Raw genomic sequence first — 203,472 nt, forward strand, 5'->3', positions numbered from 1 at the left:
TTGATAATAATTATTAATAAGACAAGATCCTTTTTCTCCGATTCTGAAGCCTTTATACAATCACGCAGTGTGAACTGCATGGCCATTGGTTCGTGAAGTTAAAGAAAACAAACTAATGTCGGCGCAGAACGCGCAAGCCAATGGTGAGTGGGCCTGCTCGAGCCCGCCAAAAGGGGCGGGGTCTCGGGCTATATAAGCGGCCGTCTCACCATGGCAAATCGATTAAATTCGGCTGAAGCAACGGCATGAGGAGTCTCGAACGTAGGAGTCTCAAACCACAGAAAGATCCCAGGTAGGAACCGTGAGGGGACGAGGGGGATTCAACCTCCTGGATCCCCTAAGGAAGGGAACAACAAGGTCATTTCTTCCTATCAACTGCCCTGCTATAGGAGCGTGAGAAGCTGCTATAGCTGCAGCATAGACTTTAAGGGTAGAGGGAGTACGGCCTCTATCCACTAAGTCTTGAAGGAAGGACAATATCTGGGATATGTCACAAGTCAATGGGTCCTCGCCCCCGGGCTGTACACCAGGTGGCAAAGATGGCCCATTTCAGGGTGTAGAGACATCTCGTAGACAGAGCTCTGGCCTGAGAGATAGTGTTTAAGACATTCTCAGGGAGGCTTGCAGGCTCCCATTGAGAAACCACACATGAAGGTCCCACAGCTCGGGTCTGGGGTGCCATATTGTCCCTCTCGCTTGGGAGAGGAGGTCCCGTCTCAGAGGGATTGGCCATGGCTCCAGGGGCGATAGCTGAGATAGCTCCGAGAACCATGGTTGGGTCCTCCAAAGAGGAGCCACCAGGAGGACTTTGTGAGCACCTTTCCTGACTCGTCTGATTACTTGGGGAATCAGTGCGATCGGGGGAAAAGCATAAAGGAGGAGGCTGGGCCAGTCGTGGGCCAGCGCATCCATGGCTTTTGAGAAATATTTTGGGCAGTGATGATTGTCTTCTGAGGCAAAGAGGTCGACCTCTGCCTTCCTGAAGACGCCCCAAATTCTCTGGACTGAGCGGGGGTGGAGTGACCATTCCTCTGAGGGAAGGTTGCTCCGGGACAACATGTCCGCCCCTATGTTCAGCACACCCTGTATGTGTGCTGCTCTCAACGAAAGCAGGTTGCACTGGACCCACTCTAGGATGGTTTTCGCTAGAGTGAAGAGGGGCTTTGAAGAGAGGCCGCCCTGGTGATTTATGAAGGACACCACTGTCATGCTGTCTGACCTGACCAAGACGTGGTGTCCCAACAGGAGAGGAAGGAAAACCTGGAGAGCTCGATATACTGCCATCATTTCCAGGCAGTTGATATGTAGCTCGGTTTCCAGGTTCGTCCAAGGGGCCAGGCTTGTGACACACGTCTGGTTCACCTTGAGCGAGCAACGACCATGTTGCCAGGCTAGGGGCGGGACCCGTGGTTTCAGCCAGAGCTGCAGAGGGCGCATGTGAAGCAAGCCCAGCTGCAGAGCCGGAGATGCTGAACTCATCAGACCTAGCATCCTCTGAAACGCTCTGAGCGCCAGAGAAGTCCCGGGCGTAAAGGTTTGTACGAGCTGCTGAATGGCCAGAGAATGCTCTGGAGTGACTGTGGCCCTCATGTGGGTCGAATCTAAAATTATCCCCAGGAACGACACACGTTGGCTGGGAGATAACGAGCTCTTTGTAAAATTGACCCTGAGCCCCAAGCACTCTAAGTGGTTGAGGATGATGGATCTGTGGGATATTAGCTCCGCCTCCGACTGGGCCAGAATGAGCCAGTCGTGGAGGTAGTTCAGTATGCGCACACCCATCTGTCTCAGAGGGGAGAGAGCCACATCCATGCACTTCGTAAAAGTGCGGGGAGCCAGAGATAACCCGAACGGAAGGACCGTGTATTGATATGCCACCCCTTCGAAGGCGAATCTCAAGAATCACCTGTGATGGGGGGCTATCTGGATGTGAAAATAAGTGTCTTTCAGATCCAGGGTAAAGAACCAGTCTCCCGGGCGTATTTGCGGGAAGATCTGCTTCAAAGTGATCATTCTGAATGAGCGCTTTATCAGGGTCCTGTTCAGATGTCTGAGATCGAGAATGGGTCTGAGACCGCCATCCTTTTTGGGAACGAGGAAGTACCTGCTGTATAAACCTGACTTGCTCTGTGCTGGAGGAACCACCTCTATGGCTCCTTTCGCCAGCGTGGTGTTTACCTCGGAACGCAGGACATGTGCATCCTTGCTTTCCACAGAGGTGCCCTGGGACGACTTTTGTGCTGCTGTGAAGCGCTCGGCGAAACCATCGACGGCGGGCCCAAAGAGACCAGTGGGGGAGACTGGCGAGTCAAGGAAGATGGCCTTGTCTGCGTCCTTGATCTCTGTCAGGTTGAGCCATAAGTGGTGCTCCAGCACCACCAGGCTGGCCATCGAACGCCCGATAGCCTGAGCCGTGTTCTTCGTGGCGCGTAGGGCCAGGTCTGTGGCGCTACGCAGCTCTTTGAAGGTGGCTGAGTCGTGCCCAGCCTCATCCAGGTCTCTCAGGAGCTTCTCTTGGTACACCTGGAGTACCGCCATGGAGTGCGAAGCAGAAGCTGCCTGACCGGCCGAGGTGTACGCCCGTCCAGCGAGGGCCGAGGTGGTACAGCAGGGCTTGGATGGGTGGGCGGCCTTCGCCTTCCATTCAATGGCAGCGGGCGGACACAAGTGTGCGGCCACAGCTTCATCCAAGGGAGGCAGCTTTTCATATCCTTTCTGCCCGGCGCCATCAACAGAGGTGAGAGCGTGAGAGGCAGAAGGATGCAGGTGGGCAGAGTAGGGAGCGCGCCATGACTTGGTAAGCTCATCATGCACCTCAGGAAAGAAGGGCACTGACCGATGTGGAGGCGCTTGGCGACGTCCAGGCAGGAACCACTCATCTAAGCGGCTGCGTGTGGGTTCCTCAGGCACAGACCACTCCAGACCGAGCTGCTCAACTGCTTTAGACAGCACACGGGTGAGCTCCGAGTCGATTGATGCCCTGGTATCAATCGGTTCCAAAGACGGCAAGGGGGCAGTGTCAGGAAGTGAGCCCGACCACTCCTTGGCTTCCGAAGCCGCCAGTGACATGCTGTCGTCCAGCGGCTCTTCATCAGATCTCCCGAACGAGACCAAGTCGCTCGCGATGGCAAAGGGGCATTGGTCTGGGCGAGAGAATTGGACGGGGGAAACCTTTCTATGTGGAGAGAGTGAGGCACGTGGGACCTGAGCCGACGTGACCTCACTCTTATCCGAGCGCTGGGATCCTCTGCCCCGCTGTTTTTTCCTCACAGGCTCCTGGGAGGAAGAAAACGGGAGGGCGCGAGGGGCGGAGTCGTGTTCTGACCAAACTGCTGCAGAGCGGCGAGTTGATCAGCGACGAATCCAGCTGCTTGCAGGTGAAGGCGGCTTCAGGTCTCGTAGATCAAGTGAAGAGATGATATCTGCGTCGCTGAAGGAGATTGAATCGATTTGCCATGGTGAGACGGCCGCTTATATAGCCCGAGACCCCGCCCCTTTTGGCGGGCTCGAGCGGGCTTGCTCTCCATTGGCTCGCGCATTCCGCGCCGTCATCGGTTCGTTTTCTTTAACTTCACGAACCAATGGCCGTGCAATTCACACTGCGTGATTGTATAAAGGCTTCAGAATCGGAGAAAAAGGAGTTTTTCTCGTTGCGTCTTGTCTTATTAATAATTATTATCTATATATATATTAATAAGACGAATGACGCAGTACTCGTGTAGTATCGCAAGGGAACATAATTTTGTGGCAAAACATGGAAGTAATTTGTCATTTTTATAATATTGTTTACTATATTTATTTGCTTGGTCAGTGTCGTTGTGGGTTTGATCTTTTGCAGCTGTAGGCTATGTTCTCAGAATGTTAGCAGAAAAAATATTAAAAGGCTACATCATTCATGGAACGTTTTTTTTTTTCTAAAACGTTTAAGTTGGATGGTCCTCTAACGTTTTATAAATGTTTCATAATTTCAAGAGAGCATTCAAAAGTAACGTTCCAGTGATGTTAGCAGTATGATAAAATGGAATGTTCCCTTAACGTTAGCATAACCACGAAAAAAACTCACCTCAGTTTTCAGGACTTTCATTCAATCAGGCTGATAGAAGGAGGGGCGGTGCTGTGACCGCGGGACTTTCCAGCAAGGAAAACAAACTAACATGCGGAAGAGCTGAACAGCTCCTCCAAGACCTTTGACTCCCTCAGGAAACAACAGGAAAGGCTACTTTCTCTTTCTGTCATGCGAATATTCTGTAAAACGCTGTTGGAACATGACATCAAACCTACCAATCAGCCCCAGTTATAGCCAGCTGGACGAAAACAAATCTGAAAACAAAAATGAAAAAGGGCAGTACATTTTTTTCTTGATTCTGATTTTATTGTTAGGCACTGAGACGTTTATCACAGCTTTTCTTCTTTATGACTTCTCGGAGGATATTCACAGAGTGAGTTAAATCGTTTAATAAAAACGTATTATATGATCTAAACAAACAAAAAAAATGTTGTTATTTAGACAAATGTACTTTTAATAACTTTTTTTTCTACTTTAAAAGACTCGTGAATCAGGCAGAGATGGAGGGTATCCAATCCACTGTCTCTCCGCAGATGTCACCCAACCAGCAGATCAAGCAGGTATCGCAAGTTGTGACTTGCTCAATCAAGAACTGAAACAAACTGCACGGCAGGTATTTAAAACGGCTTCAAAACATGAATACATTTTTGAAATCGAGAAATAAGATTACATGTATGTAATACATGTAAGATATTCCATACTAAGAGTCTAAATTTCTTTTTGTACAGAGGCTGTTGCTAGACATACAAAATTATGTACTGGGAACATTGGAAGGTAAAACAAATTTATTTATTTATTTTTGCTATTATTGCTTATATATATATATATATATATATATATATATATATATAAATCATTTATTCTGAAATGTTGTATGAAAATGCTGTTGAAACTACATTATTATATGTAAGGTCTGACCCCCTGTTGTGAAAATCAAGTTTTTAATGTTGTTTATGTCTGTGCTGTTTTTAATATGCTTTAAGACAAACCATGTGCAAATTCATCACTCAACACCATTTTTTTTTAGCATTTTTTTTGTCCTTGCAGTTTACCAAAGACAGTCTCAAAAACGCTGTTTGAAACCGCCTCCGTTTCCTACCGTCACAAACATGTAACCAATCCTGTCAACATGCGGGGTGGGGCTTTTCTCCATTGACTTTCTTTGATGTTCAAAGCATTTTTTAGGATACTGATTTTTAGAAGGCAGCAGTCTGACTCTGAGATGGCGAAACAGAACACGGTTTGTGTAACATTAGCAACACACTATTAGCTGTTTGATAATGTAGTCAAGCCAAAGGATAATCATATCAGTTACCGTTATGTGTCTGATGTTGTAGAGAGCGATACATAAAACGCATTACCATTTTGATACATCGACTTGTAGACGAGCCTGTATAAGCACTCTTCATTTTCTTCTTCTGAATCAGTTTCTGGAATAAAATTTTCCAGTAGTTTACTACAGCTGACCGAGGGGATCAGGTAGTCAGAGGTGGTGTGATTGAGTGGGGGCGGGGACAAATTTGCATATTCATGAATCTGCATATACTAAATGAAGCAAGGGTGTTATATTCAAGCTATTTTAAGGCATAAAGAAATTATTTTCAAGGAAAAAATTTAAATGTCATTTTGATTATCAAATATGAGTTTTAAGGGATAAAATTATTGACTGCAGGGGGACTTTAAAGTCGGCATGAAATCAAAATGAACCCTTTTTACTTTGTTAGTGCTCATTACTAGTCTTGTGGTGAACAATTCATCCATGCAAGTTAATTGATACACACAAACCTGAAAATGTTCCTCCCATCTGGAATGGCCATCCTTCTCTGATGATGTCAGTTTGACGGATTGGGAAGAACATCCCCTTCAACTGTCTGTCTGCTGCGAGCTTTGACAGTGAGTGGAATGGAACACCTACTTTTCTATATCCAATCAATTCCCAGTGGAAAGAAACAAGCCATGCCCTCTTTTTCTCATTCAATCAGTCCTTCGGAGGCTTGTAGGCCATAGTCCTCCTCAGCATTAAACGCTAGAATGAGACAGTCTAGTAAGTGCGGATGGCTACGTCACACATGTTCCTGCCCCCAAGGTTACAGCACCATAATACTATTAAAACTTAATTTTGGAAAAATATTAAATGTATTAAAAACCCTTATATTAACTGACTTTTTATTAATGCAATACAGTGAATGACTACCATCTGTGCTCTCTCAGTGGCTTACATTATTCTCAGTTTAAGTGTTAGGCCTAAGTAATTCATTTACACCAAAACAAAAGATAACATGTAGGCCTTTGTCTCAAAAACATTATTATTGTCTTACATTTCATAATGAACTCAGACAAGCTCAGTGCCGATTCGTTTTCTATCAGTTCTTTTTTGTGAATTGGAATGTGTGGAAAGGATTGTGAGTGATTTCAGGAAGCAAATGATTCACTTGATGCATCCTTCAAAATTAGCTAAATGAAGTATGCGAAACAAAGGCTGCCTTCTAATGATCTTTCAAATCGAGGCGCTTGATGATGTGGGAGCCGAAATGCAGCCTTCTGATTGAGAAGCACCCAACAATCCATTTTACTCTGAAAATATATAATGATACTGAAGTAAAGTCGGTTGCAACTTCAGGTTCACGCGTGACTTTAATTTGTGATGTTAGCCCCCACAAACCCTTTAACACTTCCACCCTGCTTCAAGCATTGTTCAATTGAAAGTATGTTCTTGGACTTTACAGAACATAACATCACTGAGATTTTCAAACCAGCTGTGCACGTCGGGGCAAAACAAGAGCTTAAGCAATATCAAAGGCTTCAGAAAAATGGTATGATCTTTCCCAGAGTAACAATCCACTCTTTACACTGTACATAAGATAATGCGGTTAAATTTAATAGACTAATTATATTCTTGTCTTTACTTTCTGCAGACGAAACTCCTGCACTGGATCGTATCCAGTGGGACAATATGAATGGCCAAGTCAGTCAGGAAGGATTAATGCGCTTGAGCCCCGAAGGAGAAATAGCGGTGCCACACGACGGAATTTACTTCGTTTTCTCTCAGGTTAATTTCGAAACACAATTAGGACAGAATATGCACTTTACCCAATACTTATACAAGAGGACAGCATCCTATCCACGACCAGTGATGCTCGCAAAAGCCGTAGTGACTCCCTGTGTGAGCGTAAGGTCTGATGTACAGCTTTATTCCAACCACCAGGGGGCGCTGTTCCGCTTAGAAAAAGGCGACAGGCTCTCCTTGTACGTGCTGAATATAAGCGCCGTGCGCTTCCCTCAGGAGTCCACTTACTTTGGGGCATTCATGATTAACTAAGCAAAACTGGAGCATTTTGATTCAATTTATTTCTCATTGGCCTATATGTTATCTGTTCCCATGATATTTACGAAAAAAAATGTATGTAGAGATGATGAATAACAGCTTATTTTGTCCACATCATTGTTAAATAATGGTGTTTTTAAAAAAAAAAAAAAAAAAGTTAATTTAGTTTTAATGGATTGTTCATTGTTAATTAAATCCATATGTGAATTATAGTCTTCAGTCGTGTTGATATGTGTAGGTGTTTTAATCCACAGCTAAAACAGTTCAAGAGCAGCGTAAGAGAATTTGATGTAATTTATTAAAGAAACATCAATTCAGGTATATTATTATTCATATTCTTGACACTTAATAATAAAACCATTCTCTTCTTTTTGTTTACATGGTTAAATGTGGTACACAACAACACATTTTTTTAATTCTCATATAACAAATATTCGAAAGCAGAGGTGAATAGAAATTCTCTCTGTCCTTGATTTTCTTCTTCTGTTGGTGAAAGATGAAGCTGTTTATCCTGATTTCTTCTATTTAGAAGCAGCAGCCTGATATAATGGGGAATGAAGAGAGCTTTATTTTATAAATATTTTATATTTAAAATGTTGCTTGATTCAGATTTTCTTCTGTAGATAGAACTGAAAAATATCACACCACAAAAATGTACTTAAACCACAAGGCAGCTACTTTGAATATGAAATACTAGATAGATGCAGCAACAGAACAATATTCAGTTTTAAATTTACACAGAATAACATACACTGCACAGAATTGTAATCCATTTCTGTTATATATTAAAAAAAAAAAAAAAAAAAAAAAAAAACAGAATTAAGTTCTGACCTTCGGAGCTCTGAAAACAAGAAGCTTTCTCAGAGTGAAAAGGGGCTGAGGGGTCATCTTTGCATCTATTTCATCATTGTTAATGATTACAGTGCCCTCTTTCTGGCTTACTTCATTATTGACTTTAGTGAGGATCCCCAAGATGTCCTGGCCTCTAAAAATGAAGGAAGAAACAAACAAACATATAAACCCAGACAATACAGTATTACTGCATGCAAAAAAAAAAAAAAAAAAAAACTGTGTATAGCTCACCGTTTACTCCCCTCTCTTAAATGCTTGCAAAGGGACTGTATAAACCATGACCCACTGTTTTTATTACGAATCGACATATATCCCTCAACCGTGGACATGGCAATCAGAAAATCAGAATCTTTGGCAATGCTGTATGATACACTGCCAGAATCCTGCATACGACTGGCACCAGGACCATCTGCAGTCAGCACTGTACTCTGCATCTCAGGCCCTCTACATGCTTGGATAAAGAAGACTTTAGGTTTGCCAATAAGAGAGCGGCAGTTGTCTCCATCAAATGGGGAGGTGATGTCACTCAGGAGACATATTTCCTCATCACATCCCAGGACACCAGTCTTACGTCCATGACTCATCACGCAACAGACAAAGCAGTCTCCATGATGGCGATCCTTACTGTAATTGATCATGAGCTCTTTTATTTCGGATGCGGTCTGATCTTCCTCGATTTCAACCCGAAAGCCCAAATCTTCAAACAAGTCTTTCAGAGAATCTGAGAAATTACACAAAAGAAAGAAAAGTATAAGTTAAAGCTAATAAATTACATGACCATATATAGATCCACATTACTACAACAAACAAAAGAAAAAAAAATTAACAGGACAAAAAGATTTTAAAAAGCAAGTACAATAAGCATCTCATAAGTGCATAAGCCTCTTCTAAAAAGATAGATCTGTGAATGAGTGTGTTGTTTTGATTCATAAACAAAAACTGAAAATCATTTACTGCCTACCAACATCTTTTTGGGATCCATTTCGTTTCTTTTTGGGGTTTTTAAAGTTCTCGTTATTAATAATTATACAAAGTCCACGTGGATTACTGTCCATTTTGTACTCCTCATCCTAGAACAAAATAGCAGGCGTTACTGTAATGATGGGTCGAATGCGTGAGGATCCATTTGCAGCTTGTTTATTAAAAGTACTTACAGAGTAGACAGGACAAAGGCAGAGACACAAACAGGGACAGGCAATGGTCGAGGCAGGCAGCAGACAAACTGTATCGGGTCACAGGCGGAGATCAGGGCAGGCAGCAAACAATCACAGTCCAGTACACAGGCAAGGTTCAGGGCAGGCAGCAGAGAATCACAACGAATAAACAATCCAACGGTAACAGGGTAAACAGTCCACAAGAAAACGCTCAGAGTTGATCACCGGGGCAAATCAAGACTTCGCAAAGGGTGTGTGTGTGTGTGTGTCTTAAATAGTCCAGGTAATGATCTGCAGGTGTGTGTGGCAATTGGTGATTGGTGCATGTGATTGGAAGGGAGGATTATGGGAAGTGGAGTCCAGGAACTGACAGGAACAGACAGTGATCGTGACATAACGCCCCCCTTCCGGAAGGCGCGTCCTCGCGGCGTAAATGGCACAGATAGGGAGGGGGGGTGGGTACATTGGAGACCTGTTGGCAGACGGGAACGGGGTCTCCAATGCAGGTCCAGGAACTCGGGCAGCCACGGGGGGTCAGGTGCCACGGGCAGCCACGGCGGGTCAGGTGCCACGGGCAGCCACGGCGGGTCCGGTGCCACGGGCAGCCACGGCGGGTCAGGTGCCACGGGCAGCCACGGCGGGTCAGGTGCCACGGGCAGCCACGGCGGGTCAGGTGCCACGGGCAGCCACGGCGGGTCAGGTGCCACGGGCAGCCACGGCGGGTCAGGTGGCTTAGGCGGCCACGGTAGGTCAGGTGGCTTGGGCGCCCACGGTAGGTCAGGGTCCGTAGCCGGCCACAGCAGTTCACAGGCGGTTGAAGGCCGTGGGCGTGTAAGGTCCCCACCCGCAAGCTCAAGCAATTCGGAGGCCGCTGATGATCGCGGCCGTGCAGGGTCCCCACCCACAAGCTCCCCACCCTCAGGTATATGGCCCCCCCCCAAAAAGTTCTTGGGGAATTCAACGGAGGCCGTGGCGGTTTCGTGGGTAAGGAGCTCGGGTGGCGCCGGCAGGGCGAGGAGCTCGGGTGGCGCCGGCAGGGCGAGGAGCTCGGGTGGCGCCGGCAGGGCGAGGAGCTCGGGTGGCGCCGGCAGGGCGAGGAGCTCGGGTGGCGCCGGCAGGGCGAGGAGCTCGGGTGGCGCCGGCAGGGCGAGGAGCTCGGGTGGCGCCGGCAGGGCGAGGAGCTCGGGTGGCGCCGGCAGGGCGAGGAGCTCGGCGACGGCCTCCGTGGCCGTATCAGGAAGAGCGGGCTGCTCTGGGACGGCAGCGGACTGCTCTGGGACGGCAGCGGACTGCTCTGGGACGGCAGCGGACTGCTCTGGGACGGCCTCCGGGCCTACAGCGGGCTCTGGGACGGCCTCCGGGCCTACAGCGGGCTCTGGGACGGCCTCCGGGCCTACAGCGGGCTCTGGGACGGCCTCCGGGCCTACAGCGGGCTCTGGGAAGGCCTCCGGGCCTACAGCGGGCTCTGGGAAGGCCTCCGGGCCTACAGCGGGCTCTGGGAAGGCCTCCGGGCCTTGAGGGATGGAGGAAGCCTTCTTCCTCCTCCTCCTCCTCCGTTTACATGGTTGAGGCGGTGGCTCTATGCCTACCTCCTCTGAGGGCGCTGCAGCGGGCTCACGGGTTGGAGCGGACTTGCGGACTGGAGCTGGTTCTGGAGTGGACTCACTGGCTGGAACGACCCCTATGTTCCCAGACACTGGCGGGGCGGCCATCTTGCCCGTGGGCACTGGCAAAGCGGCCATCTTGTCCATAGCATCCAGAGAATTTGAGTGCGTGGCAACCGGCGAGCTTGAGTGCGTGGCAACCGGCGAGCTTGAGTGCGTGGCAACCGGCGAGCTTGAGTGCGTGGCAACCGGCGAGCTTGAGTGCGTGGCAACCGGCGAGCTTGAGTGTGAAGCGGCCGGCGGAGGCTTAGGAATGCCAGCCGCTCGTACTGAAGTCAGCGCTGGATCAGCCACACTGGAACGCAACCCACTCCGCTCCCAAACAGATCCAGAGACGTGATGTAATTCTAGAGGATCAACGGAGACTTGACTTGGCTCTGGAAGATCAGCGGAGACATGATGTGATGATGTTGTGGCCGCCATTTTGTGCAGGCTCTCTTTAGAGGCAGCCATTACATGGGGGGACGAGGTGTCGCGTTCCTCCGCGACACCCACAGTAAAAAGTGAACCAACAGTAAGCAGGGCAAAGTCCAGAAATTCCACAAACGACCCTCGGGGACCATTAGTAAGTAAGTAGTCCTTCAATGGTTCGTTTAATCCATAGCCAAAGAAGTCAATGAGGGCACAGTCAGGCAGGTCAGAGAAATAGGCAATGTCTAAAAACTTCTGAATGTGGTCCTCGAGTGTACAATTACCTTGCCGAAGGCGGACGAGACGTATTGCTGGGTCCATGCTAAGGCTGGAAGCGCTCGTAGAAGCTGCTGGATCGTTTGAGGGCGAAGTCTTCTGTAATGATGGGTCGAATGCGTGAGGATCCATTTGCAGCTTGTTTATTAAAAGTACTTACAGAGTAGACAGGACAAAGGCAGAGACACAAACAGGGACAGGCAATGGTCGAGGCAGGCAGCAGACAAACTGTATCGGGTCACAGGCGGAGATCAGGGCAGGCAGCAAACAATCACAGTCCAGTACACAGGCAAGGTTCAGGGCAGGCAGCAGAGAATCACAACGAATAAACAATCCAACGGTAACAGGGTAAACAGTCCACAAGAAAACGCTCAGAGTTGATCACCGGGGCAAATCAAGACTTCGCAAAGGGTGTGTGTGTGTGTGTGTCTTAAATAGTCCAGGTAATGATCTGCAGGTGTGTGTGGCAATTGGTGATTGGTGCATGTGATTGGAAGGGAGGATTATGGGAAGTGGAGTCCAGGAACTGACAGGAACAGACAGTGATCGTGACAGTTACAGAGTACATCCAACATTCAAGAATAAAATCTGAAAATTTTATAATTTGTTAAAAAAAAAAAAAAAGGTGAAATCATAGGAAAATGTATTATGTGAAAATGTTGCATAGCTTGCTCCACTTCATTACCGTATTGCTTGATTCATCTGGAAAAAAGAGATACTGTCAATATCAAAAGTATAAAGTCTTTAAAGTTATATATTTTTCAAATATTCCCACATGCTTCCACTCATTAGTTAAGTATCATTGTACAAAAAGACACATGAAAAGATGATAAAACGATACATGATAAAACGAATTTAAATCAAGGCTAAATATTGAATAATTCATGAAACTACCTGTAGTACTACCTGACGTTATAGGTATGTGACTAGAGGTCACTGCTGTTTCAGGAATTTTTGAATGACCATCCATGTTTAGGTTCTTGTACACACACTCGTCCCTCTTCTCCAAACATTTGAGCAGAATTTCACTTGCTTTCCGCCCCTTTCTCTTCACACAATCAATCAGATCTCGAGCTTGATCAGTTCGCGTTTTGGTCTTCTGTACAATTTCTTCACTCTCCCCACTGTTTACCACATTCTCCCCCCGAAGATCATCCAACAAATGTTTGATAACAGGTTCGGACAAACCATCAATCAGTTGTATCCGATTTTTTTCCAATACTATTTCTAAAGGAAAACACTTTGTTAAGTAAAATGTTTATAGGCCTATAGGCTATTCGATTTAATTATAGATTAATTATTGTCACATACTTTACAATGTATTAGGCTACTATTTTCAGTTGCTATATAGACTAATACTTAATATAATGCTTAACTTAAATTGGAAATGTTCGTTTTTTTGTTTTTTTTTTTACTTTCACTTTTCATCTCATTCTTGTTCAGCAATTTCGTCAAAAACATTGCAATAGCCTAGCCAAAAAAAAATGTTTTCAAACTCAGACACATAATTTATTCATATTAATCTTACCTGCCATTTCGTCGTATAAACGTGTTGTATTAGTACTGTTTTATGTAGCCTGTTGCTAAAGGGTAACGACCCGAAATCGTGAAAAAAAGTAAACCCGCCTAAAAAGGCGTAGCCTTATTTTTCGACGTGGAAGGTGTTTTCTGTGAATGTGCTTGTGTTGTAGTCAAGACTACCTAATCCGAGACCAAGACCTTAAGCTTAAGAGGTTGAGACCAGAGGTTAAATTGGACCGGGGCCGTCCGGGGCTGAGCCCCGGCACATAGGCTTACCAGGGCTCGACATGCGCTTGTCTGGGACTGCAGGACAAGTGAATTTTTTGATGTGAAAGAGAATTTTACTTGCTTGACCAGATGAGTAGCTTGATTAAAATGTCAATAACCAAAACGCGAGAATGATTCATTTAGCTAGGTAATAAAAGGTTAATAAAATGCCCCCAGGGTAAATAACATAAATATGCAGATTTAAATATGTCACTGCTGATAAAACACTGATGAGAATGTTGCTTGTTTCAGAATAAATTATATTTACAACACACAAAAAAATCCTTTTTTTCCCCAGGCAAGCTACTATTTTACTCTGACAATTAGGCTAAATGACCATTTTAGTTGTCCAAAGGACAAGCACAAACACAAGGCTTAATGTCGAACTCCGTATTTTGTATTTATATTCTCTCCTTTAATGGTAACATCACATCACAAAGGAGAAGGCACAGGCCTACAGAAAGATTTTATCATCAGATGTACCTTTGCACACTATATATAGAATGATTTTGATCTGCATTTTAGTGTTCATAGCAGAGGGCTCTCTCAACTTGTTATATTTTAGTTTGTCTTCGCATACACATGCACCCCTGAAACCACAGAGAGCATAATTGTATTTAATGATTTTTTTAATCATTAAATACAATTAGAATAATAAGACACTAGCCTATATAGAGCTGTTACCAGTCAAATGAAACCACTAACAACAAAATTCATCTTTGTGCAGCAGAGGTACAGAAGCTACATCTGAATTGGTAGGGGAGAACCGGGACGAAAGTAACAAAGCGATTTTCCCGCTGCAGTGACAACAAGTGTTTCTTTTGTCCCACTGCTAATGTGGTGGCTTTCTCTGCGTTGCAGCATTTATTAAAACATGTTTATGTCATATTATACTAGCAGAACATGCCAAGAGTGAGGGTCAGAAAGACAGAGGTCTGATTCAGCCAGATGTTTATGAGAGAGCGTTTCTGGACATATCTGTTGCTGATTTCTGTATGTCACCATTTATTAACTCAATCTGTTTACATTTACCATAGTCACATTTAGTTTTTAGCCATACCTTTTCCACATCCACCTATGAATTGTTTCCAGTGTTGTATGCAGTGTTTCCATTCAGATGATTTTATGCATATTTTGAATTTATGCATAAAAACAGCTGGATTGGAAACATTACTGATACATTATGTTGAGAATTTATATTATGCTAATTTAATTTTCATATTGTTCATACTGTTGAGAAAATGTTTTATAAAATAAATTGCCAAAAAAAAAAAAAAAAAAAAAAAAAAAATATATATATATATATATATATATATATATATATATACTAAACAATTTAAGTTTGTACTGTCTGTCGGCTTACTTTTGAAACATTTGATGAAACTGAAATTCTCAATTTAAAATGAAAATGTAATTTAATATTTTTTTGCAAAGATAAAGGACAAAATGTTTGCAGTTTTAACAAGGTCATAGTCAGGTATATTTAATAAAAACAAGACTAACACAAAAAATCTAGCTTGTATTGTTGTGTTACTTTTAACCCACCTGTGTTACTTTTGTCCCAACTGACCAGGTCAAAAGTAACAATGTGCAATTTATGTTCAAAGTGAAATTATACTGAAGCCGTTCTACATTTGTACAAAATACCACCTGGTATTGATAGACCACATTTGTGAGTTATTGACTACAGCAAAAATATATCGCTGTCTAAAACATTATCTTTTTAAATTACATTTTTGTTAAAAAAATGGTACTTTCGTCCCTGCTCTCCCCTAAAATTACAAATGCATAATGTTGAGAATAATGTTTTAAAAATAAAAATTTGTTTATTGAATGTTTGTATAAAAGCAATATTATGTTTGCAATCATGCTCAAATTTGTGAAAAAGGCTCTCTTGGTCTTGTGATATTGGTTAATTATTATATGTTAAAACAAAACTTTCAGTACTTTTTTGCAACAATATCTTGAATTTTGTGGGCATTTAATTTTGGTGAGATTTTTCTCTTAATCCCACATTAATTTCTGACCTGGCACAACAGTATAAATAAATAAAATTAGAAACAAGTTATTGATTGCATTTGCAGCAGGAAGTTTTCTGTACAATCACATTAATGATGTTAATAAATAAGAAAATGCACCAACAATTTAGTGATATCCCTGCAGTCGAGGTCTTGACCGGTCTTGAAACAAAATTCTGAATCCTCTTAGTCTGAGACCGAGTAAGTATGAGGTTGAGACTGAGACAAGATCAAGACATTCAAAAAATTTAAAAGGATAGTTCACCCAAAAATGAAAATTACCCCATAATTTACTCATCCTCAAGCTGTTCTAGGTGTATATGACTTTCTTCTTTCAGCCAAACATAATCAGAGTTATATTAAAAATATCCTGGCTCTGCCAAGCTTTATAATGGGAGTGAATGAGATTTTGAAGCCCAAAAAAGTGCATCCATCGATCATAAAACATACTCTACACAGCTCCGCTGGGTCTTCTGAAGTGAACTGATGCATTTGTGTAAGACAAATATCCCTATTTAAAACTTTATAAAGTAAAATAACGAGCTTCCGGCACGACAGCCATGCGCATTCGACTTACGTCTAAAAACCGCTAACCTCCGCGACGTAGTATGACATGATATACAACGCGTTATAATGTACGTCATGGCGTAGCGTAGAATGTCATGGCATTGTGTACTACGTTAAGGAAGTCAACGCTTAATATCAGGCTTAAGTTAGCCTAATTTTAAAATGTAAATAAATTTTAATAAAGTTTTTTTAATTGGTTTTGGTAATCACCACCTACTGATTAACAATAATGTAATTGTGCCTATAGAAGTGTTGTTGTTGTTTGTTCCATGAAGAAAGCATGAGCTGAAACGTCTGCTCTTTGGTCTGTTTTTAAGGCACTTTTCACTTTTTTGCACTTTGCATGTTAAATTTAATAAATATTCTGATAGACCCTTGCTTTGGTCTAATTGTATGTTTTTCAGTGTGCAGACAATTTTGCCTATTTGGTTAAAATGTAAATAATGAAATCTTAAAACGCCATGAGCATTCCTACACAGAATATACATTTTTCTAGTTATGCCAAGCCCTAAAATATCTCAGGGAAGTTATTAAAGTAAAATAGGCCTATTTGTAAAATCCTTATCCAATAAATCGCAAATTACTAGAAAAGTCATGTACATGTACTGGTTAAAAAGAGTGGGATCCCTGTAGAACATTTAGCTCTTAAAACTTCTGGAATTCTGAATCTTTATACATATATAAATTATTTTAGCTACTTATTTTAATTCATTAACACATAGCTTTTTTATTAAAATAAATTGAAAACAAATCTTTACAGTATTACAGCAGATATACAGAGGAAACCTAGCCTAATATAGGGGGTATTTGAATAATTTTGTGGACAGTTGAGTCAAAAGGGTTGTAAGAGCCATTATGTTGTTTTGAATGTTCGTTGAAATTTTTTTTTTTTTTTTTTTTTTTTTTTGGACACTGGGTGGAGTGTGGGTTTAATTAGTAAAGGCAGCCAGAGAGTAAGAGGAGTCAGGTCATGGGCCTGTTTCAGAAAGGAGGTTAAGTGAAAACTCTGAGTATGTTAACCCTAAAATGAGGGAAACTCTGGGTTTTCGTTTTAGAATGGGAGGTATGCCAAACCCGAGAAAGCTGGGTAAGTCAAGCCTGTTTCTGAAAGAGAAGTAACTTGTACTCAGAGTCAGTTACTATGGTAACTTACTCTGTGAACCTAACCTGGTCAGGAGCAGGTTTTCTTCAGTAAACCCAGAATTTCTTTCGGTCCCCTCCCCCTTTTTAAAGTGCAAGCATTAAAAAGCATTCATTCATTCATTCACGCTGCAAAAAAATGCTTTGCAGTATGCAGTATTTTTATCTTATTTCAAGTACAAATATCTAAAGATTCTTAAATCAAAATGCATTTTCTATATAAGAAAATGATATAAGATATTTCTTGTTTCCTGGGGGGAATCTAAATTAAGTGCATTTTACGTAAGTAAAATTATCTGCCAGTGTGGTAATAAAAATAATGTAAACAGAAAACAAGATGACTTGGAACGTCTATTACTGAGTGCAAATTTACAGTAGCTCCGACCGCCGACCAATGTCACACAAGGCTAAAAACGACACGCGTGATTCAACAGAGCCCGCCTTTTCCCATCACATATCACATCAGAAAGGCATTTATTTCCAATAAAAATGAAGAAAAGTGCCTAACGAGTGTTTAATAATGATTTATAATTTTAATAAATATAATCATTTAGCCTACACTATGTTGTTATTGCATCCTGTTAATGTACAACAATACTGAGGTGCATCTAATTACTATTTACACTTATTGCAAAGAACTGCTACTTTAACATGGTAAATAGAATATACCACCATTTTCTATTTTTTAGCATCTACAGCTTTGCACTTATTGAAATCTATTGCTAAGAAAATATGCTATTTCCACTTAGTGTAATAGCCTCTTCCTTATTTTCCCAACTACATTGGCAGATCATTTGCAAAATATATATATATATTTATTTATTTTTTTTTTTACCTTTTTTTTTTTTTTTTGCATAAAAAAAATCATGAAAATCATTGGATATCATGAAAATTAATATTAGTTCAATAACTTACCGTTCTGGCAGTTTTCACCTATGATATTAGAACAGTGATAAGAATTAAACTTTTGTGTATTGTGATTTTTAAGTATGCGGATGTCATTTTGTTGGGTGCTGTTGCCATGGTGAATCGTAATATCGGAGCTCCATTGATCATGGCTTTTAATAGTCATGGTGCACGCGCTTAACCCAGAGTCAACCTACTCAGAGTTGACTGAACTAACTCAATTCAGCTGTTCTGAAAACGAAAACTCTGAGTTTCCCATTTAGTCAACTCAGAGTTCAAGTTTTAACTCAGAGTTGGTTGAACCTCCTTATTGAAACGGGCCCCAGGTCTGGTGTAATGGAGGGAAGCACAAAATTTTTTGACTGTGTCAGGACATGAGCAGGTAGAAGCAGGTTTGTGGGATTTACTGTGTATGTGCATTGGAACTGTGAATTTAAGAGGGCATTTATGAGCTTTGTGATAAAGTTGATAAAAGCAGTACTGGAATGGAAGCGTTTTTTTGTTTGGATCTCGCATGTCAGAAACAACCCTACACCACCACAAAGTGGTTATTTATGTCACTTCAAGGGTTGAGAATTACTGCTTTAGAAAACATAGGCTGTAATTTATCCCTTTTTTTGTAAACTTTGCTCATATTTAAACACAAAATAGTTTCCTCATATTTTGATGGTTTAATAAAACTTGTAGGGTCATTAAAAACAAATCCTAAAATCAGTCCTCTCTGAACATCACTTTTGGCCACTAATGTATATAGAACAAGCTATACAATATATAGACTACTTCTATAATGCTTTTGGTGATAGAAAGGTCAGCCTTTGTAATTGCATAATTTATATATAAAAAAAATATATATATAAAAAAAGACCAGTAACATCTTCCACAGAAGTCAGTCAGTCAGTCATACGGGTTTGGAACAACATGAGTAAATTTACAATTTTAATTTTTGGGGGAACAAATCCCTTTAAAATCCATAACAATATCCAAAATCTTCCAGTTTTTTAAAGAATAGAATTGTTGTGGGATAAAAGAGAAATGCCCTAAAAATGATGAACATTATAAAAGTAAACCATTCGTTTGTGGCATCTTATGAATAATAAAAATGGACAATATGCATAAAATGGACATGCCACTACCTGACAAAATACTTTAATAGGGAGTCCAGACGGTAACCATTCTATGAAAGTCCAGTGAAAGTCAGGTGACATTCATAAACTGTATTCAGAGTCCCTAAGCAACCCTCCACTTAATCTTGGTAGTAGCAAATGCAAAATGAGAGTGCGTTTGGAACATCTGTTTTGAAACTACAACTTCTTCCTCGTAACAGCTCTCATGTACAAAGACAAATAACAAATTTAAATCCAAGAAGTAACGTATGTAACATGTAGTTGTGAATTTATTTAAAGTTGACTAGAAAGGCAAGCGTTGCAGAGGACAAGACGGACAAAAGCTAATTTCTACTTTAGAAAAGGAATTAATAAAAAAAGAAGAAAATAGGGCTATACAAAGCTGAATGTCCACCCTGGAGTTGTTTCCATGCACAGATAAGCCCTCGTCCCTAGATGAAGACTCTTCAGTAAGCAATCATAAGCATAAGGGTCTTTTACCCCAGAACTGGGCTCAATCAGTTTCTGGAAACATCCCTTAAGGCTCCTGCTGGGGATGGGAGATCTTACAGAGCAACTTAAAACTTATACTTCAACCTGTTTAAAACATTTGCCTACACAAACTCATTTGTGAAAGTGAAATGCATACCCAGGCTCTACAAAACCACAATCTGCACTTAAAAATATTTTACAGTGTGTAAAAAAACAAAACAAAAGGAAAGACATTTGGCTGGTGTTCTCAGAATCTGCGGCGTTTGTTGGGCCCAAAGTCCATAGGTCCAGAACGAGGGAAAGGAAGAGGGAGACCACCTGGATTACCGGCAGACCCCTGCTGAAAGAGAGAGAGAAAGCAGCTTACACACTGTACCCTTTGCATGTCGCCCTGAGAGTTGTCAATGTGTGTGTTGAGAGATTTGTACCTCACTGGAAGCCATGCCGGCAGTTCCTGCTGCTGTGGGATTTCCACCCATTGGACTCCTGTTCATAGCCATTCCCTGACCTATCAGCCCAAGAGAGAAAGAGAAACGTTAGGCTCACATTGGTAATGAATTAAAAATATTGTCCAAAAAAGTGAGAATCTATCTAATAGTTCATATTACAAAAATGAATAGAAGACCAATCATGGAAGGATAAACCACACAATTTCTCTAAATCTAAAGTAGGATAAAAGAACAGGAACAGGATCTTTATGCCCTTGCTATGACAATCAAAGCAAGTTTTTTTGTATGTGTGTGTAGAGCGAGTCTCACCTCCCATTTGCATCCTCATGTCTGGATCCCTCTGAAACAGCAAACATACAGTTCATGAATTAAAAATGCTGACAAACTGTGGAGTAGTGTTGTCAAAAGTATCAGTACTTTGGTACCAAGTTGATACTTAAATGTTATACATAACAATACCAGCCCTTTTACAGTACCGGTAGTTCAGAATACAGGATCAATCCAGTACCGGCTGCTTTTAAACGCTCCCACCCATATTTGTGTGAGCGCTCTGTGAAGAGGTTTGAGCATTGCAGCCAATCACAGACATGTTAGTCGAGCATATGAATGGCCAATCAGAGGCCTTTTGTTTAGTGTGAGCTCTGCACGCTCACAAATCATTTAATAACAACCAAACTATAAACATGATGTCAATAAGAGGATCTTTGCGCAGTACAGTCCAGTTTTTTTTTTTTTTTTTTTTTTAATAATTGGAGTTTCACTCAGTCATTGAAGTGATATCAGCTTCATTACAAAGGAAGCTCTATTTGCTCGTTTTCTGTATAAAACATTCATAATTTGAAGGAAAGTTTACTTTCTCATGCTGCCTAGACCTCACTGCAAAGTTCCAGGAATGACAACCATATTAAAATACACAAATGAATCTGAAATTGCAATGTCTGACATTTTGATAACCATTGCAATGGACGGGAAAAAAATCTGATGCCACAATAAATCTGTGCATTACGTCTTGCAATGAAACTGCAATAGACCTGCCACTTGTTCTGTTACCTGTAATGCGTTTCTTTGTTTTTCATTTTATTATAAACTATTATAAAATTAGTTACAATAGTTTTTGCTATGGTACAGAAATTGGTACTGAGAAACTGAGAAAGTTTTATGATATTGGGATTTTGGGACTACCCTAGTAAATAAATATACTAAAATATATTTGAAATACAAATACACAAAGTGTACTACAAATACATTTACACATGCTTAATAAAAATAACCTGCAATTGTTCTTTTGGTATATTAAACTGGTATACTTAAAGTCTGCTAAATTGCAACAACTAATTTTGTACTTAATGCACTTTAATTTTGCAGAGGTCCAACTAAAGATATTCTTAAGTATATTTGATTGTACTAAAGTGGAACTATTGCAAGTAATTTAGGTACACTTTAAATATCTTGCATTTAAAGACTGATATTATACATATATCAAGGATCATACGACCCTTATTAATAGTGATATTAAAACACATTTTAGGCATAATATTAAAGGGTTAGTTCACCCAAAAATGAAAATAATGTAATTTATTACTTACTCTCATGTCGTTCCACACCCCTAAGGCCTTCGTTCATCTTCTGAACACAAATTAAGATATTTTTGATGAAATCCGATGGCTCAGTGTGGCCTCTATTGCCAGCAATGTTACTGCACCTCTCAAGATCCATAAAGGTACTAAAACGTATTTGAAACAGTTTATGCGAATTCAGTGGTTCAATCTTAACATTATAAAGCGACGAGAATACTTTTTGTGCGCCAAAAAAAAAAAAAAAAAAAAAGACTTCAACAATATCTAGTGATGGCCGATTTCAAAACACTGCTTCTGAGCTTTACGAATCTTTTGTTTCATTCATTGTTTCATTTTGTTCGATTCAGTGATTCGGATAGAGTCTCAAACTGTTAAACTGCTGAAATCACGTGACTTTGGAGCTCTGAAGTAGGGCTGTAACAATTCCTCGATTAAATTCGAATACCCGATTTTAAAAAATCCTCGATTTCAATTTGCCCCTGTCGAGTAACCGGTAAAATACCAGAAGTGGCGCTTTCTACGGACGAGAATCCATGAAACGCATTTAGACCGTTTTCTAAGGCTGCACGATATTAAACCCGTTTAAAAATCATAAAAGCATAATGCTTTTGTGACTTTACAAAGGCTGTTAATTAATTCAATAAATGTATGTGCTTTAGGTTTAATATGCTCTGTAATTATTTACATACGTGTAGGTTATCCACGTGCGTCTCAGAGCGGCTCCATTCACAGTAAATGCAGCTTCATGTGAATTGTTATTTAAACTCCATCTCTGCATATGCTGTGAGTTTGGATTGCTTTTAATGTTCATTTGGAAACGCAATGTGCGACATTTAATCAGATTTGTAAGGTAAGTCATCTATAAACCTTAGCAAACGCAGGAGCTAACTGCTCGTCGCGATTTCAAAATATAAGTTTAAGCCCTCGTTCACATGTTCTTGTTCAAGAAATTACAGTGGTTGTAGCATTTCTGTCGTAAAGAAATGGCCAAATATTAAAGATTAATTGGACAGTTGAAATAAATGTTGTAAGCCAATATTAAACAATGTTTAGATCGCATTAAGTGTAAAAACGATTGTCAGGCCACTGGCGCCCTCTGCAGGCATTTGTTATAATACATAAAGAACATTAGTTGTACAATTCAATACATTATGTATTTTGACAGTTTTGTTCAATAAAACCATACAATTACTTGTTTTTCATACTTTACTTGAATCAGTTTTTATTGTGTTACTGCTATTATATATTTATTTTTAAGCCATATGTGTAAGTGAATGTGTGGGGTGTCTGGTGCGATTACTCGAAAATAATCGTTAGCTACAGCCCTACTCCGAAGCACTGATTCGATTCGTAAAGCTCCATAGCACTGTTTTGAAATTGGCCATCACTAGATATTGTTGAAAAGTCGTTTTGTTTTTTTGGCGCAAAAAAAAAAAAAAACAAAAAAAAACAAAAAAAAAAAGTATTCTCGTCGCTTTATAATATTAAGGTAGAACCACTGAACTCACATGAACTGTTTTAAATATGTTTTTAGTAATGTTACCTTTATGGATCTTGAGAGGTGCAGTAACAATAGAGGCCACACTGAGCCATCGGATTTCATCAAAAATATCTTAATTTGTGTTCTGAAGATGAACGAAGGTCTTAGGGGTGTGGAACGACATGAGGGTGAGTAATAAATTACATTATTTTCATTTTTGGGTGAACTAACCCTTTAAGAAATGTGCATTGTGCAATAAAGATATACTCCATATAAAGTTTAATTATAATTTTATATCAGCAAGTCTTAAGTGACATGTCAATAAATATGTTAATGGATTTGAAGCACACTTAGTATAAAATAAATGTATTTTAAATAGATTTTGGCATAGGCATTTTTTTTACTAGGGTACTCAAATGTATTGTTACAACACTACTGTGGAGTGTGGAAACCTCAGGAAATTCGGACTCACTTTCTCAGAGAAGTTTCCTCCCTGCCCCTGCTGCCTCCTCATCAGGTCCTCAGAGTGGGCACGGAGCTCCTCCTCTCTCCTCCGTCGCTCCTCCTCCTGACGCAGCTCCATCTGTTTCCGTTTCTGCACCTCCTGGCTGTGAGCCTCCTCCATTCTCCTCAACTCTTCCTGTCTGCGCAAGAGATCTGAAGCACAGCAAGAGAAAGATACATGACCAACTGCAGTGTGATTGGGGACCAGGGATGTACAAACCTACACTCTCAAAACCGACTGAAGGTTGCCTGAACTACTGGCCATCTAAATAGGCTGGTTTTAGGTTCAACTGACCATGCTTGGATTCAAAAACTTCTAGTTGAAGTGCAAGGTGTCTTGAGATGTGATTTTCAACTTAATATTAAAAACAATGCGCATGATGGGACATACAAAAACAGCACAAGACCTGACACAATGGCCAAAAACATTGTATGAATGGGTATTGGTCAATCGGATCACAATTAGACAAGGCAGACGCACCCATTTACGCCTGGTGTTTTAACCTCTTTTGTTCACTTTCAACCACTTCTGTCCTGATTTCTTCGAGGGGAGGTTCTATGGTTGGGTAAATATGTTTTTTTTTGTTCCCCAGATCTTTCGATCTAATAAACAAAATAAGCTTGCACAATTTACATATGAACACGCACTGAGATGACGGAAAAACATACGGAGCGCATCAGCTTTTGTTTCTGCTCTGAAAGCCATTAGACCAAGCGGAATGCTGTGAATGCGTGTTATAAATCAGGAATGGTGAGAGAACATTGTGCTTGGTATATTTCTAATCTTCAAACCAAACCCAGGTTTGGTTTGAAGATTAGAAACCAACATCCTACACCTAGGACGTCTTGAGGGTGAGTAAAGCTTGGGGTAATTTTTATTTGAAAGGGAACCAATCCTTTAAGCTACCAGTCATTAGCATCGTCTCTAGTGAGTCTTGTTTTGTGTGAAACACAACAGGGGATTAGGGATGTAAACAATGCGACCCGTCCATGCTTTTTAATCGACTTATTTTCATAATTGATTACGTCGACGTGTCGCTTCAGCCCTAACCTGTTCCAAAAGATGATTAAAGATGAAAAACATTTTTTAGGCTATCTCCAAAAAATGGTAATCTTTGTGTGCCCACCTTGTCTCATCAGCATGACTTGGTGCTCATGTCGTGCTGCTTCCATTTCGGTCTCCAGCTTTTCTTGAGCCTCTTTGATGTTTCGATCAACCTGTTCAAACTGCTGCTTTTCCATTTCCATTAAGGCCTTCCAGCGCATCGCATACTCATACTCAAATGAACCCGGCTGGGCGAACCGGGGTGGCTGCTCACGCTCTCTAATGGGCATACAGAGAAAGACATGTTAGTTTATTATTAAAGCCATGTAATAAGCTGGATAACGTACAGTCTGCCGGTCATTATCACAAAATAAAAAAAATAAAAATAACAAGGTGAGACCCTTCCTCTTTGTACTCCTGATTAACACTTTTTTATAAAGTCATAATTTCCCACACCCATTTGAGAAATTAACTTGGTATAGATTTTTTTTTAATTAATAATTTGGAATTATTAAGAGGTAGCACCCACAACATTTAGCAAATAAACTACTTTAAAGCCTATCTAGAAAAAAAAATATTCCATAACTTTTTCCATTCCTGAAAAACTTTATTCTAAACATTTCCAAGTCTTCCATGTTCATAGGAAACATGGATAATAACAATCTGGTGGTACATTACCATTTACAAATACAATGCATATGAGAACACAAACTCACTTGTGATATAGTGGGTTTTTATTAATAAGTCTCTCAGGAAGTCCCTCATCCTCATCAAGCTGCTCCATCGGCTCAACGGTAACAGGCCGGGGGAATCTGAGTTTAGAAAAGAAAGTCAAAGTTAAGTAAACAAACTGTAATTTACACAGAGAGCATTACTGATGAGCATAGCAGAAACGCAGACTCACGCAGTGAGAAGAAATGCTCCATCTCCGCAACGGTCCAGAGCTTTTCTGGCAGACGGTTTGTTGGCAAACTCCACAATGCCCTTCCCAGTTGGCCTGCCACGGTCATCGACAATGACAATGGCCCGTTCGATTGGACCGAACATGGAGAAGGCCTCCTCCAGGAGCTCATTGGACACAAACTGAGGCAGGTTCTTAACCGTCAGTGCAGCGCCATGCGTGGCAAAACGCACACGGATCTGGCGACCACGAAAGACGGTGTCGTCCAGTTCTGCCTTTGCTATGTCTGCAAGCGTCTTCGTTTCCTAATGAGGAGAAAGTAGCAAGTCAGGGTAAATGTTGCATTGTTCCGTTGCTGTCTGAGAACTGATACATTACTGAAAACAGGAAAATGCATGATCTTAATATGACACACACACACATATATATATATTATATAATATATATATATATATAACTTTGTCAGGTCAACCTTATTTAAAGTAAAATCCAGTCACTCTCTTGGGGTGGATGATATGTCCAAAATCTTATTTCACAATATGAGAAATTTGTAGAATAATGATGTTTCTTTTTTTTTTTATATAAATAAGAACCAAGATGCATATTACAAACAACAGGACAAATACAAAAAAACAAAGATACAAATCAATTAAACTTTTTTCCAATTCCAGGTTTATTTATGTAATCAAATGTAAGAATAAAACTCTATATACAAATAATATACAGTCAAGAACAGTGAGCGATTTTCTTTGTTTTTTTGTTGTTTGATTAACAGTAACACAGACGGCAACAGGTTTATTAGGCTGCTGTCACAAGACCTTATGCATAGATCTAATACACTGACAGATACCACGTTTTCACCGAACTGTTTGTTCTGTTTACATTAATACTCTATATGATGGGCATTTTAACATGTATGTGTATTTGACCATTTAAGCGCAACAAGTCATGAAAGATAACTGGATTGGATGCTGATGCTGGATGCTGAGAGAGGCAGCTTTCTGCACTTAACCACTCTTTATTTTAAGGTGTCAATAACTTTAAGTAGTAGTGTGTTACATTAATATATTTACATATCTAAATATAATTGAAATAGCAAAAACTCTAACAAAAGACACTTCGCCATGAGTTATATCGTCATACCGCCCAAACTTATGACTCTCTGCTTTTTTTCCCCAAAGTGATGCCTGGTCAAACTCACCAGCCTGATGAAGCCAAAGCCTCTGTCCTTGTTGATAAAGATCTCAGAAGGTTTGCCATACTTAGAGAAGAGCTTCTCCACATCCTCTTCTGTGGTTCCAGTGGGCAGGTTTCCCACAAACAACCGGCTCCTCTGTGTATAGGTCTTCTCTCCTGGCTTCCTGAAGTTCTGCAGGTCTATAGTGAAAGCATCATCTGCAGGAGAGAAAGTTCAGTCAGCTCAGTCAAATGATAAAGTTTTGTGGCCTTGTGTAAATGCTACTCAGCCCACAACTGTTGCTTACTCGGGCTACTCTGCTCTCCAGCATCAGTGTGCTGTCCATTGCTGTCGGTTCCTGAGGGCTTCCTCTGCTGCTCTTGTTGGGGGTTGGGCTGCTGTCGGGGTGGGCCGTGATTCTGCTGCTCTGAACGTGGTCCTCTGTTTCCTTGCATCTATTAAAGCACAGGAATCATCAATACAAACTTTTAAAGATGATTTCCAAAACCTAAGAATAATACTCATTCAAAAGTGTAAACAAAGCAACCATGGATGTTATTCTGTTGACTTAAGAGGATTCACTGATATTGCAGTATCTTTTTAAATTACACATTCAGTGAAATGCTTAATGGCAAAATCTATGTTGGGTATACAATGTAAACACAAACAGGAGATAATGAAAATCAACAAATAGAAAATCTCATTACATAATTAAAAAAAAAAAACAGCTTGAAAATTTTTGTATCATTGGTCATGGTATTTCAATTAAACATATCTTCATTAATGTATATTTAATGGCTCATGTCTTAATTAACTGTTCTTTTCATTGAGAGTGTGATTTCACTATTTGTGGGTGCATTTTGGTGTCTTTGTTTTCAATTATTGTTTGATTCTTCGCTAATATCTGCTTTGTTCACTGTCCGGATTTCATCAAATAAGATCGAATTGCTTTCATTAATGATTGCAAATTACTGCATGCACGTATACATGATTATAATTGTCTGGTTTCTTCATTAATGAGCGTTAATGCGTTTGCAAAGCGAAGCCTGAGCAGGACAGACACTCAACGCAACGAACAGCACGGGCTCATCTCCAGCTCATGTGTACTAACACATTCATTCAGGAATAAAATCATGCATCATATGCAAATAATATAAGAGAAATATGAGTGTATAAATACCTTTAATAAGAGTTTTTAATCCGCTTCAGAAACACACGCAGCGTTGATCACAAAGAGAACAAGGGCGGAACGCCGTACACCTCAACGTGCTGCCTGCTCTAACTGCTCATTGGCTGGCGCCGGGTTTTCCGGCGTACGCTTTGCCGCTTTCGATTGGTCGATTTTACGTCAAGAAAATGACGTTCACATATTGCAGATGTTTCATTGGTTGTCGTCGTTTTAAAACCATTAGGCTTGTTCGAGATGCATCGGCTTTGCGCAGACCTATCGGCGTATGACGTCAAAGTACCGCGAGAGCGACTGGAGAGTAAACGATTCCTTATGCTTTTGAATCGCTCTCGCGGTACTTTGATGTCATTCGCCGATCGGTCTGCGCAGCGCCGATGCACCTCGAACAAGTCTATTTACTTAGGTAGGAAATTACGAAAAAAAAACCAAGCTAGTGAGCGGCGTGGATTTAGAAATGCTTTCGAAAGCTGCTGGCGCCGACCAGTGTTGAGGAAGCGCAATCAACTAAACCCAATGTCGGTTTCAATTAAAAATATTTGTGAACCAATGTACACATTTTATATTCAATAAGAAGATAACTGACAGGTCCCAAGTAAAAAAAAAGCAATCCCTCAGATAAAACATAATTTAATAGCGCAGTCATCAGTAATGATGCAGGTTATTCCTGTCATACAGTAAGTGAGCTATAACTTTAAAAAAATTATGAATTTTTGTTGTCAATGTAGGACGTAATTCTATACTATATAAGCACCACACTTTAAAAAATACAATCTGGTCAAGCTCAGGCACATAAACACTATTAATTATAATTTGATTATTTACACCTTTACAAGAACCCCTTTAAAAGTATGGAATCACCAGTGAGGGAATGGAGGGTTATTTTATATGAGCATGTCAACTTGAAGTTTATTTTATATTTGTTAACCTTCCTTTGATTTTTATATATCATGATATACATTTCTGAAATGTTATCTAATAGAATAGAAAGTGAGCCAAATCAATCAAAAACATCACAGAGCAAGTAGTGAACTGTTGTTCACTTAGTTGTGATAAAAGTATGATTTCCATCTATATCAACTAATATCCAATATATTAATAATACATATATGATGGGGACATAAAAATGTACTGCATAACAGAAATTACCCACATAAATGTATGTGTCTAAATACGGCCTGCCTATTTCTACAACCATTATGTATAGTGAGACAGCAAAAAAGGAAAATGACAGATACAAAATAGCTCCTTTAATAAACTGCATTCACAGATGACAGACTAGAAAGATCGTGTATGACACTCTGACAGATTGTCATGTCAAGAAACATCATAAGCATGTTCAACACATATTGAAAATAAACATAGAAAAACAAATTACTGTCAAAATAAAATCATTTTAAGAATGGCCAGATCCGATCGCAGATCCATTCTCCAGGGCACATGTGGTGTAAAACAGCTGCCACAGAACAAAAAGGATTAATGTCTGCTTTTACTTTGGATCCAAATTTTAAAAAGACAATTGTGCATTATAACTTTTCTATTAACCAAAATCACTTACAGAAAACATGTCCAATGGGAACCAAATACAGCAGTAATATTACCTCAGGTCTAAAACAAAACTAAAACTAAAAAAACTAAACAAGTCCCTCAATCTGACAAAATATCAATTATTTAATCAGATTTGTCAGTTTATGCCCATGCAATAAGGCTAGTTATATCCACCCCATTCTGCACTGTTAAATCGGATGAGGCCAATTTGGAAGTCTGTTAATTTTATTTAAGTTTGACTCTCTTTGCTCCTTCCTTATAGTCCTCCAGGGTGAGTTTGTAGCCCCAGTGCTGCAGAGTCTGTCTCACCACCGGCGAAACACCGGGGTTGTCATAAGTGCAACCGGACCGGACCACTTTTGTGATGAGATTCTGCCGCCACCGACCTTTGACTCCGGCACATTTGGCCCAGCGACTGATCTGGCGAGCATCATCCATTGTTCGTCTGCCCTGGTAAAACCTGCCGGGAATATAGAACATGAAAGTGTATAAAAGATAAAAAAAATTTAAAAAAAAAAATTGACTCTTGAGATTTAATATATTTCCTATGCAGAGCAATGGTAAGGGGAACTGCTCAGGTAAAGAAAATATTTTATGACAACTATTAGCTTTTAGTGCTGTCTTCTCCTTGGATTAAAATTTTAAACTGCTTTCTTTTTTAATATTTTTTAACATGTAGTTTATTCTTGTGATGGAAAAGCTGAATTTTCAGCATCATTACTCCAGTCTTCAGTGTCACATGATCCTTCAGAAATCATTCTAATGTGCTGATTTGAAAGTCAAGAAGAAACATTTAAGTTATTATCAGTGTTGAAAACAGCTTAATATTTTTGTGGAAAACGTGAAATTTTATTTAGGATTCTTTGATTAATAGAAAGTTCAAATGAACAAATTAATTTATTTTAAATAAAAAAAATTTGCAATGTAATTTTTTGCAACTTTACTGTCACTTTCAATCAATTTATAGGGTTCGTTCACCCAAAAATGAAAATTCTGTCATTAATTACTCACCCTCATGTCATCCCACACCCGTAAGACCTTCGTTAACAATGTCTTTAGTACCTTTCTGGACCTTGAAAGTGGCAGTTAAATTGCTGCCTATGGAGGAGTCAGAAATTTCTCAGATTCATCAAAAATATCTTAATTTGTGTTTCAAAGATGAACGAAGGTCTTACGGGTGTGGAACAACATGAGGGTGAGTAATTAATGACAGAATTTTCATTTTTGGGTGAACTAACCCTTTAATGTGCTCTAGCTGAATAGAAGTATTAATTTCTTTTCTAAAAAAAGATTCTGACCCCAAACGTTTGGACAGTAGCATAAAGTAGAGTTTCAGTAGCTCTTGCCTGCAGTACCACTGGAACCAGCCGTATGGATCCTGGGGCACGATCCAGCCACTGCTTTCCCACATCTCTAGACTGCCTCCACATTTTACGTTATAGGTGTTCACGTTTTCCCTGTACGTGGAAGAAGCCACCTGAAATAAACCCACATAATTTAAAAAACACCAAAACATTAATAATAGAATAACAGAACATTAATAATACTCACACCAGTTTAAAACCTGCTTAGATATCCACAAAAATTTAAATTATATCTCAAATACATGCCTACAACAGCTGCTTCAAGCTGGAGCTGAATATGCTGTTTCTGAAAACCGTGAATGGTGTTTGCTAGATTGTAGCAATCGAGCTGTTGTCAACTACAGTATGTGGTAATCTAACTGTTATCAAATATTCATTCATTTTTATCAAGTGCAAGCGAGGTCTTGTGGCTAAATAAAATTTCATGGTTTTCCCTTTTGCGTGAGAATCTCTTGTCACATGCTCATAGCCCTGAGCATCACACTAGGGGATAAAACCACTCAAATGACTCAAACGAATCTGCTGACATTAAATACTGCATAAAACAACATAAGACAAGTACCACATACACAGTAGACAGTAGATCAGTAAAATAATATTAATGATAGTTATGAAAAGAAGTACTAAGACACAACAGTCCATAAACTGAGCTCAAAGGGCTCTGCTGTGATCTACAACCAAGATGGAGCAAAATGACTCAACTAAATAAAACATTCACACAAAGGGAGTGCATTCAGCTCTTATCTGTTATAGACACTCATAATAAAATGGTTGTTAATTTTGTCAAAAGCATTTACTACTAAAATGCAATTGTAAAAAAAAAAACACCTGTTTAGAGATGTTTAGTCCATCCAACCAGTCTTTGGAAAGCTCCTGCCAAACATCTTTGTAATGTTGCTCTGTTAAAAGAAAATAAAAAACCTGGCAATACCTCAACATTTACAGTTAAATGCATAACATATGCTATACATTTAAATATACAACCAACTTCACTGCCTCCCAAAGGACATGTGGAGTGGCTTTGCGCTCAGAAAAAAAAAAAAAAACTTTTCTTGTGTCCCTTGCTCAAGTCCGAATCAAGTTTCAAGTACTTGTGACAATGTTTTAAAGGAAAGTACACTGTGTATTTCTACATGATCTGACCTTTTAACTTATCCAAGTGAAAATTGATTTCTTAAAATTTGTCAAAAAATTATTGGAGTTATAAATTATACATTTCTGTAAATGTTCGCCCCATTCCAAGTCAGTACTTAGGCTATGTTCACATTGTCAGTCCAGGTATGATTATTTGTGTATCAGATTGGATTCTGATCTAAATTATTGACTGTCCACAATGTGTATCACAACTGTTCAGATTTGATTTGTGTGTCCCGTGGCGTTTTCCAGAATATCTGCATAGATTTCTATGGCAATGAAATTGCGTTTGTAGGCATTCGCCAGAAACAACGACAGCAATGTGGAGGCGTTTGTAATAGATGTTGTCTTATTTATTACATGACAATATGTAGCCTCCGCACTGGACTACTATGTCTTCTGAAGCAGTGGCAGAAACGTAGCAGGCTGGTATGCGCAGCTTTATTCCATGCTGTCGTCTCGTTCACCCAAAAATTTAAATTATCCCATGATTTACTCACCCTCAAGCCATCCTTATGACTATCTTATTTCAGACGAACACAATCTGAGATATATATAAACTCAAGCTCCTCTTCTTGTATATCGAAATCCTCTGACATTTCTCTTTAAAAATGAACTCCCTGGAGCCGTATGTATTACTTTTATGATGGATGGATGCATTTTTTTGGCTTCAAATTCTTCGAAATATCTTCTTTTGCATTCATCAAAAGAAAGAAATTCATTCAAATGATGACAGAAAAAAAATCTACCAAGTCACATTATGTTTTCCTCCAAACTTTGCCTGTAGTTTGCTTCATTTATTTTACCATCTACCTTCACAATCGCCTGCTGCAGAGAAGTGTGTTGTGTTTCTGAGTATGCACAGTAAAAAACATTAAAAAAGTACAATGGGATAATTATGTTTCAGAGGCGCTGTACATGTTTTAAAATTCAATTAAACAAAATTAAATCATTATGAGACGTACTTGTGATACTGGAGTAGATGGGCCTGAAATAGGTACCCCCAAAACTGCCTGCCTGTAAAACCTCTTTGGGAGTCATGTTAGGTGTGAACTCTGGGTGGTCTGCAACAAAAAGGGAATGAAAAGATAGTGAAAATTTGTGAGTAAATGAATGAATGAACGAATGAATGAATGATTGAAACAAAACATTCTTAACTTCACCTTTAAACACAAGTTGTCCATTCTCATTCCTCTTTATTTCAGAGGCATTTTTGCCACCATCTGAGTTGTTTTTCTTATAATCCTTATTTTTCTCTTTGTCCTTGTCTTTGCCAGAGAGCTTTACTTTAGTTTTTGTAGAGTCAGCTTTACCATCGAGAGCTTAAGATCAGAGAAAAACACATTACAAAACACAGTCTTAACACTATACAATGTTGCTGACCTGAAAAGCCTTGATCTCTGAAACATCAATGTAAAATATGCAAATTACAAGAAAGAAAAATACAAAAAATAGTTGGGTGAACCTCAAATCTGTCAAGAACATATCATATGCAATATTCAACACCCATACAATGTAAAGTACACAATATATTGATTAAAAACAATAAAATAATTAATAATTTTATAATTTATTCACTGTTTTTGCTTTGTTTGTTTTTTTTACTATAAAACAATCCAATACTCCCTGAGCAGGGTTTTAGATGAGAAAATAAATCCAAATAAGCTTTACAGATCTTTATTGGAAAGTGTTTAAACAATGTTTTTCATGCTTGTTCAATGAACCATAAACAATTTTTGTACATGCCCCTGTGGAACAGACACTACCAGTAACAGGCTTAAAGCAGCTGGTGGCCACACCACATACTGACTGCTACTTATTGATTGCTACTTTTGATATTGCCCCTCGCTCTGCTCAGGAAATCGTTATTCCATTTCTGTTCCAAATGTCTGTGAAACTTGTTGCGTTTATGTCTCAGTTGTTTAATCTTTTTATGTTCATACAAATATTTACACATGATAAGAAATTTGCTGGGTAAAAAAGCAGTTGAAAGTGAGAGGACGTTTCTTTTTTCGCTGAGTATTGTATGTTAATAAACTAAAAATTCTAACAATAATAGATAATTGTCGTGAGGCAAATGTGTTTCATTAACCTGTAAGATGTGAAATGTAGTTTAACTCTACTGTCACTGTGATAGATAGATAGATAGATAGATAGATAGATAGATAGATAGATAGATACCTTGTGATTTCTGAACTGCGCTGCTCTGTCCCTCGTTTTTGTCATTTCTTTTCCGTCTCTTCTTCACAGGCGCCTTTGAATCATCCGGACCTTTTTTTCTTTTCATCTTCTTACTGTCTCTTTCATCCTCGTCACTCATATTTGAATGCCTTTCGTATCTGAAGCAGGCTGGTTTAATGAGAAATGGATTCTATAGACACAAGGACACTTTGCTTAGAAAACGAGCCAGGACTTAACTAATAAACATAACTCAACTACATAAACAGTTCATTGACAACCGCCGATTCCGCGTTTACGCAACACAGTGTAGTGCGCATGCTCACACAGGACAGGCTTGCCTGCCTGCATAATATAACATAACATGAGGCCAATGTAACTCAAATGCGAAGCGGGTAAATGCATATATTTGATTTGAACAAATTAGTTGTTAGTCCGTGTAGTTTCTATCTATCTATCTATCTATCTATCTATCTATAGGCTACTCTTAAGAAAAAATGTTCTAAACTGTACCAAATTAGGATTCTTCGGCTTGTAACAACCCTTTTTGGTGCTAAACAGAACCCTTTTTATAAGGTTTCACAAAGAACCATGCTTTGAAAGTGCTATATACCTTAATGGTGTTATAAATAACCTTTTTAATAATAGTTTATTTTCAATATTTTTTAATAATAGTTTATTATTATTATTATTATGTATATAAATTATTAATATTGTTTGTTTTGTTTTGTTTTTTTACTCTATCTGCCTGGTCTTATAATAACTTGTTGCCTGTTTTGGGGTTTTACATAAAAATAAATAAAATGTGTCAATTAGGTAGCCTACTTTTATTTATTTGGCAAACTGTAACAAAAATGACAGTGCTCTAACAACAGTTATTAACTGAATACATTAGAAAGAGAAATAATTAAAACAAAATCTAAAAATTAGGATCATAAATTCAATATCTCTATTACTTTGTGGAAAAGAGAAAATGAGTATCTTTAACTGAACAGAGCTGGTCCTACTAACATTAAACTAAAAAGAGAAAAAGGCATGGTTGGTAGGAAATCAGTTACAATTTTTAAAGTTAAAATTTATAGACATTTTAAGAAAGAATTGATTTACCTGTTGAGAGTGTGTTGACAGTCTATGTAACTGAATGGCTGAGCTCCAGAAAATCAGTTATGAAGTAGCTTTGACAGATTTGAAAAAAAAAAAGACTGGAATAAAGAACCCTAAACTCTAACACAAAGAACCATCCGTCCGTCCATCCGTCCAACCAGCCATTACACTGACGTCCGTCCGTCTATCTATCTATCTATCTATCTATCTATCTATCTATCTATCTATCTATCTATCACTATGTTTTTCTTCTTGCTGCTTTGTTTAAACTGACATTTGTGTATCTTGTTCACTTCAAGAGACTTCTGAAAAACTATTTTTACAGCGTAGGCAGTGGATGCCTCTCACACTTGGCAGTATTTCTGATGTTGGCCTTTTCTGGTCTCTTCACTTTGTTTCTGAGAGCTTAAAGTTCCATAGCTTTTGCTAAGTTTCATCAAATCTCATTCCAGCTTTTCTTTAAATGAATGTAGGTGTAACCCCTTTGGTTCTGCTCGTCCCGCTCCGGATAGAATTCGAACTGGTGTTTCCAGCATGAGAAGCAGGCATGCTAGCAAGGACGCAGCCTCAATGCCTCTATAGGCCAGGGGAGTGATGTTTGCCTGCACAGCTGTTTACTAGCCCATCTCAGTTACACTCACCCCCTCAAACCTCACTCCCATCTAGGTCACTGCACCAACCCCATGGTTCTACGCGCACCGCTCTGAGCGGGATTTGAACCCATTTCCAGCATGGGAGGTGCCCGAAAGTCTGCAGGATGTTAAAGGCTGCAGCCTCTAGCATCAGACGCTATGCAGAGGGAAAAACAGAAAAACAGCCATAGTTGAATATTATGTCAGAATTAATTGAACAAGAAAGGTATTCTTTAATGAATTTGTCTTATTAATAGTCGGGCGATGGCACTAAATGCACATGATCATTGTCTTAAAAGGTGCTTAGACAGGAGAGTTAATGATACTAAAAATTAAGCAAGCAAGCAAGCAAATTTTATTTATAAAGTACTTTTCTAAACAAGTTAATGCAATTCAAAGTGCTTTACAGGCAAGAGGAAAACAAATAGATACAACAGTTAGTAACAATTAAAATGAACAAAATGAAAACAAGAAAAAAATAAAATAGATCCATTAAAATACACGAATAAGAATAAAGTTTATAAAGATTAAAATATGAAATATAAAATAAAACATTAATAATGAATGAAAACAAAACATGAAATATACAAAGTCTTTATAAGACTTTACAGGAAAGCCAGACTAAAAAAAATATGTTTTAATTTAGATTTAAACTAATGTTTTCAGCATATCTTATGTTCTCTGGAAGGTTGTTCCAGAGGCGAGGAGCATAACGACTAAAAATCACCAAATTTTTTAGTTCTAGAGGTACAGTTAGAAGAAAAGAATCTGAGGATCTAAGAGTCCTTCTAGGTTCATATACTAGAAGGATATTCTGGAGCAAATCCGTGCAATGCCTTATAAACTAATAAAAGATTTTTAAAATCAGTACAAAAACTAACAGGTAACCAGTGTAATGACTTTAATACTGGTGTAATGTGATCTCTCTTTTTGGCTTAATTTGTCAATATTCGAGCAGCAGTATTTTGGATTAATTGTAGTTGGCTAATTGTATTCTTTGGTAGATCAGAAAGAAGGGCATTAATAGTCAAGCCTGCTAGTTATAAATGCATGCATTAATTATTCTGTGTTGCTCAGAGAGAGAAATGGTCTTTAGATGATAAAATGCTGTTTTGGTAATATTACGTACATGAGCTTTAAAGTTAAAATCTGAATCAAAGACAACTCATAAGTTTTTTGCCAGTTGGCTTGTGTTTAATCCGAGTATATTTAGTTTAGGGGTCAATTTCTCTCTCAGCAATTTTGATCCAATAATCAGAACTTCAGTTTTATCTTGGTTGAGTTGTAAGAAATTTTGTGACATCCAGTCATTTATGTCTTGGATGTAATTTGCGAGTGAATCAATTTGCACATGGTCATCAGGAGACACGGCTACATACAACTGTGTGTCATCAGCATAACTATGAAAAGAAATACCATGCCTCCTGATGATATGACCGAGAGGTAACATATAGATTAAAAAGCAGTGGTCCTAAAACTGATCCCTGAGGAACCCCACATGGTACCTTGTAATATTCAGACAAGGTATTATTAATAGATACTACAAATGTTCAAAAAACAAAACAAAACTCTTACTGACCCCAAACTTTTGAACGGTAGTGATAATGTTACAAAAGCTTTCTATTTCAGATAAATGCTGTTCTTTTGAACCTTCTATTCATCAAATAATCTTGAAAAAAAATTGTACACAACTGTTTTCAACATTAATGTCACAAATTCCCTGTGTCTGGACTCTTGTTATTTTCTGTCGCATGTTTTGCTTTATACTTTTGTTTATTTGAGTTCTCCAGGTGCTTCCTATCTGCCACACCCCCTTATTACCTTGTTTAGTTCGTTTTTCCCTGAGTATTTATAGTCCTTGTGTTCACTCTTGGTTATAAGTCGTTAACATTTGCTTGTATGTTGTTCTTCGTGTTTCTTGTTTTCCGAGTCTTATTATTAAATTGCTCCTGCACGTAGATCCACTCCTCCGTCTGCTAATTCCACACCCGAACGTTACAATTAATAATAATAAATGTATCTTCAACATATTAGAATGATTTCTGAAGGTTCATGTGACACTGAAGACTGGAGTAATAATGCTGAAAACTTCAGCTTTGCCAACACAGAAATAAATTGCATTTTAAAATATATATTTAAATAGAAAACAATTATTTTAAATTGTAAAAATATTTCACACTATTACTGTTTTTGCTGTAATTTGAATCAAATAAATGAAGCCTTGGTGAACAGAAGAGACTTGAAACATAACTTTCAACAAAAGAAAGAAGAGTAAGCATTCAAAGAAACAGATAGAAAAAGAATCTGGTTTGAAACGAAGAACTTCATTGCAAAATTCAGAGTTTATTCAAAGAAAACTGTTCTGACACATTTGCAGAATGAGGAATGACAGGATGACTAAAATGCTGGTTCAACAGAACCAGAAAACTCCATTGAGAATTGACTGATGACATTGTACACTGGCATGGGACATCCCTTCAGTGAAGGCACTTCGCACTAGACAGAAATTTATGTCATAGAATTGTAAACAAGACACCAGACACAGGCATGAGCCCATGGTTGTTGATGACTGTCATCTGCTTCACTGCCTTTTTTGCATTAAACAATAATTGCATAACTTTCTTTTCCCAGAAAGCATTGTGATTGAAAGAATAGCCTCTCTCAGCTGTTACCCATAAAGCTCAAGCTCTTTTTAACTCACCATATTGTGCACCAACATCATTGTACTCCAATGTGAATGTACATATATACATGTGATTGAATGTGGATGATTATTTTTATCTCCAGTTTGTTTATTGTTCAGCTGTTCCAGCTCCCATGTCAGGATACAGTGTTTATTTGTGGCCTGCCTTTGTTGGTCGACTTGACTTGTTGCAGTCTTATTCAAGTAGGGCTATTATTTAAAACTAAACATCTGTAAATTTGTTATAAATCAACACAAATCAATGAGCCTATATTAAAATGCTGCCACAGCAAGTGTATAGGCCTGTGCTTGTGTAATTTGTGTGGGTGGCTGGTTGCTGAGATTCAGGGTTATTAGCCTACTTATATGAATCATATTATCTTAGAACATCATTGTGGGGGGGGGGGGGGGAGACAGACATTTTAAACATCACATTAAAATACAGCCTAATATTTTGGCTTAAAGTCAGCATGAAACAAAATTGAAATATCTTTTCTCCCCATTGTGACGTATATCTGAGTAAAACAGCTTCTGGAAGGGCGGCACATGATTTTGTCTATCTGTAATTGATTGAATGGTTGGCTGCAATCTCATATAAGTGACAAGTGGCATGTGAGGGAACGTGAATTAAAAAAATAACGATGATAGCCTATAAATAATTTATAATAAAGACAGCAATATTCCATAAACAAAGAATTTCTCAGTTTTGATTATGGTGACTTTAAACAGCTCCACACTCTTATTATTTTGCCAAATTATCTCAACAATTGAATAAAATGCGAAAATAAACAAGTTAATTAAATTTGAAATATCTGTTTTTGTGGGCGCAGTATGTCTTGCTATCCAAAACTTGTGTTTTTAAACAACCTCTTTTTAAACATTTTATTTTTAATTGTAGCCTAATAAGAAAACATATAAAGTGCTCAGTTAAGGCAGTAGCCTACATTTCGATGTATGATATACATCCGAACTGAAAGCGCTTGAACGGCATACTGTTGCTATGGTTACTTCTTCAAACCAACGCCACTTTAGTTCGCTTCGTTAGTGTTTAGCCCCAGATGGAAATATGCACTGTGACTAATTGTAATCTAACTTTTCTGGTTACTTTAACATTGTAAAATATATAATATATTTATTTAATATACATAATTATAATATTACGTTAAAATCCCCTATTTAAAAACCTCCACACTCTGTATTAACGGTTCGCAGAGGTGGTGGTCTGGATTGAATCCACAACTCGTTACGCTAATCGCTGCTCAGATTGGCGCTGAACAGCTGACCGTGCGCTGGAGACAGCTAGAAACTGAGAGGCTCCGGGCGCCGGGGATGCGACGCAGACTGCCGCTGATGTCTGTGCTGTGATGTGTGTGGCGTCTGAGCAACAGCCCGGAGTGTGTGTGTGTGTGTGTGTGTGTCACTGTGATCCGAGGTGACAATCCAGATAACTGTGCATGGGACTGACAATGCACCGACGACCAAACATGCATTTGAATTTAATGGGAGCTAATGGGAAATTCACAGGGATTCTTTGGTGATATAGCCTATCGTGCGAGGGAAGTTGAAAACGGCTTTTACATTGCATTAGATTCTTAAGTGCTCAGTGACATTTTATAAGTGGAATGGATTGGCTGTATTTTCGGAAACGTGTACGAGGATACCTGTTCTTGCCAACTTTGTTTTTTTCCCTTGAAGAGTGGCTCAAAGGAAAAACTTTATTGTGGCATTACACCGGTCCCTAAGAATGACGATGATGAAGGCGAACTTGAGCTGTTTGGATAGTTTATCCCGGGGAAACAACTGCCTCCCCGCCAGGAACACGTCTCCCGGGGTAGCGGCCACCCTCGCCGGCGTGCTGATCTTCACCACCGTGGCTGATATCGTTGGAAATCTACTGGTCATCCTGTCCGTGTACAGGAACAAGAAACTGAGGAATGCAGGTGTGAAGATCTAGGGGGAGATACATAAACTGTAATTTTAGGCAAATATCACACATCATTTGTGGAGCTTTTATAGATGAGAATAGTTTTTTGATGAGAAATTACAGAAAGTGCAGAGTTTGTGTATAGCATACATCTATATACTTATAGTAAGTTAAAGCAGGGTTGGCTTTTCATGTTGGCTGGTGTTGTTCTCAGCTGTTGGTGTCAGTTTGGCATGGATCAAATCTTTTTCAGTTGATAGAGTTTGTTAATTGAACTATTGGAAACAGGCAACACATTAGTCATAGTATAGGCACATATCATATTTAACATGATTTTGTCTGTGTGCCCTGTTTTGATGCACCTTTTCCCCAGACTTACATAAGAGACCCAGCAAAACATGGCCGTCTTTTTTGTGTTGTGCAACAAAACAAAATATAAGATGTTAAATTGCACAATAACTTTTCAAGAAGTGTCAGGGTAATGTAGCCCAAGGTATGATCGCTTCAACAGAAGCACGTCAGCAAACAACTTATTTTACAGGGCATCATTTTATACTGCAGGCTGTGTTGAAGAGACAATTACTAGATATGTGAGACTTTTTTAGGGCTGCAAGAAAATAAAGTGCACACACAGTCTTACAACCGCTCACACATACAGAGGTGTCCAAAAGTCTGAAATCTCTAGTAAAAATTCTTTATCTAAGTTAATAGATTTTATTGCAAATTATATGTTCAGCATTATACTAACAATTTGAGTGAAAAGTTGAAATGAAAGGTGCAATGAATTTGGAAAAACCTGATGATCCATGTTAACCAGCATGATTTAAAAATATTCCAGAGAGCATCTTGTGTTTCAGTGGTGGAAAATTCTAGTTCCTAGTTCACATGGACAATGTCCCAAATTTGATTATTTGACTTAAAGTAGTTCATAATCTTTCTAATTCCTTCTAATTTTTGCCAATTAGATTTTGTATCTCAGAATGTCAATGTGTTCTCAGACTTTCAGACCTCTTTGTTTATCTGTTACAGGACCTGTTGCTTGCTACATTATCTGATTTCCTTCTTTCTTTGCATGTAATCTTATACAGGTGAGAGCGAGTGCCTCTCTGTCTGTGAGGGGTATATGTATCTATTGATTTCACTGATATAAGTTCGGAGTTATTTCACATGATTAGGCTGTACTAGGCTGTTGGTATGAGAATGACCATAATCTCAGCAGGGCAGACAGAAACAGAAGAGATCTGTGATCCATTCCATCAGAGCTGAAGTGCCATCATCAGACCACAGTGTAATGTTTACACGTGTATAAAGTGCTCTTGGAGAAGAGAATTTATAGCCTAATGATTTGAAAACAGTAGTTAATTATCCATGTTGGGGTCCACAAAATGGGAATTATGAGATGCACATCAGTTATAATGAGGAAAGCATGCTCCAGATAGTGTTGTTCTCTTTGTATATTCCTGTCATCAGTCCGTTCCGATCTCTGCAGCTTCTCCTAACTGTTAAGGCAGCATGTCAAAATCTGCCTCAGATCTTGCGGTTCTTTCCCACTCCCAGCCTGCCCTGAGCCATGAGCTGCTTTTGCAGATGTGAATCCCTGCATGTTTGCATAAAGAATGGAGATCCAGCATTACCGGATGTCTTGAGGGACATGGACGAACACCAGACGCTTCGCTCCAAACACACATGCACACACTACACGCATGATCCACACATACTGCGCTGAGTCCATCTCAATGTTCAGGATGTGTCAGTGAGGCTGTTATAGGGAACTTGAATGTGGAATGTTAGGTTCTGGAGAACTCTGTAGCATCAGAATCCTGTGTGTGTTGATGGGAATGCTGCAGAAAAGAGAGGCACGCAATCAATTTTAGTGCTTTCTTTTTTTTAATTCTATTTATGGTCTTTTAGTGCCTTTAAGCACAGGACAAGTGGAGAGAGACAGGAAACCATTGGGGACTGAGACAGTGAGATCATGACATTACGCAGGATCTTGTGTTGTGGGCATTTGCGCTGCTCACTGTGTCACAGCTAAGGCACGATTTTTGTGTTTGCCGATGAAAATGTTGTTGGTGGTGAAATTTATTCCTAGTAAGCATTTTAACCAATGGTGGATGGGCAGTTGTGCTCATGTAATTCTATTTTAAGCATTGCATATTGTTAATAGTATTTTATGTTGTTCTTCAGAATGACAATTGAATGCGCTGAAAAAAAATCTGTTAATTTACCCATAAATTGAATAATGGTAATTGGCAGTTATAGTATTATACATTTTGTTCAAGGACAAATTGGTCACAGACTGATAATAATTTTGTTGTAAATTCATTATGTACCAATGTGACAAATGAATGCACTGAGAAAAAAATGCAATTCATTTAACCATAAAATGAATCATGGTAATTGGCACAAATTACCACGTAGTATTATATATGTTCTGATCTATAAATGTTTTCTCTATCTATAAAATCTATAAATCAGCATTTTTTTTTAAAATGTCATGCATACATTTTTATATTTATATTAAATAATATGTTTATATTATAACCCAATAAATACAAGTTTAGTCAAATCTTCAGTAAGAAGGAATATAAGCCTTTAAGGACTAATATATCAATATATATGTGATATATTACTTAGAATTTTGGCACAAGGCATCTGAAACCCGCATTCCTCTTTTTCTTTTTGCTTTTTGTTTCCTCTCAGTTCAGGCTATTTCTACAGCCGTCGGGTTTGGTTATGGGGCTGTGCAGGTTCTGGCAGCCTGAGTTGGGTTTAATCAATACTTTCTTACCCCCGTCTTCTGGCCCATCTTTAGACTAGAGTGCTGATTGATAGCTTCTTAATGTCCAGCATCAGTTGGCGTTCCCTCACACTGTTCAGGAGATTCTTGCACAAATTAGATCTGCCAAAGTCAAGCATCCCAACCTGTCTAAATCACCTAAACCCCACTATAAATCCAGTATACATATAAACACAAGCACATTGCCGTTTGGGATTTGTAAAATGTAATGTTTTTGAAAAAAAGTCTCTATATGCTCACCAAAGTTGTATTTTTTTTTTTTTTTTATCAAAAAATATACATAAAACAATTGTGAAATATTATTACAATTTAAAAGAACTGTTTTCTATTGTAATTAATATTTTTTGTGGAAACTGTGATTTTCAGGATTCTTTGATGAATAGAAAGCTCCAAAGACATCATTTATTTGAAATAGAAATAATTTGTCACAGTGTAGGTCTTTACTGTCACATTTGAATAATGCATCCTTTCTGAATAAAAAGCATTAATTTCTTTCAAATAACAAAATATAAATCTTACTGACTGCAAAGTTTTGATTGGAGGTGTAAACACACACACACACACAAACACAGGTTTGTTTTGCTATCTAAGTGAGGACATCCCATAGGCGTAATGGTTTTTATACTGTACAAACTGTACATTCTATCCCCCTACGCTACCCCTACTCCTAAACCTACCCATCACAGAAAACATTCTGCATTTTTACATTTTTAATAAAACATTGTTTAGTATGTTTTTTAAGCTATTTTAAATATGAGGACTCATGAAATGTCATAATACCAGTGTAATACCCACGTCATTATACAAATTTGTGTCCTCATAAATCACAAAAACGCGCACACACTCACACACACACACACTACTGCTACCGGTTTGAGTATAGGGCATTTAAATGTTCACTCTTGGAAAAATTTCACTGCTGCATTACAGTGTCTCCATTAGCGGCACCAGCACACTGCAGTTCGTCCATTACGCCTCACCTGAAATTGCAGCGGTGTTTGGCATTGGCACACACTCAGGGCTGATGATGAACAGATGGCTTTCAGAGAAGAGGCAATGAACTTCTTTCAGTGTAGCAATGCACACAGACAGTGATGGAAGGTTGGCATTGGCGGTGTATCTATTCTATTCTTTTGAATTCAACCTAACTCTGAGTCAGGGGTAGCCAACTCTGCTCTTACAGGGATACCTTCCACAGACTCCACTCCAACCTGCTCCAGCACACCTGCCTGTAATTTTCAAGTAATCCTGTACACCTTAATTAGCTGGTTCAGGTGTGCTAATTTGCTATAAACATGATTTATACCTCAATTTGTGCAGCTTGTTGAAGATAACACCTTAGCAACTGAATAGCAACACTATGGCAACCACTTAGCATCTGGGCAGCACCTTTTGTACTTCTCCAGAAAAAAATTAGTGTTAGTCAGAATGTGTGGTCTCTCACTGCACTATTCCCTCACATAATAAGCAGACACACACACACACCAAGCATCAGCGTAATTGAATGTGTCTCTAGTTCACACTGAGGCATGTTAATGCTCTTATATGGTCATTTCTGACATGAATGCTTATGAATTAGGCTGGAATGCATGTGTGCAGATGGAGAAGTGTTGAGATGGAGTATTACAATGATTCTGAAAGTCTTTGATGGCATTGGAGATGTTTTTTTGCTTAAGCTGCGGCCTCAGGCACAACCGTCTGACCTGCTGTACTTACTGTCACAGCAATCTCCCTGTCAGACAAGTTCAACAGCCAATAGAATACCTCACTACTACTACATTTTTAACAATAAAAGAGTAAACATGATAATTTGCATATCGCAGTATGAAGATGTTTAGATAGCTGGAGTGGGTTTGATCTGTCTTTTGGCAGAGCTCCCAAAAGGGAGCTTGGCAGTTTTATATGACTGGCTGGCATACAGGAATAATTCAGCATTAAGTACTTATGGAAATGAAGGGGGAAATAGTCCATCTCTTTCTTTTTCATGCATACGCATAAACACTTACAAACACACTTCTTCAAATACTTACCAAGTACATATATTTGTGCCCCAGACAACCTCCTTTCTTTTGGGAAGTATTCTAAAAATGCAATGCATTACATATTGATTTACTCATAATATAAAGAAACTAATTACATACAGTGTAACATTCTTTTACATGTCTTTTTTCTGATTTATTTGAAGTATATTTAAATAAAGATTTATTTTTTTATTTGTTTGAATTATACTGGTGTAAATAACGAGCAACATGATATTGTTATTTTAAAATCTGAGAAAATGAATCTGAGAATTCATGTGGGTAACTTGTAAGCCATTACCCTTTACTTCTCCTCAACATCTCTCTCATCTCTTTCCTCTTTCTCTCACAGCGCTTCCACTCAGTTATTTTTATGATACTGAGATGTAGGGAGGAATATGGGTCTGTGTGTTTACGTACCCCTAGTGCTTATGTACCTAAGGTGCGGTATGTGTGTGTGTGTGTTCGGAGCTGTGTTGCAGGGGGCTGGTGGTATTTCACCACCAGTATCTCATGAGCTTTATAATCCAATAATTTAGCAGATGATAGATGGCAGATTTTAATGTTCCACACATATAATCCTGGGCATCTGAACGAGAGATAAAGATGAGGTGTGCAGAGTTATAATAAACTGTCTGATCTGTGTATTAAAATAAGCCTGCAAAATGCATTTCAATTTCAGCTAATTCCAGCACAGACGCTCCAGACTAGCTGAGCCAGACTATCTATTAAATACATTTATGACAGCACAGACGCAGCCAGATCAGCCAGCTCATCCTCACTGATAACCTCAAACTGGCTCAGAGAGGTACTGTGGGAAAGTAACAGGTAATTGCATTTTAATTGTCTCCTCTGTAAGTCATCTGCGAACTGCAGATTTATTTTCTTTCCCTTTACAGATTTAGAAAAAGTTAAAATCCAATCTTTTGGCTTTCTGAATCTTCCATCTCTCTCTGACATTAATCTCTAACTATTGAACCACACTTATATATATATATATATACTCTTAAAAATAAAGGTTCCTTATTGGCATCTGTGGTTCCATGAGAAACCTTTAACATCCATGGAACCTTTCCAATTCACAGAAGATTCTCTATAGTGTAAAAACTTTCTTAAGATTATTAAAATGTTCTTCACACTAAGAATTTTTTTTTTTTTTTTTTTTTTAAACTATTAACTGAAGGGTTCTTTGGATAACCAAAAATCTGGCAAACCCTATGGCTGCAAAGAAAAAAAAAAGGTTGCATAGGGGGTGAGGTTGCATAAGCACATTCAGCCTGGTTTCAGTCCATCAAACACCTCAGGTAATGATGTGGTCTGTGATATTTTCTAAGAGAGATCACAATATATTATATTATAGTTTGTTATTTTATAAATTCATAACATTTGTTGCTATTGGTTTTAAAATGGCCTATTTCTTGATAACTTACAAATTGTTGTTGGCTTACATCACAACTCAAAATGCATGGTGTCCACAGCAGATAACACTCTCAAAATATATAATTTTGAAAGTAAAAAAAAAAAGTTAATGAAGCCATAAATTACAACAAAGATATGTAATCTATTTTGGTCTTCCTCAGCAATGCAGGAAGACTGCACTGTATGCATTTCTAAAGCCCAAACGTCTACAGATGGAACTCAGAACATGCTGACACCTCAAAACATGTCTTTTCTCCAACTAGATTTTAGTTTATCTGCTGTTTTCAACAGCGAGAAGTTGGAGAATGAATTTGGATATTTTTGACAAGACGCTTGCCTAGAAAATAACCTTTCATGTGCATCCATCTTCAGGTAACCCTCTCCCTTCAGAGTCTTCCTTGTCTTTTGTTTGCCACGGTCTTTTTTTTCCAGTTTTGCGCTGCAGAAACTCATCAGAGCTGTTCTAGCTCAGCATTGTGATGACTGCCTATAAAATCATCTCACCGCCTGCTGCTAGGTGTCAATATTGTATCCAGCTGGAGGAAAAACTATATCTTTTGCATTTGTTTCAATGGATTCTTTCTCAGTCTTATAATTTGACCATGCATTAAACAATGTGGAGGTGCCATTATGGTAAGAAGGTGTCAGTTTGATCTCCTGAGCTGGCGAAGCATCTGTTCATGACTCCATCTGCTTGTCTTGTCTGTGTGTGAACAGGACACTGTTGCTTCTGTGTTATTTCACTATTCTTTAACACTGGCAAAAACTGTTTACAAGATAGACTTTGTACCCTCTTTATCAATACCAAAATAGCATGTGTACATTTTAATTTGTATAATTTTGTATTTTCTTTAATTGAGTAAAAAGAGACATCTACCTCTATCCGTTGTATTTATTAGGCTAAACGCACTTATTACATGGCTCTCTGTAATACTTGATTCTGATTGGTCAGTTCTGGCATTCAGCACTCATATTTCCTTCTTATATATGTATTTCTGCCAAATAGCCTGAAGATATGACAGAAATAGTAAGAGTAGGAGCCTATGCTATTTCAAATTCAGTAATAATATTTTTTTTTTATACCTACGGTTAGGAATTATATTTCGATGAAAGATGACAAACGTAGTGCACTGATGAATCATGCCCAGTAACACCATATTAAGAAACTTAATCCATTTTTTTAATGTTGAGATTGAGGAACACAAGAAGTGTAAGGCTTTATGCTGAGATCTCCCATGTGTCCTCCATGTGACTTATTTACACATGCAGCTCAGGGTTGTAGATCATATGTCCTTGTGTAGACTTTGTCTTGAGAAATTGTGAGAAAGAAAACCAATTAAAGCGTTCTGTTCAGGATAATCATGTGGATTTATAGTGATCCCCAGGCAGTCCTTCCTACCCAGGAACTGTCCTGATCTGAACCACAGACAAAATAAATCCTGTTCTCTCTCTCTCGCTTTCCGGATCTTTCTCTCTCTCCCAAAAATGATATATGAGCTTCTATAAAATAAGCTTGTCATTATTACACTGTCTTTATGTCCCTCAATTTTGATGAGGAATAAAAACAAGAGTAGACCCATCTGCATTCAAGCTGGAGGATAGTGATAAAGGAAAGGTTCAGTATTCACACCGTATCTCTCATGAACTGTGGTGTTATTAGATGTTGAAATACAGCTCCCTAAATGTTTTATATCTGACCATGGGCCATGTGACTTTGATCCTCTGACAGCAGTGTAGGTTCATGCTGATATTAAGCGTCCGACTGCAACTCTAGCCATCTGAACCTCAACCTATAAAGGTACCCAGAGCAAAACAATGTAAAAATGATTCTTTGTATTTAAATGATACATTACATCTTTTATGTCCTTAAGAGGTCCTATATGATTTTTTTACACTTTCAACTTTCTTTAGTGTGTGATGTTGCTGTTTAAGCATGAAAAAGCTCTGCAAATTTACAAAGCACAAAGTCCACTCCAAAGAGAGTTGTTCTCTATCAGCAAGTGCTGTTTCTGAAACCCCTGAAAAGCCTCAATTGTAATCTTGTGTTTTCTTCCAGGAACGTACATGTCACAGTATTTCTCGTTTAAATAAATCCTGCCCAAAGCAAAAAAAAAAAAAAAAAAAAAAATGGGCGAGTTGAGCCTGGTTGAGTTGTGAGTTGTGTTAGAAGTGTGTTGAATATCACTGTTATAATAAGGGGCATTACATTTCTGAAACACACTCAAAGCGGTTAACCAATCACTACTCACTGTACCAGCTGACCAATCAGAGCGTATTGTGCTTTTTGGAAGGAAGGGCTTCACAGGACCTATAATGCCCCTTTCACAAGATGTAATATAAGTCTCTAGTTTCCCCAAAATGTGTTTGTGAAGTTTCAGCTCAAAATACCCAACAGATCATTTATTATAGCTTGTCAAATTTGCCCCTATTTGGGTGTGAGCAAAAACACGCTGTTTTTGTGTGTGTCCCTTTAAATGCAAATGAGCTGCTGCTCCCGGCCCCCTTTCCAGAAGAGGGTGGAGCTTTAACAGCTTGCGCTTCGGTTGCTTAACAACAACAAAGCTGGAGAATCTCACACAGCCAAAATGAGGATTCTCAGTAATGGTGTTCAGCCTTACATTGTTTACACCAGAGTCAGACACTGATGGAGAGATTCAGGAAGAAGTTACAACTTTTAGAATGAAACTGGACGTTTCTGAATGAGTAGTGGATAAATTTATGTAGTTGCTGTGGAGTTGTTTCAACTCATCGACTAGCATGTGCCGTCATGTTAATCTTTTTTGTGCAAATCCAGCGTTGAATTGAGCCTTGTTTGTGAAGCAGTCCGGCGTAAAATGACAGCATGGCAACAACACTCTACTACAACATCTCTTCCTCTTCTCTAAAGCAGCCCAACCCTTGCCCCCTTTGTTGCGTGTTCTCGGGGGCAGGGTTTATGTAAATTTTAGGGTTAGTGATGTCACTAACCCAGGAAGAAGCTCATTGTAGTCCCTACCAGCCGTTTGTTGTAGTCCTTAAAAAGCGATTTCTGTAAAAGAAAATATCTCCCTTTGCATTGAAGTTTGAGCGTTGTAACTTTGCAGATGTTGTTTATGTTCAAACAGCAACATTACACACTAACTAAAGTTAAAGTGAAATCATAATCAACCACCCCTTTAACTCAAAAAAAGCAAGATATTCCTTTTTAGTTTATGTCCGAAATACTTTCCCGCTCAGAAATGACGTCTTTGTCCGCTGCCAACAGCACTGACTCTCCATATAAATGTCACTGTAAATGTCAGTGCAAAGAACCCGCAGTGACCTGTGTGCAATTCCCTGACCATTTTGACTCTGTTGCCAGAGGATCTATTTCCAGAGAAGAAGAAAACTGCTTTATCAAGTTTGAGGTCCGAATTAAGCTTAGTTTGAGGATTCTGCTTTGATCTCAGTGATGAGCTGCAGGACAGAATCAGACCACTCGGGCATTTGAGCGCCCAACTGAAAATGTGTTTCCGCTAAATAGACATTGCAACCTTGAGGGAATTGTACCTTGATAATATGTCCAATTGCTTACAAAAAGCTTACATTTGATTTTAAGCAGAACTTAACCTATAATAAGGATTCCTAGTAAAAGTAAAGAGAAAGAGAAAGGAGTTAGCATTTTCTTTTTGATCTGATAAAGTATTATCAAGCTCAGTATCGCTGATTTTAATTCTAGCAATAATACTTCTGATTGTAATTTAAAGGGATAGTTCACCCAAAAATGAAAATTCTGCCATCATTTACTCACCCTCAAGTTCTTTCAAGACTGTTTAAATTTCTTTGTTCTGCTGTACACAAAGGAAGATATTATGAAGAATGTTAATAACCAAACAGATCTGGTGCACCATTCACTTCCATAGTATTATTTTTCCTACTATGGTAGTCAGTGGTGCCCCAGATCTAAAACATTCTTCAAAATATCTTCCTTTGTGTTCAGCAGAACAAAGAAATGTAAACAGGTTTGGAAGAACTCAAGGGTGAGTAAATAAATGATGGCAGAATTTTCATTTTTGGGTGAACTATCCCTTTAACTACAATTCACAATAATGTAATTTGCATATTTATGTGCGGATAAAAAGTTCTCAAGCTAAATTTTAATAAGTTAGTCCTAACAATAAATCTGCATTATTCTAAATGAAGTAAGGGGCTTGCGGCTGCAGTAAGTAATTTGCATAAAACATCCCTAATCTATGTGCTCACTCATGCTATCTTTTGCTTGACAGTATTCCTATGATCCTTAAGTAAAGAAAGGTGTTGCTATTCTAAAAAACAGTGAAATCAAAATTAAATATTTTTATAGAGGCCTAGAATACACAAGATTGTGCTTCTCACCATTTATTTGCCTGCTGTTCATATGACTAAGGCTCCATTTTGTCTTTTCGTTATCATTTTATTCATTGCGTCTCAAAAAATTACTAGGCTACTTTAAGAAATAGAGTCACTCCCTGTTAATTAATTTCTAATAATATATATATATTAAAAAAAATTGACAGAAAATTATTTTATGTTATGCATTTTTTGTTTTTACATACAGTATGTAGTTTAAGTTAGAATGAAACTGATGAATTATGATTTCTGCATGAAAATTATTTTATGCACAAACACGTGCATAATCACGATTAGTGAATCAGAGTTATTGTGATTTCTGAGTATAACATTATATATATTTACATTATATTTATAATAAACATTTTATTTAAAAGCCATCATATTAAAGGGTTAGTTCACCCAAAAATGAAAATAATGTCATTTATTCTGTCACCCTCATGGCGTTCCACACCCGTAAGACCTTCGTTGATCTTCGGAACACAAATTAAGATATTTTTGTTGAAATCCGATGGCTCAGTGAGGCCTCCATAGCCAGCAATGACATTTCCTCTCTCAAGATCCATTAATGTACTAAAAACATATATTTAAATCAGTTCATGTGAGTACAGTGGTTCAATATTAATATTATAAAGAATCATGATTCGACACGCTGATTCATAACGCTCCGAAACTTCCTGAAGCAGTGTTTTGAAATCGGCCATCACTATGTAAGTCGTTATTTTGTTTTTTTGGTGCACCAAAAATATTCTCGTTGCTTTATAATATTAATATTGAACCACTGTACTCAAATGAACTCATTTAAATATGTTTTTAGTACATTAATGGATCTTGAGAGAGGAAATGTCATTGCTGGCTATGGAGGCCTCACTGAGCCATCGGATTTCAACAAAAATATCTTAATTTGTGTTCCGAAGATCAATGAAGGTCTTACAGGTGTGAAACGGCACGAGGGTGAGTAATAAATGACATTATTTTCATTTTTGGGTGAACTAACCCTTTAACAATCAATAAACTGTTAATTATGAGATCTCTGGTTTAACCTCCAATTTTTTAAATAAATGTAACATTTTAAGGTTACATAAAGCATTTTTTACAGTGTGTTTACTAACATGGTTAATTTTTTCCATGTCAGAGCTTATGACACATCTTCAGTTAATTAAATAAATAAAGTTTAACACAAATAGAATTGATATTTTTATGCAAGATCAATCATCATACACATCAGAAATACAGATATTTAATGATTATGATTTCTGCACACGTTCCCATGAATAGTGTAGATAATTTCAGCACAGAGAGCTTAAGTAGCCCTGTTTGTCATCCTGTGTGTGATGCTTCAGGTTATTGGAATCGTCCTAGACTGATGGCGGGAGATGGTGATCTTTTCAAAGCACACTTCCTGTCAGCTGTGGCTTTGAGTTGACAAATGTTGGCAGGCTGAGACACTACTCAAAATGCCACTATAGATTTAAAAGAAATGGTCGGATAAATCATTTCTGATGCTAAAGGTGACATGGTGAGAAAGGTGCAGATTTAGGGCTGTCTAAAATCCGATTTGTAGTTTGTGTGTGATTGTGCTCACCAGGCAGACATAATCTGTAAATGTATCTTGTTTCTCTACTAGTTGGGAAAAAGGAAGTTTTACGTGACAATCTGCTGTTTGTTACAGACAGAGCAGGCTATGAAAGTGTTTTTCAAACTCAAGTAGAAAATTATCATATGACAAGCAGGGTTTTGTTTCTGGCACATTTATGGTATCACTGACCTCCAAGGAGGTAGGTCAAATGGGTAGGAGGCATAATTTTTTATTCCAGCTTTTGTAAGAGACAGAGCAGTGACCTAAATATGTGCATTTTGTTTTATCGGCGAGTATGTTTTTTTTGTTTGTTTTTTTTACCCTAAATAGAGTGTGGCCCAGTCTGATCACTTCTTAATACTTTGCATAAGTGGACATCTTAGGTGATATCAGTCTGTTTGAATCTGTTTCACTCATGAATGCGACCTTCATGAGTTGTCAAACATGTTCAGTTTTCCTGGCACGTAATCTTTTCAGCTCCTTTGGTTCAAGATGGAGACAGAGTGTGATGGAGGGAAACAGTCAATGAGAGTTCATGAATGGAAAATTGCAAGCAAAACAAGTGTGACCTGATCAGTGCTGCGAAGAGCCAAAGAATAATTGAAACTGTGGAAATGAGCACCATTTGAATTCAGCAAAAGATTTGTAAATGGGTTCATGGGGGCAACTCAGTAAGAAATGCATTTTTGCAAAGACACAATGAGGTCATTTAAGAGAAGTTGGATGTCTGACCATTTTGTTTTTGATATGGAACATGAGGCTGAATTACTCCTCTTTTAAAGATAGCCAGACGAGGTCTGGCAGTGAGGCATTTTTATCTATAGAGTGTTTATCTTTTTCTATACTGGTGAACAGTTGTATAAGTCAGTACCCGGGGGCCGGGCAGCTGAATTCTAAATATATATTGCAGTTTCTTAATGGATTTATCAGGAAGACCAGATTAAAGTGCATTGCAATAATCGAGCCTAGATGTAATAATTGCGTAAACAAGCCTTTCCGCATCGGGCAAGGATAGAGAAGGTCTAAGTTTGGCAATATTTCTAAGGTGGAAGAAAGCAGTTTTTCGAGACCATTTTAATATGGGCATCAAATGTCTACTGTGCATCAAAAATAATACCAATATTGCACGCTTGAAACGATGGAGATACTGAACTGGCATCAGTTAACAAATTGAAATTAAGTTTATGCAGAGTTGTAGAATTTCAGATTTTGAGTCATTGAGTTTAAGAAAGTTTTCTTCATCCACGACACGTTTATATTTCATCCGAACAATATGTTAGAAATGTAATTATAGAGTTCAGGTCAGGGTGCGTACTGACATAAATCTGTGTATCACTAGCCTAACAATGAAACCTAAAACCAAACTTTCAAATGATCTCTCCAAGAGATAACATATACATGCTAAACTGAATAGGCCCTAATACAGACCCCTGCGGGACACCCTGCTGTACCAGTGTTGGTTTGGATTTATTTTTCCCCAAACATGCATACTGAAAACAATCAGTGAGATAGTATTTAAACAATCCTTTGGATGAAAACAATCAGTGAGATAGTATTTAAACAATCCTTTGGATGATGCCATGTCTCACAGAGGCAGAGAAAGTCAAGTCTCTAATTCAAAATGATATCATATAGGAACGCCGCTTTCTTGTTCATTGAACGCACATTCAACTGAGTGAGACTGATTTTAGAAGTTAAACAAAATGGGCCCTAACACAGACCCCTGCAGGACACCCTGCTGTACCAGTGTTGGTTTGAATTTATTTTTCCCCAAACATACAGTACATACTAGAAACAATCAGTGAGATAGTATTTAAACAGTCATTTGGATGATGCCATGTCTCACAGAGGCAGAGAAAGTCAAGTTTCTTATCCAGAATGATATCATAGAGGAACGCCACTTTCTTGTTCATTGAATGCACATTCAACTAAATGAGACTGATTTTGGAGGTTACATTCTTGTTGCGCTTATCCGAAGACATCTGAGGATAGCATAAATTAGATGTGCAGATACCAAGGGGAGTAGAGGGTCCTGAGCACCTGGAATAGGAGCAAAGAACATTTAAACCGGCACACAAAGCATGTAGGCCTACTCCTGACAAGAGCCACGATGTAAGTATCTTGGCTGACGCAAAAGTTGAAATGAGCACAAGCTTCTTGAATAAAAATGCTACCAGACAAATGATGATTCAGTGAAGAAGTTCAGAAAATAAGTACCGTTCCAGAGCCTTGATTCCTGTATTCCACAAAACCAAATTACAATGTAGACAAGGGTTACAAATATAGAAAAAGAAAACAGCATTCTGATATCCAATCCAGTAGAATTCTTGAAAATCACAGTACTATAAGTCGCAAATGTCATTCAGCGATAGCCAAGCGAGAGCAGAACTCCAGGCCGATAATGGGTCCACACACACCCCAAGCTCAGATCATCGGGATACACACACCAGAAAAGTAAGACAGCAGAAAAGCAGTCAGTGTCTCACAGTGTATCACAGTAAATGTTTATATTCAACTACGTTAAACAACATTAAATGAAAACTAAAATGCGTGGGTGGGCCAGCGTCAACTGTGCCAGTGTCCTCTCTCACCAGAATAGTATGAGGAGACTTAATGTTACTCTGCAGGGATAATAATTATTCCAGCACCTCACTAATCGAGTTATAAATTACATACTGGTGTCTGTATTCTGTCAGTCTACACACAGTTCTGACACTCTCCGTCTAGCTTTCACATACATACTCTTTTCAAACACACATATACTCTTAGAGATGCTCTATTCTGTATTTGCTGATATCACAGAGGAAGAAAAGTCAGTGCAAGAGGCTTTTTTTTACTCTTATTCTTTCTTTTTTCTGAAATTCAAATACTTTTTTCTGTCTTTCTTTATTGGCAACTCATTTGCTGCTTAACTTTTAATTAAAAAATTAAAATGTAATTATTTTGTTTTTAAAACAAAATATATATTTTAAATTAATATATTTCAATGCTTTTGTGTTTGCTCACAAAAGTTTTGCGATCCCCAGAGAAACGCAAAGTTATATAAGCAAGTAACAAAATAAATAAAATTTAGAAGGATTAAAAAAAAAGAAGAAAAAAAAGAGGTAATATTATTTTGAGTAATGGTTTAGGGATAGAGACAAAGAGGCACATTTACTCATTGTCCCTCATATGGTAACAGGCAAAGGCATCCTGTGAACAGCAGTCCTTGTGGTCCCCTGAAGGGCATTCACACTGACAGCGATTTGCTGTGACAAAGCAACCGGAAGTCATTCATTTTCAATGAGAGTTGGTGATTTGAGGTGACATGAGCAACAGAGACCGTTGGCAATGCAACAAAGTTGAGCAGAGTTCAACTCTATGCAAATGTACAATGACATAATATGACTACCAAAGAGAGTGGAGCTCATGTGATCCACCTCATGATACATATAGGTACGTACAGTCAAGGGGGAATGGCTAGCAACACTCAATATAGTGAACAGTTTGAATACCCCCTATAGGTATTCATATATGATATGTATTTATGTGCATTAAAGGGATAGTTTACTCAAAAATTAAAATTCTGTCATTTAAACACCCTCATGTCGTTGTTCCATGTCTCAGTGGGGTTTTTTTTTTTTTCCTCATACAATGAAAATCAGTCCATGTCCATGTGGGGTCCACTGGCTTTCAAATTATCATATATATATATATTTTATATATATATTTTATTTTTTTTTTCATTTTTGGTGAACTACCCTTTAAGTATGGGATTTTTATCCCTTTTTTAAATGTAGTTTGCTGTTGAGTTGCCCAGTTGTCATGAGTAATTGTAATATGGTTTAATTCAATTAGATAGTTAAATATATTTGAAAATATTTAAATATGTAAATATTTTAATACAATTTAAATATGTCACTCTCTTTCTCATAGGTAACATCTTTGTAGTGAGTCTTTCTGTTGCTGACCTGGTGGTGGCACTGTACCCCTACCCCTTGGCTCTGATCGCTATCTTCCATAATGGCTGGACAATGGGCTCCCTGCACTGCCAGCTGAGTGGGTTTGTAATGGGACTGAGTGTGATTGGGTCGGTCTTCAACATCACGGCTATCGCCATCAACCGCTACTGCTACATTTGTCACAGTCTCCGCTACGACCGACTCTATTCACGCCAGAACACCTGTCTGTACCTGCTGCTTACCTGGATGCTAACCGCTCTGGCCACAGTGCCCAACTTCCTTGTGGGTTCCCTAAAATACGACCCACGCATCTTCTCCTGCACGTTCACCCAGACAGCAAGCTCTTCTTATACAGTCTGCGTCGTTCTGATCCACTTCCTTGTCCCGCTGGGTGTGGTTTCTTTCTGCTACCTGCGCATATGGACTTTGGTGATTAGGGTCAAAGGTCGTGTCCGGCCCAATCCAAAGGTCAGAGCCGCTGACCTGAGGAATTTCCTGACGATGTTTGTGGTGTTCGTGCTGTTCGCTGTGTGCTGGGCGCCCCTGAACTTCATTGGGCTCGCCGTGGCGGTTAACCCTGCAAGAGTGGCGCCGAATGTCCCGGAGTGGTTGTTTGTTACCAGCTACTTTATGGCGTATTTCAACAGCTGTCTGAATGCTGTTGTTTATGGGTTGCTCAACCAGAACTTTAGGCAAGAGTACAAACAGATTCTTCGTGCTCTCTGCACCCCAAGAGCACTGTTTACTGAAAGTTCCAGGTACAACACTGAAGGTATAAAGAGTAAACAGTCACCGGCGGGAACCAATAACAATGTGAAAGAGGCCAACGTGTATAAGGGCGGAGTAACACATACTATTTTCTAGTAGATCACTCCCTATTTACCTAACAACCACAATATAAGGGTACAACAGGCCTAAAGGTGCACCAGGGTAAATGCGCATTTGCAAATGCACACCAAAAATTACCACAGCACTTTTCTAAATATCCACAGTTCACAGGAATGGGTGATACTTGATGTGATCACGGGCAGAAACACAGTAAATTCTGTACTAAGTTTATCTAACATTTAAGGTTTTTAAAGGTGCAATGTGTAAAATTTGGGAGGATCTGTTGACAGAAATGCAATATAATATACATAACTATGTTTTCAGTGGTGTATAAAGACCTTACATAATGAACCGTTGTGTTTTTATTACCTTAGAATGAGCCATTTCTATCTCATACACCGCGGGTCCCCCCTCCATGTCAAGTCGTCATTTTGCGCCGACATGTTTCTACAGCAGCCCTAAACGGACAAACACTCTACAGAGCGTGTTTACTCACTATGTTGTTGTTCTTCTAAATCATTTGTGTTTTTAGAGGCAGCTTGCATCGTTGAATACGCACAAAGAAGCAGTAAGTAGTAGTAGTCGTCTGGTTTATAAGAAGCAGAGACCGTTCTTTGTTAAAAGTAAGTAGAAACCTCATTGCTTTGCTGGCTAATGTACTCTGCTGTCTCAGACGACATCTTTGACTTGTGTTCGCCTGACGGCCACCGTAGCTTCTCAAATCACGCAAAAAGGAGGAGTGAGCTGCCGTTGGTTGCAGTTCAAAACCTCACCGCTAGATACCGCTAAAATTTACACACGGCACCTTTAAAATGTTATAGGGTTATATAGAAAATAAGAATCGATAAAATTTCGAAATATATTTCAAGACAAAGATCTTGTTAATGATTTTCAATTTTGTTTAAAGTAATTAAATGATTGGTTTTTTTCAACTGAAGAATATATAAAAGTGTGGTATTTGTGGTAAAAAGCGCCCCTGTTGCTGGGGCTTCAGGTACATTACCATAATTGAACTGATAATTAATAGCTGGCTGACTTTTTCATTTGTTGACATGACATGGTTAGATTTAGATTGCTCAATATTATTTATTATGTTGGGTGTCCACCTTAGATATAATCACTGTATTTATAATAAAACTATAATATTTATATTATGATGTTAATCATATAAAATATTATTTGTTACTGTAAAGCCACATTAAATTATATCTCCTGTGTAAGAAGCTTTCAGAATCTTTATTTAATTCCATTTTTCTGTATTTTTAAAATGAACTAATTTTAATGACAGTATATTTATTGAATTCATTTATGTTTTTTTATTTTTTTTATTTTTTTAAAGAATATGGTACAAAATTTGCTTAAGTGATTTTGAACAAGTATTACCAAAAGTATTAAGTAATTGAATCGAATGCTGTTTCTGGGTCTAAGTCTCTAGTCCATTTCAAGTGAGAATATTATCTCTACAGCCATTTACTGTATAAGCACTATTCAATCAGATGAGGGGGTCTTTTGGTGAGCCACCACACACATTTATATGATTTTAAAACAAAAGTCACGAAAAAAAAAAAAAAATCACAGTGTTGATGTTATAAAACTCATCATGAAACAAATTAAATTTCAGCTGTAAAGTCGCGCTACAAACAAAATAGTGTAATTATCAATCAAAAATCAGTTTCAACAGTTCAATGTTGTTTCAGCTCAACTGTGTCAGTGTTGCAAAGTTTATCAATTATCAATTATTTATCAATTATGAAACAAGTTCAGTTTAGCTATAAGCAACTCTACCGAACACAATAGTCTCAATTCAGTTCAATAACAGTGTCAATGTTGCAAAACGTCAATATCCAGCTCAATTAAGCCTTTGCTCTCATCTGATTGTGTCAGTGCATTAATTCAATAAAATTACTGAATATTTATTGTTTTTTAAAACCCATTGAGCTAGCCAAACATGACAGTGGGAAGGAACCAAAACTACATCAAGTGACAGAAAGTGGAGGAAAAAAAACTTTCACTAAGGTGTGCCTTTAGCACCGTCGTACCCGTCGTATCTACTCAACGATAGTCTGTGTGGTATTCCTTGTAGAATGAACATTCCTTAACAGAGTGGTTGTCAGCCTTTTTATGTTTTTGTTTGAGCAAACTTGTGCTAAAAAAAAAAAAAAAAACAGAGAAAATAAGACTACTGCAAACTGTCAAGTATCTCTCCAGTTCCTATAGAGATTGGCTGATACCATGGCAACCAACACTGGAAAATATTTTTTCATGCTCTGTTTCCTTTGTAAATTCTTTGTATATGGTGCTTTGTATATCAAGTAGTGTGCCTCCAAGTTACGGACTGTAAAGATTTTTTTTTTTTTTTTGCAGTAATAATAAAGGAAAATAAGACTGATAGAGTAACATACAAATGATACATCCGTAATTAATGTATATAGAGATGTATGTTTTTACTTTTGCAACAAGAATTATTTTAGTGAAATCTTTTTGATATATATCATATTCTGTATTTCCTTACAATCAGAGTGGACATTTCCAATCTGAGGTGGTCTGCATGCAATGGTGCTGAGAACTAAACTACATCTGTCTCTCTTTATAGTCCTGTCTTTCTTATGTTGCTGTATCTTACCTCCATTTGTCTGAACATTATATGTCAATCTCTTTCTCTACCCCGATTACTTCATTTTCTCTGCACACACTCCTATCCTTGAGGGACATTCATTACTTCTCAAGACACTAAAAGCGCTGGCTCTAAGGGGCAGCTGATGATGACCTGACACAAGCTTCTCCAGAGCAGTAATTTTCAAAGAATATCTGGAAGCGTTAACCCTGACGACAGCGCCATATCCACCAGAGACATAAAGAGGCATAAATATGTTTTCAAGCTCAGTGGGAAAAAAAAGCATACAGTACTAAGAGTTTTGCAGGTCTTTGAACAAACAAATTTTATTTGCTTATTTTTATTGATATATATTTGCTTTTATTTTATGTTTTATGTTACTGTATATAAGGGAGACCAGGGCTAGTTTTCATATTGGCTATATCTAAGTAACTATAAGGTTTTGAGTCAAAAGTCCAATTATACAAATGCTGGTTTGTGTTTATTATGTTGAAATGTTCTAATTTTTCTAAAGATCCTCCAGCCACAAAGATTACAAAGACATTTCCAATGCTCTAGTAGTGCCGTTTCCACCATACACATAAAAAGGCATAGACATAAATGTGTTTTTTCTTTAAGCTCAGTGAAGTAAAATGAATTATTATTTTTATTATCAATTTTATTGTTCATACATATTTTCTTACAGGATAGGATTTTTTTATTTGCCTTTTTTTTTTTTTTTTTTAAATATAAGTTCTAAATAGGGGCTAGTTGTCATAATGGGGAAGTTGTCACAATGCCCATATCTCAGTAACTGTAAGGTTTTAAAGGGTTCACCCAAAAATGAAAATGAACCCATGATTTACTCACCCTCAAGCTATCGGCGTATATGACTTTCTTCTTTGAGACGAATACAATCGGAGTTATATTAAATTATGTCCTGGCTTTTCCAAGAAATGGCAGTGAATAGAGGATGAGATTTTGATGCCCAAAAAAGTGCAACCATCCTAAAAGATATCCACATGGCTAATAAAAGCCTTCTGAAGTGAAGCAATGCATTTGTGTAAGAAAAATATCCATATTTACAACTTTAAAAACTAAAATAACTAGCTTCTGACAGACGACCGTCTCATGATGGCAAAATCTCATCCTCTATTCACTGCCATTATAAAGCTTGGAAGAGGCAGGACATTATTTAATATAAATCTGATTGTGTTTGTCTGAAAGAAGAAAGTCATATACACCTAGGATGGCTTGAAGGTGAGTAAATCATGGGGTAATTTTTGGGTGAACTTTTAAGTCAAAAGTCCACAAATGCTGATGTTCTCCAGAATTGTTTTTATGCTGGTTTCAAGTTAAAAAATTCTAAAATTATAATTGTTTAGAAAAAATCACTTAAATTAGAATATTTTTATCCTACAAACTTAAAGCCTGATATCATCATATATAATGTAGTAAAGTTTTTGGCAACTAGCACCGGTTTTCTCTATTAGATGTTAGATTAAAAAAAAAAATTCTAGCACTTTTTCTAGAAGTTGCTGAGAGAAATGAGATCATCCTTGTTAATAATAATGGTGATGACAATTTTCTGTTATAGTCAAACAATAGCTTAAACGTGTACCGATTTGAACTGTACTGCAGAAAGACTGGTATCATTATATCATTTTAAAAAAATTGCATTGACTTAGAATACCAAATTAAGTTCCAGCAGACAACTTTTGACTTAATACAGTAATACAGGCTAGTGGTGTCGATTTAGGCAATGGTCTACAGATTCTCATTCATCCCCCCTCCTGAGGATGAAATCCTACCTGAGCTCATCAGTGCTTTTCAGTCCTGGTCCTGTGGACACACAGAACTGCACATTTTACTCTTAACAATTTTAGCTCTGCCCTCCTAACGAAGTCTTACAAAATGTGCGTGATTGCCCGTCTAGGTAGCCTTCAGATCCTGTATACTCGTGTTTACAGTACTGCGGCGCCCCTTAGCGGACATGCGCAAAAGCGCACACAACTGCTGTCATCACAATCCAGATCATGTGATAAAGACCCGGAAGAGCAAATAATTCAAGATGTCGCAGAACAGAATTATGAGCGATTGAGTTCCTCCTTTTGTTTCTTTTTTGTCCATGTATAAAAATACACAATGCAAAATTACGACAAGACAGATGTCGGCTCCGTTCCCGGAACCGCGCCAGATTTCAGAGGGTAAGATATTTCATATGATGTGCTTATTCTGCTCAGACTGCACGTGACCTCAAACCAATCACTAAGGGCACGAAACTAACATATTAAAATGAAATAAACATTTACATATGATATAATTAATGTTATTAGTGCACTTGATGATTCCAAATCATTTAAAATAGTTCAATTTGTCTAATCTCTCCTTGTCTCTTTCTTCCTCTTGTATTCATTCAGGAATGACGGTTCTCTTGTCTCTGTGCTCAAGACACTATTGTTTTTCACCATTCTGATGATAACTCTCCCCATCGGACTGTATTTCACATCAAAGTCTTTTCTCTTTGAAGGTATTTTGCTTCTAGAGGCTGATAAGCTAACTTTTTGTTATCCATTTATTTAAATAATAATATTAATAATAATACTTAATATTATTATTATTATCATAAAGACTGCTGTTGTACTGAATATTGTTGGACAGTCCACACAAAGTTCCAGTGCTAAATATCTATATGTTACTCTACAAGCCATTTTATTAAGTCCTTAGTTGCTGGTTTGCTTTTACCATAATTTCTCCTTCTGTTCTTTTCTTCACAGCCTCTCTGGGTTACTCCAGCAATGACAGCTATTTCTATGCTGCCATCGTTGCTGTGCTTGCCGTCCACGTGGTTCTGGCACTCTTTGTTTATGTTGCGTGGAATGAAGGATCACGCCAATGGAGAGAGGGAAAACAGGATTAACCTAAACTGGAAGCAGCAGGGAGAGATGGAAACGCACACATGTCTTATTCCATCATGAACCAGAATATCATAATGGAGTGACACCATCTGTGTGTGTGTGTTTACTTTTCTCCTGAATGTATCAGCCTATCATAGAGAAGATGCCTGGTTACTTCTTCATCTCATGGTATGGTCGAGGTCATCTTTTGGTCTGGCTGGAGATTGTGTCAGAAGGTTTTAAATGTAATCTGTGTTTTTGTGCAGGGATAATACAAGACGGTAGAGAAGACAAGCTGTTCTCATGAAAGTTCGTTGTTCATGCAGTGTCATTATCTGCCCCATTTCAGCCTAGCCAATAAATTAAATCTGTTGATTCAGAACTGGATTCAAGCTGTTGTTCTACATGATTTCAGTGTCTTCCCTTTATTTTTTTACACAAACACCATGTAGACAGTTGGTGAGTTAAAACTAGTGTGTGTCTGTGTGATTAAGTTAAAATAAATTCCAGGATCATTTCATGTTGTTTTATTTATCAATTAAAGCTGTTCTTTGGAACTCTCATTTTCTCAATTCTTGCTGTAATTTCACACTCTTGAAGCCCAAAGAGTATTATATAACATTTTATAATTTATAAATTTTGTTTAATATGACAGATGTTGAGTGGGATAAGAGTTAATTTGTTCTGTGTTCTGTATTTTGGATCAGTGTAGCCAAGAAAGTAGCCAATAAATCAATACTCTTTATCTCAGCATTAATCAGAATTGCCTGTAATATCTATTAATGAATCACATAAATATTTGATGATAACAGGGGAATAAACATTTAATAAACTGAATCCTGAACCCTTCTATTGTTTCTCCTGTATGGTTATCTGTGAAAACAAAAGTGCTCACACTTACATTATTATATACTCAAAATAATAATTTCACATGACTGAACATGTCCTGTTCTGTCTTGAATATAAGAAGTGATAGCTACAGGTTTCAGGCTCTGCACATTTATCAAGCAGAAATTCGCTGTGATCAAGTTTGACAAGCGAAGCAGCCTAAGCTAGGAACAGTGATGGAGGTTAGTGAAATGATCATTGAGAGGTTTTTGCACTTCTTAACCCTGTTTAGACAAGTGAGCATGACCCCAAGTCAACACATGAAGCTGCGTACATGCAAAGACGGGATATGTGTTTTAATTATAATTAAAAAAAAAAAAAAAAAAATCACTTTTATACCCATGTTTGAGACTGACGAGATCAGAGATCAGCTTTGAGCTCTACTACATCTATGGTCATTTTAAACTCATTCAAATATTTCATACCTAAAGCAGTGAATATGTGAAAAAAAGATAAATAGTGATAAGCCTGCCATTAGTTTTGGCTTTAGATTAAGAGAAACATCTCCAGAGAATCCAGTGCCACTGTCTCAAATCAAGAACGAATAACCAGTGACTCAGCTATAACGCTGCAATGAAAGAAGTAAAGAAATGTAACATTTGGAGCAATTCTAGGAAAGTCGCTTGAGAATAAAGAGGGATATATACAGGTGCATCTCACTAAATTAGAATGTCGTGGAAAAGTTCATTTCAGTAATTCAACTCAAATTGTGGAACTCATGTATTAAATAAATTCAATGCACACAGACTGAAGTACTTTAAGTCTTTGGGTTTTTTAATTGTTATGATTTTGGCTCACATTTAACAAAAACCCACCAATTCACTATCTCAAAAAATTAGAATACTTCATAAGATCAATAAAAAAAAAAAGGATATTTTAAACAGAAATGTCTGGCTTCTGAAAAGTATGTTCATTTCTGTTTTTAAGTGTTGCCTCTTTGTCGCCATCTCTGTTTGAAACCTGCAATTGCATTTATTTGCGGAATTATTATCTTTAAGTTATCTTTAAGTGGGTCACCGCACCGGTCTGGATACTGTACTTCATAATCACAGATTGTAGTCTTGGAAGTATGATCAAAATAAGAATTTTCACTGGAAAATGTCACCTGAACAAGTAAGTAACATGTCTGCCACTTTTGTTCTGACCAACTGAGAAAAAAAGCATTAGACCTAACGTTACAATAAATCGCGGTGCCAATGGTGATTAAATCTAACGATCGCTTAGCTCGGATCACGTCAAACTGTGTAAATTATTATTACTGTTATACTTTGTTCTCAAATTGTTAATGTTAACAACACCAGCATTGTGTGACTATATTTTTAGTGTGTATTAGCGTTACCTGTAGATTTCAATTTCTGTAGCCACTCCGCTGTCCAATGTCTTTTGCTTTTGTCTACGGGTTAATCTCCAGTTGTCACTAATGATTGTCATTTGGACTTTTCATTTTCAAAATGATAAGTTTAATTGTTCCAGCTGCCATGAGAAGAGTCTATAAATGATTAGCTACCAGCAGCATCCTCACATGCCTTATAGCCTACTAGCTGGGACACTTTCTTTCTGTTTACAGACATGACGCAATGAACGGCTGCATGCTCGAATTTCTCGTGGAAACCCACCAGTATCACTCTTATTAGAAAACATTATTACAAGCTTACCATTGTGAATCGGCCTAAGTTAAGGAGATAGTTTTGAACACTGCAAAAATTGATTTTGTATCATTTTTAACCAAAAAATTTACGGACTGCAGCTTTAACATTTTTCATATTATAAAAACAAAAAGGCTCTTTGAACCCCTGAGACAGCCTGTGTCAAGCTACATCAAATCACAAACCCCAAGGATGGCTTTGATTATTAATGAGTTCATGAATTGGTTCTGGTCTGGATAGATTCTCACAGTCTTGTTTTTCATCGGTACAGCCGGTAATGGAAGGAATGAAGGCTTTTACACACCATCTGCTAATGCAGACTGAGCCAGAAAATAAGAGACTGAGGAACAGAGGAAGGGAAAAAATTGAGTTAAATGTCTTGAGGGGTGAAGCTGGGGCAAGAAGGAAAGAAGAGAAACATCCAGGCGGAAATATTGAGAGCATGTCTGAGTGGAAGAGGAAGAGTGGAAAAGGAGAATTAGTAGAATTTCCTGGTTTCCCCTCCAGCTCTGCTGTTTTCTCTGGCCACTGCCTACTTTCTCTTCATTCCACCCCCTCTGCGATCTGTGCAGCCTAAGTGAGTAATTCTACACTACAGAACTGCTGACAGCAGAACACTACACTACTGAACTCTAGAACATAAGAAGAGAAGTTCATAATTAAGCAATAAAATATGTGACGTTACGCTATATGTGTATATAGTTATGGCTAAAGAGCGTAGTTGGACACAATGTCACAATGAGTGACTGATTGCTTTTATAAAACGGTGAGCTTGACATAATATAAAAATATTAAGGACACTTGTTTTTTAAATTAAATGTTATTTTATTAAGCAAATTCATTAAGTGGAATACTTCCTCTAGAATGTTTTTCTGCTGATGATGAGTGCATGGACGGAACAAAAAGGAACCAGTGTGGACCTACAAATACAGCTACAACTGTCAGGTCTTCATCTAGACAAATACTGAATAAGAACATCCTGCTCAAAGCTACCAGACCCAACAAAAAAGTTCAAGATGCACTGAACCCGGTAAAATGTATTTGGGTCAATGACGTGACGCTCAATTTTTTGTGTCCATATAGTTTAATTCAATTTAAAAGGGTAAAAATTGCAAAATAAATTAGCAAATTACTTGCATACATTCTCTTTTTTGAGGACCAAGTCTAAAATTTCTGGTTTTAATCAATTTTGAGAGAATATTTGGGGATTGATTGCAAAGATGTCAATGTGGTGTAACCGTAAAAACTTAGTACCAAATAATTGATCTTGTTTAAAAAAGGTGAAATTCTCAATAAAACACCATATCAGCTAGTTTGGCATAATCTTACATTAGAACAATTTAATAGTAAATAAAAATAAATTTAACTCGATTGTTCTGAATATTATAAATAATTTGGGGAACCATAGGAGTCAAGTCAGATTCCTGAAGTGTCAAGGTGGTGTAACCACCATTCAAGGAGCCATTTTGTTAATATTGTGCAAGAAAACCATGTGACAGGAAATTATATCACAAAGAAGAACCCCTGGTGACACTAACTGCTGCATGCAAAGGTTAGTAAATGTCTTTAAAATATGAGATAATTTGACATTTTTAGGGTATGGTCAGGTATTCTTAGGTATACATGTCAAATGGTATGACCCCATGAATACATTGATAATTCATCATTATTATAAAAATGTGTATTAACTTTAAAAATTACATTTGAAATATTTCCTCTAAGGCCATGTGCTTACATAGGTGTCCATGATAATACCTGTCAAATTTGATTTTAAATTGAAATGTCAAATGGTGTAACCAGTTACACCATTTGACTTCTATTACAAGCCTTTCTGTTAGGGGCAAATTTAGTCAAAATCACTAGTTTATGGTGCTGATTAAAGATGTAATATAAACTAACCTACTATTTGGAACTATTTTCAAATGTTCAATGTTTTATTTTTTTTGAGAAAGTGGTGCTTTATCCACAACATTATTATTAAAGCTCTGTAAGTCAGTAAAATAAAATATAATTATGTTGCACAACATTAATGTTTAGAACATTAATGTTTAACGTTGAAATGTTTAGCTTCAATGCATATTTCTATTCCATTCACTTAAAATTGTAAGCAATATAAAATCATGGAGTGATTGCTAATGAGAGACAAGCGCGACAAACGTATCAAGAGCAGCGGAGCTTTTATTATGCCACAGTCACTGCTTCTGCTTCTTCAAGTCAAGCGTATGTGAGGTAAAGCAGCTCTGTTTTATCATATTAGACACATTTGTGTGTTGAAATTTGTTATAATGCTACACTATGCGTTCACTCAGCAGCTGCTATGAGACACTTGTTGGACACTGCAGTCAACTAGATCCATATTAGGCATGGTAAAACGGACTCGCAGTAAATCAAGAAAACAAAATTTAAACAATAAGACTAAACGTGTTTAGCTATATAACATTAGTTTTCTGCCGATGAATGTATCCAAACAGTTGCTCACCTGTCTAATAAAACACATAATATATTAAAGCGTCTTTGGTGTTTCCATGGTTTCTACAAAATAAAACCAGAAACCGAGGTTAACGTGGGTATGATGTCATTGATAGGCGACGGCTCGTGTCCTGGTTATAATTTCATATTTCTCTAGGTTTAAACATTCATGTTTAACAGACATGAGTTCACTGTTCATCACTTTGATGATTTCTTGTTATCAGATATTGTTCCTTAAAGGGTTAGTTCACCCAAAAATGAAATTTCTGTCATTTATTACTCACCCTCATGTCGTTCCAAACATGTGAGACCTTCGTTCATCTTCAGAACACAAATTAAGATATTTTTGATGAAATCTGAGAGCTTTTTTTTTAATCTCCCATAGAAAGCAAGGAAATGACCACATTCAAGGTCCAGAAAGGTTGTAGAGCCATTGTTAAAACAGTCAACGTGACTGCAGTGTTTCAACCTTACTGTTATGAAGAGACGAGAATACTTTTTGTGCGCAAAAACAAAACAAAAATAACCACTTTATTCAACAATCTCTTCTCTTCCATGTCATTTCATGCAGGTGACGCAGTAAGCACAGTGAAGGCTTCCTTGTTTATGCCCGAATGCCGGCTCAGAATGCCGGTAATGCCGGTAATTTCGTTGCTTTCTATGGGAGATAAAATTATCTTAATTTGTGTTCTGAAGATGAACGAAGGTCTTATGGGTGTGTAACGACATGAGGGTGAGTAATTAATTACAGAAATTTCATTTTTGGGTGAACTAACTGTAAAATATACGAGACATGATTTCACTGTTCATTACTATGCTTATTTCTTGTTGCCAGATGTTGTTTTTCATCACTGAAACCACTTAACTTAACTTGCTGACTGTCATGCTTGATTTTCAGTGTCAATTTGTTCAACAAACAATGGCCTTTGGCTGTAGAAGCAACATAGTCAGGTGGTGTAACTGGTTTGTGTCAATTGGCGTAACCAGTATTTTTCATAAAAATGTAATTATATACAGAAAAATTAATGTGGAATAAAATATAATCATCTAGTTTAGTGTAATAACATGGTTTTTAAAATTTTTTACATAATTTGTCAAAGATTATTTAGAAAACAGATGTGTTTTCAGCATATGTCCCACCAAATATTGCAAAAACACATTAAAATTTATATTTAGAGATAACTCTAATAAAATTATTTTTCATTTGATATTTTAAATTGAAGTATATAATTCTATAAGTACGCTTACATGCCATCTAGGTGGATAAAATATATTTAATATTTCTCATTCTTTGGCGGTTACACCATTTGACATTTTCAGGTACATTCATTCTTAACTTTAGTAAAAAATTGTGCAAATGTCATTTTTATCAACATAAAATCAACTTAGATACACTATATACATTTTATCGTACCTGATGCATGCTTTTAAAACAGGTTTTTAAAAGATTTTTGAATTTCTCATCTTGCCGCACCATATTTTTCACTGACCCATTTAAAGGAACACTCCACTTTTTTTGAAAATAGGCTCATTTTCCAACTCCCCTAGAGTTAAACAGTTGAATTTTACCGTTTTTTAATCCATTCAGCCGATCTCCGGGTCTGGCGGTACCACTTTTAGCATAGCTTAGCATAGTTCATTGAATCTGATTAGACCGTTAGCATCTCGTTAAAAAATGACCAAAGAGTTTCAATATTTTTCCTATTTAAAACTTGATTCTTCTGTAGTTACATCGTGTACTAAGACCGACGGAAAATGAAAAGTTGTGATTTTCTAGGCCGATATGGCTAGGAACTATACTCTCATTCCAGCGTAATAATCGAGGAACTTTGCTGCCGTACCATGGCTGCAGCAGAGGCAATGATATTACGCAGCGCCTGTGACCCCCTGCTTGCACAGGGAACGTGCCTTGCAACCATGGAGACATTTGTGAGAGACGCTGCGTAATATCATTGCGGCTGCTGCAGCCATGGTACGGCAGCAAAGTTCCTCGATTATTACGCCGGAATGACAGTAAAGTTCCTAGTCATATCGGCCTAGAAAATCGCAACTTTTCATTTTCCTTCGGTCTTAGTACACGATGTAACTACAGAAGAGTCAAGTTTTAAATAGGAAAAATATTGAAACTCTTTGGTCATTTTTTAACGAGATGCTAACGGTCTAATCAGATTCAATGAACTATGCTAAGCTATGCTAAAAGTGGTACCGCCAGACCCGGAGATCGGCTGAATGGATTCGAAAACAGTAAAACTCAACTATTTAACTCTAGGGGAGTTGGAAAATGAGCCTATTTTCAAAAAAAGTGGTGTTCCTTTAATGTTTGTATAGTCTATAACAGGGCTTCTCAACTCTGGCCATCAAGGTCCACTTTCCAGCAATTTTGCTCCAACCCTAATCAAACACACCTGAACAAGCTAATCAAGGTCTTCATCATTGCTAAAAAGTTATAGGCAGGTGAGTTTGATCAAAGCTGTAGCTAAACTCTGCAGGAAAGTGGAACTCGAGCGCCAGAGTTGAGAACTCTTGGTTCTTGAACAGTCGCTACTAAAGGAAAGTAGGCTATATTTATTTAAGTAGGCTATAAAATGTGCTTTTACCTAGTTTGTTCTTCAGTTCATTATATAATAGGTCCTCTGGGGCAAATTGAGTGCCAGTCACAGAGTGGTTTAAAGTCGACTTGAAACAGAAGCTGCAATAGTCTTTTTCTCCCGATTGTGGTGTGTATCTAAGGCCTGGGACACACTAGACAATTTTCAAATCTTAACCGATTTTAAAACTGTGGGAGACCGCGTACATAATGACCATTTCAACCATTTTTTTGCATTATAATACTCTGAACACACACACTAGATGATTCGACCGGACTGCGAGACCACACACCTGTTGATTGCAGGAACAATTTCACTGTGACGCAAGATTTCACTGAGACTCGCGAGATCAAACGTGACTCCAGAAGAAAAACAAATGGAGGACAATCAACATTGTCAGCAGGCCCTCCTGCCACACGTTCTGCTTTGTGAAAAACAAAATAGAAAAAAAAGGAATATGGGTGATGATCTTTCTCAATACTCCAATTTTGTGGCATGTCAATTTTTATGGCTGCCAAGTTTCAGCTAAAGAAGCACACAACTTCCGGTATAGGTGAAGCTTGCTCGCTCTCATTGGCTATCGCGGGTATCTCGTCAGAGGCAGCCCGATCAAGAGTCAAATATCAAACCATTTTTTATATTTACGATTTGAGATCAGGGACGCTCCGTCTCGATCGGGAGCAGTTAAATAATCGTAATGACACCACACAATAGAGGATTTTTTGGACAAAAAAATCATACAGCTTCTTAAACAAGAAAAAATGTGGGGCAGAGCTTGATTTTGTTAATCGTGATTGATTGGAACATTGAGTCGTTGTGGTTTGCTATTGCTGCGATCTCATGTAAGTTACAGCTTGACATGCCTTGCGAGAATAAAAGAAAAAGAGAGACATTCAGAGAAGTAGAGAGATTGGGCAAGAGGGAGCGGAAGTTATTCTGATTAAAGATTATGACTGCACATGAATTTAAAAACAAAACAAAGCAAAACAAAACAATGACGTGTATAGACAAATCATTTATAATAAATACTGCAATATTCCATTAAAAAACAAATTCCAAAACAAAAACTTTTGATTTAATGGTGAGGTTAAGCAACAATTAACAAAGCTTATAGGAGATTTAAAGCATGTAATCATCCAACATCACAGCAACTAAGCTTTACAATTTATGTAAATCACATGTCCCTCATTGTCCTGCAAAATCACATCTGTTCTCCTGCAACAGAGCAATGGGTGGTCACCCTACTGCAGGGTTCCTCAAATCCGGTCCAGAGGGCCATTGCCCTGCAGAGTTTAGTTCCAACCCAAATCAAACACACCTGAACGAGCTAATCAAGGTCTTCAGAGTTACTACAAAATTGCAGATAGGTGTGTTTGATCAGGGTCTGAACTAAACTCTGCAGGACAGTGGCCCTCCAGGGCTGGATTTAAGGAACCCTGCCCTACTGCAAGTCCCGCTGGATGTTTCTAAAGAGGTACTATACACGGTCTTGATAACAGTGGAGATGGAGCGCAGAGATCACAAGTTGATTAATATCAGTACAACAATAATTTGGCACACAGAAGAGAGAAGAACTGAAGGGAAGCGGAGGAGAAGAGGAATGAATGAAAAACACAGGTCTCATCGAAAGCAACAGGAGGGGGGAGGGCAATAAATAGGGCAAGGATAGCTGTTATCCAACTGTTCCTCCGACATAGCAGTCCTGACCTGAAATCAATACAGCACATGATAGAACCACTAGTCTGTCTCCCAGACACAAAGAGATGACGGAGATATTTCATCTATTTATGCGTCATCATTATAATCATTAATCCAGGTCTATCTGTGAGTGTGTGTATGTGCTTGAGTTTATGGGTGAGTGTGTGTGTGTGCATTCACGAATCTTCCCCTATTATTCTCTGTGACTCACTCCCGTCGTGTAAACACACATGCAGAGAGGTGAGAGGATGTTGTATAATCCTCCCTATTTCCTGTGTGCATGTGGCTTTCTACAGTCAGACAATACATGGCCTCATTGAGGTCAAGGAAGTCTTGACCACTACAGACTTATAAACATACAACCATCACTTAGATGAATAGCACACTGTACATAAATCATATAAACTAATGCAAACACACACCCATCAGTTCCAACTTTAAGTTAAATCACACTTACTAAACTCATCTAAAATAAATATTATATCTAATATATAATTTACAGTTTGATAATAATAATAATATTAAAATACTAACCCCATCTAAAATAAATAATATATTTAGTATATCACAATTTTAAATGTAGGCCTATTAAATAATAAATAAACTTTCATGAAGTAAACTTTTTCTAAAAGCCTGCCTTCCGCCGGAAAAAATAGTCCCTGACCATGAACAGCAACAGAAGTTACATTATTACACCATTAGATGGCGGCAAAGATTGTCTTTATGAGTGTGTCAGTCAGTAGCGAAGACTTTTATATTGGAAGACTGAATTGTTGTGAACACGGAACAAGACGCAACTGACAAATGCTTTGACTAGCGCTGTCAGTCACGGGAAAACCCCTTAAATGTTAAAAGGACAAGATAATACATCGGACATTTAAACAGATTTTTTATTATGAACATAGGACTGACCTGAAGGAAAATGCTAAATCTGAATGCAGGTAATAAACTCACTCACTCGATCTTTTTCTCACAATACTCTTCTACATAATACAGATTCAATGAACAATATCAATTGAGAACATACAGTTTACGTTGCTAAGAGTGGTTGCTAAGGGTGTTGTGTAGTGATACACAAGACCGTTGGGTGAAGCAAATCAGAATCAAGGACAGGAACTATATATATATATATATATATATATAATCTATTGATGATGTCTGATACTCAAACTGAATAAAGTAGGAAAAAGTACATGTCTGTTAAGGATAATGGTTAGTGTGATGGGATTTCACTCTTTGGCTGCTGGTCAGATGGCCATGTCAGTACAGTTACATAATGGATAAACTACATTTAATATAGTATTCATTTCATTTTGCTCATATTTAGAGATGGAATTCATGCTGAATTTGAGAAACATTGGTTGTCAGCCAAGTGACTCATGGCACAGATCTAGTGCTGTAGAAATGTAAGGCCAGAAAGTGGTTCAGACATTGCCGAATATTTTTGGTGGAAGTATGAGTCCCGTCTCAACCTGCAGAACCAGAATCCTGTTCCCTAAGTAGAACACATCCACTAAGTTGCCATGGACACAATTTGGGCTCTCATCCTGTATTTTGATTGTGCAATAGTAACTAAGGGTGATTCACCGACTAGCGACCATTGCCATGGAGACTGGCTTCTGTCTCACATTATCTTGGAATTTTAAGAGCGATCACTTCAAGTTTAGTCTGAGAGAGAGAGAAAAAAAAATGAAAGACGGAAAGAAAGAATAATTCTAAACTTTATAGTGTAATCCACAGAAGCTAATTTTAGGCTTTAAACACATTTATCTAAACTGTCTGCAAAAGAAAAAAAATGCATGTGCTCAGCATTCAGTGGTAACTCAACAACGAACTGTTTTATTTTGATTTATGCACTGTCATTTTTGATCAGGAAAGACTGCTGATCTAGAACCTTGCCACCCCATCTTTTTCACACAGATCTAGGATTCAGGTTGCACAATGACTCACTGGGTATTCTGCCAGGGCACTGGGACAGCAGTGTGTTCTCTGCTCTGTATTTAAACACCAAACACCCTCTCTTTTCTTTCACGCCTCACACGTCTCACTTTCTTTTTTCCTTTTTAATTGACCTTACAGATAACTCCAAGTTATTCTGTTCTATGTTACACTAATTAGTGTATTGTGTATATTGTGCATAATGAGTATCTTGTGTATTACTATAAAATATATACAAGTATTATATAAAAGTATTACTATCTTACGTCTAAAATTACTATAAAATAGTATTAAAAATGTTTTAGGGGTAGGGTCATAACAAGTAAGAATTACCTTAATTATTAATAATTACAGAGAAACTAAATGTAGTAGCCTATATTAAATAAGGCAATTTATGTAGGATTAATAATTTATGTGGAAATGGGAATTCTCAGAATTCATTATATTTAGTTGGATTATATGTATTTTTTGTACATTAGTGTGTTGTGTTTTATTATGTTAATGTTTACTGCATTCTTTAAATGACCTGTGTGTTACACTGTTGGTTTTGTGTTTATGTTTGTAACACTGATCTGTCTTTATTTGTTAATGAGGTCAGTGATGAAGTCATTATGTGCACATTGCCATGGCATTTTTCCCTCTTTCATTATTATCAATAGATTTTAAATGAACATCTTCCTTTAAAAGTCCAATCCGGTTTAACATTTATTTACATTTTATAATTAGGATAGCCTACCTTTGTTATTTATTGACATTTTAAGTTCTGGCAACCACATCTGCTAGATTTCTATCTAATTCTACACCTTAAATATTTCGAATTATAACTAATTGCTTGTGTGTGTCCAGATTAGTGAGACATTTACAGGCAGCACAACAGTGACTCAGCGGTGTGATTTCTGCCTCTGGTCCACAGCTGACTGTGCTCTGCCGGTGAGCGTTTCATTGACAAGCACCACTGAGCGAAGCGGCGGCTGATGGCAATCACTGTCTGACATGACCTAGTTACAGACCACAGCAGCACGATCCAATTAAGCACCCGCCCGCCCGCTGATGTCTGTACAGTTTGAAAGAAATCTTTCCACTTCGAAGAATTATGTTTCTTTGTGTATACGATTTTGAATTTTAACGTTTTATGTAGGCTAAAGAAAAGGATTTCTTTAAGCAAAATGAATAGGGGTCAGCGTATGAATTATGCAATGGCTTTCTGGCTGTCGAGTTTTTCAAAGTTCTATGGGAAAAGAAATTGGGACGCAATCTGCCTGTTTCGTTATATGTAATAAAGTGCTGAATAATTACATTAGGCTATTTAAACATTGTTGACGTAGGCTACTGCCAGTTATGGGTCGCGCTTGCAAAGGGCGTGAGTGGCGTACTGTTGCCATGGTTACTTCCTCAGACAAACTCGACTTGTTTGCTGGAATCTTTTTGGGGAGAGGTGAAAATATACGCTCTGACTAACTTGTAAAAGAACTTTTATCGATGCTGAAACGTGTGTGTGTGTGCGTGTATATATATATATATATGTCATTATATATATTTGTCATTTTATATATATATATATATATATATATATATATATGACAAAAACATACAACTCACCCTAACCCCATAAATCAAAACCTTACTAGCTTGGCTACATGCGCGCGTAAACTCATTGGTCCGGATGGTGGTTACGGGTGACGCAATATTTCAAGTCATTCAGCGTAAGCAACAGCGTAAGCCAAAAAATCTGGCCGAATACACCTTATGAAACAATAGTCCTTACGTAACATAACTGACTACAGGACTCCCACGTCATATTAGAAACCGCAACTGTGTTTTTTTATAAGCATCGTTCACTCTAATGTGTGGTATTTGTAATATTCTACTAAATCTGGCTTTCATCCGATCTGTAACTCAGGCTCCCCCTTTATTTCCACACGAAGAGCTTGCCTCAGAGACACGGCCTCCTTAATTCTCCGCCGATGACATTCTCTGGCCGCCGTTCAAGCCGTTTGAGAAATGAAAGAGAGAGAGACCGGGCGGGCGGCTGGCGAGCACGCGCTGCGGGTCTGCGCGTTCCCCTCCGCCGACTCTGGCGAATCCGGTCCGGTCACGCCCCTTCGCTCCTTTTAAGGTGTGACGACGGCTGATGACGTAAAGCGTGAGGTGTGTGCGTTGGAAAATGAACATCAGTGAATGAAAAAAGCGCTCTGGAAGTCACTCATTGCCCACAGAAACGGTGCCGGTTATGTAACTCTATTTCATGTGTACGGCAAGGAAGGCAAAAACCACTCTCGGTGTGTCTCGTCGCTGGAGATTCCTAGCAACTTTTCGGTTGAAGTCGGGTTCTCATTGCTGCCTCTGATTAGGTGAGTACAGCTGGTTGTTGCTTGGTTTAGTTTGTGAAATTAGAGCACACAAGAAGTGTGTCATTGTGTTAAAGGCGCCCGGTGCAAGCGCCCATAACGGGCTTACATGGTGCTATGGAGCGTTCAGTTAAAGTTGCAACAGATAGAAGTGTTTCATTAGCGAGAACTGTAAGTAAATTTGTCTTTCTAGTAATAAATTCCTTTGATTTCTCTCTCTCTGTGATGTAGTAATTTAGTTTCTTAATTGATTGGGACAGTCTCTGTACTTTGTACCTGTACATTTGAAATGACATATTCCAAGAATGAAGATTGTTACTGTGATATTTCTATGTGTCAGATGGAGGGCAGATTATGCTCTCCTTGAGTCTGCATATACATATTCATTCATTGACCGAGGTGACGTCTCTCCCTGTGTTTTTAATGGAGGTCAAGAGGAACAGCAGGGTAAAATCTTGTCTAGTCTGTTTTCTTTTACAGCCGCTTATGGACTGAAGTCATGAAGCTTTGGTTAAACGATGCCGATAAGCCAATTGAAAGTTTGAACGTAATAACCCTCAAAATAAAAGCACTTATGAAAAGATTGCAAGTTATGTAACACATGACTTGAGAATCATGAGCCGGTGGCAGTGACGTCATGCCCTGGATTTCGTTGAGAGGAATAAAAAGTTCACTGCTGACGATGTGCCCGCTGTTACTCGTCCAGTTTTTTTTTTTTTTTTTCTTCTTTTTTTTTTCTTTTAAACTCACTCGTCTCTGGTGATTATTTATAATATTTGCTCTAAAATGCCTTTGTTTGACTCTAAAATTTGTTGTTTGTTCTAGAAAGTTAACAAATAGACACACGTTATAAATTTTTTGAAATATTGGTGAGTTGTTAGATTGTGCTATGAAAGCTTTACTGTCTGTAGTTTGATACGTCGAGAGTTTTATATATAGGCTACATCGCGCTCAGCCTCTCCGTGACGCGCATGAGCCACAGATGTCTATGCTTGGCAGAGCACGAGAGCAGCTGTCAGTCCTCAATCTAATTGTTTTAATTTTTTGTTCTGTGGTTGCCTGAGTGAAACTCCAGTGACAAGTCATCAAAATAAACCGTGAACTAAAGGGTTTATTTTGTTGTACTTTGTTTATGTTTGATAATGTGTGGGAGTAAAGGAAGGATCACACTTGAACAGCTGTTGCATTGAAAATCATCCTAATTTTTCTAATCAGTAGAGCTTAGCATTCTCCTGTTGTACAGCACTGGAAAACAATGTAAGGCTTAAAAAGAAGTTTTTTTTTTAGGCCGTTTTTTATAGCTAGAAGCTTTTTTTTTTTTTTTTTTACCCCCACCTTTCATCTAGGTCCCTGTTGAAGTTAAACAGAGTTGAGCCTGGTCAGTACCTGGATGGGAGATTTATGGGGAAACTAAAGCTGCTGCAGAAACGGGTATTAGTGAGGCCAGCAGATGGTGCTCACCCTGCACTCTATGTGAGTCCTAATTCCCTAATTTAGTGATAATGACACTATTATGTAAAAAGGCACCATTCTTCAGATGAGATGAATTGTTAAAATAAAGCTCTGATTTTCTGTGGTCAGAAAATTCCCTGGGAGTTTCTTGATAAAGAGAAGGGGTGTAAACCTAGTATCCTGGTATGCATTTCTATGTTCACTTTGTGTCCTCTCCACTGATAGCTGGTGGATGCTCTGGCACCCCATGGCTGCTGTCGCATCATCCAGGGATGTGTTTCCGAAAGCAAACTATGGTTGCAACACAGCTCAGTGGAACTTGCAACCATAGTTGGCTAACAGTGCTTTTGGGAAACACACCCCTGGTTGATGCTGCACACTGCTGCTGGTTGCTCTGTAAAGTGATTTAGGAGTGAAGTGCTATAAATGAACAGAACAGAATAGTGGAGGGGGAAATATGGTCACAACATGGGGTGAGTTCAAACCAGTTTGTCCTTCTGCACAGAGCACTTATTTGACCAATTATGTGTCTATTTCATGATCCAAGAGCTTTTTGAGCAGTGTTTTTGGAAGCAGGTGACAGCATGAAACAAGCATGTAGTCTATGCTTTAGGCAACACTTATAACAGATTCAGATCTCCCTTGAACAAGAGTATCAGATCTATGATCAGATGTCCAATTAGATTAAAACCTGTGCAGCTGGTTTCAAAGCTCTGAACTTTCACTTTTTCACTTTCTTTTTTCCCCCTCAATAATTTCTCTGAATCATCATGATCCTATTTACCCGATTGTTCCATCTCTTTACTGTCTACCAAGCCTACAAAGAGCAAGAGATACTGTATGTTTCACTTAAAGTCAGCATGAAACGGATGTTGTGATAGTCTTTGCTTCCCTATTGCAAAGTATATCCGAGTGAAACCGCTTTTTGAACAAGTTGATTTTGTACTTCAGGAATTGATTTGGATTGTGTATATGATCTGTTTGTAGCGATTAGTTAACAAAAGTACCAACTTCGATACCTATTGGTACTGAAATTTTAAAAATGTGATGCTTTGAGCGCTGTTGAGCAGATTCGTAAACACCTCTGATTGGCCATTGTGTTGACGCGCTCATCAGATATGTCTGTGACTGGTTACAATGATCAATGCACGGCAGCGTTTGAAAGCACACGGAAGTGTTTGAATTTGAAAGCGTTTTCAAAGCGGGAGCGGGAGAGTTTGAAAGCAGGTGTCTATCAGCAGACTGGTCTGCGATAGACACCTGCTTTCAAACACTCCCGTGTGTATCTGTGTAAGCGCACAGACATATCCGATGAGTGCGTCAACACAGTGGCCAATCAGAGGTGTTTACCAATCTGCTCAACAGCGCTCAAAGCATCGCATTTTTAAAATTTCAGTACTGACTAGGTACCGCAGTTGGTACCTTGGTACTCTAGTAGCGACTGAGATAGGAGATTGAAAGAGAAAGATTGTGTCAATGCTAATTAAGTTATAAATTAATTAGACATGTTAGTACTGATCATCAATCAGTGGTCACTTAATGTAATGAAGTGATATGCAAATTTAGCTTCAAACATTTTGTAACTTTGCTGTGACGCATATTGAATTAGACTGTTGTGTTAGATGTTTGCTAGTAAATGTATTATTTGTCAAGAAAAGAATAGTTGTTTGCAGTCCTGTAACTTTAGCACTATTTGAGGGAACAGCCATTTATAGTGGTGTCCTAAACATAGTGGGCATTATCAAGTGTTCTCATTCAATCCCATAATGCACCTCACTAATGAGTGTACAAATACCCATCCACTGTTGTGCATCAAATGAATTCTGCATGGTGCTTCCAGAGCACTCATTGTCTGAATTCGCTCACTTGTTTTCATTCATTAATTTAGTGGACTTTTATTATTAGTGGAGTAATGTGGGGAATTGTGAAGGAGGGTATAAGGGGCAATTTCGAATAAAGCCTCTGTAGTTCTCCTTTTTTTCCCAAAACTTCTAATTGTTAGTACTTTTCTGGCTCTTGATTGGCAACCTCAAGATGAACCATTCACTGATTAGGCCATTGTTACCTCATCAGAATAATACAGGTGTGTTTTGGGTGGCTTCAGTATCTTGTAATATAGCTCGCTCGCTTTATCTCTTTTGTGTTCTATGAATGTGGTTCACTTGTTTTCTTTGTTCAGTCTTTTATATATGTTGTGCTGTGTGGGCAGTTAGACATGCCCTGTTCTGCTCTAAATGTTAAATGTTTCTGAATAAAAGTTCTCATTACAAGAGAACCTCATACAGTGACTCACAAATAGACCAAAAATGAAAACCTCAGCGGAAACTTGGTGTGGTGGGTGCTGAGGGCATATGACAGGTACACCCCTTCCGGTGTGAGTGTGTTAGGTAACAGATGACACAGTGGCCACTGCTGGGCTGTTACGGAGCTTTCGCACTGGGGAAACTGGGTTACTGGGGCACGGCCTGCAAGCTTCGCCCTAGCACGCAGGCAAGCAGATCATTGTGACTTGGCAGGCAGAAATGGCAGTGAGCTGCTGCTGCTGTGCCTGAGCACGTTAAGAGAAGCACCGGCCCTTTAAGAGCTCTCAGAGCAGTGGTGAATGTTCAAATCCTGTGTCAGATCTACAGCCGTGAGAGCAGAGCATAAAGCTGAAAATCTGAGTAGACAGATAAAAATTAAAAGACTCAGCAAGATAGCCAGAGAATGGGTTGAATGAAAGGGAGAGAGAAAAAATGATAGGGAAAAACACCTGTATAAATGCAGATAAGAGATGGAAGCGTCAAGCTTGTATAAAACATAAATAAAGCCTAACACTTTAATTGTGGCTTGTTTAAAACTATGGTTAAGATTGTAAAGCCCAAATATGTCATGATTTAGATTAAAGGGGTTTGGCTGACAAAAAAGTTTGGGAATTCTGCTGTAGTTTAAATTGTAGAGTATTACACTAGCAACACCAAAGTTTGATTTCCAGGAAATATTTTAATTATAAAATGTCTTGAATACAGTGTATATCACTTTGGTAAAAACATAATTTTAAGTGTGTCTTCACTATTCATGTAAATTTAAACGACAACGATCTCAATTTGCCCCCTAGTGGCAGTTGTGAAGAACTTTCAGTTTGTTTGTGAAGCCTCCCTGTGTCTGTACAAGGTGGATTTATAGTTAGACTGTAAACCTATAAAACTGTACCCTGTAAACAGATTGTAAAAGTTATTTTGTTATGCCTAGATGACTCAATGTTGCTCAAAGACATCAGGTGAAGTGAGCGTGCAGTGAAGGCTTTTGATCTGAGGTTACAGAGTGTAAGATTGTTGGTTAAGAACACCTTCGGGTTCAGGTCTTTTGTATATGCTTCATTAAATATAGAGCTGATTTACTCAAGATGCCTTCAAAGGAGCTACCAAAGATGAGCATAACCGATGTCCATCATATATGCAGATTGATATCTAAAAGTTTTTTCTTCTTCTCACTAACATTTGGATATTAAAATTGAATAAAACGGCAACAATAAAAATAACTAGCTAGGTTAGCTAATTACCTTAAAAGTCCATATGGCCATCAGTTCATGTTGCTGTTAAACATCTGCTTGTCAGAGAAAGTGTTTTTAGTTATAGAATAATAGCAGTAAAGAATTAAAAGCATAGATATAGTTTCCCACCCATGTATGTTTGTTGAATTCATGCCTACTGTCTCTCTGTGCCCTGAGGTTGCCCAGGTGGTTGTATAAGTTTGACAGATGATTGCAGTGTGAATGATTTCTGCTCAAGGTTGTGAAACATAGTTTGAGGGTAGTACTGTTCTGGCTTTTCTTGGACTCTTCTTTTATCAGCATCTTTCATTTCTTTTATTGCATATTGCTATATTTTACTCAAATATTCTTTCTCTTACTCCTTTTAATCCAAAGAAATGTGTCATATACCTTTTTACCTTCTCATTTCTTTTTTCTTAGTTGTTTCTTCAGTGCTCTGTCCTTCCCTTTACTCTAATCAGTTAGTCAAGCTAATCAATTCCTCCATTCATGCTTCAGTTAGAAACACTTTAAGGCATCACTTACATTTCCTCTCTTTCTTTGATCTCACTCTCATTTACATCCTCTAACTCACTCATTCCTATTAGTAGTACATGCTAACCTTAGTCAAGAGGCAGGCACGAGGCCCTGAGCGCGCCAGATTTTTGTGCTGTTGTGGGGGAAATATCTGCTGAATACTGCAGAATTAAACATGGTAAAATGAGAATACTACTCTAATATTGTTAGCAAACTTAATAGCATATTTAATTTAAATATGCAAGAGATGGAGTGTGTGTACTTTGTCATGATAAGGTAGACTGTATGTTTTGGCAAATGTTACTTTTGACACATTAAATAAAGTAAAAAGCAGCAATTTAACAAAAACTACATGTACAATAAAATGAACAAAGCTGCTCTCTCTCTGATAAGCCTCTCAGAGTCTTTGTCTGCCTGTTCACAACTTCACATATATAGTTTGCCAACTCTGAATTAGATTAACATGACAGACTGTACAAATAGCAGATATACATTGTGATTTTATATGAAGCTACTCTATGCTTTATTTCTTTATGTATCATTTGACAATTTCAGTCTTCGGTCTTTATTTTGTGAACACATTAGTACCAAGTCACATATAACAAAAAGGCACCTCATGTGTCCTTATCTATATATTTTGGGGGTAAAAAAAAGACTGTGCTGGTTGACATCTATGTCTGACTCATGCTCTTTGTTTGGCAGTAAATATGTATAACTTGCTTGAAACATTTTTATATACACACACACACACACACACACACACACACACACACACACACACACACACACACACACACACACACACACACACACAAAAGATCGTTTAATAGTTGAATTTTTCCATTTGGGATTGCTTGTAGTTTGCCATGTAGCTTCTGTAAACAGCCTTTTCGGGGCTTTGTACCAGCTAAATGACGCAAAGGCTGACTGAGAGTTTGATAAGAAATGATGAAATCTACAGTGGTTTAAGCCTGTGGCATTCTCTTCATTTTCAATGAAAGAGCAAAGCAGCCTTAAACTGCGCTCAGATTCGCAGAGTTTCCTAGGGGATACTTTATTTGATAAAATCTGTTTGTTTAGAGTACCCTGCACGTCATCAGACACAGACAACACACAGACAGCACAGATTAGTTTCAGGTATGATGACTAGGGATGTCCAAATCAAGTTTTTGTTGTGCCCCCGATCCGATCCGAGTCCTTGAATATTGTCCAGATCCGATACTTGTATATTTCTAGTGCTTAGTACACACTTTCAAGTATATTAAAGTTATTAAAATTAATCCAGTTTATACAGGGATGTACAGAGAGTTTCTCAGTGGAAGGGGCTCAAATGTAAAATCATTATTTTAATTAATAAGTTATTAATTAAGTTAAAAAGACGTAATTTCCAGTTAAAATGGTTGAATGAACAGGGCACTGTTGGGTGATTGGAATATACCCTTAGTCTAAAACTCTTATTTCGAAGGTAGTCATTGCTATACTTGGACATTATAGCCTCTGTCCTATTAGCGTAATAAATGAGACATGAAGGTTAAAAGCTGGTGCTGAATCTACTTTGAAAAAGCTGATTTACACAACCACCTCCAGCCATGATTATAAATTCTCTGATGAGAAGAATGCTCATTGATAAAGTGCTCTGCTGCAAGGCCAAAATCATGCTCAGAATATCTCCGTTGTGCCTCATTAGTTTCAGTATGCTTGTGTGTTTGACCCACATTTGTTATTTACAGTGATCATATCAAAGTGCAGAGCCACAGCAGGATGTGTCATGGATTTGGGATTAGGACACTACTACCACCATCAGCCACGTTAATATTTTGCATTACTCATGGCCTGAAACTGCCAACTCATTCAAAATGTGACTTGTTGCTTTACTGTGTTTGAATGTCAATTTAGTGTCTATTGTGTGTATGCATGCTTGCACTATGAGTTTGTAGCTCTGCCCAATGTCAGTGCCGTAAGGAAAAGGGGGCAAGGTGACGCACTCAATGGAAACATATTGTGATTATCATGTGAGAATTGCCTCCAGCATTTTTATTTAGCCATGAGTGGCATGTGCCAGAGAACTCTCTGGAAAGTCATTCAAGGTTTAAAGGATTCAAGGACCATTTGCAAAAGTCACTGGCAACTCATGCAAGTCTTTAAGCAAACCATAAACACAGATTATGGCAAAATTTCAAATGTCCTAGATTCAAGTCAAAGAGTTTGTAGAATACATTGTAATGCAGTTATGCAGAAACAGTTGGGATTATTTTATTCTATCTGAAGCTGTGGATTTGCCTGTTATTTTCTACGTAGAGAGATTTACAGTAATAATGAAATGATGAAATCACTCCGTTTCTCGCACAAAGCTGTCATATGGCTTTAGAAGAGCTGGGATATAGTGAATAAGTCACATGAACTACTTAAACACTTTTCAAAAGTGTGGGTTTGGTAAGATTTATTTTGTTTTTGAAAGAAGTCTTGTAATTTTGAAGTCTAAAATGTAACAGCCAGGTCTTCAGAGTCACACGATTCTTCAGAAATCATTCAAATATGCTGGTTTGGTGCTCAAGAATCAATTCTTATTACTCTCAATGTTGCTGCTTTATATTTCTGTGGAATATTTTTCTTTTTACTTTTTTATCTGGTGGATAGAAAGTTCAGTCACACTAGTTTAGGGTCCAATTCTCACTTTAAAATAACTATTAACTACAACTATTGTCTCAATAAACTCGTAATTACTGCTTATTACTAAGGTAGTTGTTAAGTTTAGGTATTGGGTAGGATTAAGGGTTGTATAGAATATGGTAATGCAGAATAATACATTAATATGTGCTTTATAAGTACTAATAAACAGCCAGTATCCTGTAATATGCATGCTAATAAGCAACTAGTTAATAGTGAGAATTGGACCCTAAACGAAGGTGTAACCGAAAGTTGAATAGAACAGCATTTATTTAAAATATATTTTGTAACAGCATAAATGTCTTTACTGTAACTTTTGATCAATTTAATGAGCTCTTTATGAATAAAAGTGTTAATTTAACTGACCCCACACATTTGAACACTAGTTTATGGTTATTTTTTGTCCTTGACTATTTGCTTTCTTTGTATGTAAAAGAGCAGTGTAAACATTCTAACATCTCTTTTTGTGTTTGATGGAGAAAACCATGCCAGAGTCAAGTCCAGAGATTCCCAGTCAGAGCACTTTGGGGATGTGAGTGGCTGTGGATGGTGTCGGGCAGATAAGTCTCTCTGAGTACGGATTTCTGTCTGGCCGTAGAAGGTCTCGCGGGCCAGGAGCAGCTGCACTGTGGCTCATGAGTACATTAAGCGAGTGGAAGTATGCTGCACATGATTGTAGAGAGAATGTCTGGTATTCATGTGGCTCTCTGTAACCTTCTAATGGTGACATACGCAATGTTCAGCGCATGATTATATAACCGCTTGTACAGACGTCATTCTCTGCTCAAATTCCTCTCTCCCCCCATCCCTGCTCCTTTCTTATGTATGCGCTCTTTCTGTTTCTCTTTCCCTCTAGGTCTGTTTCTCATCCCCCCCTTTCCCCCAGCCTATACGTTTTTCTGCTTTTTATGTAATTTGCCTATGGGTGCATGATTAAGGTGCATATTCATTTTTCCCTCTGCTTTTTTTAAATTTGTCTCCCTTCTTTAGATACAAGTGTGTCTGTGTGCATGTGTGGGTTTGTTTGAGCTTGTTGCCTCAGAGATACTTTTGGTAAACCTTGATATAAAATGAGAAATTGTCAGTGATGCAGTGTGAGGCCGGATGGAGGCACACAGGAAGACTTAAGCGGGTCATATCAGGTGGATGTTCATTGATGTTTTGAGATAGAATTGCTTTATGTGCTTTATCTAATTTCCTTCTCAGACCAAAAGGACTGTTTACTGAAATAAACTGGCAAAACATGTCTTGGAGACTGGGTGGATAATGTCATAAATATGTGAGTGTGTGTGTGTGTACAAGTCCATGCACCGAGGTGTATTTCAGGTTAAGACCTCTTTTAATCCATGCATTTTCATCTCTTGGGCTTGAGTGGGGTCTTGTTCCTGTGTAAGCATGAGTGTTTATTTATCCAGGTTTCTAGGTTAGTCCTATTCTTACCACTGCTTAGAACATAAGAGTCTGTTCAGGTTAAAACTATTCCTGTCCATGCTGGGCTTAATTCCATTACAGTTCATCTGTTTGGTGGGGTGCTGGTTGTGTAGCATTGGGCTTTTTTTGTATGTTCAATTTTATAGCTGACTCATGAAAATTCTGCACCATCACCAATGTGTCCTTAAGCACAACATTGTGAGAAAACTATTGTATTTTTAAATGTGCATTAAGTGAATCTTATGCAGTACTGTTGATTAATTTAAAATATAATAAATACATGTATAATTCTTATAAAAAATATTATTTTATGTTGGTCTTTGTTAATTAAATAAAACTAGCTAACACTGCTCTGCAGGAAATTTTTCTGTTATATTTTTAAGTTGCACTTTCTATATTCTATATTTATTTTCAAAAGTTTGGGTTCTGTAAGATTTCTTAATATAAGATATTTTTTTTCTATTTTAAAATGTTATTATAAAATCATTTTTAAATATTTTATTTATTTTTAGAATGTTCATCAGTCATTACTTCAGTTTTCAGAGTCGCATGATCCTTCAGAAATCATTCTAATATGCTGATTTGGTGCTCAAGAAAAATGTCATGATTATCAGTGATGAAAACAGTTCTGTTGCTTAGTATTTTGTGTAAACCATGATGCATTTCTTTTTTTCAGGATTCTTGAACAGAAGTTAAAGAATAGAAAATTACCAAGAACATTACAAAGTCTTTACTGTTAATTTCTTAAAAAAAAAAAATAAATAAATAAATAAATAAATAAAAAACTTTGAAAGGTAGTCTACATATCTTATTTAAAATGTTAATATGTGGTGCAATGTATCTCAAGCTGTATCAGTATTTAAGCAGTGAACAAGGCGTTCAATTCGCTCATATTTTTAACACCAAAGGAAGAGTGGAATTTTGTGATATAATGCAAGACACATTTATTATGTCTGCTAAATTGCATTTATTTACTGTTAACAGCTTTTATTGTTTGATAACCACATGATAATTAATTATCATGTGATGTAACGAAAATGGGAATAACTGTATTGAATAAAATAAATAAAATATCTTTTTTTTTTTAATAACTTTTTTTTGTCAATACGGGAAGTGCATTTTGATATAATTACTGTACACTGTGGATACAATTATGTGTATGTATAGATTTATAGAGTTATAAAGTCAAAATTGCATGATATAAACTTGCAATTGTGTGTTATAAATTCAGAATTGCTGGATATAAATCAGAATTGAGATATGTAAACTCTCAATTGTGAGGAAAAAAAATTTAGAATTGTGAGTTAAAAAGTCACAATTACCTTTTTTAATTTTTATTTTGTGGCTGAAACAAGCTTCCATAAATAACTATAAATTATTTTTTAAAATTAAAAAATGTGAATAAAATGCATATTATTGGAGAATGTTTTACAAAACAATTTTAGACTTTCCACTTCAAAATTTCATGTTTACTTGCTATTTCTTTGTAATTATTTCAGAATCAGAACAAGCTTTATTGCCAAGTATATTTACACACACAAGGAATTTGTCTTGGTGACAGGAGCTTCCAGTGCAGAAGGAAGTACAGACATATTGCAGACATGCATAGGAATTACACAGTAGAAATGAAATATAACAATAATATAAGAGAACTTTAAATTTAAATAATGCAATATAATACAGTAGTAGACATATAGAGAAAAAAATATATAATTGTTTTAATGAATGTATATGTTATTTACCGATGTACAATTTTAGATGTATGTACAGTTATTGTAGACGTGTATTGTGCAATTCTGTTCCTGTGGCTGCTGTTCTGGTGCTCTGTAGTGCCGGCCAGAGGGCAACAGTTCAAAGAGAGAGTGGGCTGGGTGTGTGGGGTCCAAAATAATTTTCTTCTTGTTTGTGAAATTTACTATAGCAATTACTGAGTGAAAGCTGTTTCAAGGTGACTCCTACACCATTTTTTCCCAATGAATGATATGTACATTTTACTTTACAACTGGCCTTTACCTGTCAAGAGATGCAGTCGAGGAGGCTGAAATGAAGCTGAGAAACAAAACATTGATTTGAGCCATGTAGCTTCTGGCATAAGATGCATGATAGTCATGGAGGAGGTGCAAACAGGCATGGAGAGAATGGGACAGCAAGATTCATGGACTAAATGGAAACAGATGTCAGACCGTAAGAGCACTTGGTCTGAGTTTCAGAGAGTGGACATCCAGGACATGAAAAGACCAGGTTGGTACCATGACCGGGTTCTGAGGGTGATAACTGAAGCCAAGACCCAAAAAAGAGCACTTACAAGGATCATCCATTTCATCAGACCAATGGAGAAGCCACAGCTGAAAGACAGGCAGCTGAAGGTGGATCTCAGTGGATCTCAAGCAGCTCATATCTCCAAAAAGCATTGCAGAGACCTCTCATAGGCCTATCATTGTCTTGGAAACATCAGAGCAAGTGGTCATGCTAGAATTGACATCCTTGGGTCAAAATCAAATCAAATCAAATCAAATCAAATCAAATCAAATCAAGCAAACCAATGAAAGGATGAGAGATGGATGTTCTGAGCATGTAGGCCTACTTGTGGGCTCATATTCAGGTTGTAAGAAGGCACAGAAAACAGTAATGTTTTGAAGGAGCTGCATGTAATTCAAAAGAATAAAGGTCAACCAAACAGCCCTATTTAATATTGTCCTGTAAGGGATGGCGCCATTACTCAAACAGCACCATGTGAAAGCAGTTACCAAAACACAAAAGAGTGACCGATGTGGGAACAGATTTTGTGGTTAGATAAGACCACATCTTTCAGAGAACCTAATACTAAACACCACCTCACAGAGTGACATACCATAGTGAATGATAGTATAGTGGCTGGTGAACTTGGTGTCTGAATATACAGTAGAAAGAAAAAAATGGGTGGTGCAAAATAAATGGAAATACAGGAGAACCTGTTTCAGTTGGATACAAAACTGAAACTTAGAAGTTAGTTTCAATTGTGCTTTGAAAAGTGTCATTCTGACCTGGACAACCTGCTGATGTACAGGATGTTTGTCTGCTGGACAATTTTTCTTGCCCTGACAACATTTATACTGCCCTCTCCAGTCACTGTAAGAATACTAAATGTATTATTTTTAATTATTTAATTATTTAATAATAACACTATGACATGATCTTGGTGACAAATCAGCAGAATTTAAGTATAACATATTTTTATAGACTACAGAATTTACATAGAACACAACTTATGTAGATCACTAATTTAAAAAAATAGAAATTGAAAACTGATTATTTTAAATAATGATAATTATTAAAATGTCAAATAAAGTATTTAAATGAATGGTGCTTTGAAATAAAAACATCACAGAGAGCAAAATTAAAGTAACCCTACTAAAATTTACAGTTGTATTTCATGTTTGTGTGAACGCTATAGGCTTTATCTGTGTGTTAGGGCTTGGTGTGGATACAGAGACGCATTATGGGATATCTGACAGTTTGCTCTCCCAATCTGTGTTCAGCCAGCTTGAGGTGTGGCTTCAGTGCTAGAGATTCAGATCTGGACTTCAGTTTTGTGGTTTGTTGAATTGACTATTGGCTAATATTAGCTGGCAAATATTCATTTTCCCGATATGACGTTTCAGCATTTGTTTCCAAGCAGCCTTATGCAAATGTTTGCCTGCACAAAAATTTAGAGGGGGATTTAAGTTTGTTGGGGTGGGTGTAATTTTTTTCAGTTTAAGATTGCACTGTGCAGCTCATTACCAATGATGTTATAGCTCATGACTCACTCTGACTGTATTGTCTTGTTTGTTTTCCTGTTTGCTAAAAGGCCAGGAACAGCCGTAGGCCCTCTGTGTCAGCTTACAGATATCCCAAAAATTAAACGCATAAATAAACATCACTTCGGCTACACTGATGTGGGTTCAGTGATGTCCTGCTGATGTCATAGATCGTTCTCAATACAAGTTTTTGTTGCTGTTATGCAAAACTTTGATTATCCAATAGCTTTTGTGTGTGTGATTTTGAGTGTATTTTGTATGTGTTCCAGCATAAATAATCAGTTTTTCGCTCTTGTTGCATGCAGTTACTCTCTCTCTCTCTCTCTCTCTCTCTCTCTCTCTCTCTCTCTCTCTCTCTCTCTCTCTCTCTCTCTCTCTCTCTCTCTCTCTCTCTCTCTCTCTCTCTCTCTCTCTCTCTCTCTCTCTCTCTCTCTCTCTCTCTCTCTCTCTCTCTTTGAATTGTTTGAGTGGTTAATATTAATGAAATCTAATGAAAGTTTTGAATATACAAGTAAATTATTTATGCTATGTTGGTGCTCACAGGAGAGATTGATGGTTCTTTAATTATAGACTAATGAGAGGAGACCACAACAGTCATTACACTAAAAACATCAGAGCATTAGCCAAAGGGCCTTTTAACTACAAGTTTGATAAATTAATGCAGCCTGTACCATATCAAATATTAAGATGTTTGGTATGTTATTAAATGGACAATTAAAAAGCAGTGTTTGCTGATTTTGGATGTGGAAAATGTTGAAAGATAAACTCATTCCTGGAAAAAAGTCAAGCTGCAAAGCTGCAACAGCAATGACTGCCTGACCTGCAGCTGCAACTGTCTGTATTACTAACGCTGAATTGCATCAGTAGCTCAGGAGCAGCCGTAGTCAAGTAATCAAATCAGGTTACATTTCAAAATGTGAAATACAAAATACGTAATGTGTTAAAATATAATGTTATCTGGGTGTGTGTGTGTGTATAGTGGGGCCCAAAAGACCCTATTAAAAAACTACTTTACTGACATTCACCATAATAACACTGGTGGTATAAATAGAGTAGTGCAGTGATGACGTATTTTTGTAAGCCAGCCCGAAAGTTAGCATCACCCTGGTTCCCTTGACAAAAACCTAATAGGTTTTTCCATTGGCTTTTGGATTATTGCAGAATATAAGGTCTGTGATTAACCAAAGCTTATGATTCTTACATGTTTTGTTCATTGTGATAATCTTTACAAATGAACTAAATGTATAAATTCTTAAGGGGAAAATACAATCGGCTGTAAAATTGCACACAATGTAAAGTTAGATCTATTACCATTTTTCCCTGTATAGTACGGGAACTTACTGTTAACTAATTAACAGGTTTTACTGTTGCATTTTTAGTCTTTTATGGTTAAAATTTATTTTATTTAATTTTATTATTATTATTATTATTATTATTATTATTATTTAAATATTAAAGCAGAGCCTCCTGAAGGCTTCCATATTAAAATACTTAATGTATTTAATATAGAATGAATTTTCCAGTAATAAGAACAATATGGTTGATCATTGTGGTTTTGCTCCAGAATGAATATAGACTTCACAGCAGAGAATCAACCTCTTACTAAACCCACCCTCCCATTTTTTTTTTTCTCTCTCTCTCTCTCTCTCTCTCTCTCTCTCTCTCTCTCTCTCTCTCTCTCTCTCTCTCTCTCTCTCTCTCTCTCTCTCTCTCTCTCTCTCTCTCTCTCTCTCTCTCTCTCTCTCTCTCTCTCTCTCTCTCTCTCTCTCTCTCTCTGATGTTGCCTGTATAATTAAGTGATCACTGTTCTGTTTGATATAAAGTAGCTCACTGTTAAATTAAAAACAGGCCATTTTAATTATAGTCTCTCTTCCCTTAATTAGTTTGTGTTTTTCCCTCTTAACTCGGTATAATAGACCCCTCACTCTTACTCTCTCTTTTTCTTTCTGCCTCTCTTTATTCTCTTTTCCACACATAAACACACAAAAGGGAGAGTTGAAACACTGCATCCTTTTAATGACTCTTGACAGCATTGAAAGAACACAAACACACACACACACACACACACACACACACACACACACACACACACACACACTTATGAACAGACCCTTTTACTTGATCTAATGTGTGATGATTAGCTTTTTTTTCATTTAGCTGGGTCAGATCACATTAAGATAATTACAATTATAAAAGAACAATGTGGGTTTACTACAGCAGCAAAGGAGACACATACGCATATGTGGATAATTGCAACACACAACGACACACAAGCATAAAGGACCAGAGACCAGAACAGCCCATATGTTATGATGACAGTGCTCAGTGAATAAATAGAAAGATGGATGGATAGACTGAAGGTTGGAGCTTTGGTACATGTGAATAGATGGAGAAAGAGAGAGCAGCAATTATCTCAGCTCATAGAGTAAGATGGCCTCCTGTGAAATGATCATACAGTTTAGAGGTGTATTTCTGGCTGTGGGGTTTTAAATGTCTACAAGACTTTCCTGTCCTTTGAGATTGAAGAAAACTGCTGCTTTACTCCCGCTGACCTACATAATCTTGTGTAAGGCTCAACAATAGAAGCAGCGAGGTTAAACTCATCCTTACCGACTGAATCCAATGGGATTGATCACTATATCTAATGCTAATGCAAAGCAATGCATATCGAAGGTTTAAAACTGGGTGCACACTGTACGATTTATAAGTCCTTTACAACTGTTGCTTGTCTGAGACCGCTGTAAGCCATGTCACACTGTAGGATCTCGGTTGTCTTTAATGTCAGACTGTACGGCAGTCAAGATGCGTTAAAAATGGATGCAATCAAGAAGATTTGTCTGGAGTTTTGCATCTGTAGTGATTTATGGTCTCAAATAATAATATTAATATTTGGCATTAATATTAATATTGAGTTTTTGGTCACACACATCACCTAAGTTGAGTGTGAGAGTGTCAGATGATTCCTTCCTATATTACGGGGCAAGTGTATGAGCTGGATGTTGCTATGGCAGTTACAAGTTACCTTTTTAGAAAAATAAACTGTAGTTTCTCTAGAATAAACAAGGTAAACCTTATTCTGAATTCAACAAATAAATCGAGAGATTATTTACTGATATCAGGTATGCAAAATCTAATGCAAATTAGATAATCATATACTGACAATATACACTAATGCCAAGGTTTTTGGAGAGGTTTGGTAAGTGATATTTATGTCTGCTTGGTCTTGCTGAATCCGAGGGTGACGTCTTCACTTGTTGAGCTGGGCAGCTTTGCAGTGAGAAGAAAGGAATCCGTTTCTAAACCTTGAACATAATGTATTTGAACGTTGAACTCTTGAAGCACAGAGAAGGTCCTTTTCCTGGAACACGGAGAAGAAGAAGCCTTGAAGACAGAAGTTCTGATGTCTGTGCAGACGATCCTTATTCTCTGGAACACACAGATGGAAGGATCTTGAGATTTTGAAGTCAGTGCAGATCCAAGCAGTCTGGAACACGCAGATCTGGAGGATCTCTGATGAGAGGATTTTGAAGTTAGTGCAGAAGATATTTTGAAGATGGGGGTTAAGCTTGTCGTTGTTGTCTCTGTTGCAGTTTTCAAACTCCCCAAATTCACTTCTTGCAGAACTTCCTTGTTTCTCTCTTTAGAGCTTCAGAGTCTTGAGCGAGCAACTCCGTAGAGTTGAACTTAGCTTAGCACATCTTGGGACCGGAACCTTGAACCGGGACTGGAACGGGAACTGGAGCCTGGAACCAGAACAGGAAACTGCAGCAACCCAGAAAGGGGAACAATTCTCTGTTTCAGAGAAAAGCCATTTAATCTCTCATGAGAAGGAGGAAATCTCATGAGAAATTAGCACCTTTCATATCCAGTGTTTTGATTGGCTGATGCTGTCAGAGGTGGCCAGTGTATAGCTTCTCTTTTGCGTGAGGTTCATTTTCATAGCTTAAAGTTCATGTTTAGAACAATGTCAAAGGTTTTTCCTATACATAATTCACTTTCCAAACCAATTTCAGATTAACCTAGGCACTGTGCTAAAAACATAGTCCAAACATCATTGGTTTATGTTGAACTTTTACCTATGCATTCATGTATAGTGCATCCGGAAAGTATTCACAGCGCTTCACTTTTTCCACATTTTGTTATGTTACAGCCTTATTCCAAAATGGATTAAATTCATTATTTTCCTCAAAATTCTACAAACAAAACCCCATAATGACAATATGAAAGAAGTTTGTTTGAAATCTTTGCAAATTTATTAAAAATAAAAAAACTAAAAAAATCACATGTGCATAAGTACATCCTCAAGTCTTTTTGAATATAATGCTACAAGCTTGGCACACCTATTTTTGGGCAGTTTCTCCCATTCTTCCTTGCAGGACCTCTCAAACTCCATCAGGTTGGATGGGGAGCGTCGGTGCACAGCCATTTTCAGATCTCTCCAAAGATGTTCAATAGGGTTCAAGTCTGGGCTCTGACTGGGCCACTCAAGAACATTCACAGAGTTATCCCGTAGCCACTCCTTTGTTATCTTGGCTGTGTGCTTAGGGTCGTTGTCCTGTTGGAAGATGAACCTTCGCCCCAGTCTGAGGTCTAGAGCGCTCTGGAGCAGATTTTCATCAAGGGATGTCTCTGTACATTGCTGCATTCAACTTTCCCTCGATCCTGACTAGTCTCCTAGTTCCTGCCGCTGAAAAACATCCCCACAGCATGATGATGCTGCCACCACCATGCTTCACTGTAGGGATGGTATTGGCCAGGTGATGAGTGGTGCCTGGTTTCCTCCAGACATGACGCTTGCTATTCAGGCCAAAGAGTTCAATCTTTGTTTCATTAGACCAGATGGTTGCAGGGCTGATGGCCAGGCCTCCTTCGCACTACATACAATGGCGGTGCTTCAAGTTTATCAGGCCAAGCTTCTTCACAACATGGACGAGTCTGGACCTGACCCTGCTATGTTTAAGCTGCACACTGCTTTGGCCAGTCTAGTGGTGCTGGCATACCACTTGTGGATTAATCTCACTGAGATTAAGGATGCTGACAGGATGATGCTTCTAGACTCCCCCATTGCCTCCGTGGTGGATGGCTTCGTGGAGTGCTACATCGCGGTCCAGAAGTCATTGCAGGCTATGTGTCACTTCCTGCCGAAAAGAGCCAGTTCCTCCACTGCCTCCAGTCGCTCCAAGACGGCCCAGTCGACTCAGCAGCGACCCAGACCAACCTCAGCACCCGTCTAGCCCCAGCTGAAAGAGGAGCCCGAAGTCAAGCCACGCCTCTGCCACCCCTTTCCGAAGTGTCAAGGGCCTCCCGCCAAGCTAGAGCTGGACCCCATGCAGTCCTGAAGCAGTCCTGATGCCTCAGGACGGAGGAGGAAAGGGTTACGTCCCACTGAGGGTTAAGTCCCTCAAAGCGTGCCCATCTTCCAATCCCCTCTTTAGTTCAGGGTGCTGGAGACTGAATGTTTGTTACCGGTTCTAGCCCTGTCCCATCAGTTTGCGCACCCAAATGGGAAGCCATCCTCGGAGTGTCAAGCTGGATTTTGGGGATAATAGAACGAGGTTACTCATTTAATTTGCTCGCAGACCGCCCTGCTTCATGGCCGTGATACACACTTAGGTCTTAGATGACAGTTATCATGTTCTCAGAGATAAACTTCAGTCTCTGCTGAAAAAAGGCACTGTGGAGAAAGTTCCCCCTGGAATGCAGCAAGTCAGGCTTTTACAGCCTCTACTTCCTTGTGCCCAAGAAGGATGGCAGCCTCAGGCCCATCCTCGATCTGAGATGTCTGAATCACGCCCTCATGAGACGGCCTTTCAGAATGTTAACTATGAAACATCCTCATGCAAATTCGCCCTGGGATTGGTTTATATCAGTGGATCTGAAAGGCACCTGCTTTTATATCCAGATAGCCCCCATCACACACCGTTCTTGAAATTCGCATTTGAGGAGGTGGCATACCAATATACAGTCCTTCCATTCAGATTCTAGCTCTGCGTAATTTTACGAAGTCTGTAGACGTGGCTCTCTCCCCTCTGAGACAGACAGGAATCTGGATACTGAACTACCTCGACTGACTGGCTGTTTATAGCTGCTTATATCAGAATGGGAGCTATGCACCCACAGATCCCTGTTCCTCAGCCATCTAGAAAACCTGGGCTTCAGGGTCACTTTGGCAAGAGCTTGTTGCTCTCCAGCCAACAAATTTCTTTCCTGGGGGCGGTCTTCAACTCAACTCAAATGCAGGCTTGGCTCTCACAGGTGCGCGCCCTGAAAATCAGGAGCATGGCAGCTTCGTTCAAGGTGGGGTCTCTTCTCCCCCTCAAGAGGTTTCAGAAGCTGTTGGGCCTCACGGCGGCAACTTCTTCAATCATTCTGCTGGGCTCGGTTTCCAGGTGGAAAGTGGTCATGACAGAAGACTCCAAGACAGGCTGGGGCTCCCTGTACAATGGCAGAATAGCCTTCGGCTCATGGACGACTCCTATGTCGGGTTAGCATATCAACCGCCTAGAAATGATGGTGGTGATTCTGGCCTTCAAGGAGTTCCAGATGGAACTCGGGGATTATCATGTCCAGGTCTGCTTGGACAACAGGACGGTGGTTGCCTTTATAAACCACCAAGGAGGTCTCCGGTCTCGCTCTCTGCACAGACTTGCAAACAGTCTTGTCTTCTCCTATGGACACAGAAGAAACTCCGCTCAGTGAGGGTGGTTCACATGCCGGGCTCCTCAAACGTAGGGGTTAACCTAGGGGTTAGGGCCCACTCCACTAGAGGTAAGGCCTCCTCTTGGGCGTGGTCCAGCAGAATCTCTATCGCGGATATCTGTGCGGCAGCCGGCTGGTCTTCGCCGTCCACTTTCATCAGATTTTACAACCTGGACATCCCTGCTCTTCAGGCACGGGTGTTGTCAGTTTAAATGCTTGTGTACTATGTAGTCAGGCTCTGACCACAGTCTGAGCCTCTCCTTATGCAGCTGATCATGGTGCCCTCAAACGAGTGCCCCTAAGCTGTCGGCTTGCAGCATGGCGCTATTGGATTAAGTTCCCCATAAGCATCAGCAAACTGATCCAATGTGAGTGAACCGTATTGAAAGGGAATGTTTAAGGCTTCATAGTTTGGCAGTAATTTGGGAATAGTTTGCAACAGTATGTGAGGAGTTTGGTAACTATAAGTGGTTTTGTAACAGTTTAGTAGTTGATTTAAAAGGTTTAGTTTGGTTATTTTTGCAGTAATTTTTGGAAAAGGATTTTCAGTTATTTAGAAGTTGATTTACTAATTGCTGTGATTTTTAGTAGTACACGTATTTTTATTAGCCTGTATAAATATGACAAATAAACAGTTTTACATATAAATGCATGTGCATCCAAATTCAAAATCTGCTTTTAAACACAGATTTAAAATGGCATTTTAGATTTGTTTGTCCATGTAAAGTGCTCGAACAGTTGATTGCTTGTGGTAAAACTTGATTAACTAGATTCTAGCCCTAGCATAATTATGTAGTGTAAAGAAACTGGAGAGCTCCCCAGAACTAATTTTTATTAACTTGATATGATCAAGCTTGGGGTAATTTTCATTTGAAAGTGAACTAATCTTTCAAGTTATATGAGATTCAACTATAGGTTTTTAAGTCAGTTTATATAATTTTGAAATTATATAAGTGATTAATAATATAAGAAATTAATAATATAAGTTGCAATGACTTATACAGCCAAGTTGATTGTACTTAAAAATTTGAGATGGCAACTGAACTTAAGTTCCTTTTCGAAGTGTAACTCAACACTGCATCTGGATCAACGCAATGGGGAATGCCATCAGTGTGATGTCATCAACTTTTTTTTGTCTTCAGGAGACGCTTGTTTGTATACGCGTGTAAAACAAACACTACAAGTTGAGTATGTTCTGGCTTTGAACAGGGCATGTTCAGTTTTCGAGAGAGTTGAATGCATGCTTTGTGATGCGGTCGTGGTCAGAAGCTCCACCTATGCTTGACTCTCTTAAAGGATGAGAGTTGAGTTGTGTCTTGTTCCTTTTCTCGGGGAACCATGGTTACAGTCGTACAGTCGTGTTTTACAGTGTGTGTGAGAGACAATAGCCGCTTTTCCACCATCGGGCCGAACGGTTCTCATTGAGTAACCGCTCCATTCAGTGCCGATCCGGGCCAGCTGGTACGGTTATGGTTTCTTTTTCCACTGTGGGGCTGATAACGGTCGCTTTTTGGAATGTAATACAAAAGCGTCAGCTGTTGCCTTGGTAACGCAATGGTTTACTGATGATATGAGATTTAAATAACGACCGCTTTATGGAGAATGAACAAATATTTCTTTTAATTTTATTATTAAGTTGTGGTTACGTCGCTTAAATAGAGCGCTTAGCCAGCTGCAGAGAAACTGGTAGACAGGCAACAGACAAGTGACCAATTATGAGCGGCAGCATCACTTAATGGAGGGGCAACCGTGCCGAGAATTCCGGGCTAAGAACGGTTTGTAATCGTGCAGTGACGAACCAGGCTCAAGTGGAAACACAACTGGAACCGTTCCTTACCATTCTAAGAACCGTTCGGCCCGACAGTGGAAAAGTGGCTAGTGAGAGCGATATCCAAAGATCCACAGAGATCCACAGAAAATGTCAGCATTTCTGATGTGTCTCTGATGTTTATGAGTACTGTCGGGCTGTTTAAGATGGAATGGCTGGTATCAGGAAGAAGGTGTTTGCAATGGGTTATTAAATAACTGCTGAAATTAATCTAACTCTAATTTGTGTCACTGACTTGTAAACAAACCATGGTCTTAAGCAGAATGCTGCAGGTCACAAATAACAATATTTGACCAATACTAGTGCATTTGGATGATTACCTGTTGCTTGATATAATCATCAACACTCATTTAAAATTGCTGATCAAACCATAAGAAGGAATAAAACTGTATAGTGCAAATATATATCTGAAGAGAGGTATCTTTAGTCTTATAAAGGGAGCATCTGATGACAGACTTTTGAATTCCTTATGAACAAATCACTTGACCTTTTATTGGTTTGCCACAGAAACATGTAGGCTCACTCTACTGCTCACACTCTCTCACACTTACACTCTCTCGCGCGCACACACACACACACACACACACACACACACACACACACACACACACACACACACACACACACACACACACACACCCTTGACACATATATGCTGTTTGATTCTAATGAGGAAGTTCTTGTTATTATTTCCTGAACTCGTGAATGTTGTTTGCTATGTTGTTTAAATTCTCTTCCTCTCCCTTTTTCTCTCCCTCTCTCTCTCTCGTGCTGGTGTTCCACTGACCCATATTCCTCTGGTAGTTCTTTAAAGATACAGAGCCGCAGTCTGCCTCCAAACCAAAGTAGCACCGACATTAAAAAAACAAAAAAAAAACAGTGACAAAGCAAAACATAAAAGAAATTACGGAGAGAAAAAACAAGAAAGGAAACCATGGCAAAGAAAGAAAGAAGCAAATAAGGGGAAAGAAAGAAAGAAAAAAAAATGTTTTTGTTGATCTTATTATATACCCAATGACTCATTGCATGATGAATCTAAGACTCGTTATCATCAGACTTTAATTAGTCCATTACTTTTGGTTTTATAATAATTAACAGAGTTTTTTTCAGCTATTTTTGCGTGATATGGCAAGCAACTAAAGCCATTAAAATGTTAAGAATAATGCAGAGCAATTAAATCTATTTGGTGAGTTCAGTAAAAATGCACTGAGCTGGTAAAGACACCAGCTGATGTGTTTGAGAGGTTTATCTGCTCTTCTGCCCAGCAGCCATGTTGGACGGAGGGTCTGATGGAGGATTCTGTGTTTGCCATGGCAACCGATACTGGTCCTGAGACTGTGCTTTCCAACATCACACATTATTTCTGCTTTAGCTCATTTAGTGGATTTAAAAAGGGGTCCTCTATAAAAGATGTGCTTGTGAACATATGTTTGTGTTGACAGATTTAGGCATGTTTTATCCTATAAAAAGTCAATTTATTATCTAAAGAGTCACTTTATTTTATTATAAGCATCAGTTAACTTTGTCATCATTATTGCTCCACCAACTTTTCTGCAGACCCAGTTTCAGCTTTTGCTGCATCATTGGAATCTTTTGAGCAAACTACCTCTAAAATAGTGCAGAATAGTTACACGTGTGCCTCCAAAAGGTAGCTCAGCTTGTATATTTGAGCATTACCCTGTCTAATATGGACATATTGCAGTCACTTCTACCAAACACCATGGTGACTGTTGAATTGTCATTGACTTTCAGACAGGTTGCATTATGCTGTACACATTTTTTCCTGTCTAATTTGTGATTGTTTTCTTTGAACTACCTGAAATAGTCACTTTTTCCACACCAAGTGCTCTGCTATATCTCTCCCATCCTGTTTTCTATGCTTTAGTTGTCTGTTTCCTTCCATATTCTGTTTAAAATACTTTTTTTAAATGTCAAAGCTCTTCATGGTCTTGTAAAGAAACCTTGAAGTTTTAGAAAGGCACTAAATAAAACATTTATTATTAATATTATTATTAATAATAACAGTAATTAAACATTTTTCTGCAATAAGATACACATAAGAGTTAATAATAATAATTTTATTTGATTAACTCACGCACCACAAAGAGGTGTATCATCTTGCAGGAAATTGTTTAATTTATTTCACTGAAAGCAAGTTCTATTGAGGCAAATGTGCATATGCGAAAGGCGACCCTCAGCTCCATAGACACACGGGCTGACAGCAGCATGTTATTCACCAAACCTATATAGGTCCGAAAGAGCGTCTTCGCTCTTCACAGCGATTGTTTGTGAAAATGATTTAAAAATGATTGTTGCCGGGTGTTTATGTTCGAGGCCGTCCTTGCATGTGTGTGTCTTTCCTCTGGAGTGTGTGTGTGTGAGGCTGCGGGCGGTTAGTGATGTCGTTGGTTGAGTATTGAGCTCCCGTCTGACCTACTTTCGTACTTCGCATCAGCACAGCGCTGTTTACAGGCGCTCGTGAGCGGAGGATGTGGACCCGGTAACGAAAAAACGTAGCCGAAACGCCGAGTCGCGTGCTCTCGTGTGCCACTTAATCTTGGGATTCTTCAGTTAGCCTGTTTTGTACATATTTTGCTCCGTGTCCGACTTCACAGTGGCTCTTTCGTGGGTTGTTTATGGCGAAGGCGAGCTCACTCGTGGCTTCATGAGAGGCGCGGACGAGAGCAAAAGTGAAGTGTGGACCTGTAGTCCTTAACGCACGGTAAGATATCCCGTACATTGGGCTATAAGTTATAATGCAAATGAGAAAGTAAGCTGTTAAGTCTGCGGAGCTGTTTGTAACGCATTTAAAGACCGCTTGTTTGCTTCCAGTGGATTTTTCGCTTTCTCTGGGTATATGGGGAAACTAAGTGGGAATCGTAATTCATAGAGTTGTGAATAGAGAAACTGATGTGTGAGGGTCGCATGGAAACGGAATCGCCGGGTTCTCTGATGTTACCGCGAGCGGGGTTTTTATTTTTTTACCTTAATCTTTTTATCCCAGACGCGGTGGACTGCATGAGTGCACAACCAGGCACGTTCAGTTTTTGGACAACAGAATTATGTTACGGAAAACTTTCTAATATTATGTCTGTGAAGTTTGCTGGTGTGACTGTCGTGGTTCCGGAATCCGGATTAATCTGAAATCTTGGAATGCAGTCAAAATGGGTCACTGTTTAATTCGCTGAAACCAGTATCTCCAGCAGCATAAAACCTGTCTACAATGTCGCTTTATGTTGGGCTACTGAAACTTGTAATAAATGACTTGAATCCATTTGCACTTGTGTGAGAAATGCGTAAGAGCTCCTGTCTAATTTAATCACACTGTAGGCTACAAATGTTTTCATCATTATTTTGTGACGGCGTAGTTTCCATCCACTGTCACTTTACCTTTTCTTCATCAGTGTTTTTTTTTTTTTTTTAAATTCAGAGTGGTTGAAAAGGTGCATGCAATGAACTTAATTTAAGCTGTATCTTCCGCAGTACTTATTTTTTATTTAAACATTTTAAGGATATAACTGAGTGGATTTATTTTCATTTTATTAGTTCCGTAGCCTTGCACTCCTGCTGTTTGGGCTGGAAGTGTCTATTTGTTGTGGTTCATGGAAATGATTTGGACTTTGCAAGTAACAGTTTAAGGGCATAGCTGACGCATAACGTGTCCATGGACTATTTTTTTTAAAATCGAGATTTGTTAATGTATATGAATGTATAAATGAATGTTAAGTGTAGCGTATATGAATGTATACGCAGGTGCGAATTAATTAGATTAAATGTTAGCGAACAGAAGTCGTAAACAGTAGCCTATGACAAACGTCATATCAGGCGTACATTACACGTAGGCTATATTAATACTTATTACTATTTATCTGTTTATTTACTTACTTACTAACTTGTACTTATTATAGGAATAGAAAGTAGTGTCTTTGTCTTTGGTTGTGGATTAGTTAAAGGGATGAAAAATGAAAATTCTGTCATCATTTAATCGCCCTCATGTCGTCCCAAACCTGCATGACTTTCTTTTGTATGTGGAACATAAAAATATAATTTGAATGTCTTTGTGTGTGTGTGTGTGTGTGTGTGTGTGTGTGTGTGGTTCGTTCAGATATACCCTACGTTATGGGAACAAATCCCCACAACTATGGTAATATTCCAAATCCTTGTCCTTGCGTTTACCAACATTCTTTAAAATATTTTGTGTTCCACAGAAGAAAGAAGGTCACACAGGTTTAGAACAACATGAGGATTAGTAAATGATGACAGAATTTTCATTTTTGGATGAACGCTACCTTTAAGTGATTGTGAGTTAAGTAAAGTTAGCCTTAACCCTAACCCTTCCCAAAAATATTTAATGTCAACTACCCTTAAATGTTTAGAGGCAAGTGCGAGCATGCATGAATCTGTGAGTTCTTGTAATGTCACACATTGTATGTTCATGTGTGTGAATGTTTTTGTGCAGTGTGGATGGGTGTGTAATAGAGCTGCACGCACGATTCTGGATAAATTGAGAATCACGATTTTTTGGTTTCAAACAGAGATCGCGATTCTCAACTAAACAAAATAACGTAATTTACTAGAGGTACTGACATAATGTTAATTGCTGCAGTCTATTTAAAATGTTTAATTAATCTTTGAATTTTGAATGAATGATTCAATGACTCACTCATAAATACTTCAGTTGTTTCATTACTGCATGAAACAGTGTTTTTGAACGAATCTCTTGAGCTAATGATTCAATGACATACATTTTTTAACAGTTACTTGTCTCCATCTGGTGGCAATTGTCATTTGAAGGACTAAGTTACTTTCAAAAGGTGATTTGCTCTATTTTGATCACTTCCGTTAACATAATCAGTGTTTATATCCTATCCCAGTACTTCTGTGATAATATAATTATTTGTAATACAGTAATAATGATACTGTGTGGTTGAAAAGACTGTTTGTGAAAAGCCGATTCATATCTGATAACTGCTCTCTCTGGGTCAGCAGCAGCGCTAACGCAGATTTGAATGTTCCGGTATGATTTTGACAAAGGTTTAATAGACACAGGTGAATCTTTCTCATTTAGGAATGAGATTGCACCTAAGTGGGCCCCTGGTTAAAGGTGGGCTGTAGGCTTCATGGTCATACTGTAAACAGTGCAGTTAGAGTGATGCAATAATTCTCTCACCTCTCACATTGGGGTCAGGCTGTTCGCCTCCTGGAAATCACTCTTTGTTGTTCTCTCTCTGTCTGTCCTTATCTGTTTTCCTCTCTCTCTTGCTCTGGTCAGGAGCGTATTGTTACTAATTACAGTTTGCATAGATACCTCTTGTCATTTCTGTGTGTACTGCACACATTGCCCTGAGAGACAAATTAATCTGTGTTTAATAGAAGCACAGAAGAATACTTGATCCTCACTGCTGTTTCCTGACCTCTCCTATTTATGTTGGTGTGGTTTTGTGAGTGTGTGTGTGTGTGTGTGTGTGTGTGTGATTATAGATGAATGAGGTGTGCTTGAAATGTTCACCTGGCTGATGCCGGCAGCATCTACAGTAAGTGCAGACAGTGACTCAATACTGAACAAGATCCACAGTGCTGTTGTCTCTGCAGACTTTAGATGGAGTAATTTCTTAAGCCAATTTTTGATATGTGTTTTGCACTGTGAAAAGTAAAAATACAGATAAATACAGTATTCGTTACAAAATTACAAAATTCATAAAAAAAAAAAAAATTCATATTACTTCATAGACAATGCGCTATTAAATACTTATGCCATTGATGCATTTAGATCTACTCTAGAGTCTTAGGCCTCTAGTAGATTTAAATGCAACAATGGCATAGGTATTTATTTTGTATTTTGTGGGTGTTCGTGTGCACTTTGGTACATTTGAAAAGCTTTTTATTTAAAGACACACTACTGTTGCTCTTCTTCACATACACATATCTATACTAGTGATGATGTGTCATAGACTCAATTGTTTTCATATAGTAAGGTAATGATATTTGCCTTACCTTAACCCTATCTGTACCCCTAAACCTAACCCTCACAGAAACCTGTTGACATACAAGTGCACACTCAAACCTTTTTTAGGCCTGCAGGGTTTTCATTGCATGATTTTTGGGCTCAGTGCTGCTCTTTTATATTAGATGTGTTAACGATATATATCAGTATTTCTATTTCATCTTGTTAATGTTAATTTTAGTGTGCTTTATTGGCATGACACCCAGATGTATATTCATTACCTTATTTGGAGCATGTGTAGATTAGTGTCACCCCTTAATATTGATGAACGCAGAAAGTGCAGACTATATGTTTTATTAATAGGCAACCTGAATGTACAAGTGCACTTATACACTGATAGAGACACAGAGGCAAGGCAGATCACTCACCTTAGGGCATTATGCTAATGTACTTTTGACCATATATATTGTTTATACTTACAAAAGTTTGGAGTCAGTAAGATGTTTTTTATGTTTTTAAAAGAAGTATCTTATGCTCATTAAGGGTGTGTTTATTTGATTAAAAAAAACAAAACATAAAAAGAGTATTATTGTGAAATATTATTTCAATTTAAAATAACGGTTTTCTATTTGAATATATTTTAAAATGTCACTTAATCCTGTGATCAATACTCCATTCTTCAGTGTCACATGATCTTTCAGAAATCATTCTAATATGCTGATCTAATGCTCAAGAAACATTTCTTATTGTTGATGTTGAAAACAGTTGTGATGTTTTTGTGGAAACTGATAAATTTTTTTCAGGATTCTTTGATGAAAAAGTTCAAAGAACAGCATTTATTTGAAATAAAAAATATTTTGTTACATTATAAATGTCTTTACTGTCACTTTTAATTAATTTAATGTGTCCTTGCAGAAAAAAAGTATTCATTTCTTTAAAAACATCTTTCTGATCCCAAACTTTTGAACGGTAATATAATTTTAAGCTATAAAGTCCATGCTTATGTATATATAATGGACCTCATTCATGAAGCACAAGCAGAACGAATTTCTGTCTATGTCATTTGTAAAACCATGTGCAAATTGTTGAAATCAATTCCGTGTGAGAGATTTGTTCTGCTCATGTTTCATGAATGAGGCCCGTACACACATCTATGGGCTAACATTGTGTTAACACTCCAGCAACACTGCTCCAACATTTTACTAAAGCTGTGTATGTCTTCCTGTTGCTGCTGTAACATTCTCGAGTGATTCCAGCCCTTCCGGAATGCTCCTGGGGCCCCTATCAGCTCTCACCCTGAGTGTGATCCTTGACCTCTTTCTGAACCTAACTGCTACTTTTACACACTCTCATGTCCGGTGTATTTGTGTTTATATGAGTGAGTTCAGGTGTTTGTAAGTTTGTGTGTATTTTTGTTAATTTATCCATGTTTAGGTGGGTGTTTGTGAGTAGATATTAGTGAGATAAATGAGAGAGAATGGGGAAGGAGCAACTCTTACGATACTGATAAAAGAATAATCTCCTTTCTTACACTGACCTCTGTACTCTGCATTTGTACTCGGTTTATTATATGTGCTGTGTGGGTTACTTGTAGCAGACACACAAACGGATGTCTCTTCAACTATGAAAATGAATGGTTGTAAACCACACTTTTCACACATTAATTTGTCAAAATATGTGAAATTTGACAATTCTGGTGTTTGAAGGGAAGTAAAGATAAAAAAAGGTGTTTGAAGGGAAGGAAAAATAATCCATTCACTTTCGCATTCCACTTTAATCACTTAAGTTGTAATAGATTTAGCTTAAAGTGCCTCATATATACAGTGCATGTCGGAAACAAAACACCCATTACCATATCTGAATTTCAGCTATGGAGGTTTAAAAAAAAACATTATTTTTATATATATATATATATATATAATATACGGTTAGTTGCTGTCCTTGATTCTGATTGGTCAATAGCTGTGTTTTATTCATGAAAACAACACCCTTAGCAACCACTCTTAGCAATGTAAACTTTTTGTTCTCAATTGATATTGTTCATTGATGCTTACTGTAGAAGAGTATTGTGTATAGCATTTTCCTTCAGGTCAGTCCTATGTTCATAATAAAAAATCTGTTTAAATGTCCGATGTATTATCTTGTCCTTTAAACAGTTAAGGGGTTTTCCCGTGACTGACAGAGCTAGTCAAAGCATTTGTCAGTTGCGTCTTGTTCCGTGTTCACAACAATTCAGTCTTTTCAATGTAAAAGTCTTCGCTACTGACTGACACACTCATAAAGATAGTCTTTGCCGCCATCTAATGGCGTAATAATGTAATTTCTGTTGCTGTTCACGGTCAGGAACTATTTTTTCTGCCGGAAGGAAGGCTTTTAGTTAAAGTTTACTTCATGAAAGTTGCATTAATACATATTTTTGGCTTTAATATTTGTATTGTGCGGTAACCATTTTATAAAAGCAAAAAGGTAACGAGGCTAGTGCTGTATCGTGAATAAGTCACAGCTGTAGGGGTTGCAACAACGCCCTTCAGCCGTGACTTATTCACGAAACGGCACATCTTCTCGTACCTTATTGCTTACATATATATATATATATATATATATATATATATATATATATATATATATATATATATATATATATATATGAAAATTCAGATATGGTAATGAGCGTTTCTTTCCGACATGCACTGTAAGTGGTAGACCAATTACAACAGACTGGGACATTTGAAAGGTTTAGAGAGACTGAATCTTCGAACAAACCGTTTTCAGACTCTTTGGGAAATGAGGTGATGTGCAATGTATATTATGAGAAAATTAAAGTGCTTTTTGACCTTAGATGCATGTAAACCTATTGTAGGAGAAACCTTTAAAATGGCATAATAGGGGCACTTTAATTGTGCAGGAGCATTTTATGCCCCCTTATCTTGAATTTGAGGGGCATTTTTTTGTTAATATTGGTGGCATTTTTGCCCCAAACCCCGGTTAACTTATGACTCTGCTGTAGATATAAAAATGTTCAAATTTGTGTTTGTCCTTGTGTTTTTTACAAGTAGTGGATATTTATTAGGAGTGTTTGAAAGTTGCTGATTTTGTCTATGCTCTGTACTTTTTTTTTTTTTTTTTTTTTTTTTTTAAGTCTGTGTGTGTTTGTGTGTGTGTGTGTGTGTGTGTGTGTGTGTGTGTGTGCTTGTTTTCATGATTTATGAGGACACAAATTTGTATAATGTCATGGGTATTACACTGGTATTATGACGTAAACATGTTTTATGAGGACATTTCATGACTTCATATTTCAAATAGCTTTAAAAACATACTAAACGATGTTTTATTAAAAATGTAAAAATGCAGAATGTTTTCTGTGATGGGTAGGTTTAGAAGTAGGGGTAGTGTAGGGGGATCGAATGTACAGTTTGTGCAGTATAAAAACCATTACGTCTATGGAATGTCCTCACTAAGATAGCAAAACAAACCTGTGTGTGTGTGTGTACTGTAAGGCAAGTACTGTAGACTCTGTAGGTTGTGAACATGTTTCTGTGTGAGCTACACATGGCCAGGTGTGGCTGAAGGCGGATTTTGTGTGGCCAGTCAGGTATAAACAATGCACGCACATACACACTTTTTTTTCTAAAAACTAGATTGGATGTCCAATATTTGTCTTTGCCCTGTTTAAGGGGATAAACTGAATATATTAAGAATGAGAGTGTATATGTGTTTGAGTTGAAGTATTTGGGTAAGGAGGGGTGGCCAGCTGACAATGATTGTTTTTTGTTTGTTTTTTTGTAAGTGTCTTTTGTTTGTGCTCCTGACAAAGACAAAAAGAGAGAGATTCAGGTCTTTCTGCATGGGAGAAAGATTTTCTCTTCTTTCCTCCGTGGCTTCCTTCATGTGGTTGACTTTTTCTATTCTGTCCTCTTTTATGTCTATAAACTTTTCAGAAACAATTTATTTGTGTTTTACAGTGCTGTTTGTTGTGTGGATAAGAAAGTAGCAAATTCACACTGAGAAGAGCCATGTGTTGCTGTGAGATGAGATGCAGCAACTCAAACTAGAGAACTTCATTTATTGTTCATAATTAGTTCATAATCATAAATAGTAATTAGTCATAATGGCACTGTGTTGTCATGTCATTAATATAAGCCAGTTGTCTTTTCTCTGTAGTTTTCATCATTGATCTTGAAGTAGTATGCTGCTGACTTGTGTTCAGCAGCTACACTCAGTTCAGTTCAAATGTTTCTTGAGTTAATGCAATTTGTTATAGCCCAGGGTGGTAAAAGTTTTAATTATTAGTACAGAGTTTCTGTCTATTATTAGCAGAGTTTGCTCAGAGTGATTGATGTGTTTAACTCTGCTGTGTTTATTTTATAAGCTAAGATTTTGCTATGTGCGTTTGTTTAGCAGAGATCTGATTCATTCTGATCTATTTTCTGTTTGCTATTAGCAGAGGGTTTTCTGTGTTTTTTAGTAGATTTTGATGTTTTTTCTATTAGCACAGAATTTGTTGTATATATTTATAGCAAGGAGTTTGCCGTTTTTAATTAGGAGAGGGTTTTTGTATAAGTTTTACACAGCTGTTTGAAAGACTTGATTCTGATTGGTTAATCGCTGTGTGCAGTTGTCATATTTCTGTATAGATATCAGTTTGGTCTGTTTATTGTAACTGAGAGTTTTATTAGGCTATTATAGCAAAGCTGATTACTAGCAGAGAGTTTGTTGCATTTGTTATCATGAGAGTTGGTTTATTACTGCTGGAGAGTTTGCTGATTCATTATCGACAGAATTATTTTTTTTTTTTTTTTATGTTCATCAGAATGATTGTTGAATGATTATTGCCATAGAATTTACTTCGTTATCATCAGACTTTGATGTTCAGTATGAGCAAGGAGTTTGTTGTGTTCATTTTTAACCAAGTTAAAGTATTTATGTTAATTACAAGATTAATTACTGTAGTCACCTAGCTAGCTGACTAATTGTCCAACTGTCTTGTCAGTTAGTGAGGTTGACTATTTTTTTTAAAGATAATAATGCTTCATTAGCATGGTTTGTTTTAGTGTTGTTAAGGCATTAAAACCTACAGCCGTACATGTCAAGTCAATTTTATTGGTATAGCACATTTCACAATACACATTACTTTACAGAAATTCATCTTGTTAATGTTTATCAAACCTTGAAGTCAGCATGAAATGGACGTGTTTTCTTCTCTGTTGTGATGTATATCTGAGTGAAACGGCTTCTCAAACAAGGAAAAGTGTAGGACTTGATTTTTCTCCATTGGGAATTAATTGGATGGTTGGATAATTAGGACCCGAGCACCGATGGTGTGAGGACCCTCTTGGAATTGCTGTTTATTGTGGTTTGCTATTGCTGCGATCTCATGTGACATGATGTGACTGACAGTTTGTCCCACCCTCACGCTGGTAAACGCATCATCAGAAAAGAGCTGAGGTTGCAAGAGGGAGGGGAGGTTATTTTTGATTAAAAAAAAAAATATCGAGGGCACATGAATTACAAAAATATGATGTTCACGGATTAGTCATTTATAATAAATACTGCAATGTTCCATAAAAAAAAAAAAAAATTGTCAATTTTGATTTCATGGTGACTTTAATGGCTAATTGTCAACATTTAGCAGTTTAGAGCACATGCAGATACATCGCAACTCATGCTATTTCTTGCGTTATGAGACATGTATTTTTAAGACAGTTTGTCAATTTAAAAATGTTAAACTTGAGACCTTTGTGTTCCGTTGTTTTCTGTTGTGCTCCGTCCAGATGCTTTAGACACAAGAACGAATCCCATCTCATAATATGCTGAGAATTTGCTGTTTATTATTTGCAGAAAGTCTGCTGTAGTCATCATTAGCTGAGAGTTTGCTGCATTTTGCTCCATCTTTGTGTCCCTTCTCTTTCATCATCTTTTTCAATTTCATTTTTAATACGAAACTGTAGTTCAAAGGCTTGAACTATTTGTCAGACACACTTGGACAGAACACAATGTGTGTGTGCGTGTGAGTAATCTGTGTCTGTATACAAGTGTGTGTGTGTGTGTGTGTCTGAATGTGGGTGTATGTTTCTGTGTGTGCGCCTATGTGCTGTATTTATAAGAGTTGTGGAGGTGCTGTATTCTAATTCCATCCAGTTGTACTAAATCTTGCAGATTCTCATTTGTGCATGTCTGGTCATCATCACGGTTTTGCTAAAACTATTCTTAACCACTCATGTATGGTAAAAAATCATAAAGAAACACACACACATATTGTGCTCTGAGGCAGCTCGAAATTGTTGTGAATATATTAAGTAAACTAATATTTTTGTACATTTTTGGATAATGTATAGCAAGCTCTGGGTGAAACACTTTTCTCTAACATGAGAAGCATCAGCTCAGTTTGTGGTTTAGAAATTTCCATTACAATATGTTTCTAAATATGTTTCTTTTAATTTTGTCCTGAAATAAGACATTTGGTATGTTTGTGTGGTTGATCTCGCAGGTCTGTCAGTGTGATGTTTTGCAGAGCGAAACATGTTTTAAGATATATGTGTAAGTATATAAATGAAGAGAATGTGTGTGTGTGTGTGTGTGTGTGTGTGTGTGTGTCTGAATATAGGTCAGTCATTCTCTCACAGGTACACACCTCATCTCAGCTGATAAGAACTGTCAGAATTATAGAATTATATCCACAAACCACAGTTGATGTGTTTGTATAAAATATATTTGCTGATAGTATGCATGCTGACACTACAATAAATATTTCATAATCATCATTACATTTAATTATTCATTAAAATCCTTTTTAAACTGCGCCATTGTTGTTTACTAGTTTAAGGCAAGGAAGTTTTGATGAATCGGTTTTCAGATTATTTACCTCTCAATGAATGCCTCTGGTCAGGGTCAAGTGACCAGTTTCATACATGCATACATATAGGGGAGAAAGATGATAGATTTGTGCATCCTTATTTCATCTGCTGTTAAGTATTTTCTGCTTGTATTACATTTTTTCGTTTATATTCTTGATGTAGGCTTCGCTTCCTACTAAATTGACAATTTACTGGCAAATGTCCAAACAAGCAGCCAAAAATACACAGAGCTTATATAGATAGGCCTTTAATTGCAGAGCACTGCTTAACAAAATAAAAATTCATATTTTGACTAACTTAAATGTATGACCAACCTATATTGTAATCCTCCTAATAACTGATGAAAATCTCATTCATATGAGTAATGATTTTTGTTTGTTTGTTTTGTAAAATCAACTGTTCTGTTCTATTACTATCTGTGTCTGTCTGTCTGTCTATTTTTTTTTTTTTTTTTTTTAATCAGAAATTTGTCTTGTCTTGTTTTCCAGTTAACTTTCTATACTTAATTAAAAAAAGAAAGAATTGATAAGCAAAATCACATTATAAAATAAGACCCAATCTCTTGAATTAAGTAAATTTTGCTTGTCTCATTGACAAATATTTTTGTCAATAGAAAAGAAAATTTTAAGTTATAAGTTAAGTTTAAGTTATATTCTTTGAAAACTTTTTATCTAAGTAAATGCATTTTGTTTTAAGGGTGTTTGGAATATTTTTGTCTTGTTTTCCGATAAAAAAAAATCTATCCAGCCATTCCCCAAACCGCTTCCCCTCTGTAGGGTCGCAGGAATACACGAGCCTACACAACATAAGACAAAATAATAAAGTGCTGTTTGAAAAGCTGTATTCTATCTTGTTGGTAGATTTGTGTGTGTGTGTGTGTGTGTGTGTGTGTGTGTGTGTGTGTGTGTGTGTGTGTATATATAATACACACACACACACACGCTCTCTCTCCATTCACTCTCTCATACACTCTTTCTCTCTCCCACTTTTTCTCTTTCTTCTTGTCTGTTGTGTTGGTTTATGAGCTTGGAGTAAAAGATGTTTCTAGGTCATGGCACTCCTTGCCGACGCAACATTTCCTGAGGGTTGTGCCAATGTTGCATTAACGCTTAAGCCTAGGTGTCAACACAATCCTTCTCATGCACCTTTCATTACTTTGTCATTGGATATTGCATTAAACATGTTTAATGCAGAAATTGATAAAGTGAGTAAGCAGCACCTCTGTTTGAACTGTTTACTCTTCAGTCTGAAGCAGAAGGATTATTGACTGGACTAAGGTGGAGATTTACAGCTGATTTGTATATAATTAGACTTGAGCTATAACCGCACTGATACACCCAAAATCTTCATCATTGTAGAGGTAGTAATGACAAACAATAGTTATTGAATGAGACATGAGTGTGTAGGTCTATGATGAACAGGTTCTATGGTGCTTCGACAGATTCATTAAGCAAGCAGGGGGCAAGTTAAGTGAGAGAACGAAGAAAATGCATCAGTTTTGGAAGCACATTGCATATTTTTGATATTACATATGCTGATTTTACACCTTTTCACCATGAATGCAAGGGAGATCGGGGGCAATTGTAACCATTTACTTTTTTAAAAACAAATCTAGGCTTGTTTAAGAAACATCTGTATGTGCCAAAAGTAACTATACTATTAATAGACTTACAGATTACATCATCTCCACATCAGCTACATAAATTCATCCAGTAACCATTCAGAAACATCCTGTTGCATTCTACATGTTGTCACTACTTCTTGAGTCTCTCCATCATTGTCTGACTCCGGTTTGAACATAAAAGGCTGAACAGTTTCTGACATTTTCAGTGAGTCTGCATGAGGTAATCAGAGCTGCTAACATGAGCTCTTGAAACTCCACCCTCTTCGTAGGAGCAGCAGCTTATTTGCATTTAAAGGGACACAAAAACGGAGCGTTTTTGCTCACTCTCAAAAAGTGACAAATTTAACATGCTATAAAAAATGATCTGTAGGGTATTTTGAGCTAAAACTTAACATCCACACTCTGGGGACATCAGAAACTTATTTTACTTCTTGTAAAAGTGGCATTATATGACCTCTTTAAAGAAAAGGTCTGGGCGGGACTTTTCAGTTGTAATTATCCGAAAGATATATTTTAAATTAATATAATTTTGACATAATATATTAATCAGCTAATGAGTTTTCAGCTGTGTACTTTGATTTTTGGAGGATTTTTGATCATGAAGCACACAGCATGTGGTGTCTCTGTGGGCTTTGCTGAACTGTGATGTATCTGGAGAGATGCCAATGTTTTATTCATTTGACAGAGAGGGAGAGTATCTAATTAATGTTGGTGGTCTTTTTTTCTCTTCATGCTTTTAAACAGAATTTGTAAATACGGTCTAATTTATCACTCTATAAAATATTCACTAATTTGAACCTTTTTGTTGATAATGTATAATACAGCTTACAGCTTCATGAAGAGGCAATGAACAAATGCTATGCTTTTGTGATAATTTCTTAATTGTTTATTATTATTAAATAAAACTTTGTGACTTGTGCCAGACATAAAAGGTGCAGTAAACAATTTCTGAGAAACGCTGTTGAAAGTGGATCGGACCGAGCATCAAAACACACTTGTAGCCAGTCAGCAGTAAGGGGCGTATCCACTATGGTTGATATGTGTAAAGCATTTTGGTTGGCATGTTGAGATCACATGACCAACCTGGGATTACAGACAATTTTGGCTACAGAATAATTTAATCAGGATAAAAACAATCATAAATACAGCAAAAAAAAAAAAAAAAAAAAAAAAAACTGAAAACTAAAACACCCTTTTTGTTTTCCTCCACAGGGTCTGCTGTTTCCACCACTAACTTAATGGAGAGAGAAAGAAGTTTTACAAGTGTACATTAGCAATTTTCAGCTGGAAGCCAAGAGTCACAATTAACGATATCTTAATGATAAGCTAGTTTTTGGCATTTTAAGGACTTGATAGCCGTAAGGACATAACCTCAGCGTCTGTTGGCTGCCAATCATCAGTGGGGTAACACCGGCGGCAAGCCATCTGAGATTTGTGAGTAGCGGCTAACCACTAGCATTAGGTGGTTAGCGTGTGGCATCTATTAGAATTTCTGTGGGTGTTTTAAGTGTAGAAAAACGCGAATGGGACACGCCAGCCTTCACAGACGGCCTGAATGGGAGAAGGAGTGAGCATGGACAACCTTTCGGAGTTTGGAGGCCTTTGTCCGTCCAGCCGGAGGGAATGGGAGTGAGTTTACACTAATGTCACAATATGCTCGTCCTTTTTGTCCATTTATAATTTGCCATGTTACATTGCTCTGTGATGGTGCCAAATATGAATTTTAAATAGATTTTTTTCCCCTCTGATTGCAGCACAAGCAGCTGTGTGGATGATTTAATGGACGAAGATGAGAAGGACAGAGCAAAAAGGTCTGTGTGTGTTTAGCTCTTTATAGTCATAGTACACATTATTGTGTGATATGTTGAATAATAATAAAATCCCACATTAGACTGTAAACCTGTGAACGTTAATTGTGCCCAGAGACTTTTAAGAAATCACACCTTTAAAAGCTCTTCACACTTTCAATGTGACAGAGTGTCTAGGGCTGATATAGAGAGAGAAAGAAAGAGAGAAATGAAAATTAGAGATAATGGAAAGAGTTGAAAGAATTTTTTGATGGGAGAAGGCATTGTTTTTATTATTATTATTATTAAAATGAGAAAAAAATAATGTTTTTCTGTAACAAACTTCAATCCATGAAAGCAATCAGAAAAAACACAGTTTTGTCAGTTTGCATGCAATTGCGCACAGGTGTTTCCAATTTTACTCATTAGGTCATGTTGCAAGTGTTGGGAATGTCTGAGATAAGAAACTCTTTACATCCAAGAGTAATAATTAAGTTCTAAGACTCTATAAACCATTAGCTGGAAGCCTAAAATCAATATCCTTAGTTGTAATTGAAATGAAATTGTAAAATTGTTGAAGGTGCATACGGATGCGTATAACAGAAGTGTTTGTAATTCTCTAGTTATCTGAGATCCTCATTAGAAATCATACACAAACACCATCATCACCACATACAGACAAAACAGAACTTTTAGTAAAATTGTCATTAAGAAGTCTTTTATTCCATTTTATATATTTGTGTGTAGTCAGTGTGTGTACATGCATTTTAATTCATGTATTTTCTTACATGCAAACCAATACACATAGACATACACAAACATTCACTCTTCCATCTCTCATTGTCTGAAGTAATGTGAGTGTCATCTCTTTCTGTCCATCCGTCTCTTTATCTCTCTGCAGGGCATCCCGTAATAAATCAGAAAAGAAGAGGAGAGACCAGTTCAATGTTCTCATTAAAGAGCTGTGTACTATGCTGCAGGGTCAAGGTCACCCCCGCAAGATGGACAAGTCCACCATCCTGCAGAGGACCATTGACTTCCTGCAGAAACAGAAAGGTTGGGGAAAAATCATGTTAAAATATACAAAGTTGACCCCATGGGGAAAAAAAGAAGTTTGATGGAAATTTATGTTGGTGTCTAACATGCATTACTTACCCAATTTCCTCTCCCAACCTGAAATTTCATTCTCATTGCCTTCATTTGTAATTTTAATTATTTCATTCATTTATTTTGGATATTTGAGAAAATGTAGTTCAAAAAGCAGAATGATACCCAGCTTAAACCATAGTTCAAAATTATTTTTGCAATAAATATTTTATATTTAATAAGTGTGTGTGTGTGTGTGTGTGTCACAATGTAATGGATGAAGATGAGAGCAGAAGTACTTCAAATGGTAAATCAACGTGAATTAAACAGCAGAAGAATTAACGCAACAGTGTGTACAAACACAAATAACACCAGACAACAAACAGAAAGACCTGAAGGGCTTAAATACACAGGCAAACGAACTAGATACAAAACAGGTGTGCTCTAATTAGTAATATACTTTGTAACTGATGATGATGGAAACATAGGAACAAAGATAAGCAAACTAAACATCCATAAAGAAAATGAAAGGCAAAACGTGACGGTGTGTATTAAATACATTTATTATATTGTAAATGTTTAAATATTATCATCCAAGACATATATTTGCATATATTTGAAAAATTATAATTCATTTATATTTAGCTGTCACTCATACACAATATGTCCAGTCTTCATTTCTAAGTGAAACTGAACCTGGGTGGCACAAAAACATGAAGACATGAATCATGATTTTGTTCCTCCTATTTGTGTATGGAAGGAATATTCCGCATAGTTCTGGAGTAAAAAACCTTTAGGCATTCAGGTAAACTTGACTTTCCAGAGAGGTAAACCTCATTAGAAAACAAACGAGTCACAAATGTTAGTTTTGGTGGACGGTTGGATTTGTTTTGAATCTCTTCACCTCACATCAGTGACGGTCATATTTTCATTGCCACAATTGATTTAAACCTTGACTCCATTTTATTTACTCGCTAATGCCAAGGTGTACACACACACACACACACACACACACACATGACTAGGGCTGGACGATGTGACCTAAAATCAAAATCTTGATTAATTGAACATTTTACCTTGATTGCGATTAATGAACGATTATTTTAAGGTTTGTACTGTAAATATGCTTGACTATTAAAGGTAGTATATTTTTTTCTAATGAAAGAGTGCTATGACATAACAGCTCACTCTCAGCAGTTATTTTATCTAAGGTTCGTAACATTTCTTACAGATTTCTGCTCGTTGTAAATCAGATACAGATAAATTAGCACAGTACCAGTACATTTGTTTGAATGCATTAATGAGAGAGTGATTGCGTGTGTGAATTAGTCATACTTTTAATTGTGCAGCTGTGGGCTGTAAGTAGTTACTTTTAAGTTGGAAAATATATGCTATAACTTTTGAGTTTCTAAGCTACTTTAGTGATGAATCACAGGACACCATTGACGACAAGTTTCTGCGCTTCTCTCTGTGCGCGAGGTCTTCACGTGATGTGCAGCTACTGCCTGTATGAGTGTTTTTGTGCCACGATGCATCAGCGCAGTAGCTCGATATAATAATACACATCCGATGAATGTCCAAACTGGCAAGCCTTAAAGCATATACAATTGACAAAGTTTAGTAAAGATGCAAGGGAATGTGATCTGGTTTCAGGACTCGCGTGTTGTCAGAGACACAATGCGGCTCGGCTCTGTGTCGCAGAAGACAGCTCGCGAGCACTGAAGTGAAGTGTTTTCCATATTGTTATTCTTGAATTGTGTAAAATCACTTGAATGTTCAAACTGGCAAGTCGTTAAACACATACAATTGACAAACTTTCGTGAGGACGCAAGCGAAAGTGATCTCACTTCGGGGCTCACTCGCTGTCTGTGTGTGTTGACTCGGCGTTTGAGTTCGCCTCCGTGTTGCTTCCATGTTGCTGACTGGAAGGTGCGGAGTCACATGACTACACACGTGGTAGTATGTTTTTAAGGGGAAAGTATTAACAGGGTTAAAAAAATGAAATAACCGACATGGGAAAATTACGTCGTTTAGAGGTTCTGAATTTCGACTAATCGTCCAGCACTACACTTGACGAGTAGTAATTTTGGACTCTGGTTAGAAGAACAGAATAATTTTTACTTAATTTTTGCATTTGGTGGGAGGAGCAAACTGCTGCAAGCTCCTGGGAGTGTCACTACTAACACCTTTGAGTGCCAGGAGCTGCTCTGTGATGAGCCCAGTTCCATTTCCTGTCTGAATCCAGGGCACAGCTGTTAGGCTGCCGGCAGAACATTTGCTGGCAGCAGATTTCACTGCTCCTATAAACAGTTCTAGTGCCATATTCCAACTTCCCCCAATCTCAGACTTCCTTACTGCTTGATTTAAATTTCTTTCTATTTTTCCCTGTTCCATCCAAACCTGTTAGTCCACACAATCTCTTTGTCAGAATTCCATAATCAAGTTCTTACAGCATTCCTAAACCCTTTTTTCCTGCTGTTTGATGTTTTCCAGAGATCACAGCACAAACAGAATCTTGTGAGGTCCGGCAGGACTGGAAGCCTTCTTTCCTCAGCAATGAGGAATTCACCCAGTTAATGCTGGAGGTAAAGCATCATCCACCTTCAGTTTTTCTGTAGCCCTGTTAGAATATTTTGTACTTCAGCTGTATTTGTTAAGCACCATGCTTGTCAACACGTCATGTGTTTTGATAGGCTATGACAGTGTTCCTCAAATCCAGTCTTGGAGGGCCAATGCCCTGCAGAGTTTAGCTCAAACCCTGATCAAATACCTGAGCAAGCTAGTCAAGGTCTTCAGGATCACTAGAAAATCACAGATAGGTGAGTTTGATCAGGGTTTGAGCTAAACTCTGCATGGCAGTGGCCCTCTGGGGGCCAGATTTGAGGAACCCTGGGCTATGAGATGCCTTATAGCACTGCTTCAGGCTCAACTATGTTGCCTCCTTGAAGGAAACACACATTACAAATAAAGGAAAATGTTTAACTTGAATCATGTAACAGAAATACATGAAGTGAATATACAGAGTCACCCTGACCTGCGCACAGTACTCCTACATCCCGAAAACCGGATGTTGTGCTTTGTATGGGGAATTTTTGAATTATTCCCAGAGTTTCCAGCATTAAAGAAACATTCACACATGAATACTTCCTTTCAAAAACAACCTCAGGCTCTTTTCAGTTACTAGTCTCAGACTTTCCAAGGTACAAGTCCAGTAAATCAGGCCTAGAACAGCAGTGACGTGGAAACATGTTATAGGTTGGGGAATCCTTCAATTATTTCTCTTTACACAAAGAAACCAATAAAAAAATATTGTGCAGCCTCAAGAGCCTGATAGACAACATTCTGCAGCTACCACGGTTTTTCATAACTAGCGTTCTCAGCTTTAAGTAAAGAATTTCTAGATTAATAAATTATCTCACACATTAATTTGATTTGAATTGAATACTTATCTGTTACTTTGTGTGGGGAAAAACCAATATTCAAAGTTCGTTTCTAAATGATGACACAACAATGCCAGAATTTTCATTTTTGGATGAACTATTTTGTAAATAACAGAGGGAATACTGTCATCAGTATATTATGAGAATTTCTGCTAGTTCATAATGTAATTTTTTTGTGTGTGTGTGTGTGTGTGTGTGTGTGTGTGTGATGGCAGGCATTGGATGGTTTCCTAATAGCTCTTACTACAGATGGGAACATCATATATGTATCTGACAGTGTCTCATCTCTCATTGGCCATCTGCCGGTAAGTGAGGGGGGTGTGGTCCAATGCCATTTAAAGAGAACTTGATTTGGTGCTTTACTTTTTATAAAATGAACTCATTACCTCTTAAAATGCTGTTTTATTTTGACTAATCTGGCAAACTCATGTTATTAGTAATATGTTTTTCTAAACATAGTTAAGACAGCCCACACACAGCAGGTTTTCTGTAGGCTGTTGACAACAGTCCTCAGGAAATGCTGCAGATTTATTTTTATTTATTTTTTTTTATTTTTTATTTTTATTTATTTATTTTTTTTTTAGACGTTCTGATTTGTATTTGTACAGTATCTGAAAATCATGAAATGTCAAGTGCTTTGGCTTATTGCCAGTTAAGTGGTTTAACTTATTACAGAGAGAAAACATTTCATAAACCTGAATAAATGGACCTCTCTTCTTAACACTACAAATGCGTCAAAATCCATTCAACATATGATCGCATGCTGCCAGTCTAATGAGATTTGCTTCCAAACTTTACTGTTAGTTCGGTTCCTGCTGTGTGTGGGTTGCAAATGCAGATTGATAATAATGATGGTTTGTTCCATCACTGTCAGAGCAATAACCTTTGGCCTTATTAAACAGAAAGGAGGGCTTAACAGACTCTTATTATTGAGGAACCGAACGAGCTGAACTCAGGTGGCACTGAAGGTCATGTGTGGCCATTATGGATCTACTCAGATTGTGCTAATGCTCTTATGATTTTGTTGAGATGGTGCTTGGATGCAAACCCAGTTCCAGTAACAGCAGAATCCTGATTCTAGCCACAAGGCAGCTTTAGTATTATTTATATGTTATTATAGTATGTATTTATTACTTATTATTATTTTCATAATTTTATGTGCTTTTATTAGCTTTTCTTTTGTTTCTGTATATAGCTTTAATTTACTTTTATTTTAGTTTTAGTTTGTCATTTTTACTTCAACTTAAACTTATTTATTTTAAATAGTTGCAAGGTAACATTTTCTAATTTTTAAGTTTTATAAATATAAGTTTTTCCTCTAATATTTGTTTTATTTCAGCTATATTTCAATAGTATTAGTTAACAATAACAACACTTCCACAAGTTGATAATGCTGTAGTGTAGGAACTATTTTTTTTAATTTTTTTATGGATAACAGATTATAAAATGATTATTTATTATAATATGTTTAATAATAATAATAATAATAATAATAATAATAATAATAATAATAATGATCAATAAAATGAATAATTACTCAAAATTAAATTTTTTGTGAATTCATGTTATACATAATTGCTTAGTATTGTGTAAATGTAGTGCATTGTGTAGCACTGAAGGAAGCAATCAGGGAGTGACGTTGCTATGGATACTGCTGTGTCTCAGTCAGATATGGTGGACCAGAACATTTTGAACTTTCTGCCAGAGCGAGAGCACGGAGAGGTGTACAAACTTCTGTCATCACACATGCTCTTGACAGAGCCTTCTACTGTGGACCTACTCAACAGCAGTGAGTGTACACACACACACACACACACACACACACACAGACCATCACACACCTGAAAACACAGATGCAGTATGCTGTGAGAGCATGCCATCTTATTTCCTGGATGTAGTGTGCTCTATGATTACACTCAAGGCTAATTATAGAGGCTCTGTGTGTGCAGTGTAACACAGATTATCTGTTACAACACCCTGATAATCCCACAGCTCTTACCCTGACCCCAATCCACACACACACACCAATACTGAGAAATACTGGTAGAAAAAACAGTCACTGTTGACTTATTGATCTCATTCGATCACCAGAACCACCCGTTTCACTGGTCACACTCGCTTGTGAACCAACACACACACACTCACACACTCTTGTATGGTCAGTCAGGTCATTGTACTCTATTTTAGGATAATCGTCAAAGTCAGACTGGGGCCACAGCCATAACAGAACATTAACCTCAACCTTGTGGAGTCGTCTGACAAACTGAATTGCTGTTACATTAGCTGCTAACAGTGTATTTCCTCTCCCTGTGCTCACTTTCTTTCTTTTAGATGAGACGCATGTCGAGTTCTGCTGTCATTTAGCGAGGGGGAATATTGACCCGAAAGAACCACCCACATACGAATATGTCAAATTTGTTGGAGATTTCAAGTTTCATAATAATGGTTGGTTTTTATTTTTTTATTTTTTTACATCACCCAGAGTCACATGCCACACAAACAGAGACACTAAAAATTGATGGATGTAGTTACATTTCTGTTTATTATTTAGATCGAGAAGTAAACTTTAGCTGTGATAGCAAGCATTTGTGTTTCTTCCTGTGCATTTGGTTGAGGAAGAGATTTAATGAGGAGGAGGATTTGCCTATGTTGGATTTATTGGTCCATCTCCTCATTTGCATGTAGAATGTCATTGTGAGGTCACATCTTTACTAATAGGGAATGTGAAAAATGAGAAGAAACTTGGAACTGAAATAGACTGAAAACATTCAAGCCATGACCAGAACAATGTTAGTCCTCTCTGTAAACATTTTTAACTTTATTTAATACAGTAAGTATAAAAAAGTTAACAATATTAAAGGGATAGTTCACCCAAAAATGAAAATTATTCCATGATTTACTCACCCACAAGCCATCCTAGGTGTATATGACTATCTTCTTTCAGACGAACACAATCAGATATATATTTAAAAATATCCTTAGTCCTCCAAGGTTTATAATGGTTTTGAATGGCAGCCCATATTTTGAAGACAACAAAATGCATTTATTCATAAAAAAAAAGAATTCATAGGACTCCAGGGGGTTAATAAAGGCCTTCTGAAGCGAATCGATGTGTTTAGGACAAATATCCTTATTTAAAATTTTATAAAGTAAAATAATGACAGCCATACGCATTCGACGTTCATTCAAAAAGCGTTAATTTCCGTGATGTAGTATACAATGACATGACATACCAGCGCAGTACGTCATGGCGCAGTGTAGAACGTCATTTTAAATAAGGATATTTGTCTTAAACAAATGCATCGATTCGCTTCAGAAGGCCTTTATTAACCCCCTGGAGTCGAATGCATTCATTTTTTTTTTTTTTATGGATGGATGCATTTTTGTCTACAAAATTTGGGCTGCCATTCAAAACCATTATAAACCTTGGAGGACTAAGGATATTTTTAAATATATCTCTGATTGTGTTTGTCTGAAAGAAGATAGTCATATACACCTAGGATGGCTTGAGGGTGAGTAAATCATGGAATAATTTTCATTTTTGGGTGAACTATCCCTTTAAGTACAATAGTCAAAGTAGAATATTATAACCACTACTTGAAGCATAACCTCTAAGAATAATATAAAGTAAAAATGTGTATATATATATTATTAATATCATTTATTTCTTTATATATATAAAAACTTGCACTGAAATATAAACCCGTGGTCGGTTGCATAAACCGCTTAGACTAGTCTTACAAGTTAGTCATCTAAGTCTGGTCATAACATTTAAAAGTCATAAAAAGGTAGAATTTGTCATAGAAAGGTCTAATTTGAATATGAATTACTGATTACCCCTAACTATTTGCTAGTTGGTCAGACTAGTTCTTAAAACACAGTCTTAACATAGTGGCTATGTTTATGGTACTGTATATGAATAGGTAGATAAAATTGTAAGATAGACATCATAATAAATTATAATGAAATAATAATAATAATATTATTATTATTATTATTATTATTAATTATAATAATAATACAAAATATCAATAAAATAAGTATAAAAATAGAAGTAAAAAATACATTTTGAATTAATTTAGTGCCATTCACTAAAAGATGTTGGGATATACATAAAATATACCTTTTGCTTAAGTTTAATACTTCATCTCTGCAATCTGGTCATCTTGGGTGTTTTTTTTAATCAGAAGATGATGTTTTTGTGTGTGTCTCAGTGCCTCTGTCTTCATGTAATGGTTATGAGCTGGCATTCCCTCGCACACTGCAGTCCTCGCTAGAGGAGCAGATCTGTCTCGTAGCCACAGTGAGACTCGTGACCCCTCAGTTCCTGAAGGTAACGGTGCACAGAATCACATACACACAAAATCAATATTACACACATACTACTTGCATTCACCCTTGTATCAAAGGAAGGATAGACTTATTGTGTGTGTGTGTGTGTGTGTGTGTGTGTGTGTTAAAGGATCTGTGCAACATGGAGGATGTGTGTGATGAATTCACATCAAGACACAGTCTGGAATGGAAATTTCTCTTCTTAGATCACAGGTGAGTCAAATGCCGCTCCATTATGCAAACGACTCCTCTGATGTTGTGGTTCTGCACGGTCTGTTGTACTACACTCTATTAGGTCCTTCGTAGGTTAATTCGTGACTCTTTCTGATTATGTCATTTGCTTAATTCATTCATCAGTCGCTGACCCACTTACATCTGCTAATTCAGACTTTCCGCTGTCCCACGCACGGCTACGAGGGCCAGGGATGTCATCAGATGTGCGTGTGCTTGAATCAATTCTCTCACTCGTATATTAATGTGATGTTTTTATTCAGCTGTGGCCATTCATAAATTTCAGGATAGATTATTTACTCAGGAGGCTTTTCTGACCCCCAGAGAGTTACATAACCGTGTGTGTGTGAGTACTGGATGTCCTGTTCCCTACAGAGCTATAACTGGACATACGAGCTGTCTTGTCAAACTCTCTCTTTAAAGGGGAAGTGTGTAATTTCAGCATCAACAAAAATAATGTGGTTTTCAAACAGATTTCCCAAACACTCCCTGCGTTTTCCATTGGTTAGTCATGCAGATAGTCCCACCCTGAATTCACACAATTGGTTGAGCCAGTGTTGCTGTGGTCCAGGTTGTCAAACAAACCATGTTTTGAGACACAGTGTTTACATTGGGGACTTTATAAAACTTACAAATGGTTTACTGTGTCTGAATATTAAGCCATTAAGATTTAATATTTGAATTTAACACACACAGCTGTTACACTTTGATAATAATGAAAAATGTTACTTGAGCACCAAATCGGCATATTAGAATGTTTTCTGAAGGATCATGTGACACTGAAGACTGGAGTAATGATGATGAAAATTCAGCTTTGCCATCACAGGAATAAATTACATTATTAAGATATATAAAAGTAGAAAACAGTTATGTTAAATTGTGATAATATTTCACAATATTACCGTTTTACTGTAATTCTGATAAATGAAATAAACATTTTAAAAAAATAAAAAAAACTTACAGACACTTCACTGATAAGCTTATATACCTATCTGTTTACACACACAAACACATACATGACTCAGGCAGGCTATGGACACCAAGCTCTTGCTTAGCTCAGTGGTTTCCATGGTGATGAGTGTTTGCAGGCTCATCTGATCCCCCATGTTTCATTCCTTTAGTCTGAAGAGGAAGTGCACTGCCGTTTTAATGGGTGTGAAAGGACATAAGATTTGAGTTCTTGTTTTGTAAATTGGGTCAGTGCTTGGAATTGTGCATGTGCTGGTAGCAGATGTGCTGAACATGTGTGTGTGTTCGCAGGGCCTCTCCTATCATTGGGTACCTACCGTTTGAGGTTTTGGGGACCTCGGGTTACGACTACTACCATGTGGACGACCTGGAGCTGATTGCTCAGTGTCATAAACAATGTGAGTGTTATCTCAAAGTGTTTCTCTCGCACTCTCTCTCTCTCTTAAAACTAGGTCAGTGTACTGGCTTGGAAATTTTGTGCTGTTTGTGTGAATCACAGAGGAGCTGAAAATGCCCCCACCAGGAAAGATGAAAGACCTTGTAGGAAGCTCTCAAATCTTTTATAGAGACTACTGATCTTGTATGTTTATCTGCCTGCATGTGTATTGCAGTGATGCAGTGTGGGAAAGGAAAATCCTGTTACTATCGGTTCCTGACTAAAGGGCAGCAGTGGATCTGGCTACAGACACACTATTACATCACATACCACCAGTGGAACTCCAAACCAGAGTTTATCGTCTGTACACACAACGTGGTCAGGTAAAACACACACAAACATATTTTATACAAGGATATTGAAAGCATGACACACACATACTGGAAAGTACACACACTCAATTTTATATCCGTATAAACAAAAACACTTTTCACACAAGCACATTGGAACATTTAAAAATATTTTAGGATAATAATATTTGTAACTTATAGATATCTGTGTTCAAATGCCTATTTATAAGTTGAAAAATAAAAGTAGTTAATGTGCTTGTCAGCTCAATTAATTGAGTCTGTTTGATAATTTTTTTTTTTAGCCTGTGTTTCCATCTAGTGGTTAGTTTGTGTTACTACAGATTTGGCCTTCAAAATTGACCATATTCTCAGAAATCCTGGATATATATATGAGGAAGACTCATTTTAAAAGTGTGATTTCTAGACCTGGAAAAGTCCTGTAAATTCATTATTAATTAAACCTGTAAATTAATCAATAACTCTATGGGCATTTTTCTAAAGAATATACATTTATCTTGTTAGGACATGTTCTAAAATATTTAATCGGGTAGAAATTGTAAATTTTATTGATTTAAAAACCATCCTTATCCTTAATCTTTATCCAGTAAATCACAAACAGCTGAAAAAGGGGCCTTGAAAATTTTTGTGGATAATGGGGGGCCTTTGCACCGTGTCTACACCAGATGCAAGTGCATGATAATCAGTGATGCTGTCTACACTGGATGCAGCGCGGCATGACGCATCAAATTCCCAGGAGTAAACTGAAGCCCCATTCTATTTCTGACATACTTTAAGCGCTCACACTACTTCTGACACGAAGAACAAATGGATTTGCAACGATCGCTTTGTTGTGTTCATCGTAGACAGCCTCAAGCTGTTGCGGCACAGTCAAAAAAGTTGAGAACCATTGGTCTGCAGATTTTCACTGTGGATGTACAAATTGAAAGAATGAAAAGTAAAAACAAAACACTTTGTCTCTCTCTAAAGTTATGCTGAAGTCCGAGCGGAGAGAAGGAGAGAGTTTGGATTGGAGGAAAGCTCATCTGATATGGCCACATCCTCAATCAAGGTGCTACACACACACACACACACACACACACACACACACACAGGAAACACACTCACTGCTTTATTGTTTGCATTACTATTTGTTTATGTGAAGAGTTAGTCATGTTAATGAGTGTTTGTGTCGGTAGGGGCAGGAGGTGTTTTTGGACATGTGTCCTCCTTTGGAACAAACACGGGAGAGAATCAGCAGCGCTCGATCAGTGTCATCACAAAGCTCAAGAAAATCATCGCACACAGCACTGTCCGACTCCGCGTGTAAGTACAAACACGAACCTCTGCTAACACTTCTGCACTTATGAGGTGTACATGTACATAAGGGGGTCATGTGAATGTAACCTTGTGTGTGTCTGAATCCATAGCGAACTCATCAGTGAGGTACACAGAAGCATGCACGTCATCACGGCAGTCTGCTTCCATTGGTCCTGAGAAGAGTTCCAGCAGAATGCCACATAGTGGATCGAAGGTACAAACATGCACATCATCATCTTTATAATCATCATTTACATGTGTGGTGATCTGGAGGGGAATTTTTTAGGGCCCAAGTACCAATGGTGCGAGGACCCTATTGGAACTGCTCTGTTTATTTATTTTTGGATTTTTATAAATCTTCTTGACTGCTTCCAAGAGTCTCAGCAACAGATTACTGTTAGTAAGTTTACAATTTCATAAATCAACAGGGTATGTTACATATAGACAAACGTTTATTTAAAGTCTTTAAAAACACTAGTAATTAACTAAGACCGTTAAATGCAAATCTTTGCAAATTTATCTCAAAATGAATTGTCCATTTTTCATACTGTACATTATAATTTTGTGATTTTATAAAAAAGTATTTTATTTTTTGTGTTTTATTTTTAATTAACTCACAACAGACAGGTGTTTGCAGATAGAATTCAACAGGTGAGGGTGTGTAGATTAGACAGGCAGATGGATGATGACCTCAGATCATCTGTAACAAGGTCATTAGTTTGTCACATCAGATGTTTAATAAAACACAAAAGTCCCCATCAATATTCAGGTGAGTTATGAAGGTGACTAACTATAGCAAAAATGTAACAATTAAATAATACACATTAATAAATATTGGTAAATTTGATTGCTTCTATTGTTCTCATTTGTAAGTTGCTTTGCAGAAAAGCATCTGCTTAATGATTAAATGTAAATGTAAAGAAATGAACTGTTTATTTGAAATATAAATCTTTTGGAACAGTCTTGTTTGATCAACTTAATGCATCTTTGCTAAATAAAAGTATTAATTCATTAATTTAAAATCTTACTGACCCCTAATTTTTGTGCGGTATTGTATGTGTTGGTATTATGAGTCTGTGTGTATCTGAATGTTTTGTGTCTCTGTTTGTGTTAGACCCTGATCCAGAGGCAGAGCTCCTCTGAGGCCACGTCACTCTCCCCCTCCTGCAGTCAGCATTCCGCCATGGTCAGTACTCTCTCTCTCTTTCCCCTCAATTCCATCCACTCTGTCTGTTTTTCCTTCCATGCTTAAATATAGCTACAGTTTAATGTTTGTTGTAATCTTAGAATAGAAAGATTGTCAACATTTTACCACCGACTGGGTGACGGTGCCCAAACTAGAACCTTGTTTCCCTGTAGAAATGGCAGTTGGGGGCTGTAAACATGGTTTTGCACTGGCCCATAAAACCTGCTGGTCTCAAACCAGGGACCCTAATATCGGAGGCCCTGGCTGGGATTGTGTCCTCAATATGTAAACCTAAAAAATGCAGCCACTTTATTTTCCTTGTACATCTAAAATAAAATAATGTGAATAAAGTATTGTGAAAGGACTGCTATAAATTTAATTTTTTAGAAATTCTGACCATTGCAGCACACAGTGGCAAAAAAAAAAAAAAAACTCTGAACCAATTTGTTTTGTATTCTAAAATAGCTTTTCAAAATGTTATGGAATGATGTAGTCAGTTATGTCTTCATTCGGCTTGTTTTAGAGAGAAGTTTAGTTTCCAAAAGGTGGAAAAGGGGTATGTGTGGCTGCTCTTGACTCTTTTTGTATATTTAAGTGTGTGTTCTCAATGTTCTGTGTGCATGTGGGTTGCAGACACAATCTCTGTACGGATTCCAGCAGCCTCAGTTAGGCGTCATGCATCAGCTGAAAGAGCAGCTAGAGGAGCGGACACGCATCCTACAAGCTGACATCAAAACACAACAACAAGAGCTGCACGACATTAAAGAGAAACTACAACTCGCTAACCTACAGGTACTCACACGTAATCATAAACTTGCAGTATTTATATTTATTTGTGCAAATTTGGGTCAGATAAAATAAATTATGTGATGTAAAAGGAGGAAGAAAAAGTTATTGTATTGGAAGTCTGAGTTAATTTATTATTAGAACTCGAGTGGTCTGATTCTGAACGGTGTGTTTGGATCGCTGTCTTGCAGATGTTTCTCCAGCAGCCGATACAGGGGGAGTTCGCCGGTTCTGGTTCACAGCAGCAGGGTCCAGGCAGGCCGGCCCAACACAGCACACACCCGAAACCTCAACACTGTGTTTCACATTCATCACACACACTGCTCAGAGAACAGCCCAGTAGCTCATCTGCTCAGGTACACAATACACAACACACACATTACTCGCTCACAGTGACTTACACACTGACGGTTGTCTTGTGTTTATTTGTGTTTAGGGGCAGCAGAGATTGGTTCAGACTGGACACATGCAGGCCGTCAGTGTTCCAATGCAGACACACACCAGTCTCACCACACCCTTTTACAGCAACCCAATGATGTTCTCCCCCAACCACGGACACAGAGCCCAACATGACACACACTGCCAAAGACACACACACACAGACTACAGCCAGGATGGACAGCTACGGTAACAACACACAGAAAAACACAGTTTACTGTTGCTGAAGTACATTTTAAAGGCCTTTTCATTCCAAGACGGATGTTTGAAAATTCAGTGTGATAAACATTTTAATTTGAATAAAGGTCTGTTAATGTGTCTGTTCAGACTGACACGAACATTCACATGCAGTCAATACAACAGAGAGATATTCTAATCTCTTTTCCATTGCACCACAAAAAAAAAACAAAACAAAAAAAAACTGTGCTTTTGGTCACTTGCCCAGAGTGGCTGCTGTTACATAAAACTACAATTTGGTGGTGCTCACAAAAATTTTACACATATGAGTGACAGTGAATAGCAGAGGAAGAACCTGGAACAGCCCGTCTGCCTTTTTTTTTTTTTTTATGCGTTGGCCTGAACAGACAAATCACATATGAAAATCAGACCAAATTTTTGTTTTAACATTGGAGTTGCTTCTTGTCTTTTATAATATTCTAGCTGTATAACCTCTCAATTCAAATGGATCAAATTAGGTAGATATTTATATTCTGGAAATTATGTTACTGAGATCAGAAGAAAAACCTTGAAGCTAAAACAGTATCTCTGGTTGGAATAGCAGTTTTAAAGGGGTAATGACATGGATTTTTAAAATTATTTTAATAAGTTCCTTGAGGTTCACTTATAAAGTTAATTAAGTTTTTTGCACAAAAAAAAACAAATGAAGAGTTCAGATGCAAAAGTCGCTAAACGCCACCTCCGTCAAAAATGAGATAATGATGTTGAGCGAACGCTCTCCTCACATAGTATACGTTCATCAAATAATAAAATCCCAGCGTCAGCCCATTCAGAAATATCAGTTCGTTGGCAGAAACCGTTAAACGGCACTTTCCTTTTGTCAGCAAAAGCCTCTAAGTCCACAGAAGAACCGGAAGACACGAATCGAATCATATGATTTTTAACAGTGTTCCTTTTGCTGCAGTAAAACTGAAAGAAACTGACGTTTTACCATGTATTGTCCAAAGAGGTGGACTTTTTGAGGTTTTTGAAAAAAAACACACATGGACTTAGCTGGTTTTGCAGCAAAAGACAGTCAAATTTTTAAACGCCAATGAATTGACTAAAGTGACATTTGTGACCCTGCACGAAACCAGTCATAAATATTTGTAGCAATAGCTAACAATACATTATATGGGTCAAAATTATCGATTATTCTTTTATGCCAAAAATCATTAGGATATTAAGTAAAGATCATGTTCGATGAAGATATTTTGTAAATTTCCTACCGTAAATATATCAAATTTATTTTTGTAAGTAATATGCGTTGCTAAGGACTTATTTGGACAACTTTAAAGGTGATTTTCTCAATATTTTTATTTATTTATTTATTTTATTTATTTATTTATTTATTTATTTATTTTTTCACCCTCAGATTCCAGATTTTTCAAATAGTTGTATCTCGGCCAAATATTGTCCTATCCTAACAAACCATACATCAGTGATTATTTATTCAGCCTATTTATTCAGCTTTCAGATGATGTATAAATCTCAATTTCAAAAAACTGACCCTTATGACTGGTTTTGTGGTCCTGGGTCACATTTTTTGAAAATAAGGCATTTCAGTAACTGACTAATAACCTTTTCATTGTCATTAAAGTGAAATTACTGAACCTAAACACAGGAGCCTGGAAAAAAATGCTCATTTAAAAGAATACATGTCAGACGGTTTTTGCATCTGAACTCTTCAAATGTATATGCGGAAAAACAGTTATCTTCCACCTTCATTCTGACCCTCTGTCTGTAATGATCCATTTTAAAGGGGCAGCTCCTTTAAGACTTGTCAGTAAACAGCCACTGTTGGCTAATATCATTGCATAGGAAACAGCATCAATGCCCACTCGCTATTGCACGTGAGTAAGAAAATGTTATCCATATAAAACCGTCAATTGGCTGCTTCATCTTTTAACAAAGTTTCTTTGCGAATTCTCCATTACACTGTGCCTCGATTACAAAACAAAATGCTCCGAACAAACATATAATCCTCCGACGTGATCCGGGATACCATTAAAATAAACTATCCATTTGTTCCTGACGCTGGTATCCTGCTGAAGTCTCTACAGAAATGAGCAAATGAGCTGCTTAAACAGGACACATCAAAGCGAACATTCATTTACACTTCAATTTACTCTTCCATTTGTCCTCTTTTCAGCAGACTCAAGTGCGCGGAGTACGTCAGAAACTGAACGCGCATCTGTATACTGTATCCAGTGTAGACAGTGTCAGTGATTATAATGGGTTCTATTTGCTTTTGACGTGACGCATATATGTCAGGAGATCAAGGCAAACTTCATTTTTTTCATTTCATGACCCCTTTAATGATATTTTAACCATTTCAGCAATAACTATTATTTAGCTGTTTCTTAATAAATAATAGATTATAGTAGATCCATGATACAATAGTAACAATCTAATTTAGTGATGACTGTACAAGGGACAACAGAATGAGAGGTGATTTCTGATTGGTAGAGTGAGGGAGCTTTCTGATTGGCTGATTTTGGTTATATCACACATGTTCCCTGATCTGATCATAATATAATACAGGGTGTTTTTGGATTAGTAGGATGCTGCTAAACCAGCCAATGCAGACGCTTGTACCAGAGAGCAATGGGGGGGCTCAGTCTTCCCAGTGCAGCTCAACTATTCAACAAACCAAGTAAGTATGTGTGAAATCGATGGCCCCATTCAAAATGAATGTAAAGTCATAGACCGAATGTTAGGCTGAATTTGGAAGAACATACTAGCATACTACTTTTACTATTTCTGCCATAACAGAAATAGTATGAGTAGTATACTAGATTACTATTCTGAATTCACCAATATTGTTTGTCTGTTTGTTTGCTACAGATATCCTCTGGACCAGCAGATGATGGCTCCTTCCTTCCCTTTGCAGCAGGTGAATTGTAACGCTGTACTTGTCCCGTCCCCCGTCTTCACCTCACCAATCATGATCCCCCAAAATAGTTTCATCACCCATCAGGCCACACCCACCTTCACGTCTCACCCGCCAGCTGCCCCGCACGGCTTACCACTACAGCAGCCTCAGCAGTTCTTTCAGGTAAACAAACACAATTTTGATGAATTGATTTACAGTTCTTTACTGAATCATATCATCTTGAATCATGTTTTGTGATTCATAAACATTCTGGTAACATTCTGTCTCTCTTTCTCTCTTGAAGATGCAGCCTCAGGGTCTGATTCACAGCGCTCCCACTCAGGCCTTATTCCACACCCCCAGCGTTCCACAGCAAAGCATTGTGGGATATGTACAGCCACAACATCAACAACAGCAGCAACAGCAGCATCATCACTCCCAGTCCAGCAACCTGTCGGACTACAGAAACATGCTACCGCGGTAGCCCCGCCCCCCCGGGAGAAGACAAAAGGTTGCCAGGAAGGCGCGTTGAGCATTTAGCTCTGAAAGGCATGATGGGAAGGGACTCTCTCGGCATAGAGGAAGGCTCGGTCCCGAGCCAAACCAAATCGAGAAAGCCAAAGTCCCTTAAAGTTCCCATGACAGCAAATGATGGTGATAACGCCACGAGGCCCAAGGGCTCTGCCTGGCCTGGACTGCACACAGTGGATGCTGGGAAATGTAGGAGGAGCCCACAGGGGTGTAACCCACCTGTTATTCATGGAGACAGGGGTCACAGAGCAGTCGAGCAGATGCTCCGATTGATAGAAAAAGGACAGAAAGTCGGAAGGGTTTTGGCACTGTAATGTTACAGATGGTTGACGTTATCTGGACTTTTTACAAACAAACACACACAAACAAGACAAAATCAACGAATCAAGTAATGCCTTGACAGAGCTTAAACTCAATGCAGAGTCTGCTGAGTGTGCTGTCACATGTTCTGTTCTCAAACGCATACTAAAATACTAACTAAAAGAGAAATCGCCCCACCAAAAAGAAGAAAAATACATGGTCATGAACTGCTTTTCCACACATCATATTTCATATGTGTATGCTGAAGAGTGGAGCTGGGCACAGTTCAGCGAAGACCCAAATATATTTCAAAAATGCATAAATTTAGCTTCCTGGTATCATGTGCTGAGCAGGTTCGGTCCCCTCCTGTTGTTACGTTAAAGCTAACGTAAGAAACTTGAATCACGTTGTATATTTCAAATATTTAAGAACAATTTAAAAGTTTGCACTAGGGCAAAATTTTCCTATGTTGAGTTCAACTCAATCCCTGTTACTTTTTTTTTCTTCTCTGGATCCACTTTACTGTACATATAGTTCCTCCACATAATGTGTTCTGGATGGTCATATTTCAGTACGTTTATTTCGGTTTTCACATTTAGGCTAGCGTCTAGACATAACACCTCAAGAGAAGCATGTTTGCTTCCGTGATCGAACAGTTCTTTGATTTTTCTGATGTTAATGTGGTCCGCATGTCCACACAGTAAAACTCCACTGATTTGATGTCAATATAAACGGATGTGCTAATATTTAATTTCAGTATTACACAGGGATGAAGCTCTGTCTAATTCATGCTTCTTAGAAGAGGGACTTTGTGATTGTTTTACGGTGGTGGGCGGAAGTGCAGCAGCAGTTTAACTGTGATGAACAAATGAAGATAAAATGCAGATTAAATGATTGAAGACAATCATAATTATTAGGCCTGCAGAAATGGAAATGTTCTCATCTGCTTGTGTCACTTGGGCTCGGTGTTTCACAAATACAGCTCAAATATTAGTAAAATACATGCACTTTTTTTATCTTTTTTTTTTTTATTTTTTTTAATCATTTTCAGGGAGTTGGTATAGACCAGAGGTGCCCAAACTTTTTACAACAAAGGGCAAAAAATCAAACGAGGCCAAAAGTATAAGTTGCTTTATATCAAACTGTTATATTAAATTTAAAGGGTTTGACCTTAGTTCCCCTCATTTATGATTTCATATTGTCAAAACATTACTCTGCAATCTGCCTAACTACTGCAGTTTTATTTTCAGTTTTATAGTACAATGAAGCTTTGTAGTTTGTAATAATGTTTTTGTTACTTTGTAAACACCAACTGGCATTTTAAAAAAAGAAAAACGAAATGAAAAAACTTTTTTTCTTGAACATTTAAGAAACTAAATGAACGTTTAAATTAATTCACAAATAAATTACAAATAATACGCAAAGTAGATTTGTATTTCATACATATTATGAATAAGGGAATAATAGGCTAACCATCTTTAAATTAAGCATGATAATTACATTGCTCTCTATGGGTACGTTTACACAACTATGTACTAAACACAGAAAGGTTTTTCCTTTATGTTTTTTGCGTATAGCCAACAACGTTGTCAAAACGATCTCCGTTAACACAGATCCGCTAAAACGACTAAAAACACTGTGCCAGGCCAGTAGTTGGCGATGTCATTTAGTAAAGAAACACTACACACCTATAGACTGAACATGTAATATGCATACGCATGGCGTCATAGTTTTCACAAATTCGCGTTTTTGTAGTTTACACAGAGACAATAATGGTATCATATCCAAAAACTTGCACTTTGAAACCCGTTTTAAAAAGTTTGTGTTTTGAGGCCACCAAAACACCCAAAATATACGTTTTTCATTTTTAGTTGAAAACTGTGTTGTGTAAATGCCCCTATAATATGTGATTCTGATTGGTCAATCGCAGCATTTAGTAGTCAGACATTTACTGCTGCCCATGGCAACACTGTATCTTGTTTAATATAAATGCAACTGTCGCCATTTCATTTATTGATTGCATTGAAAAAGATATCAGAGAACTTCAGTTCGGTATTAAAATGACTGTAATATTGTTGCACCCTGTCAGGGTTTATTTTGTTGCTGATTGCACATTACATAACACATAATAAACAAAAGGCAAGTTACAGCACAGTGTATATTCTTCAAATATTCTTGCATATGCATAATATATCGCAACTGCATTGGGAGAAATTAATCAATCAATTTCCTCAATCTCACATGCTCCACGTTTGTTGTGGCAGCACACATTATTAAAATCAGGACCTCTGTAATAATAATAATACACAAACGATTATTACATTCCGTTATGAACTTTCAATATCAGATCATTTTTTCACCCCTATAGTCATAAGTGGCTATGGTCTTAAAACATGTTTCTCATTGTAGGATTTTATTTACCCTGTCATTCTCATTCAGATGGAGCACATAATGGGTGTGTTAAACAGCCCATAAGGGTTGCGTTAGAGCGTTCTAAATCTTGATTCGTTGATGGAAATTAACCTACTGTAAGTTCAGAGAAATGAAATCAATGATGCTAATATGCTATCTAGAATTATTCACATTATTTTGAAGTGCCCACAGTAACAACATGGTGCGTTATCATTTTTGCAATAAACTATTACTGAACACCGGCACACGAAAGTCATCACGGGCCAACTTTGGTTTGGGCATCTCTGGTGTAGACACATTAAGTGTCAGGCAAAGGGCAAATAATTTCAGATGTTCTGGAATGTTGTGAACACTCAGACACACAAACAGAAAACAAAAAAATCGGACAATCGGAAAATCTCAATTCGTTTCTTCTTTGCGAGAACTTCAATCTGCGCTTTTCTCTGTCCTATCACGCGTTGCACATTGAAGACTGGTGCTGATTATTATTTTTTTTTATTTTTTTTAAACCTAAGAACATTCTTTACAAGAAAGTCTAAGATCATGTGCCCTTTTGCTTTATGTGAGATGCGAATCGAAAAACAAGAATGTGTGTAATTTATGCTTAGATTTTTCGTTTTTAGTCAGGTATGTTTTCTTGTATTAGTAAGAAACACTTCATATTAGTAAAAGCCAATGTTCTGTTTGAATGAAAATGGAAAGTATTTTTGTATGTAAAGATCCTCGACATTCCTTCAGTCATGTACAGAAAAGTGTGAAACTCCCCGACACTCTCAGGTGTGACATCTTCACGCAGGTGTAGCTTGTTAAACTTTAGCTCAGATGAACTACACTCAAAAGAAGCACTCCAGAAATTTTTACATTTCCAAGAGTTCATTTACGGCCCCAACCATCTGAACCATTTCTAAATGTTTTTCAAAGGTTTGTGTAGCGTCTGAATTGCATAACTGGTTCATCTCAGTGTTTTGTTCTGCCTTCCTGGAATGGCACTAGAAAAGACGAGGAAGATGTTTGGCGTGTTTGTGTTTCAGATGCTGGTATGACGTGTCAGGGTGTTCTGCATCAGTGCCTCCTGTTTATCATCTGCTGCTGCTCTGAGATTATCTTTGGGTCTCACAAATGCTCTTAATGTCTGTAGACATGAGAGAAACTACACTTTGAGTCAGATTTAACTTTTATAATATAGTAACCCAACCTAAGAATCCATTTCAAGGCGGTAGATGCATTTTGGAAGACTGTAGCTGGTCTAAACTAGGTGGTCATTAGCTGGTCAAAGCTGATAAAAACCATCTAGGACCAGCAACAAACCAGATAGTTACCATTTTAGGGTGGTTAAGGTGGATTTTAGAAAAAACTAGAAAACAGTTTAATGTTTCCATTAGAGTAGACTGATTTTAAAATGAGCAGGACAAATAAATCCAAAGGTTGCAATTCAAGTCCTCATGTGACGCCATTTTAGAGTGTGCATCGTCCCTAGAACAAAACAAGCTGCTTCGTCCTTCATTTAATGCCCATTTGTGGTGTTTTCATGAAATATTTTGTCAGCCAGGCTCCAGCATTTAGTCTCAAATGTTTCTTGAGACGTTCATGTTTTTTTGCTGTGTCGTTTGCACATGCAGATGTTTTTGTCTTTGTGTTCATTGATGGGGTTGTGAGTGGTAGATGATACCTGTTCTAACTCTCTTCTTTCTCTTTTCGTCCTGTGAAACTATACTCTGGTTGTGGAGTTCTGCACTTTATTCTTTTTCCCTTCTTTATGTCTTTTGCTCTCTCTTTCTCTCTGGCCTGGATTTCTCCCCTAAAGTGTCTGTTCTGATGAGGCTTTAGGCCTCATCAGAACATAGGAGTGTGTGTTGTGAGTGTATGCGTTATGTGTGTTACCGGAACATTTGACTTCAGGTGACATGTCTCTCGCCGTGGGTGGCAAGAGCATCAATGCATTTATTTTCTACCAGGTGTGGTGATGAGATGGAAAACGACACCTGGAATAAACAGCCATCTCTGCTGATACTCTGCAGAAAATACATGGAAGATATTGTAATATAAGACATACAAAAATGTTTAGAAAAATATAGTTATTTTATAAGATGTCAAATAGATTGAAATAAATTTATATACAGTGTATGATTTGAAAGTAAAAAAAACAGAGGTATTTTGTAACAGATTAATTATTGAAGTGTCTTACTTTGGGGGATGTAAAGCTTTCTGTTTGTCAGTTCAGCGAGTTGATGTTGCACAGTCAATGATGTGTTGCTTGTTTTCCCCCTTTTATTCTTCTGTGTACATATACCATCACAACAAGCTTTAACATATTGTTAATATTGTTTTAAAAGAAATTAATAATAAAAAAGTTTACATTCTGAAACAGCTTGGATATGTTATAGTGACCCTGCATTATTTTTAATCCATTTCAAACTAAATTTATTATAATTATAAACAAAAGCTCTTGCTTAAATTGCATCCCAAAATGTATTCTTCTAAAATCTATCATAATACACTTTGGGACCATAAAAATACATTTTACTTTACAATTATGAGTGGCACAAACTAAACACTTCGGTTTCACAGACTAGTCTAAAATGTAGCCTATGTTTGAGCTGTTTTAATTGAAAGCAATTTGCACTGACATAACTTAAAATATGTCAGTCATTGCCATTGTTTTGTCTCAAGATGCACACCAGTCATGTTTTTTCCAAGGCACGTTTATAAAAAGCTACTTAAATGACCTAATTTACGAAGGCTTAATACTGGCTTAATCTAAGCCCTGTCTGTGAAACCAGGCCTAGAAGTGTTTGACACATGGGATCAAAGCTGTCGTGTCCTCCCTGCCTGTAGTTGGCAGTGCGGCTTACTTTCGGTGTTTTGTACTGCTCGTGTTTCGGGAAGAAGAAACACGAACTCGTCGCGCGCTTGGAGTTTGTTTACATTCCGTGAGGTTCGAGCTGACTTGTAATTCCAATAAATGACAATGTCATGAGCTATAAATCTTATAAATCGCATAAACTTCTATTATTTAATCTATTATTTCAAAATGTAAAAGAATAAAACATTGTAAAGTTCACATATGTAAGCTTAGCACGTCTATATACAGTCACTCTCATATACTTATACACATATTAAGCTATTAAGCGTCATTCGATCTGGTTCGGGCCAGATCGTGTAGCGATTTGGGTCTGGATCCATACGTTCTAACCGTGTCTGGTTTCAGTAATGGCAGGTGCAGCGGATCACCGTGACAGCGGGTCCGGTTCTGCTCTTCAGGCTGTGTTTGAGCAGCTGCGGTCCGCGTACACTCTCTCCCTGACCCTCACCAGCCCGCTGTGTCTGGCTGTCATCGCTCTGGACCGGTACTTGAGCTTACAACATTCTTCCGGTGAGAGCTACAGCTACGACCTGACGATCACGGACGGCCAATGGCGGATGAAGTGTCAGCTGGCGGACAGTCTGACTCGGTGGGTCCGGACGGGCTCGCTGCGCTGCGGTGCCGGGGTCCTGGTGTCCCAGCTGTCATTGGTTCACGATGAGACGAGACTGAGTCACAGTTACTTGAGGATAGACGGCATTCACAGCGTCGTGGAGCTTCCTGAGAGATTTCTGTCCATTAAAGACGTAGAGGAAATCCCGCAGTGGTGCCAGGACTATGTGACCCGATCCGATGGACCCCTGCAGCTGAGCAGAAAATATTATTTACCACTGTGGATAAACGATGATCCTTATGGGAGCGTATGGATCCCGAACAACCCACCTCCAGACGTGGTTATTGATGGTATGAGATCATGTTCTTTTTAGCAGTCGTCATATATATATATATATATATATATATAATTGAATTCCTATGTTAAAAGTTTACATAAAAAATTGAAGTTTCATATTACAAAATTAATCTTTAATAAATCTTTTTTTATTAAAGATTATGAGGGCACATGAATTAAAAAAAAAAATTATGTACACAGATAAATAGTTTATAATAAATACTTTAATATTCCATTAAAAAAATAATTTTCACTTTTGATTTCATGGAAAATGAGAACATTGAATGAGAGAATTTACATGTTAATAATATTCAAACACAGGTGTTCTTTTGCACATAATTTATTGTGTAATTTATTCCATTATATCTGGTTAATGTTGTTGTCTTTCTGTTTGTCAGTCTCTAGAATCACTCTTCTGGCGGATCTGGACGCATTCTTTCACAGCTCCAGACGGCCTCTCCCACTACTGGTCCGAATTCTGCATAGGTCCAGGATCCGGTACTATGGAAAACCAGGACAAAACATTGACTTCCCATTTCAGGTGAGTTGAGGTTATAAGTCACATTGTTTTTTGTCTGCAGCTATTGATTTCTTCAGCGGTGCAAACAAAACACTCTCGAGTTATAATCTTTTTTTTTTGCTCCCTCTCTCTTTCAGGTGTACTGTGAGGTGGCTGATCAGAGTGGCGTCATGTCTATGGTTGTATGGAATGATCTTTGTCCTGAGTGGTTTAACCGACTGACAGTTGGCTCGGTTCTATATCTGCAGCAGTACTCGTTGAAACACAGTTATCAGAAGCGCTCTAGACCACAGATCCGCACACTCTCTCTTATGACTTTCCACTCCATTGGTATGAACTCCAGAGCTTTTCCAAAGCTAGCTTCCTTATGCTACAGTTTCAGCTGGGTTTGTGTTATACAGGTTCAATATTATTGGACCATTTCATGGAAGAGTTACATTATTTCAGCTCTTTGTTTGTGGTTGTTTTTTGTGTTGTAGAGATCTGCTTAAATCCTCGAAGTCCTGCATCTGTAGTGACGGTAATTCCACCAAAAAGTGTTCAGCCTCAGTGGGGTCTGCCTGATGTCCCATACAACTTTGCCACAAGGTACACATACTCACCACTTACAAACACATTTATTTGTTAATTTGTTCTTTTAAACATTTGGTTTCAGTGTATTGGTTTAAAAAAAAAAAAATCTAGCATTTCAAGGGAGTCTTACATTTTGTTCTTACATTAGATGTGCACTGCCATTCAAAAGTTTGGGGTCAGTAAGATTTTTCTTCTTTTTTTTTTTTTTTTTTTTTGAAAAACTTAATATTTTTATTCAGGAAGGATGCATTACATTGCTAAAAAGCTACAGTATCTTTTACTGTTACAAAAGATTTCTGTTTTAAAAAAACTGCCGATCTTTTGAACTTTCTATTAATCAAAAATGTATCACAGTTTCCACAAAATTATTAATCAGCACAACTGTTTTTAACAATGACACTGACCATCAAATCAGCATATTAGAATGATTTCTGATGGATCTTGTGACACTAAAGAGTGATGGCTGCTGAAAATTCAGCTTTGCCATCACAGGAATAAATTACATTGTAAAATACATAAATAATATATACATTAATAATAATAATATTTCACAATACTGTTTTTACTATATTTTTAATCAAATAAATGCAGCCTTGATGCTTTTTTAAAAAACATTTAAAAATATATTTCTTTCTGACCCCTACTGGAGCATAATTAAAGTGACTTTATTGCATTATGGTTTTAATTTTTAATACCTTTAATGTTACTGTTTTTGTGTTATTGACAATACATGTTCATTTGTCATGAAGCCAAACAGCAATTTTCCACACTGGATAATAAAGTCACTTAACTAAATGAAACCTCTCTCTGTGATCAGGTCAGAGGTGGACTCGATGAACAGTAACCAAGCCTGTGATGTCATTGGTCTAGTGACTTATGTGGGCAGGGTTGAGCGAATCAGGAGCAAGGAAAAGACAGGTATAGCCTATTATTGAACAGCTTGTCAGTTATTAAAGCTTGCTAATGCAAGCTTCATTATTAATATTCATACTTAGGGTTAACTATTTTATCAAACCATCATTACATCTGCATGTTTGTAAATGTATATGTGTGTGTGTTTCAGGACCTGAAAAGTTTTGGGCGTATCGCTGGGTACATGCAGTGGATGGGACAAATGACTCTCCCTTTATCCTGGAGATCTTCTCCTCATCCCAGCCAGAGATCTTCAACAACATCTGCCCTAGTAAAACATCAGCCCATGGCTTTATGTCCGCAAGCTTTATATTTCTCTTATGCTAAATGACCTTATTTGATTCTCGCTCACTCTCTCTCAGTGACGTATCTGGTGTGCACTCAGATGAGAGTGTGTGAGACAGGCTGTTCGGTGTATCTGACCAGTAGCACAGAAACACAGCTCTTCATCACAGGTAATTTAAAATAGCTGATTTCTCTGGATTTAAACAGGTCATTTCAGCTGCAATGAGGTCACAGATAACCACAATCAGCTCAGCTATATTTATGTCTGTGTTTGTGCATTAACAGGCTGCCATAAAAAGCAGCCCTATGTCAATGAGCCAAAGGTTAAAGCGTTCATCCAGTGGACCAAGACACTAAAGGACAGTGTCATGCTGCGGAGGACTGCAGTTGGAGGACACTACTGCTACCCTCCTGCCCCACCCACCTTCACACCAACCACCAATACCAACATGACCAGTAAGATTTTGCTTCCTTCAAGTCCCCATGAAATCAAAATTGACATTTTTTTTAATGAAATATTACAGTATTTATTATACATGATTTATCTGTTCACATTATTATTTTATTTTAATTTTTATTTAATTATTTTTTTAAATCCATGTGCTTCAAACTTTTTAATCAAGGCTTCTCTGATAATGTGTTTACTGCTCGAGGGCGGGACAGCCTTTCACTCACATGAGATCACAGCAATAGCCACAACGATCCAATCAATTCCCAATGGACAAAATCCCACCCTACATTTTTTCTTGCTCAAGACACCGTTTCGCTCTTCTATACGTCACAATAGGGAAGAAATAATTTCCGTTTCATGTTGACCTTAAATTTAGACAGTACTGCGAATAAGATCATTGCACACAGTCATGAGTTAATTGATTTCCAATGTTCAGAAGACTTCAGACAATATTTAATGTTAAAGTCCCTCTGCAGTCAATAATTTTATCCCTTAAAACTCATCAAAATGAAATATTTAAACCTTTTTGTCCTGTGAAAATAATTTCTTCATGCCTTAAAATAGCTTGAATGTAACTCTACACATTTGCTTCATTTAGTATACATGGATTCATGAATATGCAAGTTAGTCCCTGTCTCACACCAGCTTGGACTACCTGATCCACTCAGTCAACTGTAGTAAGGGTTTGTAGTAAGCAAGTGGAAATATTGGTTTTATTCAGCCATGTACTGTATGTTTGAACCAGAAACTGATTTAGAAGAAGTGGAAGAGTGAATTACACAGGGTCATCTACAAGTCGATGTGTCAGAATGGTAATGCGTTTTATGTATCGCTCTCTACAACGTCGGACACATAACATTAATTGCTTTGATTAGCCTTTGGTTTGACTATTTTAACAAAGCAAACAAAACAAACAAAGCAAATGATGAGTTGCTAATGTTACACAAACCATGTAGCCTTTCACCATCTCAGAGTCAAAAATTATATTGTATGCACTCCAAAAGATAAACAGTCCGTTCTCAGGTGTGTAAATCAAGAAAAGTTTGATCAACCAAAAAACCTGAAAAAGTTGTCCGCACACTGAAAGACATGCAATTAGACCAAAGCAAGGGTCTATCACAAAAATTGCTTTAATTAAACATCTACAAGGTGAAAAAATGTGCAAAAAAGTGACAAGTGTCTTAAAAACCAAAGAGCAGACGTTTCAGCCCCTGCTTTCTTCAGTGCTTAATCTCAGAGTCAGACCAGCTGCCTTCTAAAAATCAGCATCCTTAGAAACGCTTTGAACATCATAGATAGTCAGCGGAGAAAAGACCCGCCCCACCCGCATGTTAACGGGATTGGTTGCATGTGACAGTAGGACACGGGAGCAATTTCAAACAGCGTTTTTGGGACTGTCTTTGGTAAACTGCAGTTTTAAAGGGATAGTTCATCCAAAAATTTAAATTCTGTCATTATTTACTCCTAACAACTGTTTGGTTAACGTCATTCTTCAAAATATCTTTTGTGTTCAGCAGAAGAAAGAAATTCATACAGGTTTGGAAGAACTTGAGGGGAATTTTTATTTTTGGGGGAACTATCCCTTTAAGGAGAAAATACTCAGCAATGGTGTTGAGTGATGAATTTGCACATGGTTTGTCTTAAAGCATATTAAAAACACCACATAGACATATAAACAAAATTAAAAACTTTATTTTTTTCCCACACGGGATCTTTAAGGTTTAACTAAACACATAAAAACCGTTTAATCCTGTGTGTTGTAGATGAGTTATCAATTACAGCCATTGCTGAGCTGAAGGGGGAGCTGGAGAGTCTGCAGTACAGGGAGCGCAGGAGAGTGGCTGTACAGGGTTATGTAGCTGCTGTGCAGTACCACACCTGGCCACCACAGCCTGAACCTCCACATAGTGAACAACAGGTCTGTATTTCTGAAACAAGATGAAACAGCCAGTCAGCCAAGAAATCTAAATGTGCTGACAAAAATAAAAACACCATATCTTTAATAAAGCAGGAGAGCGTCTCAGTACAAGGGGTCAGTGACACTGGAGCTGCCATTCCTCCCTCCACAAAGGATGCGATGACTCTGTCACAGAGAGAAATGGATTCAACCTCGCCTGATTCGGACATTACAGTCTCACCCAAACGCAGGAGAGTGCAGACAGGCTCTAGGTAAGGCGTTCTTAACCAGTACAAGTAGCCTTAGTGTGTCATATATTTTTCATTATACACTATCGTTCAAAGGTTTGGAGTCAGTGAGATTTCTTTTAATGTTTTTGAAAGAAGTCTTTTATGCTCACCAAGACTGCATTTATTAGATCACAAATACTGTAAAAACAGTGATATTGTGAAATATTATTACAATTTAAAATAACTGTTTTCTATTTTAAAATATTACAAAATGTAAGTTATTCCTGCGATGACAAAGCTGAATTTTCAGCATCATTACTCCAGTCTTCAGTGATTTGTGATCCTTCAGAAATCATTATAATGTGCTGATTTGGTGCCAAAGAAACATTTCTTATTATTATCAATGTCGAAAACGGTGATGCTTAATATTTTTGTGGAAACCATGATACATTTTTGTCAGGATTATTTGATTAAAAGAACTGCATCTATTTGAAATAGATATATTTGTAACATTATAAATCACCCCAAACTTTTGAACAGCAGTGTACATTTTTTAAGGAAAAAACTAAAGACAAATAATTCCATTGTGAAAGGGACAAAAATGTATGTCAATAAAAATAATGCAAACTACTGTTTCTTGGCAGGTAAGAAATTTATGGCTGGTTTACTTGCCAGTGGCAGGTGTGGCAAGAACGCTGAAAAAATATATCTTAATTAGTGTAATTACTTTGTATAAAATGTTTTTAATTATTATGTCACCACATATTTTTTTCCCTCTTTGTTTAGATTGCATCGTCAGTATTTCACCAGATCCAAAATGCAGTCCAACAGGTAATCTAAGCACATTACACTTGGTCTCACTTGAATAAATGAATTAGGCAGAATTTCATAAGAATTTTACATCTACGTGTTGTTTATGTAAAGAATTCTTTTAAATTGAAATATTGTATGTTAAAGCCCATTAATAAAACAAATTACTCTTCAGTTAAAGGCACAATATGAGATTTTTGGATTAAAGTATCCAAAACCACTAGAACAATGTTATATTTTGTTGACTTCTGTACTTACTTTATCCCAAATGTTTCCAAGAATGTTTAAATCCAGAGAAAACAGCTATTTTAACCAATCTAACAACCCGTGTCATTATGTCGTCTGTCAGTGATGTCATGTCCGCTTTACCCTCAGTTTCTGGTTTGATTTCAATAGAAACCATAGAAACACCAAAGACTCTTTAATATATTATGTGTTTTATTAGACAGGTGAGCAACTGTTTGAATACATTTACTGACAGAAAACTAATCATTGTTATGTAGCTCAACATGGTTAGTCTTATTGTTTAAATCTCTTGTTTTTTTTATTTACTGCGAGTAACATGTTTGTACCCAAAAAGTAAATCAAACTGCACTATTTTGTCAAGTGGCTAACATAGCACAATCAGAAAGAGCTTTATTTGTAGTGACAATACAGCATTTACTTCACTGTACAATGATTTAAAATGAATTGCATGCCATTTAGCAACACAAGTCATCCAACTTTTATTAATATTCTTTTCTAATATCGATCTAGCTTACTGCAGTGTTCAACATGTGTCTCATACCAGCCACCAAGTAAAACAGAGCTGCGTTACCCCACAATTTTAATTTGTCAAATAAAGTGACCTGTATGAGTAGTAATTCAGCACTTGCGGCTGTTTCATTTGGATGAAATAAAATAATGTGAATTTAAATGATCAAATGTAAGTTCAGGGAAGGAGGTGAATGTTAAACGTAACATTAATCATATCTTTAATGATAAAATATATATAAACAACAGGGAAAAAAAGAATAAGTTATGAATAAGCGACCTCTAGCGGGCAAAACTTGCATACTGTGCCTATAAGCATACTAATAATAGCAGAACATCTGTATAATTTTTTTTTCCATCTTCTAGTCAAGTATCATATATTTTAATCTGAAAACTTGCCTGTCGTTTTTTTTAAGTTACGCCCAGTCTTGTATTACTGAGATTGCAATAGGATCCGAGTGACAGAAATTAAATTTGATGTATATTCATTCTACAGTTGAAAACTGTATATATTTAACATTTATTCCATTTCAATGGACTTCTATTGTAAGTGCATAATATGAATAATATGATTTTTTTTTTTCCATTTATGTACAGCGCAGGTATCCAGGTGGCCTTTACCTCTCTTGAAGAGGAGGAAGAAGAACAATGGGACGAAGGGGATTTGGAGTTAGAGGAATCTGAGGGTGAAGACGAACACACATCAGTTAGGAAGTCAGCTGTAGGAAAAGGTGCTGCATCCTCTGAACATCACTGACATACAGGGGTTGGACATTGAAACTGAAACACCAGGTTTTGAACCAAAATAATTTATTAGTATGGTGTAGGGCCTTCTTTTGCGGCCAGTACAGCATCAGTTTGTCTTGGGAATGACACAGTTCTGCACAGTGGCCAAAAAGATTCTGAGAAAAACATTAATAAATCTTTCTTATCTCAAACTTCTAAACGATATTCTAATATCAAATATTGTTTTTGTGTTTTTTTCTAAAGAGACTGACCAGACATCGCAAGTCCCAGGTGTACAGCAAGCTGCTAGCCACCCCTCTGCATTATGGGAGAGCAAAGTCTGGCCATTAGTGAAACAGGAAGTGGCAGATCACTTTTGCTGTGGCAGACTCGATCAAGAAAGCATTCCTGAAAAATTCCACTTTGATGACAGAGAAGTTCTACTACATGACCTGAACCTGAGCCCAGCAAGATGGAACCCCGATCTGACCTCACAGACGCACACGCACACACCTGTGGCCTGCACCGGCTACTTCATGCTCACGATTCTGGGTGAGAGCAGCACTTGCAGCTCACTATGTTGTTGAATGGAGCTGTAGCTTCAGGTAATAACTGGAGCTCTCTTCTTCTCTCAGGGCTGAATCAAACGGCTGCGGTAGATGTTCTGTTTGTGCCCGTTGTCTCATCTGATGACCCCAGAGCTGCTGGAGTGCCACAAACTCAGCATGACAACTCACTGCTGTCCTGCATTTCATCAGGACGTCTGTATGTTCAGCCAGACGGCAGCTGCCCTACACCAGGTTTTACCACTCTGTTCTGTTCACATCTTCCATCTCTGCTGAATAACTTGTGAGTCACAGTGACATACTGTAGCACTGAAGTGTGTGTTTTTCTGCAGGATCGTTGATGAGTTCTGCCCCTCAGCTGGAGTCGGAACGTGTGGTCTGTATTGTTGATCTGTGTCTGCTTGGAGAACACAGGGTAGAAATGATCTGCTCTAAACTCTACAGCACAGCAGACGTCTGCCAGCCCAGCAGCACTCAATGAGAGGCCACGCATCACGAAAATGATCATGAAAAAAAAAGTCCTGTGCATATCAGATGACAAATGTGCTGGGACTGATATCAGTGTGTTCTTATCTGTGTTGTTATTTTAGGGGATTGGAAGACTAATTTTATGTGTAAAGTGACTTTTTTTGTTATTTTGAAAGGTTTTTTTTTTTGTTGTTGTATTAATAAAATATGGTTATAACCTTTTGTTTGTACTTTCAGGAAACGTTTTAGAAAAAATAAACTCAAAACGTTCTTTAAATATATTTATTTTCGTCTCATGTTCTTTTGTACAGGCAACAAATATTCATGTAAAGACAGTATAAATTAACGTAAACATGCACTCTGTCCTGTCAGTTACCTGTGAGAAATACTATGGCTTTTCACACCTGAAATAGTTGACTGGGTCTTTCTACCCCGGGTAAATGGAATCCTGTTTATTTTTCATGTTTCACACTGTTCATACGTTACCTGGGGTTAACAATTAATCCTGGAGATTCACACTAATCCTGACGTTTCAGATTGTACATTCCTAAACCCAGATTTAACATTTTTATTTGCATATTTGCTGCGTCGGTGTCATTAATTGCGCATACTGCCGTTTTTCCTGAAGGTGCTTTTCGACTATAAATGTAAGAATACATCAGTCTCTTTACTCCAATTCACGTGTTTTCAGAATCAAGAGTTCAAGTATGTTTACACACAAGGAATTTGTCTTGGTGACAGGAGCTTCTAGTGCAGAAGAACATAGAGATAGTGTCACTTTTTTTCTGTCACTTTTCCCCTCAAACATTCATACAAGCAGTGTTTGTGTGACTGGCTAAAGCACGTGAATGAGGAAAGCGATTGGCTGTCTGTTGCTAAGCGTCTAACCGTAACATTCTGCAGTTTCACGTTGTACACTTTTGGCAACACAATGTGGTGTTAAAAACGGAAAATTGGTGCTTCATAACCCTGGGTGAAAGTGGTACGAACCCCTCTTCTGAATTACAAGTGTGACTCGTTTCTTTACCCGCGGTTAAGAACGACGCTAAGCACAGCGTGAAAAGCCCTTGTAAAATTAAAGATGCAGCGTTAACACATATTTTGAAATGGTCAAGACAGATTAACGGCACAGATAATTTTAGTTACATTTTTTCAACTTTTCAAACAAATAGAGTCTGATTACAAGAATGAGTGGATGAAGCTTTATATATTCTATCCTATTCCTATCCCCTGTAAAATGCATTTTTAGAAAATACACATGTACATGTTGAATGTTTTTGTTCATATAAAAATAAGTGTGGTCCAGTTTTAAAAATAATTTTTAACGGTATAAAACGAACACAAACTTACTGTTGCTACAGGAACTTAGGTCAGAAATAAACCTGGAGATGAGACTAAGGGACCACAGGCTTTTTATTAAAATACTGTAACCCTGGATTTTTCTTCATAGTGTTACACTGAGAAAAAGCTACTATGTGTAGACAACATGTGCTAACACAGAAATGTGGCCTTGTGTGTGTTTGATTTCCCTGCTGAGGTAAGAATAAGAGTGAACCATCACAGAAAGAAAGAAACATAGAATTACCTTCTTTACCACATCACATAATTGGTAAAACCTAATTACAAAATGTTTAAACTCTGCTGGAAACATGGCACATTAAAACATCTCATCATTTCCAACTTTCTCTCTGCTGCACTGTTACTCTGTTGCTCATTCAGCTCCGTGTGCTGTACATGTCTGCGTCCTCTGGATTAGACTGGCCATGATCAAGCAGAGAAGGGTCAGGAACAAAACGTGACTTCACTAAGATAAAAAGAGAGGGGAGATATTAGTATGTGGAGAAAAGGATGTGCTTATGCTGAATGATTGTATTTGCAAGATACACATGAAGTTGCATATTAATTGATGCAGCACCAAAATGTCATAATTAAACAAACGTGGTATTTACTGACCAGTATAAACTGGTTTGGAGTCAGAAAGACTTTTTTATTAATACTTTTATTTAAAAAGGATGCATTAAATTGATCAAAAGTGACAGTAAAGACTTTTATACAGTTATAAAACATTTCTATTTCAAATAAATGCATGACCAAACAACTGTGTAGGAGCAGGAGAATGATCAAATAAAAATATATATAAAATATATAAAGTATAAATTACACACTTACTGTGCATATTTTGCTCTTAATTAACCCTTGTCAGGTACTAAAATGAAATTGATCAATTCATCCATTTTATTCCACAGGAATTTCCTAAGAAGGCTACATTAGGAATATTAAAAAATAAATAATAAAAGTTCTCTCACCTGTGGCTGGCTCAACTACAGGAGGTTCAGATGAAAGCGGGGCCTCTTCAGCTGGGGGAGGAGTCAGAGGAATAGCTTCTTCAGCCAGGGGCGGGGAAACAGAAGCAGGTTCGTCATCTACTGTGGTTGGGGTGGCTTCTTCAGGAAGGATGGGTTCAGGGGGTGTGGTTTCCTCTATTGTAGATGTAGTTGAGGGCGTAGCCTCTTCTATAACAACTGTAGGTACAGGGTCTTCAAGTTCTGGACTAGCAGGGGCAGATTCTGGGACAATTTCAGGATCAGACTCCGCAAGAGAAGTAACATCTGTTTCAGCGGAAAGTGTTGGCTCAGAAGCAGTGTCTACAATACAGTCAGCAGCTGGTGCTTCTAGGGCAGTTTTGACCACAGGCTCTGGAAGAGGGGGCTCAGGGGTGCTTTCTTTGACAGTTTCAGCAACAGGCTCCAGGGTAGATTCAGGGGTGGATTCTGCATCTCGGACTGTACCATCAACAGGTTCAGGGGAAGTTTCTGTAACTGGGGCAGTCTTAAGAGCAGGGGGAGATTCAGGTTCAGAGAGTGGGGAAGCAATTCCAGTTGTTAAATCAACAATAGAAGGAGGTTCTACAGCATCTTTTGATACAATATCAGCTAGTGAGGATAACTCCACTGATTCAGCTTTGGATATTGGTGTAACTTCCTCATCTGAAACAGCAGGGGCCGGCTCAAACTCGGGTGAGAGTTCAGAAAGTGCCTTAACGGGTGATTCTGTATCTGGGCTCGTTACTGTAGCAGCAGACTGTAAATAAAAAAAAAAATTTAAAAAAAAATTAAATTAGAGTAAAATATATGCAAAATTATCTTGACAGGCTAATTGGCTACTCTTATAAAGTATGCAACTTAATTTTTGAAGTTTTTAAAATTTCATGATAATTTACTCACCCCCATGTCATCCAAGATGTTTATGTATTTCTTTCTTCAGTCGAAAAGAAATGAAGGTTTTTGAGGAAAACATTCGTAGATTTTTCTCTATAGTGGACTTCAATGGTCTCCTAGCGGTTAAATGTAAAAATTACACTTTCAGTGCAGCTTCAAAGGGCTTTAAACGATATCAGACGAGGAATAAGGGTCTTATCTAGCGAAACGATCGGTCATTTTCGAAAAAAAAAATTAAATGTATATGCTTTATATAAACAAATGATCGCCTTCAAGTGGTTCCGCCAAAACCGCACTTCCGTATTCTTCAAAAAGCTTACGCTGAATGTCCTACACCTTCCCTATTCAACTTACGGAATGAACGTGGCCCTGGGTTCTGTTTTTTCTGTAAGTAGAATAGGGAAGGTGTAGGACATACAGTCCTAAGTGCGGTTTAGGCGGAACCACTTGAAGGCGATCATTTGTTTATATAAAGTATATACATTTAAAAAATTTTAGAAAATGACTGATCGTTTCTCTAGATTATTCCTCATCTGGTATCTTTTAAAGCCCTTTGAAGCTGCACTGAAACTGTAATTTTTACCTTCAACCATTTGGAGACCATTGAAGTCCACTATATGGAGAAAAATCCTCAAATGTTTTCCTCAAAAACCTTCACTTCTTTTCGACTGAAGAAAGAAGGACATGGACATCTTAGATGACATGGGGGTGAGTAAATTATCAGGAAATTTTAATTTAAAAGTGGACTAATCCTTTAAAGTAGCAACAGAATTTCTCTTCCATATTGTGAAACAGATTATCAAAAACGAAAAAATGTTGGGCTGGGAATTGGATCTATCCATCAGTTGATTGTGGAGACAGAAGCTTCTAGTCAAATATAAGAAAGATCCGGGGTTTAAGCAGAAAAAAAATGTTTGGAGAAGTCCAGCATGTCACCAGAGAAGTCTGTCTTTTTACTGGATGTTCGAATTGACACTTAAATCAAAAATTACAAGTTCAAAATGCACGGATGAATTGTTTACAGTAAGATCAACAACATTTAGAAAATAATGCCAACTTTAAGATCCTTATTTTTGCATTTGCATTTATTAATTTAGCAGAGACTTCTCTAAATTTGCAATATTTACTATAAAAACCAACATAACTTGGTTTTAATATGAAATTTGTATATTACCTCCACACTAACAGCAGGCATGATGACATCTTCCTTTGGTTTGGATTTCAACATTGAAGCAACAGATGAACTGACAGTATACACCTTTTTACCTGTGATCTATAAGAAAAACAGCAAAAATAAAGGAGAAATATATTTAAGATGATAGGAGAAAAGATTTTATAGGTTGGGTTATTTTTTTTGAGAGAGAGAAAGAATGTACCTTCAGGACTGCTACAGTCTGCGTGGGGTAACATACTGCAGTACCAGCAGTAGCCAGTCCAAGAGGCACGACAATCCTCTTTAAACGAGAGCCTAGGCAAAAGCACACATACACACAGATGCTGCTTCCTAATCGATTTAAACAGTAAAACAACATGCAGTAACCGCACACTCAGCATACCCTTGCGTGCCAGAATCAGGCCACCCAAACCGGACACACCGATGACACCCACTCTAGGCAGGAAGCCAGGGGGTGGATCTCGAAGGAAGTGATACGTGTCTAAAATGAGAATGTCAGGGGTTAAAGGTCAGGTTTACGGACATTTCATGGCTCTTGCTCAATCGTGCACGTCAGGCTCACCTTGCCCGGCCTGGTAAACAGATATCACTCCTACTTTGACTGAAGTGAAGGCGCTCTGTTAAAAGAAGAGAGAATAATAATAGATAATCCTTAATAAACTTACACTACTTCAATTATCTAACAATAGGTATGTTTCCATCCAAAGTTGCGAAATTAACTTATACGCAAATTTGGAATATAGCATAGAACTTTTGCAAATAAAGCACCGTTTCCATCCCATGTGTTCAAGAGAACAAAATCGTCTCTTCCTGGGAAATTGGCGCAAATTATCTGTAATGAAAATGGAAGTTGCTGCAATTGGATCTATTTTCCTACATCATAAATGACTTGTGTCTCAGAGCGGACAGATAAAACACAATAAATGCTGTCATGCTATCTTGCGTTCTGATGCCTGGTGTTTGTGAACGCAATCGTGTGAGGTGGTTCTGGGAGGTCATTATACAAAATCATTCTGATGACAGACTTGGGCACAGGCAATTCAGAATAACTAAACCAACATTTGAGATGCTGTGCAATAAAACTGATCCACTGGTTAGACCAGTTATCCAGTCATATCCACTGATGAGGCAAAATCACAGGAGTTTTTTGTTGTACATCGAGGGATTTATTCTGTAAATGTGTTTCCATTGTAGTTTATGTGCATGACATGTCTTCTTATTAGATAAAAAAAATGATCTGACTCAAGCGCATAAGATTTGTATGCACATTTTTAGAATTAATGCGAATCTATGGAAGCCCGTTTCCGCCACAATTGAGTAAAAAAATATAGTTCTGTAAGTCATAATAATGACTTTCTCATAATATTGAGAAACTTTCTCGTAATAATGACCTAGTTTCTCATAATAATGAGAAACTTCTACGCATGCGCAAAGCAGCGGAGCAGTGACACGCTAGCGACATCCGCTGGTCAAATGCGATAACTCCGCAACCATGGCACGTTCTGCAAAAGTGTAATCTATAATATCATTAAATAAATAACATTATTGATAAATTATCAGTAGCCTATGAGACGGGATATAGTCGTTTATTCATTTGTAACATTCATTTGTATTTTTGTGTATGAACAAGCAGAAACACAGAGTGGTGATCCATGGATTTCAAACAGATGGAGGAATAAGACAGCACACACCTACATATCCAAGTCTGTTAAAGAACGCTTCACCTGGAAAGCTGTCTTTTGCATACATTCTAATGAGTCATAAACATCTTAAAATGTGTTTTCTGTCGGAATATCACTGGAATGAAGGTTTATGACTGGGCAATTGCTTTAGGACCCGGTTTATATTAGAAAAGCTTTCCAGCGCCTTGTCTAGGCAAACCTGCACATCAAATGGCCTAGACTCATCCGCGAAATACGTGTTAACGTTAACACATAAACCCACACATTTTATGAAGACGTTGCACTTAAACTTAACGAATACATGTCATATTCCTTCGTCAATCTGATAGTTTTGTAAGCCGTCGCGTTCATGCAACAGTTTCCACCGTTACCACGGAAACCACTTTGCGTTCCAACTTCTCGTGCGCATGGAAAAGTATTGAAGATATACTGATAATTTATAATAACTGATGTTATTTAATGATACTATAGATAGACTGCACTTTGTAGATTACTTTAACGAAAACAACCGTTTTGCATAACGTGCCATGTTTGCTGTTCTCGCATTTACGAGACTTTGACCAGCGGATGTCGCTAGCGTGCCACGCCCTTCTGCTCCGCTGCTCTGCGCATGCGTAGAAGTTTCTCATTTATTATGAGAAAGTTTCTCGTTATTATGAGAAACTAAGTCATTATTATAAGAAAGTTTCTCATTATTATGAGATACTAAGTCATTATTACGAGAAAGTTTCTCATTATTATGACATAGTAAGTCATTATGAGAAAGTTTCTCAATATTATGACTTAAAGAATCATATTTTTTACTTTACTGTGGCGGAAACGGGCTTCCATACGAATCTCTCCAAACATTTGCATAAAAAAAGGTGGATGGAAACATGGCTAATGACAAACTAATTTATTATCAAATTATGACAGGACAGCATGTGTATCAGACCTGCACAGCTCTGACATACGACTGCAGGCCCACCCTCACGGTCCCCAGCCCTGTCTGCACTACTCCAGGCTGCTCTTCCACAAACTGCACAGCAGGAGCATCTGGGGAGTAGATAGATAACTGGACAGAGGCAGAAAAAGAAATAGAGGCCATGGTGATATATTTAACATATGCATTACTTCACACACTAATACACTATTGTTCAAAAGAATGGGGTCTAACATTTTTTAAATGTTTTTGAAAGAAGTCTCTTACACTCATCAAGGCTGCATTTATTTGATCAAAAGCAGTAAAAACAGTAATATTGTGAAATATTATTACAATTTAAAAATGAATATATTTATGTTTGAATATATTTTAAAATGTAATTTATTCCTGTGATGGCAAAGCTGAATTTACAGCATCATTACTCCAATCTTCAGTGTCACATGATCCTTCATAAATCATTCTAATATGCTGATTTGCTGCTCAAGAAACATTTCTTACTATTATCAATGTTGAAAACAGTTGTTGCTTAATATTTTTGTGTAAAACGCAATATATATATTTTCCAGGATTTATTTTAAAAAAACAGTATTTTGTAACATTATAAATATTTGTCTCTTTTGATCAATATTCTAAAAAAAACAAAAAAAAAAAACACCACCAACAACAAAACTTACTGTCCACAAACATTTAAATGATAGTGTACTTAATCACTTCTTATAAACATTTCAAAACAGCAGTGTTACATTTTTGTTCATCCATTTTGGCAAATGTAGCAAGTCACACGGTGAAATTAACATAAAAAACACTGCTAATAGTATGGTGTATACTTTTCTTACCTCTCTTGGAGATATTAGCTCCTCGTTTTTTTTCTCATTCATGGAATAAATTCTGAGTGAGCCCAAACCCACCACAGCAGCAGGAAGCACTGCATACTTCAGAATCTGAGGGTCAACAAAATATTTTATTATTACAGACTCACTTCAGTGGTTGACCATAATACCATCACACTGAAGTACTGCATATACCATAGGACTTACATGTGACTACCATGTTGTCCAAAAACATGGTAATATGATGGTACCTTTTGTATGTGTTGTGTAGTTTTCAGTGAACATGTTTGTAGTATAATAACATATAGCTATAATAATTATAACATATAACTATAATAATATATAATAACATTTTTGTAGTACAATAATCAGCTTTGTCCTAGTTTTCCCCCTTTCAGCGTCTTGATCTTCCCTTAAGCACATTATCTGTATTAGTTTAATGGACTGATGCAAGAGAAGACGCTTTACAGCGTGTAATAATCCTAAACCAAAAGCTGTCTTGTCAGTCTCCTGAGCGACAGAAAGTGAGCATGTCAAAAACTAGTCAGCTGCCTGTCTAGAGACAGGTGCCTCAAAAAGAATATTAGTGTGTGAGAGTTTAGGAGCATGTTCTTCGCTCTGGTTTAACAAACACCGTGCTCACGCTCTGATTAACAGCTGCATCATGCAACTCATTAGAAATGATACTTGACAAGAGGTGTGATACTCTGCTGCTGAATGGACATACTATAAAAGAATACACATGATCATTTGAACTAACTCAGTTGGAAGAGAAACTCACCTTGGCCGCCATGCCGGTCCCGCCCCCTTCAGTCTCACTACGGAAAGCAGGAGGAGTCATGAAAGCCCTCAAAGCGCGAGAGAATATTCCTGATAGGCTTTCTCATATTAATAATAACAACTATTTTTATTACTACTGATTTTATTATTATTGTTATTATTATTAAAGCAAACCGAGCTTCCATGGGCTTGGTAAATGGGGTATTTGAAGATATATAGGCTGCACAATTCGTGTAGGCCCCATTGCAGTGTAATGTGCAGAGACAACGGTAAGTAATCAAGTGTTAAATTTTGATTTTAGAAGTGGGAGAACAAAAGTTTAATTAAAATAAATTAAATTAAATTAGAATGTACAGATAATCTATACTAAAATCTATATGATGTCGGTTAGGTGGTAAGATTATTGCGGTTGACAAGAAACTTATCAAAACTGATCGCTTTGATAAACCAAGTGAAATTGGTATTGCATGTCAGTGGATGTGCAGCAGAAATGAGGTACATACAGATGCATTTCAGCTTGTGATTTCACTGGACATTGGAAGCATCACACAACACACAAATGCAGAGTGCAGAGAACTCAGTTTATTAGTTTAACATTTTACAATCTGTATTATATATATTTATATATGTATTTATATTTCTGAAAGCAAAGAGGGTTAGCTTTGAATAATACTGTGAATAAATATCAGGCTCTTCCTGGTGTTTTAATATACAGAAGGGGAAATTTTTGAAAGAAAACCTTGAAAAAAGAGCAATATGTTCCGTCTCAATGTTGCAGTGCAACTTACACCTTATACAGCATAGCCGTGTGGGGGAGAGAGGGGGGGACATGCCCTTAAAACCACAGTGAAACCCCGATGGCCTGGATAACACTCACACTCACATACACACACACACACACACACCATGAGATGAAACACAGTAAAGTGTAACCAACATTCTACATAAATGAATCATTAAAACGGTAACAGTAACGGGCAGATGTAATTTTGAGACTCGCTTTGGTAAGAAAGCATCGACCACGGACATGAAAGTCTTTGTGGGTAGTGTGTGTGCGTTTGTTCCAATGAAATTTACAATTAACAAGCCATTGAATAAGTACATTCTATTCAATTAAAATACATCCCACCAGATTCTAAAAAGTGACATAACTGTAACACTGAGCACATATGCAGGGCTGCATTAAAAAACAATGTGTCTCGATGACTTTTTAATGTGGACAAAATGAGAAGACGCACACACATACACACACACAACATTTAGCAGGGGTACGTTTTGCACTCCACAGCCGGGAATGAACCAATTGATTTCTTTGTATTTTAACCTCAAATTCTCTCCCATTTTACTTTATCCAGTTCTAGAATCCTGAGCCGCTGACGTCCAGAATTGCAAAAGGGAATAAAACGTTCGCTTGAGGCTAGTGGAGTCTGTCTAAGGGACACGTACATTAGCAAACAGAAACTAACAACCTGAATGTAGCCCATAGCTCAGAGGTAATGACCAGCAAAGACCCGGAAACAAGCAAAAACAGTCATAACATCAGAGAAGCAAAGCTTTTCATCTTTTGTTGTCTTTTTTTTGTAGAAAAAAATAGAGAGTAGAAAGGTCCTGCGTTTGCAGAGTCAAAAGATTGCATTCACGAGTACAATTCACAGTTTTAAACAGAGGATGCAGCTATGCAAATAATATGTTCTTATATACAGACTGTTCTCTGGCCTGATAGCATATAGTAATACTTTTTTAAACCATGCATGAGTTTAGCTATAATATAAATATTCTAAAGAAGCCAAATTAAACACGTTACTACCTGCCAGGAGTTCATCTTTTCCCATATGCGAACACAAATGTCATCAAACTCTCAAAAAGAGACTCTTCTGCATCCATCTGACTCGCTTTCTTTCTCTCATTTCTCTAGTACACACGCACACACACACACACATACGCACACACACACACACTTTCCAACACTCTTGCTTGCTTCGAGAGTTGTATAGAGTAACACAGTAGGGCGGTGTTGCTTGGTAACAGAGTGAAGCCTGTTGCCCATGGCTACATGAGTGCTCTTCCTGCAGCATTCCGAGGGAAGGAAAAAAAATCAAATAAACAAGTGAACAAAATCTTCAGAAGATATAAAAAAAGATTTGTTTTTTTACTCCAATCAGAGGCAAAAATAAGAGATTCGTTTTTATATACGGTCCTATTTTGTTCAACTGGTGGTCAATTAATCTGAAAAGATGATTCTTCAGGCATGCAGCGGGCACCTCACAGGGCCTTTCTTCCATCTGTCTCAAAATGTGGCCGTGATGAAATCTACTGTACAGAGTTTGCAATGAGCCGTAGATGTGCAGGTAACACTTTCGCCTCCATGATGAGCAGTTTGAGTCACCTTCCGGTGTCAGTGCCTGCGTGTCTGTCTGCAGTAGTTCTGGAGGCTGGGTCACTTCTTTGACATTGATCTTACAGTGTATTGGTTTGATCTGGTGTCACTCACGATCGGGAGGAGGGCAGTATCAGGTCATCCGTCAAGGAAAAAGTGAAGACAGTCTGGATCCACAGTGTTTTTCAAAGTGTGTGTGTGTGTGTGTGTGGGTTTGAAACGCACAACTCAGGTTATTCATATACCTTTATGTCTGTATTTTCAGCATGTGACTGTTTGTTAGTCGTGCGGGTGCGTGACAGTGTTTCACACGTGCGTTTCTATGAAAGAGTGAGTGTGCATCATCAGCGTTGGCGAGAGAGGTGAAAGGTCGTTGGAATCGCTGGGCGGTTCCAATGGGGCAGAGCTGAACTCACAGATATCCAGGAAGAGCTCGTGGTTACGTTGCTTCCATTCACGAAACTTCCTTGAGGTCAAACAAGGATCGTCTAGCACCTGACTGATTATCGCCAAGTCGCCCTCCTTTGCCTGTAGGTGACGGGGAGGAGAGAGAGAGATGATTCAGAACACGAGATGCTCAATTCATTCTTTGTACAAATAGCATCTGATTGGCTGAAGTGTTTGAAATTCTTTAAGCTATAGAAACGTCAAAAATTTATGGATACTTGTTTCCGCCACTAAATAAAAAAAAAAAAAAAAAGATAATTGCGACTTTTTCTCACAATTCAGACTTTTTTTCTCGTAATTGCGAGTTTGCAGAATTGTGAGTTCATATCTTGCAATTCTGACTTTATAACATGCAATTGCGAGTTATAAAGTCAGAATTGTGAGATATAAACTATAACATATAAATATAAAATATAAAAAAACGTCAGTCTTTATCACCTCAAAATTGGACATTATAACAAGCAACTGCGAGTTTATATCTCACAATTCTGACTTTATAACTTGCAATTCTGAATTTATATCATGTAATTCTGACTTTATATCACGTAATTCTGACTTTATATCAAGTAATTCTGACTTTATAACTCGCAATTCTGACTTTATATCACGTAATTCTGACTTTATAACTCACAATTCTGACTTTATATCATGTAATTCTGACTTTATAACTCGCAATTCTGACTTTATATCACGTAATTCTGACTTTATATCATGTAATTCTGACTTTATATCACGTAATTCTGACTTTATATCACGTAATTCTGACTTTATATCAAGTAATTCTGACTTTATAACTCACAATTCTGACTTTATATCATGTAATTCTGACTTTATAACTCGCAATTCTGACTTTATATCACGTAATTCTGACTTTATATCATGTAATTCTGACTTTATATCACGTAATTCTGACTTTATATCACGTAATTCTGACTTTATATCAAGTAATTCTGACTTTATAACTCACAATTCTGACTTTATATCATGTAATTCTGACTTTATATCACGTAATTCTGACTTTATATCAAGTAATTCTGACTTTATAACTCACAATTCTGACTTTATATCATGTAATTCTGACTTTATAACTCGCAATTCTGACTTTATATCACGTAATTCTGACTTTATAACTCACAATTCTGACTTTATATCATGTAATTCTGACTTTATAACTCGCAATTCTGACTTTATAACTCGTAATTCTGACTTTATAACTCGCAATTCTGACGTTAAATCACGTAATTCTGACTTTATATCACGCAATTCTGACTTTATATCACGTAATTCTGACTTTATAACTCGTAATTCTGACTTTAAATCACGTAATTCTGACTTTATATCTCATATTTCTGACTTTATAACTCGCAATTCTGACTTTATATCACGTAATTCTGACTTTATAACTCGTAATTCTGACTTTATATCACGTAATTCTGACTTTATATCTCACAATTCTGACTTTATAACTCGCAATTCTGACTTTATATCACGTAATTCTGACTTTATAACTCGTAATTCTGACTTTATATCACGTAATTCTGACTTTATATCTCATATTTCTGACTTTATAACTCGCAATTCTGACTTTATATCACGTAATTCTGACTTTATAACTCGTAATTCTGACTTTATATCACGTAATTCTGACTTTATATCTCATATTTCTGACTTTATAACTCGTAATTCTGACTTTATAACTCGTAATTCTGACTTTATATCACGTAATTCTGACTTTATATCTCACAATTCTGACTTTATAACTTGCAATTCTGACTTTATATCATGTAATTCTGACTTTATAACTCGTAATTCTGACTTTATAACTTGCAATTCTGACTTTATATCACACAATTCTGACTTTATAACTCGCAATTCTGACTTTATAACTCACAATTCTGACTTTATATCACGTAATTCTGACTTTATAACTCACAATTCTGACTTTATATCATGTAATTCTGACTTTATAATTCGCAATTCTGACTTTATATCACGTAATTCTGACTTTATATCATGTAATTCTGACTTTATATCACGTAATTCTGACTTTATATCACGTAATTCTGACTTTATATCAAGTAATTCTGACTTTATAACTCACAATTCTGACTTTATATCATGTAATTCTGACTTTATATCACGTAATTCTGACTTTATATCAAGTAATTCTGACTTTATAACTCACAATTCTGACTTTATATCATGTAATTCTGACTTTATAACTCGCAATTCTGACTTTATATCACGTAATTCTGACTTTATAACTCACAATTCTGACTTTATATCATGTAATTCTGACTTTATAACTCGCAATTCTGACTTTATAACTCGTAATTCTGACTTTATAACTCGCAATTCTGACGTTAAATCACGTAATTCTGACTTTATATCACGCAATTCTGACTTTATATCACGTAATTCTGACTTTATAACTCGTAATTCTGACTTTATATCACGTAATTCTGACTTTATATCTCGTATTTCTGACTTTATAACTCGCAATTCTGACTTTATATCACGTAATTCTGACTTTATAACTCGTAATTCTGACTTTATATCACGTAATTCTGACTTTATATCTCACAATTCTGACTTTATAACTCGCAATTCTGACTTTATATCACGTAATTCTGACTTTATAACTCGTAATTCTGACTTTATATCACGTAATTCTGACTTTATATCTCATATTTCTGACTTTATAACTCGCAATTCTGACTTTATATCACGTAATTCTGACTTTATAACTCGTAATTCTGACTTTATATCACGTAATTCTGACTTTATATCTCATATTTCTGACTTTATAACTCGTAATTCTGACTTTATAACTCGTAATTCTGACTTTATATCACGTAATTCTGACTTTATATCTCACAATTCTGACTTTATAACTTGCAATTCTGACTTTATATCATGTAATTCTGACTTTATAACTCGTAATTCTGACTTTATAACTTGCAATTCTGACTTTATATCACACAATTCTGACTTTATAACTCGCAATTCTGACTTTATAACTCACAATTCTGACTTTATATCACGTAATTCTGACTTTATAACTCACAATTCTGACTTTATATCATGTAATTCTGACTTTATAACTCGCAATTCTGACTTTATATCACGTAATTCTGACTTTATATCATGTAATTCTGACTTTATATCACGTAATTCTGACTTTATATCACGTAATTCTGACTTTATATCAAGTAATTCTGACTTTATAACTCACAATTCTGACTTTATATCATGTAATTCTGACTTTATATCACGTAATTCTGACTTTATATCAAGTAATTCTGACTTTATAACTCACAATTCTGACTTTATATCATGTAATTCTGACTTTATAACTCGCAATTCTGACTTTATATCACGTAATTCTGACTTTATAACTCACAATTCTGACTTTATATCATGTAATTCTGACTTTATAACTCGCAATTCTGACTTTATAACTCGTAATTCTGACTTTATAACTCGCAATTCTGACGTTAAATCACGTAATTCTGACTTTATATCACGCAATTCTGACTTTATATCACGTAATTCTGACTTTATAACTCGTAATTCTGACTTTATATCACGTAATTCTGACTTTATATCTCATATTTCTGACTTTATAACTCGTAATTCTGACTTTATAACTCGTAATTCTGACTTTATATCACGTAATTCTGACTTTATATCTCACAATTCTGACTTTATAACTTGCAATTCTGACTTTATATCATGTAATTCTGACTTTATAACTCGTAATTCTGACTTTATAACTTGCAATTCTGACTTTATATCACACAATTCTGACTTTATAACTCGCAATTCTGACTTTATAACTCACAATTCTGACTTTATAACTCACAATTCTGACTTTATATCACGCAATTATGACTTTATAACTCGCAATTTTGACTTAATAACTCGCAATTCTGACTTTATAACTCACAATTCTGACTTTATAACTTGTGGTTCTGACTTTATAACTCGCAATTCTGACTTTATAACTCGCAATTCTGAGAAAAAATGTCAGAATTGTAAGATAAAAAGTTACAATTACCTTTTTTATTTTTTATTTCATGGCGGAAACAAGCTTCCATAAAAATCTGCTTTATGAAGCATAACAGGTTTTAACAAATATCAGGTAGCAGGGGAGTAGCAACAAGTGTAATTGATTTAGCTTTCAGAAATTTCAAAATTTTCACATTTTTTGGAAAATAATCATTATATTTAAGTTTTATTTTTCTTTGAAAAAAATTAGAATCAGTTAACACTACTAAACAAGCATTAAGCCACCCAATTAATATTCATGAGCTAAGCTGATGAGGTTTATAACTTGTCCTCTTTACTTTTCAGATAGCTCCTACAGTCTTGTTAAATATTTATGAAGATCCTCTAGAATTGCCCATTAGATTCCTCTAGATTTTATAGAGATTCTCTAAATTCAACTGGTAGATTTGAACTTTGATCTGTTCACAGACTGTGATGACACATTTCTGCAATATTTTTTTATATATTCATTATTAAAATTGTAATGTACACTGCCATTCAAAAGTTTAGGATCAGTAAGATTGTTTTCTTGTTTTTTCTTCTTTTTCTTCATCCTTTCATCAAGGATGCATTAAATTGATCCGAATTGGCAGACATTTATATTGTTACAATTCATTTCTATTTTAAATAAATTCTGTTCTTTTGAACTTTCTATTTTTTTAAAGAAATCTGACTAACATTAATCAGCACAACTTTTTACAACATTGATAATAATAATAATGATAATAATAAATGTTTCTTGAGCACCAAATCAGCATATTAGAATGATTTCTGAAGGATCATGTGACACTGAAGACTGGAGTAATGATGCTGAGAATGCAGCTTTGCCATCACAGGAATAAATTACATTTTAAATTATATATAAAAGTAGAAAATAGTTATTTTAAATTGTAACACTACTTCATAATATTACTGTTTTACTGTATTTTTGATCAAATAAATGCAGCCTTGGTGAGCACAAGAGATTTCTTTTAAAAACATTAAAACTTGACTGACCCCAAACTTTTCAACGGTTGTGTACATTTACAAAATATCACATGGGGTTTCTATTTGATGGGGTTTCTAATAGAAGTCTACCCTGTTATATTTACTTCCACGTTCCAAACCCTGAAGTGTGAAAAGGGTCCATTGCTTCCTGTGTTTGCATACCTTCAGCGTGGAGCGGAGAACCCGTATGCGGTGCAGTCGATCATTTGTGGCGGGGTCATTGCTGCGTTTGATGAAGGAGCGTCTGAACTCTTGTTTGGTGGAAGGCCTCTGCTGGCCGAAAGCTGAGAGACTGGCCTGCTCCAGCGATCGGTACAACTCCTGCAGGCCGTCCGTGCCGTCAGACACTTTCTCGTCGCTCTCAGGCCTCCTGCTGCTGGCTTTCCTCACCTGCTTTTCCTCCTCTTCCTCCTCCTCTTCCTCATGGAGATGAGTTCTTGGCCTTAGAGTGCCGTGCGTGTGCGCGTGTGTACGAGTGCTGCGGTGCGAGTGTCCTCCATGTGTGTCGCGGTGGCGCGGGAGGCTCTGGCTGCGCTGCTTGTGAGTGTGATGGCGGGGCCGGGACTCCTCGCTGTCAGTCAATGGAAATGGCCCGTCACGTTCCAGAGGACGCCGACGCTGAGCGGGGAGCGTGGCCTGCCGGTGCTGGTCAGGTGACAGCAGGGATGGCTCCTCCACTTCTGCAGTCTGCAAGTAGTGTAGACCTGTGCTGGTCAAGGGGGTTTCAATCAGGTCCTGCCATGAGCGGCGTTCTCGATGGGAGGATCGGCAAGAAGAATGGGACTCCTCAGCAGAGGAGTGCGAGAATGTGGAGCCGCTGGAAAAATGACGCTCAGGAAATGGACTGGAGGAAGTTCCCTGAGGACAACAGAATCACTGCTCATTATCATTGTCAACTATCAGTGGAAAAGCTAGAGGTATAAGATGATAGTCAGAGAAAGCCACAGAGTGAGTTTGCTACACGTTTTCCACCAGTATGGTGTTGGTGTGAAGGGCGGGGCTCAGCAAACCTTTCTCAGAACCGGCCGAAGTTTCCAGTGACGTGAGCCAAAAAAATTACATAACTGACTATGTTACTTCATTTATTGGCAACAAACAAACATGTTGAATAAAATAACTGTTTTCTATGTTAATATATATTTTAAAATATCATTTATTCTTGTGATGGCAAAGCTTCAGTGTCACATGATCCTTCAGAAATCATTCTAATATGATGATTTGGTGCTCAAGAAACATTTTTTTATTATTATCAATGTTGGAAACAGTTGTGGAAACTGATATATTTTGTTCAGGATTCTTTGATCAAAATAAAGTTCAAAGAACAGCATTTATTTGAAACTGATTTTTTTTGTGTGTGTTAATATACATGTCTTTAACTGTCACTTTTGATAAATTGAATGCATCCTTAATAAAAGTATTAATTAACTAAAAAAACATACTGACCCCAAACATTTGAATAGTAGTGTATATATTAATTTTGTTCTAAATAAAACATTGATAAACTAATGTACTAAACTAATGTAGTTATAATAAAAAGTTGACAAAAAATGTATTGTTCTATATAAATACAGTATATAAATAGACACATTTAATGACATGTCAATAAAAATATTTTAGACAGACGGGGAAAAGGTGGTTGGAGTGAATAAGAATATGAATGAGGGACTGCACTGTGTGCTTGTGTTTAGATTTGTTGATTTTGTACCATGTAGTTTTGATACGCACTTTAAATTGAAAAAAAAATAACTTGTTTGAGACATTACATGCTCCTGACGTCTGATGTCAGTGGTTCATGACTTGAGGTTTAACTCCTACGGGTCGGCGGTCATGAACTGAGAAATGGAATTTTCCTTGATCTTTTGACATACAATAGTTGGGAAACACTTTATTCTACAGTGCCATAGTTACATGTTACTACATGTACTTACTATAGTAATAACAGTAAATTATGCATAATTACAAGTAACTAACCCTAAACCAAACCCTAACCCTAACTGTAACTGTATAGTAAGTACATTTAGTTAATTAATAGTACTCAGTACTTATTTGAGTAATTACAATGTAACTACGGTACTGTAAAATAAAGTGTAACCAATAGTTGAACTATACAAATATCCTGTAAGTTTCAGTTTTCACATTATTACGTCATAGTGCCCGAAAGACCACCTCTGCAGAAGATCAACGCCTACTTCTACATCACTGCCTCTTCAGCCCTGCCCACTAATTCACGAATGTCATGTAGTAATAAATATGAGAGAGATGCAAACACAGGATTACTCCAGCAACTAAACCATAGAGATGTCTTTGCGCATTGCCATCCTTGTGATCCTAACATTAAAATTATAAGCGTGGATGAGCTTGATTTTAACAAAGTTCCAGTCAGATCACGTCAGTTAAACACTGTTTGGTTGTTCAGTTTATTTTACTGCGTATTCGATTTTAAACAAGACAGTTCGACACAGGCTTTTCAGAGAGACATATTTCAGATAGACAATTATTTTATTGAAAATAAAAGATGATGCGGTGCCGTCTATATTGGATTCGACAGTAATGTCGCATCACAAAGTGTGAGTAACGGTGTTTTTATCATGTGTCACTATTGCTTTGGCTGATACAGATCATATGATATGTACTGAGTATTTATACTGTAGTGCCGCAGTCAAACTGAATACTTGTGATAGTTATGATTTGCTGTTCTTTCCTTTGCTTCGGCATTTATAGGGTAGGCACTGAATTATTATTGGATACGGAAGAAAGTACATAGAGAACACTGCTTTTGTTATTCTTTTGATCTAAATCCGGGGACACAAAGGGTTAGTTTATCCAAAAATGAAATTTCTGTCATTAAGTACTCAACCTCATGTCGTCCCAAACCCGTAACACCTTCGTTCATCTTCGGAACACAAATTAAGATATTTTTGATGAAATCTGAGGGTATCTGATCCACACATAGGCAGAAGCGGCATTGCACCTTTTGACATCCAGAAAGGTAGTAAAAACATTGTTAAAATAGTCAACGTAACTACAGTGGGTTAACCTTAATGTTATGATACTTTTGATACAAATACTTTTGTGCGCAAAAACAAAACAAAAATAAAGACGTTATTTAACAATTTGAACTGTTGTCATACGCAGTTTACTTAGGGAATGCCGTTCTATGTCAGAACGCCGGCTCAGTATTGGCTGACGCTATACACGTGAGCAGCACAACACATGCATGTGATGCTGACGCAGGAGCCGGCCAATAATGAGCCACCGTTCTGACATAAACACGGAAGCCTGCACTGCATTCCCTACGTAAACTGTGTATGACAACAGTTCAAAATGTTAAATAAAGTCGTTATTTTTCATAACATTAAGGTTGACCCACTGCAGTCACATTGACTATTTTAACAATGTCTTTACTACCTTTCTAGACCTCAAAATGTGCAATGACGTTGCTGCCTATGTGTGGTTCAGAAACCCTTAGATTTCATCAAAAATATCTTAATTTGTGTTCCGAAGATAAACAAAGGTCTTACGGGTTTGGGACGACATAAAGGTGAGTACCTAATGACAGAAATTTAATTTCTGGGTGAACTAACCCTTTAAAGACATTCGCTGTAATCCTGAAAAAAAGCTTCAAAAAGCAACATCTGTTTTGTCATCAGTAAGACATTACATCACGTTTCATTTTATTTAAAACACAACACTGCAAATGACAATGTATACGTTTTTCACTTTATTGAAAAGGATGAACTATGAATAGCCTATAAGAACGACAGTGTGACAAACAGTGGTACATTCATTCATAATTCCATTTACACGAAACGTTGTAAGTTATCCTTTGTCAATTATAACTGTGGTAACTACAAATACTTAAACTTCATTTGCCACAACGAAGACTTATTAAGCATATTTAATACGCATATTGTTGGCAAATGTTTCAACTATGTAACAAGATATTTTTCAACATCGGAAGTTTTAAAAAAAATTCCACACATGTAACGGTGAGGACGTTGAAAATCATTTTAATATGCAAAACTGTTACCCAATCATAGCAGTGCGAGTTTACTTCCAAGTCTTGAATGCAACACGCCTATCAAAATGGAGTGTTTGAAAGAGATGGTCAAAAATAGGATAGAAAATAGCTTATTTCTTCTAAATTAGGATGTTTTTTTGATAACATTATAAGTGGACCTCAGAGAATTATAAAAAAATGCAGTTCACGACCCTTTTAAATGTCAATTGAGAACAGGCACCAGAACCAGTATAATGGCAGTGTGATGGTAGAAATTGTGTATGCATGTATCTGTGCTAAAGAAAATCAAAGTGTTTTTGGCTGAATATATGCACATGTGTTCATGTGTTTATACTCACAGAGGGGTTGTGGTGGTACGTGGAGTCCTGTTTGAGTGTCATAGACCCATCAACCTCATCCTGGTCACTCTCACTCCAATAATCTAAACAAATAAAATGACATCAGAATCACATGTACATGACAACATAGTTTATGATACTCAGACTAGGCTTTTCAACTGCTTCAAGTACAATCATTCATGGAATGGACTGGAGTGAAACTAGACTCAGTGAGCTTATGATATCATCACAGGATGTGATCTCACCTTCATCAGGACGTGGTACCGGATCATCAGGCGTGTAGCCAATTGCAGCCAAGCCTAAACGATTCATCCACCTGAAACAGCAACCATAGACATGAGAGGAAATAACAGGAAGGGGAGCTGAAGTCTAAAGGGGCTCTGAAACCACTTACCTGTTCATCTCCTCTAAATGATCTGTAGCAAAAAAGAAACTCTTAATTTTGGGATGACATGCTTTAAAGGCACTGAAACAAAAAAGGCAGAGAAAAAGAGACATTCAGACACAAATATCTAGTTTACAATCAATTACTGTGTGTGTGTTTGTAAAAGAGGATGAGCAGTTCCGCAGTGACCCAGATTCCGCTAGCCGATGGGCTTCAAACACAGACCCGCCCCAAAACCAGCAAACCCAACACAACAGAGAGAAAGAGTGATTCTTGTTGTCTTCTAACACTCACTGTTTCCTCCTGCACTCAATCGCTCTGTCTATCCGAAACTCTGGCAAACTGATGAAGCCCTCTGCTTTTTCATCCTGAGCAAACAAATAAACAAGAGAAATTATTTCTGTATCATAACTATGGCAGGTGTTAGCATAAATGCAAAGATCAGCATCTCTGAAACTGAAAACATATGACGCAAACGTATTTTTGTGGACAAGAAAACTAAACATCACACCAGCATTGTGAGCCTGTGACTTGGCCATCAATGAAAGTAGCGAGTACTGAAAGTGCTAATAATTGTGTAATTGGTAATAATAGTCGAAATTAACTGGCTGGATGTGGAGTTGATGAGGTTTTTCAGTGATGCCAAAAGTGGAAATGGATCATAAAAGGACATTACACACACACACACACACAAACACACACACACACACACACACACACACTTTCGTACAGCCAACAGACTTCACCACCAGAGGGAAGAGAATTGTGTTTGTTTGCTTACGTTCTGGTTGGTGTACCAGTACAGGTTGGAGTCTTTGAGAACAAACCAGTACTTCTTCCATTTCTGTGTGAAGTAGCCGGTGGCGTCTTTCTTTTTCCATAGCCAACCTTCACAGTCGCCATGACCCAGATCTTTGCAGGCAATACGCCTTCTGCTGGCACTACTGAGGGAACCTACACACACACACACACACAAACAAACACACAGCATATTAAATGACAACCACATGACAGGATGACATTGGGATAATACAATTGCACTTTATATTGTTCTTGACAAACACAACACAGTGTAATACAACACACAACCTAAGTGCTCAGAGTAAACCCAGGGTCTCATCAACATACCTTTGCTTTTCTTCTTGGGCTTGGTCCTCAAAGAGGCATAATGTACAGACTAGAGAGAGGAGAGGAAGGACACATAAGAAATATAGAACCTGTTTTATAGATTACTTGTTTCAGAAGGCTCCTAACTGCGCCATTCTCATAGACCAAAGTCGCGAGGGTTTCTATCAAAATCATTATCAATAAACAACTAACCTTGCAGACCTGCAGATAATTGATAGGGGCGAAGCGAAAGCTATTGCCAAACTCAATATAGAAGTCCTGCACAGTATCCCAACTTGCAAAAAGTATCACAATTTATTCAGCAACGTTTCGAACCCATCATGTGGTAAATGCCTACTGAAGGTCAAAGGATGTTGCTGAATAAATTGTGATACTTTTTGCATTGCAAGTTAGGAAAGCGTGCAGGAAATTATCAGTTATTAAGTACTATAACAGATAATCATGCTCCCTCTGTACATCTAAATATTACAAATAAATATGTGTTAAATTCGAATTACTGCAAAGTGCCCTGATTAAACAAATCATGATTTAATCTAATATTCAAAAAAAAATATAATCAATATTAAATATAATAATATAATAAATAATATCAAAAACATTAAAAAAATAAATATTTTGTTGTGCCTGTCTAATAGTGCCTTAAGTTAAAATGTACCTTAAGTTGTATGAAGTCCAAACCTGAATAATATAAATGGGTGCATATTTCATCACCTTTCTTTACTGAAAATGTTAAAGTTGTATCTGTAGCTCTTGTTCCAAACACTATGTATTCTCGTTACCAAGATCGATGCTGTTAACTGTGCTTGTGGTTTACCTTCCTCATTGATGCGCCTGCTTGTCGATCAAGTCCTGAACTGGCATATCTGCAGAGAGAGAAAGAGAAAGAGAAAGAGAATTTATGATTCCATCTGCAACAAAGATATATAATAAAATAAAATATTTCTTTCTCGCCTATTTAACTCAAACATAGACACAGGTAATGGACAGGATGCTGGTGTTTGAGGTTGACTTCATAACTGATTCTAACTGAAACAGCTGCTCATGATCACGCACCCTCAAACACATACACGCCCTCAAACACACACACACACACACACTTATGTTTGCTTCACAATATAGTGAGGTCATCTCATAGACATCCATGTCATGTGCAAAACACTAGATTTAAATATAAACAAGATTCGGCCAATTTATAAGTCTTTTTAACTAGTGAGGTCCAGCTCACTAGTCAGCGTTCAACAGGTTTCACTACATTAGAGAGGATATTTTTGAATATTTAGGACATTTTTGGACCTCACAAGTATAGTGAAGCCTGTACACACACACACACTCTACATCTGTGGATTTAACACTAAATCTTAGCCACCCAAAAGACACTCTTTTATCTAATTCTCTGTATCTATCGTAACAGTAGAGAAACAGAGATCGATCCATCTTTAGACAGATGCGTTCCACAGACTCTTTTAGTCACAGAGGAAATAAAAACCTCTTTAAGACTGCAGCCAATGAATTTCTGTTCCTCATTTATAAATAAATGGCAGTTCATTAAGACTGTCACTGATTTGACTGTTGTGCACAAACAAAGCTGTGAGAAGCATCCTATTAGTCTGTACACCAACAAACAAAACTCTTTACATGCTCATTTTGAACTGGAGTGACCAGTTGAAAGCCATTATCTTTTACCTCAGATATCATGAGAAATCAAACTCTCCTTCATCTTTTGGTATAAAGTTTATTATACCAAAATGATGCACTAATCTCCAAAAACATCTCATTCTGAAATTTTTGTATTTGTGATGTAAAAAATTTAAAATATTAACATGAAGAGCCACATTTACACATCAATGACATTAATGTTCTGAATCTTATTCAGTACAGTAATTAAGAGGAAGCAGAATTGATACTGTCAATCCCAACCATAGAAGGACTAATGATAGAAATAAAACATGGGGAAATCCACCAAACCTTGTGCTCTGCTTAGCACCCACACATCTGGCTGTGTTTAGCACCTGCTTCTCTGAAAATCTTTCTGAATGTGCCCAATTATTAGGAATGAGAAACGAAGGTTATTCTGTTCGATCGGAACAGTTAGTGGCACAGATTATTTTGTAAATCTGTCACAATATAATACAGTCTATGCAAAGAGGCATATGTTGAAGCATGGGCCAGCTCAAAACAATATTTGATCCAACAGCCAACCCTCAGCTTGTGTCAGAGCACTTTTGTTTTCTCATTCTCACGTGAAGAAGGCGTTTACAAAATTTTTTTGAAGACAAATCAGCGAAACACAGCCAAAAAAGATGAAAATGGTCTTAAAAAAAACAAAACAAGACTTTTTGGTAACAAGTCAATCTCAGGGGATAAAAATTATAATACAAAAAATAATAATAAAAATACCAAAATGTATGATAAATTAAGGAAGGTATAAAGTTTACTCACCTATCAGCATCTGCTCGAAGTGTGTCTGCGGCTCTCTGAGGCAATGAACAGAATGACAGAGAAAGAGAGACAGAGAGGAAGAGAGATTTGAATTTCCTGTTCTGTGTGATGAAAGAAACTACTGTTTCAGAGACGTGTGAGTGTGTGTCCTGTATGTATAATTACATGACAATATAGATCAAATGTATGTCGTGAGATGAGGCAATTCTGAAATTTTGGTCACACTTTATATTAGGTATCTTTAATTACTATGTACTTTAAAAATTGTTAGGTACAATGTACCGATTGTGTTTTGCTGTCATTGAGGTAGGATAAGGGTAAGGTTAGGGGCAGGTTTCGTGGTTTGGTTAGGTTTAAGGGTGGGTTAAGGTGTTAGGGAACGGTCAATAGTGTAATTACAGATGTAGTTACAGAACTTATTTACAGCTTTAATTACTTGCAGGTATTATTTAAATAAAAGTACAATGTAAAAACATGTATGTACACAAGTGCATTGTATCAAATTATTAATTTAAATGTCAGTACACAGTAGTTAAAGACAGCTCTGATCAGATTCAACATTTCACTTACATGGTAGTGTGGCATCGTGTTTGAGTCGGGCACGGGGAAGGGCAGCCCCTCGGGGGGGCCTGTGTCCAGACGCACAGGTGGGGCAAGCATAGAGGGACTGATGGGAAAACTGGGACTGCTGGGATTCCGGCTCTTCTTCCTGGATCGCCTGCTTGTGTCCCGCTGGGAAAACTCTGCCTCTTCCTGAATCAACACAATCCTGTCATCACTGAGGAACCGCAAGAGGGAGGAATCAGAATCTGATTGAGGAAGACAGAAAGCAAGCAGTGAGTCACATTCTGAGAGAAAAACAGCGTAAGGACTTATAATGGGAGCATGTAGCAGAGAGTGAGAGTATTGCAAAACTTTTTTCATAACTGATACCTTCCTGTGTGTGAGTGAGGTTTTAGAGGTTTATTTCCCCTAAAGTAGGTTTGCTTCCTATTTATATCTCTGCCCGTGTTGCCTACGTATTCTCTGTTCTATTCTTAGAGTTGTATTTCCACAAAAAAACAAAAAACAAAAAAAATAATGAATGAGTCATTTTACATGTTTACAGTTAACTTTTCACCTCTCGCATCACAAAAACCAAAAAAGAAAGTTGGTTACCGCCAGTATCACACATCGAGGTAAAATCTTCTAGTTAAATGCACACATTAAGAACTGATAGTAAAGACGAAAAATATCAAATTTCATCTGTTTTAGGTAATAATTAAAGATAACCGTTTGGTTAAAGTGTTTATAATAATATATAATACATTCATATTATAAATTTTTAGCAGAAAAAAACTTTATTATTATTATTAAGTGAAGGTGATTATCTACATTAATGGACTGTTAAGTTTCATGCAGCCTAAAAATATAAGTTTGGATTTCAATAGAAACCTCTAATACGCTCACATTTTCTGCTGATTTTCAAAAAACACAAAATATTTTTCTCATTAAAATATATTCAGAAAAAACGTTCACAAAAAGACCCGCTGATCAACCAAAGGCAAAGGAAATGGTTGTTTGCCGTTCCTCCAGCTTTCTGAAGCTTAGCTTCTTCAAAGAAGTCTGTCTTGCACTTTGCTTACCTCAGCTTTCACAAACAAGCCTATGTAACGGTATTTCCTGCTTTTGGTTGCAGAGTTCAATAGAACAAAGTCGCTGCCTTACAGGTTTGTGTTCTTGGTTCTGATGCTCTAAAACGTCAGTTCTATAGTTTTGTGACATTTATGTTCTTTGCAGACGTGATCTTAGTGAAGGCAACTTGCACAAATCACACTGATGGCGAATGCCAGGATATGCAACTGAGAATGCCACATGATGTTGATAAAACAGGTTTTAGTTACTGAAAAGAAGCTTCTAAGTAGAAGCTCCTCGTTAACTAGAAATATAAACATACATTAACACACACATCTTTGACATAACATAATTAGATGTGATTATATAGTCACACAGATCTCTGAATATAATGGACACTTCCTGAATATTTTGCAAGAAAATATGGGAAATATGAGTGGGGCAACTTACTCACTGGTTTATCTAAAGGCTGGCCCACACTGAAAGATTTTTACAATCTTATCAGTTTTTCAAAATGTGAGAGACCACAAACATGATCATAAAAAGATCATAGATTTAACAGTTTTGTTCCTATAGTGTGTGGAGTGCCGCGATGTGACCAAGACAGCACAGTAACAGATTTAATTCACAAACAACCAGATTCCCGACTGTGAACATGGGAAATACCGCAAAATCTCTCACGGTCAAACATGACTTTACAGTAAACAAACATGGCGGACAAAGGCAAAAAAGAAATGGCGATAACAGTGTTCTTCCATCAGCTCACTTTCTGATTGGGTATCATTTCATTTCACGTGACAATCTACAGAGTGCGTGTTTGTCTTCAGTGTTTCCCTATACAACAGGATTTCTGATTGTAAATTTTCAACATGTTGCCGATTCAGTCACTCTTAACACACATCACACCACAGGAAAATCTGATAAGATAATCTGTAGAACCATCAAGATAATCGAGACTTTACCTAGGATTGACGTATGGGAGAATTAGTCCCAAAACATGTGTGGGTGCATTTATACCTCTCTTTCCTATACCGTAAGGATCAGCGATGGAGCATTTATCTTAGCCTCACATTACAGACACTGAGCTCTGACCTAACACACTTACAGAGGTCAACATCTGTCTATTTTTAAAGAGACAGAACTGTTAATGCCATTTTTGCCTGAGTAAAAAAAGTAATGTAGTAAAGTACGCAAAAAAGTAAAATTATCACCTCTGCTTCCTCTTTTGTAAACTCCAGATTCTTGAGGCTCTGCCAGCCATTCAGTTCCCATGGAAACCTGTCGGAGGTCACCTACAGGCAGAGACATACAACATTTGAGTGTGTCTCTGTGTATGTTCTGGTGTGTTTCAGGGCATCTATCATCTCCTCTGTTGGTGTGTATTAGTGCACACAGGAGTGCAAATGCAACATACTAAATGGCTGAGATTTGCAGTTTAAAGCCGGAGCTCCCTAGTGGATTAATCTCCTGTAATGCACTGCATTTATGTCCAGCTTAAAAAATGGCCATCCTGGCATGATGTAAGACGTACATTGTGTAACATCGCACAAGCATACTACAATTTAAAAATGTATGGTTTGAAATGGTTGGAATGTTTCATATATTATTTAAAACAGAGAATGCGGTATACTGTAGTGTACAGAACCATAGTAGTGTTATTTTGAATCAAGAGTACAGAACATTTATGAATATGCAACAACTAATTGAGAAAATCAATAATAATAATAATAATAATTACTCTCAAATCACTTAAATCCAATCGTTTGGATCAAAACTGTAATACAGCAATCAAAATAATCCTGTCCAGACAAAATGCTTTTTTATTAAATTAGCATAAATTAATTTCAGTAAAACAAATACTACCATGATATTTAAATATATTGTTTTATATACTGTATATAAAATACATATATAATATCATATTCAAATATCACACAAATACAATATCATATTTTATAATATTTACAGTACAGTATAGTGAATTGGAATGATTGAATTGGAATGGTTGAAAATAATGCTAAAATAATTGCAACAAAATATTCATGATCTTAAAATAGGTCTCGTTTTCTTTATAAAATGACAAAAAATGCTGCTCATTGATTTATTATTATCAGTGGGCAGTGCAAATATGTTCTTCTACTCCTTAGTCAGTTTATCCATCTGTCCATTTATAATGTTGTCTCCATGCAAATATTCAAGGTCTTAAAGGAACACTCCACTTTTTTTGAAAATAGGCTCATTTTCCAACTCCCCTAGAGTTAAACAGTTGAGTTTTACCGTTTTCGAATCCATTCAGCTGATCTCCGGGTCTGGCGGTACCACTTTTAGCATAGCTTAGCATAGTTCATTGAATCTGATTAGACTGTTAGCATCTCGCTTAAAAATGACCAAAGAGTTTCGATATTTTTCCTATTTAAAACTTGACTCTTCTGTAGTTACATCGTGTACTAAGACCGACGGAAAATGAAAAGTTGCGATATTCTAGGCCGATATGGCTAGGAACTATACTCTCATTCCGGCGTAATAATCAAGGAACTTTGCTGCCGTACCATGGGTGCAGCAGACGCAATGATATTACGCAGCGCCTGTGACCCCCTGCTTGCACAGGGAGCGTGCTTTGCAACCATGGAGACATTTGTGAGAGAGCTGCGTAATATCATTGCGCCTGCTGCACCCATGGTACGGCAGAAAAGTTCCAAGATGCTAACGGTCTAATCAGATTCAATGAACTATGCTAAGCTATGCTAAAAGTGGTACCGCCAGACCCGGAGATCGGCTGAATGGATTCGAAAACGGTAAAACTCAACTGTTTAACTCTATGGGAGTTGGAAAATGAGCCTATTTTCAAAAAAAAGTGGAGTGTTCCTTTAAAATAGGTCTCACTGATAATAATTACAGACAAATCGTTTAAATCCAATCATTTCGATAACAACAATATTCCTTTTTAAACACTAATTTAGGTTTAAATGAACCATAATTGAAATCTGAAAGTTTATATGCTTGTAAATATATTATTTCTGTCATGACAGCTCTCTTGAGTGTTTGGCATGGAAATGGATATAACAATGTTGATGTGTTTGATCTTAGCGGAATAGATCTGCTACACTGCTGCTGCTGTTATTGCTGATGCTGCTGCTGAGTAAGTACGGGACTTGCTACTGCCAATACATACACAACACACTGCTGTGAGCAAGTAAGACATGCTGCTGCTGTACAATATAGCGTACGTGAATTACCCAGATCTATACAGGTGGAGCTGGGGAAGGTGGAGCATTTCTGAAAGCGTGCTGCACTGCTACAGCAAACACTGACCAAGTATTTAAAGGCTACTGATAAAGGCTCATTGGCTACTGATACAGCAGGAACCAATCAGCTGTGCCCTATAGAGAATGTCGTGATTGCAAGCAGACTGAGTTAAGGACCTATCAGCCTCCGCCATCTACAGTTTCATGAGAGAACTTTGTATTTATTGGAATTTTCAATTATTTATTTGCATATTTGTAATATCCAATTATTAGCTGCAGCCCTAATGTGCATATTCTTACTGTGAGTGGGGGTCCGGTCTCTGCGTCGCAGTCCGGTGTTTCTCCCGGTATCTTCTTCCAGAAGGGGGAAGTACTGGCCACCCAATACCTCCTGTTCTACATAATACCCTGGAGAATCCGAGCCAAACACACCAAACCCACCCCGATCCAGATCCTCCTCTCTAAGAGAGTGAGAACAGGAGAAAAGAAAACAAAGGGAAAAGAGAAAAAAATTACACAAACATGCTAAAAGAGACTAACAGTTTTGGTTTGCATCTTATATTTCATATGTAAATACCTGTGTCCATAGACAGGGGAAAGAATGAAAACATCATGTCCCCCAGGTGTGTCCACTCCAGGTGAAAGTCCAACTGACCCAAGCGTGCTGGGTGGGGTAGGGGAACCACTGCACGGACTGGTGGACAGCGGCTGTCAATCAAAAGCACACACAAAATAACCTCACTATAAAGCTAACAGCATATTGTTATTATATTAAATGGGCTATATGTAGAATTCAGAAACCCTTGTGCCCTTAGTGACACCGGTGGCCATTACACCGTGAACTGCACACGTAACACACAAGAGACTGAAGGTGATTCACGGCCCAAATATACTCAAGACAAAGCTGTTTTTTGTTCTTCACTTAGAAGTAAAAGAAGTTGGAAATACCTTTGCATGTCCTTCACATAATAACGAGTCACCAGGCTTTCATAGACAAGTCAGGGAAGTCTCGTTTTTTAAGTTTCGATACAAGCTGTTCACATACTGGCAATACAAAAAACGATTAATACATGAACATTCTCACATATAGCCCCTTTAATGTGAAGAAAAACAAGAAAATCAGTTATTAAAACATAATACCAGACAGATCTTATATTGCTCATAATGGATTATGAAAGTATTCAGGCAAAGATAATATTAATCACAAATATTAATCATATTATACTTGTACCGTATGTTAGTCTTGTGCAGTTTGTTACACTAGAGGGCAGGACAGTGATCGGTCACGCACACGTCTAAAGACCTTTGACTAACAGAGGACCAAGAGTGTGTTTCAAAACGACGATAGAGTTGCCCTTAGCAACCATGAGCGCTCCATCAGTCAGTTAGCAATGAGAAAAAGCATAGCAACAAGCAGCAGACAGCAACCCGGCAACAAGAGGCGGGAGAAACATACATAAAAACACTGTCCATTGATTTATCACTATCATTTATCAATGGGCATTGTTTTATTACATGTAAACATTTAAGCGCAAACATATTTTTCTACTCTTTAGTCATTTTATCAGGTAATTTATAGTGTTTTTCCTTGATTTACAAGCATATAATTGTTTATTTATTCATTCAGAGAGGATTGAAATCCTGTATTACTGCATGTTTATCAGTGGTTATGTCAATAATCATTATGTCCTTCAAATCACCAATGTGAATTCATTCATGAGTGAACGTCCACTCCGCTCTACTGTGTCGTGACTGTGAGGAGAGGACACATGTGCAAGCTGTTAACTGCATCTGTCTGATACTTGTATCCAGAGCAACCACAGAACTCTGGCTGCCATGGCAACAAGCCGTACGGAACTCATTCAGTGCTCTGAGATGCTCTCATACACACACACTCACACGTATGCACTACACATTAAATGGATGCACTTGAACAAACACATTGAAGTATCCTGCACACACACACCTGCAGGGCAAGTGGTTTCCAGCGGGCGTTCTTCAGCAGTGCAGGGGTGGAGCCCAGAGTGTTCTGTGGCCTCTTCTTCAGCGTGAGGATGACTCCACTTGGATCCTCACGGAGACAGTTGACCAAATTCTTCAACTGCCAGCCGACCTGAATGATATAGATGATTTAAAGATAAATATTAAATAAGATTAAATACATAAATAACATTAGACTGGTAGTATGAAGGTTATATTTCAACTCAAAATCAAAATTAATATTTCATATATGTGACCCTGGACCACAAAACCAGTCACAAGGGTCGGTTTTTTGAAATTGAGATTTATACATCATCTGAAAGCTGAATAAATAAGCTTTGTTAGGATAGGACAATATTTGTCAGAGATATGACTATTTGAAAATCTGGAATCTGAGGGTGCATAAAAATCAAAATATTGAGAAAATCGCCTTTAAAGTTGTCCAAATGAAGTCCTTAGCAATGCATATCCACTCACAAAAATAAATTTTTGATATATTTACGGTAGGAAATTTACAAAATATCTTCATGGAACATGATCTTTACTTAATATCCTAATGATTTTTGGCATAAAAAAAAAAATTGATAATTTTGACCCATACAATGTATTGTTGGCTGTTGCTACAAATATACCCGTGCTGACTGGTTTTGTGGTCCAGGGTCAATATATATATATATATATATATATATACACACACACACTATAATCTTTTGTAATGTATAACTGAAATTTACAACAAAGAGAATTGGTGGCTTAGTTTTGAATTTTGAAAATGTGCATTAATTTTGAGAAAACAATGTTACAGTGCAAAAAAATACAATAATTAATAACACTTTACAATAAGGTCTCATTTATTAAAATAACTAAATGTATTAACTACCATGAACTAACTGATTTTAACAAATGAAAAGTTTCTGTATTGTAAAGTTTTACCATATAATTTCTTATAAAGAATTTAATTTTTGCAGACATGTTCTTGACAAGCTTTATGAGATCCACCTGAAAACCCTTAAGCATCAACTGCCAATCAATATCTAGACAAACATTAATGCACATTTATGCACTAAGATGCAAGCACAGATGTCAGCCTTATTGACCCACGCAAAGATACACACCACTGTTTGGTGATTGACCTGAATGACCTCATCACCGGCATGGATCTTCTTACACTGATCTGCGGGAGACTGCAGGAGAGATAGAGAGATTAATAACCCCTGCTCATTATAGAGATAAATCTGACACCAATAATTTGCCCAGGCATTTCAATGTTGTATTGTAGTATCATACATGCCTGAATGTTGACCTTCCTATGAAGAACGTTTGAAGGTCTTTTCATCAAAATGTCACTCATCTGGGCTGCATTTCCAAAAAGCATTGTAAGCCTAAGCAGATCGTGGAGAGCATTGGTTTCTACAATCTACTTAGGCTTACAATGCTTTTGGGAAACACAGATTTGCTCATTTCCTCTCTTCATACACTAAGGCATAAACAGCTATAACATTTATTTTAAAGAATATTTTCAAGATCTGTTCAAATATAGTAAGCATTTAGATGATGCTTCTATGCATACTGACTTACAGTACACTTTGTGCAGTGACAGTCTGCCTGGAGCAACTTCAGATTAAATGCCTTTCTCAAGGGTACAACGGTTGACATTTACAATTGACAAATACAATAACTTACAATTTTTCCAAATCTTTAACCACTAAACCATGACACCAGCCCAGAATATTATTCAAAAGATTTTGCATTTGCTCAGATATGTTGTTCTATAGCCTGAAAAGACTAAAATATAATTTAAAACTGTAAAATCCATTTAGCTGAACAGTAAATGTGCGTTAAGAGTTGGAAATCAATGAATTCTGTTCTTCCAGCAACTAAAAAAGGCATGTTTGAGTCCAACCTAATTGAACAGCTACATAAATGATTTAACAACAGCACTGGAACAATCCACCATTCCGAGCCTCACTCTAGCCAGCTCTGAAATCAAGTGCCTGCTCTATGCGGATGACCTGGTTCTGCTGTCCCCACAGAAGAGCTGCAGCACAGCATGTGCTTTATAGAGCAATACTGCCTGAAATGGGCACTGACAATATGAAGAAAACCAGAGCCGGTTTTCCTACAGAGAAGTAGTCCTATCATACAGCATCATCAATGATGATCTTAGATTTCACATAAACACTTATACACTTTCAGAAAAAAGGGTACAAATGCTGTCACTGAGGCGGTACCCTCTTGAAAGGTACACATTTGTACCTAAAGAGTGCATATTAGTACCTCAAAGGTACATATTGGTACCAAAAATTTACATACGTATTAGAAACTTTTTAAAGGGTAGCAGTAATGTCCCAGTGACAACGTTTTACCTTTTTATCTGAGAGCAGGAGTTTTAATCTAGCAGTAGAAGAACTCAGATGGTGCTTTACATTAAAAAATTATGACAGATAAAATTATTCAACTATACTGGCATAAATTAAAAACTTATTTGGAAACAAGAGGTGGTTCAAAGAATCCTACTGTAACTATTAAAGGTGCTTTAAGAAATTTCAGATGTTTTGCCAACTTCTGCTAGACTAATCACTGAATTAGACTGCCTTATCCCCAACACATAAAGGTATAGAACATTCCATGATTGGCTAAAAATGTGAAAATGTGCTGTTTTTAGAGCCTAGGGCTGTCATAGAGTCGGGTGTGATTTCTCACAACACCTATTTTAGTACTTTTTTATTTAATTACAATAATAAGAACCTATAGGGCTGTTAACGATCAAATAAAACCAGTATCAACAAAAGCTATTTTTGCACTGCAGAGGTGCCACAGAAGCTGCATCTAAAGTGGCATTTAGATTTATTTAGACATTTAATGCGGCTCAGAGGTGGCATAAATGCATGTACACAGCAATTACAAACACATAAATAATACTCTGAAATTGATGTTTTCAAAATAAAATGCTGAATACTGAAATATGCAATTATTTAAAAAATAAAATCCATCCATCCATTCTCAAAACTGCTTGTCCTATGTAGGGTCAAGCCTATACCAGCATCTCAGGCCAACGAGGGGAACACCCTGGACGGATGGCTAGTTCATCACAGGGCTTAAGAAAATAAATATTTTTAAATATGAAACTAAAACCTTTAGAAGGCGGGTGAGCCATTGAATCATTCATTTAAACATTTTTTCCAAAACGGCTGATTCATTTAGAAATAAAGCAAAGCATGTTTATAAATGGGTGATTGAATCATTCACTCACTCGTTCAAAAAAGCAGATTCATTCAATAACAAAACATTGCTGTGTGTTGCTCACAGATGGCTTGGTTATTTTTGGCAATTTTGGGGGGGATTCTAGCCGCATTCTAACAGGCTACATATTGAATATACAGACCTTCAAGGTGTGTTTATTTTGGTTTTTGTAAAGTGAGAGACACACTTGATAATGTCAGCTTGCACATCGTTAAAACAACAGTTAAAACAACAATTACAAGATCATCATAGACAATACATATCACAAGTAAATGACCTTCCTGGCATTTTCAGATGGGTTTCTTAAATAACTGTGGGAAGATGTGAGGCGTGCAGCTGTTCATTATTTTGATTTTGATTGGTAGAATTTATATGAAAAAAAAGCCTCTCTTTAAAATTTATTAGGACCTTCACTATAAGACAGGTAAAGAATAAATACAGCTCTGAACTCACATTCTCTGTAGTTCCAGTGATCACATGAAGACCATCATATGTGGACTTGATGTACATGCCCTAAAAAGAGGATGGAGACTGCTGTGAGATTTATACAGATTTTTCAAACTGTGCTGAAGTGTGTAATTTCTGTCACTAAATGGAATTGCAAAAACAATGATTGTTTTTAAACAGTTTTCCCTGTCTGCCATTGGTCACACAAACAAATAGTCCTAGCCCAAACTCACACCATTATTTGAGTCAATGTTGGGTACTCAAACAAGCAGAGCAATTTCTGATAACAACCACAGAGCCACATTTCATTTTTTTAGAAAGAAATCGACCTACAAATGGCTTTCTTAAAATTTTCTCTGCATATTAAGCGGTGATGAGAGGAAGTTTCTAAAATCCAACCAATTACACCCTTCTTTTTTAAACATTCTCATGTTTCTGTTGATTATGAAAGGGATATTGCTATTGTTTACTCACCAGGCCCTCGCTAGGCATAACGTTAGTCAGATGGACGACCTCGAGGTGAGCAGACTGTGACACCAACGAATCGGATGACAATGAAATAATGTGCTCACAGATACCTGATAGAGTCTTACACTGCAAAGAGAGATAAAGACAGAAAGACAATGAGAGAGAAACAGACAGTGTTGTCAGTCTATGTTTGCAATTCAACAGTAAATATCTCAGTCTAATTATAGCTGTTGAACTGGGAGGGAGCAGTGAATACTGGCAACATTGCAACAGCCTAAACCATTCACATGAAAGGCATTCAGCATCATGAAATATATACCCATAATGTGTAGCTAATGAATCTGCATTAATAAGTCACATGCTATATGTATATTTATTCATGCTATATTCCTTCTTTTATCTTTTTCTTTCTATTTGTATCCATCTATAAATCCCTCTCTCTCTCTCTTTCTGTTCTACGGCAGTGATCCTGAAGGGAGAAAAATCTGCATTATTCAAGATATCCAACCTTAGGCCAAACACACACACACTTCAGAGCAGGCTAGACACATGTGACTTCACAATCACGTTTTACTTAAAATATATAAATATAAGAGCTGTGTGTGAGTGAGAAAAGTGTGTGTGTGTGTGTGTGTGCTTGTTCAATATTCTCATGAGAGACATAAAAAATGCCATCACAACTATAGTAAAATGTCTTATAACCAGCCTGTGAAGATGGAGGATGTTTCTCACTTTTATAAAGCTTTTACAAAGTGGCCAGATAATTTAAAGTTATTAATGTCTTAATGTAAAGTTCTTTACCTAGAAAAGTGGTTCCACCTCAAAAGCAGGATTTAGACATCTTCACAGATCAAATAATATACATTTAACAGAATAATTCACATAAATAGCTTAACAAAAATATAAATTTTAAATTTCTGCTTCTAAACCCTTCGGTTTTCTACATGGCTTCCATTTTAAGTGCAGTACTAAGTCAAAATAATGCCACAGATGCTCTTACTACAGTCAGTGGGGGGGTCTCACAAGTAAGGTGTACAAGTTTGTGTGTGTGAAAGAGAAAGTGTGTGTGGTTTGAGAAACTCACCACATGTAGAATCTTATTCTCAGTTTCATACACTGTGCAATCCTAAGAGGAAAGAAAAAACACATTTAAAATAATAATAAAAGACTGTGCTGTTTGTGTGTGTTAAATATCAAAACACACACACGCACAGGTTTGTTTTGCTATGTTGCTATGTTGTTTTGCTAGTGAGGACATTCCACAGGCGTAATGGTTTTTGTACTGTACAAACTGTACATCCCCCTACACTACCCCTACTCCTATACCTACCCATCACAGAAAACTGTCTGCATTTTTACATTTTTAATAAAACATTGTTTAGTATGTTTTTAAAGCTATTTTAAATATGAGGACTCATGAAATGTCCTCATATTTCATATTTACGTCATAATGCCAGTCTAATACCCATGTCATTATACAAATTTGTGTTCTCATAAATCACAAAAACGTGCACACACTTACTCACACTCTCACACACTCTCACACACTCTCACACACTCTCACACACACACACACACACACACACACACACACACACCTGCTGTACTATAGTGGTTAGCTCTAGACAGAGCTGAACAATGTTGTTCTTCAGCACTGAGTACTCAGAAACACTGACAAATGGAGATCTGCAAACAAAGCAAACACATACATGAAGAGATGAGGCCATTTTTTACATTGTAAACAGAGGTTGGGAACAAGACCTGGGCTGGACTCAAAACTTGGGTCTCTCATGAGCACCACACTTCAATATGTCAGAGCACTTGTGCCAATCTACTGAGTGTTCCCACTATACAATCGATAATTCAAATAGTTTCATGTTATTTTGGACAGCTTATCAAGGCTATTTTACTTTTGATTCAGTCCTATCAGGTTTGATTTCAATTTCTTTAATTTCAATTTCTTTCATTTCTATGATATCATATGACTTTCTGGTCTGTTCTATTCAGCCCAGGTGAGTTCATTCCCTGTTGGGGGACGTTTGAGTACCTGTCCAGCCACGCCAGCAGATTTTTAGCTGCTCCGATGAGGTCAACAACTGAAGTCAAGAAATCATTTGGAAGGCGACGTGAGACTCGTCCGTCATAATGGCCACCGCGGCGCCGCCCCGTAATAAAGTTCTGCAGATTCTTAGCGGATGCATTGAGTTTGTGTGACAAAGTCCGCAAATTCTCTGTCTCTAGACCATAGTTCTGCAAAAGGAGAAACATCTTGGTTGAAGTATACTACCATTTAAAAGTTGGGATCAGTAAGAATTTTTTTTAAAGAAATTATTATTTTTATTCAGCAAGGACACATTAAATTGATCAAAAGAGACTGAAATTGGTCAAAAGTAAAGATTTTGCATTGTTACAAAAGATTTATATATCAAACTTTCTATTCATCAAAGAATCCTGTAAAAAAAATCTATTATGGTTTCCACAAAAATCATATTAGAACGATTTCTGAAGGATCATGTGCAAAGTCCCTTTCAAGAAAAGTCTGTTCACTCGGCGGCCATATTTGCACATTTTGCATTTCGGGCATTCAAGATCAAGTCCTATCTATTTGAATCCTTAAATCTCAAAAACTACTTGCCGAACTCAAAATTAAATAACATACCATATTTCAAATATATGATATGAACTGTCCCATAAATGTTGTTTCTTATGCTCAAATAGTGTTAAAAAAGCACGAGTCTCAGGTTTCTATGGGAATCGGTGCTTCTAACGGCAGCTGCAGTAACGCAATGACTTTACCAATTGCTGATTGGCTCTTTTACTTAGAAGGCAGGATGTATTTCGCCATATTGCGTGTTCGGCTTCTCCCATTCATAAGTAATAGGAGTGCTCCGCATTTGTATATCTATAGTCTTTGATCATGTGACACTGAAGACTGGAGTAATGGCTGTTGAAAATTCAGCTTAGCCATCACAGGAATAAATTATATTTTAAAATATATTAAAATAGAAAACAGTTATTTGAAATAACTTCAAGTAAATATTTCTCATTGTTACTGTTTAAACTGTATTTTGATCAAATACATGCAGCCTTGAAAAATGACTTCTTTCAAAAACATTAAAAACCAGTGTAAGCAGCAGAAAAATCAAGCAGCATTCTCACAGCATGTACAGAGGGTCATCATACACACTAACAAAGTTACTTAGAAATAAAACACTGCCTACACTATGAAATGAAATAAAGCACACAATCAAGTCTTCATTCATATCTGGAATAGAAAAGGCATTACTCAGAATGAATGCCATCTCTCATCTCTCAGACAGGAAGGGTTTTCCGCTTTCCTCTCCACTTTTTCTATATATGGTGTTTATTGGTATTTGCAGCAGTGATGTGTCATTTTCTACAGTGGTGACTGTTGTTTTTTGTTTTTTTATCTAATTCAAGCTCCTCGCTGCATAAATTACAGCCATGATGAATATTAATATGCAGACACCCATTCAATGTTCCAACCATTATTATAAATAGATCCTTATATAAATAGGTTCACGGGTAAGATCTTTGAAATGTTGTTCATCATTTCAAGGCACCTAATAGCTCTTCGATGCAACCTTAGAATTCAAACAAGTTTCCAGGTAGCTATGTATGTCAGAGTAAATAGAAGAGACCTAAAGCAAAAGCAAAAAAAAAAAAAGAAAAGAAAATTGGAACGTCAGCAGAACCCTATGAGGATTTAGGAGTGATCTGGTGACAGTTGACTCTTGTTTTAAAAAAGATTCAATGCAAAATTTATAAGCAGAGAAAGACTTCAGGATGGTGCTTCAGAGGGCAGGTCTTGTGAGGTATGCACCAAATTTTATTTTCTTTTAAAGCCAAATGGAAACAGCAAAGATTAAAACCCTTGTTTTAGCACAGTGGTTGATTAATTGGTGACTATAATAATGTATAATATACAATTTATAATCTGTAATTTATACAATTTTTATTTGTTATAATATTTATTATTTTGTAATTGTATGTTTATTTAATTTATACAATTTTTATTTTGTTTTAATATTCATAATGTTTATTAATTTTATCATTTTATATTTACATATTTATATTTAATTTTAAATTACTTTAAACGGATGCCTGTTGCTACATCCACCAGCTGGATTGCCCTTGGTTTCCACCAGAGGGCACTCCTCTCGGCTCCTGTACTATTTCATCACAAACTTCATTTCCCATAACCCATTGCCCGGACTCATTATGTGTAATTAGGTTCAGCTATGTCTCATTATCCTGTTTAACTGTGTAAAGGCTTGTTTGAGATGCATCGGTGCTGTGCAGACCGATCGGCATATGACATCAAAGTACCGTGAGAGCGATTCAAAAGCATAACGAGTCGTATACTCTCCAAACACTCTCACGGTACTTTGATGTCATACGTCACGATCGGTCTGCGCAACGCCGATGCATCTCAAACAAGCCTTAAACTTGAATTCTGCTTCTGAGATGAATTGTGTTGTGTTCGCAATCGCCCCCTATACTCTCATTCACTATTCCCTACATTACCCCACTAACATAGTCCACTTGAAGGAGTGAATTAAAATGAGTCCGTGAATTTAGACACTGAGTGCACCGGAAAGGGCTGCCACTTTTGCATAGTTTGTGCTTGCTGTTTAATAACCATTTGAAACTTTGCAAACTGGCAGCTTCTTTAGTAAGTTGAAAATATTTATCTTGAACTTTGTCTCGGAAACTATGTATAAACCTTAATTAATTTAATAATCACTTAAAAAATGAATTTACACTTTATTTACACTTAATTACACTGTCGCCATATTGGACCAACACGGCTTAGAAAAATGGATGGATGAATGATTCAGCTGCGGGCGCCATCTTCTGGCTAGACGCAGGAATTCATCCAGCGCGACTCTTAGAGTGCATTATGGGTATTCTCTAGCCATTGAGGGTACATCAGTTGTATACTCATTATTGCGGTGTGTTGTGGGATTGAATGAGTGCACTCGATATCGTCCACTATGGTTTCGGACACCAATACAAATTGCTGTCCCCTCAAATAGTGCCCTGTTTAAGGGTATAGGGGGCGATTTTGTACACAGCCTTGGTTTGTGAGAAAGTTAACTAGTTGACTGAGATTTAACTCCTCCTCTCTTTCTATGATGCATGAATTCCTCCAGCAGCCAATCAGAACCAAAAAACGCATCTTCCCTTTCTTGCACACAAACTCCCTCCTCTTTTTGTTTACTGGTTGGGAGATTCCCGCTGGGTGCTAATCATTCAGTGTTAAGCGGAGTTTGATTAAAATGTCTGTTGTGTCATTAATACAAAACAAACACATCATTATCACAGCCAGTCTCTTTTTCACTCTCTCACACACACACCAGTGCGCATAGTAAGTCCACAGCCTCCAGAATGAGCTCCTGGTGTCCGATGCGGGTCACGCCAAGCTCTTCCAGCTCCTGATGGGTGATGTGAAGCAGCTGCTCTCCGGTTATCTGCTCTCTCTCAAATGTCCTCATATACTGCAGCAAACAGTCATCCAACCCTGAGAGAGAGAGAGAAGTGCAACACAACCATGTGATCATAATTCATTTATGTCATGTAATAAACTTAAAGTGTGACCCAGTGTAATGGAGCTTCTCTCCATACAGAGAGCTGTCATTTGGATGATTAATACACAACACTCACACACACCAAATGCAATGCATAAACACATCGTAAACCTGCAAATGATGTCAAGTAGCTAATTCCTGTAACAGTTTGTGCTTTATCCCCCAAAAAAGATGATAAACCACTTAGTGATTACAGACACGTCTCTTAGAAAGAGACACACCTGCATTTCTCAAGGCAGCGACACACACACACACATACACACACACTCGCTTTCTCAGAGGATGATGTTGGCCGAGAGACTCTTCAGATGGGAACATTCTGAACTTGCAGATACACACAAGCTCAGTGTCCTTCATAATCAGCTCTATGGTCTCAAACACACACACAAGATAACCTGTGTGTTATTTTATCAACGTGTGTGTGTGTGCGCATGTGTGCATGTATGTGTGTGTAGGATGTCCTTCAGCTAAACAGACTTTCTCTCGTGCTCATTCTCTTCATTCTCTCGTTCTGCTCCAGCTATATGGGCTGCTTGGCAACCGTTGCTAAGAGACGGAGAGGTAAGCCTGCACGGGGAATGATAAAGGCCTCCATTTCCTACAGTCCTACACACACACACACACACACACATCCATACTGGAAAGGCACACACATACATATACTGCAAACAAATATACACATTAAAAGAGAAATGTGTATTTCCTGCAGCACTCACATCATCAAATGTAATTGCAATAATAATGAATCTTTGCTAACGGTTTCTTGAACACTCACATCTGTCATTGGTTGGATGAGAAGATAATCCCACCCAATACTCACATCATTGGTCAGGCGGGAATGGCTTACTTCTGGCTTACTAGGGGCTCGTACCATTATTGTAGGTGAACAAACTCAGGGTTACAGGATTAGCTTTGAGTTGACAAAACCAAACCAATCCAATCAGGCTTTGCTGGTACCATGATGCTGATCATCAACTTTCTATGTCAACTCAGGCTTTGATCTTGAGTTCATGGAGCACATGCACATGAAAGTGTGACATCAGTAGTGAACAGCCAATCACATGCCTTGAAACAAGGTTTCTTGTCATCTGTTGTCATCTTGTCATAGCAGCATGCATATCACACAACACAATGCTGACGAGGTGCACAAACGTCAAGACATTTGGTCAAGAGGCAATCCCGACCAACAGCGGGGAAAAAAAATTGTTCTCACATAAATTAGATTACGAGATTTTCTCATTTATACCATATGCTCTGTAATTGACTGGATTAGTTCTGCCTTATCGTTGCATTGCACACACTACAAGATAATATCAAACAGGTTTGAAAATAATGCAGTAAGTTATATGGCAATGAATACTGCTAAAAGCTAAACTACTATCATGGTGGCTAAAACCCATGGTTGGCACAAACTAAACTGAAACACACTTGCCTATTCACCTAAACTGACTTCATGGTCTTCACTATTTTTTTCATGAGAGCCACGCTGATAGGACAGTCAATAGGAGAGCCACTTTTACCACAAAGTATCAAAAGTTACATCCAGTACATGAAAAAATACTACAGTAATTTATATAGTAAATACTATAGTGTTTTTGAACCATACTATAGTAAATTGTAGTATACTGTATATTATAGTATTTACAACACTTTGTTAATGAATGCTACAACATACTGTAGTATTAACTATAGTGAACTGATAAACTGTAATAAATACTGTAGTTTTTACTACAGTAAACTGTAGTGTATTGTAGTATAATATACCCTATAGCTGCCCAAAACTATTGGGTAAAGTAATTTGTTTGTATTACTATAGTTGTAATATTGCCACAGCAACTAATTACCACAACAAATTAATTCAAGTACTTTACAATAGTATGGTTAAAAAACACTATAGTATTTACTTTAAATTACTATAGTATTTTGCATGTTCATAAATAGCATATCTGCTTATCTGTCATCCCTGATTATACAATATGCAATGCAATAAATACAAAAGGCAGGAAAAAATCATTCTTTATCATTTACCAGTCATATTTGTAATTGAGACAAGATGATTTCCCATAAAGGGTTAGTTCACCCAAAAATGAAAATTCTGTCATTTATTACTCACGCTCATGCCGTTCCACACCCGTAAGACCTTCGTTAATCTTCGGAACACAAATTAAGATATTTTTGTTGAAATCCGATGGCTCAGTGAGGCCTCCATAGCCAGCAATGACATTTCCTCTCTCAAGATCCATTAATGTACTAAAAACATATGTAAATCAGTTCATGTGAGTACAGTGGTTCAATATTAATATTATAAAGTGACGAGAAATATTTTTGGTGCGCCAAAAAAACAAAATAATGACTTATATAGTGATGGCTAGTGACTGCTTCAGGAAGCTTCGGAGCGTTATGAATCAGCGTGTCGAATCATGATTCGGATCGCGTGTCAAACCGCCAAACTGCTGAAATCACGTGACTTTGGCGCTCCGAACTGTGGATTCGACACGCTGATTCATAACGCTCCGAAGCTTCCTGAAGCAGTGCTTTGAAATCGGCCATCACTAAATAATTCGTTATTTTGTTTTTTTTTGGCGCACCAAAAATATTCTCGTCGCTTTATAATATTAATATTGAACCACTGTACTCACATGAACTGATTTAAATATGTTTTTAGTACCTTTATGGATCTTGAGAGAGGAAATGTCATTGCTCCCTATGTAGGCCTCACTGAGCCATCGGATTTAAACAAAAATATCTCAATTTGCGTTCCGAAGATGAACGAAGGTCTTACTGGTGTAAAACGGCATGAGGGTGAGTAATAAATGACAGAATTTTCATTTTTGGGTGAACTAACCCTTTAAAATGTAGTGCATGGATTCGGCAGGCATGTATTTACGTCACTAAGCGGGCAGCCGTTCTCTCGGAGGGTGTGTGGAGCCCTCTCAAGCTCTACAGCGCCCCACAAATTTCCAACGTAAATCTGTGGTGAAAAATGGAACTGCAGCGCGCTCTTATAGAGAGCCATTGGGGCAGATTTCTGGCTGCCCCGCTCATTTTCACGTTAGGTCGTATCACCGTATTATTTGGCATGCGAGCCACAAATTAACACTGGTATAGGCCCTAAGTTTTATTAAAAAAATAAACAATAAAATGATTAAAAAATATATATAGATAAATATATATTTATATATAGATATATATAAATATGAGATACTAAAAATATTTGATTATATCAATATATTATTGTATATATTTTATACAAATATTTTAATATTTAACATGACTAATCTGACATGACTAAATGAGATTTCACCAACCAAAAGTAATTTTTAAATGTTACATCAGATAGAAATAGCTCATCACTGAAGCGTAGTTGTTCCTGCATATTAAGCTGGGACAGGAGAGAGTACTTCATCATAGAAAAAATGGTAATTATCATGCATAATTACATGCAATTCTCTATGAGAATGGCCTCCTTTAAGAAACACACACACACACACACACATAATCTCTTCATGTCTACACTTCTGGTTTACATCCCACCATCTCACATCTGCGCTAACACATCTACGTTGATCCAAGAACAGCTGACAAAGGGAAAAATGTATCTGGTCCCTCCCACTGAGAGAGGTGACTCATCTTGAGGAAACCCCTTAGAAAATGATCAAAAACTCACTCAAGCACACATGCTTGCAAACATCCTACCGTTCCAAGACCAGTTGCTGCTGTTTCAGGTTCTGATACACCCCACTTTGGAAACCGGACATTTTGGGGATAATTTTTTAAAAATCTGTTCACCACCTGTATTTATACTGTATTTATAAAGTCCTTTGATTATCCCAATGATCCCACATGTCTTTTTGCTCTCAAGTCTATTCTTTCATGATCACAAAATGTTCTACAACCCCACTCTATAGTGATCAAATATTAAACTTTACAGTGACAATAAAGACATTTATAATGTAGCCTAACAAAAGATTTAAAAAAAATAAAATTAAAAAAAATCACCTTGGAATTAAGGTTCTATCTGACATTTGTGTCAAAATTGAATTATTCACATATTCTTATTCTGTGACTTATTTACATTATGTGACTTTTTTTTTTTTAGGAAAAAAAGGTTCTATCTACAAAGGACTATGGAATGCAAAAACTTTGAAGCTCAGTATCTCAAAACTGCTCAGAATGCAGAGAGAACCTTATAATTCCAAGGTGGTGAAATGTTCTTTTGGATTTTCTATTCATCAAAGAATCCTGAAAAAATTTATCACGATTTCCACAAAAATATTACGCAGCACAACCGTTTTCAACTGTGATAATAATAAGAAATGTTAAGCACCAAATCATCATATTAGAATGATTTTTGAAGGATCACTAAAAGACTAAATGATGCTGAAATTTCAGCTTTGCCATCACAGGAATAAATTACATTTCAAAATGTATGAAAATAGACACCTATTATAAATTCAATTACTATTTCTTTTTTAGTGTATTTTTGATCAAATAAATACAAAACCTTGGTGAGCATAAGTGACTTCTTTCAAAAATACACACAAAAAATCTTATCGACTGCACTCTTTCGAATAGTGTGGTTCTTAATTGTTACGCCTGTAGGTGGCGACAAATAACTATCTTTATATGAGTGAGTCATTCATTCAACCAGTTTGGTCAAATGCACTGATTCATTCAAAAACAAAACGGTAGAAACTGTATTTGAGTAAGTCACTGAATCATTTACTCAAGCAATTCAGTCAACAACAAAGACTCATTCAGAAAGGTTTAATGTAAAACATTGTGGAGATAATTGGTTTTATAGTGCATTTACAATGTACATTAGGCTGATTCCAAGAAGAAGAAAAAAAACTAAATTACGTATCCCTGTTGATATGGGCGCAAAAATTGATACACGCTGCTTGTGCTTATGTGCTGCACAGGCCTGTATGTAGCGTGCAAGTTTAACAGAAGGCTTTTTCAACATAAAATAATATGTGCAAACTAGTCACTTTTTTGCAAAAAGTCATCTATTGGGCTTCATGCAAATTACACACGCAGTGACAGTCACACAAACACCCACACATCTAAATGAATCCAGAGGAGTTTATTGCAGTAGTTTGGGGTTTGTGTTTCTTTTTGTGTAGATTTTTTGGCATTTGGATTTCAAATGTAAATTCAATTGAGTGATTTTCTTTTTTATCTCTTAAAATACTCAATTTAGCAACCTAGATAGCCTATCACTTTATTTTCTCTATCAAATCAAAGCAGAAACGCTGTCAGTGTGAAAGCAAGTCTGTTTTAGTGATGGGTGCTTTTGAATTTAAAACACGGTTCATGAAGGTTTGAAACCTTTCCGAATCATTTGTTTTTTAGTGATTCGGAACGTTTATCAAAAGGCGCAAGTGACTTGAAGCTGCTCTGCGCAGACTGATCAGTGAAAAAGTGTTTTATGTATGGCTGAGATTTTCGCTACATTAACACCGTTCAGACCAGCAGGAGTGTGTGGCGATTCGAATGCTTACAAAGAGTGAATCATTTTACAAAGCAAATAGTTCGATTGATTTAAAGTTTCGATTTTTTTTTTCTTTCCTATCACTAGCCTTTTTCACGTGCATGGTGTGACCTATGGGTGTGATAGGTTGAAATCCTGGAATCGCTCCTTCTGGCCAAACATTTAAAATCTATAGAAACTGCTAAGTCGTGATGACTATGCATGTGTGGTGAAGAATAATTTAGATAGGCCTATATTTGTTTTTGGTTCATGGAAGGTTCACTGATCCACCATTTGAAATAACTCTAAATGAGTGCCCGGAGCATTCTGTATTAGTAGGCTAAGACAACCTGACCTTCACAGCTTCAGGAAGAGCAGGTAATGAGTGATAAAACACTCAGCTCAGGCAAGGTGAGGGAGTGCAGAGCACTTTTCCCAATGCAGTCAATTTGTTTTGGGTTTATTAAATTGAAGGCATTCATCAAATAAGTTCTTTTTCAGTATCTGAATCAGCACAGGAGAGCATGTTTCATCTGTAATCCTCTGTACTGGCTTGACCTCTGTGGAGTTCAATCGGTAACACTTTAGAACACTGTTCCGTCATTAATGAATAACTACACAGGAACAAATGAGTAACACACTATTAACGTAAAACATTCTAGTTACTACTATTAACTAACAAGAAACAATTAACCAATTAGTAAGTAATAGTGCTCAGCTGAATGTGGCAGTTCACTATTAGCTAATCAGTAACTACTGTTTTTTATACCTCCCAGAGAACTACTGTATACAGGTTCAGAATTAATGTGAATAATGCATAATGTATAATTAATTCTAAAGTGTAGATCATGGTAACCCACTAGTAATGACTCAAGTATTACCAGAAATTCTTCAGAAGGAATTACTAATTATTTGGAACAGTATTCTAAAGTGAAAAGCATGATAGATCCCTAATATAGGCCACGTACACACTGTAAGTTTCAGGAGTAAATGTGGGAGTGAATTCCCTAAAATTATCGTTACATGTGTGTACAGAACATGACTTACTCTCGAAAATGGGATGATTGACGAGTTGTAAACCATAGCGACGTTCTGGCGTCTCTCGTGTTTGGTATCGTGACCAATACAGTGACAAAACACTCTTTTTTTTCAGCAATTTAACTAAACACAGTCGACGAAGGCGTCGTGTTTTGTTTATGCTTGTACAGACTTTTTCACAGCACACAGAGCGCGCTCTTTCTGTGTTGCCATGGTCACTCATTATAAGCGTTTTTGGCCTTGTTGTTTAAGCTCGTTTCTTAAAGCGAACGGGTTTATGGAGTTATTAAAGTGAGCAGACATGAATCGCGATATTTTGGTCTTTTTTTCAGCATAAAACATTTGGATTCATGCTGAAAATAAGGGCTTATTCTTGTTCGCTGATTTTACTAGCACGATCTGGCAACTCGAATGAGTCAGGGCTCGTGCTTTCCCTGTGATTCACCGCGCATACAGAAGAGACACATCTCCGATCAACGTTAAAAAACGTCATTAACAACTAGTTGTTCGGTTCGGTTCGGTTCCGTACACAATGCATAGAATTTCTGTAAATGCGGTTGTCACTACCTGTATTTTTCGAGAGTTAATTTGGTTGTAGAATGCGGTTGTCACTCCCGTATTTTACTGAACTGTGTGTGAACAGAACGCGATTAAGCACTAAAAGGTGAACTGACAACCGAAATAATACTTGAATCATTACTAGTGGGTTACCATTACCTTCACTTTAGAATTAATTACCCTATACATCATGCATTATTCCTATTAATTATAAACCTGTATATATACAGCATATATATATATATATACAGCATACTATATATAGCAGTTCTTAGTATTCCTCTGGGAGGTATTAAAAAAGAATAGTTATTGTTAACTACCACATTGGACTATGCACTATTACTTACTAATTCGTTAATCAGAGTTTCTTGTTAGTTAATAGTAGTTACTAGAGTGTTAATATTGCATTACTCATTTGTTCCTGTGTAGTTATTCATTAATGACGGAACAGTATTCTAAAGTGTTACTGTTCACTAATATTCCTATCTCCCCCTTCAGACAGTCAGTCTTGTACATCTATTAAGAATGTTAGTTTTTGGAAATCCATGCAGGCTGTGTTAAGAAGCTCATGAAATAGCTTGATGAGCACAGTATTACTTCATGTTCAGCCTTCCTGTAAGCAGTAGAGCACGATGCTATCAACACCAAGGTTATGGGTTTGATTTCTAGAGAAAGCAAGACTGGTAAAATATGTACCTTGAATGCAATGTAAGTCACTCTGAATAAAAGAATCTGCCAAATGAATAAATGTAAATACCTAGTGAAACACTATGTTTTAATGGGATATTTCAAATAGTGCATGATTTTCAGTGTATTTGTTTGGAATACACTGGCATATGGCCTAAAAAATGCTAACATGAACTAAAAACCACAAATGTCCAGATTTTGATTTCATGGGTATATATTAGCTGTGCACTGAATACACCTGCCAAATTGCAATGAAACTATGAAAGTCAAGTACAGGTGCTAAATTTTTATCTCTTGGATAAGAAAAATGCAGTGTTCAAATAGAAAACTAATGTACTGCAAACTAAACTGTCAACTATTTTTAAAAGCATTATGTAAAGCATTACGCATTGATAAACATTTCAAACAGAAGTATGCTACAACATGACCCTGTTATGTGTAAAAATTGTTAGCATTTTTATTGATTTGTTTTATTGCAGTTGTCTTATAATATCTTAATTCTTGGCAGTCAAATTAAATAACGAGTCGAGAAAAGGGTGCTAAAAATTGTGGCTGATATTACTTCTGATTTCTTTATTGCACTGAAAATTGAAGGTCAATTTGAGCACTTTCCAATATGGAATATAGTATTCAGGCCAGGGCAGTGAGCTCTGTTGTATAATGCACATTTTGGCAAATGTATTACAGCTCATCTGGGATTTTCAAGCTTACAGAAAATTTGCATGCTGTATACTGCAGAAACAGTGAAAGTAGTGTGATTATACTGAACAGCCAAAATTTAAAGGGGTAATTCATAGCTGGCAAGATTGTTTTTTTTAATAAAACTTGGCTGTCTATGAAATAGAAAGGTTCTTTTTTTAATCGGCACTACATGACTAGAGAAAACAGAGAAAAGGGCTGTGGTGTTTCAGTTTGCCAAAAGGTATGAAAACTTCAATACCCATAATGCATTCGGCTCAAGCAAACTGTATGTGAGCGGAGATACAAAAATGCAGAAGCACAATCTGTAGTTTTCACAAAAGACTTGGAGCTGTCAAAAGTCTGTCAAGTAAAACATGACTTTTGTTGATCAATAAACGGTTATAAATGGGGAAAGAGTACACAATGTTGCTGACATTGCAATAATACAAAGCCGGTTGAAAAGGCAGAGGCATTTGATTATTTCCACAGGACATCAGTCAATCTATTAAAAACCCTAAAAATATGCAGAGATACAAACAAGCTGAATAGGTTTGGAAATGAAATTAGGTCTCTGGAAAGATTTTATTAGATGAAACAGGTGAGCCACTAGGGCTTATGGAGTGTGCACTCATTTTGTTAACAGAGAACAGTGGAGATAAATGCTCTGATAAGTGATGGGAGAGCAACAGCAATAAACACTGGGAAGAACCACTGCAGTAAGACAAACTCCAAGTAGTACATTGTATTGACATTGTTTTTCTGTTAAACAGAACACATTTGAAAGGATTGCAATATCAATATCATATCATAACTACGACTATATGGAAAACCTTAACAATAACTGCTGAACCAAATGCATAGCCACAGTCCTAACTGTCATCTTGGGTAAAAGACCCTATCATATGTCAACCTGCATGATGATTTTTCGAATGTAAGCTGTAAGGTCAAAACTGGGCACTCAGCAGAGTTTTATATTACAAGATGTCTGTAATGTTAGAGGAGGCCGATTGTCCCTACAGATGCCACATCTCTGCACCAGTGCAAGCTTTTTCTATTGTCATTCTGCCAAGGGTAAGAAAACGGGTGAAATACACACATAACATAACAAAAATATGGCAATGGCAGCTGCTCCAAGACAGTAAATAATAACTACAATTAGGAACTAAACAGTAAACAATGAACACAAAACAGTAAACCAATCATGCTGACAGGTGTTTGCTTGTGCAGAATCTGTACGAAAATTTGACGCAAAGCATGGAAAGCATGTATACCATCAGAATGACCCTGGATCAGGTGCTCTGAGGTCTGACAAACTCTTTGTCAGCAGTTATTGTGAAAATTATGCACAAGCAGCTAGTTTGCAGTTGCATCTGAGACAGTGAACAGAGTTCCTGAAAATGGAAACCATCCTGCACAACTGGCCGTGAAACCTAGTTCTCTAAAATACAGAACTAATCAGTGATCATGCACAGGGGAGAATTCAATTCAATTCACATTTATAGTGCTTTTGTCAATACACTGTTTCAAAGCAGCTTTACAGAAATGTTACAATTAAGAGTAATGTCCATTTTGCACAAATGTACAGTTCTAAGACAATACAGATCATGCAATCTGTATAATCTTCAACACCATGGCAAAGAAAATTGTATTTTATTTGTAAATATGAGTTCGCAGTCTATAATGAATTGAGATCAAATATAAAGACTTTGCACAATGAAATAACAGCAAGAAGAATCTTTCTGTTGTGATATCCTCACATGCTTCCACACAAAAACAAGCATACAACGTGACCAGTTTAGTTCAATTCATGAAATTTTTTTTTTTATTTTTTTTAAGTTATATTTATGGGCTTTTTTTGCCTTTATTTGGAGAGGAAAGTAGAGAGCAGACAGGAAAGCACTGGGAAGAGAGAGGGGGGCAGAATCAGCAAAGGACCTCAAGACGGGAATGAAACTCGTGTCACCCTGAATGCATTTACACCATATGTCGGCGCACTAACCACTAGGCTATCAACGCCGACATAATTCTTTTGAGATGGTTCTTTCCTATGAATCAAAAACATACAGTGAAATCAGTGTAGTCTGATTCATGAACAAATGATTCTTAATCAGCCAGTTCTCTTTAGTGAATCAAAAACAAACAGCACGATCAGAGTAACCCTATTCACAAACAAATGACTGTTAACAGCAGGTTCTTTTTGGTGAATTGAAAACAGAGTGACCAGAGTAGTCTGATTCATGAACAAATGACTCTTATCAGCTGCTTCTTTTTGTGGATTGTTAAAAAAAAACAAGTTAAACTGGTTTGAATTAATTTGACAAATCTTTACTGAACTATATATGTAGAGTGTATGTAAAATTCTGTAGGAAACACTGATTCATTGATTACACGAACTTACAAGACAGTAATACCAATAAAAGCAATGAACGAAAGACTGATCAACTATGGGGGCTTTTTTTTTGTGCCATTTTAAGTACATTAATAGATACAGAAGAGACCTGAGGGACATATAATTGGCTTAAGTCTACATGCATCTACAAAAGAATTTCATTAAAGTATGGGTGTTTTGGACATAGAGATCACAACCAGTATTGATTCACCTGTGTACACTTGTCCATTATTAGATTGGTGGCAAAGGCTATCTGGCCTTTGAAATGCTTATTGGGTAGAGATTATGAGCAGCTGAATGTCATGTGCACTAATGCCCTTAAACTTCACTTCAGATTTCATCTGATCTTGCTGGTATTTTGGCCCTCTGTCTCTCCACCGCAGCTGCTCCATTGTGTTCTACTTATATCATCTGTGTATCATCCATCTTTACATGTCCTCTAAAGAAGAGCATGTGATTAATGGAAAATGATTTCCAATCAGATACCAATTGTCATGTCAGACTGTGTAGATTTTTGAAAATGTCGTCGGTTTTTCCCAAACAGGAAAGGCCAAGCCCACATGATCCCTAATCTATAACTGCATGACGAAACCTGCATGGTGTGCCTTCAACTATCTGCAAGCAGTATTCAGATACTCTCTCTTGCTTTCTTTTGGATGGAGTAGGGGGTTATGCAAAACTATTTTAACCTAGTTTTCCTAAAAACTAAAACTATCTATTTTTATGTTTCTGGCATATCTTTTTTTATTTTATTAAAATTATAGTAAATTTTTGACTAATATATTTTCAATAATTTGAGATATTATCTGTTCTTTAGTTACCTGTAATTGCTTGAATAGTTAATAGTATCTATTCAAGTTTTTCTACTAATCTCACAAAGAAGTACATTTTTTTGTATTTGTGAGTAGTGACATTTTAAATGAACTATGAAGTAGCCATTAAGACTAATCATTGCATATGACAAGTAAAAAAGCGACTGGGACAATTGGGATAGACACTATAATCTCTCATAAAATAGGTCTATCCAATAAATAAAATAAGTACAGCTAAAGCTGAAATTGGCACTATTATTATAACTATTAGGAAGTAGCTACATAAGAAATAAGTAGGTCAACTAGTACATAATAAATATTACTAGTAGTAAAACAGAAAAAGGTAGCAGTAACAGAATTCAAGCAAGGAATATGCTATCTGTTCCCAGTAACAATGGAATACTTGTCCCTATCAGGATAATAAAGCAAGAGAATAAGCACTAGTATGTACTGTGACAAAGTTAATGCATACTAGTCACTATAAGAAGCAAAAGAATCTAAACAATTGCTAAAATTGAAATAAATACTACTAATAAAGTAGGCCTACTAGTGACATAAAAATAGATACTAGTTAGTTTAAAGGAGTAAATGTTTGCCATGGGGGACTGTCAAGGCTCAGCTGGTTTCCACAGATACCGTCATCCCTCTTCTGGTCCCTAGATTACGTGCATCCGCAGCGCAGCACAGCGCGCGACGGCCTGGTTCTGTCCATGGTGCTAGTTATCACTGCGCGAGAGGGAGATTTATTCACTGAGGCTAGAAACAGCCTCTGTCTCTCTCGCACTGTCACTATTTCTGTGTGTGTGTGTGTGTGTGTGTGTGTGTGTGTACGCAAGCACGTATGTGTATATTTAGGTACTGTATGACAACGCCACGTCGTCCTTTGTGTCATTATAACCGTTTTCGCTCATCTACTTGCAAAACACGCGAGCGCGCGCACACAGACACACATACACATCACGCATCCCCAGACCACACGCACACCCCCTATTGCGCGACGCGTGTAGCGCTGTGCAGATCACACACACCATGGTGCGCCGAGCAGAGGCGCAAAATGGCACATAAGCGCGATCAATACCTCACTGCACGGTACAGGCAGAGCCGAGCGCAGCCCGCATACAGCACGCTCTTCCCGCTCACCCATTCCTCTCCCACCGGCTATAGGTCATGCAGAGACACTGCGGGGGTACATTTTTTTTTTACCTTTCATCCAGTCCAGCACCTGCTTTGGGGACCATTTGCTGATGGGTTCCATGACCAGCGCCATGGCTGGTGTGCGTTGATTTCCCGGTTGAATTGTGTATGGAGCGCGCGGACCATCCGAACCCAGAGAAAGAGATCAGAACCGCCGTTAGATCACAGGGGCACATGTGATTCCGTTACATTGACGGCAGCGCGCGCGCGGCAGGAGTCTAGCTGTTGGAAACATCCTCGCGGAGGACTGCGACGGTGAGAGATCCACGCGCGCGACTCTACCCCGCCCCCCCTCCAGCGCTCTCTCTCTCTCTCTCTCCCTCTCTCTCCCAAGTGTGCACCTGCTTCTCCAGTCTATCGAGTGGAGATGCAGGGGGAAAAATGTGTCTCTCGCCCCCCTCCCTTCCGCGCTCGCAACGCTGCAGTATCACATGGGTCAGCGGTTCCGTGAGCGTGGGGACTGTTCGGTGACACTACCGATAAACGCTGAACAGCTCCACTGGGTCCGATACTGAGCGCGAGATGCAACCGAGTGCCTTGCAAACGGCTACTTGGTATGCTTGATTGTATGCGTCTCTCTCTCTCTCTCTCTCTCTCTCTCTCTCTCTCTCTCTCTCTCTCTCTGTTTCTCGGTTGGACCGTTTCGGATCTACACGAGCTCGCTTCTCTGTCCGCGTCTGGAAAATTTCTGCGCGCCCGTTCGCTTACGTCACCGCAGCCCAATATCACTCGTATAGCAAAAAGTCGGAGTGTGCGCCTGCTGAACCAATAGCTGCGCAGCAGAGTGAGGTAACCGCAACCGACCGAGCCAGGGAAACCGGGTCACCCTATAAAATAGACAGAGAACAGAAGTCTGTGCTGCTCAAATGATCAGAAATGCACAGAAAGAGAAAACAGATTGGGGTGCTGGGGCTCTGGTTATGGGGCAGTAACAAATAAGGATGTGCTGCGTGCGAGATGATAAAAAGGGGAAATCCTTTAACACATGCCACGATATAAGAAATGTAAAATCTTTGAGTTCATGGTTTTATACGTTTCTGTATTTAATTTTGATTTAATGACTCATCAAGTGGTGTATATCCAAATGAAAAGTACAACAATATTTTAGACCTTGAATTTGCTTGAATGCACATGACTTACAGTCCCCCTGTAGTCAATAATTTTATCCCTTTTAAAACTCATCTTTGATCACCAAAATGACATATTTAAACGTTTTTTCCTGTGAAAAAAATGTCTTCGTGCCTTAAAATAGCTTGAACGTAACTTTACACCCTTGCTTCATTTAGTAGCCTATATGCGGATCGATGAATATGCTAATTAGCTCCGCCTCCACTCGAGCTCAGAGATCCACTCGGTCAGCTTTATAGAGACACATATGTCAGACACATAACGGTAATTAATATGATTAGCCTTTTGCTTTATTACATTATAAAACAGCTAAAAATGGGTTGCTAATGTTACACGGCTCCTTGCTACAGAGCAGACATAGTTAATGATATGCTAAAGCCGGCTGGCACATTGACATAGTTGGTTACAAGGTAGTTTGTGATGTCACAAACACCAGTGGTTTCAAACCGTGTTTTTGAAACTGTCTTTACATCACTGCAGTTTTGAAGACAAACTACTCAGCAATAGTGTTGACTTACGACTTTGCGCATGATTTGCCTTAAAGCATATTAAAAATACCACATAGACATATAAACAACA

The 203,472-nt window shown here is 37.5% G+C and overlaps 11 protein-coding genes across 23 annotated transcripts; 6 read left to right on the forward strand and 5 right to left on the reverse strand.

Moving 5' to 3' along the window:
• Positions 1-4,149: 4,149 nt before the first annotated feature.
• tnfsf10l4 (tumor necrosis factor (ligand) superfamily, member 10 like 4) lies at positions 4,150-7,603 on the forward strand. The gene is made up of 5 exons (XM_051895006.1): positions 4,150-4,439; positions 4,548-4,679; positions 4,795-4,840; positions 6,793-6,879; positions 6,982-7,603. Exons 1-5 carry the CDS (start codon positions 4,266-4,268, stop codon positions 7,383-7,385), a joined length of 843 nt encoding a protein of 280 aa, XP_051750966.1. The 5' UTR covers positions 4,150-4,265; the 3' UTR covers positions 7,386-7,603.
• On the reverse strand, positions 7,525-13,481 carry casp22 (caspase 22, apoptosis-related cysteine peptidase). 2 transcript variants are annotated; one of them, XM_051895002.1, is made up of 7 exons: positions 13,277-13,481; positions 12,655-12,975; positions 12,434-12,450; positions 9,205-9,313; positions 8,475-8,964; positions 8,223-8,376; positions 7,525-7,930 (listed from the first exon to the last, which is right to left on the reverse strand). In XM_051895002.1, the coding sequence occupies exons 1-7, from the start codon at positions 13,281-13,283 to the stop codon at positions 7,913-7,915; spliced, it is 1,116 nt and encodes a 371-aa protein (XP_051750962.1). In that variant the 5' UTR covers positions 13,284-13,481; the 3' UTR covers positions 7,525-7,912. The 2 variants fall into 2 exon arrangements, with proteins under 2 accessions (XP_051750962.1, XP_051750961.1); XM_051895001.1 differs by having other exon boundaries at positions 12,643-12,975; positions 13,277-13,472.
• LOC127513315 (uncharacterized PE-PGRS family protein PE_PGRS46-like) lies at positions 9,344-12,427 on the forward strand. Of its 3 annotated transcripts, none has more exons than XM_051895003.1 (2): positions 9,344-9,962; positions 10,017-12,427. In XM_051895003.1, the coding sequence occupies exons 1-2, from the start codon at positions 9,743-9,745 to the stop codon at positions 10,913-10,915; spliced, it is 1,119 nt and encodes a 372-aa protein (XP_051750963.1). In that variant the 5' UTR covers positions 9,344-9,742; the 3' UTR covers positions 10,916-12,427. The 3 variants fall into 3 exon arrangements, with proteins under 3 accessions (XP_051750963.1, XP_051750964.1, XP_051750965.1); XM_051895004.1 differs by having other exon boundaries at positions 9,344-9,935; XM_051895005.1 differs by having other exon boundaries at positions 9,344-9,935; positions 10,044-12,427.
• Positions 13,482-19,542: 6,061 nt separating the features above from the next.
• Positions 19,543-28,267, reverse strand: nono (non-POU domain containing, octamer-binding). 2 transcript variants are annotated; one of them, XM_051893896.1, is made up of 10 exons: positions 28,076-28,267; positions 27,203-27,350; positions 26,920-27,113; positions 25,722-26,023; positions 25,534-25,629; positions 24,900-25,096; positions 23,741-23,925; positions 20,521-20,551; positions 20,191-20,270; positions 19,543-20,099 (listed from the first exon to the last, which is right to left on the reverse strand). In XM_051893896.1, the coding sequence occupies exons 2-10, from the start codon at positions 27,348-27,350 to the stop codon at positions 20,010-20,012; spliced, it is 1,323 nt and encodes a 440-aa protein (XP_051749856.1). In that variant the 5' UTR covers positions 28,076-28,267; the 3' UTR covers positions 19,543-20,009. The 2 variants fall into 2 exon arrangements, with proteins under 2 accessions (XP_051749856.1, XP_051749855.1); XM_051893895.1 differs by having other exon boundaries at positions 19,543-20,102.
• A 1,049-nt stretch (positions 28,268-29,316) lies between these two features.
• Positions 29,317-34,627, reverse strand: zgc:113208 (uncharacterized protein LOC550591 homolog). The gene is made up of 6 exons (XM_051893897.1): positions 34,309-34,627; positions 33,291-33,449; positions 33,093-33,191; positions 31,822-31,892; positions 30,976-31,106; positions 29,317-30,089 (listed from the first exon to the last, which is right to left on the reverse strand). Exons 1-6 carry the CDS (start codon positions 34,445-34,447, stop codon positions 29,855-29,857), a joined length of 834 nt encoding a protein of 277 aa, XP_051749857.1. The 5' UTR covers positions 34,448-34,627; the 3' UTR covers positions 29,317-29,854.
• Positions 34,628-39,997: 5,370 nt separating this feature from the next.
• Positions 39,998-60,379, forward strand: mtnr1c (melatonin receptor 1C). The gene is made up of 2 exons (XM_051893898.1): positions 39,998-40,664; positions 56,727-60,379. The coding sequence occupies exons 1-2, from the start codon at positions 40,469-40,471 to the stop codon at positions 57,614-57,616; spliced, it is 1,086 nt and encodes a 361-aa protein (XP_051749858.1). The 5' UTR covers positions 39,998-40,468; the 3' UTR covers positions 57,617-60,379.
• A 1,797-nt stretch (positions 60,380-62,176) lies between these two features.
• On the forward strand, positions 62,177-63,920 carry vma21 (vacuolar ATPase assembly factor VMA21). The gene is made up of 3 exons (XM_051895231.1): positions 62,177-62,380; positions 62,594-62,703; positions 62,951-63,920. The coding sequence occupies exons 1-3, from the start codon at positions 62,319-62,321 to the stop codon at positions 63,091-63,093; spliced, it is 315 nt and encodes a 104-aa protein (XP_051751191.1). The 5' UTR covers positions 62,177-62,318; the 3' UTR covers positions 63,094-63,920.
• A 12,345-nt stretch (positions 63,921-76,265) lies between these two features.
• Positions 76,266-137,968, forward strand: npas2 (neuronal PAS domain protein 2). 6 transcript variants are annotated; one of them, XM_051892729.1, is made up of 23 exons: positions 76,266-76,648; positions 114,184-114,405; positions 114,485-114,600; positions 114,726-114,782; positions 115,660-115,814; positions 118,338-118,429; positions 119,500-119,589; positions 120,950-121,073; positions 121,616-121,729; positions 123,499-123,617; positions 123,747-123,829; positions 125,108-125,214; positions 125,428-125,575; positions 126,530-126,611; positions 126,739-126,865; positions 126,970-127,073; positions 127,974-128,045; positions 128,679-128,837; positions 129,023-129,187; positions 129,268-129,458; positions 132,046-132,141; positions 132,333-132,543; positions 132,665-137,968. In XM_051892729.1, exons 3-23 carry the CDS (start codon positions 114,527-114,529, stop codon positions 132,842-132,844), a joined length of 2,550 nt encoding a protein of 849 aa, XP_051748689.1. In that variant the 5' UTR covers positions 76,266-76,648; positions 114,184-114,405; positions 114,485-114,526; the 3' UTR covers positions 132,845-137,968. The 6 variants fall into 6 exon arrangements, with proteins under 6 accessions (XP_051748689.1, XP_051748687.1, XP_051748688.1 ...); XM_051892727.1 differs by adding an exon at positions 77,992-78,118 and having other exon boundaries at positions 76,267-76,648; positions 114,184-114,600; XM_051892728.1 differs by having other exon boundaries at positions 76,267-76,648; positions 114,480-114,600.
• A 116-nt stretch (positions 137,969-138,084) lies between these two features.
• radx (RPA1 related single stranded DNA binding protein) lies at positions 138,085-147,827 on the forward strand. Of its 4 annotated transcripts, XM_051892722.1 has the most exons (16): positions 138,232-138,538; positions 138,812-139,369; positions 139,754-139,896; positions 140,013-140,205; positions 140,355-140,463; positions 141,266-141,366; positions 141,512-141,631; positions 141,723-141,815; positions 141,931-142,101; positions 143,860-144,014; positions 144,105-144,265; positions 145,010-145,054; positions 146,384-146,517; positions 146,777-147,064; positions 147,148-147,312; positions 147,411-147,827. In XM_051892722.1, the coding sequence occupies exons 2-16, from the start codon at positions 138,814-138,816 to the stop codon at positions 147,557-147,559; spliced, it is 2,583 nt and encodes an 860-aa protein (XP_051748682.1). In that variant the 5' UTR covers positions 138,232-138,538; positions 138,812-138,813; the 3' UTR covers positions 147,560-147,827. The 4 variants fall into 4 exon arrangements, with proteins under 4 accessions (XP_051748684.1, XP_051748681.1, XP_051748682.1 ...); XM_051892721.1 differs by having other exon boundaries at positions 138,230-139,369; XM_051892723.1 differs by having other exon boundaries at positions 138,236-139,369; positions 144,108-144,265.
• A 1,114-nt stretch (positions 147,828-148,941) lies between these two features.
• apool (apolipoprotein O-like) lies at positions 148,942-158,088 on the reverse strand. The gene is made up of 10 exons (XM_051892731.1): positions 157,960-158,088; positions 156,154-156,190; positions 155,379-155,483; positions 154,555-154,674; positions 152,501-152,555; positions 152,321-152,419; positions 152,141-152,232; positions 151,939-152,037; positions 149,853-150,627; positions 148,942-149,350 (listed from the first exon to the last, which is right to left on the reverse strand). Exons 2-10 carry the CDS (start codon positions 156,163-156,165, stop codon positions 149,262-149,264), a joined length of 1,446 nt encoding a protein of 481 aa, XP_051748691.1. The 5' UTR covers positions 156,166-156,190; positions 157,960-158,088; the 3' UTR covers positions 148,942-149,261.
• On the reverse strand, positions 156,715-202,480 carry si:ch211-26b3.4 (connector enhancer of kinase suppressor of ras 2). The gene is made up of 23 exons (XM_051892720.1): positions 201,775-202,480; positions 188,703-188,866; positions 185,369-185,571; positions 184,920-185,007; positions 184,406-184,447; positions 183,328-183,447; positions 182,860-182,919; positions 180,279-180,347; positions 179,150-179,296; positions 177,761-177,891; positions 177,484-177,644; positions 175,150-175,230; positions 172,895-173,133; positions 172,325-172,359; positions 170,700-170,748; positions 169,886-169,934; positions 169,539-169,711; positions 169,052-169,125; positions 168,767-168,838; positions 168,618-168,688; positions 168,373-168,455; positions 164,176-164,871; positions 156,715-159,057 (listed from the first exon to the last, which is right to left on the reverse strand). The coding sequence occupies exons 1-23, from the start codon at positions 201,836-201,838 to the stop codon at positions 158,836-158,838; spliced, it is 3,093 nt and encodes a 1,030-aa protein (XP_051748680.1). The 5' UTR covers positions 201,839-202,480; the 3' UTR covers positions 156,715-158,835.
• Between the last annotated feature and the right edge of the window lie 992 nt (positions 202,481-203,472).

This window comes from Ctenopharyngodon idella, chromosome 5, assembly GCF_019924925.1.
Source record: "Ctenopharyngodon idella isolate HZGC_01 chromosome 5, HZGC01, whole genome shotgun sequence".
Classification (NCBI taxonomy): Eukaryota; Metazoa; Chordata; class Actinopteri; order Cypriniformes; family Xenocyprididae; genus Ctenopharyngodon; species Ctenopharyngodon idella.

Bases quoted from the DNA above. Each gene is read 5' to 3' on its own strand.
- tnfsf10l4 (XM_051895006.1), top strand. From the start codon at position 4,266: ATGACATCAAACCTACCAATCAGCCCCAGTTATAGCCAGCTGGACGAA. The intron at 4,680-4,794 runs GTATTTAAAACG...CTTTTTGTACAG, and splicing joins TGAAACAAACTGCACGGCAG to AGGCTGTTGCTAGACATACA. The intron at 4,841-6,792 runs GTAAAACAAATT...TGGACTTTACAG, and splicing joins TGTACTGGGAACATTGGAAG to AACATAACATCACTGAGATT.
- LOC127513315 (XM_051895003.1), top strand. From the start codon at position 9,743: ATGGGAAGTGGAGTCCAGGAACTGACAGGAACAGACAGTGATCGTGAC. The intron at 9,963-10,016 runs GTGCCACGGGCA...ACGGCGGGTCAG, and splicing joins GGGCAGCCACGGCGGGTCAG to GTGCCACGGGCAGCCACGGC.
- casp22 (XM_051895001.1), bottom strand. The intron at 8,965-9,204 runs GTAGGCAGTAAA...GTAATTTCTCAG, and splicing joins TGGATCCCAAAAAGATGTTG to ATTCTCTGAAAGACTTGTTT. The intron at 8,377-8,474 runs GTGAGCTATACA...CTTCATTTTTAG, and splicing joins TTAAGAGAGGGGAGTAAACG to AGGCCAGGACATCTTGGGGA.
- nono (XM_051893895.1), bottom strand. From the start codon at position 27,350: ATGCAAGGAAACAGAGGACCACGTTCAGAGCAGCAGAATCACGGCCCA. The intron at 23,926-24,899 runs GTGGGCACACAA...GCTGTGCTTCAG, and splicing joins AGTCATGCTGATGAGACAAG to ATCTCTTGCGCAGACAGGAA. The intron at 20,552-23,740 runs GTGAGTCCGAAT...TTGCTGTTTCAG, and splicing joins GAGGAAACTTCTCTGAGAAA to AGGGATCCAGACATGAGGAT.
- zgc:113208 (XM_051893897.1), bottom strand. From the start codon at position 34,447: ATGAGTGACGAGGATGAAAGAGACAGTAAGAAGATGAAAAGAAAAAAA. The intron at 33,192-33,290 runs GTGAAGTTAAGA...TTTTTGTTGCAG, and splicing joins TGGACAACTTGTGTTTAAAG to ACCACCCAGAGTTCACACCT. The intron at 30,090-30,975 runs GCAAGAGCTACT...TATTCCCGGCAG, and splicing joins TGGTTCCAGTGGTACTGCAG to GTTTTACCAGGGCAGACGAA.
- mtnr1c (XM_051893898.1), top strand. From the start codon at position 40,469: ATGACGATGATGAAGGCGAACTTGAGCTGTTTGGATAGTTTATCCCGG. The intron at 40,665-56,726 runs GTGTGAAGATCT...TCTTTCTCATAG, and splicing joins CAAGAAACTGAGGAATGCAG to GTAACATCTTTGTAGTGAGT.
- vma21 (XM_051895231.1), top strand. From the start codon at position 62,319: ATGCAAAATTACGACAAGACAGATGTCGGCTCCGTTCCCGGAACCGCG. The intron at 62,381-62,593 runs GTAAGATATTTC...GTATTCATTCAG, and splicing joins ACCGCGCCAGATTTCAGAGG to GAATGACGGTTCTCTTGTCT. The intron at 62,704-62,950 runs GTATTTTGCTTC...TTTTCTTCACAG, and splicing joins AAAGTCTTTTCTCTTTGAAG to CCTCTCTGGGTTACTCCAGC.
- npas2 (XM_051892729.1), top strand. From the start codon at position 114,527: ATGGGAGAAGGAGTGAGCATGGACAACCTTTCGGAGTTTGGAGGCCTT. The intron at 119,590-120,949 runs GTAAGTGAGGGG...GCTGTGTCTCAG, and splicing joins CTCTCATTGGCCATCTGCCG to TCAGATATGGTGGACCAGAA. The intron at 121,730-123,498 runs GTTGGTTTTTAT...TGTGTGTCTCAG, and splicing joins TTTCAAGTTTCATAATAATG to TGCCTCTGTCTTCATGTAAT.
- radx (XM_051892721.1), top strand. From the start codon at position 138,814: ATGGCAGGTGCAGCGGATCACCGTGACAGCGGGTCCGGTTCTGCTCTT. The intron at 141,816-141,930 runs GTAATTTAAAAT...GTGCATTAACAG, and splicing joins AACACAGCTCTTCATCACAG to GCTGCCATAAAAAGCAGCCC. The intron at 147,313-147,410 runs GTTTTACCACTC...GTTTTTCTGCAG, and splicing joins CGGCAGCTGCCCTACACCAG to GATCGTTGATGAGTTCTGCC.
- apool (XM_051892731.1), bottom strand. The intron at 152,420-152,500 runs GTGAGCCTGACG...TTCTCATTTTAG, and splicing joins TGTTTACCAGGCCGGGCAAG to ACACGTATCACTTCCTTCGA. The intron at 152,038-152,140 runs GTACATTCTTTC...TTTTTCTTATAG, and splicing joins AGACTGTAGCAGTCCTGAAG to ATCACAGGTAAAAAGGTGTA.
- si:ch211-26b3.4 (XM_051892720.1), bottom strand. From the start codon at position 201,838: ATGGCGCTGGTCATGGAACCCATCAGCAAATGGTCCCCAAAGCAGGTG. The intron at 172,360-172,894 runs GTAAGTGAAATG...TCATTGCCTCAG, and splicing joins ACACGATGCCACACTACCAT to AGAGCCGCAGACACACTTCG. The intron at 159,058-164,175 runs GTATGCAAACAC...CGTCACCTACAG, and splicing joins TTCTCCGCTCCACGCTGAAG to GCAAAGGAGGGCGACTTGGC.